Consider the following 279,021-nt stretch of genomic DNA (forward strand, 5'->3'; position numbering starts at 1 on the left):
TTATTTCTTGCAATGTATTTCATTTGCTCCGTGATTTCCAGTGCATTATTGAATTCTCCATACCCATTTAGGGTTTTTTGGAGATATATCTATGATTCCATTGTATGTCTATTTTTGTATTGTTTTTGTCTTTTTGTTTGTCTACCTTCCCTCTTGTACTTTCCTTCCCCTACTTTTCGTTCTATGGTATTTCTGCTGGTCTCCAAGGTATTAAATATTTCAAGGGTCAATATGTTTACTGTAATAGTGTTATTAACTGCTAGCTGGACAATTAATTATGGGTACACTTAAAGTAGGTTCCTGGAATGTAGGGGGTATTCATTCCCCTATTAAGAGGTAAAAATTATGGATATATTTAAAGAAATTACAATTAGATATAGTATTCCTACAGGAAACTCATCTCCTCCCATCAGAGATTCTCAAACTTAATACTGTGGGATGGTCTGTTCTGGCCTCAGCACCTTATACATCAAAGGCTAGAGGGGTTCTGATTTTGACTAGAAAGCAATTATAGGTTGAATTGGTGTCTAGCGTGGTTGATACGGAGGGCAGATATCTTATTGTAGATGTTCTCATTGATCAATAACGGTATGTTTTATGCACGGTGTATGCGCCTAACTCATACAGTAAATCCTTTTTTCAAGCACTTCTTACACAGTTATATACTTTTATGTCCTATTCTCTTATAGTAGGGGGAGATTTCAATCTGCTTACCTCCAGATATATGGATACTAATACTAAAGCTGATGTTAGCCATCGTATTCCTAGGCTTGGCCTTCCTCATTTTGCGGAACAGCTCAAGCTTACTGATACCTGGAAGGCACGCCATCCCCTAGACAGAGAGTATACCTGCTTATCTGCTGCCCATGGTACGTTATCAAGAATAGATTATATTTTTGTGGCAGATGCTCTATTTCTAATGTTTTGCAGTCTGAGATTGAGCCGATGTGTCTTTCAGATCACTCATTGGTTTGGATGTTGGTTTCCACCACGACAGATAGAGGCTCGTATAGGCAGTGGAGATTTCCATCTCACCTTGCATCATCTACGAAATTTAGGAGTAAGATTGAGTCATTCTGGGAGGAGTTCCGAGTTGACAATATACAACATGCGCAAAGCGACCCGTTAATGTTTTGGCAAACTTCTAAAGCAGTAATTAGAGGTCGTATAATAGAATATATGTCTCAACGATGACGTGAATTTTCTACGTTGTATAAACAGTCCCAGACATCTCTGACGGAATCCTATCAACTGTTTAAAACCTCTCCCTCACCTGCTACAAAGCAAAGATATTTTGAGGCTAAATTGTTTTTTGATGAATTATTATCTAAAGTGGGGGAAAGCAGGGCCGCAACTAGGGGGGGGCTGGAGGTGCACGTGCACCGGGTGCGCCGCTGTACCCGGTGCCAGTGACCTCCAGCCCGGCGCTGCAGAGAGGCTCCAAGCCGGACGTCCGCTGGTAATATTTATTACCATCAGGCGCCCGGCTCCTTCTCTGCAGTGACGCGGTGTAGCCGGAGCCGGAGGCTGGAGTCCACTCCCGAACTCCAGCTTCCGGCTCTCCCCACGGGCACTATGGGGGAGACGTCATGATGTTTCCCCCATAGTTCCGAGGAGCAGCCGGTGGACCAGACGCGACGCTGGATGCAGGAGCAGGGTTCAAGGTAAGTATTTTTTTTTTTAATAAGCTGCACTACAAGGGCATTATTATGGGGGCATGGGCATTACCACAGGGGCATTACTATGGACGCATGGATAATAATGGGCATTACTAATGGGGCATGAGCACTACAGGGGTATTACTATTGGGGCATGGGCACTACATAGGCATTACCACAGGGGCATTACTGTGGGGGCATGAGCACTACAGGAGCATTACTATGAGAGCATGGACACTACAGGGGTATTACTATGAAAGCATGGGCACTACAGGGGCATTACCACAAGGGCATTAATATGGGAGCATGGGCACTACAGGGGCATTACTATGGGGGTATTAACATATGGGCATTACTATGGGGGCATTACAATATGGGCACTACTACAGGGACATTGCTATGGGACCACTATCATATGGGCACTACTACAGGGGCATTACTATATGGGCACTACTACAGGGGCATTACCTCAGGGGGCATTACTATAGGGGCACTGCTGCAGAGGGAATTACCAGGGGGGGGCGCCAAATTACTGTCTTGCCCCTGGTGACAAAAATCCTAGTTTCGGCCCTGGGGAAAGACACTCCTTTTATAACTTATTTAGGTTTTTTAAATACAGCAACAAAGTGGGTATCCGTAAACCGGATCATTCTTTTTCCTCCAAAAGTAAAGATATTGCAGAAGTGTTTTGCCTTTTTTACAGTGATTTATATACGCAGTCCCCGATAGATGTACAGACTAAATGTGCATTTTGGTCAAATTTTACTTTACCCCAATTAGATTCAGACTTGATTAAGGATATTTATGCTCCCGTTACTTCAGAGGAAGTGAAAAAATTTATTACAAAGATGAAACCTTTAAAGTCCCCAGGCCCTGATGGGTTTACGGGGGAATATTAGAAGCTTATGCTTCCCCGTATTTGCGATACTCTTACGGAATCCATTAATGCTATTATTAAGAATCGTTTTTTGCCAAATTATTTTAATGATGCCATTATTAAAGTCCTCCCCAAACCTGGTAAAGATTTAGAGTTTCCTAGCTCCTATCGTCCCATTTCTTTCCTGAATACTGATTATAAAATTATGACCAAGATTCTGGCAGATAGAATTAAATTAGTTCTTCCTAGTATCATTAATATAGATCAGACAGGTTTTATTTGGGGACGACATTCTGTTTGTAACATTCGGAAGGTATTGGCGACGATGCAGTGGGTTTTTTCTTCTGGTTCATCTCAACCTCAGTGTATATTATCCCTAGATGCCGAAAAGGCTTTCGATCTTGTTTCGTGGAATCATCTATATGAATCGATGAGACGGTTTGGTTTTCCAGAAGAATTTATTCTACTGACTCAGACTATTTATTCATCTCCCTCGTCACGGGTGGCTTGTAATGGATATTTATCTGATCCAATTTTATTACAAAAAGGTACCCGTCAGGGATGTCCACTCTCATCTCTACTCTTTGCAATTGCAATTGAACCGTTGGCCGTTGCTCTTTGAAAGTTACGCGATTTCAGTGGGATAAATATTAGGGGTGAGCGGGTTCGGATTTCTGAAATCCGAACCCCCCCGAGCCCCCCCGATCCGAGTCCGATCCGAGTCAGGCTCGACTTTTCCCGCCTGACTCGGATCTGACATCGAGGCAAAACGTCATCATCCCGCCTTCCGAGTCTCGCGGGTTTTGGATCCTATATAAGGTACCCGCGTCGGCGCCATTTTCTCACTCGGCTGTGGACAGTGAAGAGGGAGGGTGGGAGTTAGTGCTGTGTAGTGTAGTGTAGTGTAGTGCTGCTGTTGTCCACTACTTCAAAGTCCATAGGGGCTGGCTGTGTTGTGCTGTGCTGCTGTTGTTAATAGGGGCTGTGTCCACTACTTCAAAGTCCATAGGGGCTGGCTGGACTGTGTTGTGCAGTCAGTTCCAAAGTCCTGTGCAGTGTCCCAGTCCTAAAGGGGTGCTGTAGTGTTGTCCAGGGGGTGCTCTGTCCATCAGGGGTGCTCCCCCCAAGTGCTAAAAAAATAATATATTTTCTGTGTTTGTGAATTGTGTGCGCAGTAGCCGCACGTGCATCAACAAAGTAGTGCCAAGCGTGCGCCTGTGTCATAAGTAAAGGGCCGGCTGGCTTGACCGTTAAGGGTGCTGTAACCCCCGAAAGTACACTCCAGTCCAAACCAAAAAAAAAATTATTTTCTGTGTTTGTGAATTGTGTGCGCAGTAGCCGCACGTGCATCAACAAAGTAGTGCCAAGCGTGCGCCTGTGTCATAAGTAAAGGGCCGGCTGGCTTGACCGTTAAGGGTGCTGTAACCCCCGAAAGTACACTCCAGTCCAAACCTAAAAAAAAATTATTTTCTGTGTTTGTGAATTGTGTGCGCAGTAGCCGCACGTGCATCAACAAAGTAGTGCCAAGCGTGCGCCTGTGTCATAAGTAAAGGGCCGGCTGGCTTGACCGTTAAAGGGTGCTGTAACCCCCGAAAGTACACTCCAGTCCAAACCAAAAAAAAATTATTTTCTGTGTTTGTGAATTGTGTGCGCAGTAGCCGCACATGCATCAACAAAGTAGTGCCAAGCGTGCGCCTGTGTCATAAGTAAAGGGCCGGCTGGCTTGACCGTTAAGGGTGCTGTAACCCCCGAAAGTACACTCCAGTCCAAACCTAAAAAAAAATTATTTTCTGTGTTTGTGAATTGTGTGCGCAGTAGCCGCACGTGCATCAACAAAGTAGTGCCAAGAGTGCCCCTGTGTCATAAGTAAAGGGCCGGCTGGCTTGACCGTTAAAGGGTGCTGTAACCCCCGAAAGTACACTCCAGTCCAAACCAAAAAAAAATTATTTTCTGTGTTTGTGAATTGTGTGCGCAGTAGCCGCACGTGCATCAACAAAGTAGTGCCAAGCGTGCGCCTGTGTCATAAGTAAAGGGCCGGCTGGCTTGACCGTTAAAGGGTGCTGTAACCCCTGAAAGTACACTCCAGTCCAAACCAAAAAAAAATTATTTTCTGTGTTTGTGAATTGTGTGCGCAGTAGCCGCACGTGCATCAACAAAGTAGTGTCAAGCGTTCGCCTGTGTCATAAGTAAAGGGCCGGCTGGCTTGACCGTTAAGGGTGCTGTAACCCCCGAAAGTACACTCCAGTCCAAACCAAAAAAAAAATTATTTTCTGTGTTTGTGAATTGTGTGCGCAGTAGCCGCACGTGCATCAACAAAGTAGTGCCAAGCGTGCGCCTGTGTCATAAGTAAAGGGCCGGCTGGCTTGACCGTTAAGGGTGCTGTAACCCCCGAAAGTACACTCCAGTCCAAACCAAAAAAAAAATTATTTTCTGTGTTTGTGAATTGTGTGCGCAGTAGCCGCACGTGCATCAACAAAGTAGTGCCAAGCGTGCGCCTGTGTCATAAGTAAAGGGCCGGCTGGCTTGACCGTTAAGGGTGCTGTAACCCCCGAAAGTACACTCCAGTCCAAACCAAAAAAAAATTATTTTCTGTGTTTGTGAATTGTGTGCGCAGTAGCCGCACGTGCATCAACAAAGTAGTGCCAAGCGTGCGCCTGTGTCATAAGTAAAGGGCCAGCTGGCTTGACCGTTAAGGGTGCTGTAACCCCCGAAAGTACACTCCAGTCCAAACCTAAAAAAAAATTATTTTCTGTGTTTGTGAATTGTGTGCGCAGTAGCCGCACGTGCATCAACAAAGTAGTGCCAAGCGTGCGCCTGTGTCATAAGTAAAGGGCCGGCTGGCTTGACCGTTAAGGGTGCTGTAACCCCCGAAAGTACACTCCAGTCCAAACCAAAAAAAAATTATTTTCTGTGTTTGTGAATTGTGTGCGCAGTAGCCGCACGTGCATCAACAAAGTAGTGCCAAGCGTGCGCCTGTGTCATAAGTAAAGGGCCAGCTGGCTTGACCGTTAAGGGTGCTGTAACCCCCGAAAGTACACTCCAGTCCAAACCTAAAAAAAAATTATTTTCTGTGTTTGTGAATTGTGTGCGCAGTAGCCGCACGTGCATCAACAAAGTAGTGCCAAGCGTGCGCCTGTGTCATAAGTAAAGGGCCGGCTGGCTTGACCGTTAAGGGTGCTGTAACCCCCGAAAGTACACTCCAGTCCAAACCAAAAAAAAAATTATTTTCTGTGTTTGTGAATTGTGTGCGCAGTAGCCGCACGTGCATCAACAAAGTAGTGCCAAGCGTGCGCCTGTGTCATAAGTAAAGGGCCGGCTGGCTTGACCGTTAAGGGTGCTGTAACCCCCGAAAGTACACTCCAGTCCAAACCAAAAAAAAATTATTTTCTGTGTTTGTGAATTGTGTGCGCAGTAGCCGCACGTGCATCAACAAAGTAGTGCCAAGCGTGCGCCTGTGTCATAAGTAAAGGGCCAGCTGGCTTGACCGTTAAGGGTGCTGTAACCCCCGAAAGTACACTCCAGTCCAAACCTAAAAAAAAATTATTTTCTGTGTTTGTGAATTGTGTGCGCAGTAGCCGCACGTGCATCAACAAAGTAGTGCCAAGCGTGCGCCTGTGTCATAAGTAAAGGGCCGGCTGGCTTGACCGTTAAGGGTGCTGTAACCCCCGAAAGTACACTCCAGTCCAAACCAAAAAAAAATTATTTTCTGTGTTTGTGAATTGTGTGCGCAGTAGCCGCACGTGCATCAACAAAGTAGTGCCAAGCGTGCGCCTGTGTCATAAGTAAAGGGCCGGCTGGCTTGACCGTTAAGGGTGCTGTAACCCCCGAAAGTACACTCCAGTCCAAACCTAAAAAAAAATTATTTTCTGTGTTTGTGAATTGTGTGCGCAGTAGCCGCACGTGCATCAACAAAGTAGTGCCAAGAGTGCGCCTGTGTCATAAGTAAAGGGCCGGCTGGCTTGACCGTTAAAGGGTGCTGTAACCCCCGAAAGTACACTCCAGTCCAAACCAAAAAAAAATTATTTTCTGTGTTTGTGAATTGTGTGCGCAGTAGCCGCACGTGCATCAACAAAGTAGTGCCAAGCGTGCGCCTGTGTCATAAGTAAAGGGCCGGCTGGCTTGACCGTTAAAGGGTGCTGTAACCCCTGAAAGTACACTCCAGTCCAAACCAAAAAAAAATTATTTTCTGTGTTTGTGAATTGTGTGCGCAGTAGCCGCACGTGCATCAACAAAGTAGTGCCAAGCGTGCGCCTGTGTCATAAGTAAAGGGCCGGCTGGCTTGACCGTTAAGGGTGCTGTAACCCCCGAAAGTACACTCCAGTCCAAACCTAAAAAAAAATTATTTTCTGTGTTTGTGAATTGTGTGCGCAGTAGCCGCACGTGCATCAACAAAGTAGTGCCAAGAGTGCGCCTGTGTCATAAGTAAAGGGCCGGCTGGCTTGACCGTTAAAGGGTGCTGTAACCCCCGAAAGTACACTCCAGTCCAAACCAAAAAAAAATTATTTTCTGTGTTTGTGAATTGTGTGCGCAGTAGCCGCACGTGCATCAACAAAGTAGTGCCAAGCGTGCGCCTGTGTCATAAGTAAAGGGCCGGCTGGCTTGACCGTTAAAGGGTGCTGTAACCCCTGAAAGTACACTCCAGTCCAAACCAAAAAAAAATTATTTTCTGTGTTTGTGAATTGTGTGCGCAGTAGCCGCACGTGCATCAACAAAGTAGTGCCAAGCGTGCGCCTGTGTCATAAGTAAAGGGCCGGCTGGCTTGACCGTTAAGGGTGCTGTAACTCCCGAAAGTACACTCCAGTCCAAACCAAAAAAAAAATTATTTTCTGTGTTTGTGAATTGTGTGCGCAGTAGCCGCACGTGCATCAACAAAGTAGTGCCAAGCGTGCGCCTGTGTCATAAGTAAAGGGCCGGCTGGCTTGACCGTTAAGGGTGCTGTAACCCCCGAAAGTACACTCCAGTCCAAACCAAAAAAAAAATTATTTTCTGTGTTTGTGAATTGTGTGCGCAGTAGCCGCACGTGCATCAACAAAGTAGTGCCAAGCGTGCGCCTGTGTCATAAGTAAAGGGCCGGCTGGCTTGACCGTTAAGGGTGCTGTAACCCCCGAAAGTACACTCCAGTCCAAACCAAAAAAAAAATTATTTTCTGTGTTTGTGAATTGTGTGCGCAGTAGCCGCACGTGCATCAACAAAGTAGTGCCAAGCGTGCGCCTGTGTCATAAGTAAAGGGCCGGCTGGCTTGACCGTTAAAGGGTGCTGTAACCCCCAAAGTACACTCCAGTCCAAACCAAAAAAAAATTATTTTCTGTGTTTGTGAATTGTGTGCGCAGTAGCCGCACGTGCATCAACAAAGTAGTGCCAAGAGTGCGCCTGTGTCATAAGTAAAGGGCCGGCTGGCTTGACCGTTAAAGGGTGCTGTAACCCACAAAGTACACTCCAGTCCGAACCAAAAAAAAATTTATTTTCTGTGTTTAGCCGCACGTATATATCAAATCGATATAACATAAATGGAGGACCAAACTTTCTCCGATAAAAATAAAATAGAGAAAGATCAAGAACCACTTCCTCCTAGTGCTGAAGCTGCTGCCACTAGTCATGACATAGACGATAACATGCCATCAACGTCGTCTGCCAAGGCCGATGCCCAATGTCATAGTAGAGGGCACATACAATCCCAAATGGCAAAGTTCAGGAAAATGACCTTGAAAAAGACATTTAAATCAGCTGAAGAGAAACGTAAACTTGCCAATATGCCATTTACGACACGGAGTGGCAAGGAACGGCTAAGGTCGATCCCTAGTATGTTCATGACTAGTGGTTCAGCTTCACATGACGATGGAAGCACTCCTCCCACTAAAAAAATCAAAAGAGTTAAGCTGGCAAAAGCACAGCGAAGAACTGTGCTTTCTAAGAAGATATCACAAATCCCCAAAGAGAGTCCAAGTGTGGTGGTGGTTGCGATGCCTGACCTTCCCAGCACTGGACGGGAAGAGGTGGCTCTTTCCACCATTTGCACGCCCCCTGCAAGTGCTGAAAGGAGCACCCACAGTCCACTTGCTGATATGCAAATTGAAGATGTCACTGTTGAAGTACAACAGGATGAGGATACTGGTGTAGCTGGCGCTGAGGAGGAAGTTGGCGAGGAGGATTCTGATGGTGATGTGGTTTGTTTAAATCAGGCTCCGGGGGAGACAGTTGTTGTCCGTGGGATGAAAAAGCCCATCACGGTCATGCCTGGGCAGAAGACCAAACATTCCACCTCTTTGGTCTGGCAATATTTCTATCCAAATCCGGACAACAACTGTCTTGCCATATGTACCATATGTAAAGGTGAAATAAGTAGGGGTAGGGACGTCAACCACCTAGGAACATCCTCCCTTATACGGCACCTGCAGCGCGTTCATAAAAAGTTACTGTCAAGTTCAGAAACTTTGGCTCAGACCGTAAGCAGTCCAGGGACACCTAAATCCCGTTGTCCTGTTGTATCCAAGCGCCTGCAAACCACACCGTCAACTCCCTCCTCGTCAATTTCCTCCTTAGTCAGGATCGGAAGTAGTCCTGCAGGCCATATCACTGGCATGACTGACTCTCCTATCCGGGATTCCTCCGGAGGATCCTGCATTGCTACGCCTACTGCTGCCGCTGCTGCTGTTGCTGCTGCTGCTGGGAGTCGTTCATCATCCCAGAGAGGAAGTAGGAACACCACTACTTTTACTAAACAATTGACCCTCCAACAGTCCTTAGCGAGGAGGATGAAATACGACAGCAGTCATCCTGAAGCAAAACGTATAACTGAGGCCTTGACTGCTATGTTGGTGTTAGACGTGCGTCCGGTATCCGCCATTAGTGCAGTGGGATTTAGACAATTGATGGAGGTAGTGTGTCCCCGGTTCCAAATCCCGTCTAGATTCCACTTCACTAGGCAGGCGATACCGAGACTGTACAGAAACGTCAGAAAAAGTGTCCTCAGTGTCCTGAAAAATGCCGTTGTACACAATGTCCACTTAACCACGGACATGTGGACAAGTGGAACAGGGCAGACTAAGGACTATATGACTGTGACAGCCCACTGGGTAGATGTATCACCTTACGCAGCAACAGCAGCAGCGTCACCAGTAGCAGCATCTCAGAAACGCCAGCTCGTTACAAGGCAGGCTACGCTGTGTATCACCGGTTTCAGTAAGAGGCACACCGCCGACAACCTCTTAGAGAAACTGAGGGAAATCATCGCCCAGTGGCTTACCCCACTTAGACTCTCCTGGGGATTTGTGATATCTGACAACGCCACCAATATTGTGCGGGCATTACATCTGGGCAAATTCCAGCACGTCCCATGTTTTGCTCACACAATAAACTTGGTGGTGCAGAATTTTCTGAAAAGCGACAGGGGCGTGCAGGAGACGCTTTGGGTGGCCCGAAAAATTTCTGGCCACTTTCGCCATTCAGCGACTGCGTGCCGAAGACTGGAGCGCCAGCAAACACTCTTGAACCTGCCCCGCCATCACCTGAAGCAAGAGGTTGTGACGCGGTGGAACTCAACCCTCTATATGCTTCAGAGGATGGAGGAGCAGCAAAAGGCCATACAAGCCTATACATCCACCTATGACATAGGCAAAGGAGGGGGTATGCACCTGACTCAAGCGCAGTGGAGAATGATTTCCGTGTTGTGCAAGGTTCTTCAGCCCTTCGAACTTGCCACACGTGAAGTCAGTTCAGACACTGCCAGCTTGAGTCAGGTCATTCCCCTCATCAGGCTTTTGCAGAAGCAGCTGGAGAAAGTGAAGGAGGAGCTAAGACGGAGCGATTCCGCTCGGCATGTGGGACTTGTGGATGAAGCCCTTCATTCGCTTTGCCAGGATTCCAGGGTGGTCAATCTGTTGAAATCAGACCACTACATTTTGGCCACCGTGCTCGATCCTAGGTTTAAAGCCTATGTGGTGTCTCTCTTTCCGGCCGACACAAGCCTGCAGAGGTGCAAAGACCTGCTGGTGAACACACTGTCAGCTGAAGCGGAACGTGACACGTCAACGGCTCCTTCTTCATTTTCTCCCGCAACTGGGGCTGCCAGGAAAAAACTTAGGTATCCTAAGCAACCCGCTGGTGGTGATGCAGGGCAGGCAGGACCAAGTTTGGACATCTGGTCCGGACTGAAGGACCTGGCAACAATTTCTGACATGTCTACTGTCACTGCATATGATACTGTCACCATTGACAGAATGGTGGAGGATTACATCGGTGACAGCATCCAAGTAGGCATGTCAGACAGTCCATACCTGTACTGGCAGGAAAAAGAGGCAATTTGGAGGCCCCTGTACAAACTGGCTCTATTTTACCTGAGTTGCCCCCCCTCCAGTGTGTACTCCGAAAGAGTGTTTAGTGCAGCCGGGAACCTTGTCAGCGAAAGGCGTAGGAGGTTGCTTCCACAGAATGTGGAGAAGATGATGTTCATCAAAATGAATTATCAGCTCTTCCAGGGAGACCAGCCTCCAGAAGGTACAGAGGGACCTGTGGTGGTGGATTCAAGTGGGGACGAGTTAATACTTTGTGAGGATGAGGATGTACACACTGAAGAGGGTGAGGAATCGGTGGATGAGGAGGATGAGGATGACATCTTGCCTCCGTAGAGCCAGTTTGTGCAGGGACACATTAATTGCCAGCTTGTTTTGTGGGGGCCCAAACGAACCAATCATTTCAGCCACAGTTGTGTGGCAGACCCTGGCGCTGAAATGATTGATTTGTTAAAGTGTGCATGTCCTGTTTATACAACATAAGGGTGGGTGGGAGGGCCCAAGGACAATTCCATCTTGCACCTCTTTTTTTCTTTGCATTATGTACAGTTTGGGGCCTAGTTTTTCTAACTGCCATCCTGCCTGCCACTGCAGTGTCACTCCTAGATGGGTCACGTGTTTGTGCCGCCCACTCGTGTCGCTTAGCATAGTCATCCAGCTACCTCGGTGCAACCTTTTGGACATAAAAACACTATTGTGAGGTGTGAGGTGTTCAGAATAGACTGGAAATGAGTGGAAATTAAGGTTATTGAGGTTAATAATAGCATAGGAGCAGAAAAACCTACAAATTCTGTGATTTTAGCTGTTTTTATGCTTTTTTTCAAAAAAATACAGATCCAAAACACAAAACCCAGAACCCAAAACACGGAAGGGTGGTTTTGGCAAAACCAATCCAGATCCAAAACACGAAGAAAGATCCAGATCCAAAACCAAAACACAAAACACGAAAAGTGGCCGGTGCACACCCCTAATAAATATTAACCACCCCTGTGTGTCTATTCCTGCAATATTTAGAATTATAGCTGAATTTGGATCATTTTCAGGCTTTAGGGTTAATAGAGCTAAGTCGGAACTCCTCCCATTGGTTTCTAATCTGGTATCTTCAGAAGTCCTAGAAGTTACTTCTCAGTTTCAAAAGGCATCTTTTAAATTAAAATACTTAGGTATATACATAACTACTAAACTGCAAGATTTATATACAGTTAACTATACATCTATTTTAAGGCAAATTTCATCTTGTCTGAATAATTGCCGATCTCTTTCGTTGTCTTTATTAGGACAAGTTGCAGTTATTAAAAGTATTATATTTCCAAAGCTGTCATATGCTACTCAAATGCTACCCATAAAAATGTCACAGTCAGACATTGCAGCATGGAATAAAATGATTTCTGCGTTTTTGTGGCTTGGCAAAAAACCTCGCATATCTGCGGCTAAATTAAAACTGCAGAAGAAAGATGGAGGTTTAGCTGTCCCAGATATAATGGCCTTTACGCGTGCAGTTCACTTTCGATACATAACAGACTGGCTTTTATATAGGTCTACCTATACTAATTTGGATATTGAGTTATCAGTCTTTTCCCCATATACCCCTAACGCATTACTGCATATTCCAAAACAATCTCTTCCCTCCAAGATTTTGCTGAATATTTTGTTCAGAGATACGTATCTGTCGTGGTTGGCCATCAACAGATCATTGCATAGGAATCCGTTGTCATCTCCATACATTACTTTTTGTCGTAATCCAGGATTCCAACCAGCCCTGGTCAACTCTATTTTTTTGTCTTGGGAGAGTAAGGGCATTATGAGGATTAAGGATGTTTTCGATCCGAGGGGTGGCCTGCTTTCTTTTCAAGAATTAGTTATAAAATATGGTATCAACAACAAGCAATTTTTTATGTACTTACAACTTAGGCATTATGTACAAGCCTATGAATCAGAGAATAGTTCTGATTATTTGTTATCTTTGTTAAAATTGTTTTTCTCTCTTCCATGCAAGACTCTACTCCTATATTGGGACTTACTTCCCTCTAATGTAGACAAGATATGGGGGGCTACAGTGTCTAAATGGTACTATGATTGTCCAATTGTCACCCTTTCTTATGATATTTTACATGGGACTGATGTGATTCTCCGCTATTTCCAATCTGCTCAAATACAAGAAGTCCATATTCGTACCCTCCATAGGGCATATATTTCACAGGGTCAACGCAAACACATGGTCAAGTAAGAGACTGGCCAGTGCCCTAAATGCCATGCTCCCAACGCTTTATTTTTCCACAATTTTTGGAGCTGCCCTAAAATTCAAAAATTCTGGAACAAAATAGTTGTTTTTATGAATAGGACTTTTGGATTAAGTCTAACATTAGAACCAATTGCCTTATTGCTTGCTAACTTTATGTCATGGGGTGTACAATCTTCACATAAACATCTTATACCCTTAATCACTGTTATTGTAACTTAAGCGAAAAAAGCTATACTCAATAAATGGATAGAACGCTCCCTTCCAAGATTGGAACATGTTACTATAGCCCTCTTACGTTTGATTTTCTGGAGAGACAATGGGCCTCATTCAGAGGTGGTCGTTAGATGCAAGCGGTCGCTCTGAATCAGGGCAGCCGCTTGCATCCTGAATGGCCGCCTCCTTGTCGATCGATAAGCTGTGGGTTAACACTCACAGCTCTAACGACCGACATGGGTGATGGTCGCGATGGTCAAGACCATCGTGGCTTACGACCAGACCCTAGGGTAGGGTCTGGACGCTCGAAAGCCCCAGGGAGCATCCTGCTCTGTTCCAGCAGGAAGTTCCCCACTGACATCAGCAATGATGTCAGTGGGGCCGCCCCCAAACTGCAAGCGTTCCGACTGGAACGCCTCCGTTTGGCTGTCACTCAACACCGACAGCTCGCCCCGTCTGCTACGAGACCCCTAACAATGGAGCGCCCATTGTTAGCCGGGTCTCGCGCATGCGCACGACGGAGCCGGCTCCATCGTGCGCATGCGTTGTGGGGCAACATCGAGTCGGTTGTGAGCGCTCAGCTCTCACGACCAACTCTGAATGAGCTCCAATGTGCATAACCGGATATTGAATCTGGAGTGCTGAGGTTCTATAAAAAAAAATGGGGGCCGTATGTTGAGACTCTGGACTCCCCTTCCCAGGAGCAAATTCTAAAACTGTTCGAAGCTACTAATTGATATCTATATCAAAGATTGAAGTGATTTCCTGATAGTATAGTAGTAATATATATTATGACTCTTTCTATGTTTAATCTTTCTTATGCCCCTCATCCCTATTGTATCTTCTCCTTCCCCCCAAAATTTTGTGTATATCTACCCTGTGTTTGTTTTTATGTTTTGTGTGTGTATTTCTATATATTTAAGGTACTTGTGATAAGGTACTCAATTTAGAAGTGGGGATATTACATGCCTTCATCTTTTTATTTTTTCTCGATATTTGAGTTGGGGTACTGGTAGTCCTTAGCTCTGTATATTTGTACATTTTATATCTGAAGAGGTTCAGCTGTTTATAATTTTCCCTCCAGCAATGATATTTGAGATGTTAGAGAGTAGTCATTTTACTATATCTATTGTCGATATGTATTCTGCGATTCTCCATTCTCCAGTATATTGCTGTAAATGTTCAAGTACATTTTTTTTTCTTTTCTTCTTTTTCAATGTTATTCTTATATTGGAAAATCTGAATAAAAATATTTGACAAAAAAAAAAGTGATACTTTGATAACATTATGTACATTTAATGTATTTTGTATAGCACCACTTTCTAATGTACATATTGCAGCCTCACCTCTATTATGTTTTGTACCAAGCTGACACATATTATATAAACTTGCTGGCTCCTAACATTTGACACAGACAGAATAGATAGTTTGTACATTACAGCCTGAAATAATGTTGTCACAAATCAAAATGCAATTACATGTTATTTAGGGCAAAGCTATCTCAGCCAGCATTATCATTTGCCAGTCAAGGTCATAACTACTTCATAATGAAAACAAAGGCACAAAGATCTGGAGGAGGCGACTGGCTGCTTATTCACACATGGCTGCTCGAGCTCCTGATACGAGCAAGACAAAACAGAAAGTCCAGGCTTAAACTAAGTAGGGTATCTGAAATCAATCTCTTGATGAAAATACTAACTCAATTTTTTTCAGGAAGATAAACATGATGGCAAGACAGCCCGGACTGGAACCTGCATCCAGAACAATAATCTTTTTATATTACATTGTTAAAAACAACCAGTGTGACTTTTTAAAAACTGTTTTTGAATCCAAAAGAAAAATAAGCAAAAGAATGGACTAAGGGCCTGATTCAGAGCCATCGCTATTTGCGGTCGTTCGTTCCAAAAAAAAAAGGGGTGGCTATTCAAATGAACCGTTCGCTCTTTGCGGTCTTCTAGATTTCTAGACACCATCAGCTTGAGTTAAACTCTAGAGTATACTTGCATACTCTCCTGGAACAAGCAGGAGGCTCCCGAAAATCGGATGTGGCTCCCAGCCGCCCAGAAGAGTGGGCAAAACTCCCGGCCAACTGAATCCCACTGCCATCCGCTTCCCCCCCACAGCTGCCCACATATAGGATACAATTGCACAGTCCGAGGGGAGCCGATGACGTGATTCATGCTGAATTGCGTCATTGTTGCCCCACCCCTTGCTGCACAATGCTGGTAATATTAGTATTGTGTAGCTAGGGCGGGGCCACGATCACATCCCCGCACTGCCCCCAATCACTCGATACGTCCCCCTCTGTGCTGACCTGGCTGCCTCCTCCTGGAGGGTGCAGCCAGATTGTTGGCAAGTAATATTTAGCATTAGGAGCAAATGAAGGAACAATTTCCACCTAGGTAATACCATGTTGCGCTTCAGCTGGGGCAGATTTGAAATATGCAGAATGATTTATAGTTGGGAGGGGACGTATTCTAGCTTAATTCTAAATTTGAGTATAAAAACAAAGCTGCTTAGTATTTCTTTGCTAAATGTAAAAGCAGCCCATATTTTTCTTGCATGCACAAAACATAAATGCATTTGAACACCGTGCATTGCAACATGCAAGGGGTGTAAATGCATTAATGTTTTTCTGGTAAGTGATTGGCAGCAGACATTTACACCCCTTGCATTGCAGCACGGTTTGTTCCCGAAGCAAAGAGCTCCTCTTTTACTCCTTTTTACCAGCATCAAGTCTTATGTCACATACACATTCTAGATGTTCCATATGTTCCACAGCTTAACATTTCTACATGTTGTTTTTTATTTTTTCCAGATCTCCAGAAGTGCCATCACATACATACAGTTAGATAGGTCTTGCATTGCTATTAACCAATGTGCTATTATACATGTGGCCAACTGTGAGGATAAGTATGGAACATAACTGGCTATTACCCCATCTGCCCACCATTCATTTGTAGAATAGTGCACCATGTTGCGTATTTGTATAGGCTAGTACTGTCTACGACTATATAGTTTATAGGCCTTTCGTGGGATGCTAGAACTTAGGTAAATAGAATTCTTCAAAGTAGCATAACTTCACTTACACATCTGGGTAGTGAGTAGCTGCCACAGCACCTCTTTCGTGGTTGCTCTGGCTAAATCTTCCTTTCCACATACTTTGGATCAAGACTTTGGGGTAGCTGACAGAGCGGAGAGATAAGATTATCTGTGTCACTTTCCAAGAATTAAGAAAATTGAAGATCAATCTTGAGACCTCCATAATCTAGATTTGAATACACTATAAATAGTCTCACTGCTATAACAGGAAACTTAATTAAGCAATTAGCAGGGACAGAATTAATTGAGGGTCATAAATGTATAATTTCTAACTTAATGCTTTTTTTTCATAAACAACTTTTATTTTATTGGCAGAAGAAATGAGAAATAAATTCCAGTGCAACAATATGCATACATCAGGAAATAGTACATTCGTAGTTGAATAACTGGATTAGACAATACTGCAAATACTGAGTTGAAGACAATTACAAAGACGAGAATACAGTATGCAGGATGGCATCAGTAGTTACAAAACAATGTCAAATAATTTGCCATAGTACAAAAAAAATTTGGAACTGAGGATCTGATTTACTACGGATCGTAATATAGCGTATGCACACTGGGCCTGATTCAGAGCCGGACGCTATTTGCGGACGCTCGTTCGGAAAAGGGGCCGGATATTTAAATTGAGCGCTCGCTCTTTGTGGTCTGTTGACGCCTCTATGTCTGACCGAGCGTCCGAAACATGCGCTCGCTATTTTGTAAAGATGCCCCTTGGCCGCTCGCATCATACGTCATCTCCGCTATTTATTTGATTAATCGAGTACATCGAAAGGCGTATGAACTGCTCGCTATTCTTGTGGTAGCATTTTCCTACCGCAATCATGCGAGCAGTTCAGGCTAAAAGACAACCAAGTGACGTGGTCGATGACACTGCTTTGTTAATTATGCACACCCTTAAAACGCCCGTTTTGACCGTTTGGCACGGCGTTCGGATCTCCACTCCCCGTTTTCAAACACCTTCCCCTGTTACCACCCACAAACGCCTCATCCTGTCACTCATATTAGCAGGCATTCACTATTTTGCGAGCACACGATTTCCGACCGCACTGACTGGTTGGCGCATGCGCATTACAAACCATACGCATGCGCAGATGTGCGAACATCGCTCGGAGCGAACGAGCGGCCGTTTATGAGCGGCTCTGAATCAGGCCCACTGTTCAGTGTGATTGGATGCTAATCTATTGCGCTTGCTATACCTCCGCAGCACTACATAAGGACGCCCACTTTACATTACAAGCACATCCATAATGGTTAGCAAGACTGCGAAAACATCAGTACAATCGAGTACCATCGGACACATACACACAGTTAAGGCAGGTCAGACCTCACTCAGGAATTGCTTACTTCAGCGCACTCTATGAGGCCTCAGGTTATTGTTGCTAACCTTCCATGTTTCACTGTCCTGCTCCTGTCACCTCTTCCCTGATGTAGTTCCAACTTGGTTTATGTAGTCCAGGGTACATATAGGTATCAAAGACTGGCCGAGAGCAGGAAGGTGGTCATTAAAGGCCCAAAAACATTCTGAGATTGGGAACTCAGTTCTCCAGTAGTAGTTTGGGTATCAGGTCCTTCCTCTCCCAATCCTTGTGATTTTCCAGTTTCTGATTTGTCTGGTATCTTTTGTTATGTCTGTGTCCTCTTTATAATTGACCCTCTGATGTATCGTTGCCTTTATGGGGCTTCTGACTATAGGCTTTATGACCTGTTGTTGCTGTTATTCTAAACCAGGAATAGGCAACCTGTGGCTCTCCAACTACTGTGGAACTACACATTCCAGCCAGGCCTAGAGAAAGGGGACACTTGTACTGGGCCCTCAGGAATCTCTGCAACCCAGTTCATGTGTCCCCCTTGCATCTGCTGCTGCAGAGAGAGGGAGGCCAGCAGCCCAGTGCAGCGCACCTGACGTCATGACATCATGCCGCTGGGTCAGAGAGGAGCTGGGCCTGAGCCGCCAGGGAAGAGGAACAGCAGGCAAGTGTTGGCTGGGCTAAAGTGACACAGGACGGGCAGTGGGGGGACTGCAGATGAAGTGGAGGGGTGGAGTTGAAGACACAGGACTGGGGAGACACAGGGGCTGGGTAATGAAGCTGAGAGACAAAGGGGCTGGGGAATGAAGATGAGAGACACAGGGGCTGGGGATTTAAGCTGAGAGACACAGGAAAAGAGAAATGAAGCTGAGAGACACAGGGGCTGGGGAATGAAGATAGGAGACAGGGTGGGGATTTAGGGCCTGATAAAGAGCCGCTCGTAAGCGGCCGCTCGTTCGTTCCGAGCGATGTTTGCACAACTGCGCATGCGTACGGGTCGTAATACGCATGCGCGAACCAGTCAGTGCGGCCAAAAATCGTTTGTTCGCTAAATAGCGAATGCCTGCTATTTTGAGTGACAGGGGGAGGCTTATGTGGGTGGTAACAGGGGAAGGTGCTTGAAAACGGGGAGTGGAGATCCGAACGCAGGCGTGCTTAAAGGTCAAAACGGGCGTTTTATGGGTGTGCATAATTAATACAGCAGCGTCATTGACCACGTCACTGGGTTATTTTATAGTCAGAACTGCTCGCAAGATTGCGGTAGGAAAAACCAACCACAAGAATAGCGAGCAGTTCATACGCTGGTCGATGTACTCGATTAATCTAATAAATAGCGGACATGACGTAGGATGCGAGCGGCCAGGGGGCGTAGTTTTCAAAAAAACGACCGCAAGTTTGGTTCGCTCGTTCAGACCTAGAGGCGTGAACAGACCGCAAAGAGCGAACGGTTCATTTGAATAGCCACCCCTTTTTTCTGAATGAGCGAGCGCAAATAGCGTCCGGCTCTGAATGAGGCCCTTAAGCTGAGAGACACAGGAATTGTGGAATTAAGCTGAGATACGCAGGGGCTGGGGAATGAAGTTGAGAGACACAGGGGCTGGGGAATGAAGCTGAGAGATGGGTGGGGGGATAATGATGCTGAGAGACACAGGGGAGATGAGTGGATGGCTGGAGATGGAGTTACACAGGGGGATGAGGCTGGAGACAGGGATGGTGCTGGAGCGACACAGGCAAGGATGAGGCCGGAGAGATGAGGGTTGAGACTAGTGCAACACATGCAAATATAAGGCTGAGAGTCACAGTTGGGGATGAGGCTGGAGAGACACAGGGGATGAGCCAATGGCCAACCTGCATGTACCTACTGGGAGAGGATAAGGGATCCCAAAAACATGAGTGTGCCGGACCCCAAGATTTCTGTAGCCAGCCCTGATCCCAACATGTTCTGCCACAGTTTTAGCAAGATATAACAGAAAAACTGTAGCAGGCAATATTGGGATGTGTAGTTCCACAGCAGGTGGAATGCCACACGTTGCCTATCCCTGCTCTTAACTTTGGTTGTTATAGCTGTTTTTACTATAGCTATGAGTCATAATCATTCTCTGTATAATCTCCCAACCAACTTGTCCTGTCCATTTGTAACTTCCATTCTCCCTCAGTTACTGATCACTGATCCTGTTACAATTTATTCATAGCCTGATCAGAGAGATAACATAAAACTAAATCTAAAATGTACATTCCCATGTGCTAGATACAATTAATGAAAGAATATGTTTAAGATTACAGAAGTATTCCTTTAAGAAGTAGCATGGTTTAGAGACTGCTCAGTAAAAAAAAAATATTACTTAGAGGCAAGGACCTATGATCAACAGTCTATTTTATCTGTAGTATTTAGAAATATGGGCAACATTACATTAAAGGACAGATAAATTACACATATAATATACGGAAAAGAAAATTGCATAATGTATTTATCAAATGAATTAGCCATTGTCCAATTAATTTTAAATATGGATGTCAGATCAGGATTTTGCTTTATAACTTGCTTTTCCATGTGAACACACTGTAATTGAATGCTCCTGGAACTTTCTTTGTGTCTGCTGTAGTAAATCTTCTCTTGTAGTCTAATCGAAGAAAATTAAATATTCAGTGGCCATTATTTTATGTGGAGACATGCTTGTAAAAAACGTAAAAAATAGCAGAGATTGACGTTTACAGCCTGCCAATTATATCCAAATAAAACTGGTCACACACAACTCACAGCTGGAGTTAAAGCTGCTTTTTTTTGCTCATATTATACCAGTAGTCATTATTATACTAGTAGCAACAGCTGGGCCTCACACAAATCTCTGTAACTGGCAGACAAAGACCCAAAGTGAACCCCAAAGTAAAGTAAAGAACTAAAGTTGAGAGCATAATTGTAGCATTAAAATGTAACTCCACTTAAATGAGTATATATAATTTTACTTAAAATCTTTATGCTAGTCGTTATGACTTCTGATACTTGAAGTAGGACTTTTGTCTGATATTGTGAGCTTAAAACACATAAACATACTGTAGCTGTCATTAAACGAATGATTCCTAAGAACTGGCACTGATTAACTTGAACGACAATGGAAGCAATCAGTGCTGACCACAGTTTGCCCAATGATATACATATACAGTCAGGTCCATAAATATTGGGACACTGACAGAATTTTCAGATTTTGGCCTCTATTCACCACCACAATGGTTTTGAAATGAAACAAACAAGATGTGATTTAACTGCAGACTTTCAGATTTAATTAGAGGGTAATTACATCCAAATCAGGTGAACGGTGTAGGAATTACAACGGTTTCTATATGTGCCTCCCACTTTTTAAGGGGCCAAAAGTAATGGGACAAACTAAATAATCCTAAATATAACTTTCACTTTTTAATACTTTGTTGCAAATCCTTTGCAGGCAATTACAGCCTGAAGTCTGGAACGCATAGACAACACCAGACGCTGGGTTTCATCCCTGGTGATGCTCTGGCAGGCCTCTACTACAAATGTCTTCAGTTCCTGCTTGTTCTTGGGGCATTTTCCCTTCAGTTTTGTCTTCATCAAGTGAAATGCATGCTCAATCGGATTCAGGTCAGGGGATTGACTTGGCCATTGCATAACATTCCACTTTTTAGCCTTAAAAAAACTCTTTGGTTGCTTTTGCAGTATGCTTCGGGTCATTGTCCATCTGCACTGTGAAGCACTGTCCAATGAGTTCTGAAGCATTTCACTGAATATGAGCATGTAATATTGCCCGAAACACTTCAGAATTCATTCTGCTGCTTTTGTCAGCAGTCACATCATCAATAAATACAAGGGAACCAGTTACATTGGCAGCCATACATGCCCACGCCATGACACTACCACCACCATGCTTCACTGATGAGGTGGTATGTTTTGGATCATGAGCAGTTCCTTTCCTTCTCTTCCCATCACTCTGGTACAAGTTGATCTTTGTCTCATCTGTCAATAGGATGTTGTTCCAGAACTGTAATGGCTTTTTTAGATGTTGTTTGGCAAACTCTAATCTGGTCTTCCTGTTTTTGTGGCTCACCAATGGTTTGCATCTTGTGGTGAACCCTCTATATTCACTCTTGTGAAGTCTTCTCTTGATTGTTGACTTTGACACATATACATCTACCTCCAGGAGAGTGTTCTTGATTTGGCCAACTGTTGTGAAGGGGTTTTTCTTCACCAGGGAAATAATTCTTTTGTCATCCACCACAGTTGTTTTCCGTGGTCTTCCGGGTCTTTTGGTGTTGCTGAGCTCTCCGATGCGTTCTTTCTTTTTAAGAATGTTTCAAACAGTTGTTTTGGCCACACCTAATGTTTTTGCTATCTCTCTGATGGGTTTGTTTTGATTTTTCAGCCTAATGATGGCTTGCTTCACTGATAGTGACAGCTCTTTGGATCTCATATTGAGAGTCGACAGCAACTGATTCCAAATGCAAATGTCACACCTAGAATCAACTCCAGACCTTTTACCTGCTTAATTGATAATGAAATAACGAGGGAATAGCCCACACCTGTCCATGAAATAGCTTTTGAGTTGATAGTCCCATTACTTTTGGCCCCTTAAAAAGTGGGAGGCACATATTAAAACTGTTGTAATTCCTACACCATTCACCCGATTTGGATGTAATTACCCTCAAATTAAATCTGAAAGTCTGCAGTTAAAGCACATCTTGTTTGTTTCATTTCAAAACCATTGTGGTGGTGAATAGAGGCCAAAATCTGAAAATTCTGTCAATGTCCCAATATTTATGGACCTGACTGTATACTGCTTACCTGTGAAATGGTAGCATAAGTGTAATTCTGAGTTTTAAACAGCTATATTCAGGCAGTAGTTATTTCAAATATTATGAATTACTCTGGTAAGTAATATATTTGAACCAATATGATCTCATCTCTGTATAATACCAGGGCTTATTTTTGGATCACTGCAGTGTCTTGGATGTCATGTTTTATTTTATCATGTATGACATAGGAGGGCTGACAAATATATGTCTTGCTGGGAGAAGCTCATATCACATTAACATGCAATTTAGAGAAAGATTACAGAAGTTGTAATGACGGGCAATCAGTGTGCACTCCTGCAGGTTAGTCAGGGCAAGGACTATGTATGTCTTTCTCCTTTTCATCCAATGGCAAAATTGTAAGCGTTCATTTTAATACAGTTCAGTGAAACCATGTAACCTAAACCCTCAGCTGCCGGCCCGTACAGAATGTCAACATCTCACATGTCAAAACTGTGAAGATGCCGACATGGTCAATGTCGACAATATAAATGTAAACATTATGACTACAATCCGGTCATAATCTTCTATATTTGGGTTCCACATTATGGGGCTGACGTAAGCTTTTCTGTAATATATACTGTATATACACACACACACACACACACACACACACAATTTGCACACTTTGGAAATCAGAGGTGCACATAAAATTCTCATGCATCTGTTGGTAACATTTTGCGCTTGCAACTTCTTATGCTTAGATAGGCCAAATGGGGGAGGGTGGGGTCATGCGAGCATTAGTCGAGTCCAGTAAGGGCAGGTTCATGCAAATGAGTCTCATGCACACCACAACACTGACATAGATGTACCTGTGGCAAATAACATGAGGGTGTAGGACTCCTGGGGCACATAATATTACTCACAGATGATGATGATTGGCAGCTACTTCTGATTGGCTAAGTGCATCTTGATGCCTCACACTGATATTATTACTGTTATTAGTGCGGCTGCTGTGATCTATTAGAATTATTTATTTGATATTTGCAACCAGCCCATGGCCTGTGACACAGAAGCAGATCCCTTTTTGATGTTGTTTTTTAAATGGGAAGACAACAGATTATTATTATTATTGTTTTGTTTGTATTTAATTGTATTTACATAATGAACCAGACTTATATTTATCAATAACCTTTCCAGACACAGACTGTATATATGATACTTCATTAAAACACTATAATGTGTACAATTTTGGTACTAGAATATTAGCATTTATTACTAATAATGTCAATCACATATTCCGGCGTAAACTGGTGTCAACTACGTTATATTTCTACTTCTATTTCCTCCTTGTGTCAACGTGGTACAGATACTCATTTTTTTCTCCTGCTAAACTAGCACATATTCTACCTCTGCAGTGCCGTATGTATCTTGAGAGTTTTCCATCTATGTAAGCAATGCAAAATGTATAGTTTTATTTAGGCCCATTTTACGCCTGAAGTTTTGGCCACAAAATGTATCCAACTCTACATCAGTTCCTATATTTTATATACTACAATGTGATATCATAGTATAAATCATTATAATTATCCAGGTATGTTTTTGAACACAGGAATTTTGTCAAAGGCTGAAAATACGTCAACTTTCAGCCATGACCCAGTGGTAGCAGTCAGTGCTGAAACCAAGGTTTCTAAGAAAACACTTGTAAGACAAGAGTGACCCAAGAGGCGACCGGCCTCCTGCTCCCCTTGGCAGCTCTTTTGTGATGATTGATTATTATAGCTAATCGTGTACATATGAAATTCATAAGTATGGTTTTATTGTTTCAGTCTTTGCAGTAAGTAGGATGGATAGGTGCATAAGATCAGACAATTAAGAAGACAGGAAGCACGTTAGAAATATTAAGATATTTTTTTCAGTGGGCCACATGTGAGTACTAGTTTCTCACTTTACATGAGTAATGTGATGTATGTACCATATGATTACTTCTGGGCACCAATCTAGCACAACTTTTATCATAGCCTAATGAAACACTGACATCAATGTGGCTGATGCAATGTTAGAATTATACCAGTTAGCATAGTGTAAATTGGATAAATCATTCTGTGCAAACCTAGAAATCCAGACACACATATTCACTTATTCTTATGTTTGCATCTTGATAGCCGGGATAGAGGGAGGGAAGGGGCATTCTACCATAGGCAGAGTGTGGTAAGACTGAAAAACTTGCAGTATACAATAGCAGCAAGGACAAGGCTAGAAACGATCCCAGCATGGAATGAAAACCAGGAGCACTCCGCACAGTCAGACACGGACAGACTAAGGGCGGTATTCAATTGTATCGCCCCCCCCCCCCCACCTGCCCGACAGGAGCTATTGAAATGTTGCGCCTGTCGGGCGTGATCAGCTGCCAGCCCCAGAGGGGTGCGAGCTGAAATGGGCGAAAAGTGACCTATTTGAGCGCCCAAACGGCACTTTTTACGATCGCGCTCAGCACTTTGGTCGGGGGGTAGCCGTTTTACGTGGCTAGACCCGACCACTATGGGCACGATCAGCGCGAAAATATGCAACAATTGAATAGTGCCCCACGATCTCCCATCACTTTAGAAGGGAGTTCGGGCGCTCTATAACAAATGAGTACCTCCCTAAAAATTCCAAGATGCAGAGACACAGGAACAAGATCAGCTGGTTATACCAAGGTATAAACTATCACTGGCAAAGATCTGTGGGGCTGACTGCCTTTTAACAGAAGCCTGCACCAATGGAATGCAGGCAGAGGAACCAGCCCCCTAATTGTAAAGATAGACAGCAGCTGCAGTGCTGCACATAGCCAGCGTCCTGGCTGCTAGCCCCAGCTGGGACCAGAATGCCCTGCAGCCACCTTGTGTCCCAGTTCCTTAGCAACCAGTGGGAGCAAGCACCAGTTCTGCCGAGGAGACACAGCGTCCCGGGCACCTAGCAACAGTTGTGACTCGCATGAGAAATGAGCCATGACAGTGGCTCATAACAGTAACCCCCCTTGAGGAGGAGTTAAGGAACCCCTAGACCAGGTTAATCTGGAAATTCCTTGAATAAGGCCTTTTTCAGGTTGTCCACATGTAAATGCCTTCCAAGTGCCCATGATCTCTCTTCAGGCCCATAGCCCTTCCAATGAACCAAGAAATGGACTTGACCTTGAACGACTTTGGAATTCAGGATCTTCTCCACGATATTTTCCTGGTGATCGTGGACCAGAAATGGAGATGGTCTCCTAAAGTGACTTGAATTTTTGGGAAATGAGTACAGGCTTTAGCAGAGAGCAATGGAAGGTGTTTGAAATTCTCAAGGAATGTGGTAGTTTAAAGTGAAAGGCAACTGAATTCACCTGTTTGACAACAGACTGAAAATGTCCAATGTACGTACAGCAGGATCAAATTTCCATGATGGTTGGCACGGTTTAATGTTAAGGGTTGAAAACCATATCTTTTCACCTACCTTAAACATACAAGGCCTCCGATGTTTGTCTGCATAAAAATTTGAGCGAAAAGAAGCCTTGTTGATGGCAAATTGCACTTTCTTCCAAATATCCCTGAGGCGAGAAGCCATGTTTGGCATTGAAGGTAAATGACAAGGTACTAATGAGGAAAATTAATTGGCTCTGCGGTGATATCCGAAGACACTGACAAATGGAGATAGTTTAGTGGAAAAGTGGCAAGCATTGTTATAAGCGAAATCTGTTAGTGGCAAGTATTTTACCCAATTGTTGTGAAGCTTAGAGATGTAGCAATGAAGATACTGTTCCAGTGATTGGTTAATTCGTTCTGTCTGACAATTAGATTGCAGTTGATCTCCAGAAGACAAAGTGGGCTTAATACACAATGAGGAGCAGAATGATTTCCAAAACTGGGCAATGAACTGAGGCATAGGCAAACGCAGGGGGGGTTTCCGTCTGCCTGGAAACCCCCCTCCCCAGCCCACAGCATGACCACAATAGAAATAGTAATATAATAGTTACTAGTGCTGCATGTTCTTCTCAGTATCACAAATGAAATAATTAGCACTACCTGTGGATCTTTTAACATGTATCAGCCAGTAATAAATAACCTGTGCACCAACTAGAAGATCTGGAAAACATGCACTGTTAAAGATGCACTGCTATATAGCCCAATATGTACATATATGTCCAGGGCAGTGCTAGGTTCTTCTTCTGTTCCACCAGGCTCCTGAACTTGCTCCAATAGTCTGGAATGGTGTCCACATCTAAAATAAATACGTTCACCTCAGGCAGGATGGCCTACTGACACATCTAATGGCTTACTGTGATCACTGGTCCTGTATATACTTGGAATTAATACACACAATACACTTTGTAGGACGCTTATTAAAACTGGTTAAGTACTAATTCTGCCCTCTTCATTGGCAGGCCACACTCGCTCTAAAATTAAGCATTTGGAAACCCCCCTCTGGAAATCCTGCATTTGCCACTGAACTGAGGGTCTCATTCAGACCCGCTTGCAAGTGGGTAGATGTTCAGGCCCCGCACACGTGCAGCGGGCGCACTGCGTGTGCGCAATCCCCGGAGCGAGAGAGAAATTCTTTCGCTCCGGTGCTCACTACAAAAGGGGCTGCTGTCGATGGTGATCGACAGCTCGCACCGTTTTGTAGGCGGGGTGGGGGGTGGCTGGCCAAATGGAGGCATTCCCGATGGAACACCAGCCGTTTGGGGGGTGGGCCCACTGACATCACTCGTGATGTCAGTGGTGAGCTTCCGGCTCTAATAGAGCCGAAAGCTCACTGGGGCTTGCGGTAGACGAGACCCTACCACAAAGGTCTCGTCATAAGCCCCGATGGTCGCGATGGTCTTGACCATCGCGACCATCAACCTGGCCGCTCGCTAAAGCTGTGGGTGGTCACCCACAGTCTAGCGAGCGGCCAGGAGGCCGGCTCTGAACATAGAAGCGGCTGCCCTCATTCAGAGCGAGCGCTCGCATTTTGTGAGCGGCTCTGAATGAGGTCCTGAGTACCTCTGTCAGACACGATATCTGAATGTAAACCATGCAACCTGAAAACATGCTGAATGAACAACGTTGCAAGGTATTTAGCGCTGGGAAGTTTAGTCATAAGAAATCAAATGGGCCATCTTGCTGAAACGATCTACCACTAACCAAATAGTATCACAACCAAAGGAACTTGGCAAATCCACAATAAAATCCATAGAAATATGTGACCAAGGCTTGGTGGGAATGGCCAAAGGCAGGAGTTGTTAAGCTGGTAATGTTCGACGAGTTTTATTCTTGGCACAGACTTCACAAGCTGAACAAATTCTCTGACATCCTGAGTGATAGTAGGCCACCAAACAGAACAAGACAGTCATTGCAGGGTCCGTAACAATTTCTGGATGACAAGAAAGTCTGATAACATGGTACCCCTCAATCATTCTGGAACATACAAAGGTCCCTGTGTAGTCTCATAAGGAGCCTGAGCTTGCATGGACTGAAGCTGACTGGAGAGGTCTTGTGCTAGACCTACATGAATGGAAGCTGCAGAGATGATAGGTATTTTAGTAGTACTGGTCTCATGCTTCGGAAGTAAAGTATGTGATAAGGCATCTGCTTTTGACATTTTTTGACCCAGACCTGTAGGTAATGATAAAATTAAAGCGAGTAAAGAACAAAAGCCCGACATGCCTGTCAAGAATTAAGGACCTCATTCAGAGGTGGTCGTTAGATGCAAGCGTTCGCACAGAATCAGGGCGGCCGCTTGCATCCTGAACAGCCGCCTCCTAGTCAATCGTTAAGCTGTGGGTTACCACCCACAGCTTAACGACCGACCAGGTTGATGGTCGCGATGGTGATCATCGCGACCATCGGGGCTTACGACCAGACCCTAGGGAGCTTTCTGCTCTGATGGAGCAGGAAGCTCCCCACTGACATCACTGATGATGTCAGTGCGGCCACCCACAAAACGGCAAGCGTTCGTAAAGGAACGCCTCCGTTTTGGAAACCACCCCCCCGGCCCGCCTACCAAATGGGGGCAGCTGTCGATCAACATCGACAGCCGCCCCTTTGGTAATGAGCTCCGGAGCGACAGAGTTTCACTGTCACTCCAGGGCTTGCGTATGCGCAGTGCGGCCGCTGCGCGTGTGCAGGCCAAACCATCGAGTCGGTTATGAGCGCATCGGGGCTCGCGACCGACTCTGAATGAGGTCCTAAGTCCTTTGGCTGACTCAGGGCCCGATTCAGTATGGATCGCAATTGCAGCTGTGAATTTGCATGGAAAGCAGCTGCTAAAATATGCTAATGCTTGCAAAAACTCAGCCGGCATAAAGACGCCCACTGCTGCTTTCTCGCATCTGTCCACTGTCGCTCTTCTGTGTAAACAATGGTACCATCGACGCACATCGACCACTCACGCAGCATTTACAGCAGGTCTGACCTGCTGCAACCATTGCAATTCTCTTCGCACACAGTGGGCTCTTAAGCCCAAGCAATGGTGTTCAAACGGGCTGAATTTTTCCAAACACTCCCCCGTCACTACCCCCAAACTCTAACAGCCTGCCACTCACTATGATGGATTCCTCTGTGTGTCCGTCATCACAGTGCTATCGCAGCGCACGTGCAGTGTGGAGTATACACATGTGCAATGGAAAACAACCGCTTGATCTGCGCGCGTAGTTGCATTTGCGATCGGTACTAAATCATACCCTCAATATACAATACATTTTTATGGTCCGTGATACCTTTCATAATGTGTTTAGCTCCTTCTAGCCAATGTCTCCAGTCTTCAAAGGCCCATTTGATAGCAAGTAGTTCTCGCTTTCCAACATTATAATTTGCCTCTGGGACAGGAACGCACAAGGATGCAACTTATTATCACCCAGGTCCTTCTGGGAAAGAATAGCTCCAACACCTACTGCAGAGACATGTACTCCAATGATAAAAGGTAAGTCAGGATTTGGATGTCACGGAACCGGAGCCAAAATTAAAGCTTGTTTCAAGGCTTCAAAGGCTTGTATAGCTTGAGGGGACCAGTCAGAGGTATCTACTGCCTTTTTGGTTAAGGCAGTGATTGGAGCAGCCAGCACAGAAAATTAACAAATTAACCACCTATAATACTATGCAAAGACCAAGAACCTTTAGATGGCTTTCAGGTTTGGGGGTAGTTTCCAGTTACGAATGGACTGAAGTTCACTAGGATCCATGGTGAACCACTTAGGGGTGATGATGTATTGTAGGAAATAAACATTTTCAACTTCAAACTCACATTTCTCAAGCTTGGCATATAAATGGTGTTCACAGAGTTTCCTCAGAACCTGCTTGACATACTGCTCCAAAGACTGGGAATAGATCAATATACTGTCCAAATAGACTAGAAATTTCCCCAGAAATTCACAAAGGACATCATTAATCAAGTCTTGGAAGACAGCGGGTGCATTGAAAAGGCTGAAGGGCATAACTTTAAGATATTCATAATGTCCATACTGGGTATTAAATGCCATTTTCCATTTGTCACTCTCCTTGATAAGAATGAGGTTATATGCCCCCCACAGATCAGTCTTGGAGAAGATGGTAGCCTCTCTGAGATGGTCAAACAATACTGAGATCAGGGGTAATGGGTATGTGTATTTGACCGTGATTTTATTTAGGCCCCTGAAATCAATGCAAGGCTTCCGTCGTTTTTAGCTACAAAGGAAAATCCCGCACCCACCAGGGATTTTGAGGGTCTGATAAATCCCTTGCTAAAGTTCTCCTGGATATAATAGTCCATGGTTTTAGTTTCAAAAATGAATAATGCATATAACCTTCCCTTAGGCAACCTGGTGCCAGGTATTAGTTCAATGATACAATCATAGCTTCGATAAGAGGGCAAGGTATCAGCTCTGCTCTTGAAAAAGACATCCATTACTTCATAATACTAAGGAGGTAATCCTTCGGGAAATTGCTGAAGGATCCGAACCGGCAAGGACAAACAGCACAGTTAGAGCCCCATTGAACAATCTCTCCAGTTTCCCAGTTAATCACCAGATTGTGTTGTTTTAGCCAAGGATCTTCTAATCTTTCAAGCAGGGCCCTCTACCCTCTTGTGCTTCTTCCTACTATACTTTCATCTACTTCTTACTCCCCACTGGGGCACCTAACACTTGGTTGCTTTGCTCTGCTGCTTATGTGAGTGTTATGGTCGCTAATGTAGCTATGTATATTATCTATGTCTTTGTCCTGCATTGTATTGTATTGTACTGTAAGTCACTGGTCACCTATTTGTTTATGTAGTTTGTAAGGTGCTGTGGAGCACTTGTGGCGCTATATAAATAAATGAAAATGATAATAATAATAATAATAATAATAATAATAATAATAATAATAATAATAATAATAATAATAAGAGAGGGACCATAGGGCAGTATATGAGGTAGAAGACCAAAGTTTCAGTATGCAGAGCACTAATGGCTCTATGGACTGGTGGAGACTGTGACGTGATCTTGTCAATCAAGAGAGGATTACTATTGGGTCCACAGATAGTAATCAGCTTCTGTCACTTTACAGGCTGTGTTTGAAATTGATAGTAGCTGACTGGTTGATACTTTATCACTCTCCACTTTATCACTTTTCAAGGCTTAGTACATCTCCTCCACAGACCCACAGTCCAAGGCATCTACCGATTGCAAGGCTGAGTAGTCCAAGGTTAACCCGAAGGCCAAGGTCTGCGGGTCTCCATGTAATAGGGAAATTATTCCCACTCGCTGGGTTTCAGAACCAGAAGAATAAGGCCTTAATTGAAAGTACAGTTTGCATCTTCTTTAAAGTTAAGAAACTTTTTCTGTTCACCAGATAAGCAATCAGGATCAGGTTTGTTTATGGTCACCTGGACTGGTGGAGCTGACCTAACTGTATTTTCCTGTGTCTTTAACTGTACAGACAAGTCTTGAACCACTTGAGATAACATCTAGATCTGATATGAGATCATAGTATATGCCGGAGAGAATGGATACAGGATAATATTAAGGCAAAACTGAGGGCCTGATTCAGACCCGCTCGAAAGCGCTGGGCGCTCGGAGGGGGGTCGATGTTGCCCAAGTGCGCATGCGGCTCCGTCGTGCGCATGCGCGAGACCCGAATAACAACGGCCAAGCCGTCATTAAGGGTCTCGCACTAAAGGGGGCGTACTGTCGATGTTGATTGACAGCATGCCTCGGAGGCGTGGCTGCCCAGACGGAGGCGTTCCCATGGGAACGCCTACCGTCTGGGGCCTGCCTCACTGACATCACTAGTGATGTCAGTGGGAGTGCTTTTGGCTCTGATAGAGCCAAAAGCACTCCAGGGCTTGCGGCAGCGAGACCCTACCGAAGGGTCTCATCGCAAGCCCGATGGTCGCGATGGTCTTGACCATCGGGACCATCATTTTGTCTGCTCGCTATAGCTGTGGGTGGTCACCCACAGCTATGCGAGCGGCCGGGAGGCCGCTCCAAATAGTAGGAGGGACGGCCCTGATTCAGAGCGAGTGCTCTGTCAGAGCGTCCGGCTCTGAATCAGGGCCTGAGTCTTTAATAGTAAGTAGTGGTAGTATGGCCACAGGGGAACATGACAAGGATAAGGATAGTAATGTATGGTTATAGTTATGTCCGCTGAACAGGGTGAAGCTGGAGTAGCCTGCAGGCGGTATATACAGCCAGTAGCAGAGTTACTGCTAGGCAACCCAAGCAGCCGCTTAGGGCCTGGCAGGTCCCAGGGCGCCACAGACAGGGCTGTTAAACGGAGGCTTGTTATATTATTGTTTTGCCCCAGCAGACTGTCAGCACATTGATTGGACAGCTGCCGGGTGCTGCTCTGTGTCACTGAACCCATCTAGTCTCCCCTGCTCTATGCTATGCTGTGCTGCATGTGACTAGTAACATCACACACAGAGAGAGGAGCCTAGAAGAAGCTGAGGTGCCCTCTTTGCTGAAGTCTGGAGAGAGCACAATAATAGAAGGTGAGTGCGATGTGATAATTACTGTCGGGCCACATACTATGGTTTGTGTTGGGGATGAGGGGGGTAGTTGTCCCCCTACACCTGCTATAGTCCCCGGGGGATGTGGGGGCCATGGGTGGGGGGAGTGGGTTTGATGTTTCCATCACCCACCTGCTCCTGTGATAATCTACCGGGGATGTGAGGGAGGAGGGCCATGTGGGGGGGGTTCTGTGTAATATCTGTGTCTGTTTCAGTAAGGGGTGTCTGTTAGTATGTATGTATGATAATGTGCCAATAACTAGTGTCAGGGGTATCTTTCAGTATGTGGTTTCTGTGTCAGTAAGTGTGTCTGTATCAGTGTCAGTAAGGGGTCTATGTCATGAAGTTGTATCTGTCAATAAGAGGTATTAGTGTGGCAGTGTGTGTGTGTGTGTGTGCATGCAGCTACTGTATGGGGGCAGTGTGTGTATACATGTGGCTATGGGGCAGTGTGTGTGTATGTATGTGGCTATGGGGGCTGTATTCTTGTGCGGCAACGGGGGCTGTGTGTGTGTGTGTGTGGCTATGGGGGCCATGTGTGTGTGCAGCTATGGGGGCTGTGTGTGTGTGCGCGTCTATGGGGGTCATGTGTGTGTGTGTGTATGCGGATATGGGGGCCGTGTGTGTGTGTATGCGGATATGGGGGCCGTGAGTGTGTGCGGCTATGGGGTTTGTGTGATTGTAGGAGCCGTGTGTGTGGCTATGGGGGCCACGTGTGTGTGCGTTTATGGGGCAGTGTGTGTGGGGGCAGTGTGTGTGTAAAATTGCATGCAGTTGAGGGAGTGGGGCTCCAAACTGATATCTTGCTTAGGGCCCCATGAGGTCTAAATCCGCCTATGTATACAGCAGATGTGAATGGACTAGAGGTAGCCCAGACTGAACAACTTGCAGTACACAATAGCAGCAAGGACAAGGCTAGAAACGATACCAGCACTGGTAGGAAAACTAGGAGCACTCCACACAGTCAGACACAGACAGACTAAGGATTCCAGGATGCAGAGACACAGAAACAAGACCAGCTGGTTACACCAAGGTATAAACTATCACTGGCAACAATCTGTGCGGTTAACTGCCTTTTAACAGGAGCCTGAACCAATGGAATGCAGGCAGAGGAACCAGCCCCCTAATTGCAAAGATAGAAGGCAGCAGCTGCAGCAATGCACGTAGCCAGTGTCTCGGCTGCTAGCTTCAGCCAGGACCAGAATTCCCCGCAGCCGTCTGGAGTCCCGGTTGCCTAGCAACCACCGGGACCAAGCACCAGTGTGGCCGGGGAGACACTGTGTCCCGGCTGCCTAGCAAATGGCCAGGACTCAAGTGAGGAATTAGCATGTATTTGTATTGACCGAACCTAGATGTCTTCTAATCCTCCTTTTTCATCCTGGGTAGCCTTGCTTAATGTAACTATTTCTCACAGATGCTTTATGTATCTCAAAAGCAAGTGTCCTATAAAATCTGATAGAATATGGGACCTATGGCAGACATACAGATATGCTCTAGAGCCCTCTTCTCTCATCACTCCTAATCCCTCCCCGGTACTACTTGCTGAAGTATCTCCGCCAGTTTACGCCTCCCTCTTATTTATTTTTGATTATTCTCTTATTCCTGTTAGTTGATGTTGTGGTTCATGATGCTCTGTTGTTATTGATCTTTTAATATGTTCTTTTATTATTCTTCCTCCATAATACCTATGTTTACTCTGATGCACAGATGTGTCCCGCTACATCTTTGCCAATCGCACTATAAATGTGCGCGCGCATTGCGCCGCACGATTACCCGCAGCAGCATATGCTATGCTATGGTCACACCGTGCATTCTTATGGCGGCAGTTTGTGCAAACGCAGTGCACATATCCGCTCACAGGCACACGCCTCTCGCAATGCGTGGCGCAATTTGCTGCGTACGCATCAATGTAGCAGGACACATCTGCCTTAATGTACAGTATCTTGTATCCCAGATTTCCTTGTGATACTATACTCGTGTTCTCTATTTGTCTTTATTCTGCTGTATTTTTGTGTGTTTCATAATTTTTTTTTGTTTACTTTTTTGTTATTGAAAACTCTCGATAATAATACGTGATTTAAAAAACAAGCAAATACTTTCCACAACACACTGGTCCAAATTCACAAGAATAATTTTTGACAGATCTACATCCTGCAATCTCCCTAAATAAATAAAAGTGTTGCTGAGCCTTCTTTACCAGGTAAGAAATGTTTGTAGTCCACAATAAATCTGCCGACATGTGAACGCCAAGAAACTTAAAGCTGCTTCCCATCTCCACCTCCATCTCCATGTCACTCAAACATAAGGACAACAGATTAGTCCTACTGGACATCTAAAGTCACTCATGAGTTCTTTAGGGGTCTATTGGCCTGATTCATTACGGATCGCTATTGCGATCACAACTGCGATTACGCATACAGACTTGCTGCAAAATATTCTAATGGTTGCAATCGCAATGCCATCACAGCCTTACATAAGGACGCCCACTTTACCTTACACACATCCGTTACACTGTGCAAGTCTGCGAAAACCATCGGCAACGTCGAGTACAAACGGAGCCTCACACACACTTGCACAAGGTCTAACCTTACTCAGAAATTGCTAACCTCATCGCACGCAGTGAAAGGCCTAGCTGTGTATGGCATCTCAGTGGCTAATTTATGCATGCCCCTGTAACAGTGCTCAAACGCACTGGCATGGCTGCGTTTCACTGACAACCCCTGTCACCACCCCCAAACGCTCACTTCCTGTCAATCACTCTGCGATGGGTCTGCGTAGTCACTGCGATGGCAGTCTGATCACAGTGAAGCCTTCACGCATGCGTACTGCGATTCATACGCATGCGCAGAATGCAACAATCGACCGATTGCGTGCACAATCGCAGTTGCGATCAGTAATGAATCAGGCCCTAAGCCTTGGAGAAAGATAAAGTGGACAGAGATAAAGTACCAACCAATCAGCTTCTAAAACTGGTACACACTGAGATGACCGGGACACCCTGGACATCACATCACAGCGATGTAGGCGATTTGTCACTACGAAACGGTAAATCAGCCTGACATCACTCCAGTGTGTACCTAGCTTAGCTGTCATTTTTCAAATACAGCCAGTAAACTGAGATCTAAGAGCTGATTGGTTGGTACTTTATCTCCATCCACTTTATCTCTCTCCAAGGTTTAGTACATAGACCCCATAGTCTTTTTAGTATTAAGTATCACATGATTTGCCTCGCTCCTTTGTACAAGAAGTGCACCCACATACGCTATTTCGTCCCCTTTACTAATCAAACCTACAAGTGGCGTCGTCTGCAAACTTCATAATTATTTTTTATTTGGAACATATGTTAATAAATCATGACAGATCAAGCCTTGAACGAATAGATCATATTGGATTTTGACACAGGGTGAAGCAATAAGTACACTTTATAATGTATTTTACCTACTGCAGTATTAGGTAAGCTTAATAGACAAGGTGTTAAGGATTTTCACAAATTCTCCTAATCTGTAAATTCTCTACACTGGCAAGTTTCATCACATTTAAAAATTAGAAACTTGCTCTTGGCCTTTATGACTATAACTGTATGCCAGAAATCGAACAGAGGCAGTCACCAGTGTCTGAAATACATACATTATGGCAAGATGTTAACTTTAGAATAATACATAATAATTTGGCAGGTGCCTCCACAGCTTTTCAGATACTATCACTCATATCTGCACAATAATTTATGATAGGATATTCATTTTAATTATTAGCTTCAAATGTATGCCCACACCCTAGCGGGTATGATAATTGTAAAAACAGGTCATAGGTGGAGACAGACAAGCTGTTTCCAAGACATAGGCATAAATTATTTGAATTGATGGTTTAGTGTTATCCTACAATTCAACACTGAACAATCTACAATGTGATATGATTTCTGTGGGCTTACATCCATGGATACAGGAAGTCATGTAGGACCACAGGCCAAATGACCCTTTGGGCCAGATTCAATTGCCGGCAAAAAGCTGAGATCGGCGAAAAGTTCTCGCCGATGACGTCATTTCGCCAGGCGAGAACTTTTCCCCGTATTCAATTCCAAAGACTTTTCGCCGGTGTGAAAAGTCTTTGCCGTGAAACCAGCGGGAAAGATTCGCCTCTGAAAGGAGGCGGAAAAAAGTGCAGAATTGGGGGTTTGGGGTGCAAAGTTGCGGGAACACACCTGCAGCCTTGGGACAGTCCCCCAAAGGTAAACTGTGTAAAAAAAAAGTTAAAAAAATACTATAGAACACCCCAAATAAGTACTTTAATTTTGGGGGCGAAAAAAGAAACAAAATTGGGGGACAAACTTAAAAACTAGCGAAATAGACTCCAGGGGGTCCCCCATGTGTTTTTTGGTTTGCAGGTGTTTGCTGAAGGTGCATTTTTTAAAAAAACGCACTTTAGAGAATTTTAACCATGCTTGCACTCATTTTCATGTACCTCAAATTTGCTGGGACTACTTATTTTCACCTAAAAAAACTGCTAAATGCTGTTCTTCACCACTTGCGCAAATACGCTAAATAGCACCAATTGAGAGCATTTAAGCACCCCAAATACCTTCAGCAGGTCTATTCAGGGGTATTCATAGTGATCCCCCCATTTCAGTGCATCTTTTGGGGGGTGTCAGGATGATTTCCCGATTTGAGTTTTGCCGGGACGCGTTCTCATGTCCTTTGCAATTGAATAGGGCGAAAAGTGGTGACGAGCACGATACTTTTACGTAGGTAAAACAAGTGATTACGGCAAAATCGGCATGCGGAAAGTCCGGGACTTATGCGAAAAGTCCGGGACTTTTCGCCGGCAATTGAATACGTCCCTTTGAGTCTGTTTTAGACAAAATGATTTCTGTGTAATTCAAGGAGATGGGGAATGCATATGGAGCAGGATTGTTACCCGTTTGCGGAGTCCATCCAGGACTGGAGAGTTACTCATCCCTGGAGGTGGCAGGGATGAGTAACTTCCATGCACATTTTTGGGGATTAATGAAACTATAACATATTGCATGTACAATAGTTACAAATAAAGACAGTACTAATGGCTATTTAATAATTGAAGACGTATATTAGTCTGAAATTGGCAGTATTTTGGAAGAAGAAATTAAGAGTTGCAATTTTGACGAGAGAGAGAGACAATGTTTACTGTCTGGAGTCTCTACTGATGAAGCAATGGCCAATGTCGCCAATGTAATAGAGTCTGAGAACATGCAAACTCGCATGTTTTTAGACTCAAAAAACTTTCACAATTTACATGCTCATCCAGATGTTTTCCCATTTTTAAGTTTAAACTGGACCAATGTAATAGTGTTAGAGGTTACTTCTAAACTCTCACCCTTTTATATTTGGCCCCCTACTCAAGTAAACACACCCGTTTCTGACAGATTTAAGGATTTTCTCACAATAAATTTTTTTAAAATATTTATTTAATTTTTCACAATATGTTGTATGGGGATTGTAATCATGTTTTCAACTCCCACATGATCAAATCCTCAAAACAATCATAATCCGCATAATGAAATCCCCAAAGATCAGTACAGTCTCCCCCTACATCATAAATCCCAAAACAAACACAGTACACTGTATTCCTCCTTCCTTCCCAACCAAATCTATCTGAGACTGGCTAGATTCCATACCTTGATCCACTGACAGAAAGGAAAAACAAAGATCCTTATCTGAAAATCCACCCACTTCACAGCATAAAGTTATACCCCTTTTACATCAAAATCCCGGGTCCGATCCTGGAATTTGAACACGGGTCAATCCCGGGTTGAACTCGGCTTCAGAGCCAGTTTACACTGTAACTCGACCTGGGTTATTCCCGGGTTTGCCCCGTTTACACTGAACCCGGGTAATCCCTGCTTTTCTCTATAGATGTAATTAAAAATGGTCTTTTTTAAGGGCTGACAATGATGAAGTCACAAAAGGCAACAAAAGAGAGGGGTGGGGACTGCTTACAGCATTGCAGCAATGATGGCAGACGGAGCACATGTGTGGCTGTGGTGCAGGCTGCAGTTCTGACTGTGGCAGCCTGTGTATCAGCCTGCGTTTTGTGGCAGTTGGTCAGGCTGTGGTGCAGGCTGTGGTGCAGGCTGTGTGCAGGAGGTTAGGCAGGCAAGTAATGGCTGCGTGTGCGTCTCTCTGCAGGGCACTGACAAATGACATCATCTGCCTGCGCCCCAGAAGCTCCAATCAACAAATAGCGGAATGTAGCCGGATCAAATAATCCAGGTAGCACCCGTTCACACTGCCGCATGACACGGGATCAACCCATGTTCAACCCTGCTCTCAACCCGAGTAAGATTGCCGGGTATATCGTCCAGGGTTATTTTTCTGGGAGCCGTTCGCACAGAGCCTCGACCCGGATCAACCCGGCAATAACCCGGGTTATTCGGTTGGTGTAAAAGGGGTATAAGTTGAACTATCACAGATGCTGACAATCCCAAGTGTGCACTGGAGTGAGGGTTGTAGTTGCACAGAAACCCCCCCAGCTCAGAGAGGGTGTATCCTGAGGGCTGACCTTTCTCCTGGGATTGCCCACTTTACAGTATATGGCTACGTATTATACAGATATGACTGTGCTTCCTCTTATGCTGGGAGTAAAATACAGTGCAAGTAACAAGATACATTGGGGACAAGTCAATTGTTTTGTGGGCGGTGATAATTAACGGGCACACAGTGTTGCAATTCAATTGTTCTGGGTGCCCATTAATTATTGCGCCCTATTAAACTGGATTTAGCCATTTAAAACGGTGTTGATAATTAATGGGTGCCCAGTGTTGCAATTCACGTGTTCTGGGCGCCCATTAATTATGGCAGTCATCGCACCCTATTAGACCAGGCTTAGCCATGTAACATGGCTAAAAGCCCGTCTGAAGTCCTGGTTAGGGCACTAGTTTGGGCGCCCTAACCATGGGTTTATCGCACATTTTTGTGCTTGCAAGGGGACTTGATTTTTTTTTATTCAAACTGTTTTATTGAATGTTATACAGAACTCAATATCATACACATAAGGAACATGTATGGTCACAATCATGGTATCATACAAATGCATGAAAATGACGGAGATAGTTTTTCATTACAAAATGTGTATTATGTCCAGAATGTATAACATACAGTCAGGTCCATAAATATTGGGACATTGACAGAATTTTCATATTTTGGCCTCTATTCACCACCACAATGGTTTTGAAATGAAGCAAACAAGATGTGCTTTAACTGCAGACTTTCAGATTTAATTTGAGGGTAATTACATCCAAATCGTGTGAACAGTGTAGGAATTACAACAGTTTTAATATGTGCCTCCCACTTTTTAAACTAAATCCTAAATCTAAATCCAGGGTAGCCAGGTAGCAGAGAAGTCAGTGTGTTTGCTTAAACAAAAGGTGAAAATATCATCCATATCCTGTAATAATCAATCCTTTTAAACCAATCCCTAATAGATATCCAAAAGCCTTTGCTGCGTTATTGAGATGTCTAAGAAGGACTTTTTATAGGTACCAGTCATGGCTGAGGAGATATTCAAAAGCCAGAACCAGAGGTCCTTCGGAACATCGCCCCCTAGGTCCATTTTGGAGCATTTAAACATTCATGAACAAGAATGGAAAAGGATTGGGCAATCCCACCAAATATACATAAAGCTACCAGGAGCCATTTTACATCTCCAGCACTTATCTGATTCTCCTGGGTACATTTTATGCAATAAGCTAGGATATCTATACCAACGTGAACTTACCTTGTAAAGGGTCTCTAGGGTTGCACTTGCGTGTGTGTTTTGAAAGATTTTAACCCAGTCAAATTCGTGTACCACACCCTGAAGGTCTCTTTCCCATGCTAATGTAAAAAAAGGGAGTATATCGAAGGTGTTCAACAAGCGAAGTATATAATGTGAAATATAATGAGCAGGAGTCTGAGGAGAAACACTGATAGGTTCAAAGAGGGTAAGGGCCCTAAAAAGAGCAGAGTAATTGGTGGAGATTGTGAGGAAGTTCCAGAGTTGCAAATATTTCCAAAACTTTGACTGTGGTAAATGCCAAGATGACTATGTCCACGAAGGAACGCATTCCTGAAGAACACATCAGTTGGTCAACGCGAAAAACACCTGCTGCCGCCCATAATTTAAAAGAAGCAGCATGAATACCTGGGACAAAGTCAGAATTATTATTATTATTATTATACTTTATTTATATAGCGCCACAAGGGTTCTGCAGCGCCTAATAAACAATTGAGCAGAATAAGAGAACAGTGACTTACAGTAAGTTGATATATAAACATTGATGAAACAGCGGTCATAACACTCAAATAAGTAGTACGGTGGCAGAGGTCAAGGGTTAGGTTACGTAATTAATAGTAAGAGAAGGAAAAGCGCATGGAGAAGAGGGCCCTGCAAGTGAGAGTTAACATTATAAAGGATAGTAGCAGACAGACAAGGGTGACACAGATGGGGTTGATAGCATAGGACAGAGTATTGGGATGAGAGATGGAAGGATTTGATGAAGTAGTGGGTTTTGAGAGCCTGTTTGAAGTTTTGCTGAGAGGTGGAGAGTCTGACAGGGAGAGGTAGTCAATCCAGAGTCCAAAGGTAGGGAGCAGCACGTGCAAAATCTTGGAGGCGGCGGTGGGAAGAAGTAATTAAATGGCAGGAGAGGCGGCATTCATTATCTCCTCTCATGACTCTACTTCCCTCGCACTTCCACTAACATTAAGTGTCCCCTAAGGTTCTGTTCCCCAAAGGTTCTGTTCTTGGACCCTTCCTATTCTCCCTCTATATTTCCTCTTTAGGTGAACTGATCAACTCTTTTGGTCTCCAATATCATCTCTATGCTTATGATACTCAGATCTACCTTTCCTCCCCTGATCTTTTCCCCTCTCTACTCACTCTCTCTCTGCTATCTCTTCCTGGATGTTCCAGCGCTTTCTTAAACTTAATGTGTCTAAGAATGAACTGATAATTTCATTATGTATTGACGGCACAACCGAGTTATTCTATCCTCTTTCCTCATCTTCAAACCACACGTTCAGTACCTTTCGCAGTCCTGCAGTTTCCATCTCAAAAATATTTCCTGGATCAGACACTTTCTCACCCTGGATGCTACTAAGACCCTCATCCACTCACTGGTCATCTCCAGATTGGACTACTGTAACCTTCTCCTAGATGGCCTCCCTGACTCCCGCCTCTATCCACTCCAATCTGTCCTCAATGCTGCTGCCTGGCTCATCTTCCTCTCCAAATGTACTACATCTTTCTCCCCTCTCCTACAAGCCCTACATTGGCTCTCCTTCCCTTTCAGAACCCAGTTCAAGCTTCTCACACTAACAATGCCTTTACACATTCCACTCCCAGCTATATCTCTGACCATATCTCCCTTCAGAAGAAGCTGTCAGGTAGGAAGACATCCAGTAGAGGGCAGTATCACGTAGACCAAGGTAGTAAAGCTTTTGCAGGAGGACAGGGAGGTCCACAGTGTCAAAAGCAGCAGAGTGGGCAAGAAGAATGAGCAGAGAGTAATGGCTCTTGGCAACAAGGAGGTAATTGCTGACTTCGACGGGGCAGTTTCGGTGATGTGGAGAGTATGGAAGCCAGACTGAAATGGGTCAGGCAGGGAGTGAGAGGAAAGTAAGGTGGTTGTAAACAATACGCTTAAGGAGTTTGGAGGCAAATGGGAGGAGAGAGATGGGTCGGTAGTTGGAGAAAGTGTTAGGGTCAAGGGTAGGGTTTTTTTGAGAATGGGGAAACAAGGGTATACTTGAATGCAGAGGGGACAGTGCTTGAGGAGAGGGAGAGATTGATGAGGTGGGCAAGATGGGAACAGGCAGAAGGAGAGAGGTAGTGGAGATGACAGGAGGGAAGAGGGTCAAGGGGGTAGGTGAATGGGTGTGAGGATTGGATGAGGGCCATAACTTAATTTCCAGATACAGGTGAAAAAAGGTAGAGTTGCTAAAAAGGATGGGGAGATATAGGCTGACAAAGGAGGGGGTGGGGTGCCAAGGATCTGGTGAAATGCCCTGATATATGGAGTCAATTTTAGATGTAAAGTAGGTGGCAAAATCAAGGGCAGAGAGTGAGGATGGTAAGTGAGGAGGGGGTGAGCAAAGGAGGGAGTTGAAGGTGGCAGAGAGACGCCGTGGGTTTGAGGAATGGGAGGAGATGAGATTTTGAAATCTGACTGTTTATAGAGCGATATGACAGCACTGTAGGGTGAGAGTATAAATTTGAAGTGGAGGACGTCTGTCTTAGAGCATGATTACCTCCACTGTCGCTCAGTGGTTCATGAACACTTTTGTAGGTAGCTGGTGAATTTAGAATGCCATGGTTGAAGTGTGGATCTGCGAGGGTGAGTAGTGATTTCCAGCGAAACAGAATCCAGAGCAGAAGTAAGGAAGGTGTTGTATAGGAAAGTGGCTTGTTCAGGGCAGGAGAGAGAGAGAGAATAGGGGAGAGAAGTGAGTCGAGCAGGGAGGATAAGGAAGCAGTGTCGATAGTCTAGTCTCTATGTTAGGTTTAGTGGTTGTAGCCTTAGGAGGCAGAAGTGGAGAAGGTAAGAGGGATAAGTTAAAAGATAGAAGGCAATGGTCAGAGAGGGGAATGGGGAATTTGTGCAATCAGAGATATCACAACAGGGAGGGTGAGGAGGTCCATTGGGAGAAACCAAATGATGATGTGAGGGTAAGGAGTTTGGAAACAGCGGATTCTGTGGGGATATTGATAGTGATATTGAAGTCACCTAAGATAATGGAGGGAAGATCTTAAGTGAGGAAGTGAGGGAGCCAGGAAGAAAAGCTGTCAAGGAATTTGGAGGGGTGGTAAATGACAGCAATTTGAAGGTAAACAGGTTTGAAGAGAAATATAGCAAAAACCTCAAATGTAGAGAATGTGAGTGATGGTTCAGAGGGAATGAGTTTGTAGGATTAGCCTGACGATAGAAGGCACCCCTATACAGCAGGAGACGTGGTGTCAGAGGGGGAAATCCAGGATTCGGTGATGGCTAGGAGATTCAGAGAGTAGTACATGAAAAGGTCATGGGCGGGGACCAGTTTATTACAGGCAGATCTGGCATTCTAGATGGCACAGGAGAGAGGGACAGCATTTGTAGGACAGATATGAATTAGATTATCAGGGTTGCTATAGCATGGAGGTGAGATTAATTTGGGAGATCGAGATGAAGAGAGTGTAGTGATGGTGTGGGCTCCAGATCTAGAAAGAGAAACTATAGGTTGCGGGCAGGGAGGGAGTTTAGCATGGTGCAGAAGGATGTGAGATGACAGGGAGAGGAGGGAAGCAGCAGGGCTTTGAGGTATTATATAATAATGACGTAAGGGGAGAGAATGGTGAAGAAACGTGAGACAGCACTCTCAACTTTCTCAGTTACTTCTATGGGACGAGCAAAGCAACTTTTCTCCAGGGTGACCCATTGATTGTTTGGAATCTTTGGCATGGGTCCATTCTAGAAAGTGATTCAGTAATATGGTATGGTAATAACTGGTTATATGAGGGAGTTGCAATCTGCTCATATGTTTATGGTGGTATAGGATATTGTGTTTAAATCGAGGTGGTGAACGACCCCCAAATTTTTAAACCGATAAGGTGCTGTATTGCCAGGAACCACGACAGAGGAATATGGATAGGGTGAGGTTGTAATAAACTAAAAAAATTAGGCAAAGAGTTCATCTTTACTACATTCATCCCACCTATCCAGTATAAACGTTTTGAACGCCATTTGTTGTAGTCGGTGTAGATAGCCTGTAACAAAGGAGTAAAATTAGAGGAAAAACAAGTGGGATAGATCGTTAGTCATTTGGATTGCTAGTCAGGTTCATAGCAAGAGACTTTGAATGAATAATTTTAAAATTTGATAGATATACCCAAGTTTCCTGACTCAGATAGTAATTGGGGAGGGAAATGACTGGGGAGGAGGTGTACTAAGCCTTGGAGAGAGATAAAGTACCAATCAATAAGCTCCTAACTTCCATTTTTTAAAACACAGTCTGCAAGATGACAGGAGCTGATTGGCTGGTACTTTATCTCTCTCCACTTTATTGCTATCCAAGGCTTAGTACATCTCCACCTTGGTCTATTATCAGAGCTAACCGGTCATATGCAAATAAAGCTAGTTTATGTTCCTGTCCAGCTAAACAAATACCCAAAATGCGTGGATTGTGATGGATGGGGGAGGGGACTTTTAATGAAGAAGGGGGCTTGTGATGTAAGTGTGGGAATATGGGACATTTAATGTGAGCGCAAGGGATGTAAATGTAAGCTATTTCTGCAGGCTGGAGATTTAGCATGTAGCACATTGGGCAGCTTTAACACAATTCCTTAGAGGTGTAAGTTTCTCCCCCTCCAATCTCTAAATCTGTCACACATCTTAATAGAGTCACCCCCTCTGCAGCGCAGTAAGGTTTTGCCAAAGTACAAAGTTCCCCATTTATGCTGTATTTATTTCTAACTCTAAATTAGGCCTCTAATATACTGTATATCACTGGGATCTCTTATACATTGCACAAGCATGATTTTATGAAGAGTCTGTGTGTGGTTATAGGTAATAACATTGGTAGCGACATTTTTTTTAAATCACACTATTCAGTATGAAATTCATTTTCATAATGAGGGGTCTATTTACTAAGATGTGTTAGGTGACAGAGTGAAAAGTGATAAGGTGCCAGCAAATCAGCTCCTAACTGTCATCTCACAGGCTGTGTTTGAAAAATGACAGTTGGGAGCTGAATGGCTGGTACCTTATCACTTTTCACTCTGTCTCCTAACACTGCTTAGTAAATAGACCCCTAAGGGGTCTATGTACTAAGCTGTGTTAGGAGAAAAAGTGAACGGAGATAAGGTATCAGCCAATCAGCTTCTAACTGCCATCTCACAGGCTGTGTTTGAAAAATGACAGGAGCTGATTGGCTGGTACCTTATCACCGTTCACTGTATCTCCTAACACATCTTAGTAAATAGACCCCTAAGTCTTAAAAGTAATAGTGTATTTGGGTTTCTGTTACAACTGAAAGATCCACAGAAAGGTAACCATAAAGGTGAAGCTGTAAGGCATCTGCAGCTCCCTCACCTTTCTTGTATCTTGCTGTGCATTTTAGATATATTGGAAACATGTGACAGAATCAGTATTGCATTAATCATTCTAAATGTAAAATAGCAGCTCAACTATGACAGATTTATTTGATCTACACATTATGTCAGGCTCTCATCTAGTAACTAAAACTCTGATGACAGCCGTCAGTCATCAGGAACCTGTACAGGTTTAGTATGCATTGTGTGTTTTTGTTCACTTAAATTCATTTTTGATTGACATTTCATAATCCTACTAATTATTATTTTTATTAGCTTACGCTATACAAAAAAGTTACAGCAAGACTGACTTCGTCTAAAAATACCATATGGCTGCCCAGGGGTTTGAAAAATGAGGCAATTCTTATTCCATGCCTTTGCCAGGTGTTATCTAATGACAAATGTTCCATTCTAGTGAATGCTATTTCTCTTTAGGTCCATGTTAAAAGCACATCTGAAGGACCAGTTTAAAAAACATATTGCTTTATTAATCATTCATTTTCCGCCCTAATATATCCATTAAATAATACAGCCTCCATAATATAATTATGTTTTTGCCAACTTATTGGATACATAATGACTGCCTAACATACTGATGTTTCCTCATCCTCTGATTGTCAGACAGCTTTCTGGCAGTTTTATGGCTGTTTGGACATTTCTAAATACAGTACCACTGTCCACAGCAGCGTGAGAATCACCCTCCAAACCAGTGATTAGTACAGAAAATCCAATGGTTTAGAGGTCAAAATCACTGGCAATGTGTTCCAGACCGACATACAAACATATTATTGGCCATTACTAATGACATTTTCCATATTCCGTGGCTTAATCTTTCTTACTTGGGACAATAACTTTGTGTCTATTTGCGGATTGTCTGCTTTGGAACCTAGCCATGTATTTGCTCCATTTTATGCTATTGGATTCTAATGCTGTAACGTGTTTCGCCTGAATCTTTGTTCTAGTTCTTATGTTTTATCTCACTTACCTGGCTGCCAATTGGGGTCTGAGGCGTTTGGGCTCTTGTCTCAAAGGGGTGTCCAGGCCATGGTGTAATTTACTAAGCGGCAGCTTTCTTATCTTCTCATTCTCGTCATTGTTTTTGTTTCTGCCCTAAAACACGCCTATAAGTGGCGGCTTCAGAAGCTGGTGCTTATTTACCTCTGTGTCTTTAGTAGTGACTCCTGGGATCCCCTGCATAAAGCTAAACAATAACTGTCTCCTTGTTGGATTATGCCCCTCTACATTAGATCACATTTTCATTTTATTGCGAACTGCTCCTAACAAACTATTGTTACACTGATCTTCCCTTTTATTAATATAACCCCTCCAGCCACTGGCTATTGCTGATCTTATGTACCTGAACCATTCTATACAATCAGATTAAGACATTTTACAAGTAAATGGACAAGGTTTTCCTACTATTCTATATAGGTTTTCCTATATACTATATTCTAATTAAGTAGTGTACACACTATATATCGCCCGTTCCTTTGAAGGGGCGATATTTCTATCATGCATCTGCTGGTGTGTACAGCTTTATTAGGTAGTGCTGTACATATGCTCGATATACAAATATCTAATAGTCAATTATGTAACAGCAACTCAATGCCCAAAAACATACAGAAATGGTAAAGAGGTTCAGTTATTTTTTATTGCCAGTTATTTATATAACGCACACATATTCCACAGCGCTTTACAGAGAATATCTTACATCTATCCCTGCCCCAGTGGAGTTTACAATCTATATTCCCTACCACACGCTCGCAAACATACAGACTATGGTCAATTTTTGAGGGGAGCCAATTAACCTACCAGTATATTTTTGGAGTGTGGGAGGAAACCGGAGTACCCAGAGGAAACCCACGCAAGAACAGGGAGAATATGCAAACTCCACACAGTTAGGGCCGTAGTAGGAATCGAACCCATGACCTCAGTGCTGTGAGGCAGTAACGCTAACCATTACACCGTCTGTTGTCTGTCAGCCCTAACACAAGCATGTGAAATAGATGTGATCTAAGTGACTTTGACAATGAAATAATTGTTAGTACCAGACTGGGTGGTTTGAATATCTGAGAAACTGATTTCCTGTTATTTTAATATACAGCAGTCTTTAGTACAGGGGTCAGGGAACTTTTTACCTTTTACCCCAGAATATATTAGATACGCCGACGTTAGCCTCTTGATTTGAAAGGAAGGAAATCATATAGTATTGCCCCCATATAATGCCCCTGTAGTAGTGTCCCCTAATAGTGCCCCTGTAGTAGGGCCCCCATATAATGCCCCTGTAGTAGTGCCCCCATATAGTGCCCCTGTAGTTGTGCCCCCATATAATGCCCCTGTAGTAGTGCCCCCATAGTTGTGCCCCTGTAGTAGTGTCCCCATATAATGCCCCTATAGTAGTGCCCCCATAGTTATGCCCCTGTAGTAGTGCCCCCATATACTGCCCCTGTAGTGCCGCTTGTACAAAAAAAACAAAAAAACACTTACCTTAATCCCCGCTCCTGCATCCGCCGCCGTCCTGTCTGCCCGGCTGCTCCTCGGAACTATGGGAGAGACGTCATGACGTCTCTCCCATAGTGCGCATGGAGAGAGCCAGAAGCTGGAGTTCAGAAGAGAAATCCAGCCTCCGGCTAACGCGGCGCTGCAGGGAAGGAGTCGGGCAACCCCCTGGTAATAACATCTCAGCGGGCGTCCGGCTTAGAGCCTCCCGCGGCACAGCCGGGCAAACATATGAATCATTCTATAGTCATATGCATGCCCAGCTGTCCGTCCATTACCCCCAGGATTTCATTTTTACCCCATGTGGAGTAATTTACCCCTGTTCCCTGACCACTGCTTTAGTATTAGAGAATGGTGCACAATACAAAAAAACAGCAATTGAGTGGCAGTTCTGTAGATAAAAACACCTTGTTAATCAGAGCAGTCAGAGAAGATTGAACATATAGAATATGACAGCAACTCAAATAACCGTGTATTACAACAGTGGTATGCAGAAGAGCATCTCTGAATGCACATTACCACGTCAAACCTCCATGTGTATGGACTACAGCAGCAGAAGACCACAGTGGGTTCCTCTTCTTTCAGTTGAGAGCAGGAAATTGAGGGTACAGTGGGCACAGGCTCACCACAACTGGACAGTGGAAGATTGTAAAAATGTCGGCCAAATCTGGATTTCTGTGGGGACATGCAGATGATAGGGTTAGAATTTGCGTAAACAATATGAATCCATGGAGCCATCTTGCCTTATTTCAGCAGTTCAGGCTGATCCAATAGACACAGACTGGTTCAACTTACCTGAAAAGAAGGTAGAAGCAACACTGATGAAGAACAGGAGTTCAAGCTAATATTTACATAGGTGCATCATTTACTGGCATTTATGTTGATTTTTACACTTGCATTATAATAATAACAAAAACATTAGAAATTTGTATATGTCATTATATACACCATTAATACAGGGTTACTACAAAAGAAATAAACAGTTTAAAAATTGTATAAAATAACGGCATGCACCATACACCATTTTATAGAAAAGCTGTGGAAGTTTTAACTACAGAACGCCAAGGTGACGAAAGCAACTGAAAGTGCATCACGTGATCAGTCAGACAAGATGGCTGCAAATGTGGAGAAGTTATAGCAGTCTCAGTAACCAGGATTAGGGAAGAGGGCTTAACTGAGCGTCTAAATTTCAGCGATAAGTCGACCTTCTACAGCAGCGGGAAAGTTAACAAGTGTCTCTATAAAAGCCTGTATTAATCAGTGCAACTGGTTGGGTCATCATATATATTTGATTTCTCAAATAAAAAGTCACCTTATTTGCTTCCCTACAGTAAATGAATAAAACGATCCTGACCTTCATAAAAAAATTAATGTACATATTAAATATTATATTTTATCCACCTCCTTATTCTAAAGTAGTGCCAAATTGTAAATTACATTTATTAAAACATCTTCCAGTATTGGCATGTAGAAACAGACTGACTGCGCCTCTTTCGCCAGAGACTGACAGAAACTAGTGGGAGTGGGCCAGCTATCTTTATGTTCTCTTGCTCTTATTCACTGGCAGAAATCTGTCATAAACCCATTTTTTGGAACAATGTTTTACATCCGCTGTTCCTCAGGGAGTTAAATGCATAAACCACAATAAATCAGGTGATTGATGCTTTAGGATACAATGAGTCAGTTTTGTTTTCAGATGCTTATTTTGGCAAGGAGAGAAAATTCACTCATTGTTGGGTCTATCAAATTGATATATGTGTAGTAAAGAAAAAACAAAACTTTATTTAAACATGACAGCAAATTGTTAGTGCAAACAAATTAAATTTTAATTGATAAGATGCACAATTGTACTTAATTAATTGCTACTATTGTGATGAGTAGATATATAATCCATACAATCATCTTTTGTGGTGTACAGTATATTGATACTTAGGTCATGAACATATGCTGTATATTAAAACTTGCTGGTCCTGAACTTATGAGCATTTTGTTTTTCTATTTTGCAATATAAGGCAATTAATTGCTAAATTTTTTAAACTAGCGAAGTACCAAATGTTAGAATTGTAGAATTGTAGCAATTTAAAAATCTGTTTTAACTGAGTTATTTTAGTCTAAACTGATGTCCTAGGAAGAAAATAAGCCCCTTGTTTTAGAAGTTGGCCTTTTTTATTAAGCTAATTGTTTGGCAAAACTGACTAAAATATATCAGTGTCTACCTTAAATAGGCTACATTATTAAGTACATAAATGAATAAAGACTTACATGTTAGCCCTGTTATCGCACAATGACAATGGTACTTATTAATGCCCTATTGCCATCCTGCTTGGAGATTCTGGGCAGCACACGCACAATGATAGAAAAATGTGGGTTTATAGAAGCTAGTTACACTGATTATTTTTAGCATGGGACTACACACGAGAGGCAGTAAGACCTGGACAAGTACTTTCTAAATTATATTGAGTACCTGCTGACCCATGATATCAGCAAGATGGTGCCCGCCACAGAGCTGGGGGCCAGTAATATATTCTTATGTATGGTCATTTAAACTATGCAGATCTATTTTCTTTTCTTGCCAGATCTTTAAAGGGACATATTTATCAATTAAGAAACTAATTTGCGAGTTACAACGATAGACCCAAAGCATCAGAGCAATTCATCATTGCTCTGGAGCCGGGATAGCCGGTTTGGTAATCAGCTAACCAGATGTAGCATAGTATCTACACTTTCACCCCTAATAGAAGCAGCAAAAGTTTACACTGCCGGGTTCCATTTTGGCAGTCTCATTGCACATGCACAAACTTGGGTCATGCGTGTGCACTACGATGGCCCGAGGAGGCAGAGGGATCTCATTCTTAAAAGAAGGAACAAGACTCAGTGGGCTAAAGTAATCTGAAGATGGCCTTACAGTAGTTCCCATAGAAATAACCCTGTTCTGTTGAACAGTTAATTGCCTTATATTGACCATTACACAGGTTTTTATACCTTATGATCCTTCCTATGTTCTCCTCACATGCCACCTCCTTGACATCCCTAAACAAACTCAACTCTTGACATCAGAGGCAGAAGTATGGGAGACAATGGAGGCGCCTGCCGCTGGGCGCCAGCACTGAAGGGGCACCTCCTCCATGACCCACAATACATTCACCCCATGTAGGGCTGTAAATATGGGGATAGGGGGGGCACTAAATGATAACTTGCCTCCAGGTGTCTGGGATGAACTTACGCCACTGCTTGACATTACGCCACACTCATTGAAAGTGTCTGGTTTCTTTATTAAATAGAATACATTTCATTCAATATCTCTAGGACACTAAATAAGCTCTCAGCAATATGGTCACCCTGGCTTCACCTCTCCATGGCTTCATCCCCATGGCCACTGAATAATGGCTAGGTGTCCAGAGTCCAGGCCTCCCTGTGAATTGCTGTTTCACCACCTAACTGGCCAATATATTTTTTCCCCAAAATTTCTCCATAATTTAAAAAAAAAAATGTTATTATCAAATTACATAAATATTAGTTGTTTAAACCTGTTTCATTATTTTTTTTTAACAAATATGCACATTTGTTCATAGAATCATACTGATTAAAGTTTATATAGTTACTATTTATGCAATTTGATTTAAAAAAATCAACAATTTTGGGAACATCTGGGGCTGTATTCAATTTGGAGCGAAAAGCCGTGTTCAGCAAAAAATTTTCGCCAATGACGTAATTTGAGCCGATTTCATTTATTCGATTTCAGTGTCTTTTTGCCGGAGCGATAACGCAATGTAATAGGCAAAAAAGTTTCGCCTATGAACACCCGGCGGAAAAAAGTGCAGAATTGGGGTTTTGGGGTGCAAAGTTTCATAAACCACCCTGCACCCTTTGGACACCCATCCTGACGCTAACTGCGTCAAGAAATGCAAAAAAACCCACAAAGGACACCCCAAAAAAGTACTTTGAAAAAATGGGCAAAAAAAATCAAAGTGGGGGTACAAATTCCAAAACTAGCGAAATAGCATTTGGGGGGGTCTGCAAGTATGGGGGAGGTGTATTTTTGATTGCAGGTGCTTGCTAAAGGTGCGTTTTTGGTGCTATTTAATGCTTTAATTTACACATTTTAAAATATGCTTGCACCCATTTTCATGTACCCCAAATTTGATGGGAATACTTACTTTCTCAAAAACCTTCACCAGGGCTATTTGGGGGTACCCACAGCGATCCCCCATATCAGAGCATCTTTTGGGGGGTGTCAGGCTGATTTCCCCAAAACTGGCAGAACTTTCCTCCAATTTCAGTTTCGCCGGGTCCCATTTTCGCCAATTCCAAATTGAATATGGGGATACATGGGGACGCACACAATACTTTTTGTGCAGAAAAGCGGCGAAGATAGTGAAAAGTCCTGCAACTGACTTTTCGCTCCAAATTGAATACGACCCATAGTATTTGGAAAGACATTTTTAATAAAGTTAAAAAAAACTATGCTGTGTTAAAAATGTTTAATATATATAGAAAGGGCAGATACTAGGTGTAAAGCACAGCTATAGGGAGCTCAAACACAGCACCAGCCTTAGACTGTGGATGATCCCAACAGGAATGCCTATCATAGTTGGCTGGAGAGCGATGCGGGCAGCCGAAGCTGCTCTGAGCCCTGTAAGATCAGGCTGCAGCCGTAGCTCCATCACTGCGGCCAGGGGTGGAAGCAGTGGGCTGGGAGGGATCTGTGACTGAGCAGAGGGGCTGACACTGCCTCCAGAGCTCTGCGTCTGCTGGAAGATTAGCTTCCAGCAGCTTCCGTTGGGCGTTTCTGACACCATAGGCAAACGCAGGGGGGTTTCCAGTTGCCTGGAAACCCCCCTCCCCAGCCCACACCTTGACCACATTAGAAATAGTAATATAGTAATATAGAATTTTACTAGTGCTGCATGTTCTTCTCAGTATCACAAATTAAATAATTAGCACCACCTGTGGATCTTTTAACATGTGTCAGCCAGAGATCAGGAAACCATGCACCTTTAGAGGTGCACTGCTATAGAACATCAATAGGGTTAATTATTAATACTGTATAATAATACACTATCCAGTGCATAATGAGACCAAAATGTACATATATGTCCAGGGCAGTGCTGAGTTCTGCTGCTCCCCCAGACTTCCGGTCTTGCTCCAATGCATCTGAAATAAAAACATTCATCTCAGGTAGGATGACCCTACTGCTGCAATAAATGGAATACTGAGATCACTGGTCCTGTATATACTGGAATTATGACACATGATACATACGCATATTTAAGCTGGTTAAGTGCTAATTATTCCCTCCTTATGGACTGGCCACACTCACTCTAAAATCAAGTATTTGGAAGCCCCCCTACAGAAATTCTGCGTTTGCCACTGGACACGCTTGCATGAGATACAACCGTGTCAGAGAAAGCCCAGCTTGGCGTGGTTGCATCTAATGCAGGCAAGGGGTTAAAGTAATTATCATTATTGTGTTCTTGTGATTGATCTTGTAATCATTCTGTGAATTATACTACAATGCATGGCTTTTCCCTTCTCTTCATTTTGCTTTATTTACCCCATACCCTAATCAACTTTTTGAATATCTTTACTAAAAAATAAAAACAACGATGCTGATTACATGGGCCCTCTCACTGTTGGGCTGATTCAAAGTGACAATGGCAATGGACCCGCACTACATTCTTGGAAATAAATGCGTATTTCTGTGTTGAGAGTTGGCTACATTTATACGGCCTCATCGCCTCTCTATATCCACTTATGACGATAGCAGTCATCACTATCAGCCTGCATTTGCACTAGCCCTATACTTGGTGCAAAGGATTCAACAGAATTTAGATGGATCTCTTGGTGGGCTCATCTCTGAATATCCGGCAATTCTATCTATACCCCAAGACATGACCTTGGAACACTTAGCCTACATGTGACTGCCCCCATTACCGGCCACTTACATCCACTCAGTCACAGGTGAAAATACAACTAGGTTTGCATACGACTCTGAATCCCCCGTAGTTGCTCAAAGTTGCGTATACCTGGCTTTGACTCATGCACAGTTGCTAAAATCACAACATCCATTTGCAAAGCAGACTTGCATGAAATTCGGAATCAACCCTCTAAGCACATGCATTTAATCCGAGGTTGGTAAAATACATTTCTGCAGATCTTGTAGCCGCAGCTATCCTCTTAAGGTGCATACACACGGAAAGATTTTCTGTCCAACCATCCAACTAGTTGATTGGTTGGAATGAAAATCTGGTAACGTATGAGAGTAAATGATGATCAGCAATTTGCTCCTAAATGCCAGAAAACAGATGAAAATGGTCGTCAGACAAGTTTGTTAAATGTTTGATCTAAACAATTTGTTCAAACAACAGTTTTTGTCCATTTTCCGGCATTTGGGAGCAAATTGCTGATTGTCATTTGCTTTCATACCTTACCAGAGTTTCATTCCAACCAATCAACTAGTTGGCTGGTTGGACAGAAAATCTTTGCGTGTGTACCCACCTTCAGTGTTTCACATCCTTTTTAGTCCTCCATTGCAAACATTTTGATTCTCTACCAAAACCCAGTTTATCCCAGGTGGCTTCCACCTGGATTTTAAAGTGTTACTGTGCTTCTTAGGCATTAGCAAGTAAAAAGTCACAATGCTTCTTGCAAACTCTCAGACATGTATAAGAAAATGGGAAATATCTATGAAATACATCAAATATATTTGAATTTTGTTATAATCACTTCAAAAATTTTAGTTGTTCTAATGTCAAGTTACATTTTTATAACATAATAAAGGGTAAAAGGAAAATGAAGCTCCTGACAAAAGTGGCGCTGTTACTTATCTCCCAGTTAATTAAAAAAAAGGACAAAGAGTCATATATCAAGTCTGGCAGCGTGACATGAATAGGAGGCACAGAGAGGCCTCTGAAGGAACAGCCTCTTCACAGCTACAAGGACACAATGTGGGAAGTAGCTTTTAAAAAATAACTGGCGACTGACAGACAATTTAGATCTGTTGTTGTTTTTCAGGGACACTACTGAACATTTGTGAATGGGCTGGATAGGGAAGGCTTGGACAACATGTGAGGAGTGACGCGGAAATTCATCTATGGACTGTCCATAGGAGGTCAAGTAGGAAATGCACCATTAGCCAAAGTGAGTTAGGAAAATAAAAATAAAATGTGATGACAAGATGACCATTGACACGTTGTCTATCAGTCTGTAACAGTGCATGTTTCAAACAAATACAGCCTTGTTAAATGGCAACAGGAAATCCTTAATCAGATAAGTGACATATATGATGCCTGCCTACAATTATTTAATTCAGGTGCAAATATTTCCCAAAATTCCCTGCTAGGGTTTCTGGTCAACCATTTAGACTGGACATAATGAACATGAGGCTTGTTTACAGATTATTTATTTATATAGCGCACACGTATTCCGCAGCGCTTTACAGAGAATGTTTCAGTTATTCACATCAGTCCCTGTGAAGCCATTTTGTAGGTGGTAACAGGCCATTAAAAACGGGGGAGTGGAGGTGCAAATGTAGGCGTGCCTGAGCATCTCAACAGCGTTTTAGAGGTATGCATAATTAAAAGACAACATCATAGTACATGTCACCTTGCTTGTTTTTACACTGAAGTGCTCGCAGTGCTTGTGGCAGGGTATGGTCAACCTGAAGCGCTGTGATAGCATCCGATGTTACCCGATGGTTGCATACACTTCCTGGACATGACGTGCACAAGTGTGCGTCTTAAAACAGGCTGGTGGGTGTCTGCATACACTATGTGATTGCTCTCTACTGGGTATGCTAATGCATTGCTGTGCTATAGCACTGCTTACGCAATTTGCATAAACATCGTGCGAGCGATCGCATCTAGCTAGCGGATCTGAATCAGGCCCTCAGTGCTTTGAAGCAGTAATGCTAGCCAATTGTTGTGCCAGGGAAACATATCAACAACTGCAGACATGCATCTGAAATAACAGCTATGTAGCCTGTGAATTCTCTCTCCAATTTTTAAATGGCTAACTTATAATACCCAATTTGACCACTAAATAAAAATCAAAAGTACAGCTGCAACAGAAATGTGCAATACAAATAATAGATTTGACAGCTCTCAAAAGAGTATATATATTTTTATATACAGTGCATCCAGAAAGTATTCACAGCACTTCACCTTTTCCACATTTTGTTATGTTACAGCCTTATTCCAAAATGGAATAAATTCATTTTTGTCTTCAAAGTTCTACACACAATACCCCATAATGACAACGTGAAAAAAGTTTGTCATACCAGCATTTCACTTCGGCACTCGGTGCTGGGACTGTTACTGTCCCAGTGCCAATCAACAAGCAGCTGCCTGTTTAAATTTAGCTCCGGCCACTAGGTAATCATGGCTCGCAGGCCAGCGGCCAATCATCAGCGACTGGCAGAATAATGAATTTGGCAGTGGCCGCGAGCCAGCACGGCTCACGGACTGGCAGCCAATCAGATGTGGCTGCATGGTAACCCCTAATTGGCTGTCGGTCAGCGAGCTGTCATTGTCTCGCGGCCGGCGCTAAATTCAAAACGCCACTGAAGAATGAAGGGAAGAGAGCAGTCAATGGTGTGGAGCGCAGAGCTGTGAGGCATATTTGCCTTCTTTTGAAAAGGCATTTCAGAGAGATTGTGAAAGCAACATCTATGAGCGCGAAGGTAAAGTGGACGTGTACTGCTATATCTGAGAGGCGTGTCATAACCTACATGTAAATGAGCCACAAAACAGTTAGTAAGATCTACTTGTTGATTAAAATACAATGATACTTTTCAGGGCTTGCTCTTATATATTGTGTTTTACGGGTGGTTCCATATAAGTGGCCAAGAGAATCCTTATATGAAAAAGCATGTAGCCATAGGGATCATTGTGCCTTATAATGCAGGGAAATGGCACTGATTATACCATTTAAATGTATTTATCTCTGCTTTTTTCCCCCCAAGTATATAGCAGCTATATAATAAGGGTAAGGCGCAATCAGGGAGATTGCTAGACCCTTCAGTAGAGTTTTCAAAACATTGATGGTTCCTGGCTGATGTCAACTAGTTTTGCCATTGATGGAAGAGAACCAATGGTTCTCTGCCATCGATGGATGACTGTGGACAGATTTATTTTTCTCCTTACAGGACGGAGCTTAGATTTCCCCGCAGCCCGGCATCCCCTGGCAGTGGTGGCCACAGAGGGGGTGCAAACCATTGATGGTTCATCATAAATGATTTGTGTACCATCAATGGTTATCACTGATGGGCCTATCGATGGTAACCATCGATGGACACCCCACCGACGGCCATCCCTACTCTTCAGGGCATTTGCTACTATTTCAAGGAGTCTCCCTGACAATCAGAGAGAGTTGGAAAGTATGCTGTGAGGTGTGGTGGAAGAGAGGGAGGTGTGCTGTGATGGGAGGTTTTCTGTGTGCAAAGAAGTGGGGGTATGGCAATATCAGTGAGGCTTAGGATTTGGGCCTGCCTAAGGAAAGCCCCCCTAAACTTTGCATACCCCCTACTTCTACCACTGATACATACTGCATGACTGTCAGGATCTGCAGCTTCCAGCCTGAGACACTGCATTAATTTCTGCCTGTCTGTGTGCAGTGTCAGGTGCAGGCTGATTGATTCTCCTGTTCACAGCACAGTTGTACACTGGTCTATCATTAAGAGAGACTTGCTCTGGTTGGGCCTTGTTAAAATCCAGCCAGCCCTGCAATCCATGCCGGTAATAGAAATTGTTTCGTACTTCCGGTTCCTGTCTCCTGCATGTCAGTCGTGTTCCTGAGTCAGTCCAGCTGTGTTTCGTGTGTGCCGTTTACTCCATCCAGGCGGCTCCACCTGCATCCCATCCTCGCGTGATGCTTGTACCATCTGGGTAGCAAGGAGCACTTCCTATCCCAGAAGCGTCTGTCACCATCTGGTGGCCGGTGGTGTCATCCCAGCGGCACTGGTAGAAACTCTGCGTTCCAGATGCGCAACTTAGCACATCGTCGCCAGTGTCATCCCAGCAGCACTGGTAGCAGCTCTGCGTTCTTACTGCATTCCTCACCTGAGTGTCAACAGCCCAAAGGCTGCTTCACACCATCAGTCCCTTGGCCACGACTATAAAGGCCACAATCAGCCCCCAAGGCTGCTCCAACAGCCCAAAGGCTGCTTCACACCATCAGTCCCTTGGCCACGACTACAAAGGCCACAACCAGCCCTCAAGGCTGTCATCTCTGGGCTACCATTTATTCCCTCCAGGAATCATAACAATGACACGACTTTTGACAACATTATGAAGTTGATTCGGAGTTGGGAGCAAAGCAGAAAAAAGGAAGTAAATTTGCTCCATGCCAACACCATGCTGCACTGCAGACGGGGCAGATGTAAAATGTGCAGAGAGATATAGATTTGGGAGGGGTGTGTCCAAACTGACATCTAAATTGCAGTGTAAATATTAATCTGTTCTGCATTTGAGGCAAAAAAGCAGCCAGTATTTACCCTGCATGCAATAACAAAAAATGCACAGTATTTGTAGTTCTTGATTGTTCCATACAAAGTAAATTTTTTTTTTGCTTTGTTCCCCACTCAGAATCAATCCCTATGTTTTATAACACAATATACCGTATAACAACTCATGCAAACTAGTCATAGCTGTAGACCAGATCAGACTAATGAAATAATAAAGGCTTGTTAGTACTATGGGGGTCATTCAGACCCGCTCACGAGCGCAGGACGCTCGCAAGCGGGTCGATGTTACCCCACTGCGCATGCGCACGACGGAGGGAGCCCCGTCGTGCGCATGCACGAGACCCGGCTAGCGACGGGGTCACCCACGGGGTCACCCACAGCTATGCGAGCGTCCAGGAGGACGCTCCATTTTCATGTAGGAGGGCCCTGATTCAGAGCGAGCACTCTGGTCAGAGAGTGTGGCTCTGAATCAGGCCCTATATATTTAATTTTTCACTGCTTGTGATACAGAAATGCTGCAAACAATATATTAACCACTGCCTGCAGTTTTAAAAAGATTGTACTGCTGCTTTCTAGATAGCCGCTGAGAACATTTGTTGCATAGGCATATTTATAATGGGTGCAGGGTGTGCAGTGCGACGCCATCTTCCCAATGATATCTTCGGGAAGATGCCGTTGCGCAGTGACAGCAAATACTCCGGCTCTGCCTTTGCTTTCTAGTACTCATGTGCCATCTCCCCGAATTCCACTGGGAGGATGGTGACACAGAGGATGAGTGGCCCCCTTTGCTGGAGCAAGGTAAGATGCCTGTTTGGGGGGAGGGAGGGGGGCGAGAGTGCTGCTTAGATGAGGGGGTCCGCTGCACACAGGCCCTCTTGGGCGTTATTATGCCACTGATTTGTTGTAATATATTTTGCCCTGTAATCCATAAACGTTAATGGAAAGTTCAAAGACACTCATAGACAATTGCATGTTAGAACACATCCAGTTACATATAACAGTGATGCCGGGTACCTTGGCATACATGTCAGTAATTGTCACAGGTAAGATAATATCACCTCTTATCACACACAGTGACTCCACATGGGTCATTTTCTCTCTCTCATGTAGATCTTGGCAAGGTCTACCACATACTCTCCTAGAACGTCCGAGAGGCTCCCGAACCTGGAGCTCTCCTCTCTACTGGAGAGCCACTCAATATTCCTCCTGAAAAGTAGACAACTTTCCCCCAAGCCTCTTGCTGGCGCCCCACCGTGTCACATCCCCGCATCTTCCATCCATTAGTATGGTCTACCAGGGATTCATTTAGGAAATGCCAGCCTGACTCACTCACCAAATAAAGGGTTAGGGTAAAGGTGAAATAATCTGTCCTTGACAGGAATAATGTGACTGAGATCAATGTGATAATGACATCATAAACAATATTATGAAGATTTTAGTGCAAATTATTAAGTAACACTAGCACAATAAATATGGTACTCAATAATAGCATTCAGTATAGTTATTCTATGATAACACTTCGCAATATCATGCAGTGAAAGAATCAGTAGCGACATTGATGACATGGCAGATTCAGCAATAGCAGCACTTCCAATATCTACAGTAAAATATGTGAGAACTTTTTAAAGCTCTGTTATCATGTTAAACATCTTACTCTCTGCATGAACCACTTGACTTTGTGTGAGCTTAAAGTGGGCAGCACTAAGTAAAAAATTAGGTAACATTAGTGGTGTAACTAGAGGAGGGGGGGGGGAATCGACCAGGGCACGTGCCCTGGGCGCCGTGACATGCCCAGCAGAGGCGGCGCCACCGGCCAGGGCAGCATATCCAGACGTTACCGTTACAGAAGTAACGTCCCTCAGCAATGTAGCCTCCTGCTCTGAGAGTCCCGGTATCTCCTCTCTGTGTCTGATCACATTTCATCCTCTTCAGTCATAATTACATTTCAAAATACAATCATAGGGGTCAATCCAATTAGGTGCGAATTGTGAGAATACAGTTTTAGGTTAATGAAACTCGCAGACTTCGCAGGAATGCGCGCTCCTGAGAATTCTCCAATCCATTTAAAAATGCCTGTTCGCGGTAATCACAGCAGAGGTTTGCAAATTGACTGCCAAACGCGATGTGAAAGAAGTGCATGGAAAAGTGGGGAGACCATCCCAAACCCCCCAAAATTGATAATTCCGTTAGCAGGACCATATAAAATGCGTTTTGTGGGCATTAGGAATGAAATTTAAATGGTGTCAAATGGCTGATTTGTGTTTGTTTTTTTAATGCAAAAAAATGATAAAAAGCAAACTTTTTCATTTAATCTCAAATGAATTACAAAAAATGCAAAAAAAAAAAAAAAAGGAGATTTTGGGGTACTTTGAGGGCACTTTGAAAAATTGTAAAAAAAAAAAAAACAACACAATTATTTTTCAATTAAAAATATACTGTAATTTAATTTGGGGAGCCTAAACTAACAAAAAAGTTGTTTTTTGGGTAATTTGAGGCCATTTTTATTTTTTTGCCTAAAAAAGTTACATGTAATTATTGGACTAATTAAGCCAATTGGAAATTTCCAATTGCCTAGTTGGAATGTAGTCAGGAAGCAGACTGTCTAAATCCAGACCGCCGGCTTCCCGACTGTGAAATCCAAGGAAGGTATTAAAGACAGGCGTCGAGTTTTTGATGCCTGCAATTAGACCTACGCCGGAAGACCGACACCTGACATACCAAACGAAGGTAAGCTGGGCACGGGCAGCCGTGGCGGGGGGGGGGAGGTTTGGTTAAAGGGCTCCCAGTGGGAATTAGGGTTAGGCACCCCCCAGGAGGGTTAGGCTAGGGGAGGGGGGTTAAGGTTAGGCACCCCCCCGGGAGACTTAGAGATAGGCTGCGGGGACAGGGGGGTTAGGTTTAGGCACTTGGGATGGAGGTTAGGGTTAGGCACCCCTAAGGGAGGGTTAGGGTGTAGAATAGGGTTAGTCAATAATTACGTTTTGATGATCGGGATAACCTACTACACCCGCCTAGTTAGTTATTATGGGGGGGTGTCCAAAGGCTTCAGCCTGATGTCCCGACATTTTAACCTTAAAATAAAAGATTTTCTTTTTAATTTCTCACCCTCAAGGAGGTGCGAATGGAAAAATGCGAATTCACTCTTAGTGGTTTAGTGCGAGTTGCTAATTGGATTGCAAAATTAATTCGCTATGCGAATTCAAAGAGAAAACAGCAACTCGTACCTCACAATTTGCACCTAATTGGATTGACCCCATAGTTGGGACTCAAACCTGTCATTTCATGCTTTGCAGTCAAACAGCTTACCAATGAGCCATCTGCTATTAGAAGGGAAAACTGTGAATTATAACAAAAGGAAGCTACTTTACATTCTTATTGATCTAAAATCAGTAATATCTAGGATTCAGGCTTAGCACCTTCATGCCTTGCAGTTAGTCACCTTACCAATAGATGTAGGAAGTTGGTTGGTTAGGATGCGCTTCGTGGTGGAGTGGGGTAAGGGGATGTGTGGTTGGGAACGTCTGGGGTGGGGGGAGGAGAGATGGGGGCTGGTGCTGCAATGTGCGAGTAGGGGTCCCTGGTCCTGCTATAGGTTGGCTATATATGGAAAGGTTGACGTGCGCTCCTGGGTATTGTTTAGGGGGGGTGGGGAGAGGGATATGGTGGGGGGAGGGTTGGGCAGTCAGTGTGTATTGTGGTGGATGTTTTGTAGTGGGGTGCGAATTACAACATAATGCTGGGTGAGTAGGTATAAGTGATATATTTATTCAATTCGTGTTTAATTGTGTGGACACAAGTTCCTTCCTTTGTCTGGAGGCACAGTGCTCCTCGGGAATTTGTTGTCTCTGTGGGGGCGTGTGGTGGTGATTAGGTGCAATCCACAGTATGGGGGGTGGGTGGACCCTTTGAGGGGCCTCTTTACCATGCGGTTCTTATTACTGCATGTACCCCTGCTGGATCTATGGTCTACGGTCTTGGGAACTGGGATGCTCTAATGTTGGTGGTTGGGGGGCGTCCCCAGTGGCAGCGTCCCGTGCTGTTAAGGAGGGGCGGTTGGTACCTACCGGTAGGTGCTCAACTTCTGTGCAGGGAGCGGCTTCCTCAAAGTCCAGTTGGGGCCAGATGTTCTGTTGGGCTGACTTGGGCCATCTACGTGCCCATGGGTGCAGGGAAGGGGTGACCCGCTGGCTATATGCGTTCGCCCTGTGTGAGTGCGAGACAGTGGTGCCTGCCACGATGGTAGCTGCAGTGTAATGGGTGCCGGCTGCGTGTGTCGAACTCGACCCATCGCTGGTTGGGGAGTTGCACGCAGCCGGCACCCATCACGCCGCAGCTACCGTCGTGGCACATGCCACTGTCTCGCACTTACACAGGGCGAACGCATATTGGTGTGCACCAGGCTTTTTCTCTTAAGCTGGAAAAAGGGCAATGTCCTGTCTGACTTGTTTGAGGAAAAATGTCGGAAAGACAATACCAACTGAGCCATCCCATATCCCTCCAACGGATGGACCTTTTCAGGTAATACAAATTGACTTCATCTAATTACCACCTTGCAGGAATCTCAAGTATGTATTAGTTTGTATTGATGTATTTTCTAATTGGGTAGAGGCATATCCAGCTGCCAATAATACTGCTGTTTTCACTGCTAAAAAGATTGTTCAGGAGTTCGTATGCAGATACGGTATCCCTAGAATCATAGAAAGTGATAGGGGTACTCATTTCACTGGTGATGTTTTCCAGAACTTGTGTAAACTTATGGGAATCAATAGTAGACTTTACACCCCCTACCGATCACAAGCAAGTGCGAAGGTGGAGAGAGTGAACTATTAAGTATAAACTGAGTAAGATAATGGCTGAAACTGGATTAGGATGGCCAGAAGCCTTACCGCTCATCCTCCATAGCATCAGAACCACTCCCAGACCTCCTCTTAATCTGTCCCCCTTTGAGATACTGTTTGGAAGGCAACCTCATTTGATCATAGGTCCACAGGATGATTTCAAGTGTAATAATGAGGTTACTGTGCAATATCTTATAAAAATGAGCAGACAACTGAAACAACAGCAACAGAAACTCAAAATGTTGTTACCTGGTATGCCAGAAACAAACTGTCATGATGTTGAACCTGGAGAATATGTTATGATCCAAAATTTCTTGCGCTCAGGTTGTTTAACAGACCAGTGGGAAGGTCCTTACCAGGTGTTGATGACAAGTACCACATCTTTGACAGTAGCAGAAAGAGATACCTGGGTACATTCCACTCACTGCCGAAAAGTCAACCACCCGAAGGAGGTACAAGGCGAAGTCGAGACAGACCACGTGGACCTGTCAATTGCGAACCTGTTCTGAGAGAACTAGAGACTGCAGTGAAAACACCTGAGCCAGAGACATGTACAGACTACTATCCCAGCAATGGAGTGGCGATTTGTTTCTTTTTCTTGTTCCAGGGTTCTTCTCATTTTTGTTTCAGGATTTCCTACTTCTGTGATGGAGGACAGACGATGGAGAGGGAGGCCGATAGTGATGTCGATAGAGTGAAGTCGGAGGAGAGAGCGATAGAACGATCAGGGCAACACATGGTCAAACTCAGTTCAGGGATTATTAGGAGATCTGATAGCCATGGAACTCGGAGACAGTGTGAGGGGCTATTATATGAGGAATATTGTATCTGTGAGTACTGTGGATCCCTAGTTGATGAGAAATGCATCCAACGATGCCAGTTCAAGAGTAATATGTATTTGGGCGGGCATCCTTTAGAGGATTACCATTCCTTAGTGGGTAAGGTCTTAAACCAGACTGAATGTTGGATGTGCACTCATGTGCCTCAGGGACAACATAATGTAGGATTAGTACCATTCCCATTAAATTTCTCTGAATTACGGGGTGGGAGGTCCATAGACGGGAAGTATAACATCACCAGGTCCCCTAGTTTAAAGCTCTGCTAATACTCCATAGATCGGTCTTTGCTGTGTCTAAACATTTCATACATATAAAGACTGGAGAATTGGGAAGCAGACTCATTGGATCAGACAATGGCTTGCCACACCAATACTAATGACCCCAAAGAGGTGATTGACCGAAGAAATTGAATGTACCATCAGATAATAAAATGTGAATAGGCTTAGTCATGTATAATAAAATTGAACATCATAGATAATGTAGTCTCAATTCCCCCAAACTTCCTTTATAGATTAGATGAGGTCCCACATCCTACCAATGGTCCCCTATAGATACGCTGAGTGCGTATAAGGGTTGTTACCCTTTCTTGAGGTGCACTATTGACGGTTCAATGACCGAATTGTGTCATACCGTATAGAATATTAGATAATTTATTATGCCTGACTAAATAGGTTAAGAATAGAATATGATAGTGTTGTTTGCTATCAAAGGGTGGACTGTTGAAGTCAGATGATTGTATGAGATCAGTATGACATGTTATCGTCCTTTGTCTGATAGCATGTTACTGGCATGCTACTGCGTGCCGATGCGAACACACACACACATACACACCTATGTGAATTCAACACACATATACACAGACGCACAAATGCGAACGCATACATATAAAATGGTTCCCACACATTATAGGTAATAACTATAGTTATTAAAGGTATTATTAGTTAATAAGTATGATGTAAGATGTATGTAAAAGAGATCTAAGGTTCAGAATAAAATAGACATGTCATGTTTGATATCATACTAAATAACTTTATTTGCAGACATCCGTTTCTATCAGCAAAGAAGTCACATCATGCGTCCGCTAGTTATGGATGACAGGGAGTTATTGAGTAGAATGCTATTTCTTGTATGCAGTGTTGTAGCCAGTTTCAACCAGTTCTTTGGCGGGAAGATACACAATGTGACCGTTGGAAGACTGATCCATACCCCTGATTACACCGTATGAACTCACAAATGACCAGATTGACCAGAAGTAAGAACCAATGAAAACCTGCCAACTTGTCTCCTTTGTTATCTCTGTAACCTGTACCGTATATAGGCTTGTGCACTGGCTGCAGTATACAGACATCTTCTTTGCGACCGCAGACTTCAGGACTGAATGACTGTATACTGGGACCACTGCACTTGCATATGTATCGGCTGTACTTATTGTATATTTCTTGCTTTTTACTCTAATTGTTAAACTTCAATATAGTTACTTTTTTTTTTACATAAAATAACCTTTTTATGCTTTGGAACCAAACAATTAGACTGGAAAGCAATTATTTTTCATTAGCAACTAATAGGCATTCATACACTATTATATCTGTCCCTATCTCTTTTTTCAGGGAACTACAGGAGGTGGTTGGGAGATTTGTTTGGGGCAATAAGAGACGGAGGCTTCGCCAGGATGTCCTTATTAGATGACGATTTGAAGGTGGTCTCCAGCTACCTCCTTTCCTTAGATATTACCACTTGGTACATTTGGCACGGGTGGTTGAGATGTCTTGTATACCTTCCCTTAAACAATGGCCTCTTATTAAGGAACATGAACAGTCCGTCAGTGTTCCTTCCCATGTATTGCCGTGGCATCCCACACTTGACCCTACATTGCAATGTTGGAAAAAACTGAGACAACTCTCTTAATTTGCCCCTGGCACATCTCCACTCACCCCCATGGTGTCTAACTTCCCCCTGAGAATTCCCCCACCTCTCGGTCTCACGATGGTGTGCCCCACCTCAGCCAACTGGTAGATTCTAATGGAGTACATTTATTTACGGATCTCCAACGGTCTCAACCTTCCCTCACAATCCCTCTGGTTATATCTCCAATAAAGACACTGCATTCTCTCCCGACCCAGTTATCACATGCTCCACTGACTTCCCTCGCCTTTTAAGCCCATCTGCCCAGCCAAAGCTCCTCCCAAGCACTTATATACAGTTATGTTCTCCTGAGCTTGCTGCATATGGGCACATTGCAGCCCTACAGAATGGGGCTTGCTGTGCTAGGGGTCAGCAGCAGTGATCTGCTGCAGGTCTTTTTAATACATATGAGGATACATATGTATTGCGGTAAACCTCTGCATATTTAGGAATAATGCATCCTGCCCTTAATGAGCCATTTATTCAACAGGGACAATTGCAGATATAGGGTACACAAGCTATGAATTAGACATATATTATATGAAATTATTGTAGCACTGGGATATACAAATCAGTTCCCCAGTAATCCTATAGTCTAAAAGTTGAGCTATGTCTTTAATATACAGTTTACTAGAGGGTAAAAGCAGAATTCATACTAAATACATTGAAAAAGACGGAACAACATTAAATTCACACACCCAGAAAAGCTGGAAGTGCACTATTTTCAGTGGATCTGGTTTTTCAATGTATTCAGCATGAATCCAACTTTTTGGTAGATCAGGCTTTTTCAATTTATTTTGTATGGATCTGGCTTTTTCAGGGGATTTGACTTTTGCACTGTATTTAGTATGGATCTCACTTTTTTAATGTGCTTACAGATGTGTCCACATACATCTTGTCACGGCCAGGGTATTTCAGCATGGCGCTAGGCGGGTGTTACCTGTGAGGTCGTTGTGGCGCGGGCTGTCTGGTGGCGGAGCTAGTGTCTGGCGGGGGGCTTTGGCTGCGCGCGTTGTTGTGCGGCCCTGTTGTCACTCTGCGCTGGTGAGGCCTGGCGGCGTCTCCGTTCCGTTTGGCATGGGCGCCGCCATCTTGCCTTCTGGCCATGTGATGCGGCTGGCCAATCCTGGTGAGTCACATGTTCCCTCCGGCCAGTAACAGCACGGCATGGGGTATTTAGGAAGGGTCAGTGCCTTCCTTCTTTGCCAGTGCAACGTGTATCTCAGCCTAGCTGAGAGGGAGTTCTCTGTGCTTTCCTATTCCTGTGAATTCGCTGTCTGCCAGTCTGCCTGTCAGCTCCTAGTTCCCACTGGACTACCCCGCTACCTCCACCACCCTTGCCCATACCTGAGTGCCTGAGCCTGCTGACATCCTGTGCTTCAGTTCACTACCTGCAAACCTGGCTTGATTATTTTCAGTTCACTACCTGCAAACCTGGCTTGATTATTCTCAGTTCACTACCTGCAAACCTGGCTTGATTATTTTCAGTTTCACTACCTGCACACCTGGACAGCTCTAATTGTTTCTACCTGGACATTAACCCTTTTGCTCCCACCACAGAACTCTTGTGCACATTTATATTTTCCTGGACTTTTATTTACTGCCACATTATATGTCTACTCAAGCACTTATTAAAAATCCTAGTTTTATTTACAAATCTGCTTCTGTGATCGCTCCTGCTACCACCCCGGGTCCACAAACAACCCAGAACATAACAGTTTGCACTGGCCCCATGGAGCCGGCCACGGATCAGGAGTCAGGAGTGGATTTGTTCAGGTGCATTTCTGGTCGTTTAGAAAATCTGGAAAACGTGCAGCATCAGATGGCTAAATTTCTGCAAGAGATGTCCAAGCGACAGGATAGTTTGCAAACTTCCTTTTCTACCCCTGAAGTACCAGCATCTACATCCGCATCAGCATCTGGGAATACAGGAGGCAGATCATCTCCCCGCTTAAGTCTTCCTTTACCAAATAAATTTGACGGCAATCCTAAACTCTGCTGAGGATTCCTAAATCAGTGTGGCATACATTTTACCCTGCAGCCTGACAACTTTCTAACTGCAAGAACTAAAGTGGCTTATATAGTCTCTCTGTTATCCGGCCAGGCCTTGGAATGGGCTTCCCCACTCTGGGAGCGCTCAGATCCGCTGCTGGATAATTACGCAGACTTTGTGTCATCCTTCAGGAGGATTTTCGATGAACCTGGGCGTACTGTATCAGCATCATCAAACATCATGACACTGAGACAAGGGGTCCGTCCTGTCAGTCAATATGCCGTGCAATTTCAAATTTTAGCATCAGAGCTCAAATGGAATGAGGAAGCCCTCACCTCGACCTTCTGGCATGGGTTGTCAGACCGATTAAAGGACAATCTAGTCACTCGGGAGCTTCCTACTAATCTGAACGACATGATTTCGTTGTGTATCAAAGTTGACCTACGCTTCAGGGAACGTCAGGCTGAAAAAAACAGAACTGACCGGCAAAGGTCATTTACCCCCTCCATTTCTACCCGTCCCATTCCTTCCCCTACTGAAGAGGAGCCTATGCAGGTGAATCATACACACCTCTCTAAAGAAGAACGTCAGAGAAGAATGCAAAAGAACCTCTGTCTGTACTGCGGAGAGTCCGGTCACCTGCTGATCTCCTGCCCCCGTAAACCGGGAAATGCCAAATCCTAACTGAACCTGGAGACATCAAGTTAGGAGTTATGAACCCGTCTCCAAAAATTAAAGATTTCACGATTACCCTAGCCTTGGATCTTAAACCCAAACCTGTCTTTGCTACTGCTCTACTCGACTCGGGAGCAGCCGGAAATTTCATAACGTCTAGTTTCATAGATAAATTTCAGATTCCTTGTTTGTCTCTCAACCATGCCATCTCTCTGACCTCTATAGACGGACGCCCTCTAACTAACGGGATAGTCACCAAAGAGACTCAACCAGTATTGGTCCGAATTGGGGCACTTCATTCTGAGTCCTTAAAATTCCTGGTGATATCAGAGGCCTCTCAAGAAATTGTTCTTGGTCTACCCTGGTTACGTCAACATAATCCCAGGATTGATTGGAGTTCTATGCAGATTCTGTCATGGGGCATGGACTGTCAGAAATCCTGTCTTCCAAAAATTCGACCTGTGAGAAAGACAGTTCCATTAGTTTCTTCTGCCATTCCCAAGGAATATCAGATGTTCGCCGATGTTTTCTCTGAACAACAAGCAAATATCTTACCCCCTCATAGGGAATGGGACTGTCCAATTGAATTGATACCTGATAAGATACCACCTCGTGGTCGTACCTATCCGCTGTCTTTGCCTGAGACTCAAGCCATGACCGAATACATCCGGGACAACCTGGCAAAGGGGTTCATTCGCCCCTCTACTTCACCTGCCGGAGCTGGGTTTTTCTTCGTTGGCAAGAAGGACGGTGGTCTAAGACCATGTATCGATTATCGAGGCCTTAATGACATTACTGTAAAGAATCGATACCCTCTTCCCCTGATTACTGAATTGTTTGATAGGGTCAAGGGCTCTGTCATTTTTTCGAAATTAGATCTAAGAGGGGCTTACAACCTCATTCGTATCCGAGCTGGCGATGAATGGAAGACCGCTTTTAATACCAGAGATGGACATTTCAAGTATTTAGTAATGCCTTTTGGATTGTGTAACGCCCCTGCTGTCTTTTAAAGTTTCGTTAATGAGATTTTCCGGGATCTGTTAAATGTTTCGGTTGTTGTCTATCTGGATGACATACTGATTTTTTCACCCTCTGTGGCTAAACATCAAGAACATGTTAAAGAAGTTTTGACCCGTTTGAGAGAAAACCACCTTTACTGCAAACTGGAGAAGTGCGTCTTTGGAGTGCCCAGTGTACCTTTTCTCGGCTATGTAATATCTGGCTCCAGTTTAGAAATGGACCCCAAGAAGGTACAGGCAATTCTGGATTGGACCCGACCTCAAACATTGAAGGCCATCCAGAGATTGTTGGGCTTCGCAAATTATTATAGACGCTTCATTAAGGGATTTTCTACACTGCTGGCTCCCATTACAGCCTTGACTCGCAAAGGTGCTAATCCTGCCCAATGGTCACCTGAGGCAGAGTCTGCCTTTCATCTTCTAAAACAGGCCTTTATCTCAGCACCAGTTCTTCGACAACCCGATCTGGACCGGCCTTTTTTGTTGGAAGTAGACGCATCATCTGAAGCTGTGGGAGCAGTCTTGTCTCAACGTTATGAGGACAACCGAGTCCATCCGTGTGGGTTCTTTTCTAAAAAATTCTCTCCTGCCGAAAGGAACTACGCCATAGATGATCAAGAACTACTAGCTGTAAAGTTGGCGTTGAAGGAATGGAGATATTTGCTAGAAGGCGCCAAGTTTCCATTTACTGTATTTACGGACCATAGAAATCTCCTATTTCTCAAAAACCTCCAATGTGTGAGTCCTCGTTTGGCCCGCTGGGCAATATTCTTTGCCAGGTTTCAGTTCACCCTGACCTTCTGGTCTGGAGCACTTAATCAGAAGGCTGATGCCCTATCGAGATCTCTCCTCTGTGATGATCAATCTGAAAATCAAAGCAGTACCCCTGTCTTGGAATCAAGAGTTTTTGCCGCATTACAACTTCAGCCTCCTACGGGAAAATCATTTGTGGCCCCGGAATTAAGGAAGCAGCTTCTCACTTGGGCACATTCCTCTCGCTTCGCAGGGCACTCAGGCACTCGGAAGACCTTGGAGCTCCTGAAAAGACACTATTGGTGGCCTTCTATGAAGGCAGATATAATGGAGTTTATCTCTTCCTGCTCCTCCTGTGCCCAGCATAAATCATCACGACAAGCTCCAGCTGGGGAATTGCTTCCATTACCTACTCCATCACGTCCATGGACGCATCTCTCCATGGATTTCGTCACAGACCTGACAGTCTCTCAAGGTTTCAACACTATCTGGGTTGTAATAGACCGATTTTCTAAGATGGTCCACTATATACCGTTGAAGAAGTTACCTTCTGCCCCTGACCTGGCACAGTTGTTTGTCCAACACATATTTCGTCTACATGGCCTTCCTGCTGAAATTGTCTCTGACTGTGGTGTGCAGTTTACTGCAAAATTCTGGAGGGCTTTGTGTTCTGTTCTTCAAGTGAAGTTAAACTTTTCCACGGCCTACCATCCACAAAGCAACGGCTCCACCGAGAGAGTTAATCAAGATCTAGAGACTTTCTTAAGAATTTTTATGTCATCTTCCCAGGACAATTGGGCTGCCTTGCTGCCGTGGGCTGAGTTTGCACATAATGCTTCCTACCACTCGTCAACTAACCAAACGCCATTTCAGGTTGTATATGGCCTTCATCCTTGTGTTCCCGAATTCCGAAGCCTGCCTGTTTTCGATGTTCCGGCCATGGAGGACACGGTGCGGAATTTTGCTGCCATCTGGACTCAAGTACGGTTTGATTTGTTGAAGGCATCCTCTCGCTATAAGACCCAGGCCGATAAGAAGCGTAGAATAGTTCCACGCATGCAAGTAGGAAACCAGGTCTGGTTGTCTACTCGGAACCTTCGTCTAAGAGTTCCGTCTATGAAATTCGCACCCCGCTTCATCGGTCCCTTCACCATAACAGAAGTCATTAATCCAGTGGCCTACCGTTTAAAGTTACCCCCATACCTAAAAATTCCCAATTCCTTCCATGTTTCCTTATTAAAGCCCCTAGTCCTGAATAAGTTCCATAATGCTCTACCTGCTTCTCCTCGAGTCCAGACGGAGAGAGGAGTTGAGTTTGAAGTCGCCCAGATCTTGGACTCTCGTCTGCGCAGAGGTCATCTTCAGTATTTGTTGGACTGGAAAGGTTACGGTCCAGAGGAATGTTGCTGGACCGATGCTCGTGATGTCCATGCTCCCACGCTCATCAGGAGATTCCATTCTGCCCATCCGGAGAAGCCTGGTGAGTGTCCTGAGGCCACCCCAAAAGGGGGGGGTACTGTCACGGCCAGGGTATTTCAGCATGGCGCTAGGCGGGTGTTACCTGTGAGGTCGTTGTGGCGCGGGCTGTCTGGTGGCGGAGCTGGTGTCTGGCGGGGGGCTTTGGCTGCGCGCGTTGTTGTGCGGCCCTGTTGTCACTCTGCGCTGGTGAGGCCTGGCGGCGTCTCCGTTCCGTTTGGCATGGGCGCCGCCATCTTGCCTTCTGGCCATGTGATGCGGCTGGCCAATCCTGGTGAGTCACATGTTCCCTCCGGCCAGTAACAGCACGGCATAGGGTATTTAGGAAGGGTCAGTGCCTTCCTTCTTTGCCAGTGCAACGTGTATCTCAGCCTAGCTGAGAGGGAGTTCTCTGTGCTTTCCTGTTCCTGTGAATTCGCTGTCTGCCAGTCTGCCTGTCAGCTCCTAGTTCCCACTGGTACCCCGCTACCTCCACCACCCTTGCCCATACCTGAGTGCCTGAGCCTGCTGACATTCTGCGCTTCAGTTCACTACCTGCAAACCTGGCTTGATTATTTTCAGTTCACTACCTGCAAACCTGGCTTGATTATTTTCAGTTTCACTACCTGCACACCTGGACAGCTCTAATTGTTTCTACCTGGACATTAACCCTTTTGCTCCCACCACAGCACATTTATATTTTCCTGGACTTTTATTTACTGCCACATTATATGTCTACTCAAGCACTTATTAAAAATCCTAGTTTTATTTACAAACCTGCTTCTGTGATCGCTCCTGCTACCACCCCGGGTCCACAAACAACCCAGAACATAACACATCTTACCTCCGTGAGGTTCAAGTCACGTTAAATAGAATGAGTACCATGTGACTCGGTAGCGCCAAGCATCTTTTTCCCTTAACTAGGATGCACAAGGAGCTAATTAAAATGATATGCTGCATGCCCCTATTCTGTGTGCGACTGCGGGTGTATCTATATGCAAAATTCTACGTTACACTGACATGTGCAAAGGGGGCGGGGGCGGCACAGGGAGCTCAGAGCCCTTGTTACGGCTCTGTGCTTACCATCATACCAGTAGCAAAATACATGCTCTACCCCCTTTTTCTCACTGAACCCTGCACAGGCAGTGACAGCACTGTGCTGTACAGTGCTGCTATGTGCTGTAGAGAAGTATGTAGTTACCGAGGGATCACCCAGATGATCCATGTTTAGATCCTCAGGTGATCAGTCCCTAAATCTGTCCCCCTCCTTAATCAGGGGGTGGGTCCATCAGGCAGATCCACAACTTTCCGCCTGGATGAGGTTGGACGTGTGAGTGGGGAAGGAAGGAGATATTGTTTAGGCAGACATGTTATGATGGGAGAGGAAAATGAGACAAGTGGTAGAGTGAAGGACAATCAGATAAGTATGCTTAAATGAGCAGGATTTTATATTTCCCACAGTTTGGCTCTTGAAATCAAAATTTGGTGTTATGTATAGGTGTTCTAATAAACCATTGTTTCCATGTTAGAAAAGTGTAGGTGGTGAAGGTGAATATTTGTGGATTTAAGACTATTTGCGAACGGTTGTTCAGAAAAAGGGTCCGGCTATTTAAATTGAGCGCTCGCTCATTGCGGTCTGTTGACGCCTCTATGTCTGAGCGAGCGAACGAAACATGAGCTCGCTATTTTGTAAAGACGCCCCATGGCCGTTCGCATCATACGTCATCTCCGCTATTTATTAAACTGAGCGCTCGCTCATTGCGGTCTGTTGACGCCTCTATGTCTGAGCGAGCGAGCGAACGAAACATGAGCTTGCTATTTTGTAAAGACACCCCATGGCCGTTCGCATCATACGTCATCTCCGCTATTTATTAGATTAATCGAGTACATCGAAAGGCGTCTGAACTGCTCGCAGTGCTTGTGGTAGGTTTTACTTCCCGCAATCACTGCGAGCAGTTCAGACTAAAAGACAACCAAGTGACGTGGTCGATGACGCGGCTTTGTTAATTATGCACACCCATTAAACGCCTGTTTTGACCGTTTGGCACGCCTGCGTTCGGATCTCCACTCCCCGTTTTCAAGCACCTTCCCCTGTTACCATCCACATATGCCTCATTCTGTCACTCAAATTAGCAGGCCCTCGCTTTTGCGAGGGCACGATTTCTGACCGCAATGACTGGTTGGTGCATGCGCATTACGACCCATACGCATGCGCAGATGTGCGAACATCGCTCGGAGCGAGCGAGCAGCCGCTTACGAGCGGCTCTGAATCAGGCCCTTAGTTTGAACAGAGGATAGAGCAGAATTAACCCTTTTGACAATTCTGTCAGTAGCAAAATTTTATCTGTTTCTAATGTGGTTGCTCCAGTTGTACCAACCTTGGTAGAAGCATGGTAGGGGCAGCTGGGCCCTGTCACTATCGCTAATCATGGTTTCCACCAGACTGATTTATATCAATTTAAATAGAGGGCACTCACTCACCAATCATCATAATAAAGAATCACAAAATTTTATTCCATTAGAAAAACATACTTGTCGCCGTTACAATCTTAGCACAGACCTTTTTAAGGCATCTTTCCCAAATTATTATCACTCCTCTGTGATAGTGATGTAGGAGTGCGTGTCCTCATAACCTATAATTTTTGGGCTATATGCTGCTGGATGCCTGACATGATTCCTGTACTGTGCACTTTTCCCTCAGTTTTGATACTTTACCCTCAATGTCATCTTATGCTGGCCATACACGCTACAATTATCGGGACGATCCGCCCGATATCGGCGGATCGCCGCGGTAATTGTAGCATGTGGGGGGGCGACCGAGGGTTAAATATTGCTCGGTCGGGCATGCTGGATAGTCCAGCATGCCCGTCCGATGCGATATTTAGCGGGTAAACTGTCGGCCGCATCGGGCAGTGTATGCCCAGCGCAGCCGACAGACAGACATTTCCGGTGTTCCTTCCTATGGAAGGAACAGGGAAATGTCTCCGCCCCCGGGGGCGGAACGCGGATGTCGGGCTATACACTGTGAGATTTCTCTCACAGTGTATGCCGGCGACTTCTGCGGCTGGCAGGCTGCCAGATAAAATGTCTGTCGGTCTAACAGGCATTTTATCTGGTAGTGTATGCCCAGCATTAGTTGGCGTCTAGTGTACTAGGTTCTATGGATTTATTTTTTGTCACAGAGGGATAAATATAAAGTCACAGATAAAGCATAAGGATGAATGGCGCAGGTCACTCATATCGTACCTGTCGTCTTTTGTCTCCTTATAAAGGCTGCACACTTTTCTTGCGTCTTACCTTGCTAATAGTGTACTAGGTTCTTAGGGTTAGCATTTTTCTAGCAAGGGAACTAGTAAAAATACGCAGTTTAAGCATAACAATTTTTGGCGCGGGTCACTTGAATTTAATTTGTCTTTTACCTTTTTATCCTAAATTATGTACTTTTTCCTCAATTTTGCTATTATTTCTGGGTTGAGGGGAAGTGGGGGAGAGGTCAAACAGTATTTAAGGTTTCCCCTTACCAGACCTAATTCTCATGAGCATTTTTTCATAATAAAAATTAGCTATAAACTATTCCAAATTGTTTCTAACATAAAATGTATGTTCCTCCTGTGTAACTGGTACAAAAGGTCTCAAAATCCTAACTCTAAAGTACAGGTTGGCTCTGAGACATTGGCCATAAGGGATATCTCTCTGTAATGATTACAAGTGATTATTATGTAGCGGCATTGGATATACCATTTTATAGGTAAACACCATTCATTATCTAGAGAGAGTTAAATACTGTACTTGGCTCATCAGTGACTGGCACAACATTGTTACAGCAATACAAGTGTTAACAATGTAATGGAGCATACACACGGTCAGATTTTTCTTCAGATCTGAACGATAACGATCTAAAAAATCGTTCATATCTGAAGGAAAATCTGACATATCTGTCAGATGAACGATTTGAACGACGCGCATTCCCGATGGTCAGATAACGATATCTGACATCTGATGTGTTTGCAGTCAGACTTGGACGATTCCATTCATTTTAATGCAGTCAAAAATCGTTCAAATCTTTGGTAAAATCGTTCATCTGACAGATCTGAGAAATCTGCCCGTGTGTATGCTCCATTACACAGCAGAATGCAGCTGTTCAAAATGCAAGCATCCCAAAGCACAGCTTGATAGGTAATAAGGCCAGCCCACAGGGAGTGAAAACCCCACACACTCAGACTCCAAAATCTTGTCAAATTGTTTCCTGTTACATGCTCTATAATTACTACCTGTTACATTGCTGAAATACAAAAACGTGTTCAGTCAGGTTGTGATAATGAGAACACTATGTTTCCACACCTTGGATCTAATTAGGACACTATTCCAGCAAGTGCTACAGTTGCACACAGCTAACATATATGGAATTTACTAGTATTTAGAGAGACTGACTCATATCCATGTTATACATACAGCAGCCCCTTAAATCTTACAAATGGCTTGATGCGGAGAACATTCTAAATTCAGTGATTTCTTATGACAGGCATTTCTAGTGTGCTGAAGATGGTGAATTACACACACTATAGTATTAAATCCCCCCTCCCAAATATAGACTAACCAGATCAATGGGAGTACATGACAGCCATCTCATTGGCAGTGTAGAGATGAATCCAGACCTGTACAATTCAATAGCACTCTATAATAAGGCAGAACTATATCTTATGGTACAAAATGGTTTTATTTTCTTTGTTCATATAACACATACATCAAGCAAGAACACCAGCACATTTTCAGGCTTGTATATCCCAATTGAGTTTATAGACAAGCTATCATTTGTCGGTATCCCAACTCATCTACATTTTCATATTCTAAATAGTAACCTTGGTAACAATTCAACCATCCCTGATAATAGACACCTGACCATTGTCTGCATGGAGGACATGAGCATCAGCAGTGTATGATGTATAGATCTGTAGCATACATCGTTACACCTGTGTATGAGGCCTTTCAATAAAGAGCAATATACAACTAAGCAGCATGGGATAGGCAGAGAAACGCCTTCTGTCACTGTGCTCACATATAGACACAAAAACTATTTAAACAGTAAAACTAAATATATTGTTGCAGGATAAAATAATTGTGTTATGGTATCTGTGCTGCTTGCGGTCATTCATCGCACGATAAATATTACTACTCTTTTAGGAGAAAGCATTTTAACACAGCAAATTATTGTCCCTTTAGGAGTCAGCAGAAACTTTTGAATGCATTTTTTGAGTTTCTGTTAATCTGGATAAGATGTGATCGAATCTCTAAATGCCATAACATTAATAATGTGATGCTATACAGCACAACACAAACCCACCAGCTCAACTAAGGCGGTCTTCAAGCTCACTTTGTGAGATTTACACACACAACCTCTTTTGTACTCCATCATAGACAGTATACACAGAAGTATTTAAGGAATGAAACCACTTCAATAATAATGTATACTGCCGCAGTTACCAGCACCCCTCCACCATGTTATAAGAAAACAATGTTATAGCCATAGAAATAACAGTGTATACATTACAGTGAATTATTTCTCTAGCATGATTATTGATGGTCCTATGTATAAATCAGTATAATAAAACATGTACTGTAAAATGTCTGCACCTAAAATGAATACAGTTTTAAAGTGAGGGAACCTGTGACATTTTATCTGACAGCCTTACACCATCAGATATAATGGCCATACACTTTGAGATAGGTCACAGTTTTTGGCCATGATGTCTACGTTCCTCCCATGGGAGGAAACATTTCCCCCTTCCCCCCTCCCCTGTGAAGGAACAGGGGAAATGTTGTGCGGCCGAACAATTATCGGACATGCTTGATGATTTCTGCATGTCCGACAAACCGATAACTACTGCTAGGTCCTGTCAATACACTTTTCAATTATCAGCCCGATCAGCTGATTGAACCGATAATTTAACAGTATGTGCCCAGCATGAGACTTTTATTTCACTTAGCATTGATCATATGCATTTCTCCCCAGAGCTCTGTTAGGTGGCTTTTCAGTAGTTTGTACAAAAACCTAACCAGCTAGTAGCACCAGACTGGCAGTGGATAACTACAGATTACTATAGCATAATGTTACTTTTCATTAAAGGGATTTTTTAAATAATTTTTACATTCAACATTAACTAAAAAAAACTTTGCAGCATTCCTTAATCTAATATGCTAGCTAACATGCTAGTTTCCTTTGCAGGCTCTCACATGGGTGTGCTTTTTTAGCTTTTTTTAAGAAGTACCTCTGTCACATTGAGTATGTAACCCGCAGAGAAGGGACCAGGGAGAAATACCTGCAAGCATAGCACACACACTGGCAGCAATGCCAAACGGTACATAGAGCAAAATGTGAGACTATGAAAACTGAATATCGGTATGGTGATCAATGACCGGCTACAGTATAGGCTGCAACAAAGAGACATTTAAACTACAAACACTGACTTGAGCAAAGCCAAATACAGCTTTTCTTACAGACCAGTGGTACAATGATCATTTGTGTTGTATTAGAAAGCAATACATCAGTTTCCCAAATTGTGGAGCCCTTTAACATACTAAATACAAATTATGGCCAAAATGATCCTATTAGCAACAGCATAGGTAATGTTCCCAAAACATTGTGTAAAATGTTATTTTTATCAGACAATTTAAGTTATCTGTGCCTCAATGGGAAACATTTTCCCTAAATCTGTGACCTTCTGGAGGTACCTTTGCTACACATTTGCAGTTCCCCACAAAGTCATTATATAAAAGCAAATATAGTATGATAAGCTCCTGCATATATCTTCCATCCGTCTCTATGGGCATCAGAATACTGTAACTTATTCCTGTACAACAGAAGGAAATAATAATAATAATAATAATAAAAAAAACGGGGCAAAGCCGGTCTTTGAAACTGACCAATACATGCGTCACAGGATAATCAGCAATAAGGAGCTAGCTTTAAATAGCACATGGTGTGAATGAAAAGACAAGCAGTTGTATTCATTTCAGTAAGACTGGGGACTCCCAAATCCCGGCTGGAAATCACGCACACAGATCATCAGCTCAGATATCCAGAGCCTTGTGAAATCACCGTACATGATCCTTGGCTAATGGAACATTTAGTGTCAGTTGTCATTTTTCATATCTCCTTGTGGGGAAGACATGCCAGGCTAGTGATTTTAGGACATGGTTTCCTCAGGATGTCCTCTGTTATTTTTTATTGTACTAAAGGAGGCAGAAAGCCTTTGATGGTGGCTAGGAGCGTGATGTGGGTTTCAGAATATTTCAGAGTGTAGCCGCAAATTACAGGCAGCTATCCAAATGTATTTTGGTTCCCAATCTGTTTCCTCCCGTAAACTAACTTTACTGATGTAAACCTTTCAGTGAGCTGCAAAATGTGACATTAATCTTTAGAACATCAGAAAAGAATCTAGAAAGCGACACACTATTACCATAATTGTGTCCAGCATGTAGGTATATCAGGACTAGGGTTCTTTAGCACATTCTGCTGTCTGCCAAATTAACATACAAAGATAATATATTGGTTCACTGCAATGTAAGTATGTTACATCATAGCAGTCCTTAAATACACCCATAATGCCAAGCTGTGAGCAAAGTGCATGGGTTTTGATGCCTAGGTGATCTAAGCTTTTATTTATTGAGCCAGAAATGATCTCATGGTACTGTGGCAGGAATACCTTTAACCTGGAATGATGTCATAATGTATGATTAGTTGTACAGATATGACCACATACATCTATCCTCCTGGCGCGTTACCAGTCCCTCTATTCGCCCCATGCCATGGCGTGACTCGGTAGCACCGAGCTTATTTTTGTGCAAATTTTCCCCTTAGAATGAATCTTATTAGAAAAGTGATGCGAGTAGGTTGCACAAGCAGCTTCTGCTGATTAAACTATGCCTATATTTTGTGTGTGAATACGGCTATATATGCATGCGAAACGCTACATTACAGTGTCAGTGGCTGCGATACTGTAAGACAAACTTTAAGGGAAAAAGTTGCACGAAAAGATGCTTGGTGCTGCCAACTCACAAGGCGCTCGCGCGTTGTGTAACGCGAATTGTAGCGCACAGAGACAAAACAGATCACAGAGGTTAGACGTATGTGGACACATCTGTAATGCCATAATGATCACTACATCATACACAATGAACATTAGAGGCAATATGAAAGGATACAGCACCACACAACTTGGGTACTGATTTCCTGAAGCCAACAGAAATGACTGCGGAAGCAATTCTGTCATATATCAAGTCATTTAGCTAACTTACCACAAAACACTTGCATGGACATTTCAGTGTGTACTTCCATCTGTCACAGAATACTTAATCTTGAAAGCTGTCAATGCTATAGGATCACACATGACAGACAAAACTACCTACGCTGTATCTGGTTTAAGCACAGGGTTTAATTTCCTACATGTGCAGTAAAATAGACCTAGTTAATGTATGTTATCTCTACGAATTTGCATTTGCACGGTACTATGGTAAAACGGGCTACATCATGAAAGGCGAACATGAAATTATTAGCATATGCTTGCATGGGGACGGTGTTTTACCCTATAGTAAATGCTTTGCGTAATAAAGAGGGTATTGGATGATTCCTCAGTAGGTTTCTGATTTCAGGCAGTATATTTATACACAGCATGGAAGATAAAGACTATTAAATGTAGTGTGACCTCTAGAAAATAAAGATCACCCATTACACAGTTGTGCAGCTTAAGTGGAAATAGGTGAAAACACGCTGACAGCTGGAGATAAAAATCAGATACATTTCTGCACTTTAACTACATGCTAGAAAAACAAACAGAAAGACGGTTTCGAAAAGTCTGAGGACAGAAAAAGATGAGACAGTAAAATAAATATGGACAGAAAAATGAGTTTTCAACATGAAAACTGTTAGTGGGTTCCAGTGGTCGATTGGCTTTGGGAAAGCAAAGGTATTCATTTTGTACTATTATGATAAATGAACTCTAAATCTAGAATGAAGTTCCTGTAATGTTTTGTCTCCAGGCATGCAGCAGGAGGGGTGTTGGAAACATTACACAGTGTACCTGTGGCTTTGCAATCCCTTGGTCTGTAGTTCCATCTCCTGGATGTTTGCAGTATTAGACTATGTCAGAGTAAGGTGATGTCTTATCGGCTCCTTTCCACCTGATTTAACATCAGACATGTCACGAATGCTTTGAATGTGGTTTGTAATGTGCACTGAAGTTCAGATGTAATTTACTGCTGGCAGAAACCTTCACAATGAGTAAGTAATAACTCCTTTGATTTCAGAGGATCTGACATATATGGCTATGAGTAAAGTGGTTACATATAGCAGGATGATGTTGATGGTTCTCTCTTCACCATGCAGACAGATGGCATTTCTTTCTCCGGGATGGTAGTTAACCTCAGCAACCAGTGACTGTGGGGTCCAGTCCTGAGCGTTTAGTAATGTGCAGCTTGGTCACTTCCTCGGCACATGTAGGATGTATGCCCACTGTGTCCATCAGCTGGGAGTAGGTGGCTCCACATCTGCAAATAAAATATAGGACTCAAAAATTGTTGTACAATGAGAACATAAAGTTGAGAAAAAAAACATTCAGCGATACTGCAATCATTACTACTCAAACATTTCCTATTGTGCTTAGTTATTTAGGGGCCCATTTATCAAAAACGGGTGTTTTCGGGGATTTTACCTCAAATACTAAGCATCCCCGTATGTATTAAGGAGGGACTGCAGCAGTATCTCCAATACCTGCTGTGATCCCTCCATTGCCGCTGGCCGCAGCATCCCCCGTATGTTTCTATAGGGGATGCGATGCTGCCAAGTTTACCTCCCCAGCTATGGCGGACGTGCAGTCCATGGGACTGCACATGCGCAGTACCCCCTGCACTAGCCGGCAGCTCTCCAGAGACATCGCATGGATGGGCTCCTTTCGGAGCCCATGTCCCTGCATGTTCCAGATGATGCATCTGGCCGATAGGATTGCTTTTTGCAATGCGATCACGGGCGTTAGTGGTATGCCCTGATTGCATTGCCAAAGCGATCATTAATAAATGGGCCCCCTAGTGTTTAAAGTTTATTCCAATACTTTTGTCATATATTCTGGAAAGTCACAGCGTGGTGCATCTTTCCATATACTTAATGAATTTGGGCGTGTAGACCACATATCCTTTTTTTTTTTTTTTCAGATATTTTGCATGTTTTGATTTCCTTCATTTGGTCAGAGCACCCCACCCATCTATCCACAGTAGGTCTAGCTAGGGTCTATTATTATTATTATTACTTGCCTGGCGTGGTCGCATCAGATGCGACCTTTCCTTGACACGGTCGCAACTGATATAACCATGTTAGAAAAGCTCACTGGCGGCTGCTGGAAGCTGATCTTCTGGCAGCCTCTGGGCTTAGGAGACAGTGCCGAACCCTCTGCTTCCTCCCCAGCTACAGTGAACATGCAATAGCCAACCCGCAGCAGCAAGACAATCTTCCTGCAGCCTGAACTAGGGTCACAGTGCTCAAGTAGATGCCAGGCCAGTCACACTGGCCCAAACTGCATACACACTAAGCGATATATCGTTCCGACATGGATCGGAACATATATCGGCTACACCACTCAGTGTGTATGGGTGATTGCGTCTCCCATGCGTCTTATCGTCTGATCTGCTGTGCATGTACGGCAGATCTGAAGATCTGGTGGCCAACACCATACCTCTGGATACAGCAGGAGGTACATCGGGCGATCTTACACTAGATCGTACAGTGTGTATGGACCGCCCAATATATCGTGCCATCACTGGGTGCACACATCGTAGTGTGTACCCAGAATCAGACCATGATCAGCGATCCTAACAATCGGGAGCTCAGTTTGAGGCTGAGCTACCTGCTGCAGCCGTACCTCCCCCAGTGCCCCCCTCCCCAATATGCCCCATGCAGCAGAGCACCAATTCCCAACTGCTAGCTGGCTGCTCCTCTTGCAGGACTGTGAAGTTCTGCAAGAAGTAGTTTTGTACAGAAAAAAAAAGATGTATTAATACACACACACACATATATATATATATATATACACATACACACACGTGTGTGTATATGAGAAAAATGTTGAAGATATTGAAAAGTTTGTAAAAAGGTGGTCCTGTCGTTTTTCTGTGTATCCATTAATGCCACCAAGTATCTATCTATCTCAATTTACTATATGAAAAACTGTTTTATCAACTTACTATTGTAAAATACCAACCCCGTCTTACAAAGCAGAGACTATATTAATGGGATACATACGCTAAGTCTACAGCAAGGGTGTCAAACTCATGGCCATCCAGCTGCTGTGGGACTAAGTATCCTAGCATGCCCTAATAGCAAAACTGTGGCAGTGCATGCTGGGATGTGTAGTTTCACTGCATCTGGATGGCCACAAGTTTGACACCACTGGTCTACAGTCACTATTTCGACAGTGACTATGTAAACACCAGAATGATGATGGCAGTATACCAACACGGTTATAATGCTACTGAAAGCATTTTTGCAGTACAGGCATTATAACTTTATGCTCCTACAGCAAAATGAAAACACACAGAGGACGGACCTCACAACGGCGCTTAGTGTGACTCTAAATTCTCACAACTCTCCACAATCAATTTGATGAAAGTAAAATCCTGCAAACAATTCGGTTACAACTAAATATGGTTGCAGCTACTACCGAATAGGGAGCTGAGCCCTATCTGAAATCTCAACAAGAAAACTAAAAAAAAGGGAGGGAGAGCGCTAACCAATATAAATTAACACAGTTTAATAATATTGACAATTATTTTGAACAAATAAAAATAATAATATTAAAAATATACGATTAAATAATCAGAGGATCATTGTTTACCATTTAAGCATAAAATAACATGCACAATCAATTGGACACAATATGAAACAATAAAAAAGAATCGTATGATCCTAATCGTGTGCAGTTCTACACATGTATTTAACACTATGCCATTGGTATCGGTTCTCCCATCCAAATAAAAATAATGAAAAACGGAACATACTGTTTTTAAATTCTGCTATGCATTAGTCAATCCTGAATTGGTTTGAAAAGCTTCAAAATCCTACTGTCATAACAAATTCCCTTTTTGAGAAGAGGTTGTTGCATGCACACAATATTGTAATCTTAATGGTAATAAAGGGTTATTAATCCCCAGATGTATGAATTCATGCAGTTTCACTCTTCTCTACTATGCGGCAGTTAGTTAGTAACAGAATGAATTACTTATGAGATGTAATGGTAACAAAAAATCCATAATGTTTCACTTTAGTAACAGAAGAGCTTGCAATTTGTCAGTCCTGAGGCTGGTTAATAAATAGCAGTCTGTTGGAAAACACTATTATTAGTGAATATATCTTGAAGCAGGTTTTTGTCACCCAGTTAACCATTCAGAGCAATCAGGCGTCACTGCCAGCCAGTAATTTACAGGATACTGATATAGACAGTAATGTATATCCCTCCGTATCCGGCTCTATCCCACTATTTGTGGGAGAGACTATTATGTACAGTTAAGGCTGGGTAGCGCTAGATAAGTGCTGCTTACCATGTACCATGTTCTACCATGTACGGGACCTCAGAAGGTGTTGGTTTCCTGGTGCTCTCTCCGGGTTTCAGACTGCTATGTTGCGGTGTACACCGTGCTGGCTGGCGCGCTTGTTTGGTCCAGGCGGCTAATGTCCAATCTGTGGGAGAACCTTTTCCAGGTAACGTCTTTGACGAGACAAGGGGTGGAGCTACAGCAAAATATTTAAAGTTATAATGCAGGTATGGTTAAAATGCATTATAACTGTGTCAGGATACCGCCGCCAGTATTCTGGTGTCTACATAGTCACTGTCAACATTGTGACTGTGACATCCTCACTACATCCCATTTTAGTGACGCCTATGCAATACATATAACATTATAGTGACCTCTATATAATACACAGTGCGGGACACACAAGCTGCATGCTGTGGTTCCTTCTCTACAGCAAAAGGCAGTGCACACTGTGACAGGGATGCAGTCAGGAAGCCAACGGTCGAAATGCCGACCGCCGGCTTCCCGACTGTGCAATCCTGACAGGGGACTAATGATAGGCGTTGAAATCTCGATGCCTATCCCTATGCCGGGAGCCGGACGCCCGGCAGACCGAACGAATGTAAGCTGGGCGACGGGCGAGGACAGCCGCGGCGGTTGGGGTTAAGTTAGGTGCTCCCGGGGGGGACTTAGGGTGAGGCACCCCCCGGTAGGGTTAGGCTAGGGGAAGGGGGGGTTAGGGTTAGACACCCCCGGGGGGAGGTTAGGGTTAGTCACCCCCCCGGGAGACTTAGGTTTAGGCTGCGGGGAAGAGGGGGGTTAAGGTTTAGGCACTTACAGGGGGGGTTAGGCACTTGGAGGGGGAGGTTAGGCTTAGGGGGGGAGAGGGTTAGTAATAGTAAAAAAAAAAAAAACTTACCTGTCGGGATCTTGTCTTGCCGGTCTTCTGGCGTCAGGATTTGAACATGCGTAAGGTGGTGTTTCATGCCGATCCCCCGTGATATAGGCAATGCAAATCACCGTTTCATAAGTACAGCAGCCTCTATAAAGATGGCCATTGAGCGTGCTTTTGTTGCCAGGGTCTGCTCAGCACCACCTCTCCGGTCATACAGCAGACAGATAGGCGGCCAACAGCTGCACAAATCTCTAACAGGCCGGCCCAAATGGCCCGGGGGCATATATCACCCCCGATCTATCTATCTACCCACTTTATAATATACCACACAGAAAGATAATATGAGATATGGTAAGAACTTACCCTTGTTATCTCTATTTCTACGAAGTCCATAGGGTTCCACAGGATACCTTGGGGTATAGGCGATGGCGGCAGACATCCAGGCACCACAGAGTTAAATTTTCAGCCTCCCAGGATGCACTGGGGTCCCTCTCCTATACCCTGCCCCCGAGCCTCAGGCCACTCAGTTTCGTAACAAGCCATAGGCCGGAGCAGGAGCAAAAAAGAGAGAGAAGACAGTCTGGAACACACAAGAATCACATTCTCACCAGAAGGAGACGGAGAAACAGGTGACCAGATCAAAGCCCATCTGCAGTACAGGTGCAACAGGGTGGGAGTCCTGTGGAACCCTATGGACTTCGTAGAAATAGAGATAACAAGGCTAAGTTCTTACCATATCTCATATTTTCTACTTCAGGGTCCATAGGGTATCCACAGGATACCTTGGGGATGTCCCAAAGCAGTATCCTTTAAGGGTGGGGACGCTACTGTGCTGTAAGGAGAATCCGCCGCCCGAAGGAAGAATCCTGAGAGGTGAAGGTATCAAAAGCATAATATCTTACAAAAATATGGACAGATGACCACGTGGCTGCCAATCACCGCTGAGGCGCCACGTCGAGCTGCCCACGAAGGACCCACAGACCTAGTGGAAGAGCTTTAATAGAGGATGGAACAGGAAGACCTGTGAATCCATGCTGACAAAGTTAGCGTAGTGGCAGGCCAACCCTTTTTATGGAAACCAGAAAGGACAAAACCAAGAGTCTGATTTCCTAAATGGACTGGTACGGTCAACTTAAATTCTTAGCGCCCGTACCACAGCCAAAGAGGCCTCACCAGCAGATAGGACTGGGGAAGTAAAGGCCGGTACTATAATTTCCTCATTGATGTGGAAACTAGACACCCCCGTAGGTAAAAAACCAGGGCAAGTGCGAAGCACTGCCCTGTTCCTAGGAAAGATGAGAAAAAGGGAGGTCTACATAACAGAGCCTCCCATTCTGAGATCCTACTGGCCAAATCAATAGCCAGAAGGAAAACAGTCCTAGCAGTAAGCCATTTGAAATCCACTGAGCCCAGTGGATCAAATGGCGGTCCTCAGAAAGCCCTAAGGACCACAGCCAAATCCCAAGGAGCCACAGGTGGAACAAAGGGATGCTGAATATAACGTACACCCTGCACAAAGGTGTGGACATCAGGAAGAGTAGCCATCCTACGCTGAAACCATACTAACAGGGCAGAAACCTGCACCTTCAGGTAAGCAAGGCGAAGACCGTTATCTAAGCCCACCTGTAGGAAAGCCAACACTCTGGATATCCGGAATACCCGAGGAGCCTAGCCTCTAGGGTGACACAACTGAAAGAAAGTATACCATACCTAATGGTAAATTCTTGCAGATAAAAGCTTCCGAGCTCTTAGCATGGACAGAGCCCCTGTTAACTATAGAGCTGGAAAAACTCCTAGACCTTAAGAGGGCAGTCTCCACCACCACACCGTCAAGGACAGACAACCCAGGTCTGGGTATCAGCCAGGATCCTGAGACAACAGGTCCGGGCGTAGAGGCAACAGCTTTGGAGTGTTAACTGAGAGGCTCCGAAGATCTGAGTAATAGTGCCGTCTGGCCCACGCTGGAGCTATCAGCAGGAGCGTGCCTCCTTCTTGCTATTACTGGAGGAAGAAGGGATAACGGAGGGACGAGGTACACAACTTGGAAGGTCCACTGGACCTACCTACGTCTACCAGAAGAGTCTCATCTCTGAAAGGCTCCACTTGTTCACCAGAAGATTGAACACCTCCTTATAAAGAGGACATTTCCCTGAATGAACACTGCCGATGAAGGCAGGGATACAGCGTTCCACCCAAGCCAGAATTCGGGACACCACTGTTAGTGTCGCCTGACTTCGGGAACCTCCTAGGTGGTTTACATAAGCCATCATGATGGCGTTGTCAGACTGTACCTGCACGGTATTTCCATGGAGGACCTGTCCTGCATGCTGGAGAACCTTGAATACTGCTCAGAGTTCTCAGATGTTTATGGGAAGCGCAAAAACTACTGGTGTCCACCTGCCCTGGAACAAGTGTGGACCCGTCACTGCTTCCCAGCCACGGATACTGGCGTCCGTCGTCAGAAGGACCCTGTCCTCAATCCCAAAGGGGGTGCCCCTTGTTTAGGTGAGCTTTCCGCAGCCACCAGGCCAGAGAGAGACAAACCTCCAGGGAAAGCACTATTGACTTTATCCTATGGGGCAACCCATCCCATCTGGAGAGGATCAATTTCTTTCAGAGGTTTAGAGTGAAGCTGGGCACTCTCCACCATGTCGAACAGCGACACTCTGGAACCCAGGAACCACATTGCCAAGTGAATAGACACTCGGCGACTCTGCAGGCAACTGCGTACCTTTGCCTGTAATGCAGAGATCTTTTCCTCGATCACAAAGATCCTCAGATGTTGGGATATGGAGCATCCTCTGTGAAGAATCAGAGAGGACCATTTCCAGTTTATCAGTCAGTCCTAACGTAGCAACACAGATATTGTCCGTTGCATATGGCACTGACGTATCTCTGGAGACCCTGGTAACAACAGGAGGTCGCCCGAATAGAGTAACAAGCGGACCCCCTGCATCCGCAGGTGGGCTGCCATAACTGCCTTGACCCTGGTAAACCATGAGGCGCGGAGGCCAGACCAAGGGGCAATGCCAGAAACTGGAAATGCTGATCGACCACTGCAAACCTGAGGAAAACACTGGTGTGCTAAGAAAAGAGGGAAATTCAGGCAGTCACCCTGAATATATCCAACGACACCACAAAATTCCCAGGCTCCATTGAATGATGGAATGCAGGGTCCCCCTCCTGAACCGAGGAACCCTTAAGAATTCGAGGTTGAGGATGTCCTGGTAAGACCCATTGGGTGTCTGTACCAGAAAGAGGATGGAGTAATACCTCGTTCCTCTTTGGGGCAACGGAATAGGTACTATAACTCCTGCCTGGAGCATAGAGTGTAACACCCTAAAAAATTACAGGGCCTTGTCCTGAATTGACAGAAGACCTGTAACGAAAAACCGTCTGGGAGGCTTTTACCGGGAGGAGAGGACATACCTTCAAGAAAATACTTCTCTTACCCCAGTGTCCGTGGTGGTCAGACACCAGCACTGGGAGAACTGGAGAAGCCGGCCTCCAACTATGGGGTCCCCCGAGAGGAGGCCCGTCCCGTGAGGCTGAAGGCTTATAGTCCAACTTGGGAGTAGGACGTCTTGTACTCCAAGCCTGTTCTTATGGCTGAGCAGATTTCCTGGCTACTGACTGTCTTGGAAAGCTGTATTTTAGACTTACCCTGGCCTCACAGGGCCGAAAAGACGAAGCCCCAGACCCCGATGGGACTGTAGCCGATGGCAGACACGCAGACGTAGCTGCTGCCTGCAGGGCCACAATTGCGTCCAGATGAGAGCCAAACAGGACCTGTCCCGTAAAAGGCAAAGCATTCCAAATGGAATCTGCGTCCGCTTTCCAAGAGCGCAACCACAGGGAGCGGCGAGCCGCTACTGCTGCCGAGGAGATTCTGGAAAGGAGTAGGCTATATGTAAGACCGTCTCATTATGAACGTGGCTAAGTCTCTGAGAATTTGCCACTATCCACCTGCTCTGCTGGAGAGTCAGTGTGCAGAGATCCAGTTACCTGCTCAGCGCTCCATGGCTCTGGCCCCCCAGCACACGGCCATAGCCGGCCTGGAAGCCCCTCCAGCAAGGGAATAATTGGATTTTAGATATATTTGCACCTTGCAATCTGGAACCTCCTTCAAGGAGGACCTGGAGGGAATGGGCAACGTAGCACTCCTCACTAGGCGTGTAACATGAGAATCTACCCGTAAAGGTAACTCCCATTCGGAAATGTAATTATTCGCAAAGGGGTATGCAAAAGGTCAACCGTTTTTGAGGCTGGAACCACTTACCCGGATTTTCCACTCCTCCTCTAAATGATCCACCTGACCAGATAGAGGAATTACAGTGGCAACACCCTTATTCTTAAAGAAGGCATATTAGGATTTAGCCATGGGGGATATGTAATAAACAAAGCCGCACGGACTGCCCGTATAAGGCCAGGTATATAGACTATGCCTCCTTTGCACTAAGGGGCTCGTGTCTGAAAAAGTCAATAATGTCACCGTCATCAGACGTCATGTCCTTAGCCGTCTGAGACCCGAAAGGCCGTTTAGAAGGCCGAAATGGTGACTCCCCTTGTAAAACGTCCATCAGGTGTTATACCATTCGGACAATAAATTCACCCACACAGGCTCCTGTGAGACCTGGGGGGCGAAAAACAGGATACACTGGGGTACTATCAACTGCCCAGGGACCCCTGCAGGTGATGAGACCACCACTCGCTGTGATAACCCCTATGGGGAAACACAGGGGGCTTTGCCCACAAGGGCTGTAAGCATCTTAGCCAGCCGAGGGCGGTCCCTTTTTGTGCAGGCACAGTGACAGAAATGGGGCGTGATATATAATACAACATGCCCTCCATAAACCCTCAGCGTCTACATATCCCTCCGCTAACTGCACATTATATCAGTACATTATAGCTGAAAGAGGATATCCTCGTTCACTTTCCAACATGAAGAGTGTGAACGGAGCGTATGTGACTTCCCACACAGAAAGACCACGTTTACTGTGATGTAATAAACAACCTGCAACACCGCACCGGGAGGGCTGTAGCAGAAGAAGAACAGGGATAGGAAAATGGCTGACAGTCAGAAATGAAAGTACAGGCAAACAGCACTAGCATTTAAGTCACATACAATGCACAGATAACATCCTGCATTACAAGCACTGCGATCAATTACACAGACCTGGGCCTGGTAGGAAACAGTGCTGCATACACTGACCTTAATTGAAGGAGAGGTATGCGGGGGATCCGGACCGCAATGGCACCTATATCAGCTTCCAGCAGCATTTGCCATCCCGAGCACATGTAGTGAGAAAATGGGCACCGAGGAGCAGAGAGAAGGCGGGGCCCGGGGGAGGAGCGCTGACACAGCCCGCTGTGGAATGGCACTGTGCAGCGGGGGAGACGCCGGCTGTGAGACAGGGAAGGCGTTCTCCCCTGGCCTGCTAGTAACCCCTGGGACGCCGCGCTGTACCGCACATGCTGCGGTCTTCTGTCCCTGGTAGTCCACTGGAAGGCGCAGGATCAGTACCTGGCGCCACGCGCAGCCGGTCCCCAGGGAGCCCCCTGCCTGGGGACCAAACAGGACTGTGTTACCGGCGGGTGCCCACTGCGGGACCCCGCCGCTTACCTTGTTCCCCATGCATCCGGCCACAGTCCAGGTAGCCGGGGTCACCGCTAGCTGTGACCTCAGCTACCTACCAGCATCCCCGGATCGGTACCGGCGGGGTGTAGGAGTGACAGCATGGACGTCAATACTGACTGTCCTATGCTGGAGCACTCTAGTTGTGCAGCCACAGCTGCAAAGAAATATTCAGGGGCCTTAAAAAGACCCCCCTCTGTACGGTGCGACTGGTCCAGCCAGGCACCGACGAAAACTGAGTGGCCTGAGGCTCGGGGGCGGGGTATAGGAGAGGGACCCCAGTGCATCCTGGGAGGCTGAAAATTTAACTCTATGGTGCCTGGATGTCTGCCGCCATCGCCTATACCCCAAGGTCCTGTGGATACCCTATGGCCCCTTAAGTAGAAAATATGCTACACCATATGGTGCCTCAATAGATATGCTAAACTATAATGTCCCAATAGATATGCCACACCGTAATTCCATCAATAGATATGCCACAACATAATTCCACCAATAGATTATATGCCACACTGTAATCTCGTCAACAGATATTCCACACTGTAAAGCCCCAACTGTAGTAGCCCAATTTATAATATGCCACACAATAATGTCCACAACTAGTAATATGCCACACAGATCCCCTCAGTCATGTCCCTCTATATATGCCTAAATCCTTAGAGACCCTTATATGCCAGCCTAGAGTCCCCCCTCATTTCCTTATATGCCAATCCAAAGCCCCCCTCATCGCCTTATATGCCAGCCCAGAGACCCCCTCATGTAACTTTATGCCAGCTCAGCATACCCCTCATGTCATTATATGAGACATATTAGACCTTATATGCCAGCCCAGTGACCCCTTATGACTATGTGCCAGCCCAGAGCACGCTCTCATATTACTTAAATTATTTAAAGCGTGCTCCAGTTGTCTGTCTGGTAATGTCAGTGGGACTCCAGTCACTGTGGGAAGTCTTCAAATCCTGGAGGGGCAGGGAAGTCTGGAGGCGTAGAGCTAGAGAGAGGTTCAGCCCGGCAGGGCGTCACCATGCTGCACAGTGCCAAGCATATGATGTACCAGTTGTCTAGAGCTGTCCAGAGGAATCCCAAAAGTGGGGCCGAAGTTCAGCAGTGATGGACCAAGCATGGCCTGTGGGCTTTAGTCTGGCTGCCCCTGGTACACACACAAAATACTCCCAAGGCAATGCCAGGTGCAACGCTAGTTTTAAATACAGTTGATCTTAAAAAAAAAATGTTCCTTCCCTCCTGGTACTACAGTTGTGAGAGGTGAAGGGTCCTGTCTGGAAGCAGCAAAATATTTCTGTTGCTTTCTGACAGATGTAAATGAAGCACAGTTTTTATTATTCCATGTGGGAGAAAGTAGCTATACTGTATCTAAAATAACAAGTCAGATAGCACACTTCTACAGAGTGATGGACAGTCTTTGTTGCTACTTATTCAGACATTTGCTGGTATATAGGAGGATATATTTTAAAGGTGGCCACCTTGTAACTTGAACTACACAGAATACTGACTTACATGTGGATGAAACTGTCCTGCTTAACACTTCCATGATTGCAACTCTATTTAAAATGGTCTATGTGACATGGAGTTCCGGATGACCTACTCCTGCATTCATAACATACATACATTTTATTACTAGTGCCCATTTTTCCAAGTATTCATTATTGGATCTGTCAGCAATTAATATTGAATATGGGAGGATTCAATATACGTATATTAGCAACTATGAGACATGCATGTGCAATTGGAGCCGGGGAGTGCACTGCCCTCCAACGCTGCGCGATGGGACATACCTTAGCTAGAGGAGAGCTATGCGCCGGGAAGGGGCAGCTGAAAGGAGGTGGGACAAAGCGAGGGGCATGGCAATATGGAACCCTTTTTATATATTATTTCATTTTATAGCACACATCCATTTGATTAGTTTAATTTTAGCTTGGTTCTGGCTTCTACAGGTAACACACATTATTTGGATGTTTCAGCAGAATACACAATTTATTTCTTAGAGTCAAACAACAATAGAATGGTTCATAGTGAAAAACACAGTGATTTTAAAAGTGCCACTTTCATAGGATGCCACCTTTCCAACAAGTCAGTCAAAAAAATTAACAAAACCCACTACTGCGCACTACCATAAGCAACAATATAATAAATCGTAAAGAATAGTCTATAACAGATAAATACTGAATGTAAGACACGGGCAGCATCAGGTAGTAAAAGCTGCAAGGCAGAGAGAAAAAGCGATCAAGGAGTATAAAGGAAAATGACCAGAATATCAAATATACCTTTATGGACATGTCATCTCGCTCTTTTGTGTGAGTTGGGGTATACCCATCTTCTTGTTCCCTATCACCCACTTCACGAGGGTGACAATATTGATTGTATGATTGGACGTTGGTGATAAGGAAATTGTGGTTAAAGATACCTTTATATGAGGAAACCGTAACACTACTACATGAGTACGGTACGATTACCTGTTATTCCACATAAAGGGGAAGGATCAAGCTATTTATATCTCATTACATCAGTGGGTTATAAGTCGAGTGCTCTGTTGTGAAATACTACACCATTGGTTCTCTATTTTGTTTTCTTCTCTCCTCCATACTTCGAAAGAACATTGGACAAAAGAAGGAGACTTATTGGAAGGAAGCACAGATTTTTCATATGGACAGGTTTTTCAACAGACCCGATTAAGACGAAAGCTTTTCCGTGATATTGGAACTCTGACCTCTGATGTGGTATTATTGGACTATTTATCTGTTATAGACTATTCTTTACAATTTATTATATAGTTGCTTATGGTAGTGCACAGTAGTGTGTTTTGTTCATTTTTTTTTTACTGCATTTATGTTGAGTGGTTGATGACCCCCCCCCTTTGGTAATCCCCCTTTGTAGCCACCTGTGTGCAGTTGTTCTCTATACACACTTTCTATTCCTGTTTCCAACAAGTCAGTCCATCAACTTTCTGCCGTGCTATAGCTGCCACAGTCATTGTAAGTGCTGTCACTGTGAAGTGCAAACGTCTAAGAGCAATAATAGGCCATCTGCAAAGCGGTAGTCCACACATGCTCACAGAATGGGACATCTCAGTACTGTACTGTTAGTGCATAATAATTGTCTGACCTCAGTTGTAATACTCACTACCAGGTTTCAAACTGTTCATGAGACGATTCAAGGATTGGATTTCAGTGTCAAAACATCTGTAACCAAACCTCTGATCGCCATGCGCAATGTTAAATGCCGGCTAAAGGGGTGTAAAGCACACCAAATGTGAGCTATGGCGCAGTGGAAGCACGTTATCGGGAGTGGCGAGCCATATAAGTAATTCCATGTCAAGTCCTCCAATGCAAATTACCTTACCATTTACTTTGTGGCTATTCTATGATCTTTTATCATCCTTACCAATTTTCAAGCTGGGATCTTAAATTTTTTAGCAATTTTTGTTTATAGTAACGTGAAAATTTATGATTTTGCACTATATTGTAGTCAAACATAAAAAAAAAAAAATCAGACATTTTAAAGAAAGTTGGCAATTTTCATTTATTTATTATTTATTACCAATTATTTATATAGCGCACACATATTCCGCTGCCCTTTACAGAGAGAATATTTGGCCATTCACATCAGTCCGTGCCCCAGTGGCACTTAGAATCTAGTGGGGTCTATCTACCAAGCAGTGCCAGGAGACAGAGCGAAAAGCAAAAAGATTATTACTTTTTAAACGTGGCAATGTTTTTTGTTTTTTTTATAAATTGGTTTCATTAGCAAGTGGAGATTTTTTTTTCTCAGAAATTAAAAAAAATAAAAATCTTAGAAATTATTTGGGTAATATAGATAATCAGATAAATTGTTTTGACAAATTTAAAAGCAGACATAACCAGGACTAATGTGTTTGTAGGGACTTATAATCTTACGAAAATAGGATGTTCATATATAATTTTTTTTATTTTAGAAATCAGCTTTATCTCCATCAATCATATCTCCTCCAATAGGAGGCGCACAGATGGATAAGATGCATATGGGGGATTAATCTACTCCACTTTCCATATTTTATATGATCACTTCTGCATGCTTTAAAACCTTTATTCCTCGGGAATATCCCCTTTATAAATCTTTATATTTCTGTTCCTATAAAGACACTTCCATAAACCTAAAGAAATTGTGTATGATCTTAAAAAAAATAAAATGTCCATATATATTTTTATTTTAGAGATCAGTTTCCTTTCCATCAATCACATCTCCCCCAATAGGGGGTGCGTAGATGCATATGTATAGAGGATTAATCTACTTTAGTTTCCATATATATTTGCAGACATAGTGATCACCTAGATTTTATGGACGTGAGCAACTCTAATTACCTTATAGATTGATCTAACCCCAGCAGGCTAGGTAATACAGCCGTGTATATGAGGGATGTGTTACGAACACTCCCCTCTGATTGGCCACCAGAGCAATGAATGTATTTGGAATACAACTGGCCACGGAAGCAGGTTGACATAGTATGCAAAATGGGGTCATAGAGGGAAATAAAAGGTAGACCCAACTGACAGTCAAAACGTGCGTCCACCACATGTGACAGTCTTTTCTTTCTCTTCGGATTGTTCTGTAAGATGAATTATATGATCTAAACAATGGAATAATATTTAACATCTGATTTAGATCTCTCTCATATGTAACCAGTGCATTTGGTAAAACTATTCTTTTGTAGGGACTTGACCTTTAATGCATGGACAATCCAGTGATTTGGAAAAGTGGAGGTGTTGACCATATCATCCTATCAGATTTTAGCTATCATTTATCTAGTATAGTCTAGAAAATGAAAAGAAAACATCCCATGGTTGCAATGGCAAAATCACTACTTTGATAAGCCCAACTATAGTAAACTACATATATGAATTACTTTTGTGAATGCCCCACTGGCACGGAAGAGTGATTTCTTTACACTCAGTCATATATTATGCTTTTGTGACTGTGTTCAACCAGAACTTTTTTTTTTTTTTTTTTTTTTGGCTTGAACACGCTCACGAAAGCATAATATTTTTTGGAAACGAGACCTGGCATTTTTTTCTGCTATGTTAGAAAGAATTTTTTGTAAGGTTTAATTAATGCTTAATAGCTTATTTGTTAGACATAAAATAAACAGTTCAAGTCATGGACACAAGTGGACGTAAGTGTCTGTAACGTGTGCATAACAAAAACCAGGCACATACAGTATGCCACTATTGTTGATCAGCACACTCCTTAAGATAGTTGTCATTTTGTAAATTATCTCAATTGAGGCTTTTTCATTGAACTGCGCTTGGTAAGAGCAATTGCAGGCATCTCTGAATTAGGCCATAAAAGTCTATTACTTAACAATCTCAAGAAAGGTATTATATAAAACTCTCTTGTTGGTACAACTGAACAGCCCTGACTTTCACACGCCTGGTGCTACCATTAGGTGAACCTAATCAAATGACTAGATATCCTAGGTGAACCTAGTCAAATGACTAGATCTCCAAGATTTAGGGTGTGCTTATAACAATAAATTAGTGACATCATGTCACTCATGCAATGTTATTATTTTTCCTGCCGTGTCCTCACACTGAGTAACACCAATTGACATGAAAGGGCAGCAGCCGACAGCCTCTTACCTCTGAAGTTGATGGCTGATGCTCATCTTTGTCAGTAAAGTCCAAAGCCTAGAACCACACGCCCAGTCTCAGTAAGAGAAGGTGCATCAGTTTAAGGCACTTGTGGAACCTCCGCAGGCCATGGGCTTTCACCTCTGCTGCAGAAGTATCACAAGTGAAATAATTAGCTAACCAGTGAAACTTTTAAAATGTGTCAGTGAGTAATGAGTTCACCTGTGCACCTGCTGGGTTACCTGGAAAACGTGTACGTGTGGGGTCCTGAGGGCCGAGTTTGAGAATCTCTGGCATAGAGGATTTATTTGCAAAGTGATTGACAGTCGGGGATTGTTAGTAGGCGGTGTGTGTGTGTGTGGGGTCTCAAATGGAGGTGCGTCACAGTCTGCAACTTTGATCCCGAACACAGTTATTAAGAATCTGGCATCTTAGTTCTTTCGGCCATACTGCGCTGCCATAAGTTTACTCAGACGTTCGATGACCGATCGATGTGCATCCAATGGTTGCATTTCTTGTTAAGAAGTGGGGGACCTGAGACACTGCAAATGGGTGTCCAAATATAAATCCTGACTGCTGCGAAATTTGCATATTTTTCGCACAGCCGCTGCGTACACGGTTGCAGCAAGGACTGCATTTGCGTCCATATCTGAAACAGACGCTGTGTACAGAATTATTATTTTTTTAACAATGGCATCCTAATCACACAGACCCTGACAGAGGGACAAGACAGATCTTCCTTTCCAAGTAGGTCCTGGAAACTATCGGTATGCAGTAAAAAATCTGGTCTTTCCACGTCATCTCTAAATACATCTTTTTCTACACAAAAGCTGCTAACATTCTCTTCCACTGGGGGGGGGATGTAGATATACCTTGATAAAGACCTTTTATGGTTGAAACGCGTTGGCTGTTGAAGACCTAACACATGGACTGATTTATGTGACTATTTGGACTCTTCCTATTTGGATTTATTTGGGTACAATAGTCTGGTATGTTTTTATTTTGGACGAAATTAAAAAATATTTTGGAATACAAAGTCCTTCTACGTTTTTTCTGCTGCTGATTCCACATGCTTCAAAGATACCTTGATGGGAGGAAAATGAATAACTTCACTGTGAGTATGGTACGCTGATTAAAGATACCTTTACATCGATTTATCCAGCTTTAGCTGAAGTGAGTGGGGTACGTCCCCTTATATATTCTTCTTTCACAGTGTATGGTGACCTATAACTTTCAGACACATGAGACCTCACCCATAAGGGTAAAGTCTTTGGAATTTTTTCCTCTCCATCCTCGTTTAATGATGCAAAATTTAAAATATTTTGGTCCTAAACGATATTACACATATATTTCTTCTTATCTCTCTTTTTTTCATGTACTGACGTATTGGGAGAATACAAATAAGTTACGAAATAATAGAAACAATAAGGAATCTAGATGATCTAACATAATTTTCATTGACTTCCATATTCCATTGAACATATATATCATCCTAGGAAGCGCCTACATCTGAGCTCCACACCTTATTTACTGTATCTACTAGTGGGGTGTTGGTGACACCCAGGAGCCCGTAGAAGAAGACAGCATCTAAGTGTGCAGAGGTTCAGACCATTTCCCGTTTTTTGACTTCACACAAACCTGTCCCTGATGTAGAATCAATTTGATATATTTCCCTGATTCTGCATTTCTGTATTTTCAATGACAGTTCCTATGCATGCACTATTCTGCAGAGCCAGAATGTGTAGGGCTCACAATGCATGGGTTACTTGAGATCTTATTGATTTACAATATTTTTAGAGATACCTTGTATAAAAGATGGAGGCTTAACGACTCTCCTACAGATCAACAAGATTACATGTACAGGTAGAATACATGAACTAGACAAACATGCTCAATACTACACAGACAACTTTCATAAAAATTAATCTAGTCATCGGGAACCCATTACTATCAATATTAATAATACAACAATGCTATCTGACAACACTGTTAATGCCTGCACATTCAGAGAATACTTTGTGGGTTTGTCATCTTGTTGGTGAGGAATAACTATAATCAGAATAACTATAATCACCTTGTTGGTGAGGAATAACTATAATCAGAATTCAGATTTCCTGTGTAACACCTCCTCCATCATAGTGTAATAAATTCACATTTCCTACAGTATGTGAAGAGAAGGTTACACATGAACTGATATCACTGTAACTGAACAATCAGTGTGGGACTGACCAGTTGTAGCGTTCCTACTGTATGTGCTAGTGTCCCAGTCAATGCGAAACCTATTGCCGACTTACTAAATTAGCTAGGGATGTGGTCTTATTCCCGAAGCATGGAATATAGCTAAAGCCATTGAGATCTACAACAGTGATGACAGAAGCATGGTCTCATGCTACAGATATATCTATTTACTTTCTATGTTATCCAAATTCATTGAAAACATGTTCTTCTTAAAGTCTCAATGTGGAATGCCAGACAGTTGGCTGATGCAAGATTCCAAGATTTTGGAAAACTTTTGACACAGTGCTTAATACATTACTGTTAAAAAAACACATAGACAAATAAAGTTATATAACTAGTTGTCGTGAAGAGCCCAGTTTTTGTCAATATCTAGCCCAACTTCTACCCACCATGATGTTACTTGTGTGGTCTCTTAAGACTAAAAAGCAATTACTGGCTCTGTATTTATTAATGACCTTCCAGTGATGGGTGCAGGGCTGGGGTCCTGAATTCAGATCAAATGGCCACTAAAGATGCCTGAGCAGCACCTCCCAGTATACTCATTAGGCGGCACCATCTTTTCTGTGATACTGTATATCTGTAAAGATGGCTCCACACAGGAGATAGTAAAGACACTACAAATAGGAGGATGCTGTGCTAGTAGGTAACATACACCCCTTTTCCACCAAAAACTGGCTCCAACCAGGGACAATGACTATGCACTGAGCACGGGTTGAGGCTGGGTTTAACCCCTTTTACACTGGCGGCTAGAACATGTAGTTGTATGCAATGCAAAGGTAACTGGACGAGGTGGACATGAAATTGGTTAAAATGCGAAGGTAATTGGATGAGGAGGACATGTAGTTAAATGAAATTAAATTATAGGCTGTCCATTAGGTACAGTGGGTGGAATTATGCATTCAAAACACTACATGAAACTTCCACCTTACCTTGGGGTTTGGGAGAGTGGTATTGCACACATTCATCATAAAACCTATAATATTCTTACTAATACTATACTGCTTTCGCATACACTTTCTTAAACATCAGCTCTAATTTCTCCATAAGTCTCCTTCAGAGCTTTCCCAAGAACCACTGTTTTTGAACTACAGTTTGAGTCTCCCATATCCAAAATGCTTGTGACAGGGGTATTTTGGATAACGGAATATTCTGTATTTTGGAATAATTGCATACCATAATGAAATATCTTGGGAATAGAACCCAAATATACACACAGAATGCATTTGGGTGTTATATATACCTTATACACACAATCTGCAGGTAATTTTATACAATATTTTCAATAATTTAATGAACCAGTTTCTTAAATTAAATAAATGTATGTGACCTAGACAGCTACCACAATATCAGCTAAATATTCTCAGCACTTTTTATTTTAAATAACTTTTACCTAGCTATCTGTCCTACCTGTCTGTGTACATCTCCCTTATACAAACAAACTATATATTTTTCAAAGCATTTATTGTAGATTAATCCTAATATTGCTAAAAAAAATGTGGAGAGACCATACACAGCTCTGTTGCTTGTCCTCAATGGAGATATTGGCATGCAGTAATTTATCACCATTTGGAAATGTAATCTACACTTTCAGTTAGTGGCAGGGCAGCAACAGAAATTAATGTAGAGGAAACTTTAAGTGCATTGTGTCAGCCTGTCTGGCCCTGAAGTTTTCAAATGTTTGTCTTTGATCAGATGCGCCACATATTGTGTCTGCTTCCCTCCTGCCAGCCTGCAGCTATAGACTGACATAACTGAGCAATCGATCAGGAGTTGCAGCAAAGAACAGCAGTAATCTAATTTCCATGTTGTCTCAAAAATGAGGTGTTGTGTGTGTGTGTGTGAAAACAAATGACAAGTTACAGCAAGATGTTTAAGAGTAAAGGAAGAAATATTTTACCTAGAAGAATTCTAGATTATCCTATAATTCCAATTTTGAGAAATAACCAATTGAGAAACTCTGCAGGGCCGATTTTGTTACTGAATTAACAGCACGTAATCTCTAAAAATGTAATGCTATGCCATAAAGGGAAGCAGGGTAAGTTATACAGCCACATTCTCCTCCGTAATGAAATCACAATGGCAATGTAAAGGAATAGCATAAACAGTCATTGGTAGTATAAAGTGTAGAAATAATACGGGAAAGCTAGTGATATAACTTCTGCTAAACTGCTAACCTTACTGAATAAATTTTCCATCTATCAGATCCTCACTTGTTAGTAGGAAATGTTGTGTTCATTTTAGTTCTCTCCTTATTAAAATATCCCTCCTTAGCTTAGACGTGAAGATCACCACCACAGACCTGACCGGCAAGGTGTCATCCCAAACTCACGCTTATGGCTAAATTAACCATGGACTCTCTCCTTTTTATCAAGACTGTACCTGAGGTTGGAGTCTAGCCTTTCCTCCACCCATCCAACTGCCTCAGTCTCACATCTTGTTGGTTCTCTTTTTTTTTCACTGCTTATCATAAATGTAGAAATTATATTGAAGATGGTTCAGGAGTTTGAAAGGAGGTTAGCCTTATTCAAGATCAATGCCTTCTGTACCCATAAAAGAAGATGGCAATAAACCAGAAGTGAATACAAAATAAAGATGAGGGTGAACATAGGGACAAAGCCCTGAATATACGGGAATGGGGTCAAGAGCAATATCAAACAATTAGCGGTGAAAGGCACACACATACGAGGACTTCAGGTAGGAGGAAACAGAAAAGGTATAATCAAAATGTAATTAAAGTAATAAAATATTTTTATGGGGCTGTAGTTATGAGACCGGCGGTCTCAATCTCGACGTTGGAATTCCAACAAGGGAGTTAAGATAGGCGTTGAAATACCAACACCTATCTTAATCCCAACACCAGAACTAAGGTAAGCCAGGGCGCCCTTAGTGTTAGCCACGGATGGGAGAGGGGGGTGGGGTTAGGGGGTTAGGTAAGTTAGCGTTATTTATTCACATTGGACTTTTGGTGCGTGCAGAACCCTCACTGGATTATTGTAGTTTGATTTATCCAGAGAATCTGAAAGGTCAGCACTCACAATTATAAAAAGGTGATCATATGATCATTTTCTGTACATATATGGGCATTTGCATATGGATTAAAAGGAGGAGAATAAAAGGGGATAGTTGAACATAACAGTTGAAGGAAGAAAATAATGCTTAGGAGATGGAAAGACATCTGTTTCTCTTTGGAATCAATTATTCAGTTAAAAATAAGTTATTGTAGACTTAGCTTTGTTAACTCTTTTTCTTCAAGGCCCATAGGATCCACAGGGATACCATGGGGTGTAGGTGATTGGAGCTAACCGGGCACCAAACAGTCAAAGCTTTAGCTCCCAGGATGCACTGGTCTTCCTCCACATATAACCCTCCCCCAGCCAAAGGCAGATCAGTTTTGTGAACAAGCCCAAACCAGGAGCAGAAAAGATGAGGGATCCGTGACCAAGAGAAAAATACCCAATGAAGCCAGGTGCTTGCTCAGAAAAAAAACAAAAAAACTAAGAAACAATAAAAATAAAGCTTAATGCAGCCCCACTGTCTAAAGGTGCAACCGGCTCCTGCCGGCACCAAACTCAAACAGATCTGCCTTGGCTGTGGTCGGGGTATAAGTGGAGGAGGACCGGTGCATCCTGGGAGCTAAAGCTTTGACTGTTTGTGCCCGGTTAGCCCTAACCACCTACACCCCATGGTATCCCTGTGGATCCCTATGAACACTGAAGAAGAAAGTTATATTTTAAATTGGATGAATCATTGATCACATTACTACTACCAGGGGTGGATATAAACTTTTTGCTTAATGTAAAACGTGGTAAGTGACTTCAGGATGCCCTATGTGACCTCTGCTTGGGTGCTGCCCCTTCCTCATATGTGCCACCTGAGTTTCTGGAGTGTGGCAAATGGCTTAGATAACATACCACAGTAATCCACCACCAACCCATTACAAACATGGAGCAGCATCTGCTGGCAACTTCACAGGTAAGAAGCTATCAGCTGCTGTCCCTTCCAGCACTCACTGTGGAGGTGCAGTGGTGACAAGCACTGTACTGAATGAGCAACATTCTCTCACTTATTCAGTGTTATAGGAGCCCCCCGCACACTGGTGCCCTAGGCAACTGGCAATGTTGCATGATTTGATTGCCCCACTTGAGTATTTGCACCACTTATTTACTTAAACAGACGTGGTCAATGAGTTAGATCCTAGAGGGACTATCGTCCCCCCTTTGGATCTGCCGTGGAATAACTCTGTAACCAAACATCAGGTGGGTTTAATAACGTTTTTATCTCATAATGAAAAACTGCACTCTAAATACAATTATGGATTTAAAAAAAAAAAAAAAAAGGATTAATTTTTATGAGGAATGGGGAAAATGACATAAGAGAAAATGTTTTGAGTGTCTTAATTTTGATAAGAACAAAGGCTTCAGTAATTGGTCTTCAATATGATCAGTTACACAAGCTAAAAGGTAGTGGGAGAGGAAGTATTTTAGCAATTACTAAACATAACGATGTTAGTAACCAACGATTTTAGCGAGCGATTTTCGTCCAGATTTTCCCTTAAAAAGTGAACAAAAATAGTTTATAAAAATCGTTGGTTACTAAATCAATGAACGATTTTCATGAACGATGACCAATTTCTTAATCATGCACACAGTGAATGGACATCGTTCATTCTGTACAACATGAACGATTTTCTGAACGAAAATAGTTTGTTGGACAGTCAGAATGAACAACAAACTACAAACGTGAATGCTCATGAACGATTATCGTTCATCGTCCACCTTAAAAAGATGAACGATTTTATAAACGATTTAACGATAACGACGTCGTTATTGTTAAATCGTTCAAAAAATCATTGTGCGTACGCACCTTAAGAAATACATAAAAACATTTTGAAAACAATCAATTTTCTACTCAATCTTGTAAGCAGAATTCTGTAACTTAAGTGTTAGTATTTCATTTAGAATGTGGCATCTCTTCCACAAAACTACCTGTACAATACAACCAGCCTTCCTCAAGTTTACAGAGCCAGAAGACTTATTATATACACTTCTTCCACTGAACTATGTCCCACGCTCCCCATGTCTCCCCTTACTCTCAATTCCATCTTACAAGCGCAATAGTATTACAACATACTTCATTCCGAGTGCAAATCCTTGGATGACTTCTCCAGCATTGGGCCCTGTGAAGTGTAGACCTAGAATTGTCTTCTGTGGCCCCTTGAGACAAATCATCTGTAGGGAATGAATACAGAATGGATACTGTAAATAACTGTTTAACACTCTGCATTGGTTACCGTTCACAATATAAGTTCACATAGGGGCTGATGCTGAGTTTGACTTTAACCTGTAAAATATGCAAATTGGTTCTGCACATGCACAGAAAACAGACAGAAAATGTATGCAGATTTGCCCGGATCTGACTCTTGCACCCTTCTACAACAGGAGAGGCTCGACAGCAAAGAATAGTAGCTGTCTAATATAAGCAGAGGGAGAGTTTTTGTGTAATAGCCACTTGTAGTGGCTGTATTAAGTGCCTGAGGGCTTGTAGAAATACACATAGAAGATGATCATTACGATCGCCACCTCCAGCTAGCCGCTTCCGATTGGCTATGGTGTTGGATAAGTTCCCCACCTCACTTAATGCTTCCCTGGCTGCTAACCCTTCCTACTGTCCACTTCATATTGTGTCCTGGAATACAGGAGTGGTGACTCATCTTAATTCTCTTACGCTGGGCATACACTGACCGATAAATGTGTGTCACACCAACAGACCTATTAACTGGCAGTCTGACACCCAGCAGATAGAGGGGCCATATACCGAGATATCACAGTGTATTGGCCACAGTATCTAGCCTCCTACCCTGGGCAGGAGACATATCCCCCTTTCTCAACTGTGAAGGAACAGGAGAAATGTCAGTCAGTTAGCTGAGGCAGTGCATAACACTACATAGTATTTCTCCAGGTGCCGCTCAGAATCTCATGCATAGGAATTTGCTGAACACTATTTTAGACTTGCTCTTGGAACCTGGAGGTTGAATTCTTTTGTTAGACATACTAATTGGTGCTGACCGCTTTCTACTTTTGAATATTTATTCCCCAAATTTAACCAAGCATGATATATACCTCTCTCTTTCTCAGATGCTACTTTAGATACCCCCCAGTTTAGTTATGGATGTGGATGGTCGAGCCCAGAAGCTATACAGGCTGGTTCTCTTTGGGATTGTATTTTGCTCATGCAGGCTAGACACGACCAGTCGGTCCCATAAAACGTAAATACATGTTTTACTGCCCTGTACATTTTTATACATAGATTACCTTCTCATAGACTGATTATATTGCGACTATGGTATCAGTGAACACTCATAAAAGTCTGGCTCCTTTTCATGGTGATTCCTTGTATCTGCTCCTCTCAAATGACAGTTAAAGCAGTCATGATGCGTCATACTATCTCTTACCAGGCCAAACGGAGGAGAGACTATGGTGGCAAGTATGATGTCTTATGGAACCATGCAATTGGTTACCGCAGATACATGTCAGATGTATCAGAGTAATCTAAGCACTTATATCACAGAGTTAACTCGATAAAGATATCGTTGTCTGATCGTCCTGCATGTTCGATATCGAACATCCAGCACATGCACCAACCCCCAAACAACTATAAGGACCCACAATCGACGATCGCAGATCCCTATATTAACCAGGCTAACCTGTTCGATATCGAACAGGTTGGCCTGCATGAACGGGCGATGGTAGATATGGATATCGACCATCCGTGCCCGCGCATCGACCATCGTTTGGGGGCTGGAAGGGCCCAAAAACAGGACGATATGAACGATAACGATATGATCAATATTGTTATCGTTCATATCGTCCTGTTTAATCGTACCGTGTGTACGCACCATTAGAAGGTTTTTTTTTTATGCTTTATGCACAACTTTCCCTGGATGAAACAACATTTTTTTTAAAACCGCTGGGGAAACCAGGCTGGTACAATAATAGCTAACTTATCAAAGGTGTACCACAAATGGCACAATATTTTAGCTATTAAAAACTGAAGCAAGAGTCACATATAGACAAGGGTATATATGCTTAATATACTATAACGTACCAACCAATCAGCTCTGGTCATTCTTCAAACACAGCCTGTAAAGTGACAGGAGCCGATTGGTTGGTACTTTATCTCCGTCCACTTTATTGCACTTCAAGGCTTAGTACGTATACTATGCAACAGACCCCAATTATAGGTCTTCTACAGCATTGACTTCTATCCTATTCTGAAAAATTATATTCTGTTGACTCATATTTCATTCCAAACTGCTGTAGAAAGCACGATTATCAAAGCTTTCCTCTGTTCAGGGGAGATGTTGAGATGTTCAGTGGGAGATGGCGGAGGTGATTTCCCTGATTCACTCAGCCCTGATGGCATAAGTGCTGAATTTTATAAAATGTGGCTTCCTCATTAGGATTCCCTCCTTACTATGCTTTTTATTGCTGGCTGTCCTCTATATTCCATGTTCAAGTAAAAAAAAATATTTTGAAGTAAAAAACCACCTTATTAAATTAGGACTTTAAAACCTTGGCCAACCTTTTAGCCAAAATATTACAGTCCATCCTACCAAATCTACCACTAACTGGGGCCACTCATGGCCACAACTCTGTTCATGGTATAGGGATGGCCCTTGCTACCATAGTAGCAGACTCTCAACACTGTACTCTATTTACTACCTTCGATAAAATCTTTGGTCCCATCTCATGCAGAAAGTTTTTAAATCATAGCCTTTGACCATACCTTTGCCTAACTTTTAGTAATATATCCCCTACTTTGGCCTTATGTACACTACCAGTCAAACATTTTAGAACATCTCCATTTTGTGGCAAGTTCCTGCAAATGTATTGCACTTGAAGGTTGTTTTGCTTTTACCAGTCTGTACAGTTCATCCCAAATTACCCCAAACCAGCTTCATGGGGTTTAAGTCTGGAGACTGTGCATGATTTGTCCTTTTCCTTGAAGGTAGACTGGAGATATGTTTTTGGTCATTATATTGCTGTAGGGTGAAACTTTGACCAACTAGGTATAGACTAGAAGGCATTTAAAAGTACAATACTTGTAATAGCAAAACATGGGGTGTTTAGCTATTAAGACTCCCATAACCTTTTTAAATTTAGGACTTAACCTGGGTACGCAGGAGAGTGTGGGGAGTCAGTGGAGATCCGTTCTGCACGTGTAGAACAGATTTCCTCTTCAAAAACACAGTGGGGCAGTGCAGTCACACCTTGTCAGCTGAAGCACAGCTGGCTGTGTTCATATCCCATGCGACCGCGTCAGTTAAGTAGTTAAAACATGCTGCGAAGCAGCCACAAGTGTAAGTAAACCCCACACACACACATACTGAGGAACCATAATTACGCAGACTCAATGGCATACAAATCCACTGGGTGACGAACTAACGATTTCAAATGTTGTTTCATCAGTCCGTATGACCTTCTTACAGTCTTCAGTGATTTGCTGGCATTGCTTCATGACCCAGGCAAGCCTCTTTTTCATTGCTGCAGAGTAGCTGTAAGTTCTTGGCCTATTACTTGTTCACTGAAAATGGCCTTTTTTAATAACTGTAAAATTATAATTTTTTTCAGTTTTTACGTACCTAAGATTTTCCTTTTTAACTTCTAATAATATACCACTTACCTTTGTACCATATCAGTTTATTCACTGGATATGAATTTATAAAAAGGGCCTGACCAGAGTTGTACAACTCAGATGATGGCCGATACTGAGAATGTGCCGATCAGTGTCTGCGAGATCACTTGCAGTGCCCCCTATGCCTTTTTGGGGACAGGGAAGGATGGCAACAGCCAGTCCTTGGATGCAGCAGCGTATCACGGAAGCGGAAGCCTGCTGGACGTCTCCTACAGAATTAGCATATTTTAGCATCGCTGTTGAGTCTAAAGTAGCAGTAGAGATTCTAAAAGCATTTCCATAAAAACTGGAAAAATGGGGGTGTTCTAAAACTTTTACCAGTAGCGTATAAACAGGACATCATGATACGTCACACTTGTCAAGGTTGCCCTCTCTTGCTGATATTTTTTAATTTGGCTCTAGATCCCTTGTTCCGTATTCTTCAGTCTTGGGAGGTATTTCAGGGTTTGGCTTTGGCAACACTGAATTTGCATATGAATTGAGAACTCCAGGTATATTTTGGGATTCATTGTGAATCAGGAAAAAAAATCTGTTGCTCTGTAACTTGACAGGACATCCAAGCCAGGCTGGTGTACTCAGTTGAAACTAGCCTGGGCTACAAAGTCAATGACCTATCTAGGCATCCACCTACCAAAAAATATCCATGTCCTTTATTCCCTAATTATATATTACTTAATCAAGACCATTCTGCAAGTGTTGCATATCAAATTAATCAGCACAGTCTGCTCTTGGGTCCATCGCATTGCAACTTAGAATCATTATCTGCAAAAAAAGACGCCCGGTCTCACAGGACATGGCACCAAAAGGAGATTTTTGGCGCAAGTCTAGCGAAGATGTGTAAGGACACATCTATAAATACAAACTCAATGCCACGCAGATGTTTTCCATGCACCAGGCTAGGTAACAGTTAATGCTGACTTTTCCGCATCTAATAGCTGTAACAGCCATGATTCCCATTTGTGTAGGTTTCTTTTGGGAGGCAGGGACATTTCGATACATTACCACGACCTTCGTAGTTCTTTCAATTTCTCCAGCATATCCAAATGCCAGGTGCTATCCTACTCATGCATAGTTGCTTACGGCTAGTTCTTATAGTGTAATGTTTATTAATATACAGTATACCACAAGGGTTACTTATCCCCTCTACTTTGGTGCACTTTTGGGCTTCCGGATTCTAGGGCTCGTCCAAAAAATGGACATCCAGATAACTCCTTTGTACACTGCATGTGGGAATGTCATCCTGTTAAACTGGAGGCAAGGCCATCCCAATACCTCTAAGTATTTACTGAACTATGCCCCACTTACCCCAGAGTGGGTAATATTTGGCATTCTTAATCCCTCCTTGAAGTTATCCAGAGGTAGCAGAAAACAAGTAGTGATCGCCTCAGCTGTAAGTGTGTCCTTCAGGCCTGGATACAGGTAAATTGTCCCTCCACGGATTTATTAATGTACAACCTTTTATTTGTGCTTTAAATAGACTGGGTAGCAGTTTCTCTCATGTACTAGTTATATTTGGGATTGCACTTTCTTTGCTTTGTGATCATCCTGCTAATTTCCCTCAATTGTCTTGTCATTGCCAAAGGTTGTGACAGTTACTATGTTATATTTAGCATTTCAATAAAACATCTTTCTTTGATTTGGGGGAAAAAAAAGACAGCTGCAGTGACCTTACCACTCTTCAGATGGACCCTCTTATTCTACATTATATTTATTGTCCTACTTGTGTAGATTTAGCATCTCAGCATTACTGTAGAACTTAGCTTGTTTTACTTATATCTCCAAGGGAGGCAGATTGATAAGTGAATGTAAGCAGCACTGAATAATGGTACTCATCTTGTCACTGGTTAGCGCCAGTTGGAATTTACCAGTAACAGGTTGTTTTTTTTCATTACAATCCCTGGATATCAAGTCAACTGACATATGTTAGATGCGGCTGCTGATGACGACACATGCATACGGATGTGCTCTCATACACCTAGCATCAATATACCATGTGGCGAGAGATGTTTGGCGCAAGTATTACTGGTTATAATCTTGCAACCAGGTGAACCCACAACATATGTGGCTGATCTGACCCTGTATGGGTGGTTTTGGAGTCTCTCACCTTAATATAACATTGAGATGAATCTCTTCCAGCCACTGTGAATTCCAAAGGTTTGTAAAAAGCATGAAAGACCTGAAGTAAAACAATAAAAAAAACTAAAAGTGTGAGAAACAAACTCCTTCATATGCTCTGTAATGTGGATCACCTGCAGAGCATTACACAATTCAGGTAATAAATAACAAAAAAGAATAAAAAAGAAAGAAATAATGAAATCAATAAATACATTTTAGATGGTAGGGAAACAATAAGTAATGTATACTTTTGCTGAAATCTCTGTACATATTACGTAAAACAGTCTTAATATACAGTACTAAGCTAAACTTTTTGGTCATTTAAAATGTAAAACAAATTAATCAAGTATAAATACGCAAACGCCCAGCAACTGAGGTTCTAAATGTAAGGCATGTGGGTGCTTGGTACAATGCTGCATAATGCAGCCAAGGAAAGTATGAACTAAATATAGAAGAGTATTTGGACCAGTTATCACTGAGATATTGCATGCAATAATTAGGAGGAAAATGATGATTTGCCCAAGAACAAAGCTATATGCTGAAGGGAAGATTACTTAGAATTAAGTGAAACATTGTGAAATAAAGCAAATTCTCTCTTTTAGGTTTATTCCTTTCCACAGCGAGCAGTAACTACTATACATTCCTAAAATGATAGCTGGGAATAGACAATATCTGAGAGATGCACCAACGACATAGAATATTTCATCACTCCTCACTTAACCTGAAATTGTGAACATGAAAACCACATTAGATGTGCTTTGTACTTTGAAGGCAACTCCAAAGTGATCGGGCCATTTCTGGTTCATTGAGAAAAGAAGAATCTGCAAGAATTAGCCTGTGGATAGCTAGGAGTGCAGGGCAGCTACAGGCAGCATAATTCTCCACCAACCATTTGTACTGTGTCCTCTTCGCTTTGCCCGAGGTTCTGTGCAGTCCTGGTTAGCCTCATCCTGGTTGTCGAGAAGAAGTCACACAGCCCCTGCAGCTATAGCTCCGTCACAGACTGTATCCATGTGTCAATCATGCAGTTGGAGGAGGAGGGGGGAGAGGGCTGGATTGATGACATTTTTGTCATATGTAACCACGCAGGTGGTGTTAACACACTTAAAGATTAATGAGTTCCTCATAAGTGGAAAAAATTATAATAGCAGCACTGGCAGCATTTATTCCCGAAAATGCAGTCAGCTGCTGAATTCTGGGACATTTATCCACAACATCTGCTATGATACATCGCAAGATAGAATTTCAGGGCAGAAGAGTGATGCTTCCTTGTTTTTTGTTTTTTAAAACACAAAATTGCTTTGACTCGGGAAAGGTCACATTTTCCAGCTAAATTTGTCCTGGTCTTTTACCATCTCTATTGAAATTAAAAAATTATTCCGTTTATACTAACCATCATTGATATACTGTAACGACTAAAAAATAAAATACTTAATCCCCATTGCTTATATTTTAATTGAGTTATCTGCTATAGAAATGCTTATTTATTGATCTAAACGGAATACGCCATGCGTCTCACCAGCTGTTGTGGACCTACTACTTACTCCTAGTTTGATGAAGGCTGGGGCACCTAGACAGGATATGACAAATATTATATGAAAAATAATGTGTCTGTCTCCCCATTTTCCATTTCCACAGATTTTGCATAAAAAGGATTAGGAAAGAGGAAGATTCAAAAAGAAAATGAGTTCACAAATAATCCTCTCTAATTTAATTAGAGTATTAGATGTTTAATGGGAAAATAAATATAAATTAAATAAAGATGTGTCCTATTTGGTGCGCTAGGTCGCAGGACTTTTTTTGCCTAAAATGCGCCTAAGTCGCAATGCGAAGCAACTAGAACGCACCAGGAGAGTGGGCTGATTAATTTGATGTACAGTATATGTTGATTAAGAGACTCAGTCGCACACCTGTATATCTGTATGCGTCTCTTAATCAGCATGTACAATGCTATGATGCCATGGCTGCATCTATTTTCCATGCCAAGTTTCGTTTACAGACTCAGGGCATGATTCAGATCCGGACGCTATTTGCGGCCGCTCGCTGGCTAAAAGGGGCCGGCTATTTAAATCATGTGCTCGCACTGCGTCGCGTAAAGCCGCCCACTAAGTAATAACGAGCGGCCGCACTATGCGCTCGCACCTGTATAAAGACGCCCCTTTGTCACTCGCAACACATGTCATCACCGGCAGTTGTAGGATTAATCGGGAACATCGAGAGCCATCGGAGTTGCTCGCAGTGCTTGTGGTAGCCTTTTCCAACCACAACATTGCGAGCAGTTCTGGCTAATATACAACCCAGTCATGTGTGTAATGACGTTTCTTTGCTAATTATGCACACCCATTAAACACCGTTCTGACAGTCGGGGACGCCTGCGTTCGCACAACCACACCCCCATTTTCAAGCACCTTCCTCTGTTACCACCCACAAACGGCACTGTCACTCAAAATGGCGGCCCGACTGCGGGCTAGGAGCGAGCACTTTCCCATCGCAATGACTGGTTCGCGTACGCGCATTGCGACTCATACGCAGATTGCGAAAAATCGCTCAATGCGAGCGAGCGCAGCATAGCGTCCAGGTCTGAATCAGGCCCTCAGTACACATCTAATGAATCAGCAAAGTCTTCCGGGTGCATCCTAGTCACATCACAACTTAGACACATTATCGGCAAAAAAGGGGGATTTTTTTTTCCTTACCTGTAAAACCCTTTTCTCTGACTCCATGGGGACACAGGGATCACGCTGGGTATACAGTGCTGATAGTAAGCCCAAGGAAAGGAGGAAGAGTAAGAAGAAGGAAGACCGGAACACACACACAACAGGACCGAGAAGAGAACCAGTTACTAAACAGGAAAAACCCCACCAGCTATGTGCGTCAGGGAGGGCGCCCTGTGTCCCCCACGGAGTCCGGGAAAAGGATTTTACAGTTAAGGACAAAAATCCCATTTTCTCTCTCCATGGGGGACACAGTGGTCACACTGGGATGTCCCAAAGCTGTCCCCTTAAGGGAGGGGATGCTCCTGTGCTGCGCCAAGAACCCTACGCCTGAAACCCGCATCCGCGGAGGTGAAGGTGTCAAAAGCATAGAACTTAATAAAGGTATGGGCAGAAGACCACGTGGCCGCCTTACAAATTGTTCTACAGAGGCGCCACATCGAGCTGCCCAAGAAGTGCCAACCACTCTGGTAGAATGAGCCCGCACTGAAGTCGATGGAGGAAGATCCGCTAAAGTGTAGGCAGGTAGTCAACCGAAGCCAATGAGGCAAAGTTTTTTTGGAAGCTGGCCTGCCCTGCTTATAAAAGTCATACAAGACAAAGAGTGAATCAGAACAATGCAAATCCTTAGTCATATCAACATAAATACGGAGGGCCCTCACTACATATAATGAGGCCTGTTCTGCCGAAGAATCCGGGTGAACAAAAGGCAGGAACCACAATTTCCTGGTTTATATCTAACCGAAAGACGATGGTTTCCTGGCGCTAAGCTGGGTCTTGATGAGAAAAACCCTTGGCTCTTAAGATCGGTCTCAAAAGCCACCCCGTCAAAGCCAGACATGTCATATCCGAGTGGAAGCATGGACCTTGAGACAGAAGATCGGGTCGGAGAGGAAGCCAACACAGAATGTCGATAAACAAACCGAGAAAGTTGGAGTACCAAGCTCTGTGTGTGCAGAGCAAAGAGAATCGCTGTGCCACCCTCCAACTTCAATTTGCTTAGAACCCACAGAATCATGGAAATTGGAGGAAAACCGTGAGAGGAAAAGCCACCTGACCGATAGAGCATCCACCAGAAAAGCTCCCGGATCCCTGGTCCGGGAACAGTACTTTGGCAGCTTGCGGCTGTGACGGGACGCCATCATGTCCATGTCCAGACGGCCCCAGCGACATACCAATGCCTGAAAGATCTCGGGGTGGAGGGTCCACTCGCTGTTGTGAATGTCTTGGCAGCTGAGAAAGTCTGCTTTCCAATTTTGGACTCCCGCTATGTACACTGCCAACAGAGCCAGAAGGTAACGCTCTGTCCACTGAAGAATCCATTATGGCACTTTGACTGCGGGTGTCACCTTGATGGTTATTGTATGTGTGGTCTGATTGCACTTTGACAGGCTCGGGCAGGAGAAGGGGTCTTGCCTGACAAAGAGCCTTGTAGACTGTCTGAATCTACAGTATATTGATGAGAAGAAGGCTTTCCTGATCTGTCCACCGCCCCTGAAAGGTTTGAGGAAAAGTCACCTCTCCCCAGCCACGAAGACTGGCATCAGTGGTGAGGAGGACCCAGTCCTGAATCCAGGAAGGACGGCTCTTGTCCAAATGAGAGCGGTGAAGCCACCACAGTAAGGAGTGACGTACCTCCTCGGATAGAATTATCCTCTCAGACCTGAATGTAGATGTGACTTGTTCTATCTGACCAGAATCTCCAACTGCAGAGGGTGGGAGTGAAACAGAGCATATTCTCGAAAGTGGAGACTACAGTACCCAGGACTTGAGTGAAAGCATGAATGGACACCTGCTGATGATCCAGGAGGGCCCAAACTTTGGCTTGCAATGTCAGGAGTTTGTCCAACTGGAGAAACACTTTCCAAACCAGTGTATATAGTAAGGCCCCTAAGTGAAGTATTCTCTGGCATGGAGTCAAGGAAAATTTTCAATGACTGAATAGCCACCCATGAGTTTGGAGAAGATTCACTGCAGCACAGAGGTGTTCCTGAAGTACTTCCGGGGAATGAGCCAGAAGAAGCAAGTAATACAGGATAGGGTAGAATGCTAACCCCCCTGGGTCTGACAGATGCTGCCACAACCGCCATGATCTTCATGAAAATACGAGAAGCTGTTGAAAGCCAATAAGTCAAAGTCCGAAATTAGAAATTATAGCACTGGCGGCATTCCCTGATTGGAATGTGTAAGTAGGCATCTTGGATGTTCATGAATTATGGAACTCAAAGACTCCATACGGAACCTGGAAACATGGAGATACCTGTTCAGCGATTTTAGGTTGAGTATGGGACGAAACGATTTGTCCGATTTCAGGACCAGGGACAGGTTGGCATAAAACCCGGTACCTCTCTGCAATGGAGGAACGAGAACAATTACCCGGGAGGCCAGAAGAGAACTGATGGACTTCTGTAGCGCTTCTTCCACTAGCAGACCTGTAAAGAAAAACTGGATCGGAGGATATTTCCTGAAAGTTAGGACATAACCCTGGGATACTACTCCTCTTACCCAGGCGCTCCATGTCATCGCCATCCAGGAATCGGAGAAAAGCAAAAAAGACGGCCTCCCAGGTGGAGGCCTGCCCTGTTATGCAGCAGGCTTGTCTGCTGGATTTGGAGCTGGGTGGCAATTGGACCAGGCTTGCTTACTTCTGGACTTGGATGTCCTAGAGGTAGATCCTTGACATCTGGCAAGAGGCTGACCCTTGGTCTTACCTTGTGAACGAAAGGATGGTCCAAGACTTGGGAGACGCAGAATAAAGGAAAGCAGACATAGATGCCGCAACCACAGCAAGAATCTTGTTGAGCTCTGGCCCAAACAGTATGTCCCCATAGAAGGGAAGAGCTTCCAGACCCTTTTTAGAGTCCGCATCCACTCGCCAGAGAGCTCTATGAGATGCCACAGCCGATGCCGATACCTTAGAAACAAGGACACCTGAGTCAATGGAGGCCTCACCAAGATAAGTACTGGCCTTTCTGACATTGTTGACCAGAGATAGTAACTCTGTTCTGTGAACTCCCGATTCTCCAAGGAACCTGCCCAGCGTTCCAAGGCCTTGGCGACCCAAACCGAAGCAAGGGCCGGATGGACAATCACTCCCGCATTAGGATAGCTTTCAGAAAAAGTTCTAGCTTCCTATCTGTAGGATCCTTGAGGGAAGCTGTATTCATGACAGGAAGGGTAGAAGATCTGACCAACCTAGCGACATGTGCATCCACTTGGGGACGGCAATTCCCACTTAGCCCTGTCAGCCACGGGGAGGGGATAAAAAGAGGAAATGCACTTAGAAATCAAGAAGTGCTTACTAGGGTGAGCCCATGCTTCTGCTCGGAGATCCTCTAACTGGGCAGAGGAGGGAAACTCAGCTGCTGATTTCTTTTGGCACTTAAATACAAGGGAATCTGACTCAGAGGATTGGTCTGTGTCTTTAATCAAAACTGTGATTTTCACTGCCTTGATCACGGCTTCAACATCCACCTGCAGTTGGAAGTCCTCCTGAATAGAGGAGGTCTCCATATCTGAATCAGCAGGGACGTTATTAAACCTCAGAGTCCGAATCATATCCAGACTGTTGTGTAGATGGCTCCTGCGCCGCTCCTCTGGAATGCCTATGCTTGGAAGGGCAGCCCTTGTCTAACATCTGCTGAAAAGAAGCAGACATCTGCGGCAAGCCCTGAACAGACTGAGAAAGAGTCCGAACTCACGGCGACTCGGTGTTAGCTGGCGGAACACTGGCAATTTGATTCACTCCTGTGGCAAGACCAGCAGGGAGTGCAGATCTCAGGGTTGCAAGCTCATTTACTAGCTGTAACATTACATCTCTCAGGTAAGAGAGACGGAAGAAACAGAAATAAGTCACATGAAGTATTCCTATACACTTGACAACAAACTTGGACACAGAACATTCAATGCAAATAAGAATGGGGCAATGTTGCTCAACAAACGAACCCAAACAGGGGAGGAAGGAGCTTTACAGAATCTGGCTGCTGGGGTGAGGCAATTATATAGGAAGGCAATTAAATAAAATGGCCACGTTGTAGTGAGGGAGAGAGGGAAAGAGAATATACAATTGCGCAAAACCCGAAGGATGGGACATGCCAAAATTTAGGGGAAGCATCAATAGGGAAGGCTAACCTCCCTGGTCTGACAAAACCCCCAGGGACATGGCCACCATTACCAACAATGGCTCATTGTCAGCTTGCCCTGGTGGTCTAGTGGGGGTGCGGAGACAACCTAGCCCCCACTGTCAGTACCACCGGTGGCCTCCTGCACTGGCGGTAACAGCCACTGAGCATCCGGCTGTGGCTCCCTTCAGTGTGCTGAAGTCGGGCAGGGGTCAGTATGCTGTGGATCGGTGGAGCGGCAGTGAGGGCGTCCCTGAGACACTGACTCACTGCCTTAGTAAATAAAAATAAACAGAAATAAAATGATAGAAAAAGAAAACATGTAGATTGCTTAATAGCAGCCCCTTAAATCTGCACCCACTCCTTGGGTACAAAACGAAAAACTGGTTGCGGGGTATAGGGGAGACGAAGCCTTTGCTGCTGGGTAAAACAGTTTGGTGTAGAGACTCTTCTGCACCCTATACCCAGCGTGATCTCTGTGTCCCCCATGGTGGAGAGAGAAAGATGCCCGATGCTAGCAGAGTTGCACGGAACCTGGCGGCTCACTCACGCCAGGCATATCGCGCTGTGTGGTGTGTTGAGGATAAATGTAAGAGGAGACATCTGTAGTGACAACATAAAACAATCTGAAGCAAAAGGATAATGGCGTAAGAAGAGAAAAAGAAAAGAAGAACACCTGAGAAATTGCCTCTTACGTGGGGGAACAATCATCCAATTCAATAAAATGACTTATTGGTATTGACTCATTTATGTATATACACCCAGAAAATATGGCTTATGTTTCTGCAAAGGTAAAGTGTGTCAGACGGTATGTTTCATGGGGGACATAAATGCTAGGCATATAAAGCTAAGTTAGGTTATACCATGTGTGTGTGTATCTAATGTTATAGCAGCATAAAATGGTAACAGTAAAGGGCTGTCCTGGGCATAATGTTATTTTTTTTTTACTTTATATCTGCTCTCAACATCAAGGCTAAACAGGAAATACAAAAGCAACAAAGCCCAAAAACTTGTGACAAAGAATACAGTACCTACAAATAAAGATTATTAATAATAATGAAGTTGGGTTCTATAAAGAGACCACAAATAAACACCTCAATAGCATCCTCCCCATGGAAATCTGCAGCATCTTCTTCAGACAGACCAACACAGCCATATTCCAGAGGAGTGAACACTGTAGTAGGGACCTGCAATGAAAGTTTGTCAGCAATTAAGCAAACGGCTATGGCCATCCACTACCAACCTTAGGGCAGCAGGGAAGGTAGCTCCACTCTGCAACAGAAATGTTATCCAATGAATATTTTAGGTGTGATATTATAATTATTTCTTTATTTTTATTTATGACCATTTATTTATATAGCGCACACATATTCTGCAGCGCTTTACATAGAATATTTGCCCATTCACATCAGTCCCTGCCCCAGTGGATCTTCCAATCTATATTCCCTACCACATGTACACACACATACATACTAGGGTTAATTTTGTGGGGAGCCAATTAACCTACCAGTATATGTTTGGAGTGTGGGAGGAAACCGGAGTACCAGGAGAAAACCCACGCAAGCACAGGGAGAATATACAAACTCCACACAGTTAGGGCCGGAGTGGGAATCGAACCCACGACCTCAGCGCTGTGAGACAGTAATGCTAACCATCTGTGCTTTCATTTCTTCTTAATTAAAAAATACAAATACTATTTCCAGTCAACATAAGAGAATACATTTTGTTTACAACATGTCATTTGTTAATATGGTTCTAAACGAATTCACAAAAATGTAGCATCATCAAAAGAAAAGGGCAATCATCAAAAGAAAAGGGCCATTGCCTGCACAGGTGTACATGCAGACACACATACGTACACATGCAGAAACATTTCCTTTTTATGGATATGTTTTTTTCTGAAAAGTCTCTAAAAGATAGAAATAATAGAGCTATAATATATTGCAATCGATCATCATAATTATACTAATTACTTGGTATTTAAACAGGTAAATAAGCATGTAAACCAGACTTAAATGATGCCAACAATATTGTTATATAGCTGTCTGGTACAGAAGTACAGTACATATTTTTGTGCAAAAGCGAGTTAGGAAGTAAATAATCCAAAACTACTTACACTGTCATAATCCATCAATTCTGTAGCGTTATTGAACAAGCGTCGAGCCAAAAGCTTTCCGGCAGCAATGGCTGTTGGTGTCAGCTCTGGGCGACTCTGAAAAATGTAATGCAGAAAATATTTACAATTGATCTTCTAGAGAAATATACTGCAGAACTGTCAGACTTGATTTCCGAACCATGTTATTTTACTGTGTGCATGACAAAGGCAAACATCAGTGAACAATTCTGTGTCTAAATAGCCCAAACATGAGTACAGTGTATTTTATTAATTTATCTAAACTTCTATAAATAGATTGGGCTAGACTACCTATATTGTACTGCAATGTTATGTATAATTATTCTATTGGAGTTGCAAATGAGGGAGCTTGCTATTCGCCAACTGGATAAGGTGCAGCTGGCACCCATCACTGCTGCAGGAAACATGCATGGCGTCCTGGCATTTATTCACTCTGGAGATTGAGGCTGCGGATAAAAGCCTAAAAGAGCGAATAGTTGTGAAAACATCCTTGTAAGGACGGCATTCTTACTGAAAACAATGGAAAGTCAGGATCTGTGTTGGCGGGTGTAGTAGGTAATACCACCGGCCGCATGGCCGGCAGTTCAAATCCCGACAGCGGAAACCCAGCAGAGGTGAAGATCCCGATCGATAATATGAGATATGGTAAGAACTTACCCTTGTTATCTCTATTTCTACGAAGTCCATAGGGTTCCACAGGATACCTTGGGGTATAGGTGTGACGTCAGTCGCAGGGCACCAAAGAGTTAAGCTTTCAGCCTCCCAGGATGCACTAGGTCCCCCTCCTATACCCCGCCCCCGGGCCAAGGCACCTCAGTTAGTTACCAAGCCATAGGCCGGAGGAGGAGAAGGAAGAGAGAGAACAAAGATCTGGACACATACAAGAATCACATTCTCACCAGAGGGAGACGGAAAACCGGTGACCAGAGCAAAGCCCATCTGCAGCACAGGTGCGACAGGGCGGGAGTCCTGTGGAACCCTATGGACTTCGTAGAAATAGAGATAACAAGGGTAAGTTCTTACCATATCTCATATTTTCTACTTCAGGGTCCATAGGGTATCCACAGGATACCTTGGGGATGTCCCAAAGCAGTATCCTTTAAGGGTGGGGACGCTCCTGTGCAGAAAGGAGAATCCGCCGCCCGAAGGAAGCATCCTGAGAGGTGAAGGTGTCAAACCTGTAGTACCTCACGAAGGTATGGACAGAAGACCACGTAGCAGCCTTGCAGATCTGAACTGCCGAGGCACCACGTCGAGCTGCCCACGAAGGACCCACAGACCTAGTGGAATGAGCCTTCAGAGAAGGAGGGACCGGTAGGCCTTCATGAAGATAAGCTTCAGAAATAGCCATACGGATCCAGGCTGCCAAAGTTTGCTTTGAAGCAGGCCAACCCTTTTTACGGAAGCCATAGAGGACAAACAAAGCGTCCGACTTCCTAAACGAAGAAGTGCGGTCAACATAAGTCCTTAAGGCCCGCACAACATCCAAAGAGGCCTCACCCACGGAAAGACCCGGTGAGTTAAAGGCCGGAACAACTATTTCCTCGTTAACATGAAACTGGGAAACAACCTTGGGAAGAAACTCGGGCCGAGTGCGGAGTACTGCCCTGTTCCCATAAAAAACCAAGAAAGGGGGTCTACAAGAAAGAGCCCCTAACTCAGAAACACGTCTGGCCGAAGCAATGGCCAGAAGGAAAACAGTCTTAGCTGTTAGCCATTTAAGATCCACTGAGCCCAGTGGTTCAAACGGCGGTCCTTGGAGAGCCCTCAGGACCACAGCCAAATCCCAAGGCGCCACAGGTGGAACAAAGGGCGGCTGAATGCGGAGAACACCTTGCATAAAGGTGCGCACATCCGGGATTGTAGCAATCCTACGGTGAAACCAGACAGATAGGGCCGAAACCTGTACCTTCAAAGAAGCAAGGCGAAGCCCATGATCTAGTCCCGCTTGCAGGAAGGCGAGAATCCGAGACAGACGAAACTCCCGCGGTGAATAACCTCTCGGTCGACACCACTGGAAGAACGTATGCCACACGCGATGGTATATCCTCGCGGAAGACGGTTTCCGAGCTCGTAACATGGTACGCACCACAGAGCTGGAAAACCCCCGGGACCTCAGCATGGCCGTCTCAACAGCCACGCCGTCAAAGACAGCCGAGTCAGGTCCGGGTGAAGGCAAGGACCCTGAGACAGAAGGTCCGGTCGTAGCGGCAACCGCAGAGGACTGTCCACGGACAGACTATGAAGGTCTGAGAACCAGTGCCGTCTGGGCCACGCGGGAGCTATCAACAGGAGCGTCCCTCCTTCCTGTTTGAATTTTCGGATTACCCGTGGAAGAAGGGAGACGGAGGGAACAGGTATGCGAACCGGAACGTCCACCGGACGGACAGAGCATCCACCAGAGACGCCCCTTCGTCTCTTGTGCGAGACCCGTACACCGGCAACTTGTTGTTGTGCCGGGACGCCATGAGGTCGATTTCTGGAAGACCCCACCTGTCCACCAGTAGTTGAAAAACGTCCGGGTGCAGGGACCATTCCCCCGGATGAATGTCCTGGCGACTTAGAAAGTCCGCCTCCCAATTTAGCACTCCCGGGATGAAGACCGCTGATATGGCCGGAAGATTGCGCTCCGCCCAAACCAGGATCCGAGAGACCTCTACGAGAGCCGCCCGACTGCGAGTTCCTCCTTGCCTGTTTATGTAGGCCACGGTGGTAGCGTTGTCCGACTGGACCTGCACCGGGCGACCTTGGAGAAACCGCTGTGCCTGCTGGAGAGCATTGAAGACCGCACGGAGTTCCAAGATATTTATTGGAAGCTCCGCTTCTGTCGGCGTCCACCTGCCCTGGAACAAGTGTGGACCCGAAACTGCTCCCCAGCCCCAAAGACTGGCGTCCGTTGTCAACAGGACCCAATTTGGAACCCAGAACGGACGTCCCTTGTTGAGGTGGGTCGTCTGTAACCACCACGCAAGGGACAGGCGAACCTCCTGGGTGAGCACAATCGTCTGGGACTTCAGAGACTGAGTCAGCCCGTTCCACTTGGACAGGATCAGGTGCTGCAGAGGTCTGGAGTGAAACTGGGCGTATTCCACCATGTCGAACACCGACACCATGGAGCCCAGTAACCTCATCGCCGAGTGTAAGGACACCCGGCGGCTGTGCAGGCAACTGCGCACCCTTGACTGTAAAGCAGAGATCTTGTCCTCCGTCACGAAGATCCTTTGCTGTCCCGAGTCCAATAAGGCTCCAAGATGCAGAATCCTCCGAGACGGGATTAGAGTGGACTTCTGCCAGTTGATTAGCCAGCCGTGCCGTTGCAGCAGTGCAATGGTCAGGTCCAAGTGGCGTAACAGGAGCTCTGGAGATCCTGCCACCAATAACAGGTCGTCCAAATACGGTAACATGCGGACTCCCTGCAGCCGCAGAGAAGCCGCCATGACCGCCATCACCTTGGTGAAAACACGTGGTGCTGTTGTCAGGCCAAAAGGTAACGCCCGAAACTGGAAGTGGTCGCTGCGGATTGCAAACCTGAGGAACTGTTGATGGCGCAAAAGAATAGGGACATGCAGGTAAGCGTCCTGTATGTCCAATGACACCAAGTAGTCCCCAGGTTCCAGCGCCAGAATGATGGACCGTAGGGTCTCCATCCGAAACTTCGGGACCCGCAAAGACTTGTTGAGTGCTTTGAGGTTGAGAATCGGACGATATGACCCATTGGGTTTCTGTACCAAAAATAGATTTGAATAGAAACCCTGGCCCCTCTGGGAGAATGGAACAGGCACTATAACTCCAGCCTGGTGCATAGTGTGCAATACCTTCCGCAGCTCCGTAGCCTTGTTCCGGTCTGATGGGAGACCCGTGGTGAAGAAGCGAGCCGGGGGTCTGTGCCGGAAGGAGAGGGCGTATCCGTGGGAAACCACCTCCAGAACCCAAGTGTCTGTCGTAGTGGTCGACCAACACTGGGCGAACTGTAGCAGGCGGCCTCCCACCCTGGGATCCCCCAAAGGGAGGCCCGGACCGTCAGGCCGCAGGCTTGTCATCTGGCTTGGGGGCCGGACGTCTGGTACTCCATGCCTGCTTCCGGAGCTTGACCGATTTCTTAGGGCCAGCCTGTCGAGGAAACGACTGTGGTTTGGGCCTGCCCTGGGCCCTAGATGACCGAAAGGACGATGGTCCCGAACCAGAAGGAGCAGCGGCCGACGGGAGACAAGCAGATTTGGCTGCCGCCAGCGTGGCCACAATCTTATCCAGATCCGGACCGAAGAGAACTTCTCCGGTAAACGGCAACGCTTCCAGACCTTTCTTGGAATCTGCGTCCGCCTTCCAGGATCGCAGCCACAAGGTGCGACGAGCAGCTACCGCTGCTGAAGAAATTCTAGACACCAGAGTACTAATGTCTAGAGCCGCCTCGTTGATGTAGGTGGCCGAATCACGGAGATTGCCAATCAACTCCGCCTGTTCGGCCGGACAGTCGGATTCAAAAGAAGCCTCTAATGAATCCGCCCAGCGCTCCATCGCTCTGGCAACCCAGCAAATGGCCATAGCCGGCCGTGCTGCCCCCCCTGCAAGGGAATAAGCGGACTTCAGGCAGATTTCTACCTTGCGGTCCGTAGCATCCTTAAGGGAGGACATGGATGGCATCGGCAATGTGGCACTACGGACAAGACGGGTCACGTGAGAATCCACCTGTGGAGGGGATTCCCACTTAGCAAAATAATTATCCGCGAACGGATAAGCCACCGCCAGGCGTCTCTGCGGCTGGTATCTTTTGCCAGGTTGTTTCCACGCCTCCTCTAAATGGTCCACCAACTGACCCGAAAGAGGAAAGACTGTGGCATCGCCCTTCACATCTTTGAAAAAGGCATACTTAGATTTAGCCGCTGGGGGAACTTCGTCCTCAATCACCAAGGCTGTGCGGACCGCCCGAATAAGTCCAGGAATATATACTTTGGACTTAGCATCAGCGTCCTTAGTATGGAGAGGTTCCTGATCGTAAGGATCCAGAATCTCCCCATCATCAGACGTCCCTTCGTCATCCTTATAAGGAGCGGACAGAGACGCCACCGGCCTTTTATGAGGCCGCATCACAGACTCCCCTTGCAACACATCCGACAAGTGCTGTACAGAACTCGTCAGGGAGTTAACCCACGCTGGCTCCTGAGAACCCGGGAGCGGGGAAATAGGGAGACTGTGGGGTACCACCAATTGTCGTGGGAACCCCTGCATGGGTGACGACACCACAGACTGCTGGGACAAACCCATCGGAGTAAACGCGGGCTGCGGAGCTAACTGGCCCACTAAAGCTGTTAACGCCTGAGCGAAACAAGACCAGGGCGGCTCCTGTACCGGTGCTGTAACCGTAATAGGCTGCGCCATGGACAAACACTGCCGGCAAAGGCCCTCCGTGCTACCCTCCCCCTCCGCTAACGGTACTTTGCACGTGGTACACTGTAGCCGGAGGGGAAAATCACTTTCAGACATGATGGCACCACGTATGTGACCTCTCTCACCAATTAAGTATTAAATAGGCGAGAGACCACCCTGCAGCACCGCACCGCAAGGGCTTTAGCAGAAGAACAGGGACAGTAATAAAGCTGACAGTTTAGAGAAGAAAAGTTACAGGCAGCGCTAGCACAGTCACATACAATGCAGAGAAATAACAATTCCTGCACTAACAGCGCTGATTACTCAACTACACAGACACAGGGCCTGGTAGGACACAGCGCTGCATACACAGACCTGAGCCACAGCGGAGGAGAGGTATGCGGGGGGACCCAGACCACGATGCTTCCGTCCAGCGCTTCCAGCAGCGTTCACCATGCGTTCTGGAGAAGATGGCCGCCGAGGAGCAGAGAGGAGGCTGGCCTGGGGGAGGAGCACTGCCACAGGACCAGTCGGCAGCATGCAGAGAGGGCTGTGTGCAGCGGGGGAGGCGCCGGCTGTGAGACAGGGAAGGCGCGCTCCCCTGGCATGCATTTAACCCCTGGGACGCCGCAGCGCTACCGCTCTGCTGCGGTCCGCTGTCCCAGGGGGTAGTGGAAGCGCAGGTTGGTCGCCTGGCTCCACGCTGCAGCCAGTCCCCAGGGAGCCCCCTGCCTGGGGACTTAGGACCATGTGATCAGCGGGGACCCACCGCGGGACCCCGCTGCTTACCTCTGTCCCCCTTGAATCCGGCCATGGTCCGGAGCATCTGGGGTCACCGCTAGCTGTGACCCCAGACGCCCACCAGCATCCCCGGATCAGTACCGGCGTTCTGGTACCGGCGGGGTGTAGGGAAGACAGCATGGACGTCAGGACTGACTGTCCATGCTGTTCATCCAGATGTGCAGCCACAGCTGCATGAAGAAAAAGCTTCAGGGGCTCTTCTAGCCCCCACTCCAACAGGTGCACCCGACTCCGGCCGGGCACCAAACTAAACTGAGGTGCCTTGGCCCGGGGGCGGGGTATAGGAGGGGAACCTAGTGCATCCTGGGAGGCTGAAAGCTTAACTCTTTGGTGCCCTGCGACTGACGGCACACCTATACCCCAAGGTATCCTGTGGATACCCTATGGACCCTGAAGTAGAAAATAAGGTAAGTATACTAACCCTATTTTCCCCCCTAACCCTCCCCGGCGGGGTGCCTAACCCTAAACTCCTCCAGGGGGTGCCTAACTTTAAGTCTCCCCGGGAGCCCTAAAACCTAACCCCACACCCACCGGCTGTCCGTGCCCGGCTTACCTTCGTTCGCTTTGTCGGGTGTCGGTCTCCCGGTGTAGGTCTAATGACAGTCGTCGGGTTTTCGCCTGTCATCAGTACCTTGCCGGGATTAGACAGTCGGGAAGCCGGCGGTCGTCATTTAGACCGTCGGCTTCCTAACTACATCCCATGTTGGCCAACCATCTCTATCAAGGGTGTTCCCCTGCCCACATAAGCAAGTGAAACAGTGCTTTAATTGGCATTGATTTGCTGTGCTAGTGGCTTAACTGGATGTAGCCTATACTGTACTAGAGCCTGATGGAGTCAGGAAATCTGTTATTTATTTAATTTATTACCAGTTATTTATATAGTGCCCACATATTCCGCAGCGCTTTACAGAGATTATTTGTCCATCCACATCAGTCCCTGCCCCAGTGGAGCTTACAATCTATATTTCCTACCACATACACACACATACACACTAGGGGTACTTTTTGTTGGGAGCCAATAAACCTACCAGTATATTTTTGGCGTGTGGGAGAAAATCGGAGCACCCGGAGGAAACTCACGCAAGCACAGGGAGAATATACAAACTCCACACAGTTAGGGCCATACTGGAAATCAAACCCACGACCTCAGTACTGTGAGGCAGTAATGCTACCATTACACAGTCTATGCTGCATTTAGAAACGTTTCAGCCAATCCAAAACTCAGTAACAGAATCTTACAAAGCAGAGACTGAGGTTCATGCAACCTCATTGCACAGCACCGAAAGAGAAATTCTCTCCAGGAATAATGATATCAAATGTTACCTATTCAGTGTCAGATTCTGTAATAACACTGATATTATCATCAAAGAGCATATTGCTAAATAATTGCACCTGGAAATGATAGTGTAATATGCCGTGCCTGATAATACTAAAATCTTTCAGGCGTACAGCAGAAGATGGAATCTCTTATTCATACATAATAAGGTTACAGGTCAGATCCAGAGTTACAGATTAAAACACCTTAATTTGAAATCTAACTCTGATTTAGTTAACAAAAGTAAACCAGACATGTAACAATATCTTGCTTGTTGTACTGTAAATTAGATATGATGCTTGTGTCCCAGTTTAGGCGATATTGGATAGTGTTGCATTTTTAATTAATTTTTTCCACTCCATAAGATAGCGACCTCTCACAGGCAGAATTTTAAATCCCACGTTTTAATCTTCTAACCTAGTTCAAGGGTAACTTCAGGATTCTCAGTAAGAATAGACACATTTCTATCCATGAATAATAACCCTGCTATACTGTGTACTGCTGATGGAAAGATTTCAACATGAAAAAAGGCATGTTCCTCTTTATATGTGCTATGGACCACCTGTGGGAAGTGAAGATTCAGAATTTGTTATTGGCTATACAACATGTTTTTTTAATAACCACATTTGGGGTTTCTCAGAACAATGGCACACTGAGACTTCTTATACTAATTCTAACCAAAAAAAGGCTGAGCAACATTGGATTAGTCACTACTAAAGCCATGGTGTAAAAGCCATGAGATTAGATAGCACAACAGCTAATACAGTACCTCTGCAATGTCCCCAACAGCAAATATGTTCGGGACTGATGTGGCTTCTGAAGCATCAACAATGACCTTCCCTGTGTCTGGATTAATGTTCACACCCACCTTCGCCAAATTCAGATACTTTGTTTCAGGGGCACGACCTGGGAGAACAGGAAACTTTAAGTGACTGACAAATAACAAATGTTTTACACAAGTAACACCAAAGAAATGCATGGATCACAAGAGAAATACAAGCTTAGGTCAATGTTGTCCAAGTAGAAAACATCTAAATTCCTATATATGCCATTGTTTGCTTCATTTTAATATGGATCACAAACATGTGTTTTTGGTCTAATAAAAAAAACCTAAAAGCAAATAAAACTGCTTCAATATATATTTTAAAAGGGAAAATAAACTAAAAGAAAAAATATACTTGGATGATGAACTGCAGTGTCTTGCCTGTCTATGAGATGAGAAGGAGTCAGTATTGAAGTTGCAGATTGAATGTTGTCACATTTCTGCAAAGTCTAGAACACTTAGTCATGGGTTGGGAATGGAATGCTGATGCTCAGAATACCGATGCCGGCAACCTGACAGAGTTAGGATACAGACACCTGTCGGGTAAGTATTATAACCACACCCATCCCTCCGTCACCGCATATTGCGTTTTTTAAAATATTTTATTAGTGCGTTACTTGCCATATAGCTCCTGGCTTCATTTATTATTGGTTCACAGAGATAGCAAATTGTAAGGCATCCTCCCAAGAGGAAGACAAGCTGAGCATGTACTAATGTGCAGGGCCATACCTGGCATTGCACTAATGTGCAGGACTATACCTGGCACCAGACTAATGTGTAGGGCTATACTTGGCGACCGCCTAATGTGCAGAGCCATACCTGGTGCCCAGACTAATGTTCAAAAACAATGTCAGGTGGCAAAAAGAATGTTAGGGAGTCAGATCTGTTACCAAACTTAAAGTGCAGTCATATATAGTGCAAAAACTAATGTATAGTTAAATCTATCGTGCCAAGCCATATTCAGTGACAATATTGATGCACAGAGCTATAGCTGGTCCCAAGACAGATACAGTATGTAGAGCAGAATCAGGTGCCAGAAATACACTACAAAAAAAATATTTGGACACCCCCCCTCACATTGCACCTATATATGCTTGCTGAACATCTTATTCCAAAATTATGAGCATTAATATGGAGATGGTCCCCCTTTCGCCCTTCGCCTCCACTCTTCTGGAAAGGCTCTTCACTATATTTTGGAACATGGCTGCGTGGATGCACGTCAGCATTCCAACTGATCCCAATGGTGTTTGATGGGGTAGAGGACAGGGCTCTGTGCAGGCTATTCCAAGTTCTTTCACACCAATCTAGCAGGTCAAGCATGTGATGAACTGACATTTTGGAAAGGCGGCACTTTATAATAGTCACAGTGATTGTCACTGAGCTCTTCAGTATGGACCATTCCACAGGTATTTAACAATGGAGGCCGAGTGGCTTCATGCTTGATTTCATGTTCCCATTAGCAATGTGTGTGGCTGAAATATCCAAACACACTAATAAGAAAAGATATCCACATACTTTTGGCCATGTAGTGTACACACAGTATCTGCTTGTTAGGCCCAGAAAAGAAAGAATTAGGGAGCACAGGGACTGAATCGGTAAGTTCTGCCAATTATATTTTTCTCATTTGCTTAAACAATCCACAGCTGTGTGATGGAGAGGAGAGCCTTGAGGTGTTTAAGATGGAAGGCATATCCCTCCATGGATGATTTTAGTTCCCTCCCGCACACAAATTGTTTAGTTTGCGGGTACAGTTGTTTTAAAGTATGGTTAGTGTATGAGTGGATGGGGTCTAAGGTTTTCTAGGTGGGTCTCTCATGTTACCAGAAATAGACAGACACTTCATACATGCAGCTGTGCTATAAATATTTTCATTTTCAGGATTAAATAGTTCCTCTTAAAAAGGTGACTCATCTCAAAGTTATACACCATAAGAAAAACTCTAAATGTACACTTTCTGATATGATTCACAGACAGGTGACAGAAAAGAAGTAAAGTCAGGTTAGTTTATTGAAACCTTCAGCGTTCTTGATTCCAGAATTCATAAATGTGTCATCTAAAGAGAGACTCTGGATAATACTGGTCCTTTCTGCACAACAATGAAACTATGAATGACCCTGTATATTGTATAAGTATTCACAGCACTTATAGATTTAATATCTTGTCATATTAATAATAAAAAAAATGAGTTGCTTCAGTGATGTGTAATCAAGGAGGTAAAGTATTTAAACTGGATTAGGGGGCATATGTATCAAAGCTTGATGTGAGATAAAATTGTGAGATATATATCACCAACCAATCAGCTTTTAACTTACATTTTGCAGGCTGTGTTTAAGAAATGATAGTTTGGAGCTGATTGGTTGGTGATATATATTTCACAATTTTATCTCACATCAAGCTTTGATACATATGCCCCAAAGTCAATTATAATGAAATTGCCTGTTTACTTGTGAACTATAATGAGGTCCAGGGTAGTCAGACATAGGAGGTGGGTGGCTACCTAAGGGATGTGCCCAGAGGACATCAAATGAACAAAAACAAGGTAATCTGGTAGGCAACATTTTTAAAACGGATCACTGTATATAGCTTCTCTCTTGAGCTTTTCACCTCCACAGCACATTCAGAATTATGTACTTCTCTTGAATGCTTAACATGCTCCGGATATTCATTCAAATTTGTGGCATAAAAAAAGGAGTATTTACTTGGCAGAAAAACCTGTGCTTTGATGTAAAGGCCAGGCAGATTTGGAGCAAACAAGTGGAAAAACATGGCATGTCGAAGCTTACTGAAATACATCAATAACAGAAATGATTCAATAATTTCCTACATCTGTTAGGAATGCAGAGACCCTCACACCTTCCTTCTTCCCACTGAACATAACAATGCCACCTCTGCTTGCCTTACTGTGGACTCCTGCATATACATTTCATCTGCTGAAACCAACACTTCCTTTGGGAGCTCTGACTCAAGTTGTCGGCACTTGGTTATCTGTCTGTCTTTCCTCCTGTCATCCCCTAGGGATGGAGATCTGCTGTTCCCTCTCTGCCCGTTGTTCTCCAGGCTGATGCTATCATGCAGTAAAAATAATAAACCTCCAGGACCTTATCTTGGCTCGGATGTGAAACAACTTCCTACCGTTGTAGCTCTTTGTGTATTGAGATTTTAGGTCTGGATGTTCTGCAAATGGATAGTTAATGGGGTTTCCCTGCTTCCCTCTTTTCCTGCTTGCGTGGAGCCAAAAGTCAGCTTAGCACGCAAAGGCAGGGATGAACTCCATTTAGTGTACAACCACCAAGCCCAGTATGCTCTGACAAAAACAACAGCTGAGGTTATCAAAGCCACAGTACTTAAGGTTTTCCGATTTACTGTCTCCACCTGTGAGCAGTCAGCTTTAATCGCAAAAAGCCACATAAAAAACGTATTCTTGTACACTGTTCCCTTTGCACACTCTGCCTTCATAGACCATTCTTCCTGGACATATCAAAGTGCAATTAAAACATTACACCAATGCTAGATTCTAACTGGCAGCCGGCCATTCTGGCTCAAGTTCCACAACTAGGATTACATTTGGCAATCAGATTTTGTATCAGATTTGTTAGCATTTGGTAAATGAGACCCCAAAGCCGTTAGTCAAGTTGTTAAGGTTTTTAAATGCTCCAACATTTTCACATGCAAGCTTAATCCCCCGACTCCTCAGTCTGGCTTTTTTTTTTTACCTCTTGTAAATCAATTTTTCCCCAAGATCTAGAGGTTCAGTTTCTGTAAACTTGTGGAACAGACGCCAGAAAACCACTTGGCTGTTTCAGACAAGTTTAATATATAGTATTTTTCTACTAAACCCCTTCAGTGCTGAGGGGTGTGGAAATGTTTGCTGCTCATTTCAGAAAAGCACAATCCACAGAATAGAAATATGGAACCAATATTGAAATCCCAACAATAAAATCAGGATCACTTGAAAAGAAAGTCAGCACAGATGCTTTAAATCAGCCCATCATTTATAACTTTAGAACTGCACCCTAAAAAAGTAAAATAAAATTAATATACATTGAGTTAAGAAAACAGAGAGAGAGAGCAACCAAGGATTCTATCTACACAATTAAATCATTTCAAAGATTAAGAAGCAAATGTCATTTTATGGAATAGTAACAAAACAATGCAACACAAAGAGGCAGATTTGATTAGCCGCAGGACGTGCCGCAGGGTTCCAGACCCTCCAAAATGACCCTGCTCCTGGACTTCCCTCTTAATTGATGATTGCAGCCACCTGTGTTGAAACACCTGTCTCACCCATTACCTAGTTCAACACAGGTGACTGCAATCATACATTAGGTGGGAAGTCCAGGAGCAGAGCATTTTGTACCTAATGGAAGAGGTCATGTTGGAGGTTAGGGAGTTTTAGCTCAAGGGTTAAGTGCCCAAGGCTTTTTAATTACTGCCTGCAGTAAGCCCATGACTACCGCGAGGGTGCACTGAATGCAGATTTCTGCTTGCACATATGGTAAGCAGAAAACTGTTAACTAGAGCTTACGGGATAGTCGCAGGCTTACCGTGGCCGACAATTGCAAAGTTCCAGGCACGTAACCCGGAAGCTATGGCTTACCACACGTTAGTTGCAGACAATAATTGAATAGCTCCGGGCACTGCTGATTGTCTTAGCATTTGATTAAAACCATTATTCTTCAGCATTGGTAAGTGCTCTCTGTATTGTGATCATATTTTCTATGAGGGTCTTCAGGAACTGAATAAACCACACCAAAAGGCCTTGGAGCACTTGTGGCTGGCAAATGAACAGTCTTGGTGTAGTACATGGCAGACCTGATACTGCTTTTAAACAGCAGATCTGATAGTGTAAAGACTAAACAAAGCAACACAATGACCCTACAGTTACATACAAATGTTATTCTATATCCCCTATACAAAACAAGTGGGTGAAAAAGGCAGAGGGAGAATGAAACAAGCATTGCAGCAATGTCACATTAGGTACATTGCGGAAGAGTAGTGACAGGTGGTATGGCAGCTTCAACCACATTTTTGTCTCTCCATTGACAAGCTCAGACGTCACACAGTATCACTGCATTGTATGGTTACACTACAATAAATATATTCAGTGAGACGAGTATAGTAGAATAACTGATGGCATGTTGCATGATGTGCATAATAAAAAGGCATAGCAATACCAAATGCTTTTGTAACTCACTTGTAAGTCACTGTAGAGCCATCCATAGCTGATATGCAATACCAATTAGTAACATATTTAGAAAAAGAACATTGTCAGGGATTTCTGGCTTAGTAGAAAGGCTTCACTTTTTTCCATAAGGCTTTTTACTCAGTTTATTTCATATTGTGGGAAGAACATTGAGCTACACAAAAGCCAAGTTTCAGAGAACAACCATCCTGACCTTAATGAGGTCAAATACTTCTCTAAATGCTATAATATTTGTAACAAAAAATATATTAGATAAATACTTTTGTAAAAATATGTTTTAACAGATTTGTCACTACTGCAATGAACTGCACACAATGAAAAGTCATAATTACAATATTTTATACAATTTATGGTGCATACACACGGTCAGATTTTTCCTTCAGATATGAACGATAACGATTTAAAAATCGTTCAGTCGTTCATATCTGAAGGAAAATCTGACATATCTGACATGCCTGAACGATGGACGATCAACGATGCGCGTTCCCGTTTGTCAGATAACGATATTTGACATCTGATGGGTTTGCAGTCAGACTTGGACGATTCCATTCATTTTAATGCAGTCAGAAATCGTTCAATCATTCAAATCGTTCAAATCGTTCCATCGTTCAGTCGTTCATCTGACAAATCTGACAAGTCTGACAAATCTGACAAATCTGACCGTGTGTACGCTCCATAATATGTATTTTCATTCCTACATTTGACATTTCTCTATGACTTTAGGACAGGCATTTAAAAACGTACATCTTCTCTTTAATTTCACTTGTTTTTTGATACACTTTGCTAACCAATCACACTCACATAGCCTCAAGGAAGATCTAATATTACTAGTTTGGGGAATGCTACAAAAATTTAACCTGCACTTAAAACAAGTACAACAAGATCTCAATAGAAATAATAAGACTAAAGGTGCCTACAAACATAGCGATATTTTATACGATTTGGCCGATTGCGACGAATCGTGATGACAAATCGTGTAAAATCCGCCCAAATCGTGAGTGTCCACTCACGATCACGATGCGCGTCCCCGCTCGTCATTTATCGCATCTTCAGATCTGTAGGGCAGATTTGCCAATCCGGGACACAATGTGGTGCCAATCGTGAGTATTTTTTAGTCACGATGTATCTCATGATTCATCGTACGTCGCATATTTTGACTGACAGGACCTGTACACGCCATCTTGTGCAGCATCGTGGATAGAAGGAGGACGCACGATTGAGGCTGGATTTCTGCACTTTGGTGAGTATTGGTACTGTATTAATGCAACCCCACTGCCCACCAATGTGTGCCACCCACCTATAAATGCATGACCAAGCCACCGCCCGCCGAAATGTCCCATGTCCACCAATGTGCGCCATCCTCTTACTCACCAATGTGCATAAGGGAATGTGTAGACATCAGCAGACACTATAGTTGTGTATGGTATATTTGGTTTCAAACACGTGGACAAAGTGCAATAAGCAGAGGGATGAAACAAGCTTTTAAGTTTGAGTCTATAGCTCATCAATGAGCAAGGATCATAAAATATTTACTTGATGCATTTTATAAAAACGTAATAAATGTTTCACTGGAAGCAAAGTTAAAAAAGTGATAATCAGTTAATACAATGTAAGTGTGTTATATGTAAGCTCTTTGCCTTATACTCAATTGAAAGGTTCAGAAACCAGTTATTGGATTGTGTAAATGCCCAGCAGTTGATATCACGCACACACCTCACAGGAAAGCGTAAATGCATAAAATCCATCCTAAAATCCAATATGAAGATAAACTGTTGGCAACATCATTTTTATTTGTAAGCTATACATATATATATATATATATATATAAAAAGAGAGAGAGAGAGAGAGATAGATAGATAGATAGATAGATAGATAGATAGATAGATAGATAGAGACTGCATTTGTTGAGTATGAGCCAAGAAAATTTGGTGTCAAACACACGTTTATATGTGTATAGTGTGTTTTTTAAATTCTTTTAAATTATGTACGAGCTATATGAAGTAAGGAGTTGATGACATTTTCTTTTTACAAAGTAATTTACTATTGTGTTCTAGATCCATTTTCTATGTTGATATTAGTACTACATTTTCTATGCTTATTTTAATTTATTGTAGTCTTAGTTGAATCAATAGGATTGCCTCCAATTACCTTATAACAAAAGAAATAACATACCATAAAAGTAAACCAAACAATAATAATTTGGGAAACATTGGCATGTGTTGAAACCAAATTAAATATAAGAGAGTTAGGACTAAAGTTATATTTGTCACACTGCTAAGTAGAAAAGATGCCTACAAGCTAAATGATTAAAGAACACAACAAGGTTTTATTTCCTATCACTTTGAAGCCTACAATTTTCGCCACAAAGCTACTAAAGAATTGATTTTACTTGTTTGAAGTGTTTTGTATTTCAAGACCAATTGGCTGTTAAAAAATACTCCCACTTTGAGCCAATTGGCTAATGACTTTGTATGTTACTGAAAGGAAATGGTTTTAACCATGCTGAATATTGTAAAAAGAAAAAACTTGGAACTTAAAACATCTTTTATTTTGCTGTACATATTATATGAAACTACTAATTGTGTAAAGGAATGGCACGTTTATTTTTTAAACAATGCACTGTACAGATGGGTTTTCTTGGACAAATGACTATTAAAAAAAAATTAGAGATATGGTAAGAACTTACCCTTGTTATCTTTTTCTACGAGGTCCATAGGGTCCACAGGGTGACCTTGGGGGTATAGGTGATGCAGAGTCATCCGGGCACCTTACGCAGTAAATTTTTCTTCCAGAATGCAATGGGTCTCCCTCTATAGCAAGCAAAAGGCCGGAGGAGAGTAAGAGAGAGATAATAAAGTCTGGAACACACTAGAATCACATTCTCACACAGAAGGAGACAGAAAACCGGTGACCAGAGCGAAGCCCAACTGAAGCACAGGTGTGTCAGGGCGGCTGCCCTGTGGACCCTATGGACCCCGTAGAAAAAGAGACAACAAGGGTAAGTTCTTAACATATCTCTATTTTTCTACTTCAGGATCCAAAGAAAGTTCACAGGGTGACCTTGGGGATTCCCCAAGCAGTACCTTCAAGGGGGGGGATGCTCCTGTGCAGAAAGGAGAATCTGCCACCCGAAGGAAGCATCCTGAGTGGCAAAGGTATCAAAGGCATAATACCTCAAAAAGGTCTGGACAGAAGACCACGTGGCCGCCTTACAAAGCTGAACAGCCGAGGCACCACAACGAGCTGCCCACGAAGGACCTACGGACTGAGTAGAATGAGCAGTAACAGTAGGTGGCACTGGAAGACCCTCATGAGTGCAAACCTCAGAGATTGCCATGCGAAGTCACCTAGCCAAAGTTTGTTTATTAGCTAGCTAACCCTTCTTGTGGAATCCGTAGAGGACAAACAAGGAGTCTGACTTTCGAAGGGAACTGGTAAGATCCACATAAATCCTGAGGGCATGTACAATATCCAGTGAGGCCTCACCTGCCGAAAGGTCTGGGGAATTAAAGGTCAGCGCAATAATTTCCTCATTAATGTGGAAACTAGAGACCACCTTAGGAAGGAACCCAGGGCGAGTTCGAAGCACTGCCCTGTCCCTGTGAAAAACTAGAAATGGGGAACGAAGAGAGAGCCCCCAAATCGGAAACTCTTCTGGCAGAAGCAATGGCAGTAAGCCATTTGAGGTCCACTGATCCCAGTGGTTGAAAGGGAGAGCCCTGAAGGGCCCTAAGAACAACAGCCAAATCCCAAGGCACAACAGGAGGGACAAAGGGAGGCTGGATACGAAGGACCCCCTGCAGAAAGGTGTGGATGTCAGGAAGAGGAGCAATCCTTCGCTGGAACCATACTGAAAGGGCCGAGATAGGAACCTTCAGTGTAGCAAGGCAGAGACCAAGGTTCAAACCCGCTTGCAGGAAAGCCAACACTCTGGATATCCTAAAAACCTGGGGGTCATAACTTTTTGGACGACACCATTCAAAATAGGTATACCAAACCCTGTGGTAAATTCTAGCCTAAGTAGATTAACGTGCTCTGAGCATGGTGTTAACCACAGAGTGGAAATCCCTTGGACCTTAGGAGGGATGTCCCAAGAGCCACGCCGTCAAAGGCAGACGACCCAGATCTGGGTAGAGGCAAGGACCCTGAGACAATAGGTCCGGACATTGAGGCAACAGCCACGGAGTGCTGATGGAGAGACTCTGAGTACCATGGACGTCGGGGCCACGCTGGAGCCAACAGCAGGACCATGCCTCCCTCTTGAATGAACTCTCGAAGAACACGAGGAAAAAGGGAGAATGGTAGAAACAGGTACACAAACTGTAATGTCCACTTAACTGACAGAGAGTCCACCAAGAGAGCTCTGGCATCTCTTGTCTTCGACCCATACTGTGACAGCTTGTGATTTAGTCAAGAGGCCATGAGGTCAACATCTGGAATGCCCCACTTGTCCACTAGAAGCTGAAACACTTCTTGGTGAAGAGACCATTCCACGGGTTGCACGTCGTGACGGCTGAGGAAGTCCGCTTCCCAATTCAGCACTCCTGGAATGAACACCGCCAATAAGGCTGGTAGATGGCCTTCCGCCCATGTCAGAATGTGTGACACCTCTGTCATTGCTGCCAGACTTCGAGTTCCTCCTTGACGGTTTACGTAAGCCACCATTGTGGCGTTGTCTGACTGCACTTGCACTGGCTTTCCATGAAGCAGCAGCCTGGCTTGTTGTAGGGTCCTGAAGAGTGCACAGAGTTCTAATATGTTGATTGGTACCGCAGATTCTTCTGCAGTTCACCTTCCCTGAAAGGAGTGTGGACCTGTCACTGCGCGCCAACCCCAAAGAGTGGTGCCCGTCGTCAGAAGGACCCAGTCCGAGATCCAAAAGGGACACCCCCTGGTGAGGTGGATCATCTGTAGCCATCAAGTCAGAGACAGGTGCACCTCCGGAGAGAGCACCATCGTTTGAGTCCGCATATGATGGGGAAATCCATCCCACTTGGAGAGGATCGATTGCTACAGAGGCCGGGAATGAAACTGGGCATACTCCACCATATCGAACATCGACACCATAGATCCCAGTAACGGTAATGCTGAGTGGACTGACACTCAGCGACTGTGAAGGCATCTACATACACGCGTCTGCAAAGTGGAGATCTTTTCTGCTTTCAGAAAAATCCTGTGCTATAGTGAATTTAACAGAGCTCCCACATGGAGCATCTTTTGAGACGGAATCAGTGACGATTTCTTCCAATTGACCAACCACCCGTGTACCTGGAGCACAAATATAGTTAGCTGCAGGTGGTGGTGAAGCACCTCTGGGAACCCTGCTAGCAGTAAGAGGTCATCCAGGTATAGTAAAAGGCGAATACACTGCAGCTGCAGATGGGCTACCATTACCGCCATGACCTTTGTAAACACCCGAGGTGCAGTTGCAAGGCCAAACGGCAGAGCCTGAAACTGGAAATGTTGTTGTGATACAGTAAACCTGAGAAAACGTTGGTGAGTTGAAACAATCGGAATATGCAGGTATGCATCCTGAATATCCAGGGATACCATAAAATCCCCAGGTTCCATAGCCAGTATAATTGAGCGTAGGGTTTCCATCCTGAACCTGGGTACCCTAAGGAATTTGTTCAGGGACCTGAGATTGAGAATAGGACGGTAAGAACAGTTTGGTTTCTGGACTAGAAAAAGGCTGGAATAATAACCCGTTCCCCTTTGGGACAACGGAACCGATACAATTACCCCTGCCTGCAGCATGGATTGTACCACCTCTTGAATAGCCAAAGCCTTGTCCTAGTTTTTCGGAAGTCCTGTGCAAAAAAATTGATTGGGAGGCCTTCTGTGGACGGAGAGGGCGTACTCCCAGAGAGACCACTTCCCTCACCCAGGAATCCGTGGTACTCCGACACCAGTACTGGGCGAATTGAAGAAGTCGGCCTCCCACCCTGGAGTCCCCCAGGAGGAGGCCCATCCCATCAAGCGGAGGGCTTGTCATCAGGCTTGACAGCCAGACCTCTGGTGCTCCAAGGCTGCTTCTTAGGCCTGGCAGATTTCTTGGCAGTGGATGGCCTGGGAAAGGACTGAGGGTCTCATTCAGACCCGCTCGCAAGCGCTGAGCGCTCGCAAGCGGGTCGATGTTTCCCAAATGCGCATGCGCACAACGGAGGCGCCTCCGTCGTGCGCATGCGCGAAACCCGAATAACGACGGGGTAGCCGTCGTTATGGATCTCGCACCAAAGGGGCGTGCTGTCGATGGTGATTGACAGCATGCCCTTTGGTGGGCGTGCCGGGGGCGTGGCTGCCCAGACGGAGGCGTTCCCATGGAAACGCCTACCGTCTGGGTCCGGCCCCACAGACATCACTAGTGATGTCAGTGGGAGCGATTTTGGCTCTGATAGAGCCAAAATCACTCCAGGGCTTGCGGCAACGAGATCCTACCACAGGGTCTCGTCGCAAGCCAGATGGTCACGATGGCCTTGACCATCGCGACCATCATCATGGACGCTCGCATAAGCTGTGGGTGGTCACCCACAGCTATGCGAGCGTCCAAGAGGCCGCTCCATTTTTAGGTAGGAGGGCCCTAATTCAGAGCGAGCGCTCTGGTCAGAGCGTCCGGCTCTGAATCAGGCCCTGAGTTCTAGCCTTACCTGGGACCCGATAGGTCTGAAAGGACGGAGTCCGGGCCCCCGAAGAGGCTGGAGCAGAAGGCAGACAAGCTGACTTAGCTGCTGCTAAGGTATTCACAATCAGGGCCAAACAAGACTTTACCGTCATAAGGCAAACACTCCAACCCCTTCTTGGATTCCGCATCAGCCCTCCAGAAATGGAGCCACAGAGAGCGGCGAGCCGCATTGGCCGCCTAAGAAATCCTGGCATTTAGTAAGCTAATATCCAATGCTGCCTCATTTATGTAGGCAGCAGAATCTCGGAGGTTTCCCACAAGATTCAGCTGTTCTCTGGTAGCATTTGGGGCTAAGTTTCCAGGCTGTTAGCCCAACATTCCATGGCCCAAGCCACCCAGCAAATGGCCATAGCTGGTCTGCATGCAGCCCCCAAAAGGGAATAAACAGATTTAAGGAAGACCACCACAATCCTATCTGTACAATCCTTCAGGGACGACATGGAAGGCATAGGTAGAGTTGCGCTTTTTACCCAGCGTGTGACATGGGAATCCACTGCTGGTGGAGTCTCTCACTTGGTAAGATAATTCTCAGCAAAAGGATAAGCCGAGACCCGGCATTCTCCATGCTAACTCCAAGTGATTCACCAGTTGATCAGACGGGAATATAGCCTCAGTCACCTTTTCTTCCATGAAATATGCATGCCTAGACTTAGGCGCAGGAGGCTAATCCTCCTCAATGATCAGGGCTGCCTTCACAGCCTGTATCAGACCTGGAATATATATTTTTGACTTGACCACTGCCTCTTGAGGAGGGGGCTCAGAGTCAGACTCATCCAGGAGCAGACCATCATCAGGACATCCCACAAATTAGATTGCGGCGACAGCAAGACCCTTTTAGCAGGTCTGCTGATGGGTGCGTCACTCTGCCGTACCTCAGTCACACCTTCCAATACAGCAGGAACTGTATTATCCCTCTCGGGGGGGCAACACCTGTGTGGGTGCAGATGGTTGCAGCAGGTTCTGCGCTGGTAAAAAGGTGCTGCTGCTGAAAACCGAACTGTGGAAACACAGGAGGGCCTGCCAAACGACCCACAATGGTTGTCAGTGCTTTTGCAAAGCGCTCCCATGGCGGCTCCTGCTCAGCGGCAGGAGCCGCAGAGGGACCTGGAGGGGTAGAACAACGCAAACATAACTCCACAGAAGCTATGCCCCTCGCCCATAACACTGCTGTACATTTTTTACAGAACAGACTAGTAGGAGCCAAATTAGGCATATCACTCTCACTGCCAGCCATAGTGAAGAGGATACCACTCTTAAAGATGTGACTTAAGAAGGTCACAGCCTGCGACTTTAGCCACACCCGCACAACACCAGTGCTATGGCTCAGAATAGCAGAATAGGTACATGGATAGCAAAAAATGGCTGACAGTTCTAGAAAGAGAAACTTAGACACACAGCACTAGCATACAAATACAGAACAACAACAATACTTGCACTTGATGGCACTCACTGGTCAACTACACAGACTTAGCGTCTAGTAGGACAAAGTGCTACATATACTGACCACCATCAGGAGGAGAGGTATGTAGGGGGACCCATACTCAGCGAGTAACCCCTAGGACGATGGAGCATTCCCGCCAAATCCAGCAGACTGTCCCAGGAGGCTTTGTGGAAGCGCAGGACTCAGTGCCTGGTTCCACACGATGTCAGCCCCAGGGAGTCCCCAGCTCTGGAGGAAAAAGACTGCGATTCGGTATGGACCACTGCGGTGCGTGTCGCTTACCTGCTGCCTCGTAGCATCCGGCCACAGTTTGGGGATCCTCCGGAGTCTTTGCTAGCCAAGAGCCCACAGGGCCGCCAAAATCCCCGGATCAGTACCAGCGTCTCAGCGCCAGCGGGGTTATGACGCTGCAGTGCAAACTTCCACTGGACTGTCTGCACTAAAAGAATCTTCAAACTTCAGGGGCTGTTAGCAACAGCCCCACTGCGTGTTCAGTGACCCGACTCCGGCCGGCACCCAACGAAACTGAGGAGCCTCTGGCCCGGGGGCGGGGTATAGAGGGAGACCCGTTGCATCCTGGGAGAAAAATTTACTGCATAAGGTGCCCGGATGACACTGCATCACCTATATCCCCAAGGTCACCCTGTGGACCTTCTATGGATCCTGAAGTAGAAACACTCACTATGAGCCTAATGACAACAAATTTTGCATACTGTTTAATAGATTTGCACATTCTACCTTGTTGTCCATTGGTACAAGGAGATATTTTTCTCTAGTTATACTCGCTGCTTTGAAAATAGAGCCATCTCTCCTAACAGATGTAGTCATTATCCCAGCTGTCGGGATCAGAATGTCGGCGCTGAAATCCCGACCAGTCAGAATCCTGGACCTGGCATCCAGACAGTAAGTATTGGGGTTAGGCACTAGGGGGAGGGTTAGGTTTAGGCACTGGGGAGGGGGGAGGGGTGTTAGGGTTAGGCACTAGGAGGGGAGGGTTAGGTTTGGGCTACGGGGGGGGGGAGAGAGTTAGGATTAGGGGTAGGGTAACATGCTCACCGTCATCTGTTGTGACCCAATCGGGATGCCAGCGTCGGGATTCTGACCTTTGGGATCCCGAGCTCCGTCATCCCATTCCCAACTCCTACTAACAAAGTCTTGATGATCAAATATGTTGGTTCATAACAGGAGTTTAAGATCTCCTGTCTTTTGAACTCAAGTGTCTTTGGAAAAAGATCTGTTCTTGCCAGTACAATAGCATGGTATGTACTATGGAGATAAGTGTTTAACTTTGTGAGTCAGGTTGACTGTTTTATATTAAATTAAATGTGGCCCCGTTTTTAAATATAATATATAAAACTCGGATATTATTGGACAGACATTTAAAAAACAAGAGATATGGTAAGAACTTACCTTTGTTATCTCTGTTTCTACGAAGTCCATAGGGTCCACAGGGTTGACCTTGGGGTATAGGTTGGGAACCAAATCCGGGCACCACGCAGTTAAAGCTTTTAGCTCCCAGGATGCACTGGGTCCACTCTCCCTATAACCCCACCCCCAAGCCAGAGGCACCTCAGTTTGTAAGTAGCCAAAGGCCGGAGGAGGAGAGAAAAAGAGAGAGAAAACTGGAACACTCAATAACCATACTCACCGAAATGGGAGACGGAAAACCGGTGACCAGCCACACAGCCCATATGAAGCCAGGTGCGTCAGGGCGGGCGCCCTGTGGACCCTATGGACTTCGTAGAAACAGAGATAACAAAGGTAAGTTCTTACCATATCTCTTGTTTTCTACTTCAGGGTCCATAGGGGGTCCACAGGGTTGACCTTGGGGATGTCCCAAAGCAGTTCAACCAAGGGTGGGGACGCTCCTGTGCTGAGAGGAGAATCCGTCGCCAAAAAGGAAGCATCCTGAGAGGCAAAGGAAACCAATGCCTAGAACCTTAAAAAGGTGTGGACAGAAGACCACGTGGCCACCTAGTAAGGCAAAACAGCCGAGGTGCCACAGCGAGCCGCACACGAGGGTCACATGGCCCGAGAAAAAACAAGCATCAACAACAGGAAGGCCTACCCATGGGTAGGCCCCTGAGGAAGACCTACGAGGCCATCCAAGTCAACATTTGGTTATAGGCCGGCCATCCTTTCCTGTGAAAACCAGAAATCTCAGACCACCAATAAGGAGTCCGATTTCCGTAAGGAACCTGAACGGATCACATAAATCCAAAGAGGCCAGACCACAGTCAATGAGGCCACACCAGCCGAGAGGACTGGGGACAGAATGGCCGTACCATAAGTTCCAGAATAATATGGAACCTGAAAACCACTAAGAAGAAACACAGGGCGAGAGCAACTCCCACCCTGACATGATGCCCTCCAGAAGAGGGAGCTACATGAGAACGCTCCCAATTCAGACACTCTCCTGGTTGATATAAACACCCTGAGAGAAAGAGAGAGCCTAAGCAATAGACCATGTAATGGCTATCACAACCAGCGGTTCCATTGACTGTCCCCGGAGGTAACGAAGAACCACTACTTACTCCCAAGGAGTCCCTAGGGAGGACAAATGGAGGCATAATCAAGAAAACACTCCAAAGGATGAACTGGATACCAGAGTGAAGCAATTCCATATCTTAACCATACTGACAGTGTAGAGATCCGCACTGTCAGGAAGACCAGGCCAAGTGTGAAATCCAAGCCAGCCGGAAGGAATGCCAGAATATCTGGAAATCCTGGACACCGGAGGATTGTATCGACAGGTACAATACCATAAGATTTATGGCTGCCACAGTTTGTGGTAGGTCCCAGCAAAAGCTGATCCATGTGCTCTAATCATTCCAACGATGACAAAGCCAGGGAAGCCGTAAGACCACTGTAAGGACACAGTCAAAGACAAACGACCCAGGTCCAAGGCAAAACCAAGGACCCTGAGACAACAGGTCCGGGCAGTGAAGCATCAGGGATGGAGTATCGATGTAGAGACTCCGAAGATCCAAGTACCCCTGACATCTGGGGCAAGCAGGAACCACCAGCAGGAAAGCATCTCCGTCTCGATTGAAAACACTTCCAAAGACCTCGAGGAAGAAGGGAGACCGGAGAACACAGGTACACAAAGTGGAAGGACCACTTCACCGACAAAGAGTCGCTGAAGTTTGCTTCAGAATCCCCAGAGCTGAACTGTAACACCCTAGTGTGATAAAGTCAGAAGGCCATGAGGGTCACCTCAGGGGGGCCCCCCCTGCTCACCAGGAGATGAAACCTCTCTTGGGGAAGAGACTAGTCCCCGGGATGCACGTCGTGACGGCTGAGGACTCCCGCTTCCCAATGGAGAGCTCCTGAAATGAACGCTGCCGAGATGGTCGGGAGGAGACCCTCGGACTATGTCCGAATATGTGACATACCTGTCATTGCCACCCAACGAACAGTGTTGCTAAAAAGGAAGCCACTGTCCTGACCCTGTCGGACTGAACCTTTTCAGGTTCACCGGGAAACAAGAGTTATGCCAGAGTAAGTTAATTGACAGGGTGGAATCGACAGACGTCCAACTGCACTGAAAAGGATTCGGTCCAGACACTGTCCCTAGCAAAGAAAACCCTGGACGAGATGGCCATAGCCACCCGGACAGGGACCGACTTGCCTCCGGAGAGAGCATCATCGTTTGAACAGTTATCCGACAGAAAAAACTCATTCCATCTGGAGATGAGCCAATTATGGAAAGGCCTGGAATGGAACTGAGCCCATTCCACCATGCATCCCAGAGTGTAAAGACATCTGTCGACTGCGCAGACAACCATGTACTCCTAATGGAAGAGAGGAGATTCCGTCTTACGCCAGAAGAATTCTCAGATTCTGAGAACCCAGCAGGGATCCTAGATGAAGAATACCCAGAGAGGGATGCAGGGAGGACTTTTTCCCCGTTGATTAAACGTCTGCACCCTGAAGAAGCCACAGTCATCCTGACCTGGCCGTAAAGTACCCCGGTGATCCCGCTAAGAGCAGGAGGCCGTCCAGGTACAGGAGCATTGGGATATACTGAACAGAAGAACTGTCAGAAAATCCAAAACGCTGGTAAACCCCTGTGGGGCTGAGGACAGTCCCAACAGGCAGAGCCCGAAAAATTGTAAGTGTTGCTGTGATACAGCAAACCTCAGCCCATGCTGAGGAAAGGTCTCTGTAAGTACCCGTAGGCACGCGTCCTGTATATCCAGTGATACCCTAAAGTCCCCAGGTTCCAAACATCGTATGATGGAGCATAGGGATTTCCTCCTGAGCCCAGGTAGCTTTAGGAACTGGTTCAGGGAACTGAGACAGAGAACAGGCCAAAGAGGACCATTCAGCCACCGCACCAGAAAGAAAACAGAACAACCAGTCCCTCACTGAGATAGTGGGGATGGCCCAATTAGCTCCGCTTACCGCAACAACTGCATAGCTTTCTGGATCTGTAAGGCCCTTGTAAAGAGGGCGTACCCTCCTACCCACGTAGCCGCGGCAACTTGACACTAATACCGGGCGAACTGAGAAAATCGGTATCTCCCAGTTGTAGGCCTGTCCCGTCAGACTGAAGAGATATCCGTAGGTTCAGAAGCAGGATCGGCTGGCAGTCCAGGCCTGCTCGGTACTGGATATGTCGGCCCTTGTAGATGCCGACAGTCTACGAAGAAACAGACCTTTAGGCTGACCGAGAGGACAAAAAAGACTTAACAGACTTAGTCTGAGGCCTTGTAGTGTGCATAGCTGAAAGCGGTAAACTTGTCGTTAGTAATACTGCCAATGTTACTACAATCTTGTCAAGGTCAGGACCAAACAATATCAACCCTAAAGATGGTATCTGCACCTCTGCATTCTCAGAGCGCAGCCATAGGGTATTACGGAGGATACAGTCGCAGCCGGAACTCTGAAAGTTAGGAGACTGGTATCCAATATAGGCATGTCCACCTATGACAACTGCATATATTACATGAGCGACCAAATACATTTGAACCCCCGACGTGTTGGAGGGGAAAAAACGTTACAAATGCATCAACCCAATATGCAATAGTATTAACCAACCATGCTATAGCCATGGTAGGATGGGTAACAACTCCCGAAAGCAAGTATACTGATTTCAGGCAGAGTTACCACCTACGGATCCGAAGAATCCGACCACGCAGGAATGGGAGGCGTAGTAACGTCTGTAATCAGACGAGTAACACGCCCATCCCCCCCAGGAGGGGCTCGTGATGCCCTCAGGGAATTTGGGACAGGAGGCCAAACACTGTTGTAACACCTCCTATCTGGCAACAGCCAGAGTCCCGCTATGCGATCCACCCGCTAGTCAGCAACAGGTAACCCGAAGGCACGCAATACTGAGGGTGTATGATACAGGTGCAGGTCAACATTCACTCTAACCAGAATGGACCTGCTACCAGCCCTAAAGCAGGGATAATAATACCTGAAATAGGCTTCCCCCCGTGTAAGAGGGAAAGAGCCCCGAACAGTACCCAGTTCACGGCAGAGCCAACTGGGAAGTAACCACAGGGCGTCAACCACGCCAATTAGCGTTTCGTAGAAAACGACATCCACCCAGGGTGGCTGTTGTGGTAATCCCTGCAAGGGGAATGACAGACTATTGTGGCACCAGGGGGAATTCATATACTGCAAAAAAAAACCCTGCAGGGAGCGGTAGTCTGTGTCACAGGGGAAGAGTGCAAGAAGCTGCGAGATACCCTGAGATGAAAAGGGCAGTATGGTGAAGTAACCCCAAGTGAGGTACAACAATGGGGCCCGCCCGGCGATCCGCAATTGAGAGGATCCCGAGAAAACAAACCGCCCAAGGGGGTCGTGAAAGAGGCCGGCACCAGATGACGCCACATACAGAACCCTTTATGAGTCAAATCCTCCGCACTAACACCTGCAGCACATGACTTGCAGGATAGTAAAAATGGGTGCAGTATAACGCTCTATCTCCTGGTCAGACATATCTGACCCATCTTGGCGGAAATATTAAGCAGCACTATACTGGTCCTGACTGATGCCAAAAATAGCTGCAGGGACCCATTTTCAGCGTATGCAACACACAGTTCCATCTAAAATATGGCAACGTGCAGCACGCAACAGTATGTGACAAACCACACAAATATTAACAAGTATATAAATGTGAGGTCTCAGAACCACCCTAAGTACAGCTGTATTAGGGCAGATAAAGAAAAGGGATAGATATACACTGACAGGTGAGAGAATAAAGTACAGTCAGCACTAGCATAAGTCACATACAATGCAGATATATACATATATACATAAACATGTCATATAATATACTGCACTATTACACTGCATTCAACTGCCCAGATTCAGTGTCTGGGAAGGCTACAGCGCTGTGTACACTGACCTGATGGTGAGGTACGCAGGGGGACTGGACTCACTGCCATCTCCAGAGATTTCTGCTGCACCACAGAGATAAAATGGCCGCTGGAGACCTCAGAAGAAGCGTGGCCCGCGGAGGAAGCAGCTCAGCGACGCCAGACTATGGATACTGAAAGGCGCGCTGAGCTGAGGGGAGGAGCCGCTGTAACAGGGAAGGCTGCCTCCCCTGGCCGGCTATTAACCCCCGGGACGCCGGCTCCCTGCACCGATCGTTAAGTCCCTGGTGGTCTAGTGGACACACGGGGTATGGGGGGCCCGCCGCCACTGCCGGCGCCTCCGGTCTGTCCCCTGAGACCGGAGGCACAGGACTGCATTTGAAATGCGCGGATCACCGCAAGCGGTGATCCGCGACCTTACCTGCTCCCCGTGGATCCGGCAGCAGTCCTGGGCGCCCGCAGAGTCCGGCTAGTACAGACTCTGGGGTCCCGCTGAGATCCCCAGATCTGTACTGGCGTCTCAGCGCCAGCGGGGTGACGGAGCGGCAGCTTAGACGTCCTATGGACAGTCCGACGCTGCCGCTCTGAAGAGTCCAAAGTCTATGAAAAAAACTTTGTCCCTAAAAAAATAAAATAAGCTTAGGGGCTGCTAATCAGCTCCCCCTGCGCTAACGGTGACCCGACTCCGGCCGGGCACCAACTTAAACTGAGGTGCCTCTGGCTTGGGGGTGGGGTTATAGGGAGAGTGGACCCAGTGCATCCTGGGAGCTAAAAGCTTTAACTGCGTGGTGCCCGGATTTGGTTCCCAACCTATACCCCAAGGTCAACCCTGTGGACCCCCTATGGACCCTGAAGTAGAAACAATATTGGTAAAAACACTAAAATGAAAAGCACTGATTATGTAAATCGTAATTCATTAATGAGTGGCCTTAATCTACAGCAAGGATCTTACACTGTAATACAATAAATGTTCTTATTACCCTGGCTGAGACTGGCATAGACAAATGTTAATTTCAATTTATTATTCAGGAGATACCATCTGAGCTCTAAGGACCCAAATTATTGCCAGTCTTTCAGAGAGAATCAATTAAAATGGTCAATTATATTTTTAACTGTTGTATGTAAAATAAACTACGATCTCACAGTCATTGTTATTGCTGTGTGTTTGATACCTATGTACATGCTTTAGAATCTAGAGACAGTACAAATCCTAGGACAGGATTCAATTCTACTATGCTCTTTGCCGTTATCAATGATGATGCCATCGCTAAAGCAACTGAATAAACAGGTGCAACCTCTTCCTGACGCTAGTCTAAGGTTGGTATCCTATTAGCCACATCAATGTTTGTTACGAAAAAAAACTGGCTTTTAACTCAATTTTTGCCTGATGGTCATTATCGGGGTATTCAGTCTGGTTTTTTTAAAAGAAAAATTACCCGTTTTTGTCTGAAAATACACAGGGTCCGTGAAACCTGTGTGTTTTCACGATCGCGGCAAAGAAAACGGTACTGATTTCAGGGATCTTGTTTCGCCTGCCTGAGGCATGAGAAACACAATCCTCAAAAAGTGCTGGTGTTCGGGGTTTATTGCCTAGCCCCAACTGGATCAATAAGTGGCAAATTACTGCAGCTAATAGGTTACTGGACTATGTTAGAAATATGGCAATATATTACTTTAGGGATAAAAAAAATAAATAGTGGAGCTGTATATATTTGTTTGATCTTTTCATGTTTTTATATGAGATTAGTTGGTATGAACAAGAATTCAAATCTGAATATTTTTTAAGGAATTTAGAATATCTCTGACTATTGTTTTATCTCATCTGGATTATGCATTTATTTATTGTGACAAAGAAAAACACAAAAGTTTCTTTATACACACTAAAAGCTACAGATGTCAAGCTTTAAAACCACAAAATACCATAATTGTGAAGATTTTATTTTTCAAGCCATTCAGTGCTAGGGTATAAACTGATAACCGCAAAGACCCATTCTCCTCATAGATAAGATGGTAATATACAGTAGCACTTGTGATTTACCTATTTCTCCTACACCTCATAAAGATTAAAAAAAACACACACACATAACAAAAATGTAAACACTGTGGTTAGCAAAAATTTTTTGCAGAGCTGAAAAATTTAAATAATTGTGCAGCTCTGCGGAATATGTCGGCATTGTAAACGATTACTAGAACAAACAAAAGTTTTAGTTGTTACATCTAGTAACAATTTTGTGTGTGTGTGTAATCTTTGTATTTAAATTTTAACAGGGTTACCAAAGGGATATAATATACAATATAAGATCACAAAGTAAGTAAATCAAACAAGAAACAGGGAGACACTAGATACCCAATAACTAAACAGGATATAAATGTGTTGCATGCTAGAATAGATTCAGCAATGTAGAGGGGAGGTTGGTACAGCAATTTATTTTTACATATGAGTACAAGCATAGTAAATCTAATATTAAGCAATGAGAATAATCTGGCACACTCAGAATCTTTAAATAAAAAAAATTCTTGTGTCAAGTAGGACCTCAATTGATAGATATTATAGATAAAGATTTCGCAAATCTGGTCTTTTGCTGCTGTCTGTGATCACAGATCACCTGGAAAAGGCAAGAGATTGGAAACAACAGTGGCCCTGATTGAGAGCCGGACGCTCTGACAGAGATCTCGCTCTGAATCAGGGCCATCCCTCCTCCTTTTTGGAGCGGCCTCCTGGCCACTCGCATAGCTGTGGGTGACCACCAACAGCTATAGCGACTGGCCAAAATGATGGTCACGATGGTCAAGACCATCGCGACCATCGGGCTTGCGATGAGACCCTTGCCAAAAGCACTCCCACTGACATCACTATTGATGCCAGTGGGGCCGGCCCCAGACGGTAGGTGTTCCCATGGGAACGCCTCCGTCTGGGCAGCCACGCCGCCGGCACGCCCACCAAAGGGGACGTGCTGTCAATCACCATCGACAGCACGTCCCCTTTGGTGCGAGACCCATAATGACGGCTTGGCAGTCATTATTCGGGTCTCGCGCATGCGCACGATGGAGCCGCCTCCATCGTGCGCATGCGCACTTGGGCAACATCGACCCGCTTGCGAGCGCTCAGCGCTCGCGAGCGGGTCTGAATCAGGCCCAGTGTACACTAATTTCAGTAATGCAGGTTTTCTAAGAACATATCATCTTGTTTCACTCACCTTGTGTTATTGTGCTTTTGACATTTATTTAAACCCCAATGTCCGTCGTGTAGTGGTGTGGTTAGCAGTACTTATTAATATTTAAGTGATATTTGCGAATAAAAGTTTGGGATAAGATAATAATAGGATAATTGAGCCTAATGGAACAGATTTATCTTAATTCATTGTAAGAAAAAACGAACAAACTTGGGAGCCCTGACGGTGTGAAGCGGTGCCAGCATAAAGACAGCTAAGTGTGGGCAGGGAGGAAGAGCTAGTACTGGGGGCACTACCTGAAGGGGCATGACTACAGGGAGCATTGCTTTAATGGGCACAACTACAGCTAACATTGCAGAAGGGGCACAACTACTGGGGGCTCTGCGTAATGGGCACAACTACTGGGGGCTCTGCGTAATGGGCACAACTACTGGGGGCATTGCATAATGGGCACAGCTACAGGGGGTATTGCATAAAAGCCACAAGTACTGGGTGCATTGCATAAAGGGCACAGCTACAGGGGGAATTGCATACAGGCCACAACTACTGGGGGCATTGCTTAATGGGTACAGCTACAGGGGGGTATTGCTTAACTACAGGGGTTATAATAGGGAAAAGGTGAATTGGGACAAACTTCTGCACCAGTAAATAATTAGTTGTGAAGGTATACAAATTACAACCCCAACAATAAGAAAATTGTAAATCTAAATATTTATAAAGTCCTGGGGCGTGCTGCCAAGGACAGTAATAATCTTACAGGATAGAAAAAAGGAAACAGAAATGTCCTCTTTGTTGGCGCACTTACTAGAATATTTATTAAAAATTAGCTTTTATTATTCATGTTTAACATGCGCCAACAAAGAGGAGATTTCTGTTTCCTTTTTTCTATCCCTTAACTACAGGGGGCATTGCAGAAGGGGCACAGCTACAGGGGGCATTGCTTAACTACAGGGGGCATTGCAGAAGGGGCACAGCTACAGGGGGCATTGCTTAACTACAGGGGGCATTGCAGAAGGGGCACAGCTACAGGGGGCATTGCTTAACTACAGGGAGCATTGCAGAAGGGGCACAGCTACAGGGGGCATTGCTTAACTACAGGGGGCATTGCAGAAGGGGCACAGCTACTGGAGGCATTGCTAAATGGGCACAAGTACAGGGGGCATTGCAGAAGGGGCACAACTACTGGGGGCAGTGCATAATGCGCACAGCTACAGGGGGCATTGCATAAGGGCCACAACTACTGGGGGCAGTGCTTAATGGGCACAACTACAGGGGGACACTGCATATGGGGCACAGCATAATGGGCACTGGCTTTCTCAATGTATTTTATGTGGTTCTGGAGTTTAATATTTATTTTATTTGGATGTGTATTGTAAATGTATTTTATGTGTATCTGGCTTGTTTCTGTGTATTTTATGTGAACGTGGCTATATCAATGTTTTCTATATTGCTCTGGCGTTTTCTTTCACTTCAACAGTGAAAAAATTATATTAGGAACCTTATGTAAATTGTGTATTTTCAATTTGCTGTGCTCGCCGAAAGCGTGACTAAAAACAGGGGTGTGACACAATGTCATGCTCCTGCGATCCATGAAACCACCTTCAAAAAGCGTCCGCAGTGGTGCAAAAAATGTGTGTTTACACGGAGCAACAAAAGTCCACATTTCCACTACAGACGGGACAAGAAGCAGAAAAGACCGCCGATCTCTGACATTATCAGGAGCCGCAGCGAGTCACTATCGCTACAGTCCCCGTGAATACGGAGAAGGCAAAGTGCGGCAGACACAGTGCGGCAGGAGCCGCGAAGGTAGGGTAATAATAAAAGGGACAGTGAGTGACCAATAAAAACGGACAATACCTTACGCACTAAGCACCGGACAAGTTTTCCCAAGCTCCAACTTTGCACAAAAGCGCTAAACATTGGCAATTTGTGTTTTTTATGGCTTTGCTTACCCAAACCCCACCTCACTTCCCTATCCCTTACCCATCTCCCGTCCTCTATTTCTTCATACATCTTTTAGAGATGTTTTTTATATTGTTGTCTGTTTGTTGGTTTATTTGATTTTTATTTATTTATATTTTTTTTATTTTTGCTTACCCTAACCCCACCTCACTTTAATATCCCCTACCTACATCTTTTTAGCGATTTATTGTTTTTTATATTGGTGTCTGTTTGTTTGCCTGTCAGTGTTTTTTTCTTGTTCGTTTGTTTGTTTTTTATTTATTTATGCAAATACATCCACTGTGTCATACACTAACACGTTCAATTAGCGCTCAATGTGGTAACATTTACTTATATACCAATCCAGTAACACAGAGCAGCTTTTTAATTTTTTTTAGGGCAGCAAACTAAAATTATCCTCATGCTCCTGCGAATGTCATACCAAACGTGTGCGCACAAAAATGGGACGTGGTCTTGGGAAAGCTAGGCCATGCCCCCATTTTTGCGCGCGCATGCGATTGGCTCTTCAACTTGACCACAGACATTTTTTGGCTCTTTGCCTCTGACTGGTTGGCCACTCCTGGACTAAATGATTTCTCCTCGCACCTTCCTGAGGGTGCGAACAGAAATCTGACTAAAGTGCCAGCCGCGAGGCTGTTTGCCATCTTAGCGCGGCACTAACAGCATCGTGGCCGGCACTTTAGTTGGAGAATACCGGTTCTCGCTACTAAACAGCCAGGTTAAGTCGCAAGAACCGGCATTCTCCTACTTAACTTGCAATAGTCGGACTAAACTGCGTGGTGAATTGAATAGCTCTGGGACCAACTTCCCAGCGCTATACCCCCTGCTCTGAATTAAACTGCCCCTATATTCCTTATCACATGGACACACAAGGTTAATTTTTTTTCTTTTTTCTCAGTAGCCAATTAAACAATCGGGGGGTTGGGGAGGGTTCACGCATCATTACCCAAAAAAATTGCTGCTGATCAATGGCAGTAGCCTCACTGGTCCCTCCCACAGCCCAGTCCAGCCCGGCTAGGGAGACACAGGTAAAGGAGGAGGGGTGGACCCGGACCCCCGCACGGGCCCCTTCATTAAGCCCGGGCATTTACTAATCCCCCCCACCCCCACATATTAAGTGTAAATAAAGAATGTTGCCAGTTTACTTTTCCTTACTGGCTAAGTAACGTGTATGGGTTCATCATGTAACACAATTGGGCTAGACTTTAGACTAGTGCAATGAAATAGAAGCATATCTTTAATTTGTTGCTGTGGATGCTATGGTTTTGCAGAAACCATACCTTAATTATTTTCACTTGTTTTTCATTAAATGTCCAGGGACCTCATACTCCAGGGCTCGACAAATCCCGGGAGCCAGGTCGCCATGACTACCAGATTTTGCTGCCTAGCTACTAGATTTTGCAGTGAGGGAGAAAGCAGATCCTCATCAGCCCCCGCGGAGATTCGTGCCTATAGTATTGCGGTGTTCATATCATGCACAGGAGTGCATGTGCTGAGTGTCGCCTGCGGTGACTGCTTTGCCTCTGTCCGTCCCAGTCTGCACTGACGAATTCTCTCCATCCTGGCCTGCTCTGATCCCTGCTGTCTGTCCCAGTCTACGCTGATCCTCCTGTACGACCCGGCTGTCTACTGTCTCCTATCTCCGGCTGCATAGAGCTCTCCGGTAGTAGGGTCTATGAGTGGCCAGGGATTGCGGAGCGGCTTCAGAGGGATAGTGGTGTGACCATGAGGGGAGGGGGGTTCTGTTGTACTTTCTGGCACCATTGTTTTATGTGAAATGTGGTCTGTTATTACTGAAGGGTGGGGGATGGAGCAGGGAAGCTGTGCAGAGCAGTGAGGGGGCCTCCATGTTACTATATCCATTCAACTGCGACCATTTTGTGGACTAGTATAGTGTGTATAACAGTTGCATAACACACAGAGCTGTGCTCCTCACTCACTCCTGTTTTTTTGGGGGGGGGACGGTGGTCGGACTCCTACACTTTCATCCTGGCTCCTAGATCTTAGAAAACTTTGTCAAGCCCTGTCATACACGCTAATTTATTAGCATTGATTACTTACCTTTACATTGTATTTATGTGCATTACACTTTTTTTGGTTGTTCGTTTTATGTATGTATTAATTTTATTTATGATCTAGCTATTGTTCTTAAAATATGAAATAATACATACTAATCTTAACATAGCTCTTGAATAAAAAATGATTTTATTTCTAGAGACTAGAACATTTATCGTGAAGGTTTTGTATTGTCGACTGAAAAGTGTTTTTGGAATGAAGACTAAAATGAAAGAAATGAAGACTAAAGTGGTTCTCTGATGTAATACGGCGCACTTTTCCTTTTTTTCAATCTTCATTATCTATGTTTTGCATCTCAAATAAACTGTTTATTTTACTTCTAGTCTTTATCCTCTCTTAAGCAGAAAGAAAACTATAACCTTCTGACTTCAATGAAAATAAATGTGAAATGTATATACAAATGTGTGACAAAATGCTTGCCATGATTATAGTATTTTTATTAGCTTGGTGATCAGGAAGTAGTAATGTTTTTAACTAGGACCAAGGGTTAAGAGGGCTCAATGTAAGGACACAGAACATCTATCCTCCTGGGAGCAGAGAGAGAGATTCTGCAACATATGGGACTTATCAAAGTGTGGCCCTACCAACATGTCTCTTTTCTTGTTTAATTGATGTGGTGATAACATTTACAGCAAACTGCAAAAATTAAAGTTGTAGTTGTCTTGAACAGATGTCAACAATGAGTTGGGTAGCTGAGCAGATCACAAAAAAAAAAAAACTTAATTTAATATTACTGGAGGTGGAAACCAACCAAAACACATTTACCTGTGGACAATTTTGAATTATCTGTATCCACTGTTCCATTTTAACCATCAATTCAAAAAATGTATATCAATATGCCAGCACACCAAGTTTCACAGTCCACTTTCTTATTTCATGCGTGTATTGAAAGTTACAGTGGAATAGTGACACTGGTAGAAAATGCAGTGTTGGCTTTAAACTGTATATAAAACATATGGCAACTTGAAATTTGAAAAGGTTTTTCCGCTGGAATGTAATTAAAGTACATTAAATGTGTTTCTTTTAAACAAAGTATGAAATGACAGATTCCACCGATCCTATATTATTTGAAAAATACATGTATGATCCCTGTCCTCAAGTCCGTGACTTATGAGCTATATTTTTGAAAAGCTACTGGTGATTTTTAATATTTACATAATTCGTGTGAAGACGATACGGTAACATTAATGAGTTTATACGATGACATCATCACCAAGATACACTATAAAATCCAATAGTAAAACTCCTACATTTCTCCATCAATAAATGCCAATAATGTACATGTTTCAGGCTACTGAGACTACTTTGTGTGTACAAAAGTGCTTAGGAGGGCCACCACACAGCCATGCATTAACTTTCTAAATAGGATATATTTCAGCCAGCCCATTAAGTGGCACATCTGCAGGCAGGAAATCCTAAAACTGCTAGTGTTCCACTGCTGTACCAGGGACACCTGGTGTGGGTCTGTTCACGCAGAGAAAAAAAGATCCACACAATTAACCAGATTTAACAGTACATGCATTTAATCTTAACAGGATGGAGTTTTAAAGGAAAAACAAAAACCTAAGGGAGTAAAGAGACAAATTGCCTTTATTTGTAGGTTTTTGCTGCTTGGATACAGAAAAACAAACACTACAGACTATTTATCCAAGCGCATATCTGTTTTCATTCACTGAACCTGGGCAAACACTGTATATACTGTATATGCAGTGGATTGCCGCAGATGATGCTAGCTGCTGTCTTAATGGTACCATTAATACTGGCAACTGTGGTATACACAAAAGCACAGAATGACGAGTAACGTTACTTGATTCAACTCTTATTATCTGTAATATTATAATACGTTATTTTTAAAGTGATCACATTTAAACAGGACTATATAAACTAATACATGTATCAGGATATCAGCAAAGTGGGGCAGAATAGAATATGAAGTGAATATTCCTGGCTATAGTGTGCATTATTGGCTGGAGACAAGGCTGTCTATGTGGATGGAAAGTGCAATTAATACAGGACACAAAGGCAGCATTATTTTGGACAACATTGGCAAACTTGCCAAATACTACTGTTACATTACATATTTTAAAGGGAAACACATCATACTTAAATGTATACTTCTATTGACATGGTTAGATTCCTAATACACAGTTTCCTGGCAGAGGTACTATTAAAAGTATAAGAAAACTTAAAAAAAAATCCAGTTTTGAGTGGAATAATATAAGTTAAAATCATTCACATAATCTTATTTACCTGAGGGTCAGCACCTCACTGCTTGTAAGACTAATGGACACACATCTGAACTGTGTACAATTCCTATGTGAATTAAATGACAGAATAAGCTTGACCTCTCTCTTAAAAAAGTGTGACAGAAGAAAGGTTTAATTCATATACAAGACTGGCTTGAGAAAACCAAAAAACATTTGACAGGTTTGTTCATTTAGGTATAACTCTGTTCTATAAAGCATCATTCAACTTACCTACAGCCCACATGACGGTGTCAAATACGTCCATTCCTTCTTTACCAGAATCAATGTTTTTCCAGGTCACCTGCAGTTTTCCATTATCCAGCTTTTCTACAATGGACGGAATACATTTCCTCAAGAGCTTTGTACCATAGGACTCCATATAATCTGTCACTAGGGCAGCCATTTGCTGTTGTAACGAAAGGTAACAAATATATGTTGATTTCAGGACTCATTTACCACATAATTCAAATTCCATAACACACATTCATACAGAATGGGTCAGCAACAGATATCTCAGGGACAATTTAGTTACATACCTGGTCAAACCCTCTGAGAGATATACTTCTCACCATGACAGTGGCATCCAGTCCAATTCCAGACAAGAACCCTGCACACTCCAATGAGACATCTAATAGAGGTTAGGTCATGGAAAACATTTTATTTTTCAGTTATCACAGTGTATGTGTGCGGAAAGAGGGCAGAGGCAAGGTAATGTTCTGTCATAAGCTGCTGCTGCTATTGTTCAAGGCCATTTACATTTGACATGTGTATGAGATTAGCATTTGGAGAATACTGTCTAAGTAACGGTGGACAAATTAAGTCACCTTGGCTATTCATACTCTGGCTTGGGATTATAAATAAGATATGATAGCAATTTAACCACAATCACCTATGCAATTGTGCTCTTAAAGGAAATACGTCTCCTCATCAATATGGCAAGAGGAAATTAAATTAAGTGCTGGAATCTAATAACTTACAGGAAAAGACAGAATGTGCTGAGGAGGTCTTATTGTGGTGACCACAAGGAAAGACAGGAGAGCAAGCAAGGGTCCCCAAGCTATAACACCACCATATAGCCCCTACTAGAAGCCTAATGTGGTGTTTGTGACCATTAAACATACTTGCCTGGATACAAATACCCTGCTTCAGTCTGAACTAAAAAGTACTTAACAGCAATCACACATAAACAGAAGATAATTTTTTTTGTATTAAAATAATTTTCATGTAAAACAGTAGTTATTTTTAAGTCCATCTATAATTCGCGCTCTCTCTCAAAAACAGCCACCAAGGTCTTCTATGGTCAAAAGGAAGAAAGAACGAGTGACTCAAAACCTATGGAAAAATGAACAACTCCATGTGCTTTCAGAGTGATTTATGTTTAAGGAACACACCTAATTTTTAATGGGGATTACGACTAAGCAGTACACAGTGCAGAGACAGTTTTCCCTGCACTCTGTACAAATCCAAAGTCCTCGTCTGAAGTGAGACAATAGGGTGCAGACTTTATAAATTAAACCTCAACACACTTACTTGCACTATGTACTGCTTAGTGCAGCCTTTTTCTTTTATTTATGATGGACAAGAATGACTTATCAGAGATATCCTGTGCAACTAAATTGAAGGTGCATCAAAGTTAAGCACAACATGTGCAGCTACAGCAGGGGTGGGCAATAAGTGGCCCTCCAGCTGCTGTTGCGTCTGTATGCTAATGCCGCAGCCGACCTCATTAATACCTAGACCCCAAAACCTTTAATTATGTCCACTAACACACTTCTATACTATTCCTCTATCTTAGATTACTTTTTATGGGGGTACAGGCTGATTTCTCCATTTTCAACTACACTTTTCGCCAGTCTTCAATGCAAGAAATATCGGGCGAATGTGTTATCTTGCCTTTTGCAATAGGATTGCTCAATTAACGGGAGTGCGCAAACATGTGAAAAGCAGCTACTTCGGGCGAATGGTCCGATAAGAAAACAACGTTATCATGGTTAATTGAATATAGCCTATGTCTAATGTTTATTATAAGTAATTTTTTTATTAGACATACAGATATGTATACTGTATCTAATACAAAGTACGTACAATAATTTTTAGACATGAAATGCGATTATTCCAATGATCATGGATATGTTTAATGTGACCATTGGAATACCACTTTACCATTTCCTATGCTATATATATATCAGTATAACATACTGCCGGACTTAAGCCCGGCGGATGAAATACCGATGCTGGAAGTCCGGTAGATGAAGCTCCCGACGGCGCCAGGTTAGTATCCTAACCCTCCCCTCTCCCCCCCCTAACTCTCCCTTAGGGGTGCCTAACCCTAATCTCCCCCCCTAGTGCCTAACCCTAACCTCCCCCCAGGGGTGCTTAAACCTACCCCACCCCCCAGTATTCCCATCCATCCATCTGCCAGAACTGAGCAGCTCCCACACCACCATCCTCAGACGGTCAAGTGGGACTGCAGATATAAACACACAGGCACCACAGAGAGAGTTCACATCCAGACCTCAATGCCCACCCAGTAAAATAGCTCTGACCAATACTGACTGATTACCTGTGGAGTATAGCTTGCAGTAAAGAATATCTACCATTGAACTGCAAATATCTCACAGAAACATAAAACCAGCAGCAACAGACCCAGGACAAATCTCACTGTACAGGGCACTAAATGTGCTGGAAGCTATTATTAATATGCGCTACTATTAGACAGCATTGGGACAAGAGATTATCTGGCAAAGAAGAGAGCAATCAACTCGATCGAAACAAGAGACCCTAACTCATAACAAATATAGATGCAGCATAGTCTGTTCAAATTTATAGAACCACAAGGATCTGAAAACTAATAACAGCTATCAACATCAACCTGCTTATGTGAACTCTGTTGAAGAGATCTCAATCTGAAACATAAATTCTTAATGACCCAATCACAGGAGAAGAAATGTCACACGATATGCACTCATTTAAGTCTTCTTTGGTGACAGCATTGACCTGAAATGATTAAAGTCTTAGGGGCCTATTCATTAAACCTAAAAATTCTCTAGAGATAATTAGGTTAAGAACTCGCATGGAGTTCTACCTAATTATAGGAGGAATTCATCATTCCACCTCTCCATAAGTATCTATTCCGAAAAGCTGTCATTTTTGCGATGACAGCTTTTCGGGAAATAGATATTTTTCCCTGCCTACACTACCTTATCGCATCTGGAAACAGTGCTGCGCATGCGCTGTTACATCTTTAAAACCAGGGCATGCGCAGCACTGCCTACAGATGCGTTAAGTTTGTGTACCCCCCTGATCCCCCCCCCCCCGACTTACCTGTCCGCGCAGCAGCCTCCGGCTCCGTCCTGCTGGTCTGTCATGTGGTTTCCCAGCAGACCACATGACAGATTAGAAAAAAAACAAACTTTTTTTTTTTTTCTAAACTTTCTTGTGCTCTGCTGGGGAGCACACATGTCCGACCAGCCTCCGGAGCCTGAGGACGGAGCAGAGCGCCGGAGGGACTCGTCGGTGGACCTGCACACGCGGATACAGGTAAGTCGATTCTGCTATTCGCCACCTCACAGTGGCGAATAGTAACTGCATCAAATTCCGAAAATTCATAATTTTCGGAATTTGATGAATACCACAATTTCCACATCCCCATACTAATGTATGGGGAGTGTGGAAATTAACGCAGGGGAACTTAGCAAGGAGATATCTGTGATATCTCCTGTGCTAAGTCTGTTCATGAATACCAAAATAGCGTTATTTAAGGAAAAGGCCCCTAAGTGACCAGAATAAACAAACGCCTGGTGTCTCTGGTCCACATGAACAAGTTGGCAAGTCCGGACTAACACTTGGGGGTAAATGTAATGGCCTGCGAGATGCAAGCATTGGCGAGTTTCTGTCAAGTCTGCCGATGTTTTAAAGGGGCGATCATCTATTACATTTCCCCAAATATCTTCTATAACTGATAAAAAGTGAAAACTGCTCTGAACTCCTAATAGCCCTGTATGCTAATAATACATTTGACTGCTGGCATTTCATACTAAATAAATGAATTTGAATTAAATGGAATACAATACTTGACGACGATCCCCCAGTAGAAGCTTATGGATGTTTATTCCTACCCAGGAACAACTCAAAAGGCAGAAGGCTATGACCACTGGATAAGGACCGATACCAATTTTTTTTACAATCTTACAACTGGAGATAATTTTCCAACATTTGCAGATCTCCAGACTAGGCTCAGACTTCCCATTACCAAATTCCACTTATACCAAAATATATAAGACATATCTATTAATCAGTCTCCCTCTCCCACCATATAGACCGTTGACCCACAATTAGCAGCTTGGTTAAACAAATATCTATATAAAAGGGTTCATCTCTACAGTGTCCAACATTCTCTCCTACGCAGTCTCCAAAGAGACAGATGTCCAAAAACTTTCCTTGGAAACAAATGTATGGAAGACATTGGACCCAGAAGAGTCGTACTAAACAGCTATCCGCTAACCGTGTTATAATAAAACAATGCACATATAAAAGGACTCTCTTGTTGGTAACTGGTTCTCTTCACACTCAACAGGATATTAGCACCACAGATTGCAGTGGACAGGACAGAGGTAATGCTACTACTTATACAAACTGAACAAAATGATGGTTAAATGTAAAAAGCTAATACTGTACATCAAATCATCTATATGTTTATAAACACCAAATCATATTATGTTACCCACCCCTGTCTCACAAATCTGGCAATCAAAATCATCCTCAATGCAGCTAAGTGCCAGCCTGCAGTCTCCTAAGAAACCCTCAATGCAAGGGGTAATTATAAGTGTATGAAATTCATATAGTATATTATGATATAGTATGGTATATAAGTATGGAATATATCACTTGCATCCTGAAATATTCCTCTATATTAAGGGTACTCCAGCATGCCGTCACAGGTTTGCAGTCATGGCATGTTAAAACTGTGGCAAGGCATGCTGGGATTTAGCTCCACAACAGCTGAAATGCCACATGTTGTCTACCCCTGCTTTATATTATTTGATAAAATATGGGGTTAACTGGCTACCTTTAATAATTTTAATTTGCTGTTCAGACAAATCAGCGGGCTGAGCCTACAGGAGTTTAACTAAACTAGAGCTAAAACATACGTGCCTACTTTTGAAAAGTATTTCCGGGAGATTGTGAAAGCAACACCTCTGAGCGTGGTGGTAAAGTGGACGTGTACTGCTACATCTGAGAGGTGTGTCATAAAATTTACTAGCATCCAAAACTAAACGAGCACCAAAGCAGTCAGTAAGATCTACTTGTTGATGAAAACACATACTTTTCAAGGCTTGCTCATCAGGGAGATAGTTACTATTTCAGGGAGTGGAAAGTATGAGCTACAAAACATACCTATTCCAGGTATTCTTCCCTATTAACTACTGAACAGCTACCTCTTCAACCCCCAATGCAGTGGTTCACAAACTTTTTTGAAACATGGCGCCTTAGAATATCAGCATTGTTTTCACGGCACCCCTAAGTTTAAGTTTGTTATTGAGAAATTCAGAAAAAAATCTAGTAAAAGAGTAAAGTGAAGTAAATTGTGCTTAACCGTCATCCTTAGGGTCAGTTATGTGGTGGTGGACAGGTTTGCTCTTCTGTTTGTTTACATATTTACCAGAAATAATTTGATTTGGTGCTGGACCACCAACCTGAGGCACCCCTGCAAGTGTCCCGAGACACCCCGGGGTGCCCAGGCGCACAGTTTGGGAACCACTGCCCCAATGGGTATAAAGCACCTATAGCATAAAGCATTCCTTGAACTTTCACACTCACATTACAAGATGATTCTTGCACCTCGCCTCACCTCACTTATCTTCCACCATATACAATACTGATACCAGACTTTACACATGCTTAAAATCAAAACTGTACAAACATGGAACATGACATGGGAACACGAGCTAATGCCCTGTGATAAGGACATAGAATGGTCATTGTCCAGTATAATTTATAACATTTACCAAATATATACAGTCCATTAGCAGCATACCAACACTATCTAATGAAAATGACAAATCTCAACGTTATTTGTACATGGTGATATTCACAATAATTATTTATCGGAACGGATGTCGGTGCAGCAGGTGCACTTCACCGAGGCCCCTGGGGTCTCAAGGGACACACTGTTTGTCTCACAGTCATAGTACCTGCCGTGTGATTTGCACCGCTACATGATAGCGATGGCCATCGACAGGGGATATCAGGTGGTTCTCTCTGCCATTTTTGGCAGACAGGGCTCCTGTGTTTTGTTTTTACCCCCAACGTGGGGGAAACGGAGCTCAACTCTGCCCCTGATGTGACACTCACAGACCTATTCCTCAATTGGCCTGCCTCCCAGTCTCTGCCTGCACTGCGATCAGTGTTAAGCTGCCCATCCATTTAACGATGCGGGGGACAACGGCACGATTATGACGCCGTCGTCTCCCGCGGGGTGAACTGCATACACTGAACGTTCACCGTTGATAGGTTCTTGCCATCAATATAAAACACAGATGGCACCATCAATGGCCATCCATACTATATAATTCATGACAAGCAGCCTGCTTGGATACACTCCACTTCTTTCTGTTACCGGGCAATGAGGCATAGGGAGGACATGACATCACTATCTGACTCAGTCTCATCCTGGGCAAGAAGAGTGAACCAGCTAGTGAGTGATATTTCACACTGTGAATGGCCTCTACTTAACAATGCACTAGCCATGTCGTGTATGTAAAAGCACTTCTATATTAAGTAAACAGTGCTCAGTCTGGATGTAATGCACTCACTCTCCAGGATTAGGAACCAATCACAAGAATTCATGGCCCTAGAACATTGCTTCCATGAGGAAACTGTGGTTGGGCACAGTGATGGTGGCACGTGCCACTGACTTGGAGGATGAGGCTGTAGAACTGATATATTGTCTGTTTCCCATTCCCATTTCACAAAAAAAGGTGCTATATGTTTTTTTGTTTGTGGGCACAGCATATTTTTACACCTGAGCTCACTGCACACTAGTTCCGCCAAGGTTTGCAAGCATTCATATTCCTGCAATGTAAGCATTATTCTATTACTCAGTGACAGGATCACTGCATTTTGGCTTTAAGAGCAAACAGTATGGAGTTTATGAGAAGTGATAACAAGAGAGTCTGATGTAAAAGGATACAGCTGGCTCCAACAACCAATCTGCCAAGAGAATAAACAGAATTTTTAGTTTTTTTTTTATTGTATTCTGTCCCATAAATACCACACCTCAAACGCATCCTAATTATTGTGCGATTACAAGATTAGGCATATAATCTGTCCTTCTATAAGAGGAAATAGTAAACAGAACGCCTTCCAAGCTCATAAAATTAGAGTGTACAATGTGGAATACAAGAATCTCACATTGGACAGGAGTCACCTAATGTGCAATAAAAATCTTATGAATGACAACTTGCAAAGTGGAATTTACCATAAATGACAGCATGGAATGCAGTACAAAATGTTCTCAGTAGACAACGAACAGCTAAACACCTAACTTAAAGCAATATTATCTGTCATGTTGTACTTATTCAAATATTGGGCAGCATTCTGTGAACACTGAAATCCTTGTTTGTTTTTTATAAATTATTATTATTAGGAATTACTGTGTGTCTCGCTCTGTGATAAGCAGTGTCGGACTGGTGCATGAAGGGCCCACCGGGGTGAATTCAGTAGTAGGCCCATTTTTAGAGGGTGTGGCCAGCCACCACAGACACTTATATAGAAACTACAAGATTGGTTATCTAAGAGAACCAAGGACCCATGTTTATCAGAAGTCCTGCCCCACCAGGTAACTAACCCTCTAATAGAGTTTCAGTGCACAGTTTTCAACCTGACCCCTAGAGGAGAGGTTGGGCACTCACGCAGAGGATTTCCCCAGTAGGCCAGTCTGATATTGACCATTCAGTTGTACTGGCTTCATATCAGCCACATAGATGTTGTCACATGGCTTTTTATATAACACAGTACTTGCGCTCTTCTGTGGTAGGTATCAATCTTACAGCAGATAAAGTCTTGCACTAATCCTATGAGTTGTCCTCCTTATTTCTGTTTAAATGCAAAAATTTGGCAGAGAAGACACTCCCTTCTTCTGGACCATTTATAATTTCCTCGGTACTCAAAGTCCCTCTTTCCTGGCCAGTCCAGCAGCCCACTATTTACAGAGTTGAACGTAGCTGCTTGGTAGGGCGTTCAACGCCGTAAATAGCGGGCTGCTGGACCAGCCAGGAAAGAGGAACTTTGAGTACCGAAGAAATTATAAATGGTCCATAAGAATGGAGTGTCTTCTCTACAGAATTTTTGCATTTAAACAAAAATAAGGAGGACAAATCATAGGATTAGTGCAAGATTTTTATCTGCTATAAGATTGATACCTACCACAGAAGAGCGCAAGTAACCGCAAGTACTGTGTTATATTTGACTTTGATATAGGGTGTTTGTGATTACCCTTGCGATTACTGCAGCACGGTTGATTTGGAGCGCAAGTTTCATTAATATTGTTATACATGGCTTTTTATACTTTAGCCATACATGGGCAGATTAATTGGACATATATGGCACTCAGGTTGCACAGTACTTTTGCTAGTGTGGTCAGCAAATGACTAGAAGTAGAAGCATAAAGAGGTAATTTGCCACAGAGTTTTGCCCATGTGTGAAAATACTTTGGTTTCAAGCTCATTCGGCTGCATACAGCAATATAGGGGACATATGCATGTATGGCAGAATGTTTAGCCATCTTCAATTCTGATCACACTTACAAGCCTGCAGTCCTGGATTAAAGGTAAATTGACAAGCTAAAATGTTTTCAAGGTATAATAATATTTTACGGTACAATTGTGCTACAGTAAAAATTTGCAGTGTTGACCCTTCTTTTTCAAGACCTTTGCAATTCACCTTGGCATGCTGTCAATCAACTTCTGGGCCACATACTGACTGATGGCCGCCCATTCTTACCTAATCAATGCTTTTTTAGGTTTTTGTTTGTCCACCCGCCTCTTGAGGATTGACCACAAGTTCTCAATGGGATTACGGTCTGGGGAGTTTCCTGGCATTGACCCAAAATTTCATTGTTTTGTTCCCTGAGCCACTTAGTTATCACTATTGCCTTATGGCAAGGTGTTCCATCATGCTGGAAAAGGCATTGTTCATCAACAAACTGTTCTTGGATGGTTGGGAGAAGTTGCTCTTGGAGGATGTTTTAGTACCCATTCTTAATTCATGGCTGTGTTCGTAGGCAAAACTGTGAGTGAGCCCACTCCATTGGCTGAGAAGCAACCCCACAAATGAATGGTGTCAGGATGCTTTACTGTTGGCATGACACAGGACTGATGGTAGCGCTCACCTTTCCTTCTCCGGAAAAGCATTTTTCCAGATGCCCCAAACATTCTGAAAGGGGATTCATCAGAGAAAATAACTTTACCCCAGTCCTCAGCAGTCCAATCCCAGTACCTTTTGCAAAATATCAGTGTGTCCCTGATGTTTTTCCTGGAGAGAAGTGGCTTCTTTGCTGCCCTGCTTAACACCAGTCTTTGCCTCACTGTGCGTGAAGATGCACTCACACCTGCCTGCTGCCATTCCTGATCAAGCTCTGCACTGGTGGTGCCCCGATCCCGCAGCTGAATCAACTTTAGGAACGGTCCTGGGGCTTGCTGGACGTTCTTGGGCGCCTACTTGAAGCCTTCTTCACTACTATTGAACCTCTCTCGAAGTTCTTGATGATTTGATAAATGGTTGATTTAGGTGAAATCTTACTAGCAGCAATATCCTTGCCTGTGAAGCCCTTTTTGTGTAAAGCAATGATGACTGCAATGTTTCCTTGCAGATAACAATGGTTAACAGAGAAAGAACAATGATTTGAAGCTCCACCCTCCTTTTAAAGCTTCCAGCCTGTTATTCTAAATCAATCAGCATGACAGAGTGATCTCCAGCCTTGTCCTCATCAACACTCTCACCTGTGTTAACGAGAGAATCACTGACATGATGTCAGCTGGTCCTTTTGTGGCAGGGCTGAAATGCAGTGGAAATGTTGTTTTTGGGATTTAGTTCATTGTCATGGCAAAGAGGGACATTGCAATTCATCTGATCGCTCTTCATGACATTCTGGAGTATATGTAAATTGCCATCATAAAAACTTAAGCAGCAGACTTTGTGAAAACCAATACTTGTATCATTCTCAAATCTTTTGGCCATGGCTGTACAACTATCCCTTGATGAAGTCTACATCATAGACGAAACGTGTCGTATTGGGAGGAAAAGGACTTCTCACCCTGATAACATCCCGATCCCATTAATGGACAGAAAAGCTTATTTATTTTATACTGGATGTACGTTTTCTGCTAACTAATGTGAGCTGAGATCCATCCTGTCTGTTTTTTCTTTTTTATAATGTGTTATTAAAGATGTATTTTGATAAAAAAGTTTCTCTGCTTTCTGGGTGTAGAGGACAATACGAAATTACCTTATAGCGAACACCTTTGAAAGCACAAGAGATTGAAATTGAAGGTATAAAGACATACTTTATGAAAGTACGCACAATGGTTTTATTTTATTGTGGTTTTTTTTCCCTTCCTTAGGATACCTATAGCATGAACCAAGTTATGGTCTGAAGAAAAAGGCGTAAGATAAGCAAACTCTCTCTTTTATAATTTATTTTTCACATTGCACTTTATTGTGTATACCACTTGAAGGCACTGGCTATCTCCACTCATAATAGAAAAAAATAAAAAATTCTCATCCATCCATCCATCCATCCCTCCCTCCCTCCCTCTCTCTCCCTCTCTCTCTCTCTCTCTCTCTCTCTCTCTCATATATATATATATATATCAAACAGATGGCGGTGGCACTCCAAGTAATTAGTCACTAAGACCGACTCATCAGACCTCAATAATGTTTAATTTCAACGTTTCAGTCCTTGCGGACCTTTGTCAGGAGAAGGTCTGCGAGGACTGAAACGTTGAAATTAAACATTATTGAGGTCTGATGACCCGGTCTTAGTGACTAATTACTTGGGAGTGCCACCGCCATCTGTATGATGTTTATTCTATTTCCGCGGAGGGCACCCACAGTATACTCTACAAAGGAAGAGTGCCCCTTCTTAACACCAGGCCTGCTTCTGTTTATTTATATATACACATATATACACACACATATATATATATATATATATATATACATACACACATATATATATATATATATATAGCACTCCCTTAAGTGGATTTTTGAAAGATAAATTGGCAAGCTAAAATTATTTCAAGGTATAATATATTCTACGGTACAATTGTGCTACAGGAAAAATGTGATTTGTTCTCTTTGTTCAACATTTTTTTTTTTGGTAGCACAAATCACTTCACAGGTCTGGAATCATAAATTCCATTTGGGACATTTCTCATACATTTTTATGAGGTGATATACAGAACTCTTATGAAACATATGCAGTAGTTTTTGAAGATATGAATAGTTGAGCTATAGGAATTAGAGAGAGTTGCACTTGCTAGTTTATGTACAAAGATTAATAACTGTATATGCATATATATATTTTGTAATCGCCAACGTAAAAGTCTCGTCATTAAGGGATAAAGCAATGTTCTATAACTGGGGTGTCAACATGTAGTACGAGAATCACCATGGCTTATCTCAGATTAAAGTGTTACTTTATCCTGTTAAATAAACCCCAAAATTGTAACTAAAATTTATTAAGATTCAATAAAACATTTAAAATTAATTATAAATGTTACTCAAATGTGCAACATTTGCAGAATACTTTAGAGGGTATGCGTTCAGCATCCTGGTGGTCTGGATGCCGATACTCCTATTACCGATGCCGGTCAGAAGCCCGCCGTCGTCATCCGCACCGCCAGGATACCGACGGTAAGTATCGGGGTGTTGGGGGGGTAAATTTAGGGTGTGGGATTAGGCCCTAGGGGGAGGGTTAGGCACTAAGGGGGAGGGTTAGGGTTAGGCACCGTGGAGAAGGAGGTTAGGGTCAGGCACCAAAGAGGGGGGTTAGGGTAGGGAGAGGGGGAGGGTTAGCATACCGACCATCAAGCGTCAGCATGTTTTACCCTTTCAAGATGCCGGCATTGGGATTATAACAGCCAGGATCCCGAACGCCAGCATCTCATACAGATTCCCTTTAGGGTGCTCTTTTAGTTCACATTTTTTGTTCCATCCTATGGCAGCACCAACTGCAATCACTTGTTGGTCTGATTGACAGTCCGGACAGAAAAATCTGACATAGAGATCCAACTAATTAACTCCAGGATGTATACAGTGGGTGGGAGAAGTACGACAGATGCAGCAGTGTGCAAATACAGAACACACATAGAATTTTATGTATCCTGTGTTTCCAACAATAGAAAAGAAATAATCTTCTCCAGGTTCCTGACAAAAGGAAAGTGTTTACATTTTATGAGAGGTATGAAGTGTTTGTTCAACACCTATCATTTTAATTACAGCTCTCACATTAATGCCCACTTTTAAAAATCTCCAAATACGTTTCATTTTACCATGCATATTTGCACAACCGTCAACCAACCACACCCGCTGTTAAAATACTGTGGAAAGCTTTCAGTCTTTAAAAGGTCCTTCATATTAATTGTGAGAGGTTGTTGGGGTGTTTAGTTAGGTATCAGCTGCAGAGACATGAGATGTGGGTGGTCTAGTCACAGAAGATCACTGAACCTTTGGGAAGCATCAGAATAATGTTAAAATGTTTGATTCCGACGTCATTCGAAATCCTTGTTGGTGCTAATAATATAATACCTTTTTAAGAAAACAAGCATTATATCTCTGCAAATGAGGCTGAGAAGCCGCTGGGGGGCCAACAGTTAGTTTGGTAGATCCTGTGAGTTACACGTGACAGGAATGTGCCTGGGGTAATTGTCTGGAGTACAAGTGAAGCTTACTCAGACAGCTCAAGCTTACAACTGCTCAGCTATTGTATAGCTAGGTTTATCTTGTATTCCAGCAAGGCTCAGGGGATCAGACCTGGATTTACATATTTTAGGAAGGAAGAGCTGTGTAGACAGAGGCTTGCTGCTCCACCTGAAAACGATGGACTGGCAATGGGAAAATGTGTGGTTTGGAAGCAGCCAAGGACATAGCATTGTTAACATCCAGGTTCCTTTTCCCGGAGTGTGTCATATTATCAATGCCTTGCTTTAATTACGCACAATTACATTAAAACCGCAGGATATTACCTGCAGAATTTCATGTAGCCTGAGAAATCCTACAGTATATGTACTATATTAAATCAACAATGTTGATTTGTAATATGAGAGCGCTGTTGATGAATAGTTCAGCTTCTTTTAAATAACTATACACACAATCGCAAACAATATATAGACTAAAAAAAAATAATAAAATCCTCTTCCGTTTCCACTAGAAATTGATACCAAAATCCCTTTTATAATAAAAGGTCAAAAACTGAGGCTCCTTGACAAAGATCCATTATTGGATTGAAACGCGGTGGCAGCAAGAGGATCCGCTATATGCTTCAAAGAATTTTATTCTGTTCTATCAAGCCGAGTGAGCTGGCTGACTTTAGGAATGACGCAATATGAATGAGAGGAAATATATGCCGAATATCGCAGAAATGTAGAAGATTCGGAAGGGGATTGATTGCTAAACTCTCAAAATAATAAAAACGGAGACACGCTCCCGGTGAATCTGCTAGTCAGCCAGTGTAACCAAGCACGGGATAGCCGGGAACCCAACAAAGGAACGGTAGCTGTGGGGGAGGAAAAGAATCCTCAAGAAACATCGAGGTACATCAGCACGTGAGTGAGAAACTGCTAAGGAAATATACCAACACAGCGTCTATTTGCCTCCGTGGGTCTGGTGAGCTCCCTGGTTAAATTGTTTCTCTCCTTTGCACTCGTGTTTATTTTAAGAGACATTGTATTTTTTTAAAGAACTTTTATGGAACACTAAAATAAAGCTGTTTTTTTTTTTGGGAAATATAAACTCCGCTTTGTGAGTTTGAGATTTGGGTGGAATTAATGCTGGACTATTCCCATTTAATAATTATGGCTAGGTTCTTTATGCTGAAGTCTTATCCAGGAAAATAGACTAATTAATCAACACAATGTATGTACATTGGGATTAAGATTGAGGAGAAGAGAGTATTTCTGGAAAAAGGGAGGACTGCTTTTTCCTTTTTTTTTCTTGTCTTTCTATTTCTTCAGTTTGTGACCTTTTATTATAAAAATATGAGATATGGTAAGAACTTACCCTTGTTATCTCTATTTCTACGAAGTCCATAGGGTTCCACAGGATACCTTGGGGTATAGGTGTGACGTCAGTCGCAGGGCACCAAAGAGTTAAGCTTTCAGCCTCCCAGGATGCACTAGGTCCCCCTCCTATACCCCGCCCCCGGGCCAAGGCACCTCAGTTAGTTACCAAGCCATAGGCCAGAGGAGGAGAAGGAAGAGAGAGAACAAAGATCTGGACACATACAAGAATCACATTCTCACCAGAGGGAGACGGAAAACCGGTGGCCAGAGCAAAGCCCATCTGCAGCACAGGTGCGACAGGGCGGGAGTCCTGTGGAACCCTATGGACTTCGTAGAAATAGAGATAACAAGGGTAAGTTCTTACCATATCTCATATTTTCTACTTCAGGGTCCATAGGGTATCCACAGGATACCTTGGGGATGTCCCAAAGCAGTATCCTTTAAGGGTGGGGACGCTCCTGTGCAGAAAGGAAAATCCGCCGCCCGAAGGAAGCATCCTGAGAGGCGAAGGTGTCAAACCTGTAATACCTCACGAAGGTATGGACAGAAGACCACGTAGCAGCCTTGCAGATCTGAACTGCCGAGGCACCACGTCGAGCTGCCCACGAAGGACCCACAGACCTAGTGGAATGAGCCTTCAGAGAAGGAGGGACCGGTAGGCCTTCATGAAGATAAGCTTCAGAAATAGCCATACGGATCCAGGCTGCCAAAGTTTGCTTTGAAGCAGGCCAACCCTTTTTACGGAAGCCATAGAGGACAAACAAAGCGTCCGACTTCCTAAACGAAGAAGTGCGGTCAACATAAGTCCTTAAGGCCCGCACAACATCCAAAGAGGCCTCACCCACGGAAAGACCCGGTGAGTTAAAGGCCGGAACAACTATTTCCTCGTTAACATGAAACTGGGAAACAACTTTGGGAAGAAACTCGGGCCGAGTGCGGAGCACTGCCCTGTTCCCATGAAAAACCAAGAAAGGGGGTCTACAAAAAAGAGCCCCTAACTCAGAAACACGTCTGGCCGAAGCAATGGCCAGAAGGAAAACAGTCTTAGCTGTTAGCCATTTAATATCCACTGAGCCCAGTGGTTCAAACGGCGGTCCTTGGAGAGCCCTCAGGACCACAGCCAAATCCCAAGGCGCCACAGGTGGAACAAAGGGCGGCTGAATACGGAGAACACCTTGCATAAAGGTGCGCACATCCGGGATTGTAGCAATCCTACGGTGAAACCAGACAGATAGGGCCGAAACCTGTACCTTCAAAGAAGCAAGGCGAAGCCCATGATCTAGTCCCGCTTGCAGGAAGGCGAGAATCCGAGACAGACGAAACTCCCGCGGTGCATAGCCTCTCGGTCGACACCACTGGAAGAACGTATGCCACACGCGATGGTATATCCTCGCGGAAGACGGTTTCCGAGCTCGTAACATGGTACGCACCACAGAGCTGGAAAACCCCCGGGACCTCAGCATGGCCGTCTCAATAGCCACGCCATCAAAGACAGCCGAGTCAGGTCCGGGTGAAGACAAGGACCCTGAGACAGAAGGTCCGGTCGTAGCGGCAACCGCAGAGGACTGTCCACGGACAGACCCTGAAGGTCTGAGAACCAGTGCCGTCTGGGCCACGCGGGAGCTATCAACAGGAGCGTCCCTCCTTCCTGTTTGAATTTCCGGATTACCCATGGAAGAAGGGAGACCGGAGGGAACAGGTATGCGAACCTGAACGTCCACCGGACGGACAGAGCATCCACCAGAGACGCCCCTTCGTCTCCTGTGCGAGACCCGTACACCGGCAACTTGTTGTTGTGCCGGACGCCATGAGGTCGATTTCTGGAAGACCCCACCTGTCCACCAGTAGTTGAAAAACGTCCGGGTGCAGGGACCATTCCCCTGGATGAACGTCCTGGCGACTTAGAAAGTCCGCCTCCCAATTTAGCACTCCCGGGATGAAGACCGCTGATATGGCCGGAAGATTGCGCTCCGCCCAAACCAGGATCCGAGAGACCTCTACGAGAGCTGCCCGACTGCGAGTTCCTCCTTGCCTGTTTATGTAGGCCACTGTGGTAGCATTGTCCGACTGGATCTGCACCGGGTGACCCTGGAGAAAACGCTGTGCCTGCAGGAGAGCATTGAAGACCGCACGGAGTTCCAAGATATTTATTGGAAACTCCGCTTCTGTCGGCGTCCACCTGCCCTGGAACAAGTGTGGACCCGAAACTGCTCCCCAGCCCCGAAGACTGGCGTCCGTTGTCAACAGGACCCAATTTGGAACCCAGAACGGACATCCCTTGTTGAGGTGGGTCGTGTTTAACCACCACGCAAGGGACAGGCGAACCTCCGGGGTGAGCACAATCGTCTGGAACTTCAGAGACTGAGGCAGCCCGTTCCACTTGGACAGGATCAGGTGCTGCAGAGGTCTGGAGTGAAACTGGGCGTATTCCACCATGTCGAACACCAACACCATGGAGCCCAGTAACCTCATCGCCGTGTGTAAGGACACCCGGCGGCTGTGCAGACAACTGCGCACCCTAGACTGTAAAGCAGAGATCTTGTCCTCCGTCACGAAGATCCTTTGCTGTCCCGAGTCCAATAAGGCTCCAAGATGCAGAATCCTCCGAGACGGGATTAGAGTGGACTTCTGCCAGTTGATTAGCCAGCCGTGCCGTTGCAGCCGTGCAATGGTCAGGTCCAAGTGGTGTAACAGGAGCTCTGGAGATCCTGCCACCAATAACAGGTCGTCCAAGTACGGCAATATGCGGACTCCTTGCAGCCGCAGAGAAGCCGCCATGACCGCCATCACCTTGGTGAAAACACGCGGTGCTGTCGCCAGGCCAAAAGGTAACGCCCGAAACTGGAAGTGGTCGCTGCGGATTGCAAACCGAAGGAACTCTTGATGGCGCAAAAGAATAGGGACATGCAGGTAAGCGTCCTGTATGTCCAATGACACCATGTAGTCCCCAGGTTCCAGCGCCAGAATGATGGACCGTAGGGTCTCCATCCGAAACTTCGGGACCCGCAAAGACTTGTTGAGTGCTTTGAGGTTGAGAATCGGACGATATGACCCATTGGGTTTCTGTATCAAAAATAGATTTAAATAGAAACCCTGGCCCCTCTGGGAGAATGGAACAGACACTATAACTCCAGCCTGGAGCATAGTGTGCAATACCTTCCGCAGCTCCGTAGCCTTGTTCCGGTCTGATGGTAGACCCGTGGTGAAGAATCGAGCCGGGGGTCTGTGCCGGAAGGAGAGGGCGTACCCGTGGGAGACCACCTCCAGAACCCAAGTGTCTGTCGTAGTGAACGACCAACACCGGGAGAACTGCAGCAGGCGGCCTCCCACCCTGGGATCCCCCAAGGGGAGACCCGGACCGTCAGGCCGCAGGCTTGTCATCTGGCTTGGGGGCCGGACGTCTGGTACTCCATGCCTGTTTCCGGGGCTTGACCGATTTCTTAGGGCCAGCCTGTCGAGGAAACGACTGTGGTTTGGGCCTGCCCTGGGCCCTAGATGACCGAAAGGACGATGGTCCCGAACCAGAAGGAGCAGCGGCCGACGGAAGACAAGCAGATTTGGCTGCCGCCAGCGTGGCCACAATCTTATCCAGATCCGGACCGAAGAGAACTTCTCCGGTAAACGGCAACGCTTCCAGACCTTTCTTGGAATCTGCGTCCGCCTTCCAGGATCGCAGCCACAAGGTGCGACGAGCAGCTACCGCTGCTGAAGAAATTCTAGACACCAGAGTACTAATGTCTAGAGCCGCCTCGTTGATGTAGGTGGCCGAATCACGGAGATTGCCAATCAACTCCGCCTGTTCGGCCGGACAGTCGGATTCAAAAGAAGCCTCTAATGAATCCGCCCAGCGCTCCATCGCTCTGGCAACCCAGCAAATGGCCATAGCCGGCCGTGCTGCCCCCCCTGCAAGGGAATAAGCGGACTTCAGGCAGATTTCTACCTTGCGGTCCGTAGCATCCTTAAGGGAGGACATGGATGGCATCGGCAATGTGGCACTACGGACAAGACGGGTCACGTGAGAATCCACCTGTGGAGGGGATTCCCACTTAGCAAAATAATTATCCGCGAACGGATAAGCCACCGCCAGGCGTCTCTGCGGCTGGTATCTTTTGCCAGGTTGTTTCCACGCCTCCTCTAAATGGTCCACCAACTGACCCGAAAGAGGAAAGACTGTGGCATCGCCCTTCACATCTTTGAAAAAGGCATACTTAGATTTAGCCGCTGGGGGAACTTCGTCCTCAATCACCAAGGCTGTGCGGACCGCCCGAATAAGTCCAGGAATATATACTTTGGACTTAGCATCAGCGTTCTTAGTATGGAGAGGTTCCTGATCGTAAGGATCCAGAATCTCCCCATCATCAGACGTCCCTTCGTCATCCTCATAAGGAGCGGACAGAGACGCCACCGGCCTTTTATGAGGCCGCATCACAGACTCCCCTTGCAACACATCCGACAAGTGCTGTACAGAACTCGTCAGGGAGTTAACCCACGCTGGCTCCTGAGAACCCGGGAGCGGGGAAATAGGGAGACTGTGGGGTACCACCAATTGTCGTGGGAACCCCTGCATGGGTGACGACACCACAGACTGCTGGGACAAACCCATCGGAGTAAACGCGGGCTGCGGAGCTAACTGGCCCACTAAAGCTGTTAACGCCTGAGCGAAACAAGCCCAGGGCGGCTCCTGTACCGGTGCTGTAACCGTAATAGGCCGCGCCATGGACAAACACTGCCGGCAAAGGCCCTCCGCGCTACCCTCCCCCTCCGCTAACGGTACTTTGCATGTGGTACACTGTAGCCGGAGGGGAAAATCACTTTCAGACATGATGGCACCACGTATGTGACCTCTCTCACCAATTAAGTATTAAATAGGCGAGAGACCACCCTGCAGCACCGCACCGCAAGGGCTTTAGCAGAAGAACAGGGACAGTAATAAAGCTGACAGTTTAGAGAAGAAAAGTTACAGGCAGCGCTAGCACAGTCACATACAATGCAGAGAAATAACAATTCCTGCACTAACAGCGCTGATCACTCAACTACACAGACACAGGGCCTGGTAGGACACAGCGCTGCATACACAGACCTGAGCCACAGCGGAGGAGAGGTATGCGGGGGGACCCAGACCGCGATGCTTCCGTCCAGCGCTTCCAGCAGCGTTCACCATACGTTCTGGAGAAGATGGCCGCCGAGGAGCAGAGAGGAGGCTGGCCTGGGGGAGGAGCGCTGCCACAGGACCAGTCGGCAGCATGCAGAGAGGGCTGTGTGCAGCGTGGGTGGCGCCCGCTATGAGACAGGGAAGGCTCGCTCCCCTGGCATGCATTTAACCCCTGGGACGCCGCAGCGCTACCGCTCTGCTGCGGTCCGCTGTCCCAGGGGGTAGTGGAAGTGCAGGTTGGTCGCCTGGCTCCACGCTGCAGCCAGTCCCCAGGGAGCCCCCTGCCTGGGGACTTAGGACCATGTGATCAGCGGGGACCCACCGTGGGACCCCGCTGCTTACCTCTGTCCCCCTTGAATCCGGCCATGGTCCGGAGCATCTGGGGTCACCGCTAGCTGTGACCCCAGATGCTCACCAGCATCCCCGGATCGGTACCGGCGTTCTGGTACCGGCGGGGGTGTAGGGAAGACAGCATGGACGTCAGGACTGACTGTCCATGCTGTACATCCAGATGTGCAGCCACAGCTGCACTGAAGAAAACTTCAGGGGCTCTTCTAGCCCCCACTCCGACAGGTGCACCCGACGCCGGCCGGGCACCAAACTAAACTGGGGTGCCTTGGCCCGGGGGCGGGTTATAGGAGGGGGACCTAGTGCATCCTGGGAGGCTGAAAGCTTAACTCTTTGGTGCCCTGCGACTGACGTCACACCTATACCCCAAGGTATCCTGTGGATACCCTATGGACCCTGAAGTAGAAAGGGACTTTGGTATCAATTTCTAGTGGAAACGGAAGAGGATTTTATTATGTCTTTGACAGAGTCTGTATATTCTTTGCAATTGTGTGTATAGTTATTTAAAAGAAGCTGAACTATTCATTAACAGCGCTCTCATATTACACACCAACATGGTGGATTTATGGTAGTATTAAAGCATTTAGGTTGATTGCTTATTTTGATGTGTAAGGGTGCTGCAGCTGACAAGCGCATTAGTATAGAACCTTTTAATTAAAGAATATGGACTATATTGTTATGCTGATAAATAATGTCTTTGGTCCAGTGTTTCTCAAACCTGGTTCTCATGGAACCCTAACAGTGCATGTTTTCCAGATAATTTAGCTGTCGCACAGGTGTGTTAATCAACACAATAGATCTACAGGTGGTACTAATCATTCCTGAGGATATCTTGAAAAGATGCACTGTTAAGCTGGGTACAAACTGAAACAATCTCGTTACGATTTGGCCAATTTGGACAAATCATAATGGCATTCTACATACCGTGCAGTGTGTACTCTCGATATGCGCGCTCCCGCGGTCGCATGCAATGTCATCATTTTTAATGTACTGCACATCAAACCTGGCGATATCGCATGCGACCCCATTAATGTTGATGAAGGACAGAATCGTTCTGTCATTCATTACATTGCGCAATGTGTACCCGTGGTAAGATATGTTGGCCTGTCGGGTACACATCGTCCTAGTGTGTATCCACCTTTAGGGTTCCATGAGGGCAGAGTTTGAGAAACACTGCTTTATACTACTAATAATTATATTTTTAGGCTATTAATGCCAAGTTCTATAAGCAACAAATTCAGGGAGAAACTCCTATCAGTTACTTAATGACTAACACATTATCACAAGATTCAAATGACAGAGAGATGCATGTTTTTTATTACAATTATTCATCTTCTGAGGCTTTATACAACTGTATGCATATACTCTAAAATCAGTTAGAAATGCTGGTTCTAAAATAACAAAAACAAATATAGGAAAAAAGGAGAGTTATGGTAAAACATTCCTTTGTTAATGCTCTTTCTTCAAAGTCCATAGGGTCCACAGGGAGACAATGGGGTGTAGGTGGGACCTGGAGGACTGGACACCATCATCAAAGCTTTTCAATCCCAGGATGCTCCGTTCCCTCCCCCTATACCTGAGGGCAACTCAGTTTTGTTAACAAGCCCAAGGCAGGAGCAGGAGAGGAGAGAAGGAAGAATGGTACACTGAAGAATCACACTCCCACACAGAGAAGGAAACAAGTGACCAAGAGGATAAACCCATAGAAGCCAGGTGCATCAGGGTGGGTGCCCTGTGGACCCTATGGACTTCGAAGAAAGAATGAAAGGTAAATTTTACCATAACTCTCCTTTTCTTCTGCAGGGTCCATAGGGCTCCACAGAGAGACAATGGGGATGTCCCAAAGCAGTTGTTCAAGGACGGGAACGCTCCTGAGCTGACAGAAGAACCCTACGCCCGAAGGAATCATCCTGAGAGGCAAATGTATCATAGGCATAAAACCCAAGAAAGGTGTGGACAGAATACCAGGTGGCCGCCTTGATTAGCTGTTCAACTGAGGCGCCATGCTGGGCTGCCCACGAGGGACCCACAGAGCGAGTAGAATGAGCAGATACTGTAGCCGGCACAGGATGGCCAGACTGCGTGTAAGCCTGTGAGATAGTCATGCAAATCCATCTGGCCAGAGTCTGTTTGTTAGCTGGCCATCCCTTCTTGTGGAATCCATATAAGACGAAAAGAGGGAGTCCAATTTCCTGATGGAAGTAGTATGGTCCACGTAGATCTTCAGAGCACGGATCACATCCAAAGAGGCCTCACATGCCGTGAGGTCTGGTGATTGAAAGGCCGTAACACAATTTACTCATTTAGGTGGAAACGAGAAACCACCTTGGGAAGGAAGCCCGGGTGTGTTCTAAGAACATCCCTGTCCCGATGAAAGATTAAAAAGGGGGAGCGACATGAAAGCGCCCCTAAATCCGATACCCTACGGGCAGATGCGATAGCCAGAAGAAACAGAGTCTTTGCAGTGAGCCACTTGACATCCACTGATTCCAGGGGTTTGAATGGAGGTTCCTGAAGTGCTTGGAGCACCACTGCCAAATCCCATGGAGCCACAGGAGGGACAAAGGGAGCCTGTATACGTAGAACACCTTGCAAGAAGGTGTGAACATCCGGTATAGGAGCAAGTCTGCGCTGGAACCAGATGGAAAAAGCAGAGACCTGCACTTTCAGAGATGCTAGGTGGAGGCCTAGATCCAATCCAGCCTGAAGGCAAGAATTCTAGACACCTTAAGAACTTGAGGGTCATAGTTTCTCGGAGCACACCAATGGAAATATGTATGCCGTATTCTGTAATAAATCCTGGCTGAGGCTGGTATACGGGCTCTGAGCATGGTCTGGACCACAAAGCTGGAAAGTCCCTTAGCCGTCAGGAGGGATGTCTCAAGAGCCAAGCCATTAAAGGCAGACGGGCTAGGTCCGGATGTAGACATGGACCCCGAGACAACAGGTCTACTCGTAGAGGAAGTTGAAGAGGAATGTCTGTGGAGAGACTTTGAACATCGGAGTACCAATGGCGTCTGGGCCAAGCCGGAGCTAACAACAGGACTGTGCCTCCTTTCTGCTTGAACTTTGGAAGAACTCGAGGAAGCAGGGATATTGGGGTAAAGAGATATGCCAAATGGAAGATCCATTTAACTGACAATGTGTCCACAACAGCTGCGTCAGGGTCCCTTGTCCTGGTTCCATATACTGGAAGTTTGTTGTTGTGTCTTGAGGCCATGAGATCCACATCCAGCAAACCCCATTTGTCCACCAGGAGCTGAAAGACTTCTGGATGTAGAGATCACTCTCCTGCATGCACGTCGTGACGGCTAAGGAAATCAGCTTCCCAATTGAGAACTCCCAGATGAATACCGCGGAGATGGCTGGGAGACGGCGTTCGGTCCATGTGAGAATGTGGGACACTTCTGCCATTACTGCCCGACATAGAGTGCCTCCTTGGTGATTGAGGTAAGCCACTGCCGTGGCGTTGTCTGACTGTACTTATACTGCCCTGAAGAATATCCTGAGCCAGAGTTAGAACTCTGTAGATGGCTCGAAGTTCCAAGACATTGATTGGTAACCCTGCCTTGACTGGGGTCCAGCGGTACTGGAAGGAGTGGTGGCCAGTCACTGCTCCCCACCCTTGGAGGCTTGCGTCCATGGTGAGGAGAGCCCAGTCCGGGATCCAAAAGGGACGACCCTTGTCTAAATGGAATGTCTGTAGCCACCAGGCTAAGGACAGGCGAACCTCCGGTGAGAGGACCATTGCCTGGGATCGAAGTAGATGGGGTAGCCCATTCCACCTGGAGAGGATCAGGTGTTGTAGGGGCCTGGAGTGAAACTGAGCGAACTCCACCATGTCAAAGATGGACACCATTGATCCCAATGTCTGCATTGCAGCGTGAATTGACACTCGGCGACACAGTGTTGCATTAATGAGTCTGTTGTTAGGAAGATTCTCTGAACCTGAGAGTCCAAGACGGCTCCTAAATGTACCATTCTTTGAGAAGTTGTCAGGGAAGACTTTTTTTTGAGGTTGAGTATTTGCTGATGAGACCCGTTGGGCTTCTAAACCAGGAAAAGGGTAGAATAATAGCCCGTGTCTCATTGTGAGGAGGGGACCGGAATTATTAATGCTGAATACAGTAAGGACTGAAAGGCTTTTTTTGAGCAGAAGGGTCTTGCTTGGTTCCAAAGTAGGTGCAAAAGAACTGCTGGGGGGGGGGTCGCCTTAAGAAGGATAGGGCATATCCGTGGAAGACCACTTCTCTTACCCAGGTATCTGATGTGATCTGACGCCAAAACTGGGCGAATTGAGGAAGTCGGCCTCCCACGCTGGGAGAGGCCTGCCCCGTCAAGCTGTAGGTGGAGGTCTAGCAGCCCAGGCTTGTTTGGCCATAGGCTTGGAGGCCTTGGCTGATGCCTGTTGCTGTGAAAAGGACTGACCCTTAGCTTTTCCTTGAGGGTGAAAGGACCGAAAGGATGACATCCGAGGCTTCATATTATATGCAGAGGGCAGGAACGCCATCTTGGAAGCTGCCAAAGTAGTCACAATTTTATCTAATTCTGGACCAAATAGGATATCTCCAGAATAAGGAAGAGACTCCAGAGCCCTTTTTGATTCTTATTCTGCTTTCCAGGAACAGAGCCTAACAATACGGTGGGCCACTACCGAAGTGGCAGATATCCTGGAGGCCAGGAGAGCCATATCCATAGCTGCTTCTCCCAAGTAGGAGGCTGCATCTCTAATGTGAGATATGTAGGATAGTTGTTCCCTTGAAGCATCAGGGGGAAATGTCTCTTCTGGGTCCTCTGCCCAGATCTCAATGGCTTTTGCCACCCAGTCTGTAGCCCTAGCAGGACGAGTAATAGCTCCTGTAAGAGAGTATATGGATTTGTGGCAAGCTTCTACACGTCTATCTGTAGTCTCCGTAAAGGAGGTTGCAGTCAGATGGGTGAGGTGGCATTCTTAACCAGACTTGTTACATGAGAATCCACTGCTGGGGGAACTTCCCATTTAGTACAATCAGTTGCTGGAAGAGGGTAAAAGGAACTTAAACATTTTGGAATTTGAAACCTTTTACCGGGCATATTCCAAGCTTCACTCATGTGATCAGATAGCTGATCAGAGTAAGGGAACACTGGTAAAACTACCTTTTGTAGTTTAAAAATTGGTTGATTTTTCTTAGGAGTGGGTTCTTCCTCTTGTATTTGTAAAAGATTTTACAGCTCTCACAAGAGCAGGTACATTTAGTTTAGAGGGTTGCTCCTCATCTCCTGAGACAGAGTCAGAGTGAGAGAGGTCTGCGGCTTCTGCCTCCCCAGATGATATATCAGAATCAGATAACTGGGTGGACTGGAAGGATAACACGGCACGTTTAGTAGGTAAAGGCTTTTCCTTTTGCAGCATTTGCTGAAAACTGTAGAGATATTAGCCAAACACTGTACTGAGGTAGAGAGTACGTCTACCCATGGGGAGGCAAAGGATTTGCAGGGAGTACCTGCTGTGGCCATCCCACAGGGGGGCTGCCACGGGGACTGCTAAGTGGTCCGCAATCCTTATCAGTCCCTTAGGAAAGGCAGCCCAGGGTGGGTCCTGAGGAGGAGATACCGGGCCTGAGTCTGTGCAACAATTTGTTCAAAGATCATCCTGAATGAGGTCCTCTGGGGCTAAGCCCGCTGAGCAGGACTTACAAGAGACCAGAGTAGGAGCAGCAGCATCAGGCTGCTTGTTATTGTTTCCTCTGCCAGACATAGCCACAAAAATAATAATACACAGTATGATACAGTGCAGTGGACACCCTGCAGTATGTGTAATATGGCACAGTGTAGTGTGAACCGTGCTATATGGTATGTGACAGCCCTCACAAATATATAGGAGATGTGAGGTACAATGAACCCCCTATACCATTGTATTTCAGGGTAATTAGAATAAAGGAAAGGTATAAGCTGACAGTATAGATAGTAAAAATCAGCGCTAGCACAAGTCACATACAAATGCAGAAAAAAAACACTATGGGCGGAATTCAATTGTTTTCGCGGCCCGCATCTCCAGTCTAAAGTGACAGGAGTTCGCAGGCCGCTACGCAATTGTTCCAGATTTTCGTGCTGATCGCGCCCAAAGTGGTCGGGTTTAGCCGCGTAAAGCAGCTAAACCCGACCAAAGTGCAGGGCACTTTGGCGAAAAGTGATGTTTGGGCGCCCATACATGTCACTTTTCGCATATTTCAGCTCTCACCCCCCTGGGGCTGCGAGCTGAAATGTAGCGCTATCAGCTGATCGTGCCCGACAGAGCTTGATATGCAGTCAATGCTGATAAAATCATGAGTGAACAGTAGATTTGTGCAAGCAGGGTTGTGTAAGCTTCGGACATTGTGCCCTAATGATTCTGTCGTCTTCAGCAGATCTTTAAATTACTTGCTTTTGTTCAAGAAAATGGTGCAGCACTTACTACTGTGCATGCGCAAAATGCCGGGAAAATAGCCACCTCGCCAATTTTGCCAGTGATTTGTGCAGCACTGACACTGCTGGCACGGGACTCCGGAGAGGTAAGTATTGAAAATATGGGTGCAGGGTGTGCGGTGGGCACAGCACACCCTGCACCCATTAAAGATACACCACTGCCATTTTTTCTGATTACATAGTGCATACAAAGCGCCTCCAAGGTACTTGGAAGTCGCTCTGTATTCACTTAGTTGTGTCCAGGGGTTTGGGGATAGTGCTGCTCAGTTTCGAACTTCACTGATGTTGTGTGATGTTACATGATGAATACACTATCTGTCCATGAGATTCCCGAGCACCAATGACGGGATACAGGTAAGTAAAAGAGCACAGATGTGTCAGAAGCATCTTAAGGATAAACTGGTGGCAAAGGGGCATCTTAAAAGATAACCTGGTGGCAGAGGAGCACCTTAAGGAAAACTTAGTGGCAGAGGCGCATGTTGGGGAAAACTGGTGGCGGAGGGGCATGTTGGGGAAAACTGGTGGCGGAGGGGCATGTTGGGGAAAACTGGTGGCGTGGGGGCATGTTGGGGAAAACTGGTGGCGTGGGGGCATGTTGGGGAAAACTGGTGGCGGAGGGGCAAGTTGGGGAAAACTGGCGGCAGAGGGGCATGTTGGGGAAAACTGGCGGCAGAGGGGCATGTTGGGGAAAACTGGCGGCAGAGGGGCATGTTGGGGAAAACTGGCGGCAGAGGGGCATGTTGGGGAAAACTGGCGGCAGAGGGGCATGTTGGAGAAAACTGGCGGCGGAGGGGCATGTTGGGGAAAACTGGCGGCGGAGGGGCATGCAGGGGAAAACTGGCGACGGAGGGGCATGCAGGGGAAAACTGGTGGCGGAGGGTCATGCAGGGGAAAACTGGTGGCGGAGGGGCATGCAGGGGAAAACTGATGGCGGAGGGGCATGTTAAGGAAAATGTGGAAGAGGGACATGTGAGAGAGAAATCATCTGTTAGCAGAGGGGCATTTCAGCTAAAAGCTGATACGCAAGGGGCATGTAAGGGAAAAAAAAGTTAGTGAGCAGAGAGATATAGTAGGTGCCCCCACAAGTAAGTAGGCCCAGGACCACCACAAACCTTAATCTCGCTCTGAAAGGTGGGAATGTTAGGAATAGGTTAGTAACGCTTTAATTACTTTAGGTATAGTATTTGACTCAGTAATACACAATAATTAATAAATACAAATAAACCTATTTCAATCCCTCAGCACAACATTGTTCAACAACACCTTCGGCCTTTTTACAAACTGTCAATTTTCCTTACCTCATCTGACTGTGTTAATTCCAAAAAACAAAACTGACACTATCCACTACAAAAACATATTTTGCCTTCTACTTCTCCCTCTACCCAACTTTCCGCCACTCTTCCTATCACCCTAAGTGACTTCCCCATGTAATGGTGTGCAAGAACCTCACTCCACCAAAACTGCCCTCATAAAAGTGGTCAATGTCCTACGTTTAGCTAAATCACGGTGCCACTACTCCCTGCTGCTTTCGGCACTGCTGATCACATCCATTTCCTTGATACCCCTTACCTTGCGCTGTGCCTCTTATCTCTCCAGGTTTGCCACTTACCTCTCAGGTCATTCCTTCAGTGTCCATACTTCTGACACTTGCTCTCCTCCTCTTTTTCACCCTATCAGGGTCCCTCAAGTCTCTGTTTTATGCCCTCTGCTCTTCTCTATCGATACCTCCTTTCTCAGCAAATTCTTCTTATTCTTTGGCCTCCGCTACTACCTCTAAGTAGTCTCCACTATGTTGTCCACTTTTTGCATTCATCACCCATCCATACCTCCTCGCAGTGTTCTAATTGGGAGGGAAGTTGGAGGGAGCACTGTCACCGCTGAGCGGGTGAATAGATGTAGAGCGCATACAAAGCGCACAGGATCTCTCCAAATAGTAGGGAGAGCGCAGGGGGTAGCCCGCCATCTCTAGGAGTGTTGAGCACACTCAGAGTGATGAAGACAGTGGTGATAAGCGGAGTTTGAGGAGATTCCTGGCTGTGCTCAGATTCCCGACTTCAAGATTGAAGATTGCAATTCTGTTGTTTTCAGGATCCTTGTTTGGCACTGAGGACACTTTGTGGTGCCTTATTAATAAAAGATAATGATAATAATAACCTGTTAATTCCAAGATCTACCTTTCCTTTTCTGACTTCCTGCCCTCTGTCCTATCATGTGTATTAACGGTCTCTCTGCCACCTCTACCTGGATGTCTTAACATCTCCTGAAATTTACCATGTCCATGTAGATTATGCAGTGTGATAATGCAACAATTTTAGTTGTACATTTTTAAATGTACATTGCAGTGCGAAATACTGTATGTCCACAGCACACTGGAACCCTGGGGCGTGGCCTGTGTGGGCAAGGGATAGGACGCTAGTCTTCGAGCTCCACAGCCTGTGAATCCTGTGACCCTCGGAGGACTTCTCCTACATCCTAATCTGCACCGGACCTTCTCCAGCTGTTTGGCCGTTTCGCCATCTTGGATTCAGTCCTCTGATCCCCGGCAGCCTCTCCACCCCCGGTAATGAGCGCTGACCCCAGCGGTGTGCGTTTGACTCGCCCATGTTGTCCCTTTGACTCCCCTAGTTCTCCAGCACTCACCGGACCCTGGTGTGTGAGAGAGCGGCACCATCTTGGACCCGCGGTCAGCACTGTCCCCACTGTTGCGGTGTGGCTTCTCTCCCCTGTACAGTGTGGGGACCCCTCTCCTGGCAGTGTCCGGTCCTCTGCTGCGGTCCCTGGGGATCCCTGTGCCTCCGTTTTTCCCCCAGGAGTCCCAGTGCTGGGCGGCCATTTTGGATACTGTCACTCAGCTGCTTGAATGTTTATAGTCAACCTCTCTGCTGGTCTGGATCCTCACCTGCCTTCTCCAAAGGTGTTCTTACCAGCCATACCCTGCAGAGGTGTGTCACCTGATGGTGCGAAGGTCACATGACTCTGCTGCGTCACAGCTGGCAAATTTTCCCCAAAGGGGTCCATCTCCTCCTTCACCAGAAGTCCCTGCTTCGTCTTCTTCTGCTCCCTCATCTCCTAATATGGCTGCATCCACTGATGTCATCATGGAACAGCTCCTACAGGCCATCACAGATTCTGAAAAGAGACTGGCGGACAGAGTGGCAGAGGTTCATATTGATATCGCTCTTCTTCGGCCTGGATATGCAGGAAATGAGGGATAGAATTGGGGAAACGTAGAATCGTATTTCTACCCTGGAGGACTAGTACCCCTGTCCTGGGGAGGTTGTCTGCTTTGGAGAATCAGATTGCAGTCTGTCAGAAAAAAAATTAACTGACATGGAGGGTTGTCTCCGTAGGAATAACGTCAGATTTGTGGGCCTTCCTGGGAAAGCGGAAGGTGTGAATCCGGAATAATTCCTGTTGAATGTATTCAGATTACCTCTCAATTTGCAATTGAACGGGCCCATAGAATCCCCACAGCAAACTGGAAGTAACATCTATACTAACAGTGAAGCAGCATAATTGTATGTGCAAAGCACAGGTTTCAGATCTAAAGCGCAAATATCTTGTCATTATTATTGTATGCAAAATCTGGGGAAATTGCAGATTTTCGACAAACACATTTGAATAGATTTGAATTTACAAATGTTAGCAATGACTGTAATCTTGTGATATAAGGGAAGATAAACATATAGTTAAATGTTAATAAAGTAAATAAATATGCAAAAAAGCTATTGTTTCCTTTAGTTTTAGATCTTTACCAAAACTTAACATGTGCATATCTGAGCTAACTTGGAAGTAACCAAAACCTTGGTACACTCAGTCATTAATTCCCACCTCGACTTCTGTAATCTTCTCCTCATTGGCCTTTTCCTCACCCGCCTTCCCCTTCTTCAAGCCTTCCAGAGTGCTTTGGCTACATTAATCTTACTCCCCAATGCGCTCCTTTACCCTTTAAGGCATCTATGTATTAATAATTGCAGCACTGCCGTGATTATTATGTATTCATATCACCTGGAATATTTAATTTTTTTATGAAAATATCCCCGCTATGTACCAAGTGAAACTCACAGGGACAGAAGTTCCCTGCAAGTTATATCCCCAGCCAATTGTAGAAGTCTTTCACAGAAGTGGGAGACTTCCCCGGGGGGAGCTGGTAATGCGCATGCACACAGTGTCAGCTTCCAGAGCTGGCCGGGGGCTGCTGGGGAGAGATCGAATATAGGCTTACAGTAGTTTACAACATCTGAAGATGAAGTAAACTACAAGGACTAAACTCTGATAAACTTCGTTTTTGGAGTTTACTACATAGGGGTCAGATCGTAGTCCTCGTAATAATGGGGACTGCGATCTGAAGTGCTAATTAGCACTTTGCTGGAGATTTCTGCATTAGTAAATAACAACAATACATACAGTTATGCAGAAACTGTAGTTTCTTCATAATTTTATGTAAAAATCAGCTTGATACATATACCCCTAAGTCCCTTCACTGGAAATCCCTCCCCATTTCCTCCAGAATTCAGTTCGATCTGCTCAATGCCCTCACTAACTCTTCCCCAAATGACATGTCTGTCCTTGTCATGGGATACTCCCCAACTTGAACACCCCTCTCTGTGTCTGACCTCAGCTTTCCTTATATAATAGTCTCCTGTTGCTTCCAACTCCAGGACTTCTCCTGTGCTTTCCCCGCCTATGCACCTATAACAAAGTATATCAAATGATACTTAAATAAAATCCCAAAACTACTCATCAAATGAAACCCACTTGCATGCCACAGCGACATGTGTTTAATAGTTTTTAAAGATACCAATGTTTTTCAAGCAGGCTTCTAGCTGTTCAAACAATTAGAACCAGAGAGGGTGTTAAGGGATTACGCAAAAAAATTAAACAGGAATCCTGCTCAATTCCTGTGTCATAGAAGAATGTGTACACTTTATATTCTAAGTTTCAGAATGGCAGCAGAAAATATTCATCGCTCTGTCTTGTAATGTGTCAGAAAATCTTCTGTACAGCTTTGAAAGGGAAAAATATTTTTTTTATATTTTATTTACATAAAACTATAAGTTCACATGTGAAAGCAGAGAATCGCACCTTCTGATATATCGGTCCAGAACACACACACACATATCTATTTCTCAGATCAATGAGTCAGGTTTCAGGCTCCATCTGAGCAGCTCCCTCTCCCAGCTGTTGAAATAGAGGCTGATAATGTACAGAAATGCTACAGTAGCCCCTCAAGGCTTATTTTGACTAAGGCTCTGGAATGCAACATGTAAACATTAGACTCCTATATTACACTGTTACAACTTGCACTAACTGTATCTGGACAAAAGCAGCATTTTCGCAGATATGTATTAGTGGAATACATGTTTTTTTTAAGCAGCTTCCTCACATTAATCATGTCAGGAGAATTTCTGAGGACTCTGACACATTGTAAACACGCAAAAACCCTAAGTGGAGCTTGTAGGACAAATGCCGCATTTTTATGCTGGAGGAACAGCCACAGGCTCCTGTTCTATGGTAAACATTCTAGCACTGAGATGCAACAGGTACAGAACAGATTGATTACACGGACACTTAGCAATGAAGGCTGAGCTTCCAAGAGGGTTTATCAAGAAAATGACCCTTTCTTAAGAGAGCTTGCATTCTGTTTTAAAGTAACTCCTGATCTGAAATGCCAATAGCCCGTTGCTAGCAAATACTGGGTTATAAGAACGGTGCACTCCATCAAGTTTACATTTACATTATGCGTATGCTAAAGCGACAACTTTACAGTATTATTTATATGTATTCTTCAGTGTAACATATGTACACATACATGTACACAGCAAGCCGGAAACATAAACCATACTAACAGTGAGCAAAATACAGCGTTCATAGCAAAAGAACAAATATTTGGTCGTTATTATTATTGTATGTAACAATTGGAGAAATGACAACTTGTGATAAACACAATAGATTTACAACTGTTAATGGGTGACCCTGCTCATGATAATCTAGTAGGGCTGGAAAAAAGGGCCTGAGTGCACTTGAAGAAGTAGCCTGTACAGTATTTTCTTGCTATGAATAAAAAAAGAATTCTCTTTACAAGTTACAATAGTAGCACCGTACCTTAACTTATTATAATTGGAAATCAACACTGATTAAGCCCTGTAAAGTAAATAGGATGTGCTCTCGGAACATAAGTGAACAATAAAGATACATTTCCAGTGCGGAAAATACCCTATGCTTTAGGGCAGAAAAACACATCAAATATATAAATAAAATGATAAAATATAATATACAAATAGCTATTAAATTGTTTCTACTTAATTGTTTACTAAATTATGTTTTTACTTTATTTAGGTACCCATCAATCTAACATCTCTCACAAGCTAAAGATAACAGACAAGTGACATACAGAACATTTCTTATTGTTGTAATGAAAACATATAATTCATAATGCAGCTCCCATAAAAGAAAAGAACATATACACTGAGGAACATTGGTTATAGTTATATTAGATACTATTTTGGTATAGAGCAAAAGGGCCATACTATTAGTATGCAAAATAAAGGCCATCCACTAAATGTGGAACACATATTGCGCTGTGTATCTTGTGTCTTTTTTTTTTGTTTCACTTTTAAATTATTATTGCAAAATACAGTATTAATTCATTTATTTTTACTGTAACAACTTTAATTTACTGCTACCGTATTATACTATTATAGCCTCTTAACATATTTTGTCTGTGTGTTGGCTATAAATATAATATACAGGAATAGCACCAGCTTACCACTGTTTCAACCACTGTGGCCTTAACTTAATCTTTACAAATGTATTGTAGTTCATGCACTTGCTGCCACCCAGTGGACACATTAAATATATACAATACCCTTGCAGCCCCTTGGCTTAACAATAGCACTATTAAATCAATACAGGTGGTTATGTCAAGATTATGGAACTGGCGGGAAATAGACAAGACCGGTCTTAAAACTGATTGCAGCTTTAAATTTAGCAACGAACTCAGTGAAAGCTCCCCCCCCCACCATTCTGTAATCTAAGAACCTATTACTGTGTATAACCCCCATAGAGCTCCTTGTTAACAGTCCACTAAGCATAGTCCATGCATAAGAGTATACAAGCAAGTATTAATTCCAGAATAAGCCATTCTTTTTATTATTCCAGGTTAGGTCTGAATAAAGCTACAGATGTGTCCACATACATCTTACTTCTTTGTGCGTTAAACAACCCTTCTAGTTGCACCCCACCATGGCGTGACTCGGTAGCGAGGCATGCCGCATATCATTTCATCAGCAGAAGCTGCTTGTGCGTCCTATTCACATCGATTTGCGAATCAGACGCATTTGAAGGTAAAAAGTCACATGAAAATATGTTCTGCGCTACCGAGTCCTACGGCACTTGCGCATTATGTTTAACGCGACTTGTAGCGCACAGAGGTAAGACGTATGTGGACACATCTGTACAGTACAAAGGATGCACTGTATTATACTAAATAACTATCCTGCGCTATTTCACATCTATATCATGGCCAAAACATGAAAGTAAAAGAATTGGATCCTTCTAATTAACCTAATATTTAACCTACATTTGTGGCCAATAACCATTACTTCTATCTTACAGATCACATACTTTATACTGCTGGGGGAAAGACTTGGCAAACAAATGGAAAATAACTAATTCACTACCAAAGAACAACGGAGAAAAGCACATATTACATACGTTTTCCCAGGAGATTCCTTCAGCCAAAACAGATCATCGCTGGTAATACAATTTTCCACTGCTCCGGGAACCTACACCTCAGAAAAACACACATACCAAATTATTATCAGGTACCATATACAGTGGGGCAAAAAAGTATTTGGACAGCCACCGATTGTGCAAGTTGTTGCACTTTAAAAGATGAGAGAGGTCTGTAATTTCCATCATAGGTACACTTTAACTGTGAGAGACAGAATCTGAACAAAAAATGCTGGAAATCGCATTGCATGATTTTTAAACAATTTATTTGTATATTCTTGCGGAAAATAATTATTTGGACACCTACCAACCAGCAAGAATTCTGGCTTTCACAGACCTGTTACTACTTCTTTAGGAAGCTCATCTATCCTCCACTCGTTACCTGTATTAATGGCACCTGTTTGAACTGGTTAACTGTATACACCCTCAGTCAGACTGCAACCTCTCCACCATGGCCAAGACCAGAGAGCTGTCTAAGGACACCAGGGACAAAATTGTAGACCTGCACAAGGCTGGGATGAGCTACTCGACAATAGGCAAGCAGCTTGATGAGAAGAGATCAACTGTTGGCGCAATTGTTAAAAAATGGAAGAAATACAAGATCACTGACAATCTCCCTCGACCAGGGGCTCCATGCAAGATCTCACCTCGTGGGGTATCAATGATCTTGAGAACGGTGAGGGATCAGCACAGAACTACACGGGGGGACCTGGTCAATGACCTCAAGAGAGCTGGGACCACAGTCACAAAGGTTACCATTAGTAACACACTACGTCGTCATGGATTAAAATCCTGCAGCGCCCGAAAGGTCCCCCTGCTTAAGCCAGCACATGTCCAAGCCCGTCTAAAGTTTGCCCGTGACGATCTGGATGATCCAGAGGAGGATTGGAAGAATGTCAAGTGGTCAGATGAGACCAAAATAGAACTTTTTGGTATAAACTCCACACGCCGTTTTTGGAGGGTGAAGAATAATGAGTGGCATCCCAAAAACACCATACCCACTGTGAAGCATGGGGGTGGAAACATCATTCTTTGGGGATGCTTTTCTGCAAAGGGGACAGGACAACTGATCCGTATTACGGAGAGGATGAATGGAGACATGTATCGTGACATTTTGGGGAAAAAGCTCCTTCCCTCAGTAAGAGCATTGAAGATGCAACGTGGTTGGCCTAGCCTGTCTCCAGACAACAACCCAATAGAAAATCTGTGGAGGGAGTACAGCCCCAAAACATGACACAACTAGAGAATATCTGCATTGAAGAGTGGGCCAAAATACTTGCTGCAGTGTGTGCAAACCTGGTCAAGAACTACAAGAAACGTTTGACCTCTGTAATTGCCAACCGAATTTACTTTACAAAGTATTGAGTTAAACTTTTTGATTGTCCAAATATTTTTTTCCCGAAAGAATATACAAATAAATTGTTTAAAAATCATACAATGTGATTTCCGGAATTTTTTGTTCTGATTCTGTCTCTCGCAGTTGAAGTGTACCTATGATGGAAATTACAGACCTCTCTCATCTTTTAAAGTGCAACAACTTGCACAATGGGAGGCTGTCCAAATACTTTTTTGCCCCACTGTATAAATAAATACATGTTTAATAATGCTGTGTTCAACATGCTTGTTGCACGCAATTACAAGTAGAGATATTCCTAACAAAAAGACACTGGTCAAAAATTGTCATTGCACCATTATTGCTATATATATTAATACAGTATATACACATAATGAGAGATATGGTAAAACGTATCTTTGTTAACTCTCTTACTTCGAAATCCATAGGGTTCACAGGGAGATCTGATCTTGGGGTGTAGGTGATGGTTGAGGACCGGGCACCATCCAGTAAAAGCTTTCAGCTCCTAGGATGCTTCGGTCCATCCCCCTATACCCCACCCCCAAGCCAGAGGCACCTCAGTTCGTGACAAGCCAAAGGCCGGCGGAGGAGAAGAGGGAAGGAAGACTGGTACACAAGAGTCACACTCTCATGGAGAAGGAGACGGGAAACAGTGACCAGAAACATAGCCCATATGAAGCCAGGTGAATCAGGGCGGGGGCTTGTGGACCCTATGGATTTCGAAGAAAGTTAACAAAGGTAAGTTTTACTATAACTCTCATTTTCTTCTTCAGAGTCCATCCGGCACCACAGGGAGACCTTGGGGATGTCCCAAAGCAGTCATTTATGGATGGGGACGCTCCTGCGCTGAGAGGAGAATCCGGCGCCCACATGGAACATTCTGAGAGGTGAATGTATCAAAGGCATAAAACCTCAGAAATGTATGGACAGAGAACCATGTGGCCGCCTTACAAAGCTGTTCAGCTGAGGCACTACGGCGAGCTGCCCACGAAGGACCCACAGAGTGAGTAGAATGAGCAGTAACAGTAGCTGGGTACAGGAAGGCGTGCCTGCATGTAAGCCTGTGAGATAGTCATGCGAAGCCATCTAGCCAACGTCTGTTTGTTGGCTGGCCATCCCTTCTTGTGAAATACATAAAGCACAAATAAGGAGTCTAATCTCCGAAGGTACGGTCCACATATATCCTGAGGGCACGTACCACATCCAAGGAGGCCTCACCTGCCGATAGGTCGGGTGATTGAAAGGCCGGGACTACAATTTCCTCATTAATGTGGAAACTAGTAACAACTTTTGGAAGGAAACCAGGGCGAGTCCGAAGCACAGCCCTGTCCTGATGGAATATCAGAAATGGGGAGCGACAGGAGAGCGCCCCTAAATCTGACACCCTTCTGGCGGATGCCAAAGCCAGATGAAAAATAGAGTTTTCGCTGTAACCCACTTGAGTTCCACAGAATCCAGGGGTTCAAACAGACGACCCCGGAGGGCACGAAGAACTACTGACAAATCCCATGGTGCCACTGGAGGGACAAAGGGAGGTTGTATACGGAAGACACCATGGAGGAAGGTGTGGACATCCGGTAGTGGAGAAAGTCTATGCTGGAACCAAATGGAAAGAGCAGAGACAAGCACTTTCAGTGAGGCAAGGCGGAGTCCAAGGTCCAATCCAGCATGCAGGAAGGCCAGGACTCTGGTAATCCTAAACACTTGGGGGTTGTAGCTTTTGGTACGACACCATTGGAAATATGTGTGCCACTCTCTGTGGTGGATCCGAGCAGAGGCTGGCTTACGCGCTCTGAGCATAGTTTTGCCTACAGAGCTAGAGAATCCTTTGGACCTTAAGAGGGATGTCTCAAGAGACACGCCGACAAAGACAGACAACCCAGGTCCGGGTAAATGCAACGACCCTGAGACAACAGGTCCGGTCGTTGAGGCAGCAGGAACGGAGTGTCGATGGAGAGACTCCGAAGATCTGAGTACCACTGACGACTGGGCCAAGCTGGAGCCACCAGCAGGACAGTGCCCCCGTCTTGTTTGAATTTCCGAAGAACTCGAGGAAGAAGGGAGACTGGAGGGAATAGGTACGCAAACTGGAAAGTCCACTTCACTGATAATGCATCTACAAAAGGTTGCCTCGGCATCTCTTGTTCTGGACCCGTACACTGGCAGTTTGTGATTGTGTCAGGAGACTGAGGTCCACCTCTGGGAGGCCCCATCTGCTCACTAGGAGTTGAAAAATCTCTTGGTGAAGAGACCATTCCCCGGGATGCACGTCGTGACAGCTGAGGAAGTCTGCTTCCCAATTGAGAACTCCCGGAATGAACACCGCAGAGATGGCTGGGAGGTGACCCTTGGCCCATGTCAGAACGTGTGACACTTCTGTCATTGCTGCCCGACTTCGAGTGCCTCCTTGATGGTTGATGTAAGCCACTGTTGTGGCATTGTCAGACTGTACTTGTACAGGTTTTCCGTGAAGTATGTTCTGGGCCAGTATGAGGGCCCTGTAGACAGCTCGAAGTTCTAATATGTTGATTGGCAGGGTTGACTCGACCAATGTCCAGCGACCCTGAAAGGAGTGTAGACCGGTCACTGCACCCCAGCCCTGGAGACTGGTTTCCGTTGTTAGGAGTACCCAGTCCGGGATCCAAAAGGGGCAACCCTTGGTTAGATGAGATGTCTGTAGCCACCAAGAGAGGATCAGACGCACCTCTGGAGAGAGTACCATTGTCTGAACTTTGATCCGATGGGGTATCTCATTCTACCTGGAGAGGATCAGCCTTCGCAAAGGCCTGGAATGGAACTGAGCATACTCTCCCATGTCGAAGGTGAACACCATGGATCCCAGAACCTGCATTGCTGAGTGGATCGACACCCAACGACTGTGGAGACATCTGCACACTCGTAGTTGAAGTGTGGAGATCTTGTCTGATGTCAGAAAGATGCTCTGATCCTGAGAATCCAGCAGGGCTCCCAGATGATCAATTGTGAGAGATTCAGGGAAGACTTTTTCCAGTTGATTAACCATCCGTGCTTGTAAAGGAAAGCAATGGTTAGCCGCAGATCGCGGTGAAGCACTTCTGGGGATTCTGTTAAGAGCAGGAGGTCGTCCAGATATGGTAACAGTTGGACACCCTGACCACGCAGGTGGGCCACCATGATAACCAAAATTTTGGTAAACACCCGTGGAGCTGTGGATAGTCCAAAGGGCAGAGCCTGAAATTGGAAGTGTTGCTGTAGTATAGCAAACCGGAGATATTGCTGATGTGATGTGAGGGCATTATAGGTACATGTAGGTACGCGTCCTGAATATCCAGAGATACCATAAAGTCCCCAGGTTCCATAGCTAGGATGATAGAGCGTAGGTTTTCCATCCCGAACCTGGGTACCCTGAGGAATTTTTTTCAGGGTTTTGAGGTTGAGGATAGGCTGATGAGTCCCATTTGGCTTCTGAACCAGAAAGAGTGTAGAATAGTAACCGATCCCCCCCCGAGATAGCGGGACAGCCACCCCACCAGTTTTTCTACACAGGCCCTCATTCAGACCCAACCAAGGCCTTACAAATCCAGAAAGCCATACAGTCCTTGCTGCAAGCAGGGGTTGCTTGAAGCAAGGACTATGGCTTTCTGGATTTGTAAGGCCTTGCTTGGGTCTGAAGGAGGGACTGCATAGAAAAACTGGTGGGGTGGCTGTCGAAGAAATGAGAGGGCGTACCCGTGAGAGACTACTTCTCTTACCCATGAAGAAGTCGGCCTCCCACTCTGGGATCCCCCAGAGAGGTCAGCAATTTTTGGGGCTGAAACCTATTACCAGGCGTCTGCCAGGCTGCAGCCATGTGTTCAGCTAATTGATCCGATAGAGGGAATTCTGCTGAAGCCACTTTCTGTCATTTAAACAGTGGGTGCTTTGATTTAGGGGCTGACTTGTCATCTTCTATGAGTAAGATGGATCTAAACAGCTCACACCAAGGCCGGAATATTAGTTTTATTCTGACTTTTGTCCTCCCCTTGAGGGGAGTCAATGTTAGAGAGATCAGAATCTTCTGCCTCCTCAGATGACACTTCAGAATCTCAGGGCTGCGTGGACTGTTAAGATAACAAAGGACGCTTGGAAGGCTTACAGGGTAGAGGCTCCTCACCTTGCAACTTAGTTTGAAAGGCTGCAGAGGTAGCCACCAAACTCTTTACAGAGTACGTCTACCCATGGAGGGGGCACAGGAGGTACCTGTATTGCCTGAACCTGTTGTGGCAACCCCAGAGGGGGAATTAAGGCCTGTTGTGGTAACCCCATAGGGGAAATCGCAGTTGGTACCGCTAGGCGGTCCACAATAGTAGCCAGTACCTGAGAAAAGGAAGCCCAGGGGGGCTCTTGTGCAGGAGCTGGGTGTCTGATGGGCCTGGTGGTGTATAACACTTAACACATAACCCATCCTGTATGAAATCCTCCTCACTTAAAGCCTGCAGCACATAATTTGCATAGCAGCAGTATGGGTGCAGATGCTTGCTTGCTACTCTTGCCTATGCTGGACATAGCTGTAGAGTAGTATAGCACACAATATGGCACTGGGTATAATGCAACCACTGAGTATGTAGGATACAAGTAGGAATGCAATATACTGGTCCTGTCTTAGGCTTGGGCAAGCTGTAGGAGCGCATAGCACAAATATGGCACTGTGCAGTAACCAACTGTATGTGACAACCCTCACCAATACATTTATTGTAGAGATATGAGGTACTGGGAAAAACCCTGAATACACCTACAGTATATGTTAGGACAAAGGCAGAAAAAAGGGAATATATATACTGACAGTATAGAGAAATAAACAGACAGGCAGAGCTAGCATAAGTCACATACAATGCAGATAAACAATATATATTCTGTGGTCAGTGGCTCAACATCTGGTAGGCTATAGCGCTACATAACTTGACTCCAGGGAGAGTCATTTTTTTCCATGGAGGAAAAAAATTAGCGTGGTCACTTAAAAATGGGGCGTGTCAACATGGCACACCCCTTTATTTTCACGCTGAACATTCCTATCCATATGCACCTTAACTCCAGTAGTACCCCTTATACAGTACCCCCAGTATGCAGTTGTGGTCCCTCTTATGCAGGCCCATAGTAGTGCCCCTTATACAGTATCCCCAGTAGTGGTCCCCCTTATACAGCCCCCAATTAGTTCCCCTTACTCAGTACCCCCAGTAGTGGCCCCCCTTATGCAGTGCCCCCAGTAGCAGTCCCCACAATGCAGTGCGCCCAGTAGCGGTGTCCCCTTATGCAGTGCCCTTTATATGGTGCCCCCAGTAGTAGTCCCCCCCTATGCAGTGCCCTTTATATAGTGCCCCCAGCAGTAGTCCCCCCCATGCAGTTTTCCCAGGAGTGGTCCCCTTATGCAGGCACCCTGTAGTGATCCCCCCTATCCAGTGCCCCCTGTAGTGGCCTTTCCTATTATTGCCCCCAGTAGTGGTCCCCCGAGTGCAGTGCCTCTAGTAGTAGGCCCCTTTCATAATGCCCCCAGTGGTAGTTCCCCCCCAAGTAGTAGTCCCCAGTAGAGTAGCCCCCCCAGTATAGGTCCTCCCAATGGTGCCCCCAGTAGTAGCCACCCCTCCCCCAGTAGAGGTCCCCCCAGTAGTAGCCACCCCCTCCCCCGTTGTGCAGATAGGTTAAAAAAAAATATATATATATATATATATATATATATACATATATATATACATAAAAATATACTTACCTGAATCTCTGCTCCTGCTCCTGCTCGCGACGCCGCTCCCGCCCGGGCTGGCGCGCTCAGCATAATGGGACAGACGTCATGACTGCAGCAGTCAATGAGAGTCTGACTGTCATTGGCTGCTGTTTAACACACGCATCGCCGCCAGCGCTGGCGGCGATGCGTGTGTTATGCACAGCCTGAGCCCACCTCCTAGCGCTATTGGGCAAGCGCTCAGGGGGAGGGAACGGGCTCGGTTGTGAAGCACAGGACCGGCGCTGGAAGCCTAGCGCCGGTCCTGTGTAAATGTGTAGCGCTGACCGCACTCATTGCGGTAGGCGCTACACTGACTAACTAGGGCGGGCAGGCCGGTACCGTGGCCGGCGGCGCCCCCCGCGCCGCCGGTCCAACGGCGCCCAGGGCACGCACCCCGCTCGCCCTGCCCTAGTTACGCCACTGGCGAGACCTCAGAGGAATGGCGCCCTGAGCTGAGGGGCCGCTTTAATGGGGAAAGCTGACCTCCCCATGCTGATTTTTAACCAAACCACCGGGACGCTGGATTCCAGCTCCATCTGTACCCCGGTGGTCTAGTGGATCACTTTGGACAAAGCCTGTGTTCACTCTCAGCGCCTCTGGTCTGTCCCCTGAGACCGAAGGTATGGCTGCCAATCCGCCGGTCATTGAAAGCGATGACCCGCCTTACCTGTCCCCTTCCGTTTGGGTTGTAGTCTGGGTCCGTCCGCGGGACCGGCTAGCGAGGACCCCGGGATGTCGCCGAAATCCCTAGCCGAAGCTGGCATTGCGGCAACCGAAGGGGTGACGGAGCGGCAGCAAAGACGACCTGTGGACAGTCTGCTGCTGCGTGCTCAGCAGGAAAAGGTAAAATAAACAAATCATAATAAAAAGCTATTTGGGCTGCCTAACCAGCCCACTGCATAACGGTGACCCGACTCCGGCCGGGCACCACGAAACTGAGGTGCTTCTGGCTCAGGGGCGGGGTATAGGGGGATGGGCCGATGCATCCTGGGAGCTGAAAGTTTTAACTGTGTGGGGTGCCCGTTCCTCAACCACCACCTACACCCCAAGGTCTCCCTGTAGCGCCCTATGGACCATGAAGAAGAAATATATATACACAGTACCTTGCAAAAGCATTCACCCCCTTGACTTTTTAACTTTTTTTGTTACATTACAACCTGTAATTTATTATTTTTTTTAATCTGAATTTTATATGATGGATCTGCACAAAATAGTCTAATTTGGCGAAGTGAAATGAGAAAAAAAAAAAAAATAATAATAATAATTTATATATATATATATATATATATATATATATATATATATAAAATAATCTTTAGAAATAAAATTCTGAAAATTGGCATGTGAATATGTAATCACCCCCTTCGCTATGAAGCCCCTCAAAAAGTTCTGGTGCAACCAATTACCTGCAGAAGTCACATAATTAGTGAAATGAAGTCCACCGGTGTGAAATCTAAGTGTCACATTATCTGTCAGTATAAACACCCTTTTTCTGAAATGCCCCAGAGGTTGCAACACCACTAAGCAAGAGGCATCACACCATGAAGACCAAGGAGCTCTCCAAACAAGTCAGGGACAAAGTTGTTGAGAAGTACAATTCTGGGTTGGGTTATAAAAAAGTATCCAAATCTTTGATGATCCCCGGAGCACCATCAAATCCATCATCATCATCAAATGGAAAGAACATGGTACCACAACAAACCTGCCAAGAGAGGGCCACCCAAAAAAACTCACAGACCGGCAAGGAGGGCATTAATCAGAGAGGCAGCACAGAGACCAAAGGTAACCCTGAAGGTGCTGCAGAGTTCCACAGCAGAGACTGGTGTATCTGTGAATGTGACCACAATAAGCCATACCCTCCATAAAGCTGGGCTTTATGGAAGAGTGGCCAGAAAAAATACATTACTTCGTGATAAAAATAAGAAGACACAATTTGAGTTTGCCAAAAGGCATATGGGCGACTCCCCAAATGTATGGAGGAAGGTGCGCTCTGGTCAGATGAGACTAAAATGTAACTTTTTGTCCACCAAGGAAAATGCTGTCTAGCGCAAACCCAACACATTCAATCACCCCAAGAACACCATCCCAGTGAATCATGGTGGTGGTGACAGCATCATGCTGTGGGGATGTTTTTTAGAAGCAAGGACTGGGAAACTGATTCGACTTGAGGGAAAGCTGGATGGTGCTAAATATAGGGATATTCTTGAGCAAAACCTGTTTCAGTCTGCCTGTGATTTGAGACTGGGATGGAGGTTCACCTTCTAGCAGGACAATGACAGAAAGCATACTGCTAAAGCAACACTCGAGTGGTTTAAGGGGAAACATTTAAATGTGTTGGAATGGCCTAGTCAAAGCCCAGATCTCAATCCAATTGAGAATCTGTGGTCAGACTTGAAGATTGCTGTTCACAAGCGGAAACCATCCAACATGAAGGAGCTGGAGCAGTTTTGCCTTGAGGAATGGGCAAAATCCCAGGGGCAAGATGTGGCAAGCTCAAAGAGACTTATTCAAAGCGACTTGCAGCTGTAATTGCTGCAAAAGGTGGCTCGACAAAGTACTGACTTTAGGGGGGTGAATAGTTATGCACGCTGAAGTTTTCTGTTATGTTGTCCTAAATGTTGTTTGATTCACAATATAAAAAAAAACACAACTTCACAGTTGTAGGCATGTTCTGTGAAATAAATGATGCACACCTTCAAACAATCCATTTTAATTCCAGGCTGTGAGGCAACAAAACATGAAAAATGCAAAGGGGGGTGAATACTTTTGCAAAGCACTGTATATATACACACACACAATCTACACGGCGGCACTCAGCTTAATAATCAGTACAGGACGCAGGCGTATCACCAACGTTTCAATGCTTTAATACATTGTTATCAAGTTTACAAATAATTAAAAACAGCTCACCTTTTTATCCACCACCAACACCACGTGTGTCTATGGTCAGTAAAATACGACCCGTTGCCATAGTAAATAACAACAACATTCGTGTAACAAATGTGCCAATGAAGTCAGATCACAGTCATTATATTGTATATAGTTAACGACAATATCAAAATATCCATAAGACTAGAATCTCCATATTAAACATGACATGTAATAACATACCATGCTAGCCTGAGGAAGCAGACGTAGGATCTGAGAAACATGTTGCTAGGTATTCATTATTAGAATCCTCCACTCATTAATTTCTCCTTTTAAGATTTGGAATTATCTTTGCTTTATTTATTTTTTGATTTTTGCATTTTTATATATTTAAAATTTTTATTTAAACAGAAATTGTTGTATATTTTTAGAGGTCTGGTGAAATTAACAACATACCGCTAATGGTGCATACACACGATCAGATTTTTCCTTCAGATATGAACGATAACGATTTAAAAATCGTTCAGTCGTTCATATCTGAAGGAAAATCGTTCATATCTGACATGCCTGAACGATGGACGATCAACGATGCGCGTTCCCGTTTGTCAGATAACGATATCTGACATCTGATGGGTTTGCAGTCAGACTTGGACGATTCCATTCATTTTAATGCAGTCAAAAATCGTTCAATCGTTCAAATCGTTCAAAACTTTGGTAAAATCGTTCAAATCGTTCAGTCATTCATCTGACAAATCTGACAAGTCTGACAAATCTGACCGTGTGTATGCTCCATAAGATCTTTTTATCATATACAAATTAAGAAATAAAATTACTGTTTTTTAAAGAAATTAGTTCTATATCCACAATTATTTTTGGACTGGGTGTAAGGACCCATAGTAAAATACTGACGGACATTGGGATGAGAAAATGAATGTCCAAGGCGTATAATATATCCCATTCAAGGTGAGTACACTGCATATTGTTTAAAATCTTGGATTGGGTAAATTGATCTGTACCATGGAGGCTTGTTGTATTTATTTCCCCATTTACAACACTACATGTGAGAGGAATTGAAGATCTCACCTTAAAAGCCAACGTTGCATTTTGCAACCACCACAGGACCACGGTGAACATTGGGTCCAACGTCTACAACTCACTTCTAAAGGGTGAGTATATGTCAACCTTTCACGATTTATACAACATTGTTACGGTTTTACACTATATATTTTCTATTTCTTTTTCATATATTTTTGGGAGAAAAATACCAAAAAGAAAAGATTTTCATTAGATCACAGGAAGCGCCGGAACCACTTCACAATACAATTATCCTTTTGAGGGGCCTTGTTGAAAGCTCCTGCTGGTCCTGGTTGCATTCTGGGTCTATCGTTAGACTTCACAGGGAACATAGCGCCAGCCACTTACATATGTAATAACATACGGCATATAAACTTGTTCGATAACACAGTGACAGGTCAGCATTACAATATAGGCTCAGGAATTAATTTAGCATACAGCAATATAAACTTATATGATGATACAGTAGCAGATCAGCTTTACATAAAGCAATATAAGCTCAGGAATTCAATTAGCATATGGCATATACATAAAGCAATGTAAGCCTAGTGATTCATTTTACGCAGTGGTTCTCAAACTCGGTCCTCGGGACGCCACACAGGTCACATTTTCCAGGTCACTTAGCAGGTGCACATGTGTAGTCATTACTCACTGACACATTTTAAAAAATCCACAGGTGGAGCTAATTATTTCACTTGTGATTCTATGAGGAGACCTGGAAAACATGCACTGTTTTGGGATCCTGAGGACCGAGTTTGAGAATCTGTGATTTAACACCTTAGGTGATAACGTACCAAGCCTGAAGATCCAACGAGACTCACATCACAGTAGCTTAAGAGACCTATCTCCCCCTCCAATGGAAGGGGGGATGGGGTCTATGATAATATATTGTAGGGCAGCCATGCTTGAGCAAAATGCTGCGCTACCGGCTGGTCATTCTGATCGGAATTCAGCGCACTCCTAATAGCAAAACGATATAAAGCCATACGCTCCGAGGGTTCTGTCAGTCTTCCCGACATAACACAACCCATAGGGACACGTAATTAGACGGGGCAATTCATCAACAGCCCCTTTAGGAATGAGGACCACACCCAAAGCTTAGAATTAAGAGGAGATTTACACGACAAGGCAGCCAGGGGTCGCGGTCACAGAAGGGCTGGACAATCACCATTGCCCAGGAAAAAATAGTATTTAACTTATCTTCTTGTGAATTGACTAAGTTTGAGGAGTCTGTTCTTAATCGTGGCTTATTGTTTGTCCCAACATCACAATTTGATGGGTTACAGTAAGAGTTAGAGAAGTATAGCCTGAATAGGAAACTTCGCTTGCATGAATATTTTAAGGGCAACAAAGCTCCGTTAGCACCAGCTGAACCTAGTGAGCAAATTCCAGTATCTGTAAGAAAGTTACAACATAAACGGTTGTTCGAACCCAGGGCCCGATGCCGACCCGCTCGCTAGATGCGCTCGCATGCAGCCAAAGTATGCAATTCCAGTGATCGCACGGCAAGGCATTAGCATGCCCACTATGCCTTGGCGTGCGATTGCGGTGTGTATCTAGACGCCCCCCAGCCAGTCTTAAGACGCCCGCTTTCCCACGTCATCTCCAGGAAGTGTATGCAACAATCGGTAACATAGAGTAAAATCGGATGCTTATACAGCACTTGTGGCTGACCATACCCTACCGCAAACACTACTTCAGTGTTACTTAGCCATGTGACGTGTATTATGACGCTGCGTCTTAATTATGCACGCCTCTGAAATGGCGTTAAGATGCTCAGACACGCCTGCATTCGCACCACCACACTCCCGTTTTCATCGACCATCCCGTCACCACCCATAAACGGCTTGTCATTCAAGCGAGCTGGCTATGTCGCAGCAAGCGAACGCTTCCCAATCGCATGGACTAGTTCACGCACGCGTACTGCGACTTATATGCATGCGCACATTGCAAACATCGGCAGGCTATGTGCGAACGCAGCCTAGCGAGCAGGTCTGAATCAGATCCCCAGTTATAATAATGTCACTATTAAGACTCTCGCTAAAATGTTGGATTGTAATGTTGCTGACAATGTGCTTCCTTATGTGTTACAGAACAATTATTACAGGAATTTGTCAGCTTCTGAATACCAAGCATTGTGTGATTTGTCATTGTTAACTGACATCATAATACGCCCCGCTGACAAAGGTCGGGCTATACAGATGTGCCCACATACATCTATCCTCCGTGTGCTGCAAGTTGCGCCACACAACGCTGGAGCTCAGCATGACTCAGTAGCACAGAGTGTCTTTTTGTGTGTCTTTTTACCTTCAAATGTGCCTTATTCGCACAATGATGCGAATAGATAGCACAAGCAGCTTCTGCTGATTCAAATAATATGCAGCATGCCTGTGTTCGCTGAGCAAATGCGGGTGTATCTGCTTGCGAAATGCTACGTTACAGTGTCAGCGGCTGTAACACTGTAACGTAGTGTTTAGCATGCAGATACATCCACAGACAACATATGAATGCTGCATATCATTTTAATCAGCAGAAGCTGCTTGTGCCATCTAAAAAGACACTCGGTGCTACTGAGTCACGCCATGGCATGGCGTGACTAGAAGGGCTGTTTAATGCGCCAGGAGGCTAGATGTATGTGGACCCATCTGTAGTGGTGCAGGATCTTTCTATGTATAAAACGGAGAGAGAACATCAACTATCTAGTGTGTATAGGCTGTTAAGGGAAGACCCTACTTCAAAATTTAGTAAAGACCTTTATAATAGGTTGTCTTTGGCAGTGGAGGAAGGGGTTGTCTCTATGTGATGCTTTAGTTGTAAAGAAACCGGTGGTACCCTTCCTCTATACACTGCCAAAGATACATAAATCTTTGGAGAACACCCATGGCCACTCCATTATCGTGGTGAGGGGTTATCTATTTCAGCCGTTTTCCACATATTTAGATACAGTGTTGCAGCCCTGTATTTTAGGCCACCCTGAATATCTACTTGATACAACTTTGTTTCTTAATAACTTTTGCAGTATTGATGTGTCTAACCTTTATACAGTCAATCCTAATCATTTAGGTTTGGCAGCAGTTTGTAAATTGATCGATGACAACCCTTTGTATACAGGTCCCCCGTGAAGTCTTATAAGTGATTTAATGGAGAGGATTCTCAATCAAAATTATTTCCTTTATGATTCAAAATTCTACTTACAACTGGCCCCATCGTACGCTGATGCCTTTATGTTTCAAGCCGAAAGGGAAAAAAATTTTCTCTGATCCTGATGTATCTGGTAAGTTTTTTTCTATACCAGGTACATAGACTATCTATGTTTGATCTGGACGGGGATCGTCTCACAATTTGTTGGTTTCATTGACAGACATAACTGCAGTAGCAGCCCCATTAAAATGACATATAGTATTGATCTCGATATGGTTACATTTTTTGATGTTCGGGTTACCTTCTCTGATGGGAAGCTATAATAAACCCACAGATAGGAACACATTGTTGTACTTTGGGAGTTTCCATCCTAGGTCATTAAAATACGGTTTACCATACTACTAGTTTATTCGGGCAGTACGGATATGCACTGACTTGCAGGCAGCAGGTGAACACATCGATTCCATGGTTACTAAATTTGTTCAGTATGGCTATAAATTGGCCCCTTTACTTAAAGCTAAAGACGGGCACTCAAAAAACCTAGAGAATGTTTGTTAAAATCAGGAAGGTGGTCTAGTGATAAAAAAACGTATGCCATGGATAAAGCAATACAATATGGCTAACCGTAAGATTAATGTCGTGACTAAAAAATTGTGTCCAATTTTACAATCTGACAGCGATTTAAATCTGTCTGATACTTGTGTGATGCCTAGTTATAAACGGGGACGTAGCATACGGGATTGGGTCATGAGAACTAACTTATCTAACTTGGAAGTGGTTGAACCTACACACTTTATGCAGCCTAAGAAGGGCTGTTTCAGATGCTTAAATTGTTTAACATGATGCCATCTTACTGTGGGTGAGAGTTTTCACCACCCGTTTAGTGAAAGGAAATATTTAGACATAGGGTGACATGTACTAACAGGTTTATTGTCTATATTAGGGGTCAGGGAACTTTTTTACCATTTACCCCAAAATATATTTAGATACGCCGACGTTAACCCCTTGTCAAATCATATAGTAGTGCCCCCATAGTTATGCCCTTGTAGTAGTGGCCCCATAGTTATGCCCCTGTAGTAGTGGCCCCATAGTTATGCCCCTGTAGTAGTGACCCCATATAATGCCCCTGTAGTAGTGACCCCATATAATGCCCCTGTAGTGCTGCTTATACAAAAAAAAACACTTACCTTAATCCCCGCTCTTGCATCCGACGTGGTCCTGTTCGCCCGGCTGCTCCTCAGAACTATGTGAGAGACGTCATGACGTCTCTTCCATAGTGCGCATGGATAGAGAAGCGGAAGATGGAGTTCAGAAGAGAACTCCAGCCTCCGGCTAATGCGGCGCTGCAGGGAAGGAGCCGGGCGGCCGCTGGTAATAACATCTCAGCTGCCGTCTGGCTTAGAGCATCCCTGCGGCACAGCCGGGGGTAATGGACGGAGAGCCGGGCATGCATAGAATGATTCATATGTATGCCCGGCTGTCCGTCCATTACCCCCAGGAATTAAATTTTTACCCCATGTGGGTTAATTTACCCCTGATCCCCGACCACTGGTCTATATGATTGCGTGTCCCTGTGGGCTGTGTTATGTCGGGAAGACTGACAGAACACTCAGGGAGCGCATGGCATTACATCGTTCCACTATTAGGAACGCGCTGAATTCCAGTCAGTGACCAGCCGGTAGCGCAGCATTTCGCTCAAGCTGTCCAAAGCTTGGCTACCCTACGATATGTTATCGTAGACCACATCCCCCCTTCCATTAGAGGGGGGGGTGGGGAATAAGTCTCTTAAACTACTTCGATGTGAGTCTCGTTGCATCTTTAGGCTTGGTACATCATTGCCTAAGCCGTTAAATGATTCCCTAGGCTTACATATGCTAAATTAATTCCTGAGCTTATATTGCATTATGTAATGCTGACCTGTCACTGTGTTATCGAGCAAGTTTATATGCCATATTTTATTCATACATGACTACCCTCCTGGAATTCGTGGGTAACTCCCTCGCACCCCCGAGAGGATTGGCACTTCTCCCGCATTGGGAGAATTTCTGCAGCGATCGCGGGTCCCCGTGTAGGGGACGGGTTTTACTTACGTGATTCTTCATTAATCGCATCATTTAGCCCTGTTTCCTATTTAAATTTGTGCCAATCGCGGCAATTTGTCACGAAGGGGACGGGGCTTAATGACGCAACCCATCAGGCCCCGCCACCTAGGCAACTCACCTGCTTCTCCTCCCCGGGCATCTCCCGGGAGGAGAAAAAAATGTAGGTAAGTATGATTTTATTACAGGTCACGTTTTGTCATGTTTAATATGGAGATTCTAGTCTTTTGGATATTTTGATATCGTTAACTATATACAATGTAATGACTGTGATCTGACTTAATTGGCACATATGTTACCCGAATGTTGTTATTGTTTACTATGGCAACGAACAGTGTTGTACGGACGTCATCAGTGGGCGTTCAGGGCTGGTTCCAGGACACCATGGACACACGTGGTGTTGATGGGGGATAAAAAGGTCAGCTGTTTTTCATTATTTGTAACCTTGATAACGATGTACTAAAGCATCGAAACGTCTGTAAAACTCCTGCGTCCAGTACTGATTATTAAGCCGAGCACCGCCGTGTAGATTGTGTCATTATTCGGATACCCTTGCTGAGGAATACCTTCCTATTGAAATAAAAACTGAGCTTTGCCAGGTCTGAACCACGCGCTGCCATTTTAAGAACTGTGGTACGTCACAGAATCATACTTGGGCAGTTTATACAATTAAAACCATATTAGGATGAAACTTTGGTTTGTATTTCTATTAGACAACAAAACAACATTTTAAACCTATATTTACTGTAGACATTAAACATGCCCAAAGCAGGCTTGCCTACCCTCCCAATTTGGTCAGGAGCCTCCCGAATATCGGGTGCCGCTCCTGACCCCCCTGAAAGTCAGGCAAGCCTCCCGGGCTGCTGCCTGCCCCCCCGGACTACTGCTAGAAACCCCCGCAGCGGGGAGAGGGGGCCTGATGACGCAATTCGCGTTGACCGTGTCATCGTGGCTCCGCCCCCTGCTTCACAATGCCTTTATATTCGGCCTTGTGAAGAGGGGGCGGGGCCATGGTGATGCGGTCACGCCCCTGGCCCTGCCCCCATATGAAGTCAGTGCCCGGCCACGCCCCCCACTGTATGCAGTCATTCAGCTCCCTCCCGGAAGAAGGGAGCTGAATGTCGGCAAGTATGACCCAAAGTACTCTCCATTTATAAGAGGGCAACCATAAAGGGAGAAGAGCATATGACGGAAGCATTCAAATTACAGAAACGTTGTCAGCAATGCTCTGGAAAGGAGGATTTTCAAGAACAAGGCTTCTTATCGCTAGTCCTCAAGTGCCACCAGCAGGTCATGTTTTGTCGATTTATATAATCATACACAGGTGTGTAAATCTATATTGCTGGGTCAGTAATCATCCACAGACAGAAATCCTCAAAACATGACCTGTTTGGGAGACTTTAGGGGTGAGGTTGAGAACCACTGTTCTAGAATAAATTAAAGTGGATGAGTTTATAGGGTCATTTCCATGCCAAATCATCACAAAAAAAGTAGGGATGTGCAGGCTCGGGTAGATTCAAATTTAAACGCAGAGTTTGGATTTTTCCCTCCAAAAAACGGGACTAAGAAAGAGGCAAAACGTCATCTTGCATGGACAAACATCATCATTCCTGTGAATGTCGTCGCTACGGGTCTCGCACCAAAGCGGGGCAGCTGTCGATTGTGATTGACAGCTTGCCCCATTTTGGAGGCGGGCAGAGGGGGTGGCTGGCCAAACGGAGGCGTTCCCGAAGGAACGCCTGCCGTTTGGGGGCGGCCCCACTGACATCACGAGTGATATCAGTGGGTGAGCTTCCGGCTCTATTAGACCCACAAGGGTCTCGTCGCAAGCCCCGATGGTCGCGATGCATCCGGCTCTGAATCAGGCCCTTAGTATTTTTTTACTCCTGTTCCCAAAATGTAACTTAAACCAAAGAGAGATTCCGGGAGGGAGCTGTCGTGCTTTCTCGGTGGGGGGTGGGTTGCGGTAAAAAGGGGGCATGGCCCGGCGATGACATGTATTTGGGGGTGGAGCATGGGCTTGACATCACGGTCGAGTCATCGTGGCTCCGCCCCCTCTTTTCAATGCCGTTATTAATGGCATTGTGCGGGGCCACGATGACGCGATTCAGCGCAAATCACGTTACCAGCCCCTCCACTGCCGGGATTTGTACTGTAAGTGCAGGGGGGGCGGACGGGTCGCTGGGGCCTGGGAGGCTTGCCTGCCTTTCCAAAGGGCCAGGAGCGGCACCCGATTTTAAGGAGGCTCCAGGCGAAATCGGGAGGATAGGCAAGTATGACCTACTTTATGTACAAAAAAATTTAAAACATACACTTTTTTGGGGGGTTTTAGGTATTCACGGTCAAAGGTCACATCATGTGACCTTGAAATGTAAAAGTCAATATTTAAATATAAAAGACTCTGGTCCCGTAGCTTCAAAACAAGACCAACATGAAAGTTCTACCACAATTTGAAAAAAAGTTATGATTCGTTTTAGTTGACCTGGCAAGCATAAATTTAACATTTTTTGTCATGTTTGCAACCCTGTAACATGAACAATGTGTATCATTTAGGGCTAAAATTTTACATATGAAAGTTACTTTATGCCGTCTACCATCCTACCAAATTTCATGAAAATCTGAGACTGTCGGGTTGGAAACTGTGATGATTTGGCATGGAATGACCCAATACCAGTGGTTCCCAAACTGTGCGCCGTGGGACCCTGGGGTGCCACGGGACACTTGCAGGTGTGCCTCAGGCTGGTGGTCCAGCACCAAATAAAATTATTTATGGTCAATGTAATGTAAATATGTGGACAAACAGAAGCGCAAACCTGTCCACCACTATATAACCAAACCTAAGGATGACAGGTCAGCACAATTTCCTTCACTTTACTACATTTTTTTCTGCATTTCTCAAAAACAAACTTTCAGCTTAGGGGTGCCATGAAACAATAGTGATAGTCTAGGGAAAACCGTGATTCAAAAAAGTTTGGGAACCACTGCCCTATACTGTAAACTGCTGGGAAAAAGTAATGTAGGAAAGTTTAACTTTACTAAAATAATAGTAGATACATGAAACACACTTCATAGTAAATGAAATAAAAAATGCTTTGGCAAAACATAAAAGCCTACCTATGTTAAGCATTATTTATTTCTAAGCATTTACATTTATTTACATATCACCAGAAGACTTCATAGCACTACAATTGCATTAAGTTTCTCGTTAATTTACAAACTGATTCTGTTGCAGACAGACCTGGCATTCCAGAGGGCTCAGGAGAAAGGCAGGGATGGCAGAGGATAGCGGGGTCCCTGGTGCGTATGGGCATCCAGTTGGGAGAGTATGTGGATGGGAGATGAGAGAGGTGCAGAGTGGAGGAAGAAGGGTTGCATAGAGAAAGCAGGTAGGGGGGGAGCTAAGAGGGAAGAGAAAGAGAGGGAACAAGAGGTTGTCAGAGTTTACTGTGGCAAAATGGGAATGGATACAGAGGAGGAGGCAGGTAAGTGCTAGGTGGAAGACCACAATAGGAGGGGGCATGGTATGACCTACAGGAGAAAGAAAATGTAATGAGGGAGGAGATGATGTATGTGGGGGAGGAGGGTGAATGAGCAAGCAGTACAGCGAGGCAGCCGAGCAGAGTGGATAACAATAATCACAGCAGCATAAAATCATTGTAGATATCTAAGGTAAGTGGATGGAAAGTGCATTCATTGATAAACAGAAAGTTAAACGGTATTAAGCAAAATGAAGACGTGGCTATACAAATAAAATCAGGTGAACAAAGGAATAGGAGACACTGTACAATGTAATACTAATGGAATGAAGGAGGCACATACAGGCTCTCTTACATTTTTAGGATATTTTGGTCTTCCCCCAGTAGCTAGGACTATGTTGTTTGCAGTCACTACCATCTGTCATATGGGGTGAAACAAAACAATTAGTAACTTTAGTGACAAAATGATCAGTACTAACATTGGCAATTGTGTCACAAATGTATTTTAACACATAGTAGTCCATGGTCTTGACCACACATGCTTACTTTGTTTGCCTATAGAGTTGCGTATAAGTGCAAACATAGAACCTATCCTGAAAAGAATAATACACATTATGTTATCTATTCAGAGTTGACCAACTTTGCAAAGGTAGCAGAATGGGCTTTTTTGGGCAGTATTTTACACTTACGATTAGTTCTAAGTTGCATCTATCTAAAAGCTGTGCGAATCCCTCAAACCCGTGCAGCAGTACTCTTTTTAGAAAAAAAAAAGTCCAACCAGCACTATTTCTGCTAGCCACAAACCTGGGGGACAAAAAGGATGAAGTCCGTTTAACACTTCTACTACATTAATCAGGCATTGCCAGCCAGGGCTTGTGACATTATTGCTAGGAAATCTGAAGAGTGAGGTCCCCCTGCTATACTGCCAAAACCAATCCTAGACCGGTCGGTCAGCACTTTATTCCCTAGAGGTATCATCCCCGATATCCGTATCCAAGCCTGCATCATAGTCTAAATAACCTGCTGTGACAACCCGTTTACTCACAGAATCATGGCCTCAAGAGCCATGCGATTGAAAACAAGTCCTGACAGAAGAGAAGACCTTGACTTAGCAGGTCATTTCTGAGTGGCAACCTCCATGGTGGTTTGGTGGCCATGTTTCAGTTTTCCACATGTCATGAACTCCTTGAGCAATGACGAAGACTGCACCTCCTTCATTCTTGGCTTTCTTTAAAACTCAAGGGAGGATAGGGATCAGAGGAAAAAGTTAAATTAGTTTGTATTCCCAAGGGATGGTCATAGCATCTAATAAGGACACACCCATGTTCTGAGTTCTCCCAGAGCAGTAATACACTTTGTGGTTTAGCTGAGAGGCCATAAGGTTAATCTGCTTCCCAAGTGTCCACTTCTTGAATGAAGACTGCTGAAATACCTAAGAGAGCATTGAAAATTGCTCGCAACTCGAGAACATTGATAGGAAGCCGAAAGGAAGTGTTTGGAATTGAAAGTGACTTTTCCCCACAACAAACCTGAGGATGCTGTGATGGTCTTTCCATTTGGGAATAATAGAGAGGTAAGAGTCTCTGATGTCAAGAAAAAATTAGAGTTATGGTAAAATTTACCTTTCTTCACTCTCTTTCTTCGAAGTCCATAGGGTCCACAGGGAGACCTTGGGGGTGTAGGTGGTGGTTGAGGACCGGGCACCACGCAGTTAAAGCTTTCAGCTCCCAGGATGATTCGGTCCATCCCCCAATACCCCACCCCCGAGCCAACTCAATTTGTGACAAGCCAAAGGCCGGAGGAGGAGAAGAGGGAAGGAAGACTGGTACGCACAAGAATCACACTCTTACGGAAAAGGAGACAGGAAACCAGTGACCAGACACATAGCCCATATGAAGCCAGGTGCGTCAGGGCGGGTGCCCTGTGGACCCTATGGACTTCGAAGAAAGAGAGTTAACAAGGGTAAGTTTTACCATAACTCTCATTTTCTTCTTCAGGGTCCATAGGGCTTCACAGGGAGACATTGGGGATGTCCCAGAGCAGTCATTTAAGGGTGGGGACGCTCCTGTGCTGAGAGTAGAATCCGGCGCCCGAATGAAACATCCTGAGAGGTACATGTATCAAAGGCATAAAAGCTCAGAAATGTATGGACAGAGGACCACGTGGCCGCCTTACAAAGCTGTTCAGCTGAGGTGCCACGGCGAGCTACCCACGAAGGACCCACAGAGCGAGTAGAATTAGTAGTAACAGTAGCCGGTACAGGAAGGCGTGCCTGCGTGTGAGCCTGTGAGATAGTCATGTGAAGCCATCTAGCCAATATCTGTTTGTTGGGTGGCCATCCCTTCTTGTGAAATCCATAGAGCACAAATAAGGAGTCTGATTCTCCGAAGGGAACTGGTACGGTCCACGTATATCCTGAGGGCACGGACCACATCCAAGGAGGCAACACCTGTCAATAGGTCTGGTGATTGAAAGACCGGGACTACAATTTCCTCACTAATGTGGAAACTAGTAACTTTCTGGAAGGAAACCAGGGCGAGTCCGAAGCACAGCCCTGTCCTGATGGAATATCAGAAATGGGGAGCGCCCCTAAATCTTACAGCCTTCTGGCGGACGCCATCGCCAGAAGAAAAAATCTTTGCTGTGAGCCACTTGAGTTACACAGAATCCAGGGGTTCAAACGGAGGACCGTGGGGGGCACAAAGCACTACTGACAAATCTCATGTAGCCACTGGAGGGACAAAGGGAGCTTGTATACGAAAGACACCCTGGAGGAAGGTGTGGACATCCGATAGTGAGTCCAAAGTCTAATCCAGCTTGAAGGAAGGCCAGGACTCTGGAAATCCTAAACACTTGGAAGTCGTAGCTTCTTATACATCACCATTGGAAATATGTATGCCACACTCTGTGGTAGATCGGAGTAGAGGCTGGCTTACGCGTTCTGAGCATAGTTTTGACTATAGAGCTAGAGAATCCTTTGGACCTCAGGAGGGATGTCTCAAAAGCCATGCCGTCAAAGACAGATGACTCAGGTCCGGGTAAAGGCAAGGACCCTGAGACAACAGGTCCAGTCGTTGAGGCAGCAGGAACGGAGTGTTGATGGAGAGACTCCGAAGATCTGAGTACCAATGACATCTGGGCCAAGCTGGAGCCACCAGCAGGACAGTACCTCCGCCTTGTTTAAATTTCCGAAGAACTCGAGGAGGAAGGGAGACTGGAGGGAATAGGTACACAAACTGGAAGGTCCATTTCACTGATAATGCGTCTACAAAGGTTGCCTCGGCATCCTTTGTTCTGGACCCCTACACAGGCAGTTTGTGATTGTGTCGGGAGGCTATGAGGTCCACCTCTGGGAGACCACATCTGCTCACTAGGAGTTCAAAAATCTCTTGGTGAAGAGACCATTCCCCATGATGCGCGTCGTGACAGCTGAGGAAGTCTGCATCCCAATTGGGAACTCCCGGAATGAACACAGCAGAGATGGCTGGGAAGTGACCCTCGGCCCATATCAGAATGCGTGACACTTCCATCATTGCTGCCCGACTTCGAGTGCCTCCTTGATGGTTGATGTAAGCCACTGTTGTGGCATTGTCGGACTGTACCTGTACTAGTTTTCCGTGAAGTATGTCCTGGGCCAGTATGAGGGCCCTGTAGACAGCTCGAAGTTTCAATATGTTGATTGGCAGGGTTGATTGGACCGATGTCCAAAGGCCCTAAAAGGAGTGTGGACCAGTCACTGCGCCCCAACCCCGGAGACTGGCGTCCGTTGTTATGAGTACCCAGTCCAGGATCCAAAAGGGGTGACCCTTTGTTAGATGAGATGTCTGTAGCCACAAAGATAGGGACAGACGCACCTTCGGAGAGAGTACCATCGTCTGAGCTTTGATCCGATGAGGTAACCCATTTCACCTGGAGAGGATCAGCCTTTGCAAAGGCCTGGAGTGGAACTGAGCATACTCCCCCATGTCGAAGGTGGACACCATGGATCCCAGAACCTGCATTGCTGAGTGGATCGACACCTGGCGACTGTGGAGAAATCTGTGCACTCGTAGTTGGAGATCTTGTCCGATGTCAGAAAGATTCTCTGATCCTGAGAATCCAGCAGGGCTCCCAGATGAATCATTCCCTGTGAGGGATTCAGGGAGGACTTTCTCCAGTTGATTAACCATCTGTGCTTGTGAAGGAAAGCAATGGTTAGCTGCAGATGGCGGTGAAGCACTTCTGGGGATCCTGCTAAGAGCAGGAGGTCGTCCAGATATGGTAGCAGTCGGACACCCTGACCACGCAGGTGGGCCGCCATGATAGCCATAATTTTGGTAAACACCCATGAAGTTGTGGATAGTGCAAAGGGCAGAGACTGAAATTGGAACTGTTGCTATAGTATAGCAAACCGGAGTGTGAGGGCGCTATAGGTACATGTAGGTATGCGTCCTGAATATCTAGAGATCCCCAGGCTCCATAGCTAGGATGACAGAGCGTAGGGTTTCCATCCTGAACCTGGGCACCCTGAGGAATTTGTTCAGGGATTTGAGGTTGAGGATAGGCTGATGAGACCCATTCGGCTTTTGAACCTGAAAGAGTAGAATAATAACCAGTCCCCCGCTGAGCGGGACTGGCACAATTACCCCTGCCTGCAGCAAGGACTGTATGGCTTTCTGGATTTGTAGGGCCATGTTCGGGTCTGAAGGAGGGCCTGTGTAGAAAAACTGGTGGGGAGGCCGTCAAAGAAATTAGAGGGCGTACCCGTGAGAGACCACTTCTCTTACCCAAGCATCCGTGGTGGTTTGACACCAGCACTGAGCAAACTGAAGAAGTCGGCCTCCCAGTCTGGGATCCCCCAGAGGTAGGCCCATCCTGTCGGGCTGAGGGCTTATCCTCGGGTTTTGAAGCAGGGCGTCTGGTGGTCCAGGCCTGCTTGGTCCTGGGCTTGGCGGCCCTAGTGGAAGCTGACTGCCGAGGAAAGGACTGACCTTTGGGCTTTCCGTGAGGACGAAAGGACTTTAAAGATGTTGTCCGAGGCTTTGTAGCAGTAGTTGCTGAAGGCAGAAATGCAGTTTTTGATGCCTCCAACGTGGTTACAATCTTGTCAAGGTCTGGGCCAAACAAGATCTCCCCACTGTAGGGTAACACTTCTAGGCCTTTCTTGTAATCCGCATCTGCCTTCCATGAGAATAGCCACAGGGTACGGCGGGGAGACACTGCCGTGACTCTGGAGGTTAGAAGAATGGCATTTAACGTTGCTTCTCCAATATAGGAAGCTGCATCTCGTATGTGAGCAACGAAAGACATCTGATCCCTAGAAGCATCTGAGGGAAAAGAGCCTTCAAGTGCGTCAGCCCAACTCTCTATTGCTTTAGCCACCCATGCAATAGTCATGGTCAGGCGGGCAACAGCCCCTGAAAGAGAGTATATTGATTTAAGGCAAGATTCAACCTTTCTATCCGTAGAGTCCTTCAAAGAGGATACTGTAGGGATAGGCAACGTATCGCTTTTAATTAAACGCGCAACATGTGAATCCACCACAGGGCAAGCCTCCTATTTTGAACAATAAGCCCAGCAGGAAATGGATAACAGGAGGTCAGATGCTTTTGGGGCTGGCGTCTGCCAGGCTGCAGCCTTGTGTTCAGCTAATTGATCCGATAGAGGGAATTCTGCTGAAGCCACTTTGTCGTTTAAACAGTGGGTGCTTTGATTTAGGGGCTGGCTCGTCATCTTCTATGAGTAAGATGGATCTAACAGCTCGCACCAAGGCAGGAGTATTAATTTTAGACTGACTTGTCCTCCCCCTGAGGGGAGTCAATGTTAGAGAGATCAGCATCTTCTGCCAACTCACATGACACTTCAGAATCTGAGAGCTGCGTGGACTGTGAGGATAACACAGGATGCTTATAAAGCTTACTGGGTAGGGTCTTCTCACCTTGCAACACAGTTTGAAAGGCTGTGGAGGTTGAGAGTAGGTCAACCCATGGAGGGGGCACAGGAGATACCTGTATTGCCTGAACCTGTTGTGGCAACCCCAGAGGGGGAATTAAGGCTTGTTGTGGTAACCCCATAGGGGGAATTACAGCCGGTACCGCTAGGTGGTCCGCAATAGTAGTCAGCACCTGAGAAAAGAAAGCCCAGGGGAGCTCTTGTGCAGGAGCTGGGGGGTCTGATGGGCCTGGTGGAGTATAACACTTAACACATAACCCATCTTTTATCAAATCCTCCTCACTTAAAGCCTGCAGCACATAATTTGCATGATAGCAGTATGGGTGCAGATGCTTGCTTGCTACTCTTGCCTTTGCTAGACATAGCTGTAGGCTAGTATAGCCCACAATATGGCACTGGGTATAATGCAACCACTGGGTCTGTAGGATACAAGTAGGAATGCAATAAACTGATCCTGTCTTATGCTTGGGCAATCTGCAGGAGCGCGCAGCAAAAAATATGGCACAGTGCAGTAACCAACTGTATATAACAACCCTCACAAATACATTTGTTGTAGAGATGTGAGGCACTGGAAAAACCCTCAATACACCTGTATGTAAGGGCAAAGTAAGAAAAAAATAAATAAAGATATATACTGACAGTATAGAGAAATAAACAGACAGGCAGTGCTAGCACATACAATGCAGAAATACCATATAACTGCAGAAGGGCACTACAATCAACTATACAGAATCTGTGGTCAGTGACTCAACATCTGGTAGGCTATAGCGCTACATAACCTGACTCCAGGGAGAGGTATGTAGGGGGACCGGACCCTGCGTTTCCCTGAGAGAGCTGTGGCTGAGCCTGGAGAAAATGGCAGCCAGAGACCTCTGAGGGGGCGTGTTCAGGGCCGGATTAAGGTCTGTGGGGGCCCCTGGGCAACAAACATGTGGGGGCCCCTATTAAATGTGACGAACTGGGGGTATGCACAATGGGGACCCCAGTAGTGTCAGTGCCCACTGTGGTAGTGCCCCGTATGCAGAGCCCACAGTAGTGGTGCCCTTTATGCAGTGCACCCAGTAGTAGTGCCCCCAGGAGTGTTGCCCCTTATGCAGTGCCCCCTCTGCAATGCCCCCAGTAGTTATGTCCCCAGTAGTAGTGTCCCCAATAGTAATGCCCCCTGTATAAATGCCCTCAGTAGTAATACCCCTGTAGTTTTGCCCCCTGTGGTAGTGGCACCTGTAGTAATGCCCCCTGTAGTAGTACCCTCTGTATAAATGCCCCTGTATTAGTGCTCCCAATAGTAATGCTCCATCTGTACTAGTGCCCCAGTAGTAATGCCCTACCTTCAAGTAGTCCCCAATAGTAATGCCCCCAGAAATGGTGTCCCCAATAGTAATGCACCTAGTTGTAATGCCCCTTCCCGAGTAATGCCCCCCAGTAGTAATACCCCCTCGAGCAATGCCCTCAGTGGAAAATCTGCTTGCGCTAAAAAGAAAAAAAAGTCATACTTACCTTAAGTCCCGCCCGGCTGCTCTTCTGCACTACGTCATGACATCTCTCCCATAATGCACTGCCTGAGCCGAAGTTCACGAGTGAGCTCTAGCCTCCGGCTCTGGCTGCCGCTGCGGGGAGGGAGCCGGGTGCCCGCTGGTTACAATCTCAGCGGGCGCCTGGCCAATGGTGCCTCCCTGCGGTGCCGGGGTTAGGTGTCTGGGGGAGGAGGAACTGGTTCCGTCTCCTCCAGTTCACTGTAACCCCAATGGCTGGGTGTGGGGGCCCTTCAGGTGTGGGGGCCCAGGGACGATCGCCCCTGTCGCCCCCCCTTTAGTCCGGCCCTGGGCGTGTTTGGAGGAGGAAAGCAGTTCAGGGAAGTGAGACCTCAGAGGAATGGTACCCTGAGCTGAGGGGAGGGGCCGCTTTAATGGAGAAAGCTGACCTCCCCATGCTGATTTTTAACCACCAGGACATTGGATTCCCGCTCCATATACCCTGGTGGTCTAGTGGATTGCTTTGGACAAAGCCTGTGTTCACTCTCAGCGCCTCCGGTCTGTCCCCTGAGACCGGAGGTATGACTGCCAATCCGCAGGTCACAGCAAGCATGACCCGCCTTACCTGTCCTCTTGCGTCTGGGCTGCAGTCTGGGTCCATCTGCAGGGCCGGCAAGCGAGGACCCCATAATGCCCACCGAAATCCCTAGCCGAAGCTGGCGTTGCGGCGCCCAGAGGGGTCACAGAGCGGCAGCACAGACGTCCTGTGGACAGTCTGCTGCTGCATGCTCAGCAGGAAAATATAAAACAAACAAATCATAATATAAAAGCTATTTGGGCTGCCTAAGCAGCCCACTGCATAATAGTGACCTGACTCCGGCCGGGCACCGACGAAACTGAAGTGCCTCTGGCTCGGGGGCGGATTTTAGGGGGATGGACCGATGCATCCTGGGAGCTGAAAGCTTTAACTGCGTGGTGACTGGTCCTCAACCACCACCTACAGCCCCATGGTCTCCCTGTGGAGCCCTATGGAGCCTGAAGAAGAAAATAAGAATTTATTACTGAACGAATACATTCAACTGGAATTTGTTCACTTGCAGAAGTAGGCTTAGTCCATTTAGATTTAGGATGAGTCAGTCCCATGTGGTTTCTGAACTAGAAACATATGCGAATAATACCCCAGGCCTCTTTCTGATCTTTGTACAGGGACAATGATGCCCACTGACTCACAATAAAAACACTCATTTAACCAGGTCTCTCGGTCTGAAGGAGCTCAGCCAGGTCCAGGCGATACCGCGTGACTACTATACTGTTGACTCAGAAGACGACTAGATCCACTGGTCTCGGAAGCGTAGCAGATGTGACCTCACCTCAGAAGAAACTGGGTGGTTTCAGCCCCTCACAAAGGAACCTCTCCCTGTGTCCATTTCCTGAAAGGACTGAATCTTCAATCTTTGGGTCTGTGTGTATTAATAGGGATAAATTAACTCACCCTGTGGCGTGAGAGATAATTTTGTCCAATTCTGTCCTAAAAATAACTAAGCCAACATAAAGACTTTGCATCCGCTTCCCAAGAACACAAACACAAGTTGTGAATATCAGCCACAGAAATAGCTGAAGCTCCCACCGCTATTCAATTCGCGTTGAAATGAATCACCCACAAAGAAACTAGAAAGATCACATGCTTTCCATCTCCATTTTAATGTTTAAAAAAAGTCTACAGGACAGCATTGAGATGACATTTCTTTAGCAGGGGGTAAGTAATTTTTCTGGAAAAATAAAGTATTATTAATGACCTGTAATGGTGAAAAGCTTTATACCACTTGAGATGGTAAGGCCCAAATGTAATGACATGCAATATTAAGGCAGCTGCGAGATTGCAACGACGTAGCTGCTAGATTTGAAAGGGCAATTTTTTTTAAGGCTAAACCTGGTCGGTTTTGAATTAAAACAATTGTTGCATCTCGCAGGCTATTAAATTTGAGAGTTAGACTAGTTCTAAAGGTCTGTCCTAAATGAGGATGACTACTGATCTGCTAGTGGGGCAAAGGTATGGATAGTGTTGAGCTTAATTTTCATATGGGTATAGAATATTGTGTTAACTAAGTTTTGTTTACAGTCACAGAAACAAACCTCTTTTCCAGTGTTTGATAGTCCTTGCACTGTGTGTTCATCTACAAGATTGGCCTTCAAGTTAAAATATTTCACCTTCCTGTTGAAACAGCATAAAAAATTTGATGAAATAATATTGTAAAATCAGTAGATGTGGAACTTTGCTGTTTTCATATTTATAATCCATCCATTGAAATGTGCAAGGCAAAGCCACTGACAAGCTACTGAGAAGCTGGGATACTACAGTGATGTGCTGTCCAGTAAGTGACATTTGTACACTTATGCACCAATGGTTTAGGTCAGGGGTGGGGAACCTTTTTTCTGCCGAGGGCCATTTTGATATATAGAACATTATTTGCAGAGCCAGTGCCGGCCACGCCCCCTCCGTGTGATGTTACACGGGGACGGGTCCACAATTGCCGGTGATTACCACAATGCCCGGAGGATCCTGAGGATCCAGAGGATGCTCCAGGGAGCTGTAAGGGCAGCGGTGTGACCGTCTTAAGCACCCTAAGGACGCTCCAGGCGGCAGTGCTGTGTAGATTCTGGCTACACAGTGCCATTCTAGGCACCCTGCTTGCCAGATGAGGCTAGCAGAAAAAAGCTCAGAGGGCCAGACCAAATGATTCCAAGGGCCTTCTACGGCCCCCGGACCTGAGGTTCCCCATCCCTCCGTTACTTCCCCCAAACACTCACTATTTGTCACTCACTTTGCAAATTAATACTGTCTGCAACCTCCGTCGCTAGTCCATTGCCGCATGTGAGCATCAACATTGCATGAACCTTTGAATCTGGAACAATATGAGCTAAAATTGCAAAAGCCAAACTTTCAGTGACACGGTCATATACTAATAAAGGTGCTTGGAAACTGTGTACCAATTCCAGCTTGTTCCTCCACTGCATCGGGTCTCTTGCCTTTGTGGCTGCTGCTCTTCCCCTAGACCCGTCAAACTTGGCCTCAGGACCCCAAACAGTGCATATTTTCCAGGTCTCCTTACAGAATCACAAGTGAAATAATTAGCGCCACCTGTACAATTTTTAAAATGTGTCAGTGAGTAATGATTACACTACCTGTGCTCCTGTTGAGTGACCTGGAAAATGTGCATTGTGAGGGCTCCTGAGAACAGAGTTTGAGAACCACTGCCCTAGAGGTAAGTGCAAGGCCGTAACTAGTGGTTTGCAAGCTTTGTTTCTGGCTAGCCGTGTGTTTGGAATGGCACCCTACAGACACGAACCCTGCTGCAGTGCTAACTGGAGCGTCCATTGGAGAGTCCAGCGGGCACCCTGCAATCTGTAAAGTCGCTCGGAGCATCCTCAGGACCCTCTAGGTAGTACTGCATTTCCTGGTGCTGTCGGCCCCACCCACTCTGCGAGATGTCATGACGTCATGCGTTCAGGTTGCAGGAGGTGGCACAGAGTGCACTGCAGCCCTGTTACACCGCTGGGCAAGCGTGCAGCATCCTAGTTAGATTTAAAGGGACTGTCAGCTATTCGACAATTTTTTTGAGGATAATATTAAATAATCATTTTAGTACCACTTGGTGCCAGAGTATTAGGTGCAATCTCTAGCTCCAGCAATGAATAAATACTTTTCCTGTCTTACTGTATACTAGACTCCTGCTTCGTACCAGATTCTGAACCTGTACCTGTGGCCCTGGTTTCTGTTTATTTACTGTGTATAAAACAATGCCCCCAACGTTTTACCAGTTTATTGTTTCTGAACCGCTGTTTGTGTCAATGGATCCTTAATTTGAAACCGGCTTGAAGCTGACGTCAGCAAATCGCAGACTGTCTCTTTAAATTTACCCCTTTGCTATGACATACCAATTGTCGAAATACGATTCTCCACATTACCGAGCTAGTCACATTTAGAAGCCAGTTTGAGGCTTACAATTTCTAAGTTCCTGTCAGCAAAACCCATACCACCTTTGGTATGGGTTTTGCGGCTCCTTCTTGAAGACTGGGGGGACCATTAGACTCTGTATCTAGACACTGTCAGCACTAATCTTCAACTGACGAATAGAATCCATAAATTCTGCCAGTAAAGGCAACCGTACACTCTGGTCAAATAAAAATGGATTCAGCAGGTAATCCCTCTAAGGGATTAAGATACACCCCAGCATTTAGGGACTTGTGTGGAAAAACAGAAGAATCATTCTGTTAGTACTACATTTGGACGCTCTTCAGCCCACAGGAGGCTCTGATACCTAAGCCACTCCATCTGAGGAACAAATATCAGCAGCATCCCAGTTACATTTCCCTAACCCCTAAGTTTGAGTTGCTTCCCTTCCATCTGGCCAAGCCTTAGCTTGGGTATTTCCATGATGGCACTGAGGCTTTCTGCAAGACACTTATGAACCCAGTTGGGTCACTTCAGTGGCTGCCAATGTAGTGCAGCTAGGTCAGTACGCAGTCCAGTTTAGAACCCTGGCTTCTGAGTTCAACTGAATCAATGAAGCTTTGGTAGTCGCATTTTGGCAAGTAGAACTTGCCTCGATAGAGTTACCTGCTACACTGGATAACATTATAAGCTCTCTGTATTAAGGTGAACATGAGCTTTGGTGAACGGGCGCATGAAAAACAAGCAACCCATAGGTCTACTTTCAGGTTGGTGCCTCACTTTGTAAAACCTGCATCTCCACCAGAAAAGCTATGCAACTTGGTCCTTACAAGTAACCTCCAGAGGAGCTTAAGAAACAGCTCTAGAACCAACTTTGTCTGTATTGTGCTTCTTCGCTGTATAGTTGCTGTCTGCCAGCAAAATTCAGGACCTTGTTAGTACAGGTGAGACTATATTAGTCTCTCACTCCCCTCCTCTGGAAAATTCTCAGGGTTTCACCTCACTGGTATCACTCTCACTTTAGGGCCTTTCTAGATTACAGAGCTGCAGAGAATATTATGGGGGGGGGGGGGGGTATCCTATTAGCCGTGGTTATTTGCCACACAAAGAAAAACGAGCTTTTATAGCGATAAAAGCCTGATGGTCATCCAATTATAGCCCCTTTTTTTGTGCGGACAATTACCATTTCTCTCCCGAAAACACATAGGATCCGCAAAAAGCCGTTGACCTATGTACTTTCACGGCAATAATTGCCAAAAAATGCTTACTTATCGAGGATGTGGTTTTGCCTGCCTCTGTACCCACGGTAAGTTAATTGGATAGCCCCGTCGGCGGTAATTACCCGCAGCAAATTGCAGCTAATAGGATACCGCATTATATCTCCTTCACTGGTATCCCACTATTTCCTACCAACAGAGCCTCCCCTGCCACAGTTTTTCCTCATCGGTCTCAATGGGAAGGGGTAACTTTTCTTTCGACACCGCTGAAAACCAAACCTGCTACCAAACTCCTTCATGGTGGTCACCCAAACCACCAGCCCTCTTATTTTAAGATTACCTTGGCTACAACTGCATGTCCCAATATTGAATTGGCATACCAGAGAGTACTTTTGGCTACAGAGTCTAGGGACACACCAACAGGAGATGCTATGACATTGGCAGCCTAATGTATTTTAGCTTCTGATCTTTAAATATCTTATATGTTAAAAATAACCTATAGCAAAACAATAAGTACTACACTATATATTTCTTTCCTGCGGAGGGCACCCAATCTTATTGTATGGAGGAAGGAGTGCCAAGCCTTTGTTGCATATATATATATATAAGAACATATTGAGCGCACTCACCAGACTTGTAAACATAGTAGAGGTTTATTGGTAGAAAGCCAACATCAGTAGTCCATCGACGTTTCAGTCCTTGTTAGGACTTTTATCAAGATAACAAATCAAGGTATCCCCACCCCCCTAATATACCTCCCCAAACAATCAGGGCGGCAACTCCCGCAATAATCAAGATACACCTCTGTCATACAAAAAAACAACAATCTATTGACATATTAAATACACAACACATACAACACAAACAAACACACAATACACAGCTATATGTTACTGTTCTATCCTACTAAAACAGCGTACACGGAGACTGACCTGCCATCCAGGAAGTGCACTGCACCATAGACACACAGATCACTAGCATGCGTGCCACAGCGGGACGCAAACAACCCGGTAACCTAGCAACCGATCAGCTGCGTCCAACACCGGACACAGCTGACAGCCACCACATATAGTTGTAGCAAAAAAAGGTATAATAGCAGGACTCAATCAGTGTCCAATAGCTTGAATGGAGGTATAACATGGAGTACTACTCCGCATTACGTACAGATCAATATTCCACATAGAAGAAATATTAAACTAAAAAATAAATAATAATAAAGTGCATATAGCAACAAAAAAGCAAATCACACAATGCATAGTATCTATTTAAACATAGTCCATTGTTAGCTAAATTGTCAACACTGAGATATGATCATAGACTGCATAAAGAGCCAAACCAAAAAAGTATATTTAAAAAAAAAAAAAAAAAAAAATTATTCAAAAAAATATATAATAAAGTTATTCAAAAAAATTAAAGTTACGTGTACCTCTGATTATGTGATTTACACCTTAAGTTGTCCGTGTTTGCTTGTATACGTGGGGAAGACGGTTCGTCCATTCCGTGAGAGAATGGCGAATCATCGATCAGATCCACCTTGTCAACAGGTCTAACGGACAAACCTGTAGCCAAACATTTTTTAGAGTTACAACACTCATTGGCCACTTTAAGGTGTATGGTGGTAGACTATATACCACCACCCACTAGAGGTGGAAACAGAGCAAAGATGTTACTTCGCAAAGAAGCGAGATGGATCCATGACTTGGATACAGTATGGCCACGAGGATTGAATGACTCAGTTCATCTTGGTATTTTCCTGGATTGATTTCTTCGTGATTGTGCTTATGAATGGAGCTGAAGGGAACAACTTGCATCTATTTCCTGTGCAATATGCGGATGACCATAACTTTAAATTTTTTTGAATAACTTTATTATATATTTTTTTGAATAAATTTTTATATATATATATATATATATATATATATATATATATATATATATATATATATATATATACACACACTTTTTCGGTTTGGCTCTTTATGCAGTCTATGATCATATCTCAGTGTTGACAATTTAGCTAACAATGGACTATGTTTAAATAGATACTATGCATTGTGTGATTTGCTTTTTTGTTGCTATATGCACTTTATTATTATTTAATTTTTAGTTTAATATTTCTTCTATGTGGAATATTGATCTATACGTAATGCGGAGTAGTACTCCATGTTATACCTCCATTCAAGCTATTGGCCACTGATTGAGTACTGCTATTATACCTTTTTTTGCTACAACTATATGTGGTGGCTGTCAGCTGTGTCCGGTGCCATATTGAGGTTAGGTGTGTGAGGACAAATCTGTACTTTCTGAGGTTATATCTGGGTGGATTTGAGGCCTGTGAAATTTCAAAGATGAGCACAGATTATTAGATTTCTTGTAAGGATACAGAATCCTTGCTGTGACATTCCTGTGAAAGGAACACTATAAAGTCACAGATTCAAGTGGCATTGTTGGATCTAGGCTGCCAGTGTTATGGAGGGTACACACGGTCAGATTTTCTGGAAGATATGAACGATAACGATTGTAAAAATCATTACATTGTTCATATCGTTGACATGTTTGGTATACATCGACGAACGATGCGCGTGCACGCATGTCAGATAACGATATCTGATATCGACTGTGTTTGCAGTCAGATTTGGACGATATCATTCATTTAAATACTGTCAGAAATCGTTCATCATTCATGAAATCGTTGGTAAAAATCGCTCAAATCATCCATCGTTGATCTAGCAAGTCTGACCGTGTGTATGCACCATTACATAGACATTGTGTCAGATAAGCACAGTTTTATTTATTTCTTATATGCAGAATAACTTATCTATTATACACATAATTTGTGTCAAAATGATTTACACTATGTTGGTGCTGTCTGTCTCTTCTAAACAAAGTTAAAACAATTTAAAGAAAAAATATATACAGTATACTTTTCATGACAGGTTTATGAAATGCAAAATTAGACTCACTTGTCCTGCAACTGTACTCTGTGACCCCAATTTAGTGATTTCACATAATTTTGGACAGCTTGTGCCATCGTGGACCTGGATGCCAATAAGAACAAGATCATATTTTATAACCGGCATTTTCAGCATCTGTACAATGATGATCTAATAAAGTACACTCTTTCACCCAAACAGAATTAAAAACGCTTGGCACTTTCCGTTGAGTGTCTCTCTTGTACATTAGTTAGCCTCTGGAATGTAGTGTAAGGACTGTGTCACAGGGAGGTGCTGTTACACCAAACTTCTCAAAAAGAAAATCCTCTCAAATATCAGCTTCAAAACTCATTTACATATTCCCATGTATCTTTCTAAAGGGAACTTTCTGGCATTCACCCAAATTACAAGAAAGATTGAGAACACTTTTAAAAGGGCACATTCAGAAAATGTGTTTATTTAAAAGTTAAGTGGATGTAAATGTGCAATATGTTCAATGGTTTTGAACTATGCAGCTGTTAAGCATAATATACTCCTCCCATGTGGTGTGCAATATGTTTATGGTAAAATCGTAGCAGTGTTACCAGTCATGTGATGCTGGATGGGGTATATGCCAGCCATAATGAGGAGCATCTTTTAGGGCACTTCCTAGCAGTGCTGCCTGGTGCATCAGTTTTTTGGGAATGCAGCCAACATTTACACATGTCCCTCCAATGCCCCATTTTGTTCCTGGAGGAAGAATTAGAAAAGGACAATTACATTAAAACACAATATTTTAGTTTCTGTAGTTTCTAGTTGTGGGAAATCCAAATGTCATAATATAGAACAACATTTTGTACATATTTAAAGAACATAATGTAAGGACTACACTATAATATACATAAGACCCAAGTCAGCCACATTGCTTGCTTGGAAATAAATGTATTCACTCAGGGCAGGGCACTGGAACGTAGAGAGGGCACTCTAGCATTCCCGAAAAGGGGGATGTGGCCAAGGGAAAAGGATGGGGGTGTACCTTTAAGACACTTTCCCCTTTTCATCACTGGTGGGGGCGTGTCTGGCACCTACTGACAAGCCGAGCTGTCCCCCAAGCAATATATGCATTTATAGCGTTCCCGCTAGGCTGTTTTAGTGTTGCGTTATGCCCTGCCCAATTTCAAAAAGGGCAGAATGCACCATGCCCCGCTAAAACAACATGCCTGGTGCCGTCCCCACCCGCGGGCCACAGTCTCCCGCGGGTGTGAAAAATTGGGATGCAGCGATCAACGCCGATTAATAGATGCCATGCGCACGGGATCCCGTACCCAACCACATCCCCTTTATACACTCTACACAACTTTACAAATTTTCTCTTTTTTCACTTTCACATCCCCCTGACCCTAGCCCAATACTCCTGTGTGACTAGGTCATACAGCCTACCAAGAACCTCTGCTGGACCATTATGAAATAGGCAGCACCTATCTTTGTGTATCAATGCTTGCAAACATGGGCCTCTTGCCTCTATGTCTGTCTGTTATTACCCAGTCTTGTTTTATTACAATTTATTCCCTATTGTAAAGCACAACGGAAAATGTTGCGCTATATAAATAACTGTTAATAGTAATAATAATATTCTCCTGTATCCAGAGAAGCATGCAACTATCTAGGCTGCAACTCCTACTACATGTCCATGACACACCCTCACTCAACTAAGGATGCATGTTGAACACCCAATTACACCCATTTAGTGCAAGTGAGATGCTACTGAAATGCATACAACTCTGAATTGCTTGTAGATGCATGCACCTCTGACACACGTACAGGTGGTAAAAATCACAAGATCCGTCTGTTAATCAGCATGAAACTCTAGAATCAGACACAAAGTGTATGTATAGTATAAAGAAACAAAATTCAAAATGTAAAACTTTCAGAACATTAAAAATAAAATGTAAGGTCCAAACCAAACATGACTTTCTTCTGTGCATTGTTAGTAAGATTGACAATAGTCATACAGAGTATAATAACTAAAGCAGCAGCTTGTCTAATGTTATGGCCGCTGGATTTAAAATGGCAATAATATTACATGCAAAATTGTTTTACGTTTAATATTTTTGCCTTTTTAAATTCAGCGGCCAGAGTTGCAGCTCAGTATTTATACCCCATAGGTCTTCAATTCCCACGAATGCTACCACACATTGTTTAAACAGAGAATTGTGTATGTAAGCACACAACATTTATGGCATCACTTGAGTGTACTATAATGACAGGTAGGTTAGGGAAAACTGATGAGTCCTAAATCCTTCCGATAAAATGTAGGAACTAAAGGGGGGAAAGGGAGAGGGGACTGCACAAGAAATAAAGTCAATATAACAGTATAGATATAGACCACTCAATAATCCCCTACCCTATGGGTCAAAAAATTAAATGAGGTTCACCCAACCGTAATTACATAGACAACTAACCAAGGGAGGAAAATAAAAAGTACTCTATATCTGAGGCACACTCAGTTGATAAGGATATCCAAGTTAAAAAATAACCTTTATTTGTATCTGATTAGCTAAAAGGTACATCAACATCCAATACAGATAAATGAATAAAGAAAAGGTGAATGCCCTTAATGGAAGAAATTAACTTAATAATGCTTACAATCAATATGATGTCTGTGTGATGATTTTCATGTTCTACATACAGTATATGTATTAAATCAGACATTCATAATTACCATTAAATAAAGAAAAACAGAATAATGTGTAGATGTGATCAGTTATAAGAAAACAAACATGGAAAATTGTGTAATCAGTGAATGTGATTAACATCAGTGAAAGATGGCAAAAAACAGGATTTTGGTACTTACCGGTAAATCCATTTCTCCAATTCCACAAGGGACACTGGAGTTCAAGTCACTGGGGTATAGACGGTGGTAGAGTAGAGCCTGGCACTTTAAATAATTAGGAAGTGTGACTGGCTCCAACCCCTCTACGCCCCCATCAGCCCCAGTTAAGAAACTGAGCCTGAGAGGAGATGGAGGACAACAGTAAAACGAGGAGAAGGAGAAGTCCACAGAACGGAAAAAGACAGACTGATAGAGAACAGAGGAACCCACTGCAGGGAACACATGCAGTCACACAACCATATAAAGCAGACAATCGCAATAGAACTAGAATGAAACGAACCAAAAGGAAGCAGCGCTGGGCGGTCGTCCAGTGTCTCCTGTGGAATTGGAGAAATGTATTTCCCGGTGGGTACCAAAATCCTGTTTTCTCCTTCATCCACTAGGGGACACTGGAGTTCAAGACACTGGGGACGTCCCAAAGGTAATCTCCTGAGTGGGAAGCGCTGAAAACTTGTCGAATCTGTGGCCAAAGCGAAACAGGGACCGCCGAGAACCATAGGACCAAGTGAAAGCAAGAGCTGAGGACCAAGCATCGTAGAGCACATGAGACAATCAGAACTCGTCGCTGGACAGTCACAATTAAGTACACCAACATACAGCATAAGGTGAATGGAACAGGAGAATGGCTATCTAGTGGGCAACAACAGATGGGCATCGTGGGAACACCATAATTTCAGCTGAAAACAGACCAACCATGACTGTTGTTATAGATATATGTATAATTATACATATATACATATTCAGAGCTGATCCTGTCAGACTTTTCTAACAAAGTGTATGCACAAAGGCCAAAGTCAAGTACAGAACAGTCAACAAGGACCGTACCTGAGGTTCATATGATTAGGGTTTTTTTCAACCAGCGGAAGGGCTAGATCGTAGAAGTCTTTAATGAATTGAGATCCCACTGGGCAAGAGACGGAGGCGGCATCAAGAGTGACTGAGACTACATCTCCTGCAGAGTTTCAGATATTAGGACAACCCATTCTGTAAACAGATGGAGAAAACAGCAGCTTGAACCCTTCAGCGGACCCAGACGAAGACCAGCGTCCACATCACCTGGAAAAACCAACCAATTACTGGCAACAGTGGAAAGGAAAATCACAGCAGAAATCCACTCCAAACATGATGGAAGTGTGTAGTCGGAACCAGCTTGAAAACAACCAGGATACCCTAGCAGTTAAGAATCACGGATACAACAGCCACCCCGGGATAGCGAGCTACCAATATAGCTACTTCCAGAGTAAAGAAGTATAGATACTTTCAGTGTAAGAAAGTGTGAACAGATATTGAACAGTAAAACCCAGCAAGACCTCTTGCTTGGAACATTGCTGTCATAGGAACCGAACCTGTTACTCTCACACTTTTATGCTGTAGAACATGTGAACTAGCCCATAGATGCACCGTAGTCCAGAATGCAGTAAAGCTCTAACGGATTCTAGTATAATAGTGTCGCTAATCTCTAGTCCAGCCTAAGATATGAACGAGGAGAGGCTTCCAAACAAGCGACAGCTATCAAGAAGCAGCCCCGCAGGCTAACCTCGCGGCCTAAAGAGAGAACTACCAAATCCACCTGGTAGAAAATGTAATTATATAACAAGTCCTGTCAGAGAATGTTTTCAAAAGACTGAGCCCATCGAATCCAAAGTGTGACAAAGCCTCATCCAACCATGCTCCCCCTACACATGACATCATCCCTGGTAAGATGGAAGGGAGAAACAAACGACAAACGTGGATATAGACAACGTATCTGTCTGGGAAGGAGGAATAAAGCTGTGTTAGAACTATGGACCCACACACCAGGAAAGCTCTAAAGGTGTAGAGCCAACTGACATGAACAGTTACCATAAAAGGGCGGATGGCTGCTAGGACAGCAGCTAGGGTGTGGAAGGGAGGTGTTATGTCAGGTTGCCTTATCATGACCATCTTCCGAGGCACTAGTGGGGTAAGTCCGCTTACCTGTGAGCGATCAGAAGCCCTCTGGAAGCTACGTAGAATGTTACTGACCTTTTCCATCTCACATCCCACCTCGTCAGGTTTAAAGAGTAGCATCGGTGGTCTAAGACCCAATGCTGTACAGCTCGGACTTCAGCCTGGAGATTTTGCAGTAGAAAATGCCGTAGAAACTAGAAGAGTTGTTAGTGGAGACATGTAGGTTATACAAATAGACTGCATTCTATGACCTTACCTGAGAGTGCTCCCTTAGGGATGTGTATCCATATAGAGAATACACATATACCCCAAAAAACAGTCTGCCTGAAAACTCTATGTACAAAAGATAGCTAGAGAGGCCAATCATTACAGTACCTCCTAAACTATCTTTACCTACAAGAACATAGTGTAAGCATCAGTACATTAACACTTAGGATGGTGAAGTGCTTATTAGCTAAAGAGGCAGAATCACAGGATAGCATAAGATATTAAACTAAGCCTCTGTACCGGTTAAGGTACACATAGAAATATCACATATTTGACAATGGATCCCAGTCAGTGACATTTATAGTGGTCACAAAGAGAGGGATATTAAAACCAAACAATAAAATTGAACTGCAGGAACCTTCCCACCAAGTTTTTACTTGATGCCCACCATTATAATACAATCCAGGCCTGAGCCCTCTTGGTGGATGGCCCTTTAGGCCAGTGTTGGCTAACCTTGACACTCCAGCTGTTGTGGAACTATATATCCCAGCATGCCCTGCCACAGTTTTAGCATGCTCTAATAGCAAAACTGTAGCAGTGCATGCTGGGTTATGTAGTTCCATAACAGCTGGAGTGTCAAGGTTAGCCAACACTGCTTTAGGCCTTCAGACATAGTAGCTGTAACTGCAGTCTGTTGTAATTTAACCAATTAAGCCCTGAAGATGGAATATAACCTGGATTCTCTATTTTCTGATAGGAAATCTACATTGGGGACACTGCTTTGGAGACTTATCTTGCCGAGATAGCTCTGTTCAGTCTGCAAGTCCATATTATGGATTTATACTGAGAAGGGTACCTATACAGAGATATAGGCTCTTAGTGATCCCAATCAAAGACGGCATAGACCTGTAACCAGGGTTTAAAACAGGTTTTCCCGATTATCAAAATATTCATACGAAGAATGGGAATAATAGCAATGTACGTATATACAATACACATACATAAAAGTATATATACACGAATATATACACATACAATTACACATACATAGTTGTGTGCACAAGTTGTCAATCTCTTCAAAAGGAAGAGTTAATACCAACGGAGTAATGTGAGACTCCTGCACCAGGAGATCAGCATGCCTAATATATGGTACTTAGAATATTGCATTCTTAGTGTTTTATCAGTACTGGGCACTGACCAAGAGCACCACTGGAGCAAGGTTACTGCCAATGTAAGGTACATACATATATATGACCAGACATACAAGAAGGCCACCTGACATGTATAGGGTCATTTACTGGAAGCTGAGTGTCTAAGGGAATTGTGATTATCACAATGTAATCTGCAGAACATGACTCTAGCCAAGGGATGGGGAACCTCACGCTCGCGGAATTATTTGATCTGGCCCTCTGAACTTTTTTCTGCTAGCCTCATTTGCCTAGAATAGCATCCTGCAGCCAGAATCTATGCAGCAGTGCCACCTGGAGCGTCCTTAGGACGCTCCCACACTACCGAACCTGATGGAAGGATTTATTCTGGTCCTCAGACAGCGCCAGGCTGCAGCCCCAGGTTTAGATATGGAAACACCGGCTCGCTGCGAACCAGCCTTATCAAGACAGATGCCTCATATCCAACACTTATGATCATTTAAAATGATAGCCCCGGGGTGCTACCCTGCCACAGGCTGTGGTTCCAGGTGGCGCATTGATGGCTTAATAAGGAGGCAAGTCCTAGAATATGGATAAAACAACAAACTTTCCTACTTTACTCTAAAGCCGCATACACACTTAACGATATCGTTCATATCGTCCAACTTATCGTGTAGTGTGTATGCGGTTTTAGAGACTGAAAAAAAGACAAGGGGGAAGAGGAGGAGCTAGGATATATGCTGCAACTGGGCGGTCCCTTTAAAAAAACTTCAGTCACTAACCCAGGGTAATGGCTGCCATGGAGGAGCAAAGAAGAAATTAAAAGTTATTTCTCGTGATCCGGACATTGTAAATAAAAATGTATCTGGTCACTAAAGTATAAGAAAGACCCTAGTGTAGTATATAAAGTTAAATCAATGTTTTACACATGCAATTTATCGAATGGTTATACCTCTAGGGGATGGATTCACGTAATCAAACACTGCAACTCGTTTTCCAAATTGGGCAGCTGTGAGTAAACATAGAAAATGTATAAAAATTGGTTGCAAAAAACATGTGACAGATGACAGCTGGATAACTATATAAGCATAGAATTGCTTTAATGCCAACATCAATCCTAGATAGCATTAAACAGTTTAATATAATAAAAGAACATACCATAAAAGTGATTGGCCAGCTTAACACTGCTCTCTAAGGGCCTCATTTACTAACGAGTTTTATCACCAAAACGAGTGATAAATTTCACTGTGTATGATAAATGCTGCTCCAGCCAATCAGCTCCCAACTGTCAACTGTTAGAAAAATGACACTTGGGAGCTGATTGGCTGGAGCACCATTTATCATACACAGTGAAATTTATCACTCGTTTTGGTGATAAAACTCATTAGTAAATGGGGGCCTGTGTTCTGTAGCTGATAAAGCAGTATGTGTACACTAGCCTAAAAGTAATACAGAGACAGTCATAGGGGGAAAGCAATAAGCAGCGGGGTTTAACCTGCGGATAATTACCCGTAGCCAGCAATCCAATTAGCGGGGTTAACCCCCCACATTATCTCCACTGCGTGGACTTTTCCTCACAGCTTCAGGAGCTGTGAGGAAAAGATACAGTCAGGGGATCCACACACGGGGAAACCCATTCAATCCGTAGTTTACAAGTAATCAGTGTGTTTCCACGCATTAACCCCTGATTTATCGCATGGGGAAAATGGTATTTAATAGCAGTTCCCCGTGTGACACAGGTAATCTGTAGTGTGTGTGTAGGTTGTCAGTGGATGGCAGGCATAAACTTTAATGAGTACCTTATACCTGCTCAAAAAGGCTACTGCATTTGCAAAGATCTCTTCATAAATGTATTTATAGTTCACAGGTCCACTTTAAAATAAAATGGAAACTTGCAATAGTTGGTTGCTCAGAAAATATACACCTTTTAACTCATAACGGAAAATATTATGAAGATGAATTGCAGTCAATGGTGCAGATGTATGAAGCTCTGGAAAGTGATAAAGTGCAGAGTGATAACCGTCCAGCCACTCAGCTCCCTACTGTCATGTTACAGGCTGTGTTTGAAAAATGTCAGTTGGTAGCTGATTGGCTGGTCGTTTATCACTCTCCACTTTATCACTTCACAGACCTTCATACATCTGCCCCAATGTACTATATGTTACAGTAAGAATGCACCATCCTATGAGCTGTTCACACGTGTCCTTAGATGCACAAGTCACATGGTTTTGACACAGCATTTGCTCACCCTGTGAATGGGCATGTGTCATATAAATAAGAATGTTCCAGCAATACACAGTTGTCAATTGCAGTGAGCAAATGCTTTCTATTTGTGAGACTTTAGATAAATAATAAATAACAAACTTCATTAACAGTGTCCTGTCCTTCATGGATGAAAATTACAATTTCCTGTTTTTATATCCCCAATAGCTGTGAACTTCACCATATTAAAATAAATGTATGGAGCACAGTGAATGTTAGTTTTCATATATGTACATTAGCGTGGTACAGTAAGTGTCCAAATCACCTCCTACAACGTAGTCGGACACGATGGCGGCGCTGCTACTGACTGGCTACTGCACAAGTAGGGTTATTGGTGCCATGAGTAGTAGTACTCTGCTGTGACTGTGATTGTCTCTCTGATAAATGTCTATCTTTGTGTGAAGACGTAATTTTTAGCAAAAACAGCTGACAAATAGAATAAAATTTGTTTTTTTTTCTAAGTTTATAAAACAGATAGATTCAGAAATCCCCTAATTTAGCTAACTTGTCACATTTATTCAAACCCTTTCAAAGTCACAATGTAACATCATACCTTCTTTGGCGCACGCAAGACCACCAGACCCTCCACCAATCACCAGCAAATCATAATCACAGTGTTGACCTGTAAACACAAACAGGCAGGGTTATACAGTGTAATGATTTTTGGAAATGATCAATCCATTGCCTCACCCTCAAAATTACCAATCTCTGTCTACACACAAGCAGCCATTATTTATTAACAGCAGTTTTCTGTAGTCTTCTAGCAAAGTAGCAGTACTATCAGTGCTACAATGCGCCTGTCATTCACACAAACATCAGCATGGCCCCACATGGGGATGGCCAAATTGGAGCAAGCACTTGTGTTTATGAAAACTGACAGGAACAGCTGGTGTGTGACAAGTACGTTTTGTTACAAGTTTTAGTAATATGTGGTCTGTTTGATTAGTATTATTAATCTGTGGTACAGTCATGAATCCTAAAATATATGTTCAACAGACTTGTAGTACTCCAGTCTGTTAAAGTTAAATACCATTTTAAAAATTTAATTTTACAATTATTAAAATATCTGGGGTGGGTCTGGTGACCATTTATACCCCTTTTACACCAGAGCAAAAACCTGGGTTTTTGCTGTGTCTACCCGGGTCGCAGCTCAGTGTAAAAGGGTCCCTGAAAATAACCTGGGTCAAGTGACCCTTCAATCCAACCCAGGTAGCTACCAGGGTTGGACCCAGGATGGACCCGGGTAATGGTGCAGTGTAAACGGTGCAACCCAGGTTATCTGACCTGGATCATGCCTAAAATGAGCTGATTGGTGGTTGTGGAGCATTCACCTCCCACTTTTTATGACCTCACAGGTTTAGCAGGGCAGACCTGAGTTCAGTGTGAACAGGGCTGACCTGGGAGTAACCCAGATGAAAGGTGCAGTGTAAATGGGTCTGACCAGGGTTGGAACCATGTCCAAAAACCCAGGTCGGACCTGGGAATTTGGTGGAAAAGAGGTATAAATGGGTCTGACCTGGGTCTGACCAGGGTTGGAACCATGTCCAAAAACCCAGGTCGGACCTGGGTTTTTGGTGGAAAAGAGGTATTACTGACATTAGGTAGCACTTACCTTCGTAAAACACTTCTAAGTAATTATTTGTAAAGATTTATAATGTGCGTTGTATAGACAAGCAGAAACTGGGGGACATTAATCTGCTGCACATACTCCTGGTAAAAGTCTGTCCAAAATCTATGAAGGTTGTTTTATTGTGCACAGTCTCTCGGCAGTATTACAGTGATATATATATATATATATATATATATATTGTGTTTCACATTGCACAATCTGTTGCTTTCCATCAACAGAAGGACTAATAGTGCATACTGGGACTTGTAGTTCTTCCACAACCGGTGGGGAGGCACAGCTGACAATTCATCTGCTCCCCTATGTACCTGGGGTGATGCCGGCATCTGTCACCTCTGATTTCAGTATAATGCTCATGTAACACGATGCAGCCCACCTTATATAACGCCACACAGCTACATCTATAGGTACCTGCTAAGCCCCGACTACACCTGAGCGGTATAACGATGCCATTTCTCCTGGCAGAGCACCGCCACAGGGCCGCCATGTGTGCCAGCGAGGACCCCACGGGCTGCCCGATCGGCGCCTGTCAGGAGTAGCCGGCTGAAATGTAGTGATGTCCGAAACAACAGTGTCCCGGATTAACCCGCCGCGACCACTGCTGTCACCTACACTGCAATTAAAACAATATTTTTTTTACTTTTATAATGTGTAATGGTTGGTGTACGATGTATGTGTCGGTTATGTCTGTCATCCAGTAAACAGAGCCGCCCCGGCACCACGTGATCACAGCTTGTCGGGTCCTGTCAGCATGTTCTGTTTTGTGAGTAGTACTGTGATTATTATTATTGCATAACGGTGCATTCATTGTGCAGTAATTATACTGTGTAAGCCAGAGGTTCGCAAACATGGTCTTCAAGACATTCCAACAGTTCAGGTTTAGAGATAGTCCTAGTTGAGCACAGGTGGTTAAATCAAATTGACTGAGGCACTAATTAAGTCACCTGTGCTCAACCATGGATATCTCTAAAACGTGAACTGTTGGGAGCCTTGAGGACCGCGTTTGTGAACTGTAAGCTTTATACTGTTATGGTGCATACGGAATACATACGATTTACCGCCAGCCGCATGGCGGTTCTAATCCCAACAGCAGCATCCCGGCAGAGGAGGAAATCCCGATTGTCAAACTTAAGTATTTACTAACCTAATTCTACACCCTAACCCTCTCTTAAGGGTGCCTAACCCTAACCACCCCCCCAAGTGCCTAAACGTAACCCCCCCTTACCCGCTGCCTAAACCTAACCTCCCGCCTGTTGACACCTGTCATTTAACCCCTTGCCGGGATTAGACAGTCGGGAAGCCGACGGTCGGGATTCCGTCCATCGGCTTCCTGACTTCTTCCCGGTGCATACACACGGTCAGATTTGAATGAACTATTGAACGACTTTTACAACTATTTGAATAATTTCATCAACGATGAACAATTTCTGACAGTATTAAAATGAATGAAATTGTCAAAATCTGACTGCAAACAATTCAGTCAATGTCAGAGATCATTATCAGACATGCGGGAACGCGCATCGTTCGTCGTTGCATGCCCTACATGTCAAAGATATGAATGATTGAACAATTTTTACAATTGTTATCGTTTATATCTGATTAGAAATCTGACTGTGTATGCACCATTAGTAGTTACAATAATATTATTTGTTGAGTATTCACTGGCCTCTAGTCTAAATTGACAGCAGTGGATAATTATACCTGTGTGTCCTGTTCAAATAGGAAGGAGCTGTTATACTGTATATGCAAACTAGCAACTTTTTGGTCTATAATTAAGGGAGAAAATGTCATATGCACAATGCACACTTTTTGTGGCGATATAGGCGCTGATTCATAGATGTACTCAAACCCGTACATCTCCGATGGTTTTTGATCTGAGCAGGATCTGTACTGTGCATGTACAGATCTTGTACTGCGAGATCGCTTGCAGTGCCCCCTAAGCCACAGTGCCGATTGAGGACTGGGAAGGAGCAGCGTGTTGTCTCCATTTGTGGGAGTGCGGAGGCCAGTACCTGCATCAGATCTTCTGACACAGATTTACTGACCTCAACTACAGAGATGAGATTGCCATTCTGAGTAGCCTTAAGCTGGGTACACAGTATTCGAATTATCGCAAATCGAAACAGGATGCAGTCTGCATCCCGCCTTGCGGGATGGCGACAATCTAAATACCGGTGCCAAAATCCCAACAGCACCAGGATCTTTGCACCAGTATCCCGACCAACGGCATCCCAAAGGTAAGTATTGCCAGTAAGGGGAGGGTTAGGGTGCGGGATTATGCACTACAGGGGGATTAGGGTTAGGCCCCGGGGAGGGAGTGTTAGGTTTAGGGTGCAGGGCGGGGGAGGTTACATTTAGGCATAGGGGAGAGAGTGGTAGGGTAGGGGTTAGACTTACCTTGTTTCCTTTTGGGTGTCGGTATTCTGACCAGCGGCATCCCGGCCGCTGGCAGTCCATACCAAACCGAAACAATAGATCATATACTGTACATCGTATAGTGTGTACGCCTGATCCGTTGTTCACGATTGGATGGGACGATGCAATGAATGATGCGGTGCTGTTACATGTACTGTAGCTCTGTGCCCTGCCCTTTTGGCGGCGCCCCAACTGAACCACCTCGCGTTGGTTTCATCCCAATCGGTTCAGGGGTGTCCGAATGCATAACCAGAAAGACAAGCAAACAAATAAACAAACACACAAACAGACCAATGAATTTTTTATATAAGATATATATATCTAACACCCCAAATTTATGGGGTAAAGCTAATGATAGGTGTAGTAATCCCTAGTTCTTTCTTCTTTACAAGGAGGTAAGCACATTGCACTTTGGTATGCTGTGTTGATAGGTTTATTTAAGGTTATTGCAAAGATCATTTACTGTAAATCTTCCTTTACATTTACAATACACATAACATCAAATCACATTACAATAACATTTGTATTTTTATTTTACAGGAACTCAGCAGCTCGTGCAATCACTGGATGCACCTGGATCCCTGTGGAATCTCAAAGGTTAGTATATTTGTCAATTGCTCCAATCACTTCAAACATAACATTTACTCAATGTAATATTACTATTCTCTATATTCTGACTTAACCATTAACGTTGTCCTCTAACTTAGTATTACACTGCACTAATAACAATCAGGTAAGTAAAGTTCCCCCAATAAAAGTGTAGCGCTTTATTGTTGGTGCACAATTAGTTACCGGAAAGGTAGGTCTGGTATACGTTGGTGATCACTGAGGGGCCCATTTATCAAAGTGCATTTGAGGTAAATTCCCCGAAAACACCTGCTTTCGGGGATTTACCTCAAATACTTAGTATCCCCCGGATGTATGAAGGAGGGACCGCAGCAGGTATCTCCGATACCTGCTGCGATCCCTCCATTGCCGCCGGCAGCCGCCTCCCCCATAGGTTTCTATGGGAGATGCGATGCTGCCAAATGTATCAATATCGGGAATGTGAAACATTCCCGATATTGACCCCAGCAGCTAACGCTATTTGAAGATAGCGTTAGCCGCTGTGTCCCATGGGCACTTACCCGCATTTCAGCCGGCGGAGGGATCTTCCAGACAATGGGCGCCACTCATGTGCAGTCCGCGGGACTGCGCATGCGCAGCAGCCCGGAATGCGCTCCGGCCACATCGCAGGGACGGGCTCTTTTCAGAGCCCGTCTCCCTGCATGTGCCGGGTCATACATTCGGCCGGTATGATCGCATTTTGCAATGCGATCATGGGCGGTACTGCATGCCCTGATCGCATAAATAATAAATGGGCCCCTGACTCTTACTCCTTTCTGTATTTGTTCACTAACTAGTAACGTCCGATAAGTTTAAGTCTGATTTCCACTGCCAGTGACTGTTACTGTAGCTTAGTTTGGTTTGTGTCAGCTTTCTACCAGCTCCCGACTGTCCGCGGCTTTTTGGACCTTCTTTCAGGTAGCAGCAGGGTGACACGTCTCTCTCCCTGTCAAGCTCGCCTCGTACAGGTCCTTAAAACTGCCTCCCTTCACTGTTGTCCAGAAGGCAGCAGGTCTCAATGGTCACCCTCTCCCATCTCTGTTACCGGCAACTCAGAGCTGACCATCGTTGTTCCACTAAGTCACCCAGCGCAGCTTTCACCAGGACAAACGCTGCCCCAGCACTGTTCAATGGCCGGTGAGTCTCTATCTGTGTCCTGGACGCTTTATGCTGGGACCGTGAGCTCGAGCAGCCAACTGGCATTATCAGTCACCTGTCCGTTCTGCCCACACGCCCGCCTCTGCAGCCATCCTCGGTGTCCACTGTCACCAATGCCAAACAGTGCAGAGCCGCATGCATATACATTACATTATATCTAGACACTAGGGCATACTAGCATAAGTGGTACTTCCATATATAATGTATATAAAGATTTTTTTTTTTTATTCTGTCAGTCACTTGTGTATCAGAGCAGATAGTGTGATTTCAACTATAAGCTTATTGTGAAAATATGGCTGTGCTGTGTCACTCTGAGTGAGCTGCACCCCAAAGAAAGAATACCTTTTTCCCGTAAAAATGGGGGCCGTTCAATTAAATACAGTGTTGAATAGCACAGGGAGTGAGTGCCCAGAAATTTTCAGTTGTCCCCATCGCGCCCTGCACTTAAGTCAGCAGATGCAGTTAATGACGTCTAATGCCCGGTGTGTCGTCGCTTAAACGTCTTAAATGACCGCCTCAATGCTGTTAGCGCACGCACTAAGGACCTGATTCAGACCTGCTCTCTATTAAGCGGACGCTCGCTGCAGACGATGTTCTCTAGTGTGCGCATGCATGTAGTTCGTAGTGTGCGTGTGCAAACTAGTACAAGCTATCAGAATGTGCTCGGTCGCCCTGCAAAGACAACCCAGGGGAATGAGTGACAGGAGATGCCGCTTGTGGGTGGTAACCGGGGCAGGCCAGTAGTAACAGGAGAGTGTAGTTGCGGACGCAGGCGTGCCAGAGTGTTTTCACGCCGTTTCTGGGGTGTGCATAATTAACAGGCAGTGTCATAGTACACGTCACCTGGTTGAATAATACACTGATGTGCTCACAGTGTTTGTGGCAAGGTACAGTCAACCGCAAGCGCTGCGGTCAGATCCGATGGAACCCGATGTACCGATGGTTGTATATACTTCCTGGAGATGACATACGCTAGTGGGCGGCTAAAGACAGGCTGGTGGACGTCTGTAAACACAAAGTGATCGCTCATCAACACATAGTGGGTGTGCTTATGCCTTGTCGTGCGAGCAGGTGCCTTGAGGTCACTTAGCTGAATTTCCATACGCTGGTAGCGAGCGGCTGCATCTAGCGAGCGGGTCTGAATCAGGCCCTAAGCCCACTACTAGCATTGCGGCACTAGCTTAGTCAGATTTCTGCTCGCACCTCAGGCGGATGCAAACAGAAATCCTCTAGTGGTGGGTTAACAGCGCAGCTCCGGGAACTCATTCCCGGCACAATTCAACATTATTATTATTATTATCCTTTATATGGCGCCACAAGGGTTCCGCAGCGCCTTACAAAGTACAGAAACAAGATAACAGTTATTAACAGTACAGACAATGCAGGACAAGTACATGATTTATAAACAATGCTGCATATAACACCTAAATAAGTAGCAGGGTGTCAATAACCAAGTTTTAGGTGCCATTGTAAAAAAATAAAAGTAAGGCAAGAAGAAGCACGTGAGGAAAGAGGGCCCTGCTCGCGAGAGCTTACATTCTAAGGGGAGGGTTAGACAAACAGGGGTGACACAGATGGGCTAGATAGTGAGGAAGGAGCATAGAGTAGTGGGTTAGGATGAGCGCTGGAAAGCATTGAGGAAGAAATGGGTCTTGAGAGCCCATTTGAAGATTAAGAGCCAGGAAGCCAAGTGATGAAGGAATTTTGAACGAAGGCCAGGGGGACAAAAAAAGGCAGCTACATTGCACTGAATTGAATTGCCCCCAATAATTGAAAAAAACAAGATACTTTTTTTTGCTGTTGTTTAAAAAAAACTAAAAAAAAAACATTTGAAGGTTTTAATTATTATTCAATTAAACTTGTATTTTTTCATGAGTATGTGTTTCTTAAAGGCAGCGTATATTACTGTGTGTGTGTGCGTGTGCGTGTGTGTACGTGTCCCTAACAGCTGCACCCCAAAAATAAATGAATGGAAACAAGACATTCTTTTTCCTGACAGTGTGTATAAACATGCAACGCTATTATGATGATTACGTGACTGGCTGCACAACGAAAGTACATTCCCTAATACGCCCCTGGAGCAAAGTTTTTTGGGAGATGTTGCCCTAACCTGTTTTCTTCATTAACAGGTCCAAGAGATTTCAGACCAGTGATTCCCAACCTCGGTCCTCAAGGCACACTAACAGTCCTGGTTTTAGTTATATCCATGATTGTGCATAGATAGTTAAATCAAAATGACTGAGGTATTAATTAAGAAACTTGTGCTCAAGTATGGCTATCCCTAAAACCTGGACTGTTAGTGTGCCTTGAGGACCGTGGGTGGGAACCCCTGTTCCAGATGATATTAAAGATAACCCACTGTGGGCGTGGTTTGGAGCAGCATGGCGTAGGATCTAACTTGCCTGCTCTCACCCGGATAATCCTGCACAAATCCTGACTGAGAGGTTTCCCCGGGCTTCTAATCCCCCTTTTACACCAGAGCAAAAACCTGGGTTATTGCTGGGTCTACCCAGGTTGCAGCTCAGTGTAAAAGGGTCCCTGAAAAATAACCCAGGTCAAGTGACCCGGCAAGCCAACCCAGGTATCTACCAGGGTCGGACCCAGGATGGACCTGGGAAATGGTGCAATGTAAACGGCGCAACCCGGGTTATCCGATCTGGGTCATGCTTAAAATGAGCTGATTGGAGGCTGTGGAGCAGTCACCTCCCACTTTTTATGACATCACAGGGAAGACCCAGGTTCAGTGTGAACAGGGCTGACCTGAGAATAACCCATATCGATGGTGCTGTGTAAACGATGTCTGACCTGGGTTGGAACCATGTCTGAAAACCCAGGTCGGACCTGGGTTTTTGGTGAAAAAAAGGTATAACTTAACTGCCTGGTGGTTGAAGGTGCACTGCTTCCCCTGGACCTGGAACCGGGTATTTCTTCATGCTGCCTCGGGTCCTGCTGGCATCTGCTGCACTCCCCGATCCCTCACGTGGGCGTCTGCGGGATTTGTCATCCTTGTCTGGCAGGCCTGTGCTGTCCAGCGTTGGGGTCGCTTGGAAGTGAGGCCTCTTCCTCTCGCCTGTTGCAGTGGGCTGGCCCCTGCTCCTTACTCTCACTGCACACTGATCTCCGGTGCCTGTTCACAGCAGATTCATTACACCCTGTGCTGGTGTGCAGATTCATTATACCCTTGCTGGTGTGTTGATTCACTACACTCTGGTGCTGTGCAGATTCACTACACCCCGTGCTGCTGTGCAGATTCACTACGCCCCGTGCTGCTGTGCAGATTCACTACACCCCGTGCTGCTGTGCAGCTTCACTACGCCCCGTGCTGCTGTGCAGCTTCACTACGCCCCGTGCTGCTGTGCAGCTTCACTACGCCCCGTGCTGCTGTGCAGCTTCACTACGCCCCGTGCTGCTGTGCAGCTTCACTACACCCCGTGCTGCTGTGCAGCTTCACTACACCCCGTGCTGCTGTGCAGCTTCACTACACCCCGTGCTGCTGTGCAGCTTCACTACACCCCGTGCTGCTGTGCAGCTTCACTACACCCCGTGCTGCTGTGCAGCTTCACTACACCCCGTGCTGCTGTGCAGCTTCACTACACCCCGTGCTGCTGTGCAGCTTCACAAACACAAGCAAGTGCCACCGGCTTTTCTACCAGCATTTAGGAGCTTGGCCCCAATAAGGTATTGCTATCTCCAGATTCAGTTTAGTTAAGGGCACACAGTACACATTTATATGCTTACACTACATTTATTTCAACCTTGCTTCCTCCGTTTGGCTGCACCTAATTGGCAAGCAAAGACCAGAACTCCAAATAGGAAAATATGATCCACGGAGCACATAGAGGAAGAAATGGAACAGGTAAAACATTTAGGGAGACTGTGGATACACACCAATATTTTATTTTTTCTATATTTGGCACAGCATAGGTGGGGTGGCCGCTACTGGGGGCACTGTATAAGGGGGGGTGCTACTAGGGCACTGTATAGGGGGGGCGCTACTAGGGGCAATGCATAGTGGGGACTACTACTGGGGGCACTGTATAGGGGGGACTACCACTGGGGGCACTGCATAGCGGACCACTACAGGGGGCACTGCATAGGGGTGCCCAAAGCATATTCTTGCACCTGGACCCACCACTCTAGTTCGGCTACTGCCGGCGGTGGCTTTGCTTGCCCGGGGTTTTTTGGCTGCGGAAGGGTGGTCTTTCTGGGGGTTGGTTGCTTGGAGATGGGGCTTAGCTGCTCAGTAATCTGGCTGTGGGAGGGTGGATTACCTGGGGTACCCCGTTAGTGGTGTGGCCATGGGGGTTGGTTGCCCGGGGCGTAGGTGCTCAGTAATGCCGCCCCGAGGGAAGGGGGGGTCTGGCTCCTACACTTTCATCCTGGCTCCTAGATTTTAGAACATTTGTCAAGCCCTGCATTGTATAGACTATTAACTCAACCCCCTTCTAAACAAAAGGCTGTGCCTATTCACTACACATTCCTTAGAGGCATCCTCGCTCATTATACAGTCACCAGTGGTAAAGTTAAATAGCTTGCATACTTCCTAATCTTGACTATCTCTACTATAGAGCGTGTTCTACTGTTTCCCCAAAAATACCTCTTGGCCAGTACGTTTATGGATTGTTCCTTAATACTTACCATAATACATATTTGACTGCACTAAGATGATATCATGTGGGAATCTCTTATCCACAATTGTCTAAAATGTGATTAACCAGAGGCTGATGTGTTTCCCAGTCTGTGGGACTGTCCGTTAATTAAATATTTCTTATTATTAATAAGTATAGATATTTTTAGACCAGATGAGCTACTGGTTGATGGACTAGCAGCAGTGGATAAGATATTTTATTTATATTTACTTAGAGCGCCAGGACTTTTTGACTGATTGAGCCCAAGCCTCTAATTTTTTCCTAATATTTAGAACAACATCTGATTAATTACTTCACTTTTAAGTGGACTATTTTGGGTGTCTTTAACTCCCAATAGCGCATGACAACAGTAGGTAAACAATTATTAATTGCAGTAAGTGCTGTGGGGAGGAAAACAATTGTGCAGAGTTGGATACAGAGAGCACCCCCTAATTTACCTTTGTTTTTGATAAATTATAATCTGAGTGGATTGAGTAGAGACTCTTTGGAATAAGGGAATGCAGACGGACCATTTTTTTCTGTTTAGGAACCTTATGTTGACACACTACCAGCTCTAACTAAAGCCCAAATTTATAGGAGCCTGCACCAAATTTCTTGGTACCAACTGCAGGTTTTGACCCAAGATTTCACCATCCCCTTTTAGATTTTGTGAGCCAGCAGACTCTCTCCCTGGGCTAGCAAACACAGCTAGCCCTATTCTTATTAAAATATTGTCCCTTTTTTGAGTTTGAGCTTTTGTTTCTGAATACTTTGGACTATTTATTTTCCTCTACTATCTCGTGGTACCTGTATATACTTTTGTTCATATAATTGAACTTGTTGTAAATCTTTTGTGCCACAATTGTTACTTATTGCTGTTTTCATTGCAGTTGTCTGGTTGTCTCCTGTACGGTGTGAGCGAAAAGCCTTGCACATATACTGTATTTAGAAAGCTATAAATATCCTTAATTTTACCTTATTAATTTTTTCATTTAACTTGAAACAAGGGAATGAACACCTGAACATTGAATGTTCTCTAGGACAGGGAGGGGCAAACTTTTGGGTTTACCAAGTTGTCTTCTACTAATAATGTAAAATGTAAGACGCTACTAATAAACAAGTTTTAATCTACAAAATGTAGTTAGGTTTATATTTCAGGTAAATAGTGTAAGTGCTTAAATAGAAATCATGTCAGTAAAAATGCTTGCCCGTGACAACGCAGTCTAGGCAGCTGATAGAGAAGGCACACACTAGAATGCGATTGTCGGGATGTTTGTAAAGGAGATGCAGCCACAGAAGTTAGATTCCCAAGATGTTGTCCTGTCTAGACAGATGGCAGTGGACACCAATGTTATTGAGCCGTAACGTGAGTTTTTGGTACCCTGGGCCAGAAAAAGATTTGGTGCCCGGGGGGGGGGGGAGGGCACCTCCCTTCCAATGCCCTGTGCAGTGGTACATGTCGCACCACCCTAGTGACAGCCCTGGTGGCTAGTGTTTGGTGCTGTTTTGTTGCCTCTGAGAAGCCCATTGATGCATAGCCTCCCTCTGCAGGACACTTGATAGTTATATCAACAGAAAGGGTGAGCGACCTGGACAAAAAAAGTAGTATATGTGATGCCTATGTGGTACAAATATAACTGGTGCAGAAAAATTGTATGCAAGATCTTTGACTACTTATCCTTGCTCCCCCAGTGGATATCTATTTAGTTTCAGAGATAGGATCACAATCAACTAGTTAATGCTCAACGTCTTGGCAACCCCTGCTCTTGAATATATAGTTCTTCTCCAGTGTGCCACAGCTATAAGATTACCAAGGCACTCTTTGCACCTTGACCCACAATAACAACCCCATTACCCTAACTAGCATAATGGTTGGGCTCTGCCATCCAGGGCCCTCACTATTTGTTAGAGCTTTGTCCCAGAATACTAGCATAACAAGGGTGGGCAAATTGGGGATGTGCCCTTGGCGCTGGATTGAGGGGGACATATGGACCCCTATTAGAGTGAAATAGAATAAACACCTGTCTCGCCGGATTCCGGAGGTTCTGGTTATGCCCCTGTGATCTTATCTGTGCTGTAATGATGTTGAGCAAGCAACTACAAGTCCTGGCAGCCCCTGCTGTCCAGGAGTAAACTGCAGTATAAAGGAGACCTGTTGCAGCTCTCACAAGACCAGCTGCTCTGGTGGAATCTGTATGAAATACCGACAGTCGGGATCCTGGCAGTCAGAATCCCGACGCCGGGATCCTGTCAGGGTTAACATACTGACACTTGGTGGTCGGTATGCTAACCCTCCCCCTCTCCCTACCCTAACTCTCCCTCTTTGGTGCATAACTCTAACCTCCCCGCCTAGTGCCTAAACCTAACCCTACCCCATTAGTGTCTGACCCTAACTCTCCCCCTAGTGCCTAACTTTCCCTCCAACCCAGTTACTTATCCTGGTGGTCGGGATGCCGGCGCCAGGATTCTGACCGGCATCGGTATTCTGGCGCCGGTAATGTAAGCGTCGGCATCCCGACCGCCGGGATGCAGAACGCATACCACTCTGGTTGGGAGTAGAAGAGTCCTACTGGGAGTGCAGCGGTGCTCAGTCTGCCCGGCAAACAGTGCAACCGCACTTTTAGCTCCCCAAAAGTGAGCATGATGCTGCTGTATTCTAGTATTTCTAAGTAAATAGCGCAATATAAGTTAGGTCAGTACTTCGGTAATTTCTTTTGAGGTGTTTTATGAATGTTATTAATTCCCCTAATTTATGTGTATCATTATATTTCCTGTAGCTACACAAATTGCCACTATATTGTTATAAATTTAGATTTTACAAGCGATATCTAGTGTTCACTTTAGGTCCGGTGCTGGGCAGGGCGCTGGACCTAGAAAAAGGGCACATCTACGCACGCCTGAAAAGAGGACATAGCCAATGAAAAGGGGGTGTGTCTTTAAAGCACTTCCCCTTTTCATCACTCTTGGGGGCATGCCGACACTTACGGACATGTTAGGCTGCCCCCAAGCGCTGATGTCAGTGTGAATGGATGCCGGACGCATGCCCATTCACTGACGGTGACTGCTAACACCGCAGTTTTCCCCACCTGCGGAACACTGCGACCTATGGGTGGAGACGACATCCACAGGCTGTTTCAGTGGGGCGCCGCATCGGAGGGCAGGGTGCTTTTTGCCCTTTAGAAATAGGGCAGGACGCAGTGCCCCGCTAAAACAGCCTAGCGGGAACGCTAATACCTATTATAGTAATGGATGTATGAATGTAATAATGGTTTGATGGATATGTCTGTCCAGACTTCTCTGTACTGACCTTGAGTAATATGCCTATTAATGCTATCTAGGCCAGTGATGGACAACAGGCAGCCTCAGGGCCATTTGTGGCCATCCAAGCCTTCTGCTTTGGCCCAAGCTCTTTACTCTGTTGCCATATGTTGTTCATTACGCTTATCACGCTTGTATAAAATGCCAACTGATATGTTGTTACAAATTCATTGATCAGAGCCGTAACTAGACAATTTGGTGCCCTGTACCAGAAAGAGCAATGGTGCCCCCCATTTTTTAAATATGGACACTAGTCACGTGCCAAAGGGGCATGGCCTTGAGGGGAAGGGGAGTGACAAATCCGATTTGTACCGTACAATGATGAACGGGTACTGATCGCTTTGTACACACTGCCAGAGCCACTGTTATCTAACAGTCACTGTCAAATACAGTGTGAATCAAATGGCTTCAGTGATGATACACAATAATTATGCAGTATAACTCACCAGCTCTGGATGTAGGAGAGCACTGGTGAAGCTGCAGCAGGATTTGTCCATCAGAACAGCCATGCACAAGCCGGGAGCAGGCAGTGTAGATCACAACTGCAAGAGTGCTGATTGTAGTGTATGTACCCTGCTCTAGCAGCTGAACTAACCGGCAAGGGTACTCGAGGAGGTGTGCTGGTAACACTGTGCCTAGGTCAGGAATCGGTTGTGCTGGATTGTGGCTCTGGGTGGCCTAGGGCATTTAAGACAAGGTGGCCCCTATGAACTAAATTACAGACTGCACCCTACTGTACTTTAAAGATGTCACCAAATGTCCTGTCTCTGGTCCCCAAGCAGTTAACTATGCGCCAGACTCTGCTGTCAGGCACTATTCCACATAAATGGGTGATCTGACAGTGTAACAAGAATATGTGAGCAATGATATATTATATAAATATATATGTGTGTGTGTGTGTGTGTGTGTGTGTGTGTGTGTGTGTGTGTGTATATTTATAAATAAATATATATATATATATATATATATATATTATGTGTGTGTATATATATATATATATATTATATAAATATAAAGATGTCTGCTTGGTCAACAGGCTGGTGGCAGTGACTCTGCCACCTGGGTACAAGGATCTATCAGACAAGATAGTTGACCACAACCGCCTAATAGTGCATAAATAAAGTGCTTCAATAAAACCTGTGCAAAATTGTGCGACCTGTGTAAAATACAGCCTGTCCCAATTTAGGACAAAAATGACAAGAAAAAGTGACTTAGTGCAATGTAAAGTGTCAATTTGATCTGCAAAAAGGAAACTGAGTGTATATATAATTTAAAGCTTGAAAAAAATATATTAAGAAATTTGTGCAGTTTAAGAAAATTTAATTAAATAAGATATTTCATACAAACATACACAGAGATATATATAAAAACCATAGATGCTCCAGGAAAAAATGGTACCAGATTGATATTAAAAGACAATAAGTAGCAATTCTGTTTTTTGTTTTTTAACTAATTAAATATTTTTTAAAAACGGATGTTTAGATTATCTTTTCAATAGTATTAGGTAGAGTTCATAAGGCACAAGGTCAGGGCTCAACGCGTTTCGTCCTCTCATCTGGACTTCATCAAGGGGAATGTATGTGTAGAGACACAGCAGGGTTTTTTTATAGCAGAGATACAAGCCTAAATTGGAATCACATGGACTTTTAATTAGTGACATCACTTCCTGTTTATCGTGGGTAGCTAAATTGCTTTTAACACAATGGTTTTGGAACTGAGATGTGTGTTGTAGCACGGAATATGGATGGTATGATTAATAGATGATGGAAGTATATATAAACAGATGTCCTTATGTTTAGAAATCATAGTTCAATCCCAGTGGAATGCATGTGAAGCACACCACATCACTTCCGGTTTCATATTGCCCAGGCTGTCATTTGTTCATAAGCATGCCTGTCCAGATGGAACGCTCCGCGTTACTTCCTGCTTCGTGGAGATTTGGCTGTGCGTGTCATGTGGGAGCACATGACTTCCGGTCCATAAGGCGTGTCGCGGCTGTAAGTCCGCTCCGTCTTTGGTGATGCTCGGTCCATATGGTGTGTCGTGGCTGTAAGTCCGCTCCGTCTTTGGTGATGCTCGGTCCATATTGCGTGTCGTGGCTGTAAGTCCGCTCCGTCTTTGGTGATGCTCGCAGTCCCACCTCCGTGGGACTGCGAGCATCACCAAAGACGGAGCGGACTTACAGCTGCGACACGCCATATGGACCTGAAGTCATGTGCTCCCCACATGACATGCAGAGCCAAATCTCCACTAAGCAACGCGGAGCGTTCCATCTGCTTTCCATCGATAACGATGATCTAGCAATTCTGACCGTGTGTATGCACCATAAGCTGTGTCAGCCTTGCTTGGATGACGGAGGGGATGTTGCCAGGCAGCAGAGTGGACAGAGTGTGAGTCAGCCAGGGAGCAGATAGGGAGTAGATGGGAAGGAGGGGGGTAACCAGTGAGGAGATGGGAAGGAGGTGCGGAGGGTGATCAGAAACAGAGTGTGAGCGACTGTGAGAGGAGATGCCGGAGATCAAAGAGAAGGGCAGAAACGGATCTCTCATATCCAAAAGGTTTACATGATTCTTTGTGTCAATCTACAGCACACATCATTATGTACTTACTGCAAAAGCTGCATTCTAATCTGGTCAGGATGCTGGCATCCGGATCGGGACAGTCATAATCCCAACGCCGGCATCCTGACCAGATTAGAATGTCGACGCCCCCAGGTAAGTAAACCTAACCCTCCCTCCCTGCAGCCTACACCTAACCTCCTCTTCTGGCAGCTTAACCATAAACCTCCCCCCAGTGCCTTACCCTAACCCTAGTACTTACCTTCGAGGTTACAGTGGTCGGGATGCTAACGCGGGTGTTCTGACAAGTGTCTGGATTCCGGCGTTGGCATTCTGACCACCGGAATACCAGCGGCCGGCATTCTAACCGCATCCCGTATTAACACAGCAAGTTTAATATAAAGTTGCTACAATGTAATGTTCATTAGGCTCCATAAAAAAATTGTGACTTTAATTGTGCCTTTTTTTGCTGGGTTTACATTACACATGAATTAACAGTGCATTTGCTAGGAATAAAATCATCCATCATCACAGCTGTCTTGGCGTGTTCTTCTGCTAGGTAGCCGGCTCCATCATCACACAGGCAGATGTCCGCATGGAAGATGAAACTGAAGCAATATCCCTTTGGGTTTATCACATCCGTCTATCCTGAGGAAAAACTCATTTTGATTAAATCATATCAGAAAAGATGCTCTTATCGGTGAGAATGAAATTCAAACTATGTCTAGCTGATCATCCATCAACTCACATAAATCTACATGAACATGTAGTATATTTTTAGATGCAGTCCTTTAGTTTCCATTTCTTTTAACCCATTTACAGTTAGTTTTATACTGCGACTCTCATAGACTTTATTTTCCTACAGTTATATGACCAGGATATTTTTTTCATTTGGTGATGTGTCTGTTTCATACGGAATAACTGTGATTGTTTAAGTATATGCTTAAAAATTTTATATTATTTTTCAGAGCTGACGGCACTTCCTTTTTGTAGAACACTGGAATAAATATCTTATGTGAATTATATAAGGAAGCTTCTTACCCTAAACACAACTTATATTTACCCCCCCTCCCCCCACAATGTAATTAGCTGTTTTTTCTATAATGTTCAGATGTGTCCACATACATCTTACCACCGTGTGGTACAAGTCACGTTAAACACACGAGCGCCATGCAACGTGGTAGCGCCGAGTGTCATTTTGTGCGTCATTTTACCTTCAAATGCGTCTTATTCCAAAGCAAGCAATGCGAATAGGACGCACTAGCAGCTTCTCATTAAAATTATATGTAGCATGCCTATATGCTGTGTATCTGCATACGAAATGCTACATTACAGTGTCAGCTGCTGTGACACTGTAATGTAGCATTTCGTATGCAGATACCCCACAGAACATAGGCATGCTGTATATCATTTTAATCAGCATCATATTTGCATCGCTGTGTGAATAAGATATATTTGGAGGTAAAAAGTCACACGAAAATACGCTCGGCACTACCGAGTCACGCCACAGCATGGCGCCATTAGAAGGGCTGTTTAATGCGCAAGGAAGTAAGATGTATACCGATGATGTATCCATAATAGGTGCAGGATGTGGTGCACATGAACCCCTGGATCCATGGGGGCTCATACCGCACACCCTACACACATTCAGTATACTTACCTCTCCGGAGATCCGTGTTGGCGCCGCAAAAGTCACCAGGAATATGCAGCTACTGCCATTTTCCCAGAGATTTGTGCATACGCAGATCAAAAATTACCGGAAACATGATACAGACCAGAGACCCGGTCATGCACAGTAGACTCTGGCACAGTAAAATTAAATATCACATTAAATATCTCTCAACTCAACCCCTCAGCTCTGCTCAAGATTTGAGCATCTCGTCCACACTTTCTTTCATTCCTGGTTACAGGACTTGTTTAGAGCTGCACCCCTCTCTGGAAATCTTGCCATCACTTAACATATTTTCTCTAGCCCCAAACCTCATAGTATTTATTCCCTGAAAATCCACCTCTTCAGACAGATTTATCAAATTCCCAAACTACCCTTTTTCTACCTTCATAGGCTATGCCAACCCAATTATCACCCCTCTAGACAGTTTACACAAAACTTACATGTATTCTGTTACTATACTAAAACTCACACTCGGGGTCGGCTCAATACAGTCTGCGGAGTAAGCATTGCAGGGAGGTGCCGGACTGAAGAGGCACCCTCCCCGCTGTTTACTAAACACCTATAACCTTACAGCTGCACCTGTGACAGGCAGGCTGAGGCAGACAGTGCAGTAGTGTCATGGGCCGACCTGGCAGGGCAAAACAAAGCGATGGTTGGGGGGGTGGACCGGGCAACCGCGAACACAAATTACATTTAAATTTAGGTGACTCGGCGACCGGACTATTGAGACGCTAATTTATCGTCAGTGCAGCATCGGCCCATTTGTGAGTTACATATTTATGGACCAATGAATATAAAGTTCACTGGCGGCCAGTGTAAGCCAAAAGAATATATGTAAGGACTAGGACCAGCAGAATTATTGTCCAATAATAATCCCTTGCTACATTTAGTGTAAATAAACAGATAAATGTATTATCCCATGACAGTGCGGCTATAATAAACCAATAAGAGTATGTCTATGTAGCAAGGCATAAATAACAAAATAGCAACTTCCGGTGGCGGCTCCAGAGGCAGGGCTGCAGCGCAGTCCAATATTCAAATAGGGGAGCCACACCAACTGCCATTTCAAATGCTGCCAAACATCACTGGCTGGGACTCACTGGCAGTGGGTGTGGCTCCCCTATTTGAATTTTGGACTGCGCTGCAGCCTCACCTCTGGAGCTGCCGCTGGCAACTTCTCAAAAACATAAACACAAATGGAAACCATACAATTAAAAGTAGCAAACTTAAAAAACCAATAGCAAGCTTAAAAATAATAAAAATAATAAAAGAAAATAATAAATACATACAAAATCACAAGAAAAATGTATAGTGCTCATGACCAGTATTTAATGTGTCCATGGCTAAGCCAGTAAGGGTATGTCGGTGTCCTAGGTACATTACCCAGGTTGCCATTCTCACATACTATCAAATGTTCATAAATACTATATTAGTCATTTCAAATAGTGCGGCTTAATGGACATGGGGCCTGATTCAGACCCGCTCGCGAGCGCTGAGCGCTCACAAGCGGGTCGATGTTGGCCCAGTGCGCATGCACATGACGGAGGCGGCTCCGTCGTGCGCATGCGCGAGACCTGGATAGCGACAGGCAAACCGTCGGTCCGGGTCTCGCTACAAAGGGGGCGTGCTGTCGATGCGAGGCCCGGATAGTGACGGGCAAGCCTCGTACCAAAGGGGGCGTACTGTCGATGTTGAGTGACAGCACGCCCCCTTTGGTGGGCGGGCCGGGGCGTGGCTGCCCAGAAGGAGGCGTTCCCATGGGAACGACTACCGTCTGGGGCCGGCCCCACTGACATCAAAAGTGATGTCAGTGGGAGTGCTTTCGGCTCTGATAGAGCCAAAAGCACTCCAGAGCTGTGGTTTGACCACAAGGGTCTCGTCGCAAGCCCGATGGTCTTGACCATCGCGACCATCTTCCTGGCCGCTCGCTATGACCACCCACAGCTATACGAGCGGCCAGGAGGCCGCTCTAAAAATACAATAGGCGGGCACTGATTCAGAGCGAGCGCTCTGAAAGAGCGTCCGGCTCTGAATCGGGCCCATGGTTCATAAGAATAATTACTCGTGCATCCCAGACGTGAACGACTTAATGTTAGAGACTGCTAGTGACAGAGAAGCCATGACGTGGCCTAGCAGCTTCCCATGTATTTGCAAATGCATGCAACTAATATCTCTGAATTTCTATTACCATATAGTCTTCATATATTGTTGCAAGTATAATTCAGTGTGCTGACGAACAATAGGGGGTTAACCCCCCCCCCTTTTCTACTTGGTATGACCCCTCCCTTTCGTGCACCTGAATAGTACTGCCAGATTGATTGAGCAGCTGCCATTTTTTGTTTGTGTAACATCTTGCCTGTGAAACTGCCATATCCTGTGTACCTGCGAGCAAAGCTATTGATGGATTTTACCCGGTCTATGTGATTCATGTCACATTTGGTGCCCGAACAGGGACTCGCTGGAATAACTACGCAGCAAGAGCCCAGATACAGTGACCGGATCCACCCACAGCGTTAGCGAGACGCATTGCAGGATGCTACCCACTGCGCAGCAGCTTGGTGAGTGAGTCGCTTTACTAGCAGCTTGGGTGGGTGGGTGGGTGTGGCAGGCCCGCCATAAAACGGCAGTTGTTCACAGTAATCATTTGTCTGTGTATATGCAAATTGTGCACAATATAAAAACTGCTTAATTTCTATGTATGTGGTTGAATGCCCAGGGAATTAGTGCAGTTCTAAAGCCTGCTAAGTTTGTCCATAAAAGGAAACAGCAGTGTAATATGGAGGAATTGATGAAACTGTTGAATTGGCTATAGGGCAGGAAACCCAAATTCAGTTATTACATGCAGAGTAAATGAAGTGAGGAAAGGTGTGCAGCAGTGAGAGGTGTTACAGAAGCTTACTTCATCTGATGACATTGAAAGTTTTCTATGCACCTTTGAACATACTGCTGCAGGTTTAAAATGGCCTGAGGAGGAGTGGGCTGCCAGACTTGCTCCCTGTCCCACAGGGGAACCTCAGACAGCATATGTTGATTTAAGCGTGACTGAGGCAAACTCCTATCTGCACTTGAAAAAGGCCATATTAGGCAGAGTTGGAGTGACTGGACCTAGCAAAGCTCAGGAGTTTCAAGAATGGTGGCTAAACCCGTCTGAAGCTCCAAGGGTCCAGCTGGCCAAATTAGCCAGGCTGAGTAAGGCATGGTTGCAGCCGGATAAGAACTCTGCTCAGTGTATAGTAGAGATGGTGGCTTTGGACCATACTGTGCGGGTACTAGATTGTGAAGTACAACAGTGGGCACTACAAGCTGATCCATAAATGTTTAAGGAGTTATCGGTTGTGATTGAATGGTACCTGACTCTTGGGAAGTTAAACAAAGCCAAACAGGGATTCCAGCCAGTACCCAAGCCTAGAACCCAGGTCCGAGTTGTTAAAGCCAACAACCCACCTCCAGTTGTGTGTTTTGACTGCGGCAAGCCCGGTCATTTGCGTTGGCACTGCCCAAAGCAGGGCGAGCCGGTGGACTGTAATGCTGGAAAAACAACTCGATCAGTGAAAGCACTTCCCCGGCGCAAACCACCTTGTTTCGTTTGATGGTGCGAGTGGAAGGCCGGGAGGTCTGGGCCTTAGTGGATACTGGCAGCGAATTAAGCATCATCTCTGCCAACCTGGTTCCACCTGGGGCTGATCAGGTGCTACCCCTGGTAAAGATTATATGTGTACATGGGGATGCAGAAGAATGCCCCCGAGTACACTTTCCAATAGTGATCAAAGGGCGATCCCTGAAGGTGGTAGCCGCCAGGCCACCCTACCCATTGATCCTAGGTCAGGATGTTTCGTTGTTTCAAGAGGTGGTTACGTGGCATGATGACAGCAGAAGGTCCACATCAGAGGTGTCCCAGAAGCCAAGCTCTGCTGTTTCCCAAAGTTTGGTGGTTGTAACGCCCTCCTTGGTCAGTGAGCCACCGAGACACAGTGGGTTCCCATTTGCAAGGAAGTGTCCTTGTAGGACTTTGGCCAGGATCAACAGAATGATGGGAACTTGAAAAATGCATTTGAAAATGTTGTAGAGATAAATGGTAGAGTAATCACGGCTTTACCAGCAGAAGGTGTACCATGAAAAATTATTTTTTATATCGTGTAACCTATTTGCAGGGTGAGAGAGTAGACCAATTGTTGGTTCCCCGGAAACATGAGCAGTTGGTTTACAGGGCAGCTCATACACACCTGTGGGGTGGCCATTTGGGGGAGGAAAAAACTCTCCAGCATATTCAGTTAAGATTCTTCTGGCCTGGCATTCATGCAGCAGTAAGAAAGTATTGTCAGGAATGTCCAGTCTGTCAGAAGACAGAACCCCGGCCAGGGTTTCGGACACCCTTGGTTCCCCTCCCTGTAATTTCCGTACCTTTTGAGAGAATTGGTATGGATCTGATAGGGCTGGTGGAAAATTCTGCTTGTGGGCATCAATACATATTAGTTGTACTAGATTATGCCACAGGGTACCCGGAGGCCATCCCGCTACGTAACATGAAATCTAGCACTATTGCCTGGGAATTGTTGATGCTATATACCCGCTTGGGAATACTAAAGGAGGGCTTAACAGACCAAGGTACCCCTTTTGTCTCTAAATTAATGAAATATATGTGCCCACTGTTAAAGGTGGATAGGAGTACTATCTCAGTTTACCACCTGCAAACCGATGGTATTGTTGAACGCTTTAACCAGACCCTTAAATAAATTATAAAAAGGGCAGTGTATGAGGAAAAGCGAGATAAGGAGTTACTCCTACCTTATTTAATGTTTGCAGTGTGAGAGGTACCCTAATCCTCTACGGGATTTAGTCCCTTTGAGCTCCTCTATGGAAGGCAATCTAGATGGATTTTAGATCTGTTGAAAGAAGGGTGGGAACAACAGTCATGCCAAGAGCCTAACATCAGTCAGTTTGTGACCCAATTGTAGGGCCATTTAAGGCAAATTGCACCACTCGTGAACGAGCACATGGATAGGGCACAACAGCGGCAAAAACGTCGAAATGACGTGACCGCGGTTAATCTGTATTTTAAACCGGGAGACAAGGTACTGGTCCTGGTACCCACCGCTGAAAGCAAAAAATATGCCCAGTGGCGAGGCCCTTATGAAGTTATAGAGGCAGTGGGATCTGTTTAATTATAAGGTTCGATAGGACTGTAGAAGGAAAGAAGTTCAAATCTACCATGTAAACCTGTTAAAACCCTGGAAAGAGAGCACTGGTCAGCCCTCTTTGGTTGCCAAGAAAGCCCCGGGAATGTCAGGTACTCATTGAAGTTACCCTTAACTCCTGGCAGAAACAGGAGGTGGTGAGTTTAGTAGCACGGCACCAAAATGTGTTCTTTGCCATTCCGGGAAAAAACTAATTATCCAGCATGATATAGTTACTCCTCCCGAAGTGGTAATAAAACAGAGGCCATACCGTATACAAGAGGCAAAGTGGGCAGCTGTAAAACAGGAAGTAGAGGAAATGCTGCGCCTAGGGGTCATAGAGGAATCAAATAACGAATGGAATAATCCCATAGTCTTAGTGCCTAAGCCTTCAGGTGCTTTAAGATTCTGCAATAATTTTTGCAAATTTCTATCCGATGCCCAGGGTGGACAAGCTGTTGGAGAATTTAGTAAACAGCCAATATCTCACCACCCTAGATTTGACAAAAGTTTATTGGCAGATTCCTTTAACTGAGACTGCTAAGGCCAAAACAGCCTTCTCTACCCCAGAGGTTTGTTTCAGTATAAAATGCTGCCGTTTGGTTTGCATGGGGCTTCGGCAACCTTACAGAGGTCTATGAACAGGTTGCTGCAGCCTCAAAAGGAATATGCAGCTGCATATCTAGATGGCATAGTCATCTTTAGCCCCAACTGGGAGTCACACCTACCAAGTGTAGAAGTAGTGTGCAATCTTTACGGTCACATGGGTTTACTGCTAATCCTGAGAAATGTGCCATGGCAAAATGTTTGGTATATATTTTAGGCAGAGGGCAGGTAAAACCTCAGCCCACTTTAGGTCCTCACATGGCCTAAACCCAAATGTAAATCCTAGCTCAGAACATTCCTTGGCCTAGTGGGTTACTACCGCAGATTCAGTCGTGATTTTGCCACTAGGGCAGCACCATTAACTGAGTGTCTTAAAAAAAACAGTCCCCAGACAAGATAGTATGGTCTATAGCAGCAGAAGCTGCATGGCAGGATTTAAGGCGCGCCTTGTGTGCAGAACCTGTTCTGCAGGCTTCTAACTTAAAAAGCAGTTTATATTGCAGACAGATGCCTCCGGTACGGGATTGGGGCAGTCCTTACCCAAGTGGTAGAAGGGGGAGAGAAACCCATCCTCTACCTTAGCCGGGAAATTGTTGCCCAGGGAGCTCAAGTACTCAACTGTGGAGAAAGAGTGCTTGGCAATTAAGTGGGCAGTAGACTCGTTAAAATATTTGTTGGGGCGGGAGTTTTTGTTGGTTACCCCTTTACAGTGGATGTACACGAACAAAGAAGTGAATGCTCGTGTAACCTGCTGGTTTTTGTCTTTGCAGCCATTTAAGTATGAGATGCAGCATCTTCCAGGGAAACAGCACCTCAATGCTGATGCCCTTTCCAGAAGGTTTGTTGTGCCCGATCCTCCAAGCAACCCTATGGTGAAGCTAGAGGAGAGGAGGAAGAGGATGAGGATGGCGAACTGTGGAAAATGGTAGAGAGCTGTGTACCTGGATGGATGACACAAATAGATGTGGGCGAGACCGATATCTTGCCTGAAAGTGTTTTAGCTTCACCGGGATAGTTGAAGCTAAGTGAGGAGGAGTATGACAGGGTCAGCATTATTCAACATGAGGTAAGCGTTAGGCTGGGTACACACCTAAAGGTTTTCTGTCCAACCATCCAACTAGTTGATTGGTTGGAATGAAAAGCTGGTAACGTATGGGAGTAAACAATGATCAGAAATTTGCTCCTAAATGCCAGAAAACAGGTGAAAATGGTCGTTCAGACAAGTTTGTTAAATGTTTGATCTAAACAATTTGTTCAAACAACGTTTGGGAGCAAATTGCTGATTGTCAGTTGCTTTCATACCTTACCAGATTTTCATTTCAACCAATCAAATAGTTGGATGGTTGGACAGAAAATCTTTAAGTGCGTACCCAGCCTTAGGAATGTGTAATGTCCAGTTCAGGTGTTGCCTCAATCAGAATCTGGAAGGCAGCTGATTACAGACACCTGTGAGAGGCTGGTTAAGAACTGCAGAGACACTAGGCAAACTGAGCCTGATGGTGAGATAGTCACCCAGCTTATAGGCCCGGGGGTGACTAGTGTTAGAAATTCTGGACCTGCCAGTCCACTGAAGAAATATTGCTATTTGGAAGACTGTGTGTAACATCTTGCCTGTAAAACTGCCATATCCTGTATACCTGTCTTTTAAGAGCAATAAAGCTACTGATGGATTTTACCCGGTCTATGCGATTCTTGTCACTATATATATATATATATATATATATATATATATATATATATATATATATATACATATATAATTTATTTACTATTATTTATTAACAGTTTCTTATATAGCACAGCATATTCTGTTGCGCTTTACAATTGTAAGCATTAATAGAATAAAACTGGGTAATAACAGACAGATATATAGGTAGGAAGGCCCTGCTCACAAGTTTACAATCTATAGGGAAATAGGCATTGATACACAAGGATAGGTGCTATGTATTGCATTTTGGTCCGGCCAGAATGCACAGTTTCTTGGTTGGCTGCATGATCCAGTCACACAGGAATGTCGACCAAATGTCATGAGGATGTGAGAGAAAGACGATGTGTGAGATTGTGTGTGGACTGTAAAAGGGGATGTAATTAGATATGGAAGCTATGAAGGTTATGTGGGAGGTTCTGGAATCTGATAAGCTTGCCTGAAGAGGTGAGTTTTCAGGGCACGCTTGAATGATTGGAGACTAGAGGAAAGTCTTATTGTGCGAGGTATGTCATTCCATAGAGTGGGTGAAGCGCTAAGAAAGTCCTGTAACCATGAATGGGAGCAAGTAATGCATGGGGATGAGAGACACAGATCTTGTGCTGAGCGGAGAGGTCGGGTTGGGAGATATTTTGAAATGAGTGAAAAAATGTATGTTGGTGTGGTTTGGTTAATAGCCTTATGTGTAAGTGAAAGTATTTTGTATTGAATACGGTAGAAAACCGGCAACCAATGGAGGACTGACAGAGTGGGACAGCAAAAGAAGAACGTTTTGCAAGGAAGATAAGCCTTGCAGCTGCATTCATAATGGATTGTAATGTGGACAGCCTGTTTTTGGGAAGACCAGTAAGGAGGCTATTGCAATAGTCAATGCGGGAAATAATAAGTGCATGGATCAGAGTTTTTGCAGTGTCTTGTGTGAGATATGCTCGAATTTTGAATATGTTTTTTAAATGTATGTAACATGATTTTGAGACAGATTGAATGTGAGGAACAAAGGACAGTTCAGAGTAAAGAATGACACCAGGGCAGCAAGCTTGTGGGGTGGGGTGGATGGTCGAGGAGATAGAGAGATCAGGTTGGTAACTGTTATTGGACGGTAGAAATATAATTAATTCTGTTTTAGAAATATTAAGTTTCAGGTGGCAAGATGATATCCAAGATGAAATGGCAGAAAGACATTCAGTGACACGGACCAATACAGATGGAGATAAATCTGGAGAGGATAGGTAGATTTGAGTATCATCCGCATACAGATGGTACTGAAATCCAAAAGAGTTGATTAGTTTGCCAAGAGAGATTGAGAATAGCAAAGGACCTAAGACAGAGCCTTGCGGTACTCCAACTGATAGAGGTAGCGAAGAGGAGGCAGAATCAGAAAACCAAACAGTAAAAGAGCGATCAGATAGGTAGGAAGAAAACCAAGAAAGAGCTGTGTCCTTAAGACCTATGGATTGTAGTGTTTGTATGAGAAGAGAGTGGTTAACAGTGTCAAAAGCAGCAGTGAGATCTAGAAGAATTAGGAGTGAGTAATGGCCTTTAGCCTTGACAGTGACGAGATCATTTACTACCTTAGTCAGTGCTGTCTCTGTGGAGTGTTGGGAGCGAAAGCCGGACTGAAGTGGGTCCAATAAGTTGTGTGAGTTAAGAAAGTGTGTGAGGCGGGTGTAGACAAGTCTCTCAAGTAGCTTGGAGGGGCATGGGAGCTGGGAGATAGGACGGTAATTTGAGAGATTATCAGGGTCAGAATTTTGTTTTTTCAGAATGGGAGTAATCACTGCGTGCTTGAACAGTGATGGAAAGTTGCCAGTAGAGAGAGAGAGATTACAGATTTTAGTTAGGGTTGGGATAAGCACAGGAGACAGAGCTTTACTGATTTGTGAGGGTATAGGATCTAGAGGAGAGGTAATAGAGTAGGAGGATGAGAAGAGTGTAGATACTTCATCTTCGTTTGTGAGATCAAATGAAGAGAATGTGCCAGAGAGTTCAGGTAGGGAATTGAGCAGGTCACTAGCTGAGGAAGAGCCTACCATTTCATTTCGGATCTTATCAATCTTGTCCCTAAAATAGGAAGCAAGATCTTGTGCACAGATAGTAGCAGGTGGTTTGGGTGATGGAGGGGTAAGAAGCAGTTTAAATGTATTAAAAAGTCGCTTGGGGTTAGAAGCTTGAGCAGAGATTAGAGATTGGAAATGTGTTTGTTTGGCAGTGTCCAGTGCAGTACGATAAGAGTTGTAGATAGTCTTATATGTGAGGAAGTCACTTGGAGTATGAGACTTTCGCCACTGACGTTCAACTTTACGCAATAGTTTTTGTAGATGCCTTGTTAAGCTAGAATGCCACGGTTGATGTCTAACTCTACGTGGTGTGTGATGGGTAGCTGGAGCTACTTCATCGAGGGCTTTTTCTAGAATCTGGTTTAGGTGTGATGCAGCAGTCTCAGGAGAAGTGAATGTAGAAATTGGTGAAAGTTGTTGTAGAGAGGTAGATAGTTGTTGAAGGTTAATGGCATTAATATTTCTACGGTTTTAGGTTTGGTTGATTTCAATGATGTTGATGTAATGGAAGAGAGTGTGCAGGTGATAAGGTTATGATCTGAGAGAGGGAAAGGAGCATTAGTGAAATCAGAAACTGAGCATAGTCTGGTGAATACAAGATCAAGAGAGTGGTGATGAGTGCTGATGAGTAGAGGAGTCAGTCCATTGGGAGAGGCCAAGAGAGGATGTTAAAGAGAGTAGTTTGGAGGCATGAGGAGATTGTGGACTGTCAGTGGGGATATTGAAATCACCCATAATGATGGTGGAGATGTCTGAGGATAGAAAGTGAGGGAGCCAGGCAGAAAAGTGTTCCAGAAAATGATGAGGTGGCCTAGGTGGGCGATAGATAACAGCAACTCTCAGAGAGAAAGGGTGAAAGTCCTGTTAGAATGTACTTCAAATGATGTAAATGCGAGTGAAGGTACCTGTGGGAGAACTGTGTATGTGAAAGATTGGGAGAGTAATATTCCTACCCCACCTCCTTTACAATTACCAGGCCTGGAGGTGTGTGAGAAGTGTAGGTTACCATGTGAAAGTGCAGCAGGGGAGACAGTGTCTGATTGTGTAAGCCATGTTTCTGTTATTGCCAGAAGGTTGAGGTTGGTTGAAATAAAGAGGTCGTGGATGGATGTTAGCTTATTGCAGACAGAGCGTGCATTCCATAAGGCAAATTTTAGTGACTTGGATGGTGAAGGGAGGCACGCAATGTTTATGAAGTTAGCTGGATTTATAGTTCATTGTGGGTGTGGAATATGGGTTGGGCCTGGATTTGGTGATATGTCACCAGCTAATAGAAGCAGCAGAAGAGAGATATAAATATAATTGTTGGATTTGTCCTAAAGATTTTTATGGCGACAGGTTGTAAATGTTATTGTCAGTGTGTATAGCTAAGTTAAAAGCTCATGTGTGTTCATAAGTGGAGAGTAGATTAATGAGGTAGCAATATGTACAGAAGGGTGAGCTGCAGGAAGAGTAAAGGATGTAGTAGCCTTAGAGATGATTCCATGAAGTGAGATTATAAAAAGAAGTTTTTGATACATTGTCTTTTTTTGTATTTGGAAAAATAACAATTTCTAAGTAATGGGTTTGTAATTAATATATATATATATATATCATCTAGTGTGTACCGGTCTTTAATCTTTTCCTTTGGAGAATCTGCACCTACCATAGGGTAGGTGCAAGTTTTGGTTGCATATCCAAAGGTAGTGTCTGAAGACGCACACAATTAGTGTCTCAGAGCCTGATTCAGCAAGGATCGCAATTGACATCACATGTTAAACAGTTAATAGTTAGGGGGCGTGGCCACGGCGGATCTGGTGTAGGCAGCTGGTCCTGTAGGCTCCCCAGTGCTATATCCTGCATATCTATCCTGCGCACAGCTACCCGGATAAAATTGCTCGCCATCGAGTACTTACCCTCCCGGGATACTGCGGTGCTGGTCCTGAGCTCCGAGTACGAACACGGCGCCCGGCGGGGTCGCCGAGAGTTTGGGCCCTGCCACCGCCATTGCTGGACTGTAGAGCCTCGGCTGTTGTTTGGCGCTTCCGCTGAGACGCGGCTGTGCTGGCCGGGAGTAACCTCCACATCCGGACTGACCCTTCTCGTTGTGGTCGGGCAGTTGAGAAGACTCCGGTGAGTGCGGCTCTCTGTCCCCTGTACCTCGTGCTGGCCTGATGCTTGACTGGGCCTCCCAGCCACGTGACGCCGCCGGAGTTTGTGCTGGGCGCCATTGCTGGACCCCGACAGGTGGCTGTTATCTGCTCCTGATTATATCAGAGGAGGCATTCGGAGTGTGGTGCCCTGCGTGATCTATACTCCCTGCAACTTTTGTGAGTCAGTATCATCACCTAATATACTATACTAATTAAACCTAGCTGGATATTTCTGTGACTGAGCTCTCTTGGATCTCTCTTTCAGCCTAGTCTTTATAGCATTCCTATTACAAATACCATTCTTTCAAGATATTATTTATTGTGCAGTGGACTGCTACTGAGGGACCTGCTATTACATTATTGTCTGGCGTTATAATGGGAAAGTCCGGACATGGTGCGGCGGCTGCGGCTAAACTAGAGCGCTTTGTCCGTTCTTCAACGCCACCTGTGCCTACGAGCGTTGCCCCCCTAGGGACATCCGGACAACCAACTGTCGCACCTAACACTGGAGTGGGTTCCACTACATCTTCGGAGCTGACCCTACAACAGGTGCTGGAGGCAGTCACCTCCTGCGAAGCTAGACTAGCTGACAAAATCCAAAGTGTTCAGTCTGATCTGTCTCTACTACGACATGATGTACAACGGGTGCGGGAACGGGTCGGAGAGGCAGAAACCCGTATTTCTAATCTAGAAGATTCGCACACCCCATTACAATCACAAGTTGCTTCTCTGACTACGCAAATGGCTACTCTGCAGAACAAAATATCTGATATCGAAGGCAGACTCCGACGTAATAATGTGAGAATTGTGGGGCTTCCCGAGAAAGAGGAGGGTTCCGCCCCTGAAGCTTTCCTTGAAAAGTGGCTCATCGATTTCTATGGCAGAGATTCTTTTTCAGCCCAATTTGCAGTGGAGCGGGCACACAGTGTCCCTCCTAGACCCTTGCCTCCCGGTGCTCCTCCACGCACATTTATTGCTAGACTCCTACATTACCAAGATCGAGACTATTCTCAAGTTAGCACGTATTAAAGGTCCATTGGAACGGAATGGAGTTAAAACTTCTATTTTTCCAGACTTTGCGGTGGAGGTACAAAAGGACAGAGCAAGATTTCTCCCTATTAAACGTCGCCTCCGTGACCTTAATCTATCATATGCAATGCTTTTCCCCTCTAAGCTACGGGTGGTGGCAGATGGGGAGACCAAGTTCTTTGTTTCCCCAAAAGAGGCGGCGGCTTGGCTGGATCGTAGATCACCTGGTCTTCGGCAATTGGAACCAGAGTGATTATGAATAATATATAATTTTGTGAATATATATCTATATTGCTGTTGGAATCGATGTTCTTAGATATAATATGTTACTTCATCGATTGCAATATATACACTAAGTAGGTACTGGATATAAATAATAGTTTACGGAGGATAGTATTCACTATATAATACTTTTGCTATAAAATCACTCTACAATATGTCAGTTTGTATAAGTGAATATGGTACTGTTGCTTTAATATTATTTCTATACTGGGGAGCCCATCATGTTCTTTGGTGGTCATTAGAATCCATTGCTCCTAATACTCTCAGCTTGTTTTTGGCTATCAGAGTAATTGTTTGGCTGGGTGGGTTGTGTTACTATTAGTTTGTAGGGAGGGAGAGTTTAATGTTTAGGGATCCAAGTATGACTTGGTTGGGTTGGTGTACAGGGTGGGGGGGATTTGAGAGAGATTTATTTCCTCTTTTTTTATTTGATATTATTTTTATGTTTGGCAAAGTGATGTACTGTATTGCCGTATTGAATATATATATCCGCTCTGTCAGTCTGCATAATGTTTCTAGTAGACTGCTGGGGGATATCCTAAAACTCTTTTTACTTCCCTATATATGACTAAAATATTGACTTGGAATGTGAGGGGCATTCATGATCGGATAAAACGTTCCTTAGTACTTAGACAGCTGCGACACTATGGATCAGAGATGACCTGTCTTACAGAAACGCACCTGGTGGGTGGGAAACTTTTATCACGTAAGAGACCGTGGGTGGGTTGGGCGTTTCATTCCCCATTTACCTCCTCTTCTAGGGGAGTGTCTATTCTTATAAGTAAAACAGTCCCATTTGTCTGCAATACCGTTAAAATTGACCCTGGAGGGCGATATGTTTTCTTAGATTGCAGCATTTATTCATTTAATATATTTATTTTAGCAGTATATATTCCTCCACCCTTCTCGTATGAGGTTTTGAAGCGTGCAGCTGAATTTGTAGTTTCCTCTCCTGATACCCCAATTATGTGTCTTGGGGACTTCAACAATGTACTAAATCCTGCTATGGATAGGTGGCGTGAATCCTCTACCTGTCACGTCCCATCAGGTAGAGGGCTGGCGAATTTTGTGACGGATATTGGCTGGATTGACCCCTGGCGGGAAAAACATCCAAATACACACCAATAGTCTTGTTTTTCCCATTCCCATCATTCTTTTTCCAGAATAGACTTGGCCCTGGTCTCCAGACACCTATTGCCCTGCATCTCTGGTATAGCGTACAAGGCTAGGGGCATATCTGACCATTCCCCGCTAATCTTGCAGTTAGATATTAAAATAGATAAGGGTCAGCATTTTTGGAAGCTACATCCCTCCTGGTTATTGCAAATGGGGGCGGGGTCTGAACTGGAGGCGGCATGGCAGGGCTACTTTGCTAATAACATGGGTTCTGCTCCTATTGATATGATATGGAATGCATTCAAGGCCTTTATGCGAGGATCACTGATAAAGAGGGTGGCAGAGCTGAAACTATTCTATAGGAAAAGGGAATTTGAATTGGAAGCCAGATGCCGAGCTTTAGAGTTGTCATATCTGGTGGATAAGCTAGAATCCTCCAGGGTATCATGGTTACATGCTCAAAAAGAATGGACTACTCATTTACAGGACCGAACTAGCTGTCGATTATTATTTACTTCACATTCCAGATATTTTCAAAGTGACAGGTCAGGAAGCTATCTAGCGTACTTGGTTAACTCAGACAGACCTAATAACACTATTGCTAAGTTGAGATCAGCTGATGGCTTGGTAGCTGATACAACCCCTGAAATAGCGGATGTGTTCCTGAAATTTTTTAAGAATGTCTACTCATCTGATTTAAAATGTAGCCAGGCAGAACTGCGGAATTATGTAAATAATGCCAAGCTTCCTATCCTTACTACTGAGGCCAGCGACATATTGGAGGCCCCTATCACTATTGAAGAGATTAACACAGCTATTAAATCATTTCCGAGTGGCAAAGCTCCCGGAATTGATGGTATTCCCCTTGAAGTTTATAGAAAACATGTGTTATTTTTTACTCCCATATTATTGGACATATTTAATGCTTTGTTTGAGGAAGGGATCTTCCCTGCCTCCATGTCTGAGGCGGTGATACTGGTACTTCCGAAGCCTGGAAAAGATCCCCTATTTCCAGAGTCATATAGACCGATATCCCTGATATCCACTGACGCTAAAATTCTAGCCAAACTCCTGTCTATGCGACTTAATAGAGTTATTGCTACTATAGTTCATCCAGACCAGACAGGATTTATGCCCGGGAAATCAACTTCTGAGAATCTGAGGAGGTTATTTACACATCTACAGATCTCCCATGGTGATGAATCATCTTCAGTTGTAGTGTCATTAGATGCGGCTAAAGCCTTCGATTCCATAGAATGGCAGTTCTTATGGGAAGTTATGCGAGCATTCGGGATAGGTCCGCGCTTCATTAAAGGGGTCCAGTTGCTATATATGGTCCCTAGTGCACGGATCTCAATAAATGGTTATGTTTCACCCTCCTTCCATTTATCTAGGGGAACGAGACAGGGTTGCCCTTGTCTCCAGCCCTATTTGCTTTGGCAATGGAACCGCTGGCATGTGTACTGCGATCCCATCCTGATATAGTGGGTTTTCGGGTAGACAATGTAAATGACACTGTGGCCTTATACGCAGATGACCTTTTATTGTTTTTGGCTGACTATGCTCTCTCCATGCCGGCGGTGCTCCAGATTATTACAGCCTTCGGTATATACTCTGGACTAAAGATTAATTGGGGGAAATCCCACATACTTCCACTTAGGGGGTCCCCTCCCGCACCTCCCAGTATACCTCTTCCCCTTCAGTGGGTAGACCGCTTTAAATATTTGGGAATCTGGGTTACTAATTCTCCGCAGGATTATATCTCTCTGAATATCCAACCATTATTGGAATATCTTCGAATGAAATCTCGCACCTGGGTTAAACTTCCTTTGACACTGACTAGTAGAATTAATTTGGTAAAAATGATCGTGCAGCCTAAATTCCTATATGTATTCCAACAATCTCCTATTTATATACCACTATCCATATTTAGGAAACTAAACAGTTTGATCTCCTCTCTGGTCTGGATGAACAAGCGTCCCAGGATTCAATTGAATACTCTAACTAGATCCCGGAATTTGGGTGGACTCGCTCTCTCTCATTTTAGATTATATTATCTTTGCGTCTCAATTGGCGCATTTGAGAATATGGTTGCAGGGTGGCCCGGTGGGTGACTTGATATCTGTAATGGTCTCCCAGGCTTCGCCGGGACACTCCCCTTTACAGGCATTACTTGCAGAGGGATACTCTAAAAATGATCCTCCTGTGTTTTAACAAGCTATTTACATCTGGAGGCTAATTTCAAAAATGGTCAAGTATGAAGGTGTAGACCCAGACACTTCACTGTGAAACTCCAAAACATTAGATGAGTTGTCTTATTTACAAACAGATAGAGTATGGGGTTCTAAAGGGTTGTTCTCTTTGGGACAATTGTATGATAATGGTATTCTTAAATCCTTTACTCAGTTAAGGGATGAATTTTGTCTACCTAGCTCCTATTTTTACCGATATCTTCAATTGCGACATGCGCTATCTGCCCAATTCTCGGACTCTTCGCCAAATTTATTAGACTCTCCTATTAAAAAGTTATTGTTGTCTACGGGGTCCTGTAAAATTATATCTAGTATATACTCTTATCTTATGTCCGCTCATCATTGTTCGGACCTTCCTGGTCTTCGGGAACGTTGGATGTCTGATGTGGGTCCTATGAGTGATGAGTCCTGGAGCCTTGCCATGGGGTCTCCGAGATGCTCTACTGCATCAATTAGATTTCAACAGATACAGCTATTCATTCTGCATAGGACTTATCTCACACCCGTTAGGCTTATGAAGTTTGCTGGAAGGATAAATGATATCTGTCCTAAGTATGCTTTACTCAGTGGTACTTTCTGACATTTGATTTGGGAGTGCTCCGTCATAAGTACATTCTGGAACAGAATTCTACAAACTATGGCCACTACTGGTGTCCCTATCTCTATACTAACACCTAGTGCATGTGTTCTAGGAATAATACCTTGTGATATTTTGGATAAACATACTACCCAATACGTTATTAATCTGTGTACATTGGCAAAAGTTGTCATAGCTAGATCATGGTTGGCTTCTACGGGACCTGAATATGCGACATGGAAATCACTTGTTAATTCTACGGTGATGCATGAGAAATATATTTATATCTCACGAAAGTCTGAGTCTTAAGTTTGAGAAGATATGGAATAGATGGCTCCAACCTAGTTTCTATGAGACACCCAGTGACTCATAATTGGCTCTAATGTTCTATTGGGAAGTTTTCTATTATGCGGCAATATCAGTATCAACAATAACAACTTTAACACTGTTTTTTAAGTGTGCTAAGTACATCACAGTTGTAAACTGTTATTAGTTAGTATGTATGTTTAAGAAAATTATATATGTTTATATGCATATCTATATTCTGTTCTTTTTTGTAATCACTCAAGTCAGTGGGAAGAGATATCTACTCTAACTATTTGTATATGCCTGTTACTACTGATGTTATTTGATATGTATGCATGTTATGTACATGTTAATCTGTATGTAATTTATGCTTGTATGGTATGTTTTAAAACTAAAATAAAAAAATGTACTCAATTTAAAAAAAAGCAGTTAATAGTTAGACAAGCATAAAAGTTCGACATAGACAAAAGTCAGACACACTAAAGTTAGACATGTAAAAAGTTCGACAGGTACAAAAGGTCGACAGGGTCAAAAGTTCGACATAAAAATGGTAGACAAACTTTTTAAAAAAAAAATTCTTAGCCCTAATCTTCACCCGAACCCTCTCCATGGTGCCTAACCTTAACCCTCCCTTCTGGTGCCTAACCCTAACCATCAGGGTAAGTGCCTAACCCTCCAGTAAGTGCCTAACACAACCTAACCCTAAACTTTTTTTTTAAAAGTCGACCATTTTTGTGCCGATCATTGTCATGTCGAACTTTTGACCCTGTCGACCTTTTGTACCTGTTTAACTTTTACATGTTTAACTAGTAAACATAAATATAAGGAAAAAAATCAAGAATTAACAACAGGTGTGAGTATATTGGCTGTAATAGTAGGTACACGCAGGAACAGATATCAACTCATCCCTAAGCCCTAGTTACTCTTAGAGAATACTATTGATAGCACAGACAATTTTGTACCTGCAAGATTTGGTTATGGCCGACTTGCGCACATTCTTACATGATTTTCCACTGTCAAGTTTACTTCCATGTTATGCATTTATTGAAATGATAGGTTATGCACATGGGCTCTCCTGGGAGAATTTGAAATCCCCAAGGAGGTAGTTACTTGATTTAATTAACAAAGAAACAAAAGATAGTTATGAGACACCTTTAGAAGCTTTTGAACAAATAGCACAACAAACACTTAATAATGTATTTTGGTATGGGACTAATTGGTATACAATTATTAAACATGTTCCTCAGAAATTAATTTTTATCATTTGTCAGAAAGTAACAAATTTCTTGTTCATCCCTCACTCATGCGATTTCCTTGACTGCCGTGGATGGTCGGCCTCTGGCTAATGTAGTTGTCACCAAGGAAACTCTACCAGTGCTAGTCTGTATTGGAGCACTCCATTCTGAGTCTTTTAAGTTTTTAGTGATGCCTGAGGCGTCCCAAAACATTATTTTAGGACTACCCTGGCTACGCCTGCACAATCCTAGGATAGACTGATGTTCTATGCAAATTCTTTCATGGGGGACAGACTGTCAGAAATCCTGTCTTCCCAAGATATGACCTGTAAGGAAAACAGCTTCATTAATATCTCCAGCAATTCCTAAGGAGTTTCAAATGTTCACTGATGTCTTCTCCGAACAACAAGCGAATGTCTTACCTCCTCACAGAGCATGGGATTGTCCTATTGACCTGCTGCCTGATAAGATGCCACCTCGTGGTCGCACCTATCCTCTGTCCTTACCAGAGACCAAAGCAATGTCTGAGTACGTCCAGGAGAATTTGGAAAAAGGATTTATTCGCCCCTCCACCTCTCCTGCCAGAGCTGGGTTCTTTTTCATTGCCAGGAAGGACGGCAGCTTAAGACCTTGTATAGACTATCGAGGCCTGAACGATATAACGGTCAAAAATCGATATCCGCTTCCACTAATCACAGAGTTATTTGACAGGGTCAAGGGGTCCATCCATATTCCCCAAGTTAGATCTGAGAGGGGCCTACAATCTCATTCGTATTCGCTCAGGTGACGAGAGGAAGACCGCTTTTAGTACTACGGATGGACAATTTGAATACCTTGTGATGCCTTTCAGCTTGTGCAATGCCCCCGCTGTCTTTCAGGGCTTCGGTAACAAAATTTTCCGGGATCTATTATATGTGTCAGTTGTTGTCTATCTGGACGACATTCGTCTTCTCTAGAGGAACATCATCACCATGTGAAGGAAGTGCTGTCTCGTCTGAGGAAGAACCACCTCTACTGCAAACTGGAAAAGTGTGTATTTAGTGTACCCAGTGTGCCATTTCTTATACCCCTTTTACACCGGAGCTAAAACCCGGGTTTTTGAAGGGTTAACCCGGGCAGCTCCCTGGTGTAAAAGGGGAGAGAGTTGGATCGCCGGGTCGAGTGACCCGGCAATCCAAACCAGGTAACTAGCAGGGTTTAACACGGGCATAGCCCGTGAAACCCTGCTGTGAGAACAGCGCACTCCGGTTCATGATGACAAGGAGTGCGCTGCTAGCCGGCCGATTGGTCCGGCTTCAGTGGCGCCTGGAGATGATGTCATCTCCAAGCGACCACTTTCACTCCGCAAAAGCCGGGTCTATGCAGACCCGACTGCGGTGTGAACTGCGCTGACTCTGGAATATCCCGAGTCGGCGCCGGCAAAATTCCGGGTCTGATCCGGAGAGGAACTTTGTTCCAACTCCGGGTCAGACCCGGAATTTAGGTGGAAAAGGGGTATAAGTTACATCATCTCTGGCTCCAGCCTAGAAATGGATCCCAAAAAAGTGCAGGCAATCCTGGATTGGTCCCGTCCTCAAACCTTGAAAGCCATCCAGAGACTACTCAGATTCGCCAACTATTACAGAAGCTATATCAAGGGATTTTCGTCACTGATGGCTCCCATTATGGCCCTGACCCGTAAAGGCACTAATCCTGCCCTATGGTCACCCGAGGCAGAGACAGCCTTCCAGCTTTTGAAACAAGCCTTTATCTCAGCTCCAGTCTTAAGATAACCAGATCTGAATAGACCTTTCTTGTTAGAGGTTGATGCCTCATCAGAAGCAGTAGGAGTGGTCCTATCCCAGCGATATGAATAGTTCATCCCTGTGGGTTTTCCTCCAAGAAGTTCTCTCCTGCCGAAAGGAACTATTGTCAAAGCTGAATAATTGGCTGAGACAAGTTCAGTTTAAAATTTAATCGTGGCGACGCCATCTTGCGACTGGCCGCAAGACGCCATCTTGAAAATGAGATCGCAAGACGCCATTTTGAGAAAGGCCGCCTAAGCGCCATTTTAGATAAACTCACATTTTAGTACATGTGGCGATAATACTATTAGCACATGCGATTGCATCTTTCACCATTTCCCATACGCACATTAATACACACAATTGCGCTGTTAACTAGTCGCATATTAGCGAATGCATAGGACTTTGTATGAAACTGCTGTTTTATTTAGCAGACTAAACCCCCAGCCAGGTAATCAGGTCAAAGGGAGCAGCGCTACCGGTCTGCATCCCATTCGGACAATAACTGTTCCAAATGGAAATGCAGACGCAAATGGTATAGTGCCCACACGAGGGAAGTAGTAATGCATTGTCCTTGGACAAGAGTAGAACTAAATTCCACCATAAATGATTTCCCCGACCCCAAAAAGGAATTAGCCAAATGTCAAAGATTTTTGAGAAATTTGGGTAGTTCACATGAACCCACTAATAAAGATTGGCGTGTGGTGTTAAGGGCCTGTCTGCCACGCAATTCCGACGTGACAAAATTTATCACAGATTGTGTATTGGATGGTGACGTTCCCTTAACAGACCAAGTAAACCAAGGTAACATTTCCCGCATTGTAACTCAATTGGGTATATATTTTCCAGTAGTAGTTAACTGGAACAAAATTTTCACCATTCAGCAGAAAGAGAGTGAAACTGCAGAAGATTATTGCGATCAGGCTCTGCAGGCTATCACCCAGTACACTGGGATAGAAGATATTAAAGATAGCACTCCCCACAGGGGAATGATAGTTATGGTACTTGTGGACGGTCTGAAAGAGAGTTTAAAAACTCGGGTTCAGACCTCACAGCCTGGCTGGCGGGGACTCACAATAGATACCCTCATAGAAACCGCCATTGAACATGATAAAAACATCTCCAAAAAGAGAGAAGCCCAGAGCAAAAAACTAATGGCTGTCAGTATACAAGCTCTGGAGGGAATGACGGTAACATCACAGCCAACAGACACACTTGCACATACACTCACGTCTGAACAAATATGTGCTCTCACTAACCCCTCTCAACAACAAACACAACTCTATCCCACTAACCCAATGCAACCACAGGTCCCAGGCTATCCACCAACTTTTTATCCCCCACAATACCCTTACCCTCCCTATCCTTACCCACATCCACCACCTTTACCCTCTGCGCAAACCTCACAACACCACATATCTTCACTCGATACATGTTTTAACTGTAAACAAACAGGACAATTAAGTAGAAACTATACAGTAAAAAGAGTATGGATCCCACATCAGGGAAGATCTGGATATCCCCATAAGGGATATGCACAGAGGCCAGCAAATGTTCAGCAGGTACCAGCTCCAATTGTAGCCGTAAATGCTTTATTGGAGAATGGTAGCCAACGCTAGGGGTCAGGTCATACCTGTAGTCTACAGATAGTCAGGTTAACGGGAAGTACTAGGGAAAAACCGGTCATGATGGTTGATGTAGCTGGTACTGAATATCCTTTTCTTGTATACACAGGGGCGACCAGGTCGGTGATAAAATCTCCCGTTAATTTGCAGGTGACCAACGAGACAGTACCAACAATGGGTGTAACAGGTAAAGTGGAACATTATCCTTTAACAAAGTCCACAGAGGTTACTATTGGGCCGTTGCATACCAGGCATTCTTTTCTCCTGGCTGCTGCGGCTCCTACTAACCTACTAGGCAGAGACTTGTTATGTAAGATGGGATGTGTTATATATTGCACCCCTGATGGTGTATTTTTAGATATCCCAGAGAGAATGGTATACGAGGTGCGGGATATGTTAGACACTCCTCAAAGGATAATGTATCACTCTACAATTTTAAATGAAACTCCATCACAGGTAGATGAAATGTTGTCCCTAATTCCAGATTCCCTTTGGACTAAAGAAGGACAGGACACTGGATTAATGGCAAACGTAAGCCCAGCAATGGTAAATTTAAAAAGCGGAAGGCAAGCTCCAAAAATTATCCAGTACCCACTAAAGCAGGAGGTAGAATTAGGGGTTTTTCCAATATTGAGCGATTATTGCAACAGGGAATTTTAGTTCGTACAGCTAGTGTAGCCAACAGTCCCATCTTTCCGGTGAAGAAGAGTGCTGGGAGGGGTTATAGGCTGGTACAAGACCTTAGAGGTGTTAATAAGGTAGTAGAGAGCCAATTCCCTGTAGTGCCAAATCCAGCTGTCATTTTGATGCAGATCCCACCAAATGCAACCCATTTCACTGTCATTGACCTCTGTTCTGCTTTCTTCTCTGTGCCTCTCCATCCGGACAGTCAGTATCTATTTGCATTTACATACAGAGGTTTACAATACACATGGACACGATTACCCCAAGGTTTCATAGACAGCCCCAGTATCTTCTCCCAGGCATTGCACGACTGTTTACAATCTTTTCAACTTGCCAATGGATCTGTTCTAATTCAATATGTGGACGATTTATTGCTATGTTCTGATTCGTTTATGTCATGTTTGAATGATACTAAACTTTTGTTACTTCATCTCGCAAACAGGACACAAGGTGGCTAAGGACAAACTACAGCCGTGCCAATCCAGAGTAAAATATTTGGGACACTGCCTAACCCAGGGGTTACGACACCTTACAACAGATAGAATCCAGGCCATACAAAACATGACACTGCCGCAGAATCAACAGCAAATTCGTACCTTCTTCGGAATGTGTGGATACTGTAGAATGTGGATACCAGGTTTTTCTAGTTTGGCCTTACCTTTACAGGAATTAGTCTCTTCCTTAAAGCCCGATCGTGGCATACACACAGAGGAATCAGAACAGGCTTTCCTTAATCTTAAGGACAGTCTGACAAGAGCTCCTGCATTGGGAATACCTGATTATGAAAAACCTTTTGATTTGTATTGTACGGAAGCCGATGGTTGTGCTGCAGGTGTCCTTACACAAAAACATGGTGATGCCAGTAGGCCCATAGCATACTACTGTGCCCAATTGGACATGGTAGCAAGATCACTCCCCACCTGTTTGAGAAGTGTAGCAGCTACTGCTCTATTGGTGAGTAAAAGTGAGGACGTAGTATTGGGCCATGATATGAATGTCTACACTCCCCATGCTGTATCTGCTGTTGAACTCAGCTCAAACCAGACACGTCTCCTCGGCTAGGTTCACCAAATGGGAACTAGCTCTAATCGCTCCTGCAAATATTACTGTTAAACATTGCAGTACGCTGAATCCAGCAACATACCTACCATATGTACAACATGATGTACAAAGGGTGGAAGGAGAGGAGTTGCTGGCGGGAGGTGAGTTCAGCAGACATAATGATACGCACGATTGTATGACATATCTGAATCAGACCTTTACTGCTAGACCTGACATACATGACACACCTTTAGAGAATGTGGATGTAACTTTTTATACGGATGGGAGTTGTCATAGACAAACAGACACAGGTGAATTATGTACAGGTTATGCTGTTGTAAATGACACAGACATCATAAAAGCTAAACCTCTCGGTCCTCCTCACTCAGCCCTGGTGGCAGAGTTAGTAGCACTAACTAGAGTAAGTGAACTGGCAGCAGGCAAATCTGCTAACATTTACACTGACTCGAGGTACGCGTTCGGGGTGGTGCACGATTTTGGGGCTCTATGGCGCCTGAGAAATTTTATGACAGCAGCAGGCACACCAGTTGCACATTCCCGACACATAAAACATCTTTTAGAAGCAATCCAACTGCCCAAAGCAGTGGCAGTAATTAAATGCAAAGCCCACACATGTGAGGATGACCCGGTGTCACTGGGCAACAACAGAGCTGATGAAGCTGCAAAAATGGGCAAGCAGGTTAAAAATGTTTTCTCCAACTGAAACAATTATGTCATTTCAAACAATTGATATGCTGAAATTAATTGAAATGTAAAATTTGTGTTCAATTCAGGAAAAATCCATTTGGAAGTCCAAGGGATGTGGGCAAGAGTCCTCTGGGCTCTGAGGGACGGACATGGTAAGCCAGTAGCCCCCAAGGCATATTACCCCAGCCTGGCTGAGGCAGCACACGGTCTGACTCATCTGGGTAAACAGGCTATGTGCAAGTTGGTGAGGGCATACTGGTGCGCACCAGATTTTTCTTCACAAGCAGAAAAGATAGCAATGTCCTGTCTGACCTGCTTGAGAAAGAACATAGGGAAAGCGATCCCTACCGAACCGTCCCACATTCCACCGACTGATGGACCTTTCCAGGTGATACAAATTGATTTCATCCAATTACCACCCTACTGGAACCTTAAGTATGTATTAGTGTGCACAGACGTATTTTCTAACTGGGTTGAGGCCTACCCAGCGGCCACTAATACTGCTGCGTTTACTGCCAAGAAAATAGTTCAGGAATTTGTATGCAGGTACGGTATCCCTAGAATCATCGAGAGTGATAGGGGTACCCATTTCACAGGTGATGTTTTTCAAAATATGTGTAAGCTGATGGGTATTAATAGCCGACTTCATACCCACTATCGACCGCAAGCCAGTGCCAAGGTAGAGAGGATGAACGGGACTATTAAAAATAAGCTAAGTAAAATCATGGCAGAGACTGGACTAGGATAGCCAGAAGCGTTACCTTTGGTCCTACATAGCATAAGGACCACTCCCAGACCGCCTCTGCATCTGTCCCCATTTGAAATATTGTTCGGTAGACAACCTCATTTGATTATAAGTCCACAGGAAGACCTGAAGGGTAACAACAAGGTAACTGTAAAGTATCTTATATCATTGAGTAAGCAGTTAAAGCAACAGCAGCAGAAACTGAAATTGTTGTCTAATGATATGCCTGAAACGAACTGTCATGATGTTGAACCAGGAGAATATTTAATGATCAGAAATTTCTTGCGTTCAGGTTGTTTGACTGATCGGTGGAAAGGTCCGTACCAGGTGCTGCTGACAAGTACTACATCTTTGAAGGTGACCGAGAGAGATACCTGGGTCCATTCCACTCACTGCAAAAAGGTCAATCAACCGGTGGAGAAACTAGCCGGAGACAAAGGTGATAGCGTGGACCTGTCGATCGCGAGCTTGTTTCCCGGGAGGATTGAACAGGTTGTAGTGAGATACCTGAACTGAGAGAAATCTGCAGGTCTTATTGTGACAATGGAAGGGCCTGCTGTGTTCATTTTCATATTCTCTTTTAGAGTGTTCACCATCCTGGTCAGTCCGGGGATATCCAGTGTCTGTGATGGGAGACCGATTGAGGAAACGGGAGCTGATGGCAGAGCTGATGGAGTGGAGTCAGGAGGAGTGCAATGCCAATCAGGGGATTGTCTGACCAATCTTAGTACTGTTATTGTTAAAAGAGCTGTCATTCCGGACACTCGGGGAAGGTGTGGAGGGTTATCGTCTGAAGATTCCTGTATTTGTGAGCTTTGTGGGTCCCTAGTTGATAAGAACTGTATCCAACGGTGCCAACCTAAATATAGCCCGTACTGGGCTGGGTACCCTTTAGAGGATGATCATAGTATGGTAGGCAAAGTGTTAAATCAAACTGATTGCTGGGTGTGTTCACATGTGCCACGGGGACAGCATAATGTAAGGTTGGTGCCATTTCCGCTGAATATCACGGAAATTTTAGAATTGCAAAAAGGGAAAACATTGTATGGAAAATTCCTCTCATCCAAACCACCTCATTTCAAACTCTATCAATTCCAAGTAGATAGATCACTTTTGTATTTAAACATAACCAACCCCAATAAACCCGGGAGTTGGGAAGTGACGGGGAATAATCAGACGATGACCTTCTCACAAAGAGCTGATAATGATTCCATAAACCATGATCTGTTAAGTCTGGTGGGAAACATTTTAGGTATCGGTATACATTGAGTTCCACCAAAGAAATTATTGGTAAGGTGCCAAATGGTTATTGTGCTAAAATAATACAGCCAGAAGCTTGCATGTACCAGATGGAAGAACCAGAAATAGGATTGTTTGCAAGGGAAATGTGCTTAATGATAATGATGCTACCATTCCTTATGTTCTCCCTGATAATGTATATTTCATCTGTGGAAGAAAAGCGTTAAATGGCTCTCCCCGAGTTCCGAAGGTTTGTGTTACCTGGGAAGAGTAGTCCCAGAAGTTATGACTCTCACACATGTTGCAATGCTGGGTATACATAATAACACACAGTCACCATATCTTCACACAATATGAACACAGAGGCAAAAGAAATATGGTACCTGGTGATATACATAAAGCCACTCAGTTAATCAGTGAGGCAACTGGCTTTCAAGTTCTAGCCACATTGGATCCCACCAGGATCGCTCGGGGCACATTAAATTTTATATATCCAGGAACTTGCTAAATTGATAGATAATATCACCTAGATGTACGATGACACATTCAGGTATACAGGGAGAGAATTGCAAGCATACAAGAAAGAACTGGTGCAACACAGGCTAGTGCTGAATTATTTAACTGCTGTTACTGGAGGGTATTGCGTAACATTGGCCACCCAATTTGGAGTAAAATGTTGCACCTATGTCACAAATGATACCAGCGACCCTAAGGAGGTGATAGACCGGAAGATGGATGAAATTCTGCAGCTAAAGTGGGAATTTCGCAAGAACCATAACGCTTCAGTGGCTGAAGTAGGGGAGAAGATATAAGGATGGGTTGAACCCAGCGAAATGGTTCTCAGGTCTAGGGGAATGGGTCCAGGAAGTAATCGCCAGCATAGGCAAATTCTTAATCCTTATAATGATTGTCATCATAATAATTGGCATATGCGTCCGGTGTGTTGCTATTGTGTTGAAGTGTGGAAAATGTAAAAACAGAGTGAAACGAAAGAATGAAACTATGATGGTGGTCAGTACTGAAAATATGTATACCGAGGTAAATATA

The 279,021-nt window shown here is 44.5% G+C and overlaps 1 protein-coding gene across 3 annotated transcripts; it reads right to left on the reverse strand.

Moving 5' to 3' along the window:
- Window positions 1-48,598: 48,598 nt before the first annotated feature.
- TXNRD2 (thioredoxin reductase 2) lies at window positions 48,599-235,923 on the reverse strand. 3 transcript variants are annotated; one of them, XR_015878950.1, is made up of 18 exons: window positions 235,734-235,923; window positions 234,249-234,317; window positions 232,386-232,442; window positions 225,862-226,006; window positions 225,308-225,382; window positions 219,309-219,387; window positions 210,128-210,190; window positions 190,009-190,079; window positions 163,256-163,275; window positions 156,600-156,691; window positions 156,295-156,469; window positions 126,895-127,031; window positions 118,628-118,723; window positions 117,606-117,698; window positions 109,666-109,737; window positions 103,998-104,095; window positions 81,001-81,466; window positions 48,599-48,662 (listed from the first exon to the last, which is right to left on the reverse strand). XR_015878950.1 is itself a non-coding variant. In XM_088476667.1 (17 exons), the coding sequence occupies exons 1-17, from the start codon at window positions 235,807-235,809 to the stop codon at window positions 81,337-81,339; spliced, it is 1,548 nt and encodes a 515-aa protein (XP_088332793.1). In that variant the 5' UTR covers window positions 235,810-235,923; the 3' UTR covers window positions 76,634-81,336. The 3 variants fall into 3 exon arrangements, 2 of the variants coding, with proteins under 2 accessions (XP_088332793.1, XP_088332794.1); XM_088476667.1 differs by lacking the exon at window positions 48,599-48,662 and having other exon boundaries at window positions 76,634-81,466; XM_088476668.1 differs by lacking the exons at window positions 48,599-48,662; window positions 81,001-81,466; window positions 117,606-117,698 and adding an exon at window positions 117,755-117,783 and having other exon boundaries at window positions 104,013-104,095.
- Window positions 235,924-279,021: the final 43,098 nt, after the last annotated feature.

This window comes from Taudactylus pleione, unplaced genomic scaffold (genome assembly GCF_031769625.1).
Source record: "Taudactylus pleione unplaced genomic scaffold, aTauple2 ptg000191l, whole genome shotgun sequence".
NCBI lineage: Eukaryota > Metazoa > Chordata > Amphibia > Anura > Myobatrachidae > Taudactylus > Taudactylus pleione.

Bases quoted from the DNA above. Each gene is read 5' to 3' on its own strand.
- TXNRD2 (XM_088476668.1), bottom strand. From the start codon at position 235,809: ATGGCGGCCCTGTGGCGGTGCTCTGCCAGGAGAAATGGCATCGTTATA. The intron at 226,007-232,385 runs GTATAACCATTC...TTCTTCCTCCAG, and splicing joins CGTGAATCCATCCCCTAGAG to GAACAAAATGGGGCATTGGA. The intron at 118,724-126,894 runs GTACTGTATTAG...TACATTTTTCAG, and splicing joins CTGTTGGGGACATTGCAGAG to AGTCGCCCAGAGCTGACACC.